Source organism: Sturnus vulgaris, chromosome 8, assembly GCF_052056855.1.
Source record: "Sturnus vulgaris isolate bStuVul1 chromosome 8, bStuVul1.hap1, whole genome shotgun sequence".
NCBI classification, from domain to species: domain Eukaryota; kingdom Metazoa; phylum Chordata; class Aves; order Passeriformes; family Sturnidae; genus Sturnus; species Sturnus vulgaris.
This window is the reverse complement of record NC_142250.1, coordinates 25,005,489-25,292,634: the sequence shown is the minus strand read 5'-3', so window position 1 is coordinate 25,292,634 and position 287,146 is coordinate 25,005,489. Positions and strand designations below refer to the sequence as shown.

At 44.8% G+C, this 287,146-nt stretch overlaps 5 protein-coding genes and 1 long non-coding RNA gene across 19 annotated transcripts; 3 read left to right on the top strand and 3 right to left on the bottom strand.

The window, feature by feature from the left end:
• Positions 1 to 53,024: 53,024 nt before the first annotated feature.
• LOC148223034 (uncharacterized) lies at positions 53,025 to 54,474 on the bottom strand. Its single transcript, XR_015805177.1, has 3 exons — positions 54,315 to 54,474; positions 53,651 to 53,752; positions 53,025 to 53,326 (listed from the first exon to the last, which is right to left on the bottom strand). It is a non-coding gene; the product is annotated as an uncharacterized LOC148223034 (long non-coding RNA).
• A 167-nt stretch (positions 54,475 to 54,641) lies between these two features.
• On the top strand, positions 54,642 to 169,468 carry BTRC (beta-transducin repeat containing E3 ubiquitin protein ligase). Of its 10 annotated transcripts, none has more exons than XM_014883772.2 (16): positions 54,673 to 54,802; positions 71,307 to 71,375; positions 82,013 to 82,120; positions 103,260 to 103,337; positions 115,683 to 115,772; positions 146,048 to 146,279; positions 150,825 to 151,011; positions 154,619 to 154,715; positions 155,594 to 155,731; positions 156,206 to 156,324; positions 158,630 to 158,879; positions 159,530 to 159,648; positions 163,876 to 163,986; positions 164,580 to 164,658; positions 167,913 to 168,106; positions 169,099 to 169,468. In XM_014883772.2, exons 1-15 carry the CDS (start codon positions 54,755 to 54,757, stop codon positions 168,072 to 168,074), a joined length of 1,887 nt encoding a protein of 628 aa, XP_014739258.1. In that variant the 5' UTR covers positions 54,673 to 54,754; the 3' UTR covers positions 168,075 to 168,106; positions 169,099 to 169,468. The 10 variants fall into 10 exon arrangements, with proteins under 10 accessions (XP_088025379.1, XP_088025382.1, XP_088025383.1 ...); XM_088169249.1 differs by lacking the exon at positions 54,673 to 54,802 and adding an exon at positions 67,312 to 67,362; XM_088169253.1 differs by lacking the exon at positions 71,307 to 71,375 and having other exon boundaries at positions 54,642 to 54,802.
• Positions 169,469 to 180,261: 10,793 nt separating this feature from the next.
• On the top strand, positions 180,262 to 187,889 carry LOC106857573 (solute carrier family 2, facilitated glucose transporter member 5-like). 3 transcript variants are annotated; one of them, XM_088169247.1, is made up of 13 exons: positions 180,262 to 180,468; positions 181,378 to 181,476; positions 181,937 to 182,097; positions 182,180 to 182,304; positions 182,401 to 182,475; positions 182,561 to 182,706; positions 182,783 to 182,915; positions 183,224 to 183,375; positions 183,539 to 183,649; positions 184,826 to 184,927; positions 185,469 to 185,544; positions 187,004 to 187,131; positions 187,349 to 187,889. In XM_088169247.1, exons 1-13 carry the CDS (start codon positions 180,340 to 180,342, stop codon positions 187,586 to 187,588), a joined length of 1,677 nt encoding a protein of 558 aa, XP_088025373.1. In that variant the 5' UTR covers positions 180,262 to 180,339; the 3' UTR covers positions 187,589 to 187,889. The 3 variants fall into 3 exon arrangements, with proteins under 3 accessions (XP_088025373.1, XP_088025372.1, XP_088025374.1); XM_088169246.1 differs by having other exon boundaries at positions 183,224 to 183,411; XM_088169248.1 differs by lacking the exon at positions 182,401 to 182,475 and having other exon boundaries at positions 183,224 to 183,411.
• Positions 187,890 to 203,622: 15,733 nt separating this feature from the next.
• POLL (DNA polymerase lambda) lies at positions 203,623 to 215,183 on the bottom strand. 3 transcript variants are annotated; one of them, XM_014883819.2, is made up of 9 exons: positions 214,932 to 215,183; positions 213,647 to 213,765; positions 213,087 to 213,384; positions 212,308 to 212,473; positions 209,536 to 209,859; positions 208,851 to 209,024; positions 207,811 to 207,939; positions 205,670 to 205,838; positions 203,623 to 205,368 (listed from the first exon to the last, which is right to left on the bottom strand). In XM_014883819.2, exons 2-9 carry the CDS (start codon positions 213,759 to 213,761, stop codon positions 205,004 to 205,006), a joined length of 1,740 nt encoding a protein of 579 aa, XP_014739305.1. In that variant the 5' UTR covers positions 213,762 to 213,765; positions 214,932 to 215,183; the 3' UTR covers positions 203,623 to 205,003. The 3 variants fall into 3 exon arrangements, with proteins under 3 accessions (XP_014739305.1, XP_088025370.1, XP_014739306.1); XM_088169244.1 differs by having other exon boundaries at positions 213,087 to 213,381; positions 214,686 to 215,067; XM_014883820.2 differs by having other exon boundaries at positions 214,686 to 215,065.
• Positions 215,184 to 215,199: 16 nt separating this feature from the next.
• DPCD (deleted in primary ciliary dyskinesia homolog (mouse)) lies at positions 215,200 to 222,277 on the top strand. Its single transcript, XM_014883828.2, has 6 exons — positions 215,200 to 215,296; positions 215,524 to 215,604; positions 216,267 to 216,391; positions 217,175 to 217,308; positions 220,922 to 221,024; positions 222,074 to 222,277. Exons 1-6 carry the CDS (start codon positions 215,233 to 215,235, stop codon positions 222,176 to 222,178), a joined length of 612 nt encoding a protein of 203 aa, XP_014739314.1. The 5' UTR covers positions 215,200 to 215,232; the 3' UTR covers positions 222,179 to 222,277.
• A 1,624-nt stretch (positions 222,278 to 223,901) lies between these two features.
• Positions 223,902 to 283,477, bottom strand: FBXW4 (F-box and WD repeat domain containing 4). The gene is made up of 9 exons (XM_088169245.1): positions 282,957 to 283,477; positions 271,913 to 272,008; positions 269,072 to 269,257; positions 267,763 to 267,895; positions 265,190 to 265,284; positions 236,818 to 236,883; positions 225,200 to 225,340; positions 224,900 to 225,041; positions 223,902 to 224,648 (listed from the first exon to the last, which is right to left on the bottom strand). Exons 1-9 carry the CDS (start codon positions 283,205 to 283,207, stop codon positions 224,532 to 224,534), a joined length of 1,227 nt encoding a protein of 408 aa, XP_088025371.1. The 5' UTR covers positions 283,208 to 283,477; the 3' UTR covers positions 223,902 to 224,531.
• Between the last annotated feature and the right edge of the window lie 3,669 nt (positions 283,478 to 287,146).

Below are 287,146 nucleotides of genomic sequence, written 5' to 3'. Positions count from 1 at the left end.
GTACGCACAAGAGTTGATCATGAATCTGCAGCAGATATTTTTATGTAAAGCACAAGCAAAAAAAAGAGAGTGGTTACAGCAGGGGATAGAGTATGCCCAGGCAGATTAAAATAGCCAGAGATATCCCTCTGAGAGTGGATGACACCACCTTAGCCTGTCTCACATGTGTTTGTTTTGCTGGGTGCAAGCACAGCAAAGGAAATGGCAACCGGAGCTCAGCCCACCACGGCTTCACAGCTTCACACTATAAATAAGGCATCGAGCCATTGCACCCACCAAATTCTTCCCTGCCTTCCGGTCTATGGCAGTGTAGTGTCTGGGATATGTATAGTATCAACCCCTTTGTGGGATCAGGTGTTTTCCCTAAAACCCTGGCTCCCAGATTCTGGGATTACATGGTCAGCTCTGGGGTTTTTTTGGAAAAAAACAAAGCAGATGCCAGAAAGAAAAAATTAAGATTCGAGTCCAAATGCATCTAAATAGACAGAGCTGATCTGTTTTGCTTAAGAACTTCTTATGGAGAAAAATGTGGTTATTTCAGCATCAAGATCCTTCTGAGGAAAATATTTTGATACAGGTTTTTTATTTTCTGATCAGGAGAATCAAAGCAACAATACAAATCATTCCAGCTTCAAATTCCCAGGCTGAGCAGCAGGCTTCATTTTAAAATATGACAAGAAATTTCCTCTTCTCAAGTTACATTTCCAGTGGCAAAAGAGATTTTTCTTGCTGGTGTTTTCACTTTCTAGATTCATGGTTTAGCTGCAATCTGAAGTTTGGAGATTTTTTTATTTTGCTTTCTCACATTTCAACTTTTCCTTCTGATTCCCCACTGAGAATGACTTGGAAACACCAAGATTTCCAGCAAGTGAAAGTTTCTCTTCATTTTCCTGCACTGCCAGGCTGACAAGACAAAAGGTAAAGAGAAGTTACACCAAGTTCCAGGCAGAATGTCTTGGTTCTGTGTATGAATGTTGATTCTTGGTGCTAGCTGCCTGAAAGGCCTTGACTCTGTCCCAGGTGAGCACTGTGAATGTGTGGAGGTACCACAACAGCTCTCCCTGGGAGCTCTGCCTGCTGAACATCTTGTTGCAAAGGCACAGGGCTGTTCTGCAGAAGATGAACAATTTCCAGATTGCGAACACCAAAGTGTCACTGTTCATTTGCCACCCACAAAGGAGATTAAACCATAGATGGAAGAAATGTAATTTTCATCAGGTGTCAAATAGGTGGCCTGGGCTGTAAAGTCTGTGACATCCACACTTGAGGTCAGATGGACTTACCCAGCAAGATGAGTAATTTCTACTGTTCTCGGGGTGGGATTCTTCAGCAGCTGAGCTCACCTGGGGGCACGAGGCAGTTCTCCCACAAGGCATAGGCCTGACCTTACCTGAGAAGAGACTTCTTGTCACTGGGTGCTGAACAGCAGCACTGCTGACATGCTTGCTCTGTCCATTCATTCCAGCCGTGCCTCTGAGGTCCTCAGGGTCCACATAGAATCACACCAAATTCTTATTCCTCATGAATTTACTGTGATTGCAGCAGTGCCTGGACAGCCCCAGGGAGATGCTCGTCCAAGTGCTGGAGCCATTGCATATCTCCAAGGCACCAGACAGGTCAGGATCTAAGGAGAGAAGATGGATGCACAGTGCAGCAAAAAGAAACACAGTGACTCCTGTTTCAGAGGCAGGAGAAATGGAGCAGAAAAAAAGATTAAGTCCTGGACTTCCCCAGAAAATTTTGCTGATGAAAGTTTGAATGTATCCATGAACTGGCAAATTCTGCGGGTATGAGTGAACCAGGCAGCAGGGACAGGCCCCTTTGCAATCTCTGGCTCCATTGTCATTGGGAAACACCTGGCTTTAGTACATCCTGGATGGGCACTGAGATGTGCAAACTGCTCTTTGTCCCCACGGCTCTTAGGCTGCAACTCCAGCTTGCTTGTTGCCCTGGGGAGGGCGGAGCTGAGGGTTTGCTGGTGCTGGTTGGAGGGTGTCCAGCCCCAGGCAGGGGTGGTGGGTGCCACTCACTGAAGATGAGGTGCTGGGGACAGAGAAGTTCTTCTCACCCAGAGAAACTTGGGGATGCCGGCCAGGATGGCCTGAAGAGCTTGTTGATCCATCGGCCTCCTGGTGCATCAGAAAAGGGACGGAAGGAGGCAGCAGGCTGCATCAGCCATGAGCTGGACCTGTGAATCCAGCAAGTGACCTCGCTGATCTGTTTTTGGGTATAGCAGGAATTTACACGGACTGTGAGATGTATCAGTTTGGCAGAAGGTCAGAGCAGCCTCCAGAGACTGTTCCAGCACCTTCTGCACTTCCACCGTCCACTCAAAGTGACCATCGGAGCCTTTGGGCAGCAGGGATGGGTGACAGCAGACAGTGAGGGAGCTCCCGGTGAGGGAGCGCCGTGCCGTGCGATCTGGGGAGCGAGCAGGGCAGCTCAGGAGCTGACTCGGGAGGATGCTGCTGCGAGTCAGAGGCAGGATGCTCTGAGCGCAGGGCTGCAGGCAGGGGGGAGCTGCCAGCACAGCCTCCCGGCGCAGAGTGCTGACACTTCTTTTTGTTCAGCCTGACAGCGAGCACCTGGTGCCCCATGCGCGGAGCCGGCGGCCGCCCGCGCCCGCAGCGAGCGCAGGCACACACACACGCTCAGCCCCGCAGCTCGGAATCGATGCAAACATATGCTGCCATTAATGTGAAAATCACTTCTGCAAACATGAGGGTCTCTCTATTCATGGCCTTCCCCTCTCCCTGCAGGGAGGAGGGGGGTCAAGTGCAGACCTTTTATGTGAAATCCCTGAAAGGGACAAGGGGGAGAGAGGGGGAGATGGATGGGGCTGATCGTGGTAGGGAAAACGGGACAACAGCCCAGACCAACATACAGGAGCTGCTCTCCTGCCATGAACTGTACTAAATCTGCAGTGTCGCCTTCCTTTCTCTCTAGCCGAACACCTCGCTGGGGCTGCCAGTTTTGCCCTTGCCTACTTCTGATAAATGCAGGAGGAGGCTCTGTAGAATGATGTGACCAGATGCTTCCATGATGGGTGCTCATATAGGAGCTGAGGAGGTAAATTTCTGAGAGGGGTGCAAGCCTCCCATGCATGGTTAAAAAAATGCTGATGAGGAATGCTAGCTAGAGTAGTTGTGGTGACCAGCATTGGAGTACCCAGACTTCCCCTACAGCATAGCATATATTTTGGCCAGCCCTGATATGCACAGCCATATCCACAGAGCTGGTTATATGGATGCTGCTCCTCTGCCTCACTGCAGTGCTTCAGTCTGCTTGCTGCAGACATTTACAGCAGATACCTCCTCTTTGGGCAAAGTGGTTTCTCTGATATCCTCCATACCACTGCCCACCTGCTGTGAAGCACCCTGAGTTGCTTTGCCCCGACAGTGGCAGTGTGGATGTGGGTGGGCAGGTTTGGCTCACAAAGCATCAGGGGTCTGTAAAACAGCTGGAAGGGCTCTCTGTGAATCTGAATGAGAAAAGGGACACAGCTGACATTAGAAGAACCAAATGGAGTTTCTGAACCTCTCAGTTGTTTGTCAAAGGCTTTAGAGCAACACTGTGAGGTGTCACTAAAGTGCCTTGCCCCATTCTGTACCCACTTCCCCTGTGAGACAGGCTATGTCTCTTGCCTGTCCTGTACAGAAACAGCTTTATGTCAGCAAGACTGTTCTATATATCTGCAAAATCCCTGCAGACTCTCTTCTGGGCTGTCCTTGGTTGATGTCTGATAAAAAAAAAAAAAGTCTTCTTCAAAGCTTGGAAAAACACCACCTTTCTCTGCATTCTGTTTCTCAGCACTGAGCTTTTCTTTGAGGGGGAAGATTTTCCTGGCTCAGCTTTATGCCCATCTCAGACTCATCTCAAAGCAACTGGTACTTTATAGCATCTCCATTTTGTTTCCTTGTGATGTCCTAGACCAAGCATGTGTGCTGAATTCCCCAGCATCTGGCCTTCGCCCGTATCTATCTGTTGGAAGCTGAATGCATCTCTGATTTGGGAAATCAATCACACTTAATTGAAGGGTGATTGTTTTCACATACCAGCCTGCCACATCACTTTCATCTTTATCACATTCCCTTTCTCTCTGGGTTTTGTGTGACAAGATACTGTAGAGCAGGAGGGAAGAGGTTGCTGACCTTGGACCTGGATATAATTGAAAAAAGGAGGGCAGTGTCTTCTTTCTTTCCTCAGTGGATTAGTTTGCATTTCCTTCAGCTGTGGGACTGAGCACGTGCATGTGCACCTAGAGCCATATTTAATGCAGCCTCACACACAGCTGTGCTGTGATGCTGCACAGCAGAGAAGCTGGTACCCAGCCCAGCATTGCTGTGCCATGCAGTTCTATCCCCTCAGTGAACCACAGCAGGGAAGGGGGAAGGACACAGCATTGGTCTGACGTGGCAGAGAGTTTTGGGTGCCCGATGTTTCTGGGTGACTCTAAGAATCCTGAAGAGTAGTCCCAGGAAGATCAGCATGGCTTTTTAATAAACTTTTGGGGAAAGCCTATTTTCTGCTCTTGCATTTTGCCTGGCCACACTAGACACTGTCTTGAACCAGGATTCAGTCTTGTTCTAGAACATTATGCTTCACAGCAGGGCTCCGATTTCCTTCAAGAGCTTCCATAACACAGATGGTACTTGAGCAATCCCTCCCGTTGGGCTTCTGCCAGGACTTGTGCAGTCCAGTCCCATATGGGCACCTGTCTTGTCACCCCACTGGGCTGTACCAGTCTGAACTGCTGATAAGCCCTCAGTTCCCAGAGATGTCTTCCTGTCTGTACCAGCAAGCTGAATTGTAAGCTGCTCCCCAGGCTCCAGTTTGAAGGTCTCTATAGTATTGACTTTCTCGCTCTTGGAAGTGCCTCATTTATCTTATGCTCTGCGTTTGTCTTTCCTGCCAGTGTAGTAGTAAGCAACTGAAGCTTGCTGCCAGCTTTCCTCCCCTAATGATATTCCACATATGCAGACAAGGAACTGAATCAGAGCTGGAGTCAGCCCCCACTTCTTCACTTTGGAGAAATGTTTCTTAACGCAGTAGCCTTCCTTTGCAGTTTGTCTTGGGGCTTGGCAGTGAAACGGCCCCAATACCTACTTTGGAAGGCTGTGGTCCAGGGCATGTGTCCAGATTTTAGACTCATTTGAAGGCTGATTGTGTCAACAGGAAGGCTCCTGCTGGCTCTGATGGCTCTTGGACTGGGCAGTCCCAGCTATCTCCAACTTTGGCTCTTTTCCACTGGGGACAGATTTGTCCCTTCCAGATGTGGGGAGAGCCTTTCCCAGCAAAGATGCCATGCAAGCCTTTACCATACAAAGGGTCTTTTCTCGATAGCATGGAAGGAGTTTTAGATTCCTTTGGGTAGATAGTGCCTGTTTTTTCTTATGTACCTTCACCACAGGCCTCTCTTTCTGACAGGTGCTTTCTGACTTGCAGCCCAGGCAGACAGGACTGAAAAAGGTAGAAGGACCAGAATTTGTGTGATGGAGCTGTGGGTTTCATTGATTTTGAAATAAAACTTTCATCAAGACATAGACCCCCACTTCCCTCCCAGTTTTATAAAGCTCTTGTCAATCTCTTAACAGCTGCCAGCACAAAAAACAAAGCTGCTGGCATCACTGTGGAGGTGTGTACACGAGCAGAACAATGGGTGGAGAGTTGGATGTCTTCCCTCTGTGGAGAGGAACCAGAGCTCGAGCCCAGTACCCTGCAACTCCCTGGCTTTCCCTCCGGGCCAAGTCACCTCACCAGAGCATGCTCTGCTTCCTCTGGGTCTGCTCTCTCCCAGAGGGGATTTGTATTTGAAATTAACTTTGTGGTGACTGTGTGGGTTACAAATGACATTTTACAAAGTCACAGTGGAGGTGGGCAAGGAAGATGTTCACCAAGGCTGTGGGTACATGGGCAGAGCTCTGTGCTGGTCTAGGGATTGAATGAGGTCCCTGAGGTCTCCTTAGGATGGTAGAAGGTCACCACCCTCTCCCAGACCTACTTTCTGAAAGCTGACAGGAGTGACTCTAGGGAGCCAGCAGAACCTTTTACTGCAAATTGTGTCTTTGGTGGAGCCTTCCTCATCACTGGGAGATGGTGGACTCACTTCTCCCAGGGCTAGTGGAGGACACACAATCTCCTTGCCCAGAAACTGCCATGTTCTGGAGCAGAAGGATGGAGAAATCAAGCCAAAAGCAATGATCCAAGCATTATTTGCCTCTTGCACAACATTTGATGAAAACAGATGGAACATTTGCAGGTTTTTATTAAAAAAAAAATCAAAGCCCAAAAATTTGAAAGCAATCTTGTATTTGCTATTAGTCTTTTCAGGCTTTGTTTTTCCCTCTTGGCAAAAAATAATTGACGACATTTTCCATCACCAAAAAAATTCCCCCGCTGAGAATTAAGTATAAAGTCTTCTGTATTGAGCAGAAATGAGAAGAAGGAGAAATGCCTCACATTCTCTTGGCTTAGTCCAAGAGGGATTGCAGAGAGTCTGTCTCTCTGTCCAGCATCCAGAGGGAGCAGAGACTCTCCAGAGCAGTCTGAGTTGTTGCTGTGCCTCACTAAGGTGGCAGAGTTTCCTTTGTGAGCATGAGGAGTATCTGACATTTTAACCAGTGCCTGGCAGTACAGAACGGCCTGAGCAGCCTTTGCTGGCTGGCAGAGGGAGCCACTGGAGTTTCCAGGGAGGACCATGTGTGCTGGAGAAAGGGAGACCTCATAGCAGGGGTGTATGGGGCAGTGGACCACAGGGTGTCCTGGGGATGACCACAGGGCGTCCTGAGGACATCCCCAAGAGAACAACCAACACTGCAGTGGCCAGAGCATGCTGTCCTTGGAAGCCTCTTTACCTGCAAGAGACCGGAGCCAAACACCTTCACTCTCATCCATCAGCAGGGATGGATGAACCCATGGCCTCCCTCCTTCTTCTTCCACTGGCATTTGATACAGACATACACCAGAAAAGGAGCTGTCATTTAAAGTAAGAGCAGCTTTTCCAGCTCCCAGAGGATCCCCCTGGTGTGACCTGCAAGGTGTTGCAATCCCTCTCTGCCACTGGCCTGCCTGTTTTTTTGTCACACATGCACACACCTTCCTCCCCCTTCCACAGTGCTTATCACAAGCGTTTTGGTAGAACTGCCCTTGTCATATAAATCTAAACATAATTCTCTCTTTCCTGTTAAGCTAAAGAAAATAAACGTGTAGGGCTGTTACTGGAAGCCAAGCTGTAGGACTGCCCTAAATTCTCTTCTTATTGAGTCTGGGCTGAAAATCACTCAATTCTGCTGAGGACACACATCTATGCTTGCACACACAGGGAGGGAAGGTGGGAGGGGGAGGGAGAGAAAGAGAGAGAGAGAAAGAGAGAGAGAGAGAGAGAGAGGACACGGTGTGTATAAATATCTCCAGCTCTCTAGATAGTCGGCAGATTTATTCCGCTGCCAAGCCTGCAGAAAATTGACTTGTTTCATGGAGGCAGGCTATTGACACATTACCGCAAGGAGGGTTAGGAGAGAAAGCGGTGCGGCTGGCGCCCCTCTATTATACGATAATGTAATCAGCATTGTGGGAAATGACTGTGGGTAAAATGGCATCGCTGACATTTATATTAGAGGATATTGATGGCAGGAACTGTGACCACATCTATCGTACCTCCCGTTTGCCAGGATTGACACAGACGGCTCTTGTTGGCTGGATTTCCTCTCTCTCTTTCTCTCTCTCTCTTTCCTCTTAGCTCCGTTGCTTGCTGCTGTCACTGCAGATAGATAATTGAAAAATGGATCTCACCTTTCCAGCAAACAGGAGTGGTTCAGGCAATTACTGCAGAGGTTATCTACTCAATCTCGAGGCCTCTTCTCAGAGAGAGATTCAGAGGAAATTGGATTTTACATGGATGTTTTATTCTACAAGGGCTTTAGTATAAACAGAGGCAAGGAGACACTGGCAGACTGTATGGGTGAGAATCACATGCAGAGGGGTAGGGTGAGGTTTTGACAGGGAGACTTGGCTGTAGATGTGGTGGTAATACCATTGGCGGTCCTCTGCAGAATTTCTGATCTCAATTTTTTTTAGGTTGCTATTGGTTTTTCTTTCCATGTTTTGCAGGGTTTTTTTGAAGTGGAGGCTAAGAGAGGCTATGTCCACCTGCAGCCTTGAGCTACATTTGGCTACATTTTGCCCCTGGAATTTTAAAATTAAAGGGAGCTGTTCCCAAAGGAAAGAAAGGCAAAGAGAGAGCAAAATGCTCTGAAGATGAGAGGGCAGAGGAGAGCAAGATGTATTAAAAGAGCTCTGGAGACTGTCTGGCTCTGAAAGGAGAGAAATTTCTCTCAGGCAGGGAGTATTGCCCGTAGGCCTATTCTCCATCAGCATCCTTGAAGAGCATTACCCATTGAGGTGTGTGGTTATATGGGAGGCAAAAATATACCTATGGTCCTTTTGTACACGCTGAAATGCCAGGCTTTGGGCTGAGCTTGGTGGCAATCCAGCCCTTCAAAGCAATTTGCAGTTGGTATCCTTGCCCTCAGGAACTGCTGAGGCAGGGAGGGCAGAGAAGGACATTGAGGGTCTTGGTGACCTTTACAGTTTCAGTGAGCACACGGGAAGGCTGTGGGGTGGCCCTCAGAAGGGTTTGGCATAGGTGTCTGATCAGAGAACAACTTTCCCAAGAACAGCAGGCTAAAGTAAGATCTGCCAGGGAGTGCTTGGATGGAGCTCATTCTCCATTTAGGGAAATTCAGCCATCTTTTCATGTTTTGTACTACCTTTTCATAGGTAATGTGTAACATGTGGGGCGTTTGCACGTGTGGGTAAATACTCATGTACGTGGGTAAGAGCAAAGGTTCTTGCACCATCCAATTGGTTTTACTCCCATACAGGATGTGTGGGAGCACAGCTTTGCACGAGCAGCTCTTAAAATGTTATCCCAGATGGAAGCAGCAGGGATGGTTTTGCAGGAGAAGAAATTCAGCACAGCATTAGACAGTCTCATCAGCCCCTTGCTGTCCCCAGCAGATATTTGTGACATCCATGGGTGCTGCTCTGCAGCCCTGGGTGTCTGCACCCTGCCGTGTGCTGCAGTCCCGCTGTCCATCACCAGCTTTTTCGCACTCTCCTCTGTCTGTCCCCTGATGTCAGTGCTAGAGGTGCTCATCTCTCTGGCTGATCAAATCATTCCTGACGTGCACAGTGGCAGACTCTTCCTCGCTGAAAGTCTGTCTCCAGGGTCCTAGGTGAGGTCCTGTTCTCTCTTCCCCAGACAGTGAGAAGGCAGAGGTGGGGGAGGGCAGTGAGGAGGGGTAGGATGGGCTCCTCCAGCCCTCACACCTCTTTTCTCCATGATGCTGGAAGACAGAGGGCCCCCACAGCCTATTGCCTATTCTGGCAGTGAATGCAGAGCTGGAGATGAAGCCAAATGGCTTTGAATGTGCAACAAAATCCCCATTTTCAAATGAAAGAAGAGATGAGCTGCTGGAGCTCAAGCCTAAGGCAGTGGTGGCTGTTATGTTCCTCGACATCCCTGAGTCTGGGAGGGATGTTTTTTGGGAAGCTGAGCACAAGTGATGTGGCTGATCCTAATCTGAAATCTCTCAGCATTAAGCTGTCAGGCTGGGATGGGGAGAGGAGGTCCAGGACCAGTAGGGCTTTGTGCTTGCCCTCATCCTGCATCAGTCCTGGGCTTCCAATCGTGGCCATGAGAAAAGGTCTGGCCTCCTTAAACAGGACCCCAAAGCACAGTCGTCTAGGTTCTGTAGAAAGAGGTGGTCAAGCTCTTTGAAATTGGCTCATTAAAAAAAAAGAATTAAAAAAAATGCACAGGGTCACACCTGTGGACTTCAAATTTTAATCTTGAATTTTGCACATCTTTTTCGAGTAAAGGAAATACTGTGTGACCTTAACCTGCATCTTTCGAAGAATGATGAAAATCTGCTTTTTGAGCTGCAAATGATAGACCAAAAGAAGGTGAGAAGAGGAAGAAGTTATAAAAATCAGGAGCAAAAAATTTCAAATCACAGTGAAATAACACATCAGCTTCATTTCCTTCTGAATTTTTTCATTTAAAGAAAAAGGCAATGAAACGCTGCTGAAATGACATTTTTGACAAAGTGCCATTTTTCAGCATGACCTCTTGGACCCACTCACACCAGTGCTGCTAACTAGTTCTGCATTCATCAAAGCCTGCAGGAGCAGGGGGCAGAGCAGCGTGTGCTGATGAGCACAAATGCCTTGGATTTTCAGCACACATGCCTCTGAATTTTCTCACCAGCACTCCAGGTCTAAGTATCAGAGCAGTTTTCGCTGGAGATGTTCTGGCTGCACTGTTGGTGTCTGTGACTTCAAGGCCACAGAAGAAAAGGAGGTGGCTCAAAGGGTCTTGGTCATCAAGAGCCTTCTCTTGTGTATGTGATTTACTCCTGGGGATTGCTGTTTCCTGCCAGGCTTGTGCTGGCACAGCTCTGGAAGGGAGCATGGCTTGCAAAGGACAGTGAGCTTTCCATCTCCAGGGTCTCAGTAGACAACCCCAAGTTAGCACATAAAGAAATGCCTCCTTCAGAGTGCCAGGGTGAGGCTGTGCTGAGTCACATGGAGGAGACATCAAGGCTCCTGCTTTTCCTGCTTTCAAAATCAGGAGCATTTGGTGCCCAAAGCAGGATGAGAGACCACACTACTGCCGAAGGTCTTAGTGATTGTCTACTGTAGGTTCTGAACACCACAAAACGTCCCCTAATACATCTAAAAGCTTAGTGGTTGAGCTGGGCATCCTGGGGTACTGTCTCCTCTATAACCCCTGTAATTGTCCTGAATATGGTATTTGCTTTCATTACTTTGCCTAGATTGCTGTGGACTGTTATTGCCTACTCATAAATAGCTGCTGTGTTCCACCTTGGAGGAGACTGCATACCACAGAAGTGGCGAGAAGGCTTTGCTGCTAAATAAGCTTTCTTGAAGTGGGATGGATGCCATGAGACTTAATTTCCTTTAAAAGCTTAGAGCTCCTTGGATAAAGGAGCCCAACATTATTTTATTAGCATTACCACAATTGTTAGTGGTATTACTAATATCAATCTTATTATAGACCTAATATCTGCTCAGGATCAGAAATGATGAAGCTTGACTAGCTTTGTGAAATGCTGAGTCTCAAGCCACATTTCTCTGGTGGGCACATAGTGATTGTTCACCAATGATCCCAGCTCCACCATAGGAGAGGATATAAGCCCTGGAGAGCTTGTAAAATGCAAGACAGGAGCATGTTGTTACTTTAGTTAATTTTCCTTGGTATTACCCTACTGTGGTGAGATATCCACCTTAGATTGGGGTCGTGCCTATCTCTCCAGCCCCAGAACAGAAGAACTGTCTTCAAGGTGCTCTCAGCCCTGATTTAGAGATGTTTAAAAGGTCCTGTGCTTTGCTCAGCTGGTGTTTAACCTTTTCCCATGTCCTTACTCTGGCCATGCCAGCCTTTACTCCCAAACAGAACGTCTTTTGAGCTTTGCTCTCCTCACTTCTCTTGGTATGCACCCGTGGGCAGGAAGAAGGTGGGAAGGATCCATGGCATTGATCAATAACTCTTTCCTGTCCAGCCAGGAACCCAACCCGCTCAACTTTATTGCTGCAACCAGATCCTGGCTCGAGGGATGTTATGGCAACCAGCCTGGGTTGTGGGGGCCAGAAGAACAAATACCTCCCTAACAGGCATGACTTCAGCCAGCACATGCCCCGCTGCCCGGATAGCTCCTCTGACAGAGGAAGCCCCTGTGAGGATTTACAAGTCCCAACCACTTCCTGAAATCACCACTCCTGCTTGTTATCTCGCCCTCCCATCACCTGCAGGGTCCGGATACTGTTTGAAGGGAAAGGAGAGCCCTGAGAAGGAAGAGGAGGAGGAGGTGTGCAAGTCCTGGTGATCTGGCCATTAGGCTGGGGGATGGCAATGGACCCCGACAATGAAATATCTGAGCACTCTGGCTCAGTCTTTTTATTACCTGCAATGGAAAATGAGTGCCAGCTGCAAATCAGGGATTTCAACAGCCTCTCTGAAGGCATGTCAAGCATTTTATGGCTGGAAATACATTTAGGGTTTATTATGGGCTGCCCACTGATCTTTCCTGCATGCATGCAGTGGCTGGACCCTGTTCCCACCCTGTCTTTGGATGGGAAGGCGTCCCCACAAATTGATCAGTTTTCGGATGGCAAATTGATTGGTTCCATCTGCTGCTTCTCTGCTTTCTTTATCCTGAGCAAGGATTTAACCTCACATTGAGACAGGCTGGAGGCTGATTTTGAGGACAGCCTCAGCCTGCAGTGGGATGCAGCATATGTTGCAGACCTGTCAAATGTCACACAGAGCAACACTTGCCCTGTGGGTCCCTCCACAGCAGGAACAGGCTCTCCCCTTCCCAGCACGGTGCCATCACCTACTCAAACTTCGGTACTCAACATCTGTAAACTCCACACTTTCATGGAGGAACACCTCAATCATCTGGTCCCATGCTGGGATCTTGGGAAAGTGAGCCAAATAGTGGGAACTGAACCACTTGGAGGTGGGAAGATGGCAAGATAGGATTAGCAACACAGCTTTGCAAACCAGTCTGAAAACTCTACAGGAGTCTGGGCACAGCCTGAGCTGTTGGAGAAAACATCTCTTGGCTTCACTTCTAGACATGCTACAGCCATATCTTCATTGTATCACGCACACCTCAACCGTCCTTCTGTTAAACCAAGTGCTTAATAGCTCCTTTCAATTCCTTATTGACTGGCCTCCACTCTTCCCGTTACACTAACATCATCTGGTGTTGAAATTTGGAACCTGAAGGTCTGCAGAAAGTCATCACCACTGGTGATAAAACAGGAGAGGAGGTATAAAAGCAGGGTTGTATATGGGGGGAGGAGAAAGAACAAAGGAAGGAAACAGGGAGGGCCACTGGAGTAAACCTGAGGAGCTGTGGGGAAGGTCAAGGTCTGCTCTCTTGTACCCCCTGAGAGAGCAGGGTTGCAAGGTCTCAAGTGGAAGAACCACAGTCCAAAAGCAAGCTGGGAAAAATGGGGCTATAAATTCATTCCTGCCCAGTGCTTGACAGCTGTCTTGGCCTGAGCCATGGCTGACATCTTGCCCAAGGCCATGGCAACCATTCTGGCTTGTGCCTTGGCTGTCACCTTGGCTAACCCACCCCAACTGGCCACTGAACCTACAAGCACAGCCCCCTGCCATTCTGTATCTGAATTCACTGTAGGAATGGTGAGTCCTTCATTAAACTCACGGTGCCCATGGCCTTGTCCATAAGGAAGGGTCACAGCACCCCTTGGTGCCTTGGCTCTGGGTGCTGCTTGCCGGGCAACCATTCTCTCTGGACATGAGGAGCAACACTGCAGTGTCCTGCCGAGGATCCCAGTGTGGATGCCCATCCCCTTGTTTACTCCTGCTACCATCTGCTGGAAGGAATCAGCCTGTACACTTGCCTGCCACTGGAAACTCTGCTGGGAGCCATAAACGGGGACAGCACAAGGATGAGAGCAGTCCTGGCATGAATTAGCCCATGGACAGCACAAGGATGAGAGCCATGCTGGGGTGAATCTGCCTGTTCTCTGCCTTCCCACCCTGTGTTCAGAGGGACCAGGACACCCATGTGTCTCTCCTAGCACTGTTTAAAGACTGCAGTTTTGGAGGCTTCCTTGACTCTGACACCATCCTGCTCCAGAGCCTGGCACAAGGCATTGGTTTGGTCTGAACCTCAGTTACCCTGTTGCTACTTAAAACAATAACCTTTGGTGTGGCTCAGTCCCCTCCATTTGACTTACTGTGAGTGTAAACATTGTCCCTTCCTAGATAGGTGCCATTGCCTTCACCATGTTCCCATCCCTGCTCCTCCCCACCATTCCCAAAACAATTCCCATTGAGCAGTGCTCCCCTGTCACAGAAACATGCCTTGAATGAGGCATGAGGGCTGCTCATCTGTGACCATCCGGGGGAAAAAGCAGTGCTGAAAGCCAAAATACCTGCTCAACACACTCTCTTGTGCAAGCTGGGCTTGGGACTGAACACAGTCAGTACCAGGCTGGAAGCTTCGATATTTTTGTTATGGGTTGTTGAACAAACCACACAGTTTTACCCCACAGGGTATCATAAATAAGCAATGAAAAAGCAGAGAAGTGAAAAGGAAAAGTATTTGCCTACAAAAATATGCTACAAAGCAAATGAGTCAGAGGGACGTGGACTGAACAGTGCAGGGCCTGATATGTCTAAAAGCAAAGCTTTTATAAGGTAGGGAAAGTGATTTAAGGGTCTGAAGGTAAACGTGGACTGCCATGTATTGTTCTGGGGAAAAGTGGCAGAATAAATATGCAAATCCTTCTTATGTGACAGCCAGAAGGGTGGAAATGATTATGAAATAGACCTGAAGAAGTCTGATTAATAATTTATCCTCAAATGGAAGTTGATTCTTGGCTGAACAGCAAGGATAATAAGGCTGAGGAATCAATAAGAGCATTTACAACTCTGTAAAATGCGTTTACAAGTACAAAAAGATGGGTTGCTTTGTGGCCATGCCTTGCATGAGCTAGGAGAGAGGGAAGGGAGAGCACACAGCAGTGGCTGTGCAGCATTGGCCACATAGACAAATCTGGAGAGGGAGCTGAGATCTCTGGATCGTTACTGGTACCTGAATGATTCTCCACCATTAACACAGGTACTGACAGCCCATGGAGGACACATTAATTAAGTTCAGTCACTTAAGTAGGTTCAGATAATGAATGCAGTGTTGACAGAGCAGTTCAGTGGTACCTTCAGCCAGAATGTGAGTGTCCTCAGGGACACAGTGTGGAAGTGACTGCCTGGACACCATGCCCTTGGGTGGCCTATTCACATCTGGCCTACCCAGTCCCCCTCTTCACCACACCTATATCACAGCACACATTGGTAAGGCAACTCTCCTGCTCTCATAGAGAAACAAGTGACCATCAGCAGCCTCCTTTGATGTAAATTCTTAAAACTTGGTGCCTCAGATTTCTAAAAATTTCCTCTGCAAGATCCATTGGGCAACTGGAGGTTCATTGCTCATCCACCCCACTTTCCCTGGGCAGCTGAGGAATGGGTGCATTAACAACAGTCCTTCTTTGTGATGTGACAGAACTGGAGGCATTTTTACATGGCCTGATTCAGAGCTGTGAGCAGGCACCTGTGCCTTGAGGCAGATGAGAAGGATGAGGTCTCTCAGCTTGGCTTCAGACTCTGTGACCCTGGAAGGGACATGAACCCATGATATGTAATTGTCACAAACATCTTCCAGCCTGTGGTCCATGGGTTCCCAAAATGTCCCTGAAAAATGAGAAAGAAAAGCCACACTGCCCCTGGCAAGTTTTTCTTTGTGATGTCTTCTGAGAGCAGGGACATTTTGGGGGAGCAGAGGGAGGTGAGAAGGCAGCCCCCACTGGGGATGTGTCTGATACTGAGACCCTGCCTGCCTTGGGCAGAGAGTACAGAGAATAGATTTGCACAGATTTCCTCTTAGAGCTGCTCCTGCCCTGAGGGCCTTTGGCAGAGCATCTCCAGTGCCCGGATGGCTCAGTCTGTCCCAGCCGAGTGGTTCCACAGTGGGAACACCAAGGGGGAAATGTGAGGCTGAAGGGACCCTCATAGACAGTCTTGCAAGACAGCTCTCCCCAAACCCTCCCAACAGATGGGTGTCCAACCTGCTGGTAAATAGTGCCAGTGAAAGAGGCTCCATCCCCTCCTGATAGCTTGTTCCAGGGTTTGTGTGTGCTCAGAGCTGGAGGAGTTTCCTAACATCTGACCTAAATCATGCCTGCTGCAAATGGGGCCTTGCTCTCCTCATCTTGTCCCCATGCTGAATATAGAGAGCAATTCATCCTTATCTTTGCATAAAAACCTTATATACAGAAATATATTTTACTTGCTGCCTTCTGGTCCTTTCCTTTTCCAGACAAAATAAGCCCAGTTCCTTCAATTTTCCTTCCAAGGTTAGATTTTCAGTATTTATCTTTGTTATTGGTGCCAAGGAGTGTCATGCAGCACTCTGGATGTCCCACCTGCTGTGAGCAAAGAGGAATAATCAACTCTAGATTGGACTCCTGGTCTTCCCCTTCACAGGGCATCAGCAGGACCTCATGAGAAATGGAGAAGAGCTACAAGGATGGTCAGAGGATTGACACTGCCAAGTGTGAGCTGAGACTCTTCAGCTGGTGAAAGATGGGAGGCAGGATAGGTGATAGAGGTGAATGTTATTGAACAGGTAAATAAGGAATGACTATCCACTGTTTCTTTCAATGTAGGAACCAAGTCTGTCAAGTGAAAGCAGCAGGAGAACAAACAGAAAGATAAACTCTTTGTGCTGTGTACAACTAACCTGAGAGACTCCTTGCCTTGGGATATATGGAGATTACTTATTTGAAGAAATTAAAAAAAGGAACTAAAATACAAAATCAACAGGTGCTGTTAAATACAAAGCCACAATATTTGACTGAGGAAGTTCCCCACCAAAGATCACTGAAAACTGGAAATCTATTCTGAAGAAACCGCATAGCACATTGACCCCTTTCTTGCACATTAAGTATTCTCTCAGACATGATACAGGATTGCAAGGACCTTAGATTTGACCCAGTCAGGTCTTTTCCTGTTCTGGCTCACACCATGCCTTTGCTGAGCATCCCAGAACTCTCTTTACTTTAGTGAACAACAGGCCTTGATAAAAAATAGGTTCAGCATCAGCTGTTAGAAGGATGCCTTGGCTGTCTCAGACATCTGGAGCCTTGCAATAGCTAAAGAGAGGAGACCAGAGAGGAACATGAAGAAAGAGAGAGAAAAAAAAAGGCATCAGTGAGTCTTGAAGAAACTCACACAAGAACAGACCATACTTACTATGTCCTATTTAGGAGTTTGTGCTGTAGCATAATACACTGTGATCCTGAAAACATTGCTCAGCTAAAAGTGCCTGCTGGGCTCATGTGGGACACTGAGGTGGGGGGATTGGGGGGATGCTGACCTGCCTCACAGCCTTATGTAGCCACGGCTTCCTTTAAGTCTCTGCCCCTGCACTTAAGGCAGTTTGCAGTGAGATTTCACACATCCCATCCCAGCCAGGTGTGAGATCAATTTACTGTCTGGAGCAAAGGTCAAGCATCCTAAAGAGTGAGGGCCAATGCAAATCAGTGTCTTGGCCCATCTAGGCTGAAGCCATGGCTTTTGTGTCTGCAGTTTAAGCCTCAGCAGACAGAAAGACCAAACTTTGTGCTGTAAGTCTCATCTTATTTCACTTCTACCAAATTTGGGATTGTAATATTCAAGAGCAGGAGATCTCCCTTGATATTAAAGTCCTTCTAGCATGGGTTGAAAGGTACCTTTTGTGGATAGAGGACACTCAAGGCTTTAGAGACCCCTGATCTGTAAATGGTTTACTTCTACAGCAGCTCCTTCCAGGGAACAGTGCAGACTAAGCTGTCACACAGCTCAGACGGTGTGAGCAGCAGCTGGTGAGACCCAGAGCAGGGCAGCTGAGGAGAACATGAGTTTTTGCTCTGTCCTCACACCCAGCACATGCCTGGTGGTCTCTCTGGTTCCTTCCTTAGTAAAGAACATGGATGACTTTGTCCAGTGCTGAGACATGGCATAGGCTGTCTCCTGGTCCTCCATCTACACACATTTCCACCTCCAGAGTGCTCAAAACACTGAGGATGATATTTCCTGTGGGAGACACTGTGTAGCTGCTCTTATGGAGGCCGATGGCATTAGTATAAAGGAGAGGGCAATTACTTAGATTAACAAGGTCCCAACACATGGACTGAGAGGAAGGGTGGGCACATTCGTGGGTTTTCAACACTTCATTTATTTTTATAATCCTCCTGTTTCCCACCTCCCCCTCCGTGATGTCTTGGAAGTCAAGACTGACACCTGCCAGGATATGAGAAGTCCAGACAAAATCAGAATGATCCTGTCCAAAGCTGGAGTGGAAGGAAACTTTTTTCAGCCCCCACAGAGATCAAAGAGCCAGCTGGGTCTGGAGTTGCAAGGCTGGGCAATTCCCAGGTGCAGGAGACTGGCAAGGTGTCAGTCATGTCCCCCTGCACATGCTCCTGCAGACACTCAGCATATGACTCCAGGGCAGCTGGTGGCAGCTAAACCTTGGCCCGCACACCCCCTTCCTTGAGAGGCATGACGGAAGGGATTAAGTGGCTTGTAAGGTGACACGGGGTTGATCAGGTCTCAGTGGCATGGTGGGAGGGGAGATGCTGAAGTGGCTTTCCATCTCTGCTCCCAGTCTCCTCTCCAGTCTCTACCCAAGCCCAGAACTCTGTTGTCCTGCTGGAGGAACAGCAGCTCCTGTATCTGTCACCCACTTTTCAGACCTTATCTCTGTGCCCTTTTCTCTATACAGAAGGATTGGTCCCTCCAATCTCTTCTCTAAGCAGTGACATTCCCAGTGGAGTGTCTCCAGGAGGTGCAGAGAATGAAAGAGGGCAAGTAGATGCTGTTCAAGCACAGAGATGACAATTATATGGGATGGACTCTGCAAATCCCTTTCTCCTTCCTGTCCTTGCAGACCTGTGGCAAGGCTTCAGCATTGCTCAGAAGACAAGGAATGATTTCCAGCACAAAACAGTTCCTGCATTCATCTCTGTGTCTGTTCCACCATAGGGACACAGGAGCCAGACATATCCAACCAGCTCAGCTCCCACAAGCTGATTAACCATCCCACAGCACAGGGAGCTTCCCAGGGCCTTGAGGACAGATGTTGCCTGGCCATCAGGGAGGGAAATATCTGAATACAGCCCTGTGCTGAAGGTGTGAGCTACACTGATTTTGATCACCTCTTCCTCACAATTTCACTTCTACCATGGTGATTTTTCCCCCACAAGGCACACAGAAATATTGTGGGACCCTACCACCATTGTCAGACACCAAAGAAAGAGCCGTGCTACATGAAGAGCTTTCTCCAAGCACAGGTGGCTCCAGCATCTCCCTGTAATCTCCTTGCTCTGCCCTCTCCTTCCTGCCCTCAGACAGACCCCTGGGCAGGCATTTCTGGATGACTTGTGTGATCCACACTGGACCAGCTCTTGCAATCCCGCTGCCACTGCCAGGCATAGGATGGCAGCACAGGGTCTTGCTGGCAGGGTCCTGACAGCAGCTTCTGTGGTATTTCTGTATTATCACACGCACTGTCAGCTTTGTTATTCCTCTGCAGCCTTCCCAACCTCCCGTGACACCCAGACTTTCTGTAACACAGATTCCTCTCATAAGGAGGCACCAGAGAGCAGAGAATAAATTTGTAAGATTAGTTCATGTGGTCAGGGCTGAAGCTGAACAGGTTTTTTCCATTTAATTAGTTCACATCCCTGCAGCACCTATGGACTCCACTGAGATCAGGCACTCTGCACCTAACCCGTGGCTCTTCGGTAGACATGCTGAGTTTTACAGGATGAAGGAACACTTTTGATTGTCTGGTCTTCCCTGCTGTCTCAGGGTCAGTTGCTGAGCTTTCCTTTCCTATGGCAGGTAATGTCAGACCAGGTGTTGGAGCACAGAGCAAGGCATGAGGATGCTGTTGACATGAAGATTATCTCTCATGGTCCTCATGAGCTTTGTTTCCCTGCTGTATTCCTCCACTCTCCTTCCTGGTCCAGAAGATTGTATGTCAGGCATGGCTGTGTCAATAATAGGGGTCAAAAAGCAGGGGAGATACTCGGTGCTGTGCACAAGTGATATCCAGACTGGCTGCAGGACAGGAGACAAGGCTGTACACTTAATCCTCGAGGCATTACAGCGTGGCACTGCCCTGTAACAGGGATTTCCCTTCATTGTGAGAGCCCACTGGTGACAGCTCAATCCAAGAGAGGTGAAAAGGCTCATAACTGGCATTGGTAGTGGAAAAAACCCCGTCCTTAAGTGGCATCTCTAGTGGAAAATATTGCATCTCTAGAGTGGAAAAAATCCAGGCCAATTCCTCCGGAGAGCAAATCTCAGAGAGTACGGCTCTGTCTAAATATATATCTCTCTGGGCAGGTCCCTCAGCAGTCTCAACGCTGTCCTGAGGTGATGGAAGAGCCGGAGGCAGAGGGTGCAATACAGACCTGGCAACATTAGAGGGAGCTTTGGGAAGGGGTCTGGGAAGAGTAGGGAACAATAACTAGATGTAAATTACATTTTGTGAGTTCGTTTAAATAAGGGATCCAGTTTAATCCCATCGCGTGTTTGCTTAGTGTACAGCTGAAAATTAGCATCAACAATTTTATGCTCACTAATAAATTTAAGCCATTACTCTCTCCATCTGCAGCTTCATTCATATAGTTTAAGAATCAAAGTGATTTCCCTGTAAATTTCTAAGCCTCGGTAATTTACTCCAAAGAATGTAAATAGAAAGAGCCTGAAGGCCCAGAGACACAATCTTACAAGCCCTCCCTCCCCTCCCTCCTCTTCTCACTCATCTCAGGTGAAGATGATGAGAGATGTCCAGTTTGGTGAGTGAGCTTGGGTATCGCACTCTGGTCTCTGACTGCCCACTGGTGTTATCCTCCATCTGTACACAGAGCATATCAGCTAGGGAAAGGGAGCCCTGCACATTGGGATGCTCGGTGTGGGTATAGCACTGTGCTCCGAGGCGGCTGCGAGGAAATCAATCATCTTTTATTGTTCTTTGCTCCTCCGGTCGGGGTGGAACATTCCTCCTAAAGAGAAACTTGTTATCCTCCCCGGCAGCGTCCCTGCCGAATTCCTGGCATCAGCGGCTATAAATAACCCCCTGTAGATGAGAACAGCATGTGGGCAAGGCTCCCAGGGACGGCAGCAGCACAGGATCCATCCTACACACACACACTGGACCCTGCCATCAAACCCCCAGGAGATCCTCCCAGCCGGCTGGGGACGATGTTCCCCCAGTCTTAGCTTAAAAGCCAAGGCAAAAGAGGCAAAAGACTGCAAGGAAACCAGCTGGCTGGGAATTCTCACTCTGGGGCTTGAGGCTAGGCCTGTCCAGCTGGGGCAGAGACAAAGTTAGGATAAAGTTCTAGATGTTTATGAGTTTTACAGTCTGAGGCCTTGAAATGTGGTTGGAATTAATATTAGAAAGTCTTGCCTTTTTTTTTTTTTTCCTGAGAATTGCAAAAATATCCCATCCCCAAGTCAGAACAACATCCACCTACAGTCACAGCTGCCCCCTTCCCATCCCCAGAACTGTGTGGTCAGAAATCTGGGTGAATATTTTTGTATGTGCCACTTTGAACCACTGGCTTTCAGTTTCCAGCATTTCATCAAACCATTTCATGGTGTAAATGTAAAAGTTCATTTTAAGCAGAAGATATCTACCTTTTCATTGTAGAGCCTGTAAACTGTTTAAAAAATGTTTCCACTTTTTTTTTCAGTACAATAGGAAACATGTCTAAAGCAGCCCATTGAACAGCTTAGCTCTAGCAAATTAAAAGATAAAAATTAATAAACCAGTACTCTGCTTAGGCAAGGTGTTTATATTTTACAGCCAAGGAATTGGTGGATTATACAAGAGGTCTAGGACAGAGAAAGGGCGTGTTTGGAGGAAACTAGGAATGGCAGACTAAAGTGCAATGGATGCTGCACAAAGATACTGCAAGAAACAGCTTTGGAGGAGAAAATCCATGCTTGTAAATGAAAAAAACATTTGGCTACGCAAGAACTGAAGCTCTGGGATTTGAACTGACATTGAGGATACCATTTTTAAATGCTTCTATAGCATCGAGCACAATAAAGAGCTGGACGGAGCTCTGCAAAGTGCAGAAGTTTGCGAAATCCAGAGGGGAGAAAGAATGCTGAGAGTTCCAGATGTTCAACACTTAATTAGAAATGTCCATCTTGTTCCCTCTCTCCTTTCACTGATCTCAAAATTATCTGCAAAGGAAGGTCCTCAAGGAACACTCTTTTCAGATCAGATTAATTAATTTCATTTTAATGTCAAGGTTTAAAAGCATCATACTGCTAAAATGTTAAAACAAAAAAGCTGTGTCTAACCATAGTAATTTTTGAAAATACAGAAGTGAGGTCTTTAAACATTGACCAAACATTTCCTTTGTATTTTCTTTCAGATGAAAATCCTGGCAAAATTAGGCACCACTCTGTCATTTTCCTTAAAATTCAGGGGACCAAAGTGTCAGAAGGAAGAAGCCTTCTTTCAATAGGCATAGAAATCACGTGTTTTAAAATATTATTTTATTACTCTTGTAAAGCTTTATTGAAGAGTCTAAAAAATAATCTTATGAAGGTGGAAAACAATCTTATTTCTAAGGAGAAATAAACCATGACAGGCAGATAGTTGTCCCAAATAATTAACCGAGAAGTCTTTCAATAATGGAAAACATCAAAAAACTTAACATTTGGGATGAAACACATTGATTGACTCATTTGACCTCAGTCAGGAGGTAGCCTGGCTCTTTTCAAAAAACCGAGAGTAGAAGCAGGGAAGATATGAAAGTAAAGCATGACAAGAAGCCCCTCCACAAAGCTAGAGAAGGGATCCTCCTCACACCTGTTGGGTGGACAGACTCTAGCCTATCCAGTTTTTCTCTATTTTCCTACTAATATTCCCCCAGACTGTCCCTAGAGAAGACCTTGGAAGCCTGCCTTGTTTAGGGTGACAGCTGGACATACATCTCTGTTCTGGAGGGGACAGGTGAGGCACAGCATCTCTCCCCCACTCCTGGCAGGGCGATGGCAGCAAGCAAGGCACAGGGACAAGGGTGGTGTGAATCCAACCCAGATGTGCTCCCACCTGGCTGCAGAAGCAAAGCAGCTGCACTGCTTCAGTGCAGGATGTCCTTATCACTTGTGGAAAGAGGCTGAGAGGGCTCGGCTTGTTTAGCCCAGCATGACACCCGCTGAGAGGGGATCTGATTGCTGTCCATAAATACATCAACAGGCCTAACAGCAGGGGAGAGCCACTGAAGCTAAAAGGGGACACTGGCACTGGAGCAAACAGGGCTAAAGCACAAGGAAAGAAAATGTAGGCTGGAAATTAGCAGCAGATTTGTAGCCAGCAAAGAGAGGCTGGAATAGGCATCCCACAGGGCCAGAGTGGGCCAAAGTCAATGTTTGTGTAAGACAGAGCCTGTTCAGTCCATGAAGGAGCTGCAGTACTGGATGTTCTCAAAGCATTATTCCCTAGCCCCAGCAATGTTTTATATGCAAGTCAGGTATGGCTGGTGAGAGGCACCTTTCTTTGCCTTGTGTCTCATTCAGGGGAGGTGATGGCACTGGGAATTTCCTGCTCTCAGCCAGGGGGACCAGCTTCTCTGCTGGGATGCACTCCATCTTCCAAGCCCAAAAGGAGAGATGAATGTTTGGTTTTCTACACGGGGTCCAACCCATCCAAGCCATAAATTAAGCTGTGCCCACCCTCTTTGCTAGCAAGACCACACTGAGGTAATTTAGCACAGTTAAACTTGGGTTGACTGAACCACAGCAACATTATCCCTGCCTCCTCCCTGCCTCTGCTGGAGACACCAGCCCTGGGGTGGTCAGCATCACCCACTGCTGAAGATGAATTTGCAGATTCACGATTGGGGTGGTAGCAGTGAAGGCCATGTTCTCTTCTGCCCTTTCTGCTCCAGGAATAGCAACATCTAGCAGAAGGGCAGGACAGCAAGGGAAAACAAGGGATAACTCAAGTGCTGTAGACCAGATGTCACAGCCCTCACCCCCTGACTGGCCCTAACCCCAAAGCTGCCCCTTTGCAGCACAGCAGATGAGTGGCTGTATATTTGCTCCCAAAGTGCCACAGCCTAAACCCTGTCTGCAGATTTCCCTCTGTGTTGCTGCAGTGGTGTCTAAATGCTTTTGGTGGATTGGGATGGCTCTGGGCTGGATGCATGATGTGTTCAGCTGTCTTGGGTTTTGGAGGGCAGCAACATCTGTGAGAGCATGAGGGAATGGCTGCAAATTGATGTATCACACATGCCTCCCATTTGTGTTGGGAGCTCGAATGCTCCATGCTGGTGGAGCCTGATGTGTTCGGGCTGCAGCCAGCCAGCTGGAGCCCAGGGACAGCAAACTGACAGGTTTCAGCCATCAGCTGGGCACAAGGAACCTGGATCTGGTCCAGTTTCTGTCCAGTCCCAGAGCAGGGATAATCGACAGCTCTGCCGGGGCCCTGTGACATCAGTGGCTCAGGCAGTGTTTGGGTCTCAAGGGGATTTGAAGTGGGCAGTGCAAGCTCAGCAGGTTTGCACTGGGTGACCTACTTTGCCCCAGGCTAGACGTGAGCTGTGTGAGTGGCCATGGAGCTCCTCCAGTCCCCGCTATCTGCTTGGGCCACACTTCCCTTTGCTCCTCTACGCCCAGTGCAGCTCATGTTTTATGACAAATTGAATTTAGTTATGTGGTTCATTGACTCTGTGCCCTGGAATTCCCTCACCCCAAGTACCTCCTCCCTCCAGCATGTGCTGGGAATCTGCTCTGAAGCAAATCCCCTCTGATATCAGCTAATCCTTTTTGTCTCACTCCACACCACCATGACTTGAGTTGATACCGCTCTCTCCTCAGGGGAGCAGACTCTTCCCCAGTGACCTGCTTAACAGAAACTGCTGCAGCCTTTTGCAGTCAAATACATGCTCAGCCATGTGCTGTCTTCTCTTATCTGGGCAGTGACACTGATTTTGGCTGATGGCAACTGGAACTGTAATTGGCATCCATAACACTCCTTTCCAAATAACAAGTTCCCAGGCAGCAGCAAACCTTAAAAGCTGAGAGCAGTGCTTCCCCTGAGCTCAATGACTGCCGTGAAGTTTAGACCCTTGTGCAAACATCTCTTGAAGTGAAAGTCACCCCTACACCTGCAGCAGCAACATCACCTTCCCAGGCACCTTGCCTCATGACAAATAGCTGTTTCATGCAGGCACATGACTAAGAGAAGATGCCCAGTAGTTGTCTTTTCCCCAGCAAATGTGACAGTGGCTCTGGGGCAGGTAGGGGAGGGACACAGCCCCGGTCCCTCTCCTGATCCGCTCTCCTGACGACAGTGTTGTGTAAATGTTGAAATATGGCTCTTTTGTACTTCCAGTTATGAGAGGTGGGTATCCTGCTTCGATCTGTCTCTCTCATACACATTCATAACATTCAAATTTATAATGTAATCTTACTTGCCGTTCCATATTTATGAGAAGTTTTGATGGGTGTTTCTTTATGTGATAATATCAAGCAGAATGCTAACCCATTGCCTCAAACCACTGTAAAGTCGTTTTCTTACATAATTGACACCAGCATATTCTTTCATTATACAAGATTTAGCATGCATCTGCTCCACCATTGCACGGCAATAGATGACTTTTTCCAGAGTCTCCTATTATCAATTCAAATTAGCCCCATTTCCCGAAGCTACTGTATGGATTTTACAGTTGACAGTAAGGGAAAAACACAGGAGCATAATGACTCTATTAAATTATTCAGGCCTAGTTAAACCCAGTTCGGTCTGAACTGGAGAGCAAGGAAACAGGGAAGAGGGGGGAGACAGGCAAAAAAAGCACTTAACTCCACGCAACCCATTGGTTATAAAATGCAGCCATCTTTACAATGAGTTATAGAGTGCATCACCTGCAAGAAGCCTGGAAGTCCTTAATCAAAGAGAAAAGTCTGTCTTATGATAGAACATTCATTTTAGTTAGGGTAATTGGGTTCAGCAAGAGGCTAAGAAGAAAAGTTTGGTTAAGAGATGGACATTTATCACTTTTATCTTCCCCAAATTTTGGTCTTGTTCGCTTTTCTTTCCAAATTGTCTCATGGTGCCCCATCTCAATCTTTGCCTTCTGTAAGAACTGGCAGCTGCACAAGGTGCCATTGGGTTTTGCCACCTGATTCCATCCTAACCAAACTCATTGTCCTTTGTTCCCTTGTTGGACAGACAGACAGGTAGACAAGGATGGACCTGTGACTTTGGAGAGGGAGATACTGTGTGGGAATGAAAAGGTCAACGGGTGACACCTGGCTGCTCATGAAGTGACTACTGGAAAGAGAGAAATGGAACTAGATGTTTTGACCAGACCACATTTAAAAATGGAGGACAGATATATCAGGCTACCTGAAACATGAGAAAATGAGGCTCAAAGACTACGCAGGCAGATGGTAAGTAGATGGTAGATGCCAAGTTCTGAAATAGTTTCTGGGGTCTCACACTAAAATGAATATATTGGACACGGTCAGCTGTAAATGTTAGACAAACAAGCCCTTTAATATTCAGTGTGGCCAGTCAGCCACCTTCCTCTCTCTTGGCAGCCCACTACCTGGTCTTCTCGGCCAGTTGCACCTTCCGGTTTGGCTTTGTGCTGCAGAAACTTTGAGCTCATTGCAGACAAATGGAAAACAATGGCTTCAGGTGTAGTGATGTTCCTGCCACTTTGCCTGGATTATCAACAAGCTCCAATGTTTATCTGTATCCTGTAGAGTCTGCACAGTGAGATGATAACAATTTGTAGGTTGCCCAGCTATGCCTTTTAACAAACACCACTAAGCCTACAGCACTCTATTCCCAGCCAGACTCTGCCACAGCATCAAGACTTTAATTTCCATGAGCAAAACTTTGCTCTAACCCATGGTTGTGAAGGAATGCATGAGCAGTGCAGCAAAATCCCCCTGCTGTACACTTTTTTGCAGGAGGAGCAGGAATGAGTCCAAGATTGTTGGGGTTTTTTTGGGGGGGATGAAGACAAAGGCAGAAAAGCAGCAGGGAAAAAGACAAAGGCCAGAAGGAGCTTTCTGGGAGGCATTCTACATCCCTGGGTTGAGGTTGCAAAAGGCACAAATAACATTCTTTCAGCTGCCCTCTCCTGCTTGGATGTACTTGCCGAGGTTGAAAGCAGTGAGTCCAGTACAGTGTAAACTTGTTGCCTGATAGGTTGATATAATGCAGTGTGTTCTCTCACTGCTGCATTTAGCTCACAGATTGTCTGCTTGGTCTTTTAAAGATTGTCCTTCAAATCCAAAGGCCTTGGATTGAGCTCCTGCAGGGTGTGACACAGGGAAGTGATACTTCTTGTCCGGCAAAGAAAATCCCTTCCCCATTTTGTTGCAAACAAGTATTTTGGCAGCTCTGAGGCGTTTGCCAGGCTCTGGAAAGATTTTCTGTGGAACACTGTGCTTGGTCCAGCAGCTGTGCTCTGTTAGCTCCCCCAGTGCCTTGGTGAGAGTTGAGGTACTGTATGGATTTTGAGGTAATGTATGGATCCCAGGCTCTCAATGCCCTGAAGTATCTGGTGTGGGTCAAAACAAGATGGGACAGCTCCCATCACCTTGAGAATCTTGGCCAACCCAAACTGTTCTCCATTAGCAGAAATGAACTTTTGGGATCAGGATGGGGAGCAGCAGTAGCCCAAGGTGGACTCTGAGGAGCTTTGTAGCCTTGTCTCATTTGGGGTTTTCCCTTAAATTGGGTCTTTGTCCTCTTTTCTTCTTTCTGTTCAGGCTGTACTCAGGATTTTCTCACTCTGCCTTTTTCATCCATTGCTATTTGCTCCAGAAGCTACAACAGTGTCCCTGGGGTCTCACCGACTGCTGGGGGTTTCTTTCACTTTTGCTTCATAGCTGCAGGTGATAAAGCCCAAAGAGAACACACTCTGGGGAACTGTGCCCAGTAAATTGCTGGTTGAATTGGAGAGGTTCATTTAACAAAGCAGGGAATTGAGTAAATGGCTGAAATCACAGGATCTGAAGAGCAGCCAGTGGAGTCAGAGTGAGGACCCATGCCCCGAATTCATGCTGTCCTCATGCTCGGCAGATCCCAAAATGTTTTAGAGCCTGATTTTGCTGCCTGGTTTAACAGAGTGGCACAGTGTTTAGTGCAGCTGGGCTGGGTGCATGGGTCCACAGGTCCTGCTCTCCAGCTGCTCTTAGTCCGTGGGGTTGCAGGGTGGGCTGCCCTGACCATCCCTAGTCTGGCTATAGGGTGTGCAGGAGCCCAGCTTCAAATTCCCCTGCCCAGATCATGGCTGATCTTTCCAGAGAATTTGCGTTGAAGGGCAAAGTCTCTGCATAGTTTAGTAGCAGCTGTTTTGCCTGATTTATTGGCTGTTGCAAAGGCCTGTGTAAATGTAGCAAAGTGGTCTATTATCGCAAGATATATCCAGTGCCCCCTGCCTTGCTGATGACTGATGCCCTGATCCAGCAGCTTATTTAACACCTGTTCAGTTTTAAGCACGTGGGCCCAACCCTTTGAAGTCCTGTGGGAGCAGTGGCAGAGCTCATGTGGTCATGGTTTGAGTGTGTGCTTCAATATTTGCATGAGTTGGGGTCCCAGTGGGGCTTAGCTTTGAAAACAGCAAGGGGCAGGACATAAACCAACCTCTGTGAAGACTTGGACCCACTTACAGGGTGCAGAGAGTGGGATAGGATTAGGGTGGTACATGTGAACAGACATCTCTTCATGTCAGTGGGGACAGGGACATGGCTGCACTCACAGACTGCAAAATCCCAGGAAATCCAGGGGTATGGAAATCCAGGGGTATGAAAATCCACAGAGGGAGGCTAGCACAGAACAGGGAAGGTGAAGCAGTCAGCTAAAACCTAGAATATCTTACACAGGTCCTTGTCAACAGTTTTTGTTCCTAGTGAATGAAAGTGAAGCAAAACCAAGTGTACCCATTGATTATTCTCACCTGCCTTTTCTAGAGGGAGTTTTCTGGATGTAGGGTTAGTGTGAGAAAGTGCTTTTGGAATCCAAATAGCCTCAGACAAGAACAAAACCTCTTTTGAGCCTTTTTTTACAAAACATATTGAACTTGCTGGCCTGGCTGTGCCTGACATTTCTCTCTGTGTGATATCTAAATCTAAGGAAGTTTTTTTGTGGATGTTACAAAACCATTTCATCCCTTCCCCAAACCTACTAATGAGAATATTGCTTTAAAACCCCAAAATATCTCACCATGGTAAATACTCCAGAGGACATAGTGATGGAACAGAAACAAATTGCAGTATTTTATTTCATCAGTCCTGCATTCATTTCAAAAGGGCATTTTCAATTTTAAAAACTGGTCAAAACTTTAACAAGGGCAGAAAAGGTTACAGGAGATACAAGTTGTTAAAATGAGTTGGAGCCACAACGAATCCTGGAGTCAGTGATAAAAAAGCATGTTCTTGATGGGAAAATGAGAACAGTGTGACCCTGACACCCATCTGCCAAGTGGACTACCCTTTTCCAGCAATGATGCCTGGTGTTATGACAGCTTTTAATTAAGCTCCCTGTTAATGATCTGGGAAGAGGCTGCTTCATTCCTGAAGCCTGTAGGTGGTAGTAAAGACAGGAACAGATAGTGAAATGACACCAAAATATTTAGCACCCGGTTTCATTCCCAGTGGGAGCTGGATGAAGCCCATGGGAACTCTGACCTGGGGTTTGAAATAGCAGATGAAGGTCAGCTTGGGAAAACACAGCTGATCTGCAAAAGGAAAAGTAACAGATGGGCTCCATCAGGTTCGTTCCAGACCCAAACCTCAAATACCCATTGGTGACTTGGTTTCTCACTGGGGGAAAGAATCTGGATCCATTTTCTCCTACTCCACTTGTCATGTGAGTTGCTACCTCTTCCCTTATGAGATTAAAGGGACACAGTCCGGCTTTCTTCTGAATGGAATAAGCAGAATGGAAAGTTACTATCTTTTTTTTCCAGTCTACATTGGTTCAGCTGGTATTGGAACACAAGCACAGCCATGAGTAGCCAGTAAAGATGAGATTGCCATGGGAAAGGTGCTGATATGATTTGAGACTGAGCACAGATGCACAGAGACAAGGATTACCCTAGAAAACCCCTTAGCAGCTTTGCCTTTGGCCCAAGTAGAGTTCCAAGGGTCATTTCCAGGCCTATGACCTGAAAGCCATTGGCATGATTGGAAGACATTCAGAAAAAGGTATGAAAACAAGCAGAGGTGTAAAGGGAGAGATTTACAAGGAACTTTTGAAGGAGCTAACTGCAAGAGCTTAACCTAATGATGACACAGTGAGGACACGATGATAGCTTGCAAATATCTGAGGGGTATTAGCACTAGGAGCCAGTCATGGGGGACTGAAAGGGCATAATTGAGAGGGACAGGCGTCAGGGAAGGGAGGCAAAGAAGAAGCTTCAAGACAGCCTCCAGAGAACCAGGAGCATTAAGATATAGGCTATGCCTTTCAGGCAATGGTTGGAAGCAATCTGTGACCTATGAACAGCCTGAACAAGCAGCTGGAACGTGTGCTGGGGAAGCAACACCTGGCTTGAGGGGCAAGAGAGGGGCAAGCTCATGGGCTTTTCACATTGCTGGCCCATGTGATCCCTGGTGTGACAGGTTAGTGCATTGCTGGGGAGCAACAAAGCACTGGGCACTAGAGGCAAGCATTTATGGAAGTTCTGGGAGCCACTGCCAGCTGGCCATGGCTGGAAGCCAATTGAATCCATGCCTTAGTCACACTCACACATCAGCTGGGGTACATAGTCCAAGCCTTTGAAGTCCAACCCTGATCCCTTTGCTGGTGCCCTCCATGCCTCCTGCATCTCTCCCAAAGCTCCCCAATGTCAGCTCTGCCACTGCTGCTCAGGCACCCTTTACTCTCTCTGTATCCTTGGGTTCTGCCTGCATCCCACCTTTCCTCCTTGCCCCTTGTCAGGGACCTCTGCTCATCCTCCATGTCATAGCATGCCTGACCCTTCCTACCTCTGTTATTTCAGCCCTCTGTCTTTCCAAGACAAGGATTCCCAACCATCCTAAGTAGCACATTGAGAGTTCTTTCAATTTTTATTTTTTTTTATACTGAATATCCACTGGCACCAGGGTCTGGAGAGCATGAGCACACTGAGCCACCTCCCTGCATGTCCCCATGTGTCCCAGCAGTGTCAGATACAAGGTCACCTCTGGAGATGGGGTGCCATGTGGCACAGAGATGAGCCAGCCCTGTCAGCTGAGGCAAACACTGCTCCTGCTCCAAGGGAGCAGTGCCAGCCACAGAGAAGGGAGGGGATGGAAGAACAAGGGAAGACTGATTGCAGGGCCTGGCCTTACATTTGGACCTCCTGCCGAGGTTGCCCCCATATGCTTTCCAATGAGCCCTGTCTCTCCCTCTGCATCCCTTCCAGGCAGGATGAGCCCTCACAGAAAGGAGCCCCTCCATCACATCTTGCTCCCATCCACATAAGGCTGGGCTAACAGGTCCTGCTTCTTGCAAAAAACCCTCAGCATGTCTTTGAACAGAGAGACTCTTCCTCTGGAGCAGGAGCCCCTCAGAGATGGGGTAGGGTGGGTCGTGCCCAGGGGAGCAGTGCTGCCAATGGCATGTCACAGAGGCGGCATGGGGACCGTGACGGATCACCCAGTGCCTCCGCTGCTGGACAATCAAAGAACTCCTCCAACTGCTTGGATTTATCCAAAAGTGACATGCATCTGGGCTGGGGGTGGGGAGAGGGGGCTGGCAAGGGACTCTCCTTATGGTAACAGCTGGGACCAGGCCTAAATATGATTAATTAACATCGTAAAAAAAAAGAAAGATCAAGACTGAAAGAGAGCAAGAGAAAGGGGAAACGAAAACCCAAGTCACAGACACAATTAAGATTTATGGACCCAGAAGGATGAGGAGACTGGGGATGGAGAAGAACAAGAAAGGAAGGAGAAAGAGTGCCAAGAAAGTAGATTACAATTTAATGCTTCTTCATGCTCAAAAATTACAGGAAGGGGCTGAGTGTTGTTCACAGGGATGGGGACTGCTGGAGCTTGATTGGGCAGGAGTGGGAAGGTGGGGGGGGTGCAAGCCTGCTATACTTTTTGAGGAGGGGACGTGTCCTGAGCAAAATGCCACTGAAGGCATGTGCAGGCATGATTTACACCCACGGGACAGCCTGCCCAGCTGCATCGTGCCAGTGCTTTTTTGGCCCACAGGGACTCAATGCCATGGGATCCTGAACGATGTGGGACAAGGAGGGTGGCTGACTCCATCCCCCCGGCTCTACCCACCCCACAAATGTCTCCTCAGAAGGAAGGGCTCAGAAAGTCAAGGGGGTGAGATCAAAGGGCACAGCAAGGTGCCCACCAGCACCCAGAGATTTTGCTAGACAATGCCAGGTCTGAAATTGAGAGGGAACAGGAGGTGGGGCAGGTGACACACTTTGGATGAAATAGGAACCATCTGGGACCTCTTCCCAAAACCGCTGACCAGTCCAGCATTGCTCTACCCCCGTCAACTCAGCTGTAATTTATGGAATGGAGGGTACATGATCCCAAACAGCCCTTTCACATCTCTGTTTAAGAGCTGTCTTGTACCAGCTAGAGCTGTGACATAGCATTGACATTTTCCTTCTGCCCCTCCAAGTTTGTGTGCAACTGCCAATGGCTTCACTTTTTCTCCTTTTTTTTTTTCCTATCAATGAGTAAATACTCCAGAGGAGTATTGGCTGGAAGCAACCCGTCCTCCCTCTCTTCCAAAATCAACTTTCAAAGCCAGATTTTATAAAATGTGCTTGGCTTTCCAAAAATTAGAAGAAACCTCTGGTTGTAATTTTTTATTTTGCCTTGCTAAGACCCAAATTGGACTCAAGGGCTTTGCAGAATTATAAGCACAACAATAACTAGGGGAGTTCTACTGAAGTGAAAAGTTTCTGTGATGGGCTTGGTCTGCTTTAAAAAACATTTTATCCAAAAATATTTTGTCACCCAGCTCTATCAGCATTTGCTACAGATGAGCACAGCTCATGAGCAGGATTATCCTTTGCTCTTCCCTGCTAAAACACCAGCATCACCAGTTCTGTTGTCTCTCATCTCACAAGGAAAATAAGGCTATGACTCCACGGACTCCATCCAAGTAACACCTTGTTTCTTCCCCCAAAACTATTTGTAGAATGCAAAGCACCACCCCTCCAGGATCTCTGCTTGCCTTCTGACCAGTTGGCTCCTGTAGCAGGCAGCAGATGTGAGGTGTGGCGAGCCAGGGGGTTGAAATCTAGTAAAGAGGGAGATTGCTGCTGTCTTGTGCCCATGAGCTGTGTCCCTGGGTAACTCCAGCCATGCTGCTGACCAGTGAAGGAAAATTTCCTCCACAACACAGAGGTCTACAGACTTTCCTGGTGCTGTGCAAATCACATGGTGTTTGGGGAAGACAGAAACTAGCAACCTTCTCTGTTTCCCAAAGTCCTGGAATGTTCATACCTGTTTCACAGAGCCATGGAATGGTTTGGGTTGGAAGGGACCTTAAACATCATCTAGTCCCAGCTCCTGTGCCAAGGGCAGGGATGCCATCAACTAGGCCAGGTTGCTCAAAGCCTCATCCAATCTGTCCTTGAACACTTCTAGGGTGCAGAAGATCAGTGCAGAGGTCTTGGTGGCTGATCAGGCTACACAGTGTCACAGATGGGACAGGGGAAAATACAGACTCAGGAGTATCTGGTATCTGGCACTGAGGGAACGATGCTCTTGTGGGAAGGATGTTTATCCTGGCTACTTCACTGCAGTACTTCATGCTGTGCAGAAAGGGACTAGCAAGCAAAGCACCAACAGAATGGTATCAAATTGACGTCAGAAAGTGGGAATAAGGAAAAGTTGGGGGTGTTTGGTTTCACTACAGCACATGGGAAAGTAAAATGATATCAGGAATTTAAGAATTTAGACCGGAACCTTGTCTGGACTTAGCAACCATCTGGACTGTCCTCCATCCATCCATCCATCCATCCATCCATCCATCCATCCATCCATCCATCCAGGGATGTTCCATGAACCACCCATTCATCCATTTATCTTCCTCTTCCAGCCTGCAGTAATTGTTGGCACAAGGCATTGCACAGAGGAAACCAGCTGCAGAGCGCAATGTCAATTTTCGTGGTACTAATTCCCCAGGAATGATGCTCCATGGTCCTACAGGCTTCTGAGCTGCACTCGATGCATTAACCCTTTGTATGCAGCAGAACAGCCACCTCAGCATTTCCATGGTGCAGGGCCTGCTCTGAGAAGAGCATTGCACCCAATCTGCTCTCCATTATATCAGGACACAGGAATGCAAGGAGGCTGGTGGTGAGGCCAGCAGGACCTGGAGCAAGCAGAGAAGAGGTGGAAGCAGAAAGGCACGGCTTGGATGCAGGCTGATAGGAGATATGCAGTGGGGAGAAATGAGAACAGGAAAAATAAGGGTGTTTGCAGGAAAATAAGCAAGAGACAGAGGAGCAAGAGTCAGCAGCTGCAGTGCTGGGAGCAGATGGAATTGTGCTGTGCATGGATGTCTTGAAGGGGGTCCTCCAGGGAAAGACAGAGCTGAGGGAGGTGATAAGAGAGGCAGCAAGACCTGGTGCCCATGTTCCTTGGAATGCCGGTGCTATCTCCCCAGCCTGGCAGGCTGCTCTGTCCCATGCTGTTCCTCAGACCCACCAGCATTTTTCCAGCTGTGTCCCCTCTCCAAGGAAAGACCTGATTTCAGCAGGAAAACGACAAGAGACCATACTCCAAAATGGGATGTTCATGGTAATTCACCCTTCCCACCCCTGGAACTGCTGTGGGCAACAGTGGCTGGCATACCGAAAGTGAGCCACATGTCATTCCCATCAGGAATGAGGCAGACAGCATCCTGACCCAGGTGGTTATCCCATTCCTGTGGCGCTGGGAGGCTGCCCTGATGCTGTGTCCCGTTAGGGAGGGAAGTAGAGGAGCTGGGTAGGGTCTGTTAGTGAGGACCATGGCAGAAAGCAGTGAGAACACAGAGGGTCGGTTCTGTGAGAGTTTTTTACTGCATTACTCAAGTATGTCCCTGTATTTCTGCAGCTTGGACTAGAATTGCAAAAAAGCTGAGTTGTTATTTATTTGAGGCAAATGTGAAACATCTCTGTCCCTTTTCTCTGAGATCTATCCTCAGATGGCTCTTGGTGCATCTTAAATCTGACCCAAAATGCTTCACACTGATGAACTTGGAAAAGGGACAAAGTGCTCTGAGCTCATGATATGCCCTGTTTGGGCAAGTCACCAACAAAGGTTTTTCTAGTGCATGAGGTCAAGGCACCTTTCTCTTCACTCTGCTTCCCTGCAGCACAGATCACACTGGGGTCAGTTTCACTGCTTCTGGTTGACAGGCTACATAAACCAGGGGAGTCCTCTGGAAACCAAATCCCCCAGGATCTAGGGAACATATGCTGAGAGAAGCTAGAGGGTGGTCTACATGCTGGAGCCTGTGAAGCAAAGTTTCCCCTATGGAAACATATATTCTCCTCTGGTCTCAGCATCATCACGTGGCAGTAAGGTACAAACTCCTTTGTCACCCCCATGTTCTCTGCTGTTTGGCTCCCCTGAAAGCCCCTTGAATGTTGTGTGGCAATGCTGGGAGAAGACACAGCAGCTGCTTTTGCTATTCTGTACAGTTTTCTCCACTCCTTCACATTCTTCTTCACATTCACTACTTCCCTGTTCTCTCCAGCTTTTCTACAAAGGAAAGTCTTTCCAGTCTCCCTGTCAGAGGCTCAGCCAGACAAACCTAGGCAGGAAAAGCTGCAGTTTTCAGAATCCTTGTAGGGAAAAGAAATGGCTTTATGCTTAAATACCCTCCCTGCCATGTCGACACCTTCCTCCCCCCGACCTGGTGCATGTTGAGCGAGCAGCAGGGTACCCCAGGGAGCTCTGCTCCAGCTGCACGCTCATCAGCCATACGGGGAGCGCGCAGCGGTGCTTCTCACTAACGCTCACCGTGTTTAATCACACATCTGTGGGTTCAAACAGACTTAGCCAGCATGGGAAGGGATGCACCAGGTAGCAGCAGGTGACAGAAGTTGCTGATTCTGGTTAAACTGTGAAAAACTGATAGGCTAGGGACAGGAAAGAGGCAGTGCCATGGGAAGAGGGGAGGTAGGGGCATCCTGGCCTGGGCAGCTTGGGTAAAAAAGCACCTGTGTGTGTGTGCACCCATGTTCATATGGGAATACCCAGATGTTTGTGCCCCTTTGGTTACTCTAGGCTGTGCAGCCTGGGTCTGCCATGTTCCCACTGCCTGGCTCACACATGGGGTGGCAGTGCCTGAGCAGGTGGGTGATGTCTCCACACACAGAACAAACCCCACATAGGTTTGGGCTGAGACGTTTGTGAAGCAGTCAGCGCTGGCTGCAGTGATCCCACGTGGGTGTGTTGGGACAACAATGTATTGCTGTGTGTGACAGAGCTCTATGTGGGCGTTTGGCAGGAGGAGACCTTCAGTTTTGTGTAGGTGTTTGCTGAGGTCTGTGAGATGTCATTTTCTTTATTTGTTTGCATGCACCAGCAAAAAAAATGAGCAGGGGTACCATGTCTCAAGCACTGGGAAATGATGAAATGAAGTTTTTAGAGTTTGGACTCCTGCTTCTTGCATGCATGAGTGTGTGCTTGTTCTCCCTAATGACAAGTGCATCTGTGCAGGGACTGCGTGTGTGCCCCACACACGTTCAACCAAATGCCTGCACGCAGGCCCTGAGGAAGGAGGTGAGTGGGCTGTGGTCTCTGGCTATTGGCCATGGTAGAGCCTGCATGGCACAAAGGCAGCTCAGAGCAGCCCCTCTCTCCTTGTGTCCTTGGCACAGCCTCTCCTGCAGCTGAGGAGAGGGGGAGATGTCAGCCTGGTGCCAGAGCTGGGCACAGCTGGCACTGCCATCCCCAGTGATGAGGAGCTGGGCATGGGGACCTGATGCTGCAGCTCATGAGCAGCTATTTAGGCAGTTCCCATTAGCCATCAACACAGGCAGTCATGGGGTACCCCAAGCTGTATTTTACGCCTGGGATGGTCCCCAATTGCCTTTATGCATGGCCTGACCTTCACTCTGCCTCTGCTGTCCCTGTCCCCAGTTCCACAGTGCCCTGCAGCCTCCTCTCCTCCTGCTTTCGAGCCTAGCTGGCAGCTTTCATGCTCTCCCGTTTCTCCAGCCAGCTCCTTGCTGCCTCCTGCCCATCCCAGCTCACTGACTGTCCTTTGGTCCCAGCCTTCCCCGTGTCAGATACACAGGGTGTCCTGGCTGGCAGCCACACTGTGATGGCTGGTGGAGGGGACAGGTGGGGTCGCAGGCAGTCTCTGCTCTGCAGCATGGCACATTTTGGAGCTGCATTTGACTCCCTCAGTGGGAGGGAGGCGGACGAGGTAATGGCTGCTCTTTCGGGAACATGAGCATCCATCTGGTGTGCTGAGGGCACAGGGGGTTTGGCACCCAGGAGCTGGCTCTGCCACCACGTGGCATGGAAGGGCCAGGTCTGAGCTCTGCCTGGAATGGAAAACTTGTCCTTCCCTCTGACCTTGGTGCTGAGCAGTCCCTGTGGAGCAGCTACATCCCTCAGTCCCTCTGCTCTGCAGCAGCTCTCCACATAGACAGGCACAATCCAGACCTTTCCTGTCTCCTCCTGGGCAGTGTCATGCTCTGAACTGTGAGAGAAAATCTGGGGGACGCTGCTCTGGGTTCTGCACCTTGTGCCACTTGCATCAGTGCAAAATGCGAGTGAAAGAGCATTTCATACATGAAGTGTGTTTGCAAATGACTGTATAGCAAACCAAAGGGTGAGGAGTCCGGAGAGGAACAGGAAATTCCCACCACAGTGCTGCAGGTCCTCATGGGGGATTGGAAGGGAAAAGCAGCAGCAGCAAGATGAGAGTCACAGAGCTGAGCTAAGAAGGCTCTCCAGTGGGAGTAGAGCACATTTAGGCTTGCTATAAACCCCATGAAAGAAAGAAGAGGATTTAGCATATTTTTCTGCACTTCCCACTTTACCTCTGCAACACCAGTTATAACTCACCCTCTTTTTCTCTCAAACTTTGATTTTTGTTATTCTCTCAAACTGTGCCCAGAAACACGAGGTAAATGCACCCCTTGGTTGCCAACATATCTCTGCAGATGCAGGAACCTGCTGGAAAATCCTTGGGAGGACAACTCAGGGACACCAGGGTGCCAGTATAACCTCAGTGTTACTGCTGACAGATGCACAGTTCAGTCTGTCTTTTTAATGTGTGTCACTTTGGGATCTAAAAATCCAAACTGGTGAGTGAAGTTGCCTTGTGCCGCAGGGCACTTGCTTGAGTGAAGCTGGTGATCATGACTGGTCCTCATCCCATACGACGTTTCTCAAGTGCAGCTCTATGTTGGATAGCAGCTCCTGGTCTGGAACATGTTCCTGGGCTTACAGGCTCTCCAGGATGCCAGGGGCAGGATGGGACCAGGACCTACAGCAGTCAGACATGAGTGACAGGGTTGGCAAAAAAGGAGTGAGGTTGGAGGGTTTTGAGCATCATCTTTTTTTTTTGGATGGATTTATTCTGAAAAGCCTGACCTACATCCTCACTACCTGCTGCTGCACAGACACCTAGCACTGTTCCAGCTGTAAAGCTGAAGCTGGAGTTTGAAGTAGAAAAGTCCAAAGCTGCTCCTTCGCCCAGGAAGTCTTTGGGAGACGAGGGGGAAAGTTTGCTAATGGATGGTACGTGCAGAGTCCACAGGATGTCATGCTGACGCTCCATCGCACAGAAATATCAGAGGCATCAATAATTCACGTTGCCAAAGCCCTTGCAGCCTTTTGCAGCCTGCAAACAGCACCACGACATTTACATTGATCCCCTCCTCTCGCTGCTCTGCGCCCTCCATCGCTCTGGATCCTCAGAACTGAAACCGCGGCTCAGTTTCCCTGGCATCACGAACAACCAGGGCTGTGAGAATGACTCACAGGCAAACGCACCCGGGTGCTCACACCTACTGCCCCCATCCCATCCCATCCCATCCCATCCCATCCCATCCCATCCCATCCCATCCCATCCCATCCCATCCCATCCCGTCCCCAGCCCTTTCCCGGCTCGGCAGCAGCCCACGCTGCCGGGAGAGCGCCGGGCAGCACGAACCATCTCTGCCCGCGGCCCCGCACGGCGGGAGCCCCCACGCCTGCTCAGCAGTCCCGGCTGCTCTGAGTTTCTCCCTACTGAAGAATTATGTAGCATGAAGAAGCAGGCTCCACCATCTTGAACTGGCAGTGAACTTTGCTTTCTACATATAAATACAGATAGCAATCACACCCCAATCAGCACACAAGCTTCAGGGCATCATCACGGCAACTCTAACTTTCCCATTACGATAATGTGATTTTCACTCAGTCTATAATATCACCAGCCATGAATAAAACAACTGGCTTTTTCTCTCTTTCTCTCTCCCTTCCCTCTCTCCCCCCTCCCTCTCCCTTTCTCTCTCCCCCTCTCTCGGATCACAGTCTTTGCATACTAATGATGGCTGAATAAGGCTTCCAGGGTGCGATCTCTGATGGATAGGGAGGTCAGGCTCTGGGTGGATCCTCGGTGCTCTCCAGTCCTCACACACACGGCTTCATCTCTTTTAGACCTCCTGGGTATACGGGACCGGACTGGACTGACAGACCTGGCTGGACAGACAGACAGTCACTGCCTTCTTGTCCTATCTGCATCATGCCCCTAGAGTGGGGCAGGGACATGGTGTAGTTTCTGGGGCTGGGTAGAGGGAACGTCCTGGTCCCTGAAGCCTACTAGCCCCTGCCTGGATCCCTGGAGCATCTCCATCTCAGCTCGAATGCTCTGGTGTGTGGGAAATGTGTCAAGCCGGGATTAATCCTGCCCCAGGGCACCCTCACCCCTGCTGCTCAGCCAAGCTGTTTGTCTAACCCCGTTCAGGTCTGCTGTCCCTGAGGATGTATGGAGGCTAGATCAGGGAAGCGATTCGCCTGAAAACAGCCCTACCAACACCACAAAAAAAAAAAAAAGTAATTCCCATAGGGATCAGGTACCTGATCCAACCCACTACATAGAGCAGTTGCAGGGAATTGACTGGATTTTCCCACTGAGAGGCAACTTGCTGGATCAGACCCATCCTACTCTGGTTCCCAACATGATTAACAGCTACTGCAGAAGAGCAGAGGAGAACCCCCTTTTACAGGCTTCTCAGGAATAACCCTGACCAGTAGTTCCTGCTCATTTCAGCAACTCCAAAAGATGCAGCCCGATGAGTTTAAACCAGCCAGAAGGGGTTCATGACTGATTTTGGTGATTTCTGGCAGACTGAGCATCACTGTGCGTGTTCTGGTGCAACTGGGGCACCACTGTCCCTGTACCACATGCTCTGCTCTGCATTCAGCCCCAGCAAACATCCTGTGCCTGCTCTGCATGCCTCTAGCTGAAATGGCACCCAGCTGTCATAGGAATGGCATGGTAGGGAAAACTCACATATGGAGAGACTCAAGATATGTCCCTTTGATTTTGTTTCCCATTCTCATTCCAGAAACTATCATGTCAAGGCACAGAAATCCAGGAACAATTTTGCACTTTCCAGACCATGTTGATCCAACATGCAATGCCAAAGTTCAATTCCCTTGCATCCTTCCCACACTTGTCTGCTTTCAAAGTTTTCAGAAGTCTCTTGTTTGGGAGCAGTGGTGGAGCACTGTGAGGTTTTCTAACTCCAGACTCTATCTCAGAGACAAAAGCACTGTTCCTTTAACTCCTCTCCACCCAGTGCTTAGTTTAAGATTATTATCTCATGTGGATAATTAATTCTCTTGAACATCAGCATCTGGCCCAGAGTGGGAGCTGTGCTGGAGAGAGCAGCAGAGCACAGGATTGGGTTATAAGGTGCTAGAACACCTGTTTGTGCCTTTTGTGTTCTTCCTCAAATCTCTAAAGCAGGAGAAGAAAGGCGATAGGGTCCCTACTCTGCCCCAGATATGTGCCCGTGGGCAAGCTGCATTGTGGAAGGGACTAGTTCTTCTTTTTGCAAGATAAAGGGATGTATTGAGCACTAATTGCTCAAGTGGCTGTTGAAATGTCAGTGTTCCTCATGAGCACTCCTTTCTGTGTCAGGAAAGTTGCAGGGTGAGTGTTGAGTCACTGGGGCCCTCCACGGGCTGAAACAGCAATAAAAGGCATTAGGAACTGAAATGGGATAGGATGGTACCTAGACTTTGCAGTGGGTGAAATTTTAGATGTTAAATGTGTGCTTACAAGTTTTGAGCACTCAAAGGGAAAAAACAGGCAGGAAAACACAAAGGAACAGCAACAGCCTGCATGGGGCAGACTCTGATGCTATTAACCTGTGCCAATTCCTCGGCTGGGCTGTGGCTGACCTGTGCATGCAAAACCAGCCCTGCATGCCCTGAGCCTGAAAGCACATGGACAGGGCATGGCCAGGACACGTTCATGGCACTGTGTGCAGCACTGCCACAGCTCCTGACTGCTTTGCTGAAGAGCCACACGGGGAGATGGAAGACTCAGTCCTTGCAGCTTGTCTCTGGGACAGGATAAGCAGGGAAGGTGCATATTACAGATACTTGAATCCTAGTTAATATGTGCCATGGGGTGGCAGACAGGGCATCTCTCAAAGTGAAAGACTGGGACAGCCTACCTGTTCACTCCTGCCTGTGAGCACTCACGACTTGTAAGTGTCCTTATATAAATCAAGCTCCTTTCCCAGCTGATGGCTGTCCTTGCAGTATAAGTGGCTTTGGGGATGGCTCTGTCTCTGCCATCTCTCAGATGTGATATAGGCTGATTCAGAAAATGTGATGGGTCCTGCTGCAAGCAGCCTGGAAGGTTCCCTCTGCAGATGAGAAAAGTGTGCTGGAGTGGTATAGCCCAGAAACCTATGTTGGGATCTATTGCATGTCCTTTCCCCATCCCCAGCAGTAGTCTGGGCTATGGGATGCTTTGGATTTACAGAGACAGGGAGGGATGAGTCCTCAGCTTTGCAGCTGCTTTTGCTTCTTCTCTGGCTGAAAAAGGCTTCCTTGCCTTCCCTGACATACAGGGAAGAGCAGAGGTGCTCCAAAAACTAGTAGGCACCTGTGCCAACTGATCCCAGCACAGGGCTCACCCCACACAGCAGGCTAAGAGTCCCCTGGTAGCTGGCTGAAATGGATGGGGCTGTAATGGAGGTACCTGCCGGCAGGGCTACCTGGGAGACACTCTTATCTGTCATCTGATTTATCCAGGTTAAAAGGCTGCAATCAGTCACCAAGGTAGATTCATTCCCCAGTAAATAGTGCCCGAGGGCTTCCAGGACCTATTTTACTGCTAAGCACTCTCTTTCCAATGCTTGAATACCTTTGTTCCCGATGGAGCTGTTGCTGGCTGATATATATATGATATGGGGAGTCCCGGTGACTTTTTTATTTTTGCTCTGTACAGCTCCTGGCCTTGTCTCGGCTGCATCGGGCTGCACGATGAATTATCTGTCCAAGGCTTTCTTGCGTCTGGGGGCAAATCCAGCCGAGACTGCTCTCAGCTGCCGGGAGAGCTGTCTCTATGAATCAGCTCTGCCTGAAGCCTGGACGATTGGCACAGCAAGAGGAGAGGCTTGGAGGGGAGGGAAGTGATGCTCGGAGTGCTGGTGGGCTGGCCCAGGTTTTGGGCTGGGGGCTGGGACCAACCTCACCCATCCTTGCTTCTGCCGCTGGGGCACTTGGTGACAGGGTGACAGAGCTGGGCCGAGGGACAGTCATATGCTGTTGTGCCCAAACAGTTGCTTTCTCCAGTGACTTTTTCCTGCTGGATCTGCCTAGAGCCTGTCCCCTAACACAGGTGAGTCCTTTCCAGGTTTGGGTGCCTCCGGGATTCAGGGGGGCTTCTCGATCTGTGAAAGGCAGTGACTGACATTACCCAGACACTGGTACCTAGACCCCAGCGATGCCCAGGAAAAGGACACTCTCTGCCCTCTGGGCTTCATCTCATGACATGTCACAAAGCCAATCTGATTTCTGAGCACGGAGGTCCTCTGCTCCAGCGCTACTCTTGGGGGTCATGTTTGTATTTGACTTGATGGTGGGGAAGAGGAAATCTCTATCAAGGAGGCTGTGGACACACTAGCAGATTCTATCGTCATTTTAATTTTTTTACTTCTTTTTTTTTTTTCATCCCGGTTGAATCTAACAACAGATCCTCCAAACTGCTGGCACGGGGCTGCCATCCCCATCCAAGCTCCGGCTACTACCTGCCCCCCCCCCCCCCCATCCCAAAGGACAGAGGAAAGGCTGCATCCTGCCCCTTCCTTTGGGGAGAGCTCAGGAGCCTTTGTCTGCTACACCTTGTCCTTATGTACCTTCAAGCACTTGTCCTGCAAACATTTGGGGTTTGACTGCTTTTATTCCTTTTCCTGTCTTTGAAAAACCTCTTATGTAGTTTATCAACCCAAATCAGTTTGTTAACTTCCGCCTGCTTTTTCCATCCGCTCCCACTCCTCCTCCCACTAATTGGAGTGGAGGACTAATGGAGTATTACTGTGAGGGACTAGGCAAGCTTCCCAAAGTGCTTACCTAAGAGGAGAGCACTTTGACTAATAGATGTGCATTAGGGCTGTGCATCCTCATGTCCTGAGGAGTGGGAGGAGGGGGCCAAGAGTACAGAGCAGAGCTGCAGACATCGATTTTACTGTCTCTCTCCAGATAGCCAGACTGTACAGTTAGACCACCTCGGCTCTCAGATTCACCCTTAGGGATGGGTTTTAGATCTAACTTGCCCTTTGATAACACCCCAGCCAGTAGGTGCAACACAGTCCTTTGCCAATTACATATATCAGTTTTCCTACTTGGGCAAAAGAGGACTTTCCCCCCATGCTGTGTTTGTACAACACCCCCCAGGAGGGCTCTTTCAGTCCTCCAGGGGATGTTTTGAAGTGCCTGCACCAGTACTTTGAGTATTGGATCACCCAAAGCCGTCCTGGGACAAGACACTGGAACAGCCAGAAGGAGAGCAGGATGGGTCTGTCTGGAGATACAGAGCACTTTAGGAGCTGCTCTATGCCTAGAACTTCCATCTATGAATGCCATGAGAATTTTTTAACTGCAATTTGTCAGGCTTTGAAGCCTCCTATGCATTTTCCAGGAGCCATACCCAGAACTGGAGGAGGGTTTAAAGTTGTAACTATGCAGAACCACAAAACCTGAACTTTGTAGATGCACTAGGAGGATAGGCTGTGATGATCAATATGTCCCCCTATCCTTCTCCTGCAATTTGGTTTCTGAACCTATGCTAGGGTGTAGAACCAATTAGATCAGTCTCATGACCATCACCAACGTCATCTGCAACCTTCAAGTGTTTTGTTGCTCAGTCCCCTGGACTCCTGGAGGGCATCACACTGACATTTAAACATTGTAAATGGCAGCAGGGCTCAAAGCACCAGGAGAAAGGTCAAGTGCTTCAGTAAGAAGTGGGCAGGCGTGGGTCTACACATGGGTATTTGCTGGTTAAGTGTATGGAGACATCTTATCTTGGGAGGGAGGTAGCAAATGTAGCTGGATGCAAACTAGGGATGGGGAGGGTGGATGGGAGAGTACTTAAAAATTGAGAGGAAGGAGTGAGCTGTGGCTATCATGGGTCTTTGGGGAGGAAGAAAGTATTTCTAGAAGCTTTGGAGAACTAAAGCCATGATGCTTAAGAAATGTGGGTGCTCAGGTTCAGCAGACTCCTGATGGCTGGATCTGCAGGGGACAGCTTACAGCATGTTTCTGAGACCCCTTGTTTTACCAGGGAAAGTGCAACTTGCTAAGTGGATACAAGATGTGCAGGTGGCCAGCCCTGCCTTTGTCTTGCTTGGGCTCTCCAGGTGTTCCAGATTTCTCTCTGCCACTTCTTACTGGGAGCCATCCTTAGGGTGTCTGACTTCTCAGCAATCTCACCTAGGTAAGTGCTGGCTCTTTGGGAAGCTCTTGTGTGTTCCTGGCTTTTACCCCCTGATTAGCAGTAGCACTATAACAGGAGAGATGGAGTGATAAACACAGGACGGGTTCAACTTGTCCTATAGTCAGCACCTGCTGAGTCACCCAGACTTACAATATTCTTCATCAGGATGCTTCGGGAGGAAACTCAGCCAAACTGAGCCTGAGTGATGGGAAATGACTCTGTGCCTCTCATTCACCTCCTCTTACGCTGGGCAAAGGCATGAACTCACAAGTGCAGACACTGATATGAGAACCGAGTTTGGCCCAGCTGCAGCACGGGTTGCAGTTTGTGTCCCTGGTTCTCAGGCTCTGGGCTTTCAAGCGCTGGTTCCTGACACGGTGTGTGCTGGGAGAATGGGGAATCCACCATAGCAAGAAGAGCATTCTCAGGACAACTATGTGAACATAAAGATGGGGGAGAAGGATAAAACGCCTTCCTGATACAGGGAGGGGGGTTGTCATCATCCTGACCACACCCATGCAAGAGCATCCTTCAACCTCTTTATGTGAGCACTGGAGAGGAGGAATATCGAAGCTCCCCATGAGCTGGACACCACTCCCTCCCTGCCCCAGGGAAGGCACAATGAGTGGCCACAGTGCGGGGTCACTTGGTAGTGCTCCCATCAGGGAGGAAGCCTTCCTGTGCCCCGGCAAACCCCTAGTGAAAGACAATCAGGCTCGCTGTCACCAAGCTAATTCCGATGGCATAAAAGCAGTAATGAAATTCACGGCAGGATTAGCCTCTCCATCCAATGGGCCGGCGCCACAGTGACATATCGTGCTTCTTGCCCGAATGTAACACACCATCTAATTTACGTCGTGTAGCGAGCGGGAATGAAATGTTCATAAAGAATTGCTGAATCTTGTCACCTTAACTGCGGCCCCGGGCTCTGAGGCATCTGTCAGGGAGAGGAGAGCGGAGAAGGAGGCTCCTGCCTTGCAAAGCTGCGACCAGGGCTTTGGGAAAGGGGAGATGGCTGCATTAATCTTCTGGGTCTGTGCAATGGAGATGTAGCACGTGGGGATGAGGACTCTAGGCTGGAGAGGGGGGGCTGTAGAGCTTCCTTGCATGTGCATGCTGTAGTAACAAGACAGGGGCTGTTAGAGCTTCCCCACCCAGAGAACTGCATGCCTGGGGATGCATGAAAATGGACCTGTGGTGGCATGGAAATAAGGGGCAGCATCCTTGGAGATATACACACTCACAGCAGAACACAAGTTCCCTAATTCCATGTTGGGTCCCATGTGCAGGTACACACTCTTTAGCAACTGCAGGTGTTCACCTGTCTGGGAAACATGTGCATAACCTTTTTGCTGTAGCTTGGCAGCCCCGTTCCCCCTCCCCTCCCCAAATGTTTATTTGCAGTTAATTTTCATGGATCCTAATGGCTCAGATCCTGCTAGGGGGGATCGTGCTTGCCTCTTCAGTCAGAAAGTTTGCAGAAAAAAATAGCCCCTTCCTGTTGTGTTTGGAGTAATAGCGTCTTGGTGTCCGGAGGGGAGTTGGCAAGGAAACAGGGAAGTTTATTAAGAGTAAGAGATTGAATTCCACTGGGTTTAATTGGAAGTGCTTGAGCAAACAGGGGAGGGAATCGTCCAGTCCAGCTCTCTGGAAACAGCAGTACTAGCCCCAGGCTTCATGTCCATGGAGCTGACTAGTCCCAGGGCCACCTTATCCTCTTGACTGTTGGGGAAGCTGCAGGGTCTGGTTTGTTTTCTTCCTTGGGGTCATCTGTGCACCTCAACCTTGGCTTTCTATTCCATCAGTTGCTAGGATCCTACAGAGGATCTGGAAATGCTGGGTCAGGAAGTATGCAGCTGTGAAGTGTCTGGGAAGATGCAGTATTTGGGTCTGTATTTTGCTTTGGAAGCTGGTTCAGGGCACAAAGTGTGGAAGAGAGGTAAAGGTCCTGCCCTTCCTGTGCTGCCCACTCCTCTCCCATGAAAATCTGGCTTTTCTCCCTTGACAGGGACAGCACAGCTCCAGGCTGGGACTCAGCAGCAGCTGACTGGGCTGCAGGTATTGGGTTTGCAATTTGCAAGAGGCCTGCTCTGCTTTCCCATTTTAAAGTTGAAATGGAGAAAATCCACTTTTCGTTCCTAATTCCCGCACCATCCTACAGGGCCAGATTCCCATGGATGAAACCATCTGCCTCCCTTGGGCTGGTCTGAATGCTGCCTGCAGAATGAGCTGCAGCACCGTTGTGCCTCCCCTGCACTGATAATCACAGGTACACAAAGCAGTGTGGAAATGTGCCTTTGTGGTTGCAAAAGGAGCTGAGTGCCAAAAGTCTGATTCCCTCCTAGAAAAGCCTCTCCTTCAAGATCTTCTCCTGCACCACGCTGAGTTGAAAGAGGCATCAAGTATTCTCCTTGCAGATTAAGGTAAATGGGGGCTCAGATATTTGTTTTGCCTTGAGTAAAGCTGATCGCTCTGCTGAAAAATTCAAAATTAAAGAACAATAAATAATTTATTACTTTATTTACTTTAATTCAATAAATTGCTTCCCCACAAATTAAGATATATTGCTTCAAATTAAATGTTTCATTAAATCTGAGATTAAACTTTGGGGGCTGGGGAAAGTAAGACTTTTTAATTTGGCTGAAAACATGAAAACTGCCATTTCCCATTGCTTTAATTGCAAACTCTAGAACCAAAGTGACACAAATTTTACAAAGCGTGGTTGTGCTGGTTTGGTCTCTGCTCCCACTCCTCTGGGAGATGAGTGGGCTTCTCTTTCTGACTCTCTCACATGGCTGCAGACTTTCAGCTGCAAATTCAACTGGAACATGTCTCTAATCCCAACCAAACCTCACACAAATGTCCTCTAATTGAAGCACTTTGTATCTTCCAGACCTTGTAGGGTCTTGTTTCTCCATAATCTTGCTTTATGGGTGAAATGGTCATAGTAGCTAGCTGTGCTCCAGCCACACTCTATGCTCTTTGTTTTAAATATATGTAAGTTAAATACATATTTATGAGTTAAATATGTATTATTTTATAGATTTTTTTTTCTTTTGGTTGATGTCCTGTGCTGGGACTCTTGAAGGTGGGATTTCAGCCATATGCTATTTCCCCGTCTCCAAATATGTTTACTGCTAATGAACATGAGATAAAACCACATGTCTCTGTTTTCTGGTGGTTTTATACATGCAGAACTCTTCTACAGATTTTCACCAGTAAGATGGCCTAACCATAGAGATGAATGGGACAGACACACTTACTTATCGACTGAAATGAAGGAGTTTGCTAGTTTCCAGGGCAGTGATCCTCTTGGTAGTGCACCCAGCATGATTGAATCTGCTACAGAGTGGGATCTCTGGGGCTGTCTGGCTGCTGGATGTTAGTACCAGCGTTTGTAATTTATTAAGGACTGCTGGAGGGACTCCACATGGGAGTTCAGCACATGCCTCCATGGGTACTCGTGCACCTGTGCACCAATGCAGCCACTGCAGAACACCTCAGTGCTCTGTCACAAAGTCTGTGCTGCTCAGTTTAGGAACAACCTGCACAAACACAGTTGCAGGAGCAAATACTTGCTAAAGGGCTTCTATGTTTTCCCCTCAGATGCTGCAAGCAGATGAATTGTAGGTGCTGTGAAACAGTGTTGGAGGAATTCTCTCTTGCTTGTCTAACCCCTGGTTGGAAGGCTTCAAATGACAGAAGTGCTCAAAGTAATTACTTGTGACTCTGGTACCCTCTTCACCCATGGCTGCAGGCTCACAGCTCTGCGTTCTTCATTGTAATGGTATCTCCTGCAGGTTTGCAAAACTGGGACCATTGTTGTCTTTCACAGGAAGGTTAGAGCAGTAAAAGGAGTGTCTGAGAAATTGGGTGACGGAGGGAGAAGGTCTTGTGATGCCTACTCTGGGCTGCTCTGAAGAGGATTGGTAGGAACCAGGGCAGAGACAAGGGTCTGTGCATCATTTCCTAGAGGGAAATCTTTCCTGTGAGGGCCTTTTTGCTTTCAAGAGAGGTATTGGGAGTATTTTCAAGGACTGGGAAAATCCCCTTTTCTGAGTTCTCCTTCAGGCAACAAACGGCAGGAAAATGAAGAATGAATTCACCCCATGAAGAATGGGGTGCACATAAATGAGTGGGTCAGCTCTGCAGGCAGGATTCCAAATTCCTCCTCTGAGCAGTGAATGATGCTGTAGAAGCAACTTCTAAGAGCTGCATATCTGTCAGCTCCTGGAACCCAGGTCACTTTTGGACTCCTTGGGTCCATGGCAGAGGGCAATTGCTTTTGGATCTATGCATTGTAATGCGCCTCTGTGATATGGAGAAAGGCACAGTCACTGCAGCAAGGGGGCTTTTGCCAGGAAAACTCTTTTATGTACTTACTATGTAAGTCAAGAGTATTTACAGGAGATCTTGCTGCCTGTAACTTAAAGCTTTAGCGAAACAAATTGGAATTGCCTTCTGGAGGCCATTGTTATAAATTACAGCCCCAACATCTGTCCACATCTGCAATGTCTAGACAACCCGTCTCAGCTAGAAGAGTGAGCGTGGGGGGTGCTGTGATCACAGTGGGGAGGGGAAGCAAAGTGTTTATGCTGGGGCTTGTGCCAAGCACCCTGGCTCATGCTGCCCCTCCAGCTTTTGAGCATGATGCTCAAAGCAGGGTCCATCCCAGCCTGGCCAGGAGGGGCTTCAGGGGCATTCAAGGCAGGAGGAGAAACATCTGCCTTCCCTCATTGCAGATTGATGCCAGCAACAAATTTGGCCTTTGGAAGTCTTGACTGCTGTTGCCTCATTTATTGCATGTTGAAGGATGTGAGAGAAAGCAGTGCCTTCAGCCAGGCTTATTCCTGCCTTTCCTTGGCCCCTGTGCAGCACTCTCGATAAAGAGGCCAGGCCCGTCAGCTGAACGATTGTATTTTTTTTACAGTTCCTAGCGCAAACCTTCTCATTTATATGTAAAGTAGCCATTAGTCATAGCTCTGTTCCCTCACACTGCCTGATGTACAATCACATTTTGCAGTGGATGAATCTTTCCACACAGCTGCTCTGCTATGAATAATCCGTTGCTGGGCCCATAAATCAGAAAAAAATCATGCACCTCCTTTGCCTGATCCTTACACAAAGTCATATATTTTACATGAGGACAAACTAAATATTCATGAGGCTTTAAAAGGCTGTTCTGACTACGAGGTACTTGTTGGGGTTGTTTTTGTTCTGTCTGGTCAGGTTTGGTGGTTTGGGTTTGTTTTTTGTCCTCGTAAGAAGAAATCAGAAATCTTTCTTTTCCCTTTGCCACACTTCTGGCTCCCAGCAATGCTCCTCTGGACTCGTGTTTGCCGAAGGACTGATGAATTTGTCATTGCTGCTGTGTCAAGGACAGGCTGATGGAAGGTACTGCAAACACCAAAGGACACATCCCAGGGGAGGGAGCAAGGCCTCAGAGAGTGAAGGAGCTGCTTTAAGGGTAAGGAGGCACTTCTAGATCTGTGTGGGGAGCACCTGGATGGCTGGGAGTCAGGGTGCATGTTTCTGTATGTGCCTCAGCCTGGTGCTCTACACCAGGGCCTCTGGCAAGACCACAGAGACTGGAAGGCTGCTGAACAGTCAATATAGTGTCTGTTCAAGAATGTTGTCACCCTGATTTATTTTAATCCATATTTTAAACAAAGCACCTACACAATCTATGGAGAGGACTGGGACCAGGGCTTCAGCATCTTCTGCTTCCCAGTGGCCAAGTGAGTCTGGTGGGGGAGCAGCACCATGTAGCCACCATGGTAAGATGAGAGACTGGGAAGTGAGGTCAGGTTTAATCTGCTCAGGATCCCTGTAAGGATTCCAAACCCTCAAGATCTGCCCTGTCCAAGACACTCTGCCTTGGCCATCCAGAGCCAGTGATGATGCTATTAGTGCAGGGAGGGCTCTCAACCCCCAGGAGGGTCAGGAGATCCTGACAAGTGTGAAGACAAGAGGTTTTCCACCTTCTATTTGCTGAATTAGCAGCTCCCAGTAACTGAGAGGTTCCAGTGTCATCCTTCCCTAACCTGGTCCCACCTGCCTTTACAGTAGCTTTGCCATTTGTGTGGTCACAAGAAAAAGCCAGTTTGACTTGCCAGGAAAGTGTTTAGTTTATATTTCCTGAGTATGATTTTCCTGCCACTATAGTGAACTAAACCAGCTCACTGTGCTAGCAAACAGGTTTTGGAACCAGCAGAAGGTGAGAGGAGGAAACGTGGCTGTCAGAGACAGGAGAGAGGATGCAGCTCCCCTTTTCAGCAGCACAAGGGATACAACCAGCTCAACCTCCATACGTGCAGCTTTGCACATCTTACTCCAGGTAATGAGTACTGTTGTGCTCAGTGAATATAATTCATACTGTGTGACCTTGGATTCTCTCCCTTTGCTCTTGCATGACTGAGTGTCCCTTTGTCCTAAAAAAGCCCCTTTGCCCACAGGCTGCAGGGAGTCATTCTGCCCTCAGTTTCCCCAGGACACTGCACACCAAATGTCTTGTGTGAAACATGCCACCATCAGGGATAAGCTACACTGGAGAGGCAGAGCTGAACCACTGGGATGTTTCTGGGTGCAGGGGTCCCTGTCACTTTCTCACAAGCTCTTATGCTATCAAAGATTGCCTGTGTGCTCACCACTGTGAAACACAGCCCCAGTAGCAGCTGCTTCCACTGCTGCAGCCAAGTTCTTGCAGGACAAAAGGAACAACAAAAGATTCTTCCACCAGCGAACTCCCTTCTTTTCACTTCCCTTCCTTTTTGCTCCAACTTAGAAAGAATGAAGCCAAGGCACTGCCAAAGTAGAGGAAAACAAGGCCAAGCACACACAGATGGTGACTCCACAAATTTAATTTAAAAGCATCCTTTATTATTCAAAATATTAAAATTCAGGCAATAATGCCCAAAGGAACTGCACTGATTAAAGTTCCCTAATGTTTCATGGCCAAATCTTGCTGCTTCCACAAAGGGTCACTGGGACAAGAAGTGAAACCCCTCTAGAGTGCAGAGAAAGGTAGGGCTGTACCTGCTGTAGGTTGCTTAACCACTTCCTTACTGACCCAATCAGCTTCACTTGAATCAAAGCACCAGCTGTTCCTTACCCAATTAATGACTGCCACAGCAAATTAACATGGCGTTACACCAGGCGTGGATGTGGTCCGCAGAGTCCAGAATGCACAGAGCAATATGCTAGTGCAAAAATAATCACAGTAATATCTTTACTGTTAGGTAGCATCCTTCATCTGGAAGGATGGTGAGGTCCCTGAGCGCTATATGGGCTCGTTTCATGCAACGTGCTCTGCAGTGAGGGGGTGGAGGGCAGGGAGGGGGGATATGGTTGCTGTTTCAAGGAAAATTAAAGAGGACCTGGTCAGGGCAGCTCTACTGTGGCAGAGACACCGACTACACACATCCAGTTCATGGAATTCAAACAAATAATTGTCTGTTTGGTTGTAAATCTGTTGACGTGTGCCTTCTCCCTGCCTTACACACCACAGACTTCTCCAGTCTCTTCACCTGCTGTGTGATGTGACATCTTGATGGTGTCACAGCTTGGCGTGCTGACCATTCTTTCCTCTGGCCACAGAGGACTTAGCAAGCTGGTGGGTGCAGAGCTGGCCATTCAGCTGCAGGGAGCATCCCACAGTGGGAAGCCTCGGACCACAAGGTCAGGCTGCAGATGCAGAGATCCAGGTGAGGTTCCCACAACAAGGTGTTACTCCATGCTCAGCACTGCTGGGCCAAGTGCTGCTTCTCTGAGTCCTTCCTCAGCCAACTCTGTGCTGTGGTTGAGGCTCTTGCCCTGTCCCTCTGCAGTGGGTCTGCATTGGGGGGTCCTGACGGCAGTGTGGCAGAATAACCAAGCCATGACCTTCTACCATAAAGTTTAAGTCCAGCACCTAAACACTTATGAGTTTTGATTCCATATAGTTCAGGGACATTAATCCCCTGTAAGTTACAGTCCAGACAGATCAATCAGCCTGGAGGGCTTTGGGACACTAGCGTCTAATGCTGAAGCATTACACTTTCCAATTTTCCAACAATTAGGCCGGCATCAGATATTATTGACAAATAAACCATGCAATCAAAGCCCTGAGCCTGCCACACTGCTACCAGGAGGATCCATTTACATCCCAAGCCAGCTGCTGGATGCCTGGAGGGAGGAGACATGGGAGAACCCTGCCTCAAGCACCAGCAGCCCCTGGTTGCCTTCAGTGCTGTTACAGGAGTCCTCCCTTTGTAATTATAGGATTCCCTTATTATAATTACTGTTATTTATATAATCGTGGTGAGTGTTTTCAGTGCTGTCAGCAGTCTGGAAAGTGCCCAGCCCCACTGGAGCCAAGCATTTCAGGCATTTCACTGCTAAGAGTCTGGGCTTAAAGTATGACAGCCAAGAGCATGGCTGGGTCGGTCCAAGAATGGCAGCCTCTTGTCCTGGTGACATGGAAGCTTTATTTGGGAGATTTCTATGCCCTGGGATTGTAGAGGGAGAACATCAGGTTATCTCTTCTTCCTTCTCTTAGACCACTGCTCTGGGGGCATAGATCATGCCAGCATCACACCCTGCAAAGGCTGACATTCCCTGTAACCTCTGCTGGGTCACTGGCTGCAGCAGACACTCCTGGCACTGGTTCATGAGGCACCACCTCGTCACATGTCCCTGGGAGGAATCCAGTAATGGGCATGTTCTCTTCATCCTCTGTTTTCTCTCTGATCATCTTGTCTGAAAATCTGGAGGAGATGGAATGTTTAGAGAAAATGAGAGAAGGGACTGGTACTCAAGAGATACTGGTTTTGTACCTGCTTGAAGCTTCACTTTTGTTCCTATGTCAAACACAGGAATGAAAACAATGGATTTGAGCTGCATATGGGAAGCAAGTGCTGATGTTTGTGGCTGGCTTCTTTGCATTTAAATAGGAAGAAATTCGGAGTATCTCACTTAAAATGCAGAACCAAATATAGAAATGTAGCGAGGAAAAGAACCTGAGTGTTTTAGTAGATGACAAACTGGCTAGAAATCAGTGTTGTGTTTGCTATAGAGAAGTAAAAACTTACTAGGGTTTTATTGCTGGTATTAAAACCACAGGAAGCAATTCCTCTCTGCTGCTCCATACGAGGCAGCTTCAGTTTTTGGGCATCGTGAAAAATGTAGAAAATCTGGAAAGAGATGAGACAAATTTAATAAACAAGAGGATTAGAAGTAATGGCTGCCATGTGAGCTGGTCTTGGAGGGCGTGCAACAGAGAAACAGAGGGGATATGGTAAATATTCTCCTGTCTATGTGCAGCTGATAGTCAAGGAATGCTGATCAATAATTCCTTTTTTCTCTTTGCTACTTAATACAGCAAAGAAAACTTGGTCCAATTTTCAGGGAAAATTGATCTAGAAACATTATTAGAAAAAGGGCACCAAAGCACCACGGGCGGCTTTTAATGTACAGGATGGCTTCAAACAAACATCTCTAAAGAATGATGTCAGCCTACTTGATCCATTCCAGTGATGCAGATTTTCCTGCTTCACATCCCCTGTGGACCTTCGGTCTGGTGACTTTTCAGCAGAGATTTTTGGCACTCCGTGCACGGGGCTCAGTTTAGGTTTAGCACCAGCAATCACCTCGAATACCGACAGTGCCGCGAGCACGGAGCAAAGCGTGGGAGCAGCCGAGCCCTCCTGGGGGGCATTTCAGAGCGCCGGGCTGTGACTCACGAGCCAGCCATACCTTCCACCCCAGGGAAAGTCTGGAGATGGAAACTGCCCACACGGCACCTGCAGGACGCGCCTCCTCATCTCCCTCCATCCCTTCCTCGCCCAGAGGAAGCGGCCGTGTCCATCCTACCCTGGCCGGCACCACGCACCGTCACAGCCCCATGTTACTACAAGCCCCGTCGGCCCCCTGTACAGCACACAACGCATGTGCCAGCCGGCTCCCAGCGTGCCCCGGCTCCGGAACCTGCCGGGATTTGTAGTTTTAGCCGGCGCGTCGGGCCTTTGCTAGGGACGGGGCCAGGGACTCCATTTCCCGTGGGCCTGCGGAGTGGCGCATGCGCTGTGCAGGCAGCGGGACGAGGTGGGGGGGCGCGGGGCAGCGCAGGTTCCCGTCTGCGCTGGCTGCGGCCTTGACTGAGCGGGGGGGCGGCCCCGGCCTGGCCCCGCAGGACGATGGACCCGGCCGAGGCCGTCCTGCAGGAGAAGGCGCTCAAATTTATGGTGAGGGGCCGCGGAGGTTGGCGGAGGCGGCGGTGGAGGGTGGGGGCACCTCTGTCTATGGAGGGGCCGCGGGAGGGGGGGCGAGATGGAGCGGAGGCAGTGGGGAAGGGAACCCGAGCCTCGGAGCTGGGTTGGGCCGGGCCGGGCCGGGCCGGAGGGCGCTGGGCTGGCGGGCGGGGGAAGGTGGTGAGCGGGGCCCGGGGAGGGGGCGTCATGCCTGCGGGGAGGGCAGTGAGCAGGGTCCCCAGATCCGGGCAAAGGGAGCACTGGGAGGAGGGGGAGGGGGCTGCAGGTGCCACCTGGGAGCGGGAGAAGTTAAACTGGAGTGAGGCAGGGCCTGGCAGAGGGGCCCACAGGCACCGGCAGGCTTTGCGCATGCAATTCTTGGATTTTTTTCTTTATTTGTTCACCGTAGACAATCCTTCTGTAATTTTATTTTTCCTCCCATCCTACTGCGAGATCTCTAAATACTGACACTTGAGTGTTTCACCTGCTGCAGCAGCAGTATATCAGTGATAGTGACTGCGGGAAGCACGTACATTGTTTAGGTTTTGAGTTGGCCTTTGGTATGGAAAACAGAACATGCATCCAAGATGCCCTTCAAATATGGCTAATTTCCATAGATTTGAGTCATGGTGCACTTAAACTGTAGCTTCATTCTCTTTTTCTTCATTTGTTGGTATTTCTAAGCGTTTTGGCCAGAAATGTAAAATTTAGAAATGAAAACAAGGTGTTGCCAACTAAACTGAATGTAAATTTCAGGTGCCCCAAACTGTTCTTTCCCTAAGGATATAATTTAAATGACTGGCAACACTTGCTAAAAGTTTGTTTTGGACTAGTGCTTCTGGTGGCACAGAATTGAACTTGAGCTCATCAGGAGGAAGGAATTCTGTTAAATCTTTAGAACATATGCCCAAAATGAAATTGAAGAAGCACTAGCTGCAAATTGTAATCTCTAATTGAACTTCGAAATACTTGTTTGGCTTTTGGTTTTTAATCTGGAAGAACTTGTTTCTCTCTTGGGACTTTTTGACCCGTTTGCTAGGAGACTCCAGGTTTGCCAGATTATTTATAGAGTCTCAGCTAGGTGAAGTGAAAAAATGCTATGGACACCTAAATCGGCAAGATAGCAATTAGTAATAATGACTGGCCCTCTTTGGTCTGGGGTTGGCCAAAGGAGTGTCCTAGATCCTGCTACACTTGTGTTTGGCCAAGCTTGGTAATTACAACCTGCCTCTAGATAGTGAGTTTCACGTCCCGAAAAGTTTCTGCTGAAACATTCTTGTCTGCTGCCAGACAGGATTGTGAACATGCTATGCTGACTTCTCATACGTTACTTCTTTCGCCCCCTGTGCTAAGATTCTCATTCAAGGGCTTAGTCCAGGTGTTTTGAGATCATCTGTAAGACTGGGCCTGGAGGCTGAGAGAATCCCTGTCCATCCTGCAGCTGGCAGTGTCCCACTCGAACAATAGAGCTCCCTGACACAGGGGACAGGCATGACCATGCGAGGAAGCTGCTCTTCTGGGATATGCATCTGTTAAGAGCACCAGATAAAGGGAAGAATCATCAAGACCAGGCTGCACTGAGAGCTAAAAGTTAACCCACGTTCTTTCATGTTTTATTGAAGTGCCTCTTGTATGCAAAATGCTTGTAAAACATGCAGTGAAGGATGTGGCTTCCCTCTGTCCACTCTGAACTTTCTAGAGCTTTTTTGATAACAGGTTGAGAGTAGAGTAAGCAAAGGTTTTGTTAAGCACATCTCGGACTTTTTCTTTAGCTTGCATCAGTCCAGGATGTGGCTCTTACTTTAACTGGGCTAATGGAGTAAAGTGTTTGTCAGACTTGGTGGGGTCTTCTGGAAGGATGGCACAGATAGATACATTGAGATACATGAGGAATCAGTTGCAAGTATCATCTTGGCCCTCCTGGGAAATGTCTTTTCTCTGCCTTGTAGCACTCAGGCAGTGCCCAGGCACTGCAGTAATGGCACTGGTACAGTTATCCACACAGAGGTAGCAGATCAGCTCGTGCATCCTCTCAGCTAATGCTGAATCATTCACAGTGGATTACCTTGTCCATCAGAGTGTGTGATACGCTTCATTTGCATCTTCCTTATTAGCTGGCTCACAGTTTGGCTTGAGGTGGGCTTTGCTATTAATTATTGATTTTCCCTGGGAGCTTCCCAAGTAGCATTGTAGGTAAATATTCAAATACATTTTAGAGGTATGAGGCCTATTATCAAAGGCAGGAGAGACAGTTTTGGTTTTAATATATGTTTGGGGTAGGTTTCACTTCATATTGAAAAGCAACCCTTTAGGTGGCAATTTGTTTATGCTTCTCTTTAAAATAATACGTTTTTACACTTAAAAATGTCACTACTTAATTTTTGACATTTACTTTGAGCAGCTCTCTTGAATCACAGGGTATCATGGAAGATGGACCTGGTGATTTGATTTTCATTTTAATGTCCCAGAAAAGTGTCATGGGAAAGCTTCATCCCGTGCTAATATTATGAATGAAATTATTTTGCTTTAAAGCATCTATATTTGATGCTTTGAAAGACAAACAGTACTCCATTGTTTTTCTGTATGCTCATGTCTGTGCAACTTTATGATGGGAATAGAAGGCAGCTGCCTTCTCACTGGCTGGTGTTGGCTGGATTACTTGCCAATGAAGCAGTGTTGCATTTAACTGGTATCTGCTACCAGTTCCCTGGTTAGGAACAATACCTGGTCAGGTACAATATGTATAAGCTAATACTTTAAGGTTTAGGTAATTTATTTTATTTCATTTGCTTGCTCAATTTACCTCTGTGTCTTAATAAGACCTAATTTATTCCTGATATTAAATTGCTGAGTATTAACACTACACAATACTAAGCAACTGCTCACAAGGGAAGACTGTTTTTGCTGGTGAATGAGTGTCTTCTATCATGTGTTCTGCACATCATCTTTCAAAAGTTTTGTTGGTGGGATTTTTTGGTTTTTTTAATGAAAGATAGTTTATAGACTTAAAATACAATCTTTTAAATTAAATAGTCCAGTGTTTTGCAGCTGCAGCAAGGATTTTACCAGAGTAGAACCTGTCTTAGTTCACTTCAGACTCTTTTCTTTTTTGTACAGTCCTACTGATGAAAGTACACTCTTTATAAAGTACAGTGTATAGGAAACTGATGCACAAGCTAAAGGGAGAGGTGAACGTGCCCATTAACCTAAAAAAATGCACACAGAAGTCCCACCCAAAAACCCTTGTCATAGAGAGCTCTGCTTTTATGCATTCAGGAATATGGTACTTCCATAGTCATAGTCATTTACAAAAGAACAAGAAACTGAGATGCTCAATAAGTAACTTTCAAGTTTGAATAAATGTTTGAAACTGTAGATACAGTATTTAAAGTATGAGTGTGATAGGCTCAACTGAGACTTTGATTAAATGTCATATAAAGTAAACTACATAAGCCTGCATAGAATAGTAGATATTTTTTCAAAGTAGCTTCAAATGGTTCTGTTAAGTATACGAATGTTCTGATGATTATCTTTTTAATTAAAATGAGAAATCTTTGTTTAAAGTGGCATTCTTTTTTACGGCCTGTTACAGTCTCTGTAACAATCATTTCTTAAGTCTGAACGTTTTTAATTCCAGGAATCCATTTATATAAAACTATGTTTAGACTTAATTAAGGAATGATTCTTACAAAGCTTGTAAATAGCCAAGAAAAAAGGGACAGAAAATAAAACTGACATTCACACTTAACAGAATGATTGTTACAAGGTATGTAATATGCTATAAAAATACAATAAAGCCCTTTTTATAAGAGTTCATATTTTTTGTTCCTCATTTTGAAAGGTATTTAAGAAAAATATCAAAGCTCTATGAAGCGACATCTGTTTTCTGGAATGGACTAGTGACAACTTCAGTTGTGTTTAATTAGCAGTGCTTGGAACAGTACCTGACCAGTTTGGGGTCCCATCTAGAGCCATCTGAGAGGCAAAAGCTTGATACTTAAAAGAGTTTCACTTTCTCAGTTTTTATGAATTAATTAATTTGCAATAATTCACTGAATTTCCTGACTCATGAATAGGAGGAAGTCAGTCTGAGTGTTCTTTGTGGTGTTTTTCTGTTTCACCCCCAAAATACCATTTTCATTTTGCTTTTGGATGATGGGATTCTAGGAGCTGGGGGTGGGCCTTCCAGTTTCAACAGAGAACCAGAGCCTTCTGATTGTGTTTTAAGATGCATCTGTGGGTTGTTTTCTGGTAGCTTTGTTTTTGGTTTTTGTTTGTTTGTTTTGTTGGGGTTTTTTTGTTTTTCTTTTTTTTTTTTGGTGGTTGGAGGTTTTTTTGGTTGTTGGTTTTATATTTTTTAATGAGGGAAAACTCTGAAGTTCATAAATTTTTATATTTGCATGTTTGTAGGAGCTGCTGCATAACTGGCAGGTAATATAGTAAAAAATACTCAGTGTAATTGAAGGCTGAAGGGTAATAAAGTTGGAATTTTTTTCCTGCTGTGTGCAGGTATATATATGGAACAGATGGACAAAGGCTTATATTTTCAAAGAGGCACTGCTTGGACTGAACCTATGTCATTCATGGTGTCAATAGGACTAGGATTTTAAAGACCTGTTATTTGTTAGCTATTTAAAAAAAACTCTTCTGAGAACCTTGCAGTCTTCCCAGTAACATATTTGTATCCTGGACATTGTGACAGAGAGCCTGGGTATCCAAAGCAAGGATGTCATGAAAGCAGTGAGAATAATTTTGTAAGTGGTATAGCAGAGCGTTGCCTCTTAAATGTGGGGTTGGAAATCCTGCTTGAGTATTAAACATACACTTACCAGTTTTTCCAATGATACTGAAATAGCATCCTGGTTTTTTAGGCGTTGGCTGGAGCTAGTACGTTGTATGGAAAACATTGATTAATTTTCTTCTACCCCAAACTTCATGCTGTAGATTTTTGTGCACTTGATGCAGGCCTTTGGTACTTCAGTAACTTCACCCTCGCTTCTCTGGTAATGTTTCATTTCAGCCACTTTGCTCCATTAAATGTATGCAATTAGAAAAGCAAATGGCAAATTTGCTATCGCATCACTGAAGTATTTAGTTTCATAGACTTAAAAAGCCAAATTTGTTGCACCATGCTCTCCGCACTGTAATATGTACTATAAACATCAGAGAGAATAGGCTGACCTTAATATTTGCTTCTCAGACTAAATCGCCGCCTTGCAGCAGTTATTTCCCACTGAATAAAAAGTTTAATTTCACGCCCTGATTAGTGCTAGTATGTGCAGGTGGATATTTATTTTATGCAGCTAAACTAATCTGCCTTGGCAAATTATTTGCCAGTCAGCAGAGCTATAATTCCTCATGAGTATTTGGTACTAAATTATCATTCTCATTAGTGAGATAAAGCAGACTGTTCTAACCACAAAGTTTGGTTAGGCAAAGGGCTTCCTGAATAGTCTTTGGAAGATACAAGATGTGTGGTGGCCTCAGCATTATCAGTATCCTAAAATACTTTGTGATATACAAAAAGGTAATGAGGATTTTAGAGGCAGAAAATAAAATTATTCCATAGTTGTGTATCATGTCTAGAGGTAAGGTAGGAATATACAGTGTTCAGAGATCACCTCTTTAAGAGGTGCCTAATGAAGAAAAACGTCAAATGGTCATCTTTGGTTGGCCATTGGAAAAGCTCCAAACTCTGATGTCTGGGCCAAAAATGAGATGAAATATAAATTTATGTTGTTTTCTTCTTTATTTTCAGTGCTAGCAACTACTGAGGTAACAGAAATAATGACTTGAGACAAAAAGTCAAATGATTGAGGAAATTTCCTGGTCTCATTTAAAATTCATTTCACACTCTAAAAACATTTTAAGTGAGGATCAGAAAGTATTTCCTGACATACAAATGTCAAATGAATGTGTTCATCCATTATTTTTTCTATGGATTTTACTGTATTGGTAGTTTATTTGTATTATAAAACGTGTTAATGAAAGATACTTATTTTCTGTTACAAGAAGAGTAATTTATACCTGGAAATTAGGAATTCTCACCAGGTATTGTGTAAAGGGATTCCACTAACCTTTTTTCATTTGTATGAGTTGTCATATTCTTGTCATATTCATTTTCTCAGTGATTACTACAACAGTATTTAGGATCACATTTAAGACCAGCAAAACCACCAAGCTGAGCAATTTGACTTTTTGTATAAAAATCTTCATGCTAAATTCATCAATGCAGATGGAATATAATGTTTTCTCACTTCCTTGTCTGCTTATATTGTGTCATCTTAAACTCCATGCATGCTGGTGAGATTTGTGTAATATTTAACTGTCCTCAGTAGCAAGGTTAACTGGTATTTCTGGTGTTGAGTGTTTTCTTCAGTCTTTCTAATTTCTTCCTTACAATTCAGGAGATGCTCAACAAGGAGATTGCTCAACAATTTTAAGTGATTTTGCACAGAAGGGCTGAATCCACTGTGTGTTCAGCTGTGGAAGCTGAAAATTAATTGTAGCATAGCAGCGTCCAGTGGCTGCAGCTAAAGAGTAAGTGCTCAAAATACAATTAATAAGCAATCAAACATGAAGCTGTTTCCCTGACAGGATACTGATTAGTGCTGTGAAAAACTTCTTGATACTGCAGAAATGGCTGAAAATAAACATCCTGGGAATTGCATTAAATATTTCCTGCTTATTAAACAACAGAGCATTTCTAATGCCAGTTTTTCTGAGGTGCTGGGGAACTCTGGTGCTGGACAAATGCTACCCCTGCTTGCAGAAAGAGCAGGCTGAAGCTCAAAAATTTGCCGGGGGTCATGGACTGGCGGGATTTGTGTAGGGTGATATGGTACACTGATAATAGAAGGCAGAATACAAAGAAACCAGTTCTTCTAATAGCTGCCCTTGTGCTTCTGACCATGTTTTGGTTAATTTTACAATTGGCTAGCCACCTGTTAAGATAACCCATTTTATCATTAAACAAAATTAATTTTAAAAATGGCTTGAAACTGTCTGATTTTAATGGGATCTGAATATTCTTAGTTTTAATCTGCCTCATGAGGCTTGTCTTTCTTCTGGGAAGTACATTGTTACATCATTAAAATATCATCCCCTACTGAGAGAGAAATCGGTCCCATTCACTAAATGGCAATGCTGAAACAATGACAAGTATTTCTAAAAACTGCATTAAAATTCATTTTTTTTTCTCTTTGATGTGCAAGTTCCCTGGTCCCATTAACCAATGGGTGCTCAGCCTATTTGCCGCTGTGCCTGCACAGCCAGATTTGTTAGCTGGGATGGCAGAAGGGTTCAGAAGCAGACATAATGACTTATAGTTTTAAATTATTTCACTTTTCCACAATGATTTTGCTTGGAAACAAATGATTGATCATAATTTTGCACTCTCTAGCTACCTCCTCTGTACTAAAAATTGAGAAACATCTGATTTAATTTTCCTTCCCCCACTGCTAAAACAGAGTCTTGTGCAGTCATTTTGATGAGAGCAACAGAAAGGAGAAAATGAGGAAGAATGGGAAAGCTCAGCGAGGGGTCTTTCTCATCTTCTTGAGGGAAGAACAGAAGTGTTTTCAGTCTGTGGGCAGAAGCCATGCAGCCTCTTGGCAGAATCCACTGGAATAACCAGTTTGGACTAGAAGCAGCAAAAAGGCCTAATGCTGGTTTAATTTGCTTCATCCCATGGTGAGAAGAGAAAGGTTGCAGGGGCTTACTACAAAGGAATGAAGAGGTTCTTAAGTGAAGTTGTATGTTAGCACAACAATAATACGTGTGTTCTTTTAACTGTAGTCTAGATGGACCTATCTTCTTCAGAAGCACCTGAAGCAAACCAGATTTGAAGAAGATGGTAGAGAGGGAATTTGGATAACTCCAGCCAGTGCAGAATTCTAGTATGAATTTTGTCAGCTGGCTTTGTGCCCTACATGGGATTTTCTGTTTGTAGGAATACTCTCATGATGTTTCCATCTTAGGACATAGTTATTCTTACAGAATTGAGGGGGTTCTTTTTCCCCAAATGCAGTGGGATGGTTGAATCTCTGTAGAGAAAGGTGATGGCAGTCTATGCCTGGATAATCAGCGCTGGACTGTGTGCTGACTAGAAAAGATTCTGAATGTTTCCATGCTTGCCCATACAGGAACCAGAACAGTCTCTAGTTGTTTCAGAGAAAAATGGTCTATCATGAAAGTCTGTCATACAATGTAGTCAGTCTCCCTCTCTACACACATCGTTTGTAATTTATTGTGAGAGCAATAGAGAATTCAGCAGTGTTTATGTGGGAGTTGCTTTTAGTTTATGGATAGTTGGCCTTGAATTCTGTCTATTAGGAAAATGTTGGCGATTCTCCAGGGGGAATGTTCATTGGGTCTGCTCAATGTCCTTCCTTCTTACAGGCCAAAACTGTCAGCATGATTGAGAAATGCAGCCAGCTATCATTCATCTCCTGCAAATTAGAACAATGAGAAGGGGGTGTAGTCTCGAGAAACGATGTATCAATCTTGTTTCAGAGGATGAGTCTTAGAAACATCTCAGCAGAAAGAAATCCAAATAATGTTAACAGCCTCTTCAAATGTGACAGAAGGTGTTTCCTGTTGCTAATATATTCAAAAGGACAAAAATCTATACTCTCTTCTCTTTTTGTAACTTTTTCCTTTTTATTTTTTCTTCTCTTGACTTGGATGACTCCAGTGAAGTGTATTGCTCTAGTACTTTGTTACAGCTGTTGTTATAAGCAAGCATAAATACCCTGCAAGTTTTTTAGTGACAAGAAAATATTTCTTATAATCTCACTGACCTTAAAATAACAATTTATGTTGAGATGATAAAGGACCCATTAGTGGAAGACACATTGGTGCTGGAGTAGGTCTTGTAGAGCATGGGTTCAAATCTGATATTGGCAGCCAAAGTACTCTCTAAAGCTTTTGCAAATTACTGAAAGCAGTTGCTGAGTGGATTTCTGTTTGCTATGCCATTGCAGAGCTATTCCAAATTTGACTACTTTGAAAGTCAGAATCCTCATTCTTATTTTCCTGCTTAACTCCATTCATGGCTAATTCATTCTTGTTTGTTCAAATGCCAATGTCCTTGAGCTTAAACAGATCTCCTCATTCCCCTGTGTTCTCCTCATTCCCCTGTGTTTATCTGCAGATATTTGTGGAGAGCAACTCTATTCTGCTCTATGCTGAATCTGGTCAGGCTAAACCAGCATTCTTTAATTGATTTTTCTTTCTGTTGTAAGACATTTCCTGGAGCTTTTGATCATCTTAGTAGACCTTTTTCAACAGCTGCAAAATTTGATTAGTCTCCCTGAAACACAAATGACCACAGCTATGCAGAACATTCCAGGGAATATTATATGGATTCCTTGTACTAAAGCAATGATCCTAATTCCTCTCTTCTGGGAATTTTTTACTTTATTCAATATCCTATAGTAGTATTTGCCATTTCTGTGGCCACATCTTATGGGTGAGCCATCATTATTTAAGAGTGACATATCCCAGGGCCTCTTTCTCTCTTCTCAGTTACTGAGTTCCTAATTTATAATGGAAGTAATGTAACTTTCTGATTTATATGCATCATGTGTCAGTTCTGTTACCAAATCTTCAAGATGCTTTGTCCTATATATTTATGATGCCTCTTTAATTTCATTAGCATATTGTTAATTCTTGAGTATTTTAGCCATTAATGAGAACATTTAACATTAATTTCAAGAACAAGAATATATTTCAACAAGGATCATTCTCTGTACAGCTTAATGGTTCCTTTATCAAAGTTGCCTGTGATGCTCCACAGATTTTAGTTTCTTAGCCTCCTTATAACTCTGGTATTAATCCTCTTCATTTTAACTAGTAACTTCCTAAATGTCATATGTCAAATGCTTAGCTACTTCTAGTTTGTCTGGACTTCAGTGATCTTCTTAAAGAAGAAGATTGGGTTAGTCTAGGACTAATTCTCATTTGTTCTAAATTGGGAGTAGATATACTTAGCCTCCCATGGTGCCTGTTTCATTTTGGCAATAGTTAGTACTCAGTCTCAGTAGATTTCCTTTCTTGGGAGACAGGACATACTGTTTGTCTGTTTTGACTTTGTTTTTTTCTTTTTTGGCCAGCCATTTCTGCAATATTTTAGATTCATTCTGGTTAGAATTACAGGTGTTTGTGCTGTGTGATGATGCTACCAGAGCTGCCCATTAGGTGTCTTCAGTGGCTGCTGTTGCCCCTGCTTCATTCTGGCATTATCGTTCTCCAGGATAGCAGATGATACTTTGGTGTTTCTTGGTTGAGGGAGGAGTTTGCTGTAGTTAAGCCAAGCAAAGGAACATTTACATCCTATGGCAGGAATTGAGAACTGTCATGGAGCTGAACTTGGTGCAAGGTGTTTACATAAGGAAAAGAAATTTAATATATTTTGGTACGTTTTTGAGGCAATTAGTTACGGATTCCAGGTTACTTCTGATGAGTGATAAGGTCCTGCATTGTAATTGTAGCAGAGTGCTTTGTAAGGGAAATGTATTTGGACAGAATGGCCATTCCTGCAAAAGGAAGTGTTTTGGTAACTTTATTGAACAGGAAAATATTTGGCTAGTGCTTGAACCTGCTCAGAAGGCAAGAGAAGAACTCAGTAGCTAAGCAGAAAATGTGGTGGAGTGCTGGAGTGTGCTGTTCAAAGTGTTTCCTTCTCTTTAGAAAAAAAATGGTATTCCTTTTACAGATTTGTCTGCTTAATGTGTGAACTGCAGATTTCCTCCCAGGATAGTTGGCACAGACCTGTAACCCATCTCTCCTGCATGCTTTTTTGTCTGTTACCTAAAATTCAGCAGGAGATCAGGAAGATGAAAGTTAATACTCTCAGTTCTTATGCTGATTATGGAGATTGTAGTTTTCCAAACTTAATTTGGTTTACCTTGGCTGTATTTTTTTTTTTTTTTAAGTACAGGACTTTCTATTCCTGATGCTCTGAATTTCAGTGAAAAATTAGAATCCAGGTGAGCTCTCTCTCTTTTCTGTGGACTTACAAAAAAGAGACACAATACTTGGAAGGCAGCAGCTTCATTTTGTTGATCTCTGGACAAGCTTCCAGCTGCTGTTTTATACATAAATGCTTGCACTGTGAATGTCATTGTTCTTGTTGATACTTACCTGGCACAAATTCAGAAAGCATGAGAAATGATCTTCACGATAGATCTTGCAGTCTTGAAGGAGGCTGGATATAACACTTGAATTTCATACTTAAAATTTCAAATGGTTATGAAATCAAGCATGGGCACAAAGAGAATCTCCACACTGCTAGAGCAAGCATGTTTGTGGTGCAGCCTTGCTGTTACTTTGTTCAGAGATTAATGGAGTGCTGTCATGGGTCTCTATTTGGTTTTCAATACTCGTAGCTTAGTGTTCTTGTGAGCCCCAAAGAAGGTATCCATTGTTTCACATTACAGAAGTAGTTTATTTACCTGGTTGCTGCTGCTCTTGAAGGATATAAAAAAAACACTTGCATCTGTTTATCTGTCAAGGTGTATAAATAGACAGTCTCCAAGGGGAGTTGTTTTTGAGCAGATCTCAGTCAACGGACTCAGGCAGGTTCATTACAGAACTGGAGTAGCCACGTTCACCACGTGTGGTGAGCTCATTAAGTTCACAGGCAGTCAGAGCCTACTGTTCGAGAGTGCTGTGTCCTTCTGAAGGAGTTTATATCAAACTGTGAGACCTGACAGTCAGCTGACTTAGTGCTTGTTCATTCTTTCTACAAAATCTCACAAAGGACACACTTAAGTATTGGCAACTTAAGTTTTTAGGATCAGATAGCTCATAGGCTTTTCTCCTAAGAACAAGGAAAGATTTTGAAGTCATGTATTTGGTTTTGTTGAATTGAGTCCACAGATCTAACGGTGGACTTACTTTGAGTATTGCTTTGGCAGTAGAGTCTGGGATCTCTTTGTGCCATTAAGTTGTGTATTCTGTAATAGGAATTCAGTTTATTACTGTAATGGATGCAAACTCATTACAAGTTCTAGGCCACAGGGAATACTTTCCTTTCTGTAGAAGTCATCTCAACTGGACAATCTTCAGTGCAACTGGCCATGCCCTTGCATGTCACTGACTGACAGATCTAATCCTGCTTTTGTAGCCGAGAGCCTGTTAGTTAATGGAGTCGTGAATATTGTTACTCAGAGGCAACCTTCAGAGTACTGAAATGCATTATTCCTGTTTGATATTTATCAAACAAGGTGTTATATCTAATGAATTCAATGCTATTGTCAAATAAATAGTGTGTAGATCATGACTTAAAAGAAATGGTAATATAAGTCGTTTCATTGTTGCTTTGCAGTGATGGAGAGAGATAAGTTTGCTTGTTTAAATCCTATGTGATGGAAACCCAGAGTGAATGCCTTCTCTGAGGAACAGCAAGCATTATGGGTGATATGATCAGATTAATAAGATTCTTAGTACATATATATTTCATACAGGTCTCAACTTTTTCCCCCCTCATTTCTTCTTACGTGGAAGCAGATGAAATGCAGCAGCAGCAGTACTGCCTTGGAAGTATCATAGTAGGTTTCCTTTTATAATTATCATTCTTGACATATTTATCCTTTCTTATGGAATTGAAGATGCAGATATTTAAGAACCCTTCTTGCACAAAAAAGCCCAATTTCCGCTCAATACTTAATTAGCACTTGTTTATGACACAGCATCTGATTTGATTTTCGAAACAAATTGCACAGTAAAGAGGCTGATATTTAAACTGTATAGTAACCACAGCTCCAGCTGTGACTCAAATCTTGTAAGCCTTCAGGGGTTGTGTTTAGGCTTAGAAAATAGGAACTCAGGCCTGTAATTAAATGTCCTCTGAAAATCAGCCTTGGTAGAGAAGTGGAGAGGGTACCACTGCATTTTAAATTGCTGACTTGTTCTCAGGAATCATTCTGTTGTTCTGGGCCTTGCTAGGGACTGCAGAAATCAAATAGATTAAAAATGGAAGAATAGATTACTAAAGGAAAAAAAGTCAAGGGTTACAGACAAAGAGATGAGCAAAGTAAGCTATTTTGGCTCCCCAGTTTATGGACAGATGCAATATATGTAATTTTAATATATGGCTAACGTATAGATAACAAGTTCTGTGCACACCAGAAAGACTAGAGAGAGAGTAAAGATTTCATACCCAGTAAAATTGCATTTCAGAACTGTGAGTAAGATGCTGATGGTTGTGGAATATGCCATCTGTGGTAATGGAAGGCTCACATTTAAAGCAAGGCCTCAATAATAAACATGAATGTTTTGGAAAAGGAAGTAGACTAGGTTATATTACAAATTTGTTACTCACCTAAATCAAAATGTGAAATACTCACAAAATAGCATCATGTGAATTAGGAGTTAGAGTGCTTTCAGAGTTACTTTTTGAGGAAAGCAATCACTGTCAGTGCTATTGAAAAAGAGCAAAATTCCTCAAGCAGTCTAACTTCTAGTCAAGGAAAATGCTGGAGCAGATGCTGAGAGAAAATACTGTGCTTATGAATGGTATTGAACCATGAGCATAAATGATGTGTGCTCATGAAAATACAAAAATGAGTAGGTCTTGCTGGGCAATTAATTGTATTGCTGATGGAATTGCTTTGAATGGATCATAATCATGGAAGAGTTTAGTGTTGATTTATAAATTAATACAGCTTTCAAACAAGACAGTTTTCTGGGTCCCACATCTTTTTAAGGCTGGAGGGAAGAGGTGCAATTTTATTTTATTTTTGAAATTGACGGTCCTCTTACAGTCCTGTCTGCTGACACTGGGATACTGCAATTCAGAATATTTTAACCAGATGTATTACTTTAATTGCCTCTCTGCTGAAGAATGCATTCCTAGGGGTCATTTACAGTGTGCCTTGGAAAACAACAGAGATTCAGAATTTAGGAGACTGGCTAAACTTTTACAACCAATCATCAATCTGAGAAATTTTAATTAAATTACGATTTTCCATTGTGCTTATTTTGATGTAAATGGGGGCTCACTTGTGCAAGTATCCCACTTTAATGGCATAAGCAGCAGTATGTGGGTAATGGCACACATACCTCGTGCTGGTAAAATTTGCTTCTCTTCTATGTAGTCTCTCTTCTTAGGTGAGAGTAGACAAATGCAGAGGAGACATACCTCACTAAGAGGATTTTGCAAATACAGTATTGAGGGATGAGTGATGTGTCTTAGTTTCTCCTATTTTTATGTTCCACTAATCAGCATTGAAAAATAAATTGAGTTTACAGTAGCTGCTAATCTGCTGAAAGTTCTGATTGCTTTTATTACAATACTCAAGCAACTTTACTTTGGAGTCACAAAAATTGTGTTGGTAAGAGTTGTCTCAATAGAAATACAGTGTTATCTTTACTACTGCAAACACTTCTGCTTTAGAGTAATCCTGTTGCTGGCAACAGATCTATTAATACACTTACATATTTGCAGGACCAGGGTCTTCAAATTAAATGGTTCAAGTCAGTGTCTTAAATCAATTATTCAGACTGCTCTGGACTGATGGGCTAGCAAATGTTAAGCAGCTCGCTCGTCTGAAGAGCTTGACTGTTATCCTTTAATTTGTAGGTTGGGTGACAAAAAGAAATTAAGTAATTTTTCACAATTTGTTGTAAATGTAATTTTGTTTCTATCATCACAACAATTTATTTTGTGAACTTGAGCACATCTGAGTCTGGTATCCAGGTCTCTCTACTTCTAACACTGATTTTCAAATGATTGTTATTTCTGCTTGTTTATGAGGACTTTTATTTTTTTCCCTGGATAGATACATACTGTGCTACTTAGAAAAAGAAACTTGAGGCAGAAGTAAAAATATTTCTGTAGTGTTCTTGCTAGATATGCAGCACTTCATATAGTTTCTTCCATTTCCAAAGCACATAGAAATGTCAAGAGCTCCTCTCAGCAAACTTGTGAGGTAGGTTAAATGAATGTTGTCCCCATTTTACAGTCGTAGAGAGACTAACCACCCATGACATTAGTGCTGAAGGAAGGATTAGGTCTTGGAGGATGATACTTCTAGCTGTGTGAGAAGTCTCTTAAAACATAGTTTGTTAATGTGTTAAGCATTGCAAGTCCAATTCAGGTGAATGCAGTAACCAGACATACTTGACTTTAATTTATCAGCACAATGGTGGTTATTAAAATTCATGTTCAACTGAGATCATTGGCTAGGACACCAGGGCATAATCTTACTACTACTTTGAAAGATTTAGGAGGATTTAAATTGAAACTGGAGAGAAGCAAAAATAACAAGTGCTCAAAGTATACTGCAAAATCCTGAGTGTGTACTCCTCTTTAGAGGCAAGATTTTAGTCTGTTCTGGTTGTTATTTTATTTTCAAATTCCAAGGCTGCCTACCATAGGTGTGAAGGTTTGTCATTCAGCCGTAACACATTTTTTCTCTCCAACCAATTGTGTTTTTTGGTGTTACAAGTACCAACGTGGATGCAGTTTGTACAAATGAAATATTGTGTTGACTCAAGAACAAGTTAGGTTAAGTTCATCTTCATTCTGAAAATAAGTAAGGTTTTTCCAGCCTTTCCAGGAAGAGTGGTAGGGCACACATCTGATTGGAGAGGAAGTACTGTGAGTTAAGAAAGGGATTGTGAAGTAGTTTCTGGGAGTAAGAAAAATCTCTGGACTTGGTGTTTGTGGATGTTCTGTCTGGTCCTGTTGCTTAGATGTGATTTTAATTTCTAAGCATCTCCTTTTTTGGGGGGACGGGGAACACTTGAATCCACTTGAACGTGGAAGTATCTTTGAACTACAAATAAATGTCATGCTAGGCAGTGTTTTGGGGTTTGTTGCATACCTTTTCCTAGCTGTAAGTTGTGCTGTATATGTTTTATGCTTCTAGAGCAATTTGATGTCTTGCCTTTCCTTTAAAAGACAGGCAATCTTTATTACTGGAAACAGTAAAAGAGGGGGAGATTATATTTTTCTGTTGATTTGAGGCATAATTTATGACTGTGTGTAAGTATAATAACCTGTTACCCTGATATTAAGGCTGTACCTCTTCAGGAATTTTCTGTCATCTCTTCATGTTGTCCAGTGTCTGGTCTGACCATGTTGAGGATGGTAACTCGTGTAAACACTCATAGCTTGACTACTGCTGTTTTGACACCATCTGCTTTTTATGTAGTGTCAAGAGCATTAATGACCATTAGTCTTTGCTACTGCAGCCACCACAGAGGCTGTGCTTATCCAAGCGCATTTTTGTGGAAATTAAAAAAAAAAATACTTATATATACTGACCTGAAATGTAAAATGATGGAAAACATAAAAATGGTGACTTTATTAAAAATGTGTTCTTAAAGCAGCTGATATCAGAGCAGTAAACAAGAACTAGTCTGGGGACTAAACCTTCATATGAGGCTTAAAAAAATCTGCATTGTTTAAAATGCTCCAGAATTTAGACTTAGGTTAGCTAGGTCCCAGTGTAAAAGGAGGTCTCTCTTTATGTCTATTCTCTCCTAGCCCCGAATACACATGCCAAAAGATGGATTTCAACTTATATCTTCTGGATACCAAGCATGGCTAAAGCAGGTTGGACTGTATTATTGTTATTCATCTCATGTGAGGGACCGTGTTGGACACCTGTGCTTGTCTCATTAGTGAAGTACATAAATGAGGGTGTAATGAAGTTACAGTGCCATGTTAGCTGATACCCCTCATAGCCATCACTGTTTTGTGTTTATGCATGCTGTGTTTGTATAACATTTTCTCACCAGTCTGATGAATGTGCACTTCCTGTAAATAAAAGTTCAAAATGCAGTCACCTGGAAGCGAAGAGGGTCAGAGACTGAAAACGAATCTACAACAACAGCTTGAATTACAGAATTAAAATGGGCCTTCAAACACAAAGCTGCATGGTGGTGGTGCTGGTAATAATGGGGAGGCCACTGGGTTAAAACTCAAGAGAATTGCATCTAGCATCTAATTCAGATCTGCCTGGGTAAATCAAGTATGGACACTTACTCACATCACATAACAATTGTGCAGTTTGACACAGTCTGACACTGTGGGGAGTCCCCACTCGGAAGTGGCCTAGTGCTATATTACTCTGGCTATTATTAAAGGCCAGACTTTAGATGTCTCAGCAGTCTGCCTCTAGCAATTGCTGTCAGCTTTTCACTTTTGTGAGTGAAAAATCCCCCATCAGAAGAAATAGCTTAATTTACAAATGGCCTGTACAGATCTCTTCTCTGATGAACGTACATATATGATGAATCCTGTGTCCTTGAGAGTACATGGCTTACTTAAAGTTGCTGTTTCTGTAGAAAGCCAGAATGTGTTGTTATGGCAACAAAAACTGGAAATATGAAAACAGCACAGATAAGCTGCATCCTGTTGTCATGGCAACTGCAGTTGTGAAATGACAAAACATGGTGATGAAGGGATCTTCAAGGTGGTACTGTGAGCCCAACATAAACAAAGAGTCAAGTCACTTGAGCAGAGTGTGAGAATGAAAAGCTGCATCAGCAAATCCCCTTAAAATATGAGAGTTTTATTGAAGGTGCTAACAGGATGGTCTTGATTGTTTCCAGTCTTGTGTCAGTATCTTACAAGCAGTAGGTAGTAACTTGCTTGTGCAAGCTGCTTACTGCTGTCAACTTACATTGACTTCTGTGAAACTGAGCAGAGCTTGAACACCTACTAGAAGATGGGCATCAAGTCTTGTATTTGCAAACCATTTCTTTGAATGAGTGATGTACTGCAAAGGTGAAGTGTGCTTTGGAGCTTCTTTCTGAGAGACAGTTTCTCTCCTCAAGTCCACTCTAGTGAAGGTCAGCTGGGACACTGAAGCTTTTGTTTTCTTGATTTAAACTTTGCTGAGCCGGAGGCAAGGTGTCTCAGAGGAATCTCAACTCTGCAATTATTGTCTCACAGAGCTCAAGTTTGTTGACCTATGGGGCATGGCATCAGTGTCTGTTTCTAATGTGGGCTGGGAGAACAATAGGAAGAGGGTTGTGTGGCTGTTCTGTTTTCCTTTTACTTCTGAGGCAAACAGAGCAGCCTTATATTACCAGTGGTCTGATGCAGGCGGGATATTTTTGCATTGTGAAAAATACTGAAGGGGTAAAAAACCTAAAATGCACAGTAAAATTTCCAAGGAGGCTTTACACTAGGCAACCTCAAATAATAGAAGAACTTGCACTTTTTGAAAAATATATTTTTTTGTAAGCATGCTTTCCCTTTGATTTTTAGTTTATTGATGTTAGTTCTAATGTCTATCTCAATCTTCTTATTCCTTGATCCAAAGAAAAGTTATAAACCTGTGCTTGTCATCAGCAGACATTGTTGTGGAAATAGCTTTGCTATTCCAATTTCGTGCTGTGATTTCACCACAGGAAATGTAAGGGTAAGGCAGTTGATATAAAGGCTGGGAAGAGCTTTCATGAGAAGCAGAGAGGTTAAATTTTTTTGAGGTGGGTTTGATTTCATATAGGATATCTGTCAAAGGTACTTCCTGTCGGATTCCTTAAAACTATGTATTGAAAAGAAAGCCACTTTTGATGTGTGGAAAAGCATGATCTACATATGCATCCAGATGGAATGGGGGTTGTGCATCAGGTTTATTCTCCTGTTGTCTGTATTTTTAACAGGATCCTAACTTAATGATTTTTTTCCCCTCAGCATGGCTGAGTATTGATCTCCTGCCTGACTTATACAGAATGTGAGAAGTATCCCAGTAACACATTGTATTAATGTGGACTAAAAGCAGTTTATATTACAGATGAGGTGAAGGAAGATGGAGTTCTGCAAGACTGGACACATACTATAAATATCCATAAAACTGACAATTTTATCTAAAACCAGTGCTGGCTGCGTTTGCATATTTTCAACCTTCTTAAGCTGGAGATAATAGTTGAACACTACCTGAGCATGGGTTGCCCACACTGATGTCATTACCCTTGGCCCTTTAATGCCAGGTTTTATATTTAATGTTGCTGTGCTGCAATGGAGAGTTGTATTGTGTTCTTAGGTGGGCTAGAGGAAATACAATACCAATGACCAGAAATACATGTTGCTTTAAGATTGGCATTTTGAGTAACCTGCATTGTTCTCCTTACTCTAGCTCTTTCCTGTTTTGGTGTTTGTCTTTTTGTAGAAGATAGAGCTGGTTTGTTCAGCCTTGATCTTCATTTAAGCTTGTGACTTGCTAGCAGTCTGAACTTTCCATCAGCTAGATGCTGACCCTTTGGAGACAAGCCACAATTGACTTCTGAAGGGAGAAAGGGAGGGAATGTCTGTGTATAAATACAGTCAATAGACATGTCATTTTAATTCCTGTATCATATGGACACTTTCTGTAATTTAAGCCAAACTATGAAACTGGGCAAATTTAGCTAATTAGGTAAGACACTTACAAAACATCATTTTGATTACATAAACAGGGAAGTAAAAGTATCATTTTAGGTGGCTTCTGAAACATGGTAATTCAGAGTTAAAGCTAATGCCTCCCTTTTTCATAGCATTGTGAGCAAGTATGCATCATGTAGGATATGTAATGTAATGCACTCATCTGAGCCTTTCTGCCTCCCACTGTCTTTTTGTAGTAGAATTTTAAAAGCCAAGTTATAAACCTGTAAATGTGTTTTATGCTGGAAATTCTTGGTGATACCTTAACTAGATTGGTACCAGCAAAGGCCAGTATAATCAAAACAAGGCACTTCAGATATTAATGGCCTGCACTTCAGTCAAGTCAGCTGGAAAAGAGAGTGTAAAAACCAGGACTGTGGTGAAACTAGGATTCTCCTGCTAGAATTGCACTTTGCTGAGAGAAAAATGAAATTATTCTGGATATATTTTGGTTTTGTAATTTTGTCATTTAGCATCTTTTACTTAACTGCTAAAACATATATTTTCAGTGGATCCATATGCTTTTAAAATTCAGGTACTAACTCCTTGGGTGGAAAGTTGAAATAAGATTTCTTTCTGCAGTTCATTTATTAATACTTGGCACTCACATAGTACATTATGTCCTCAAAGTGCTCTGCAGGCATATCAGTTATCCTTGAAACACTTTTGTGTGGTAGGTGCATAACAATAACTCAGAGATTTTATGGAATTAAATAAAGCTCGAGATGAGGGAAAAATCTAATGAAACTTCCGTTTCATTTCTCCACCAGTATATGGATTTTTTCTCTGCAGTTTGTGTCATGAAAAGAGAGAGAAGTTCTAGAAATGTTCCAAGATGAAGAGGTTTCAACACGTTCCTTAGGATGCTGTGTTACTCTGCCCAAACTCATGAGGAATTGTTTGGAATTGATCAGGTTTTAGACACAGAATTACAGAATCATTAAGTATGGAAGATATTTCTAAAGTCGCCTGACATAATGGAGCTTAGTAGCACCTGTGTTTTGTTGCTTACCAAAGAGCCAAATGCACTGGGTCTTGTAAGATCTCCATTTTAAGCCTTGACATAGTTTCATGCTTTAGACCTTGGTGAGATTGCTCTTAGTAAGTTTGCTGTTGTTTAAAGAAGCACATGCAAGTCTCTGCAAGTTTTACTCCTTCAAGAAGGGGATGGCACCTGAACCTTAAAGCTCTGCAGCTGCACTGGTTTGTATTTATCAGCTTCATGCATTAAAGAGCTATAATTATGAAAGCATTAGTATTGCCGTGTTCGGATGTGATCCACACAAGTTCCCTCAAGCACTTGGCAAATGAGGATCTTGTGCACCTTATAGATGGAAGTTGGCCCCTTGCTGGGGCAGGTAATTTCTGTTGACTTGAAATCACAGAGGTTGGGCTTCAGTAACTGCTCTTTGGGGAAAACATTTCTTCACATTTACCTAAAAGCCATGATTTGATCCTCCCAGATCCCACTCAGGTAAGTTATTATTTGGATAATCTGAATACGTAAATCCTTTTCCATGTGGTTTATCTTTGATATTTAAAAGTAGTTAGTGAACTGGAATATCTAGTAAAAAGTTACTGTTAGCTAGGGAGTTACCAGAAGATTAGAGAAGCGTTTGCATAATACGTATGTTAAGGAAAATTTACTGAGCAATTACACACAAAGTGGGTGGCTGAAGGAAGAAGAACCCTTTACAGCACTTGGAGTTCTGTGTGCACAGCAAAGCTGGCAGAATGTAGTAACACCCTGAGGGTGAAAGGGAAAACTGCTGCACTGAAGTCAGTGATCTGTACCAGGGTAAGAAGTCCAGTGTTACCTATGTTTGGAATCTAGGAAGAGCATTATAATTTAATCCTAGTAGCATGTTTCAGCCTGATTTGTGGGACCTAATTGTTTGGAAGTCAGGGCCTGGTTGTCCCAGAAAAACATATGTTCAGCTTTCCCGAAGTGAAATGTTGGTTTACTTGATCTGCAGTTTGTGAAAAACAGTCCAACGGTGTTTAATGACATAGTTTTTGTTATGGTAAAACAGCAGCACAAACGACTTGGACTCATCCCCATACACGCTTGTGGAAATGTGACCAAGGTGTCTGAATGTAATAGAAGGTGAGGAATTGTGCAAAGCACTGGTTGTGACAGCAAGCACGTCTTGCCCTTCACGATTCTGGTGCAATATGTGCAGCTAGAAGAGCTGACAGTTGGTGGGCTGGTTGAGCCTGCAAGATCCTTCTCGTGGTCACACTCCAAGGATTACTACAGTTGCCTCTTTAATATTATAAATTAGTTTTCTTCCTGTGGAAAGACTTTCAAGAGAAACTGCCAGTGACAAAGTCAGAATTTTCTGGTTATAAGTGTGGAAAACTGGTCTGGGATGCAAGGAGGTGCACATTTTAACTGTATGTCTTTGACTGTTTTTTTGTCTTAATTAAGACTTACAGCTTTTAATGTTTTTCTTATTTTCAAATGAAAACAGGCAAGAAACTTTCTCCAAAAGTTATGAAAGTATTAATTTGCTCTGAGACATTCTAGTCTCTTTGGTAAGTTCATAATTGGGCAGAATTTTTTTTAAAATGCATATTCTTGTCTCTCAGGTATATAACTACTTCATAACTGGTAAATCTGTATTCATATGTTAGGGTTTTTAAAGGCATATTATTTACACAATTCACTTGAATGGCTCCTTTGAAAGCTGTGTGGCTCTCTCATGTAATTATGTATTTAGTATCCTTACATCCATTGTTGGGATAGGGGGAAAGAAAAAAACCTAAGCCCCACAAAATCTACTAAAATAAATTAATAATATTTTCATTCCATTTTGGCAGATTTTTTAGAAGTCGTATTATATACTTTTTTTTACAGATAATAAGAGGTACCAAAGCTAAAAGATGAAATATGTATGGCAGGTTTTTTAATTGTGAAAATATACAAGATGCTTTTTTTTTTTTGATACTTACATATATTTAATTAGAAAACACCTCTCAGAACAGTAGAGGAAAAATAAGAAATACACATAAAAATGAAAAGGTATATGAGAGGTTAAAAGAATGAAAAGTGGACCAGAGAAAGGATCCAAAATAATTTTTTAGCCAGAAGTAAATTTCTGAAATTGTTACTAAGTTTCATGAGACCAACATTTGTAATGTAAATAGCAGCTGCCTTATCTGATATGTTTCATGCAATGTGTTGCATTCTGTGGTGACAGGAATAGTGCAGACTGAATACAATGTGAAAGTGATGTATGTTATATTTTTGGCCTTGGCTTAGTTAAGTATGTGGCCAAAAAAAGTATAAGAGGAACTGAGTGAGATTGAAAGGTATTGAGGTTTGTTCTCCTATTTTTGTGGTGTATGATAAAAATAATTCTGAATATTAGGAATCGCAGTAAGATGTGAGCATGTGTTTGATAAAGGATTAAAATTCTTTAGGCACATTTCCTGAGAATTAGGTTTTGTAGAGCATGCAGGAAACAGTGTGAAAGAGACTTTCAGGGAGAATTGTTCTTGCCAGCCATCCCAGATTTACTTTCTGGAGTGGTGATCTGTCTCCTCACATCAAGCTCACATCTGGTTTACATAGTTCTAATACCCTTCAGAGCATCCCTTATGCTCTATCTGCTCCAGTTTGGGTGGTGGAATTTCGGGACCTCTTTTCCCGTCATGTCTTGGTTTTTGTAAGAGTTAGAAATTGTTATTGGTTTTTCTTTGTAGTTCACCTGCATAAGGCACTGGATGCTGTACCAGAAGGGAAATAATTTTGAACTAGGGAAGGACTGAAATAGATGTGGTTAGCATCTGAAATTCATCTTATGTACAGTATACAAACACCAGACCTTGGGGAGAAAACTGGGTTTCCTCTTTGGCTTTGTCACTAATTTGTGAAGATGTACAGAAGTATATTAGGCTGCCTGTAAATCAAAGGTGTTTTAATTGCACAGGTTATCATAAAGTTCAGTACAAGGTTCATATAGGGGTAGCAGGTAATACCTTACTATTTTAAAATATACCACAGTTAGAGACAGTCATCTGTACTACTGTCTAATTAACTTCTCTGAAGTGACTATAAAGAAAATATCCTTCAACTATTGTTTTATTGTCTTCTGGTCATGTTTTATAGTGAGCTCAATATAGTCAGTTTATGCTTTCTTACCTGTGCACTATAGCTGTGAACTGTAGTAGTCCAAGAACTATTTTTTTCCCCTGTGTAGAGCCACTTAGTTTTACAGGACAAGGTGATATATTTCTGACCTGTAACACAATTTGCTAAAACTGTGTTAGTTACCCCTAGTATATTGTATTTGCTGAAGGACTAGAAGAGAACAAATTTGATAAGAAAAACCCAGTCTGAAATGGTAATGTATAATCTTGTAATGCAGTAGCAAATAAAGTAAATAACCAATTTTTAGCACTGGCAAAAATTTAGCCATTGAGTGTGTATTGAAATTTGTCTTTAGGACATCACATAATTGGAAGAGAGGGTAGACTATTAGAGGCAGAACATCTGATGTAGTCAAAAAATGTTCTTGCAATATAATTACAAGAATAATTGAATAGGTTAAAATACATCTTCCCTTCAGCTTATGGTTACTGTCCACTCAGTTCAGGCAGTGGTTGTGAATGCTTCTAGCCTATTTTAATTCAAAGTAAGGCAAACTCATTTTAATCACCAGTGGAGCAGCTGGAACCAGCTTCTGTCAGAAGGAGGATGCTGGTCTTGTTTGAAACTGTTCTCTCTGTATTTATTTAGTGGGAAAATACATTTCAGAGTTCAGGGAGTGGGAGTTTAAAATCAATTGGAAAAAGAAATTGGGTTTTTCATCAAGTAATTCCCTATTTTATGCCACTCAGTGTGTATTAAAGATGCTTAGCTTTTCTAAATAAAAAGCTTTGCGTCTCTGGGTCTGAAAGTTGTGCAGACATCCGAAGTATTAATGCAGTTGGGAGTTAGGAAAGTAAAGAGATTGCAGCATCCTAGCCCAGTACTTAGCAAGCAATACCAGCATTCCCATTTGGCTCTAGTCCAAGCACTGTGCCTCTGTATCTTTGTTTTGATGAATCGATGTAGATTGACTTGAGTTCAGGAGAGGATTTTGTCAGTCAGCTTTCAAGTCATGAACATTGAGGCCAGTCCCTTGTTTGTGGAGCTGACAGTACAAAAGTGAGTGTTTGACACGTGGCTTGCTCAGTGCATGGGGATAGAGGCTGTTGGGATTTTTCAGAGATCAGCCTCTAAATGAAGTTGTTCTGTTGGGTCACTCATCTGATTTACACACAAGCTGTTTCTATTGAAGCACCTGGGGCCTTTTGTTCAGGCTTGTGAATAAGCCTCTTTCAGTCACCAGCAGTAATTTAGTGTCTCTGCTTCCTTCAATAGGTAAAAGGCAAGTACGGGAATGACATTTCCTTCCACACTCTGCAACTTCAGGCTTATATTTTTAAGATAGGTAACAGAACTGTATCACTAATGTAGATTTTGTTATATACTGGAACAGATTCAGAAATCATCTGAGCTATTGGTAGTTTTTTACTTCGTACTTCATAACTCTGGGACAATACTAAGTGGCAAGAGTGCATGGGTGAGGAATGATATCCTCTGTTGGACAGAGAGCTCTGCAGAATAGCCCTTCAGTGCTTTCCTTTGTTATTGTGGCAATTTTAGAGGAAGACATTTCATTGCCTTGTAAGTTCCCTGGCACAATAGAGTGCCCTACCTGCAGATTGTAATGACTCTGACATGAGCTGTAATCTCACCTAAACCTTGAGTCAACTTAAGCTTGCCTTTCCACTGACAGAGTGCTTCTCATTTTTCCTGCTTCTGTACCTTTCCATGCTTCAGTCAGTACAAATATTTAAAGTAACTGCTTTTTTTTGCTTGTCAGTCAGTTTTAATGGCAATCATTTCTTTGAGTTCATTATCACAGCATGAAAACTTGAGCCAACCCAAGGAATGGGAAAGCTAGAGAATATAGAATAAATGATAGCTGCAAGTCTTGGATAATGCTGTATGGGAAAAAAAATCATCCCATATTTATTTTGTATTATGTTATGAATCCTGGGATGGGTAATGGTAAGCAGCTGATGCTTACCTAGTGAATTTGCTCTGCATCATCAGAGGCACCATGTAGTGAATTTCCTGTTACTGTGACGTTCTTGGAGAATAATAAACAACTTTGATTTAAATAAATAAAACTGATTTACCACGTTTAACCATGGATGTCCATTTCATGTATGAATTTTTTTTAAAAAAAAGTTAATATCCCAACAGCTTTCAGTAGCTGTAATGACACATATTACGTTGCAAAGATAAGATTGCTGGCATTTGGAAGATTTTTTTTTAAATGTAGTGTTTGGGAGGTTAGAATGGGGGACAAGGAAGTATGGCTCACTTTTGTAGCTTGTTACAATACTATGGCTGTAATTATTTTGGCTTCAGGGGGGGCATTACATACAAGTTCATGTGATATGTATTACTATGATGTACTCAAATTCTTGAGTTTCAGTATCTTTGTAAAGGGAAGACTGGTTTGGTTGAGTTTTTTTAAATGAAAATGCAGTGAGGAATATATTTTAAGGTATCATAAACTTCTGTTGAGAACATTACTACAGGTTATATTCCCCAGCAGTCTCTAAATACTATTTCTGGAACAGCAGTGTAAATTGCAACAAAGTATAGCAAAGAATGTGGTGACAGACAAGGTTAATCTTTGTGTCTGTCTGCACAGGACGAGATTATGGATGTTGGTGATCACCTTTCTGCTCATTCAGAGATGGGTTATGTTGCTCTTACATACTCACTTAGTGCAAGATTGTGCAAGGATTTCTAGCCCTCTCAAGAGCAGGAAGAAACGGTGGCTCAGAAGGCAGCTGTCATTTCATACCCATTCCAGCTGCCCTTTCCACTCAAATTTCCTCCCATTCCCTCCCCCTCTATTAAAAAAAAAAAAAAAAAAAAAAAAAGCAGGGGCAGGATTGCAAAAAAGAAGAGCATGAGGGTTTAAAATCTCTAACAGCTAATCTATCACATCCTTCAGTTTTCATGGCTATCTGCCAATTTAAAATACACTTGTTTTTTCCTGCCTTGCCAGTAATTAGACAAATGCAGTAGTGCTTATGGCATCAAAAACTCTGTGTCTGGTAAAAGCAATTGCTATCATAATGCATCCCTAAATTTAATAGTAGTGGTGTAAAATGAATAAGCAGCTCTCTATTTCAAGGGGTAATGGCTTTAACTATCAAAATGGCTAGTATTTTCCTTGATTGGCTGCTTTAGCTCCTTTTTGTATTTCTCTTTGTAGGAACTGAATCAATTTATTATAACAGTTGTATTTTATTTAACAAACAACAAGGCAAGCAGAAGCAGGAAACTCTTATACAGTGTCACCAAATTCCTATTCACCTTGGATCATAGGTTTTTCCTTTTATCTCATTTACAGACAAAACACAAACCTTTTCTTTCCCTGCAAGTATTACACTTAAACTTGTAATTTACTTTTCTGCTTTCCTTGCAAAATTGCTTGCCTTGTGTTCTGCCTGAAGCATTGCTGTGGATGGAGAAGAGGTCTGATTAATTGGAAAGAAACTTTTTATTACTGGGAAAATTCAACACATTGTTGTGGAAAATTAATCAAAATTTACTTTCTTGATCCATAGGCTTTTTTCTTGCTACTATGACATCTGTAAAGCTTCTCTCAAGGAAAAGATGCTTCAGCAGTTAGTGCTCTCTTAAAGGGCAGTTGTGTTGATGCCATTTGGCCTTAAAGTTCCTGTAATCTGTGCCATCCTGTCTCACACAGTCCCATCTCATAGTTGTCCTTTCTCTGCAGTGCTCTATGCCCAGATCTCTGTGGCTGGGCTGCTCCAGCCTGGCGGACAGCATGCCCTCGCTGCGATGCCTGTATAACCCAGGGACTGGCGCACTCCCAGCTTTCCAGGTACTTTCTGTCTCTCCCCTCCTTTTCTCTCCATCTGTGTGCGTGTGCATCTCCTTTACTTGCCTGCTTGACCTCTATTTATTCTGGTTCATACTCTGTGCCTCTCCTCTGTCATTCTGATCTCTGGTATTTTAACCCATCTTGTGTAGATTCAGGGCAGCTGGGGCATTTCCATTTACCTTGATATAATTATTTTATCTAAATTGGCTTGATACAATCATCTTTTTCATTGGCTTTAAATTGTGTCAAAAAGATACCACTTAATTATATCTGCCAAACAGTATCCATTACAGAGTCTCCAATCTGGCTATTCTGGCTATTTGCGATTCCCCTCCTATCTAAATTTTTTGTGTGCCACTTAAAGGACTCAGAGGGTGAGTTCATTGCCATGATGATAACTGATGCCAGCAATTCTTTACTTCAGCTTTGTTAGCAGGAGTCTAGACATTTTGATTATAAAAAATTATTGTCCAAGTAAGCTGTCAGTCAAAAGGCAAATAAAGGAAACCTTTTTTCTTTACCCTTTGATCTCTGATTTGTTAGATTCAGGCTTTTCTCTATCATGAGTCAGCTTTCTGCCAAACAAGTTTGTTCAGACCCTTTGACCAGTGAATCCTAAAAAATGCAGACATTCTCCCATGGGTAGAGAGTAAGACAAGTGCTGGGTGACCATCAAGAAGCGTAGACAAGGCTCTCAAGATCATTGCAAGCATTTCTGATGACAAATGGGCACAACAGCAGAGACTGGGCTCCAGAGATGTTATAGTCACATTGGAAACTCTGAGGTATTTTAAGACTGCAGTGACTGAGGGACTTTAGAAACATCTCTGTAGAGGGCATGGTTATTTGAGCTAATTGTAGCATGAACATTCACCTCAAGGTTTATGCTGCTCGATTATGCTTCTGCTGGCCTAACCTGTGGCAGAGAGTTTTATTTACCAGCATCTTTCAAAACCAGACAAAAAGATAGGCCAGAATCTTTCTGAAATTTTCACTTGTTTAGGGGTAAGTTCATTATGCACCTCTAAAGTAAGGCTTGCAAAGATGATTTTAAGTTTTGCTTCTTGCTCCCAGAGCTAGGATAGTGCTGTGGAAATAATCTTCTTAGTCCCAGAGGACGCTTAAGTGTCTTGCATCATTTTGCTGCAACTCTTTTTGCTGACACAGCAGTATCACTGATGGACTCTGGAAGGTGTCCTGCCAGGCCTCCTTTGCTGAACCAAGCTTTTAGTGGAGCTCTCCGTGGGGGAGGGGGAAACACGACTTTTTATTAGTCTAAGAGGACTCTAGAGACAACAGTCAGAGTTAGACTCCTAATCCTGATTTGCATAATTTGACTAAATCGGATGGGCCTAATATTTGGGCTTTTGGCTGTTGAATAAATCTCAGATCTCCTTAAGCTTAGCAATATATGGAAAGTAATTTATGAACTCAAATTGAGACTTCTTCCTTTCTACTTGAATTATTTTTGATTACTTAAAATAGGCATATATTACAAAGGGAAAGAGAAATTAATTTATTTTAGCTTAAGATGTCCTTGCTAATGATAGATATGAACAGTAATTGTTCTGTTAATGCAGTGCATTGATATTTGGGGTCAAATGAGTTAGCTGCAGAGTCATTCATTGTGTTGGGATACTGGTAGGACTGGCGTTCGCATTTCTGCAGTTTTTGAGATATTTCCATGTGCATTTAGTGACTGGGAATTGGGGAAGTATGTCACTTGCCATCTGAAATGGTGGACTGGTGCTCTTCACTGATCTCTGACTGCTGTGTTGAGGAACACGTTTACTGCCAGTTGAGAGAGAAACCACATTGACAGCAACAGCTTCTGCAGCACTGAGTCATCCTCATTTCAGTCCATTTTTTTTCAATGGGCTCTGATTGATCCTCATTAGCTTGCATGGTTTGAAGAAAACTCCCCTCTGAGGCATGGCTTCTGCATTTTCCAGTGCAGAAGGGAGTGGTTTGGAGCCTGCTTGAAGCAGTGATGTTGTAGTATTTCATCATTCTTTAATGCTTTTTTTTTTGGTATCAAATCTTTGGGAAAGCATTAAAGACTTTCTTGTAGCCCAGTGAATTTTCTCATATTAAGTTACTTTCTTTTTTTCTGTAGCAAGCTTAAAGTAACTGGAGAAGCATATCAATGTTCTTTGCTTGTGGCAAAAGAGAAGATGCCATCTGGAAGGCTACTTAGTCACTGCTGAATTTGTCTAGTTATTTACATGCCTGCCTTCAGATGCTCAGACAGAAATGTGGAAAGATGCTCTTTTTGAATAGCTCAGTTAATGTCTTGCTGACTCCTCATGGGAAGCATTGGCAGGTAGTCGATTTAGAGATAATTCTGTTAATATGTCAGGTAACTTCATTTTTCTTCTTTGTGTTTTTATTATTGGAGACACTTAGGTGAAAACAGGATCTTCTGGTTCCTCAGCCCTGTTTTTAGGCAGTCATCCTGCAGTGGGAAAGGCTTTAAGGCTAAATCCATGAATAAGGGAATAGGGAGTAAGAAACAGTTGTTTTTTACATCTTTTATCTCAAAGGGCTTTGCAACTGACAGTCTACTATGTAACTGAATTTCATAGCAATCATGGTGGAAGATGGCAGCAAATTGGGACATGAACTCCTATAAGGCACTGTGAGAAGTGATCAGAGGTTACTTTAACAAGAGAAAAAGGCCAGCCATTCCATGTCTTAGATGCCAGATTTTACAGTACTGTTATTCTGCAAAGCAACTGAAAATTAGGTTGCATGAAGATTCTCCTAATAATAGAAAATAAATAATGCAGAATATACTATTTTTTCTTAGACATTTGTGCTTTGGAAGTTTCCAGATGTGCCAACAAGTGTATGTTTTCATGACATTCTCCATGTGAAGATAATTACTTTCCCTGTTTAAATATTTCTCCATGCACATACTCATAAGGCTCTATTTATGTTGCTTTTCATAACTGCAGCTCTTTGAAAATTCAAATTTACAATTACACCCATCAAGTATGCCAAGAGAATGATTGTATTAATCCTTCCAGGTTTGCAGAAGACCAAAGTATTTCCTTGAATTCGTTTCTATAGGCTGTTGTATAAATGAGAAGGCTTGAAGAGGAATTTGAAAGTCTTGCCAAAGACTTTATGTATCACCATAATTGCAGAGAGCAGTCCAGTTCTTCCCTTTTACCTAATTCACAACCAACACAAATACCAGCTCCTGTTTAGATTGTAAACTTCTTGGGACAAGAATCATGCTTTTATTACCTTTGTCTGGAACCTAGACACAGGTGGAGAAGAACAGAATTGTCTTGTCAGCTTTATTTTGCCAAATCTGAAACTTTTATTTCTATAACAGACTCTCGTAGTCAAAGAGGAGGATTAACTTTTGTGATGGAGGTAGCAATATCTTGTTGAGTACAGAAGTGTCTCTATAGAATGTCAGAAATTTGCCTTTTGTTTTGTCTGAAGATCTCAGCCATAAAGAACTACACATCAGGGTTTGTCAGGTGAAGGGGACGAGCTTCTGCTTGGTTTTGCAGAAGTGAGCATGTGTGCGAGAATTCCTCAGTACGGGCTAAAAGCTCTGTCCTGGGGAGGAAGGCATGGGTGCACTTGAGGCTGGGCAGTATGGATGTGACCTCTATGGACTGAGATTACTTTTGCAGAAACATGAAAATGCAAAAGATGTAAAAGGTATGCAGTGATGGAAGTCTGTTGTCCCTGTGAGACAGACATGAACTTATTTTTCAAATTATTTTTACATTATTTTTTCCTAATGTTTATATTTTTGTGTTACAAAGTGGAATATTTGTTCAAGAAGCATTGTCAGTGTATTAGTAGAAACAGTTGTGTCTGTAAATTTCCTTCAGCCTGTTCATGCACTTTTGTGTTAGAAGTTGACATTTTATTGCTGGAAATACAGTGTAAATGTGAGTAGTAGTACATAATTTCTAGTTATACAGGAGGTTAGAGCTAGAGTCTTGGGGTGGGCAAACTGCATGCTCAGAAATGCGTTTATGAGAAATACATTTGAAGGAAATTGTTTTGCTTTGGCACTGGTGTTTGCTGGTGTGCATAGTTCTGTCTCTAATTGGGACAGATACTCGGTGACCAGTCATAGACTCCATCAGCATGGACACACTAAGCCTACTTTGTATTCACCCCTCTCTCTCTGCCAGTGGCTGTGTGAAACCTGCCCGGGGGCTGTTTACAGTGCACCTCTAAAGCAGAATCCTAATTTTGGTGACTAATAGCCAGAGCATGTGGCTCCAGCACCCCCCTGGCTGGCAGCAGGCTCTGCCCTGGTTGTGAATGTAGTTAGGTGGCCCCCAACTGTTTACAAGACAGCAGAGGTGAGATCTTTGATTGACAAGTCAGAAATGCATTAGATCATTCCTCTGCCAGTCTCTGGTTCATGCTGTTAAAAATGTCAGCCTCTCCAAGTTTGAATGGCAGCCCGAGGGCCTCAGAAGCTTTTTGTTTTCTGAGATGGAAACACAAATTGGATGTGTGCCTGAGCGCTTCATCCTGGGCTGTAATTTCATCTTTTAGCTAAGAACCACAAGGTACATGAGCAAAGCACCCTGTAAACAATAATACTGGGGAAAAAAATAAACAAGGTCGTGTTTCTGGTACGTTGATCCACTGGTGTCCTGACCTCTATCACGTTGAACATCTCCACTCTGATTGCTGTTCCCTTTGGCATTACAATGAGAGGAGATAGACTGACACAGGAGGCAAAGATTTAAAGTTGCAGTGCTGTTGCACATTCCTTGTATTGGCTATGAAATATTGAACTGCCACAGTGTGACACCTGGTTTTTTAAGCAAAGTTTCTTGTTGGAGGTGTTCAGCAGCAGTCTTTTCTGGTTTTCCTCATTTTACCACCTGGCAGGAGCAATTATAAAGGCATGAGAGATGATACAGGAAGGAGCAGAAATGAAGCCAAATCACGTAATTTTTGTGTTTGACTCCAGCCCCATTTGTAGCTCAGACTTTCGGGAGCTTCACTGTAGGAGGACCACGATGGTTAGCCTGGCTGGAGATTTCTTTAAATAAAAGTGCCCAGTGACTACTGAAGAGCTTTCTTAAACATATTTAGGATTTATCCCTCTCTTTAAATCTGGTGACCTTGTCTGGCTGGCGGTGTAACCTGTGCAGAGTCTTGAGTGATGCTGGGGAGCTCACCAAACTCGGGGAGTTGCCAGGGTGTGCTGCAAGATTTCAGCTCAGGTAGTAGCAACAGCAAGCGATATTTTCCTCCTTTCAGGTGGCAAAGAAATAAAGGGGACTAGAAAGAAATCTTTCTCAGTGGGATGGGCTTGGTTGTTTTTTTGTAGCACGTCACTAATTTCTAATTACATTGAGTAATTACATTTAGTAACAGAAATCGGCATTTGTTCTGCACCCACATTGATCCTGGAAAGTTCCATGTGCTTTTATTAGCTCTTTAATCTGAGTATCAAGAAGTGTGACAGTTTGTCACTGAGAAATACTACCCCAGTGTGTCCAGCACAATGATTAATTTAAACGGCGTCTTAGCTACAAGGCTTCCCCCTCCTTCAACCTCGGTAGTGATGGTCTGGTTACTACTAATGTGCTTTTCCCGCTAAGGTGAGGGCAAGGTTTCCAGCACAACAGCACCAGTTCGGCTGTTTGCTTTAAAAAATGAAACAAAACTCATGCGAGTTTTTCTTCCTCCCTCGTTAGGAGTCAGGAAGGTGTGTAAAGCCGTAGTGACAAACGGCATATGCAGCGCCGCGTTGGAGGCATACAGGTATCTTTAAAGCTAGCTCCGGTTCCTCAGGATTGCGAACATCTGCTTGGAGGTATTGTGGAGCTCCACAATGCACTAATTGAATTACTCTTTTCTGGAGTTGCAGGCTGCGCTAATTGAATTAGAACGGGGCTGTGCGTGTGCGCGCTGCCGCGCGGGCGCGGCGCGGGGCGGGGGCCGGGCCATGGCGCGGACTGTGCTGCGCTCCCCCGGCCGCGCCCGGAACTGCAGCCCCGGGCTCCGCCGGGCAGCGCGGCCGCGGCGCTCCGCTGCTTCAGTAACATCTCGGCGGCTCTTCGTGCGCCTCCAAAGTCTGCATCTTTGTCCCTTCCTATGGGGAAAGGAGGCTCTGAGGGCCCCTCGCAGCAGTCCCACATGGGCCAGTGCGCTTGGATCCAGTCTTAGTCCCCGTAAATCGCTCCATTATCGCTTTGGGTTTGATGGCTCCACGGGCGGTGAGGGCTTCAGAGGGAGCCGCTGGCACAAGGTCAAGTTGTACCTATTTGTGCACCATTGGCAAAGAGTTAACGCCAATAATTTTAATTTAAAGATGGAATAATGTGGAATATTACAAATACGGAATTTTACCACAGATTTGGAGAAGCCATTAAATACTTTCTTACCCAGCATCTAAATTTAAGCCAATATTAGAATTTAGTCACTCTTAGGAAATATGCAGAGATAGTTCTGAATAATTCTGTATAAGGAAAAGAAAATTAAATATTTCTTCTTCGAAATGAGATGAACACATGCAAAATTTCAGGGAATCAACCCAAATACTCTCAGTAGAAATATGCTTGCTAAATCTTAAAATTCATAGCTTGAAGTAGTACTTTGCTACACTGTGTTGGGTGGGTTTCTTCTTATTTCCTCTGCTTTCTGTTGGCTATTACCTACATAGCATGTAAAAATACCCAGATATTCTCTTTCCTGTATTCTTTCCTCTACATAACCAGATGACTCACTTTTCCATAAAATCTCAGCTCTTTTCACTCAGTTTTATCTGTGTTTGGTAGATCTTTCTCATAAATACAGACCATATCAGAGACAAGATGGTATTTGTTTTGCTTTAATGGTTTCTTATATTTTGTTTCATTTGAAATGAAAATAATTTCCTAGAATACTCTACAAACTAAGTAAAATTAAACTGTCCTTGTGAAAATACATAACCAATATTCTGTGATATGCATGATTCTTTTTTATGATGTTTGTATACTTGCCCTGTATGGTGATGTTAAACAGAGCTTCTAATTATCACTAAGAATTAGAAAAATTGGTGTTAAACACAGAAATTTCACAATTTTTCAGTTATACTGAAAGTTATTTAACAATCAGCTGCCCCTCAAAATAAAATGCGGATTTTTGGTAAATATATGAAACAGCTTTTTGTTGCTTTTTGAGGAGAATTCCCGAAAAAGTTTATACTTTGGCAATTCAGTTTTTCTGATTTTATCTATGTTTATAGTTGTTTCTCTCTAGCACTTTGTTTTTATATTTACATATATAAATATATGTGTGTATGTGTAAGTATAAAAAAATTTGAGTTTGTGAGTCTTCTTGGCTCCCTTTCTAAGTCAGGTAGACTGCTTCTAGTAGCCATTGCGAATGAAATATCCAAGGAACTCGTTGATCGTAACCAAATATTTATTTAGGGCTCATGTCTAGTTTTTAAATTACTACCAATATAATTTGGTACATTGTGGAATTTTCTAAATTGTGTCTTTATATAGCAAGATCAACCATCGCCTTCTCCCTATTCTCTACAAAAAAATCCCTGTGATTTATTCTCTCAAAATACAACCATATATTCAGCAAACAAAGGAAGCAACTCTTCATTCAGCCAATAAAGCTGCATACGCTTCTACTCTTTCAGGAATATACCTTGCTCTTCTATCACATCTTCAGAGTAATAAACTGTGCAGCAACCCTTTGATGTAGGTAATAACATTTGACCTTGCAACACAGTACGTTCCCTTGTGCAAATGAAGACAAACTTAACACGTTGATGTTGTGGTGATTGTTCATTAAAAAACCCAAACACACAACAGAAAATTGGTGTGTAGGATAATACACTTATATCCAGTGTCTTCTTTTGGTAAAAGTCAGAAGTGAAGATGGTTGTGGTGAGAGTGTCACCTTTAAAATAATGTGAGAGTGAATTTGGTGCTGCCTTAAGAGGCTGTAAATGGGAAAGAATCTATTCCATCCATTGTATAGAGTGCTTTTAAAATCAATCTATTTCTAGAAACTAAATTGTCCTGGGACCAGCTCTTGATATAAAAATTCATAGAAACCTGTTTTTCCGAGTGTGGTAACTTCTTGCCATAGTGCTGTAGTGTTAGAATTCACATTGGCCAGGTTGTTCTGTAAATTAAACAGTGACAGCTTCCCTCGGGGGAACAGCCAATGTATTTATGATGATGTGCTGATTACACAAAATACACTGCAAGCAGAAAACAGCTGCAGAGAACAAACCTCTTAAAAGAATACAATTACAAATAGCACCCTCAGTATTTCTAGTGGTGAGAGCAAAATACAGCATGCTAATGCAGGCTTCCAGTTTGCTTCCAAAGAAGAAAAGGGATCTACAAAGAAGAGGCTGAAGTATGGTTGGATGCACACACAATGCCAATGTGGAGCAGCACATAATCCCCTCCTGAAGGTGAAGGGCAAGAACACACCTCAGGCCTGCTTTTTAGCTGTCCTTGTTCTTAAAATTCCTGGGACTGCAACTCCAACAACACTGGCTGGTGAGGTGTTGGGGCTCTCTGACTTGTTGGTGTTTTGACTGCTGTGGTTCTTACCCTGTGTCCTGGTTAAAAACTGAGATGTGATTAGGTGACTAAATTATACTACCAGCATGACCATTATGAAACAGATTGTACAAAATACTATAGGAAAAAAAAGTTCCTGGTTTAGAGCTGAGCTTTCTCTTTCTGCTAATTATTTCTTTGAGGGAGTTTTTGGAAATAAATTCCAGTTGTTGTTTGCAGTAGCCTCCAGTGTTTTGTTTTAAAAAAAGCTCCTGTTTTGTACATGCAGGGCAAGGTCTTGTACAGTCCAGTTTAGGATAAGATGAAACTTGAAGTTCAGTATTACTGGAAGATGATGGAGATGGGACTATGATCATAAACTCAGGATACAAACAGACATCTGAAGAGAACGAGGTCCTCACTTGGAAACAAAAATTAAGTAACTGGAATTACTTTGTGTAGTGTCATTGTATGCAAGTGAGTTGTGATAAGGACCACTGTGGTGGGATTTTCTGTGAGGGCTTGTTGAGAATGAGGAGTATGTGGCAGTGGCAGCTCACACCACTGCTGATATCTCACTTTGGAGGGCTGCAAAACCTCCACAGCTCCATAGCACATTTCTTTTTTTGTCTGAGTTGATCTGTCACACTTAAATCGTTAAAATATAACGTTCTCTTTTTGGCTATGCCATGTATCTATGTGGGAGAGTGAAAATACAGAGAATACCCTTTCCATCCACTTTTTCAAAGTCACTGATAGATAAGTATGTGGAATTTCTGGTGTTTGGTGTCTTTGTTATGTTCTAGGACTGTATCAATAAAACATATTTCAGGCAAAAAATTACCTATTTAAAATGGAGAAATATGGACCTTTCAACATATAGATCTGATTTTAAAGCAGATGAGGTAAAAGCATTGGCACTCTAATTTGGAAGGACTTAATTCACTTGCTTAGAAGAAGTATCAGGTTTTCCATTTATGGATTGCTGGCATGTACTAATAGACTGTTATTCATCTGTCTGTATTTTCTTTAAATCGTTTTTGAGCCTCTGTGTGTTGTCCTGCTCTGCTTACATGTATCCCATGTGGCAGGAGGGAGTTTTGTATAATCACCCTGCTTTAATCAATAGAATAATTGATAAACCAGATAAGATTTAAACTGATTACCTCCCCGAGTAGAACTCCCCGAGGGCCTTGGACTCTCTTAATTTTGACATGTATGTTGTGTACCCCGTGGATGAAGTGCAGTTTGAATTATCTGTTTTTATTTGCTTAATGATGGGGAGGGTGTTAAAGTCAAATGTTTAATTAACCCAGCAATGGGCTGCGCTGTCACTTACACACACATCCAGCTGATTGAGATATCTCACCGAGAATACTGAATAGGAATGATAATGTGGCACTGAGACGGAAGATTGCTTTTTCAATCCATTTGCTGGGTCACTGCTTTGAATGTCTTACTGGATGAAAGGCATTCAGCCTGGAAAAAAAAATTCAGCATTTAAGTACATTTTGTTTTCCTGGCCCCTTTCCACCAAGAAGTTAAATAAAACAGATATGCTGTAGATTTAATAAGCCATTCATGTTGTAGTAAAAAAGCTGCAACTACTGGATCTCAGAATAGGCGGTGGTCTAGAGCTGTATAATTTCCTACAGGAACAAAATGTTTGCCAGCCCCAAGGTATCTGAAGGTGAGAACCTATGTACATCTTTATCTTTCCTTCTTTGGTTGCTTGGCTACACCCTCTTTGATGGTCTCCAAAACATGTCCAATTTTTCTTCCTTACCCAGTGCAATGAAATAATAAATAATACTTTGTAACTTCTTGTTCTAGTTGAAGAAAATGGTGGTTTAGAGTTGGAATTATTTTATAATGGTAGAACCCAGTAGTGTTAAATTTAAATGTTATTGTTTAAATGTTGTGTAGCCACATTTAAATTTGCTCTAGCCAAATCAGGAGAACCCAAGAGTTTGTTTCTTGGGTGGCAGCTGTTAAAAGGCTGCAGTGCTTGCTAGCCAAACATTATAACATGCAATGCCTAATCTGTAACTTTTGATTCTTTTATTAGAAGATTGTAAATTTTTTCCCCTTAATGTGATTGAACAATCACACCTTTTTTCATATCAGCAATGAGGTTTTGCAACAGCACTGTATGGAGGTATTGGAAGCTAACTAAATTTGTCTCATAGTCCAGTGGTGTGATTGATGTTTCTTGTAATAAATGTAGCTTTGGAAGCTGGAAAAAAGCACCGAAGCCTGACTGTATGGACTAATTACTACTGTGAGGCACATTGGGGAGGTGGAGCTGTGTCATCCAAACTGCTCCATGGTGACTCTGTAGGTTTGAACCTGTTCCAGACTGAGAACCAAGTAGCTTTGGCTACAGGGTGACCTGGCTCACACTGTCTAAGACAAAGATCTGGGTGCCTCCACATTGGGTGGTGTAGACAGTGTGCTGTGAATTCCCATCAGTCTGACACTGCAGTGAGAAATCGCCATTTCTTAACAAGCGAGCTGCTTTAGGGGAGAAACTGTCTCTAAAAAGTTAACAAGTTTTGTTCCCCTATGCTGTTGTTTTTACCTGGGACAGACAAGTTGTGCTTCATTCGTTTGTTTTGTATCTCATTTTCCCCTTTCCTGCAATAAAAAATGGGAAGGAAAAAACAAGTAAAGTATAAAACAGTAACAGCAAGATGAGGATGGTGTGGTTGATTCGGGTGTTTGGGAGTGACAATGCCACAGGCTCTGAGGAAAGATGTCATGACAAGTGGAGATATTTTGTCTGTTTGATGGGAAAGCTCAGAATGAGAAATTTTGGAAAAAGAAAATTATACTAATAAGTGTAGGTGATCACCAGGGATGAGAGGGGAAGGAGTTTTATAGTCAGTCCAATGAAACAGCATTGGTTCTTTGAGAGAACTAGTTTAAAAAGTTAGAAAATAATACTTGAAGAGGGATGATGCCTATAAAATTTAGATCAAAGTTACAAGGTGCTTATATAGTTTGAGTTATAAGATATCAATATAACCTGATATATCTATATAACCCGATATTAATATAACCTAAATCATTACTTTTTTGTATATCTATATAACCTGAATCATAACTCTTATACCTATATAACCTGATATAAATAACTTTTTATACAGTGTAATGGAGTATATGGTTAACTAGTTGCTTAATGCTGAACAGAAAAAAAAAGGAAGAGAAAAACTTGCCAGGTGGATAGCTTTAGAGATAGATACATACAGTACTAATGAAAAACTGGCAAGTGCAAAGCAAATTAGCCACAAAACAAAGAATTTAGGCCAGTTAAGATCAGACAGACCAAGGAACACCATAACTGTGCATGCCTCAAAGAGTTGAAAAGTTCAGATGTGAAGAAGAGCTTGGAAGCCTTCATCAAAGACCCCCAACAACCCGTGAATTGGGGAAGCGGGGAAGCACAAGCACAGTGCAAAAGAACTGTTTATAACCGCGAGATCATACTATGTAAATTAGTTTTGGCATGAATGTGATGATGTTGTAGTGACACAGTAACACTAAGCAATACTTACTGTATAAATGTACCACAACACTTGACAAGGGTGGGTGAGTTAGGTGGAGCTATCCCCCTCACCACCAGCACTGCAGTAAACAAATACCTGCTCTATAGACATCAGTCTATGGGGATTTATTTCCAGCCTATCTTTCGGGCATCAAGAACACAAAATCTACAGCAAGACTAGACACTTTAACAACCGGTTTCTAAGAGCACTTGGAGCTCCTATGCAGATGAAGCTGTAATAAATATTATACAAAGAAAGTTAAACTGTATCTAGAGAATTTTAATAAATAAAAAGTTTTTAAAACTCTCCCTGGATCCATTGGCTCTTGTTAGTACTAGAAATATATTTTTGACATGTATTTTGAATGTTGGCTTATATTCCAAGCCTGTAAAAGCTGACTTTGTGCTTTCCCCCCACCCTACATGTAGGGGAAAGAAATCAAGAAAACATCTTATTCCAGCATAGAAAATCACTGATAAAAGCCTACAATTCATGAGCATGGGAGGAAAGAATGCTGCAAACTGTGAATAAGAGTGTATAATTTCAAACTTTAGTACTTTTACACTCTGGTATGAGTGTTGAAAATGAATTTTTGTGGAAGGAATGTAGCAAAATGAAAGCAACAAAGAAGTGAGAGCCAAGCCTGGATTGATTCAGTTCTCTTAGAGGCTTCTGTTGCGTGCAAAATCCTTCTTCCTGAAGTATGTGTGGCACAATTCAGCAGTGTGGCAGAAAAACTTAACCCCAGCTGAAACTGTTATAAAGGAATTTTAACATGAATTCAAAAGATGGGAGAAAATACTAATGTTGCCCTGAAGAATAGAAAGGGAAGAATATTGTTTTGTTCAATGTGAGGAGCAGATGTATGAGGGTAAGTCAGTAGGAAAAGGCAGACCAAAGCACAGAGATAATAAGATTCAGAATAAGTCCTGACACCAGTCTTACAGAGGTGATCTGCTTGAATATTTGGAAGAATACTCATATTATGTGTATTGTAAGGTTAATTGGATGTTTTCAGCCATGCTTTTTGGGAACGTGTGCTTTCTGTTCCTTAAAAAGATGTAGATAGCTTTGAACTACATAAAATTTTGGAGTACAAGATGTACGCTATAAAATCATGCATAGAAAGTGCTAGCTATAAAAACATGTGTGTACCTGTGAAGGTGCTGATCAATTTGTGCTATTTAGGAAAGGAAATTCCAAAACAGCCTGGCTGTGAGGAAATGCAAATAATAAAATTCAGCTAGAGGTCCTTGAGGCTTCTTAAGCCCTAACCTTGTTATGAGGAATGAGGGAGTCAAACTGCCTAATGCAGATGTCTGTGAGTTACAAAAATAACCAGATGTCCTGATTAGCAGAAGCAAATGTTCTTCCCTTAATCCACGTGAAATTATATTCAAAGGCTCTCTGGATGTAATGTGTGTGTAAATAAGGCACCAACAAACATTGGAATAGAAAGGGCCATTGGCCAACTAGCTTGCAAGGCTTGAAAGCTTGAATATTAAAAACAAATTTGCCACTGCTGACTCTCTTAAATTCATAGAACAGAACTGTTAAGCAGGGCTGCTTCCTGGGAAACATAGAAAGCCTGTTTTCATTAGCCATATTCTCTTTCTCTCCCTCTCTCCTTCTTGAAAAATGTGGATGAAGTGAAGCTAGCTTTTTTAATTCCCCTAAAAGACATGTTCCCAGCATCTGTATTTCAGGGGAGGGGGTGGTGATGGTGGCGGTGCTAGGTTTTTTTTAGCTACAACTAGATTTTTGCTGTTAGAAATGCATCTGTTCATGAGATCTTTGATATTTGTGCTGGTTTTTGGTATTTTAATGTTAAACTGAATTTACTGTTCTAGTAATGCTGACTTCCGACACCATTAAATTACTCTTTATAGGCAACCAGTAATTACTAAGTTAAAGAATGTCATAAGAAGCGTTTCTTTATTTTATGAAATTCTGTTATAAAGTCTCGTTGCTTTGAATATTTATACTTTTTCAATTATTGATTTGAATGAAAAATAAAGAAAACCACGAAGGATCCATTCTACAGATGTGAAAACCAGAATCTTGTCCTGGTTGTTGAAAGTTTGGTTATCATCATCATCAGTGTGAACATGAGGCAGACCAAATTAGGACTTGTGTGAACATGCATGTATGTGTCTGGTCAGAGATATAGTGTTGTACTTCCCATTTTGACTGCTTTCAGTTTTAAGAATTTAAGTTATAGTAGGTACCTGAGCTGCTTGGGCATGAATTTCAACTTGTAAATGTTCCAGATGGCGGTGAAGTCTTCATCACGGGGCATTTATAAATGTATTGGAGAGGAAAAAAGTGCCATGATTCTGTGCAGCTAAGAAGATAATAGGAATAATAAACAGAATAGACATGTGCATGCCAGTCTGGAAAGCAAGTACTGAACTGGAAGGCCTCTTTAGTTTATTCCCTTTCTTTTTCTATTATCAGTCTGCAAGGCAGGCTGCAGATACTCTGCCCTTTCCTTCTGTCATTCTAATGCTCAGCCAAAACCCCTTGCAAAAGTACCATCTAACTTTAAACTTGTAAGAGCTGGGAAACTTGACTGTTTCATTCCAGGCTGAAGTCACCCCCTTGTGCCTTCACATTGCAATTTATGGTATTCTCTGAAAGGATCTAATCTCGGTGAATGTTCAGAGCAGCAAATGCCGAGGAGGAATGGGGTCTGATACTTATCTCTGCATTTTCATTGCTGTGGATCTCCCTGTGTGTTATAGCTGTCATTTTTGTTTTATCTACTGAGCAGCAGAGAATTGCCTTCAAACTTGCATCTTTCTACTAGTTCTTCTCAAAGAACATTAACAATCCTAAGGACTGGTTTTATATATTGTAGTGACCAGCTAAGTAAGTGTGAATTTGAATGTTTTGGGCCTCATGATAGGAGAAAAAGGAGAAGCTAGGCTTACATGTTTCTAGTGTATCTTAGACACTTATTTTTTTTAACAGTAATACTGCTTCAGGCTGACACTGGCTATGCCAGGATTCATCCTAGCACTGTTTGAAATGGCTGAGATATTTATAAACTGACAGACAGCATTTATAAAATGAGGATGCTGACAGTCCCTTAACGATAACAATGGGCTTGGACTCATCTATCACTTACAGAGGTTATTGGAAAGGGAACATAAGGCTTCTGTGTGCCTCTGGTCTTAGACTGGCACTTATTTCCACACATATCTCTCTCTTTTCAGTCCTCTCTGGCTGACATTGGCATTAGGCAATTACAGCTAATTTCTCCATACTTTTACCTGCTGATGCTTTGTCCTGTTTTCTGCAAGACAACTAACTTTGCAGCATCTTAGAGCAATACCCTCTCTCCCAAATCCCCTCCTCCTAAACAAGAGGAACATCCTGACTTCTGGCAGGCTGTTGGCTTGAATTGGGAGGGAAGAACAGTGTGCCCTGATTGACAGACTTAACCCAGGGCTGGGCAGGGGTTAAACAGGCCTTCTGCCTCCTTTTATTTTCATACAGCACCAGTTTGCAGACAGAATGCTGATGTACCTCTTTATTCAGTGGCTCCCTCTTGGCTGAGAGAGTACCCTTCTGTCCTTGGTGAGGAGGACCAAGTGCAGCTCAGGGACACTTCCAGGAACATGAAAAAGGATGTCAGTTATTTTCAATTTCTGATAAAATGCTGTGTTCATTCAATGCACTTTGGAGCTTGAGGGTCAGGTCATATCAACAGTTTGCACTGGAAAAGGAAAAATGCACTATTTCACTGGTGTGTGCTAAAGCATCTATTTTAATGTGGCAGCAGAAATACTGAGACAGCTATGTCTGGCATCCGGTTTGCCCTTGGAACATTTACTCTACTCTAACTGTTTGCACACTGTGTTTCCACTGTATTATTTGCTTAGAGACCTAAAATACCCAAGTAGATTTCCTACGTGCAGTTGGATCTGCTGATACCACTAAAATCACACCCTGCCCAGGCTTCTGTTCGAACTGATGTATACGCATGCAAAGGCTGGAGCGAGACTTGATTGGCTTGAGGGGGTCTATTTATCAGGGAACTCGATTAAAATACAGACTGCACATGACATCAAATTTGTAATCATTTTTCCACAGCAAGCAAGCAAGCATTTTCTGTATTGGATGCAGGTGTTTAAAGCAATAGTGTGTTTTAAGGGCCAGTGCAGCACAAATTCTGGCCTTTGGGATAAAGACAAGTGTTTTGCCTGCATAAACAATATATTATTTTTTTTCCCCTCCCCGAGGTCCACACACACCTAGTTTCCCTCAAGCTCATCATCTCTGTCAGGTTAATCAATAGGCACCGTATGGCAGAGGGTCAGTAATCAGTGTCATCGTGCCTTTAAATCGTGTTGAAAATTTGCTTAAAGCCTGGGCCAATTAACATCGAGATGATGAATGGATGGGTAGATGGGAAGAGCCTGGCGCTCAGGGGCTTTGTGAGAAGGAGATGCTCAGCTGTTGAGCAGCAGACACCAGCGAATAAAATCAGCCATTCATGTGAGCTCAGTCCACCCACTCTTAATGATAATGTCAATCTAGCAAAATATATACACATTGGAGTTGTCATGAGTTCATAAATCAAAGGAGTTTGTCAAAGGCATTCAGATTAACGAGGCAGCAGCAATAACAAGTCAAATTTGCATAGAGAATTGCCCGAATCTCAGTAAATTATGATCCTGTTTTTCATTTGATTATTTGCTAATGTCTCAAGAGGGAGAATGATTATATTAGCATGCAAAATCTACTCCAGAAGTAGAAATCCGAGGTATAGCAGACCAGCACACGATGACAATTAATCAGTTTCTGCATACTAGCATAAACACGCAAGGCCCAGAAATGAACTCCTTTTTTATTATTATTTCTCCTTGCTACTGATCCAAATGGTTCAGCTTGACAGAGACTTTATATTGCTTTAACAGTGTTCTGAATTGTGCCTGCAGGCAAGACATAGTTATGCAGCTATAACCAACCTATCCATCTGCCAACCAGATTGGAATTCTCCTATCCAAGGCTTCCATTAACCCCCACTGACAGCTCCAAACAGGATTAAGAATTTGAAAGCATAAAAAATAGTTGTGCTCTTCACATAGACACACGCTTCTCCCCCACCCCCACCTCCACACACTTGGAAAAAAAGGCTATGTCTGTACTCTTTTATAATTAGTGCAGGGCAGAACAGCATCAAAGAAAGCCTCTCCCAGTTGGCAGGGGTTTGATTTCCACCACAAGAGAGGCGGTACTAAAGGTAGCTCTGCCCAATTGGTAGTCCCTGGTAGTGCATTTCTCCATGTATTATATCTCATTCCCAGCAGTGTTTTGCTGGGCTGTGTACACAAAATACTGCATGTCATCTCCTGTCAAATGCTTCGGTCTGGGGATTTCGTATGCATTGTAGCATGTTGTGTTTAGTAGTGGAGGAGGCTTCATGGGGAGAGTTAAATAGTAATAATTTCATAGTGGTCTTTAAGACAACCTGCCATGGAGTTATATTCTGTTAATTACAGGCTGAAGTTTTAAATGCAAATCAGATTTAAAAGGATCTCGTTACAGGCAGTAGCCATTTTAGGAAAAATGAGCTATGGAAGGCAGAGCCTCTTTGCAGGAATCTCCTGTTAGAGAGGGTTCAGAGTTACAAGAGCTATGAGCTTGGGTTTCCTGACTTCTCTTCTCAGAAATTCCCCTGTCATTGTGTGACCTTGGGAGAAAAAAAAAAAAAATTGCCTGTCTGTAGAAAGAGGGGGTGCTTTGGAGACTTCAGCATCTAATCTCGCCTGTATTTGTTCAAAAGAAGAGACCCTTGCATGCAAGCACAAACACTTTTAGCCAGCCCAGCTTTAGTCAAGGTTTGCCTGTGGGAAGTAAAAATTTTCTCTGGTGGAAGGGAGTTTGTATGGCTTTTCAGCTTTCCATGTGCACTAGTTTCCTTTGCTTCTTTCCCTCTAACAAATTCCATCGTTCCCCTACTATGTATGAAGTACAGTTGCTGCAGATCTTTAATATTCCCAGTGAGTACACCCAACTTACCGTCTGGATACCAAATGCTTCTTTCCAGGTCTGTGCCCGGGACTTGCATTTCAGTAACCACGAGAGGGTGCTCAGAGCGGTTCCTCCCTTTGTCTGCCTCTCCTGTGGCCGAGAGCATCGCTGGAGTCCTGCTGAGACAAACCTTATTCTGACCTCGCACATGTTTATCCCTCCTCCCACCTTGTTCAGCAAGGAGAAATATATAGATGTACCGTTTCAGTCGATTACATTATGCTCTTCCCTTGGCCATGGCTAAGTGTTGCCCTGTCAAGTGAAATTCACTTCCATGCAGCTACAGTTAGTCCTGAAATATGCGGGGTCCTGTACCTGCACCTGGATTGATAGGTTTCTTTTTCCTGAGAAATGAGCGGGAGTTATAAACATCTGTGCTTTTTCTTAAGTGTAATGCTTTCCAGTCATTCTGTCTTCACCAAGCGTAACTTACTTGCCGACAAAAGTGCATGAGCAGCGCTCCTCTTTAATAGTCTGCTATCGGAGCTGCTGTGTTGGTGCTGTAGAATGGTGAGACACCAAGCTGTGAACCACCATATGCACTTGGCAGTCTTTGTCTGGTCTTTGTTCAGCCAACCTCTTAGCCTTGCCACCTATAAAGATAATGAATGCAAAATGGTCCTCTGCTTGCTCTTAAAATTAGATGCTCAGCTTAAAGAAAAAGTAGATAACTTGATGCTCTGCAGTAACTAGAAATTTCAAAATAAGGGCTAACAGTTCACCAGCACTTCCTGCTTTTTGATGTTTGTTTGAGGTTTGTATGTTAGTGGCTTTGGAAGGTGAGAAGAATGCAAGATTTCACTGTCGAAGAGAGATTATTTGGAAGGGGAAATAGATCAGACACATACTGTAGGGAAGGGGGTGGCTGTTGAAAATGAATCCAGAAGTACTAAACAGCCCCTTTACCCTACAGCCACAACAAAATGCATTTCCTGGAAATCTGTAGTAATTCACCTCAGATTCTTACAGTTTTCACTCTTGACCTTTTTTTTCCCCCAAAGCACAAAAATTAAAATCCTAACTTGAATGAACCACTTACTAAACTAAATTTCATGAGCGGAAAAGAGCAGCTTTAATGTCTGACTTTCCTTTTTGTATATATGTGATTCTAGCTTCTATGTTTTTATGATCACAGTTCTTTCAAAGCAGGATTTAATGTAATAATTTGGTCATGACTGTGACCTCATACAAAAACTTCTAAAAGCTGCCCTCTTACAGTGATCTATCAGGCCTGTTTAGGATTGATTTCCATTATAAAACCCTGGTTGCAGCATCCCAAATGTCATGGTGCCTTACAAGTTCTATATCTTGTTTAAAAAAAAAATTCAAAATCACTAGTTGGTCTGCAAGCCTTGATTTACTCCTCACCAGTTTATGACATCCCAAGTGGGGTTTTACTGTAACGTCTGTCTCCCTCCACCCCTTCTCTGCCATTTCTCAGCAAACAGCTCCTATCCCTGCCCTGTCTCCTGGCTGTCCCTTTGCTCCCAGAGCAGCGATTCCACACTGCCCTGCTGGTGCCAGATCCCGCAGCACCGCCGTGGGCACACGCTGTGCTCTGCTCTGTTCTGTTCTGCTCTGCTCTGCTCTGTTCTGTTCTGCTCTGCTCTGCTCTGCTCTGCTCTGTTCTGTTCTGCTCTGCTCTGTTCTGTTCTGTTCTGCTCTATTCTGCTCTGCTCTGGCTTCCCGCAGCCGCCGTGCTGCTGCTGACCCTGTGCTGCCACTGCTCGCAGGGCCCTGCTCCCCCTCTGCCAACAGAAGCCACTTCTGTCTCCTGAGGTGTTGGGCTGGAAGCTGTCTGTGAGGAGACAGGCACAGCCATGCTCAGTGAGGAACAGGTTATGTGAGGGACAGGTACAGAGTGCAAACTTCTACTGTAATAGATGTAGTTCTGAGCTTGTCTGCAAGTAACTGGAAAACCACCCTTCTCCTAGCAGAGCTCTTCCTAGGCAGTTTTTCTGTATCTCTTTAAAACCTGTTTAGTTGCTCACTACTGAATGTGTGGGAATGTGGCCCAAGGCTATGAATACTGTGGTGATCAAACTGATTTTAGATATGTGTGTGTGGGATTCCCCCAAAGCTGCTGTCATTTCTCCTTCAGTGCTGTATCTGAACCTGTGCGAAGGAGCAGTGTCTTCCAGAGCAGCTGACTTTGGCAGTGAGGTCAGGACTCTCCACTGTATCCAGCAGTTTTTACCTAAACATTTGCAAGAGACTGTTCACATCCTGATACAGCTATAGTTTGTCTTTAAACCAAGCAATATTTGGTTTTAATCATGACATTAGCAGGACAAAATTTTCCTGATTGAATTTTTTATTCATGCTGGAAAAGCCCTTGTATTTCTTGTCTACCTTCTCTTGTCTTACTGATCTTTTTATTGGAGGTGACAGCTTACATTTTGGAGAATCAGTCTTTCTCGAAATTGCACATGTATGTGGAGTCAGGGGGCAGGAGAGAAAAACATAGTGTATTATCATAGACTACCTACACAATATTTGGGGTTTTTTTTGGGGAAGGATTTCCTGACAACCTCTTTTACAAGAATTTAGCTCCACCATAATTTTTCTATGATTTTAGGCAGCCAGGAAGACTCAGTGCAATTAATAATTGTTAGGCAGATTAAAAACATAGGGGCATAGAGAACAACAGTTGCACCCATTAACAACCTCTTGTTTTCAACAGGTTCCACTGTTTTAAATGGCTGTTCTAGGGTGTTCAGGAGCACCAGTGTTACCATGCTGATACAACCACCATTTCAGCTTTTGGAAGTGGCTGTTATTGGTAGTTTCAGAATAAATCCCTAAAGCACAGGCTTCTTCAATAGATACCTGCACAGTGGTGCATTGTTGGGTTGAGGAGGAGAAATTCTTTCTCTGCCATAACAAGCTGTTTGGCATAAAAGTACAAGTTAGCCTGCAGTATGTATATATGTAAAATGCTACAGCATGTGTAGGAAAAATATTCTGTTTCTTTCCTCCTTGCAGAGTAATATTAGGGATAAGAACTGAATTAAAGCTTACTTTCTTTCACAGAATTCCTCTGAGAGAGAAGACTGTAATAATGATGAGCCCCCTAGGAAGATCATTCCTGAGAAGAATTCACTTAGACAGGTATGTGATCAGTCTCTTTAAAAATGCGATAAAACTTTCTAGCTATTTGAATCCTTAAATGCTTCTGGAAGCTGAAGTCTGGCTTGTGCTCATGCAAATCTTTTCTTTTCTTCTTTGAAGTCTGAGCAAGTCACATTGTACCCAGGAAAATCAGACACAGAGATTTAGTTTTCCGGGGAGTTCGATGAGTCTGAAGAAATGTATGCTTCAGTATAGTTCAGTCAACTGTGACTCTAGTTTTACCTTTGTCTGGTTGGTGTTCATCAAGACCTCTTCAGCCTTTTCTTCTGTAATTGTTCCTGTCTTGTTTGTAGTATATTTTGCCTTACCTCTGATCAAGACTCTTGAAATGTTTTACAACAATTAAACTTTTTATTGCCCTTGAAGGTAAATTTTCATGGAGATGGTATCCAGATTAATAACCTGAAAAATGACCTGCTCTTGTTTATTTTATGTTCATATAAATTACTAATGGATAAAAAGGAGAAAGGATGGTCTAATAAAACAATATTTCTTTGTCCTTTATATATAGTAAAGCAAATTCCTTACCAATTCAAAATAAATCTTTTTTTTTAATCCCTGTGGCCAACAAGGAGAGTCTGGTATGTGCTTTCTGGAAAATTTAAGTTTGGTTTAGTGATTTCTGATCCATTTTCACCTTGGTCTTTCTCCCCACTGCAACCTTCAGGCAGCAGAAGCAAAATTATGTCCATGTCTTAGCTGCCTGAGGTTGCTGCCTGGTGTATCGAGTGAAACCATTGGTGAATGTGACTCAAGTGAATAACCCAGGCCACACATTGCAACAACTGAGGAATTGTTACATTTCTTTCTGCATGTCAGCCACAAGAGCAGTGGTCTCAGGCAGATGAATAAGATGATACAATCCTGCCCCACATCAGCTATTTCCAGGAGAAGTTGTGGGTCAGAGCCATAGTAAAGGAAGAAGTATCTTCTTGGTACAGTGCACTTGTGCTCAGAGTTGTTGGTTTTGCATGGTTGATTTGGGCTTTTTTTTGTTTTAATAATGCATTGTTTTAGGAGTGTTTAATTTTGTGGGAGGAGGTGTCATGTGAAGGACTACGTACATGTGACTAAGACAGGTCCATCTAACTGCTATAGTCCATATAAGTCTTTTAGACATGAGGCAATATGCTGGCATAATGGCTGAGGTCCTATTTATAGCTGTGAAAGATTACCTTGTAGAATTGATTAAATATGTTAGATGAAACTTAAATTGTTTCTGGCATTGAACAAGAAACAAGAGCTGGAGGAAGAGGGCAAACCTAGTAGGTCCCTACTGTGTATCCCCAGGATAGGAAACAAGGTCCCCAGCGTGCCAGAAAATCAGGGAGTTTTTATCTTAGAATTATATTTATCCATGGCAAGCCTTCAGGTTCCACCAGAAGAGGTATATGACTCTTCTTCAAAAGAAGATTCATAGTAAGAGATGTAAATTAAACAGGATCATGAATTACTTATTCGGTGTGTCTTCTCATCACACAGAGGCCTTCCTCATGATTATTGATTGAGGAAATAGATATTTACAAACTGTATTATACAAATGAGGAAAGTACAGTTTCTTGAATTGGGTTTCCATTTTGTTATATTTCAATCTGCAGAAGTATTCTTAGTGCCAAGAGAAAGCTGTCTTTTCCCTTAGGCCCACAGTTCATCATAATCAAGTAGATAACCAGGAATACAACTGAAAAACCACTTGTAGTGTCCCAAGGTTTCATATTGGAAAGAATTCAATGGACACGGTTTACACTGAAGATGGTTAGCTGTGTTGCACAATATTGATGAGATGTTGTATCAGTCTCCATCTTTGTGTCCAGTTCTTAAGGTGACAGATGCAGGACAAAATCCTTGGTTATATATTGCTATCTGGGGCCTTTGTGTTGAGAATAGTCTTTGTAAATAAATTCAAGATGTAGTCTTAGTCTTGAAGCAAGTACCTTCTTGTCTAGATCATAGGAGGTGGTTGTCCATGATTTTTTGCCTGTTATGGAAGGAATTATGGTTCTTTACATAGACATAAATAAAGCTGTCTGAGCATTTTGAAAGTTCAGATGGCTCCTGTTCTCTATTAGCAATGGACAGGAGCAGTGTGGAGTTTTCTGACTCTTGTTCCAGAAGTCAGACACATCTTTAACCATGTGCCTAAATACACACAATCAATGAGTAATGCTTACTGGAAAGATCTAGCTTCTCCTATAGGAAGGTATGCAGAGTGACTGCTATGTCTTACATCTATCCATACTTTGTAGAACCAAAAAAATGTGACCTGCAAATGCTGTCAAAGCAGTAATACACAAAAAAATAAAAAAATGCCTTCCATTTTAGTGGAAAGATGCTAACTCGGTAAATATTGTGTAAACAGTTTTACATTTTCTGTTCCTTCTGTAAGACTCCTTTAATATTTCATTATTGGGGAACATGGACCTACATCCACAGAGAAATTGAGTGTTTGTGGGTAGAACATAAATCTGTTTATTTAAATGGTCTTTCCAGTGAACATACCCTCATATTTAGTACTTTTTGATTAGTCTTAGAAAATTAATGAGATACATCAGACCACTTCAGGGTAAGTACTATGTTTTGACATGTTCAGCTGCTAACAAATTTAAGTAAAGGTGCATTTCCTTTTCTTGCCTTGTTTGCAGTGCTGTTATGCAGCCTTAGCCATAATGTTTTCTCAGATGGGTTTGTGGATCAGACACACCAGAAGGTGGAGGTGTTAAGGAGGTGTGATGCTTACTTATGCATCCGAAGTTGTGTGCAGGGGCTGAAGATATCCATTGCTCAGTGCTATGGAACTCTTAGTAAGAGAAATATCATTTTGCTGTTGATTAAAATGGTTTATGTAAAAGGGTGCCTTCAGAAGTTTCAACAAGTGGGGCTGTGTCCTTGAATTGCTGGAAGTGGAAGGCACGGCCGCTGCTGGGTGCATGTGGGGGCAGCAAGGCAGAAGAGACATGGAGATTAGCACTGGGAAACAGAAAAAGGCAATGAACTTGACACTATTAGCTGGAACAGTGAAAAGATCTAAGCTATGACAGGCTTTGGAATATGGATGCAGACATTCAGTTTTTGTTGAGTGTTTGATCTGACAAAATTAAATTTTGAAGCGATAAACTGAAAATCATAGTATGAAAACAGACCAGAAAAAAAACAATGACAAGTGGCAAAAGTTTTTGGCAACTTTATTTAAGCTAACAAACGAATTTTCACACTGCAAAGTTATAAATTAATTTTAATAGGCTGATCCAGATGGTCCATTTGGAAAATGGATAGCTTGATCTGTTGAAAATTAAACTAAATTTATCTCTCTCATACTTCAAACTGAAGTAAGCGTGAGAAGAGTGCCCATTAAGTCCAGCTCATACAGATGGACCGGCAGGTCACACATGGGACTAATCTGATTCATTTTAAAAATAAATGCATGAGTTATTGAATCAGGTTCCTGTTTCAAGCCCTGCATGTGAGCGTGTGTGTGTGTGCCCTTTCAAAGGGACTTGCAAATGCTTCAGTGCATTTTTAACCTGTGTGTTTCCATTTTAATTCAACTTCCTTGCCAAAAAACATAATTAGTTTTCAGTGCCTATCATTTAGTGTTAGACCCAAACACTAGATTGATTAGGTCAGCCATTTGTTATTTTAAGGGCTATGTCTCCATCCTTCATTTATGAAGAACATGAGCTCAATAGTCTTGGGGAGAGAGCTGGCCTTTAGAAACTGGGAAGGGGAAACTCTCTGGGGGCCCCTCCAGCCTTTTAGCTTCTGGGTGTTTTTAACAGAGCCATGAATGCAGATTTGTAAATTTATTGCAGTGCCATCTGTTTTTTTTGCAGGAACCGTATTATTGTTGGCTCGTATCTGTCTATTGTGGTGGTCACTCCCCGGGAGCTTGCCCTCATAGTCCTAAGGAAAGTGATGAATAGTGGGGGTCAACATGAATAGGTCACAGGGCAGCTGTCCAGGGCTGCCCTGAACTTGATTACCCCGCTGGTTTTTAAAGAAGACGGGCACAATGCTGGTTGTTTAAAACCCTCCCTCCCTTCTCTTCAGCACAGCAATAATGAAGTGCCTTTTGCTGCTGTGGTTCATCTGTGGGCGAAGGTGCCTTGTGGGGAAAAGCTGGCAACAGCAAGGCTGCCACAGTGTACCTCCTGCAAACCTCACATTGGACTCTGCTGTCTTTCTGCAAGCTTCCAGATGGAAGTCCGGGGGAAAAAAATCCATGTCTGTTACCCCATTCAGACAAGCCCCTTAGCATTTTCAAGAAATCTCTCTCTTATGGTTTTGGCACAGAATATTACCTCAATTCACTCTTACAGATTTGAGATAATTTTCTAAAATTATATGTAGCACCTAAAACATGCTTTGGGCACTATTTCAAAGTTAAAATAGGCACCGTCTGATCTTAAGAGCTTAAAGCCTGTACTCAAGAAAACCTTGAGAAGCAGAAAGTGGCTGAAGAAGGTAGAGCAAAGGGAAAACAAGAACTAGCAATTGTTAGTGGTTTACTTTCAGCTGGCAGCCTCATCCCACTGCTTAGGCCTCCTCTCCAGGTGTATTTCCCCTCTGCAAAGGTGTTTCTGCCATGCAAAATTGAAGCCCTCTGACTGATGAAGAAACGGTGTTGAAGAAGAGAGGGTCCTTCAGCTCCCTCCACCTCTTTGGGGAAGATGCTGCACTTCAGATTTGCCTTCCAGGGGAGCTGTCTGAGGCAGGGCAGTCCTAGTCTATAAAGTTATCCTGGTTACTTCATCTTTTACATGATGCTTGGTAATAAGGAGCTGCTGATGAAAAGCCCCCTGGAATTGCTAGAGATACACCCTTAGCCTTACTTGCAAGATTATTATTTGATTTTAAGTTTTTTTTCTCATTATTCTCAAACAACAACAACAAAAAAATCATTTCCATTCCTTTGTGACATTTAGTGTGTGTTAAAAAGCCAGCCATAGCGGGATGTGCTGGAGTCTAAGTTACAATGGGAATGCTGCCTTGTGGCGGAAAGGCCACTGGGCTCTTTCAGCATTAGTGCTAATAGGAATCTGTCACCCCGCCGCATTGCTGCATTCCTCTGTAATTGAGTAAATTGCAAGTGTTGTCTGCTCCCCCCTGCCCTTTGTGTCCATGTCCACTTACCATCCGAAGAACGTGGGCAGTGATAAATAAAGCACTGAACAGGGCTCCCAGCTCTTTGAAAGCAGCGTGTTGCCAGCCCCCTAGTTATATTTCTTTAAGTGTTTATGTTTTTCTGTATTCTTTCTCTTGTGTGGCTGGAACCCTGGGGATCCAAAGCCATGAGAGAGGCCAAGAAGCTAACAAAAGTAGCTGTCCCCTTGTTAGCTTGTTCCTTTCTTCTTTAAAAAACAAGATGAAAACCATCTGGCTCAGGGCATTACATTTTCCTCCCCCATGCACCTCTATAGATGAAGAGTTTCACCTGCAGTGAGGGTTTACATTGATTAGGGAGGGAGCAGTAATTCAAGCCTCCATCCACTTCAGTGGTACTTTGCAGTCTTTAAAGGTGCTGACCCATTGAGTTAAACTGTCAAGGGAGGATAAAAAAGGATCTTCATCCCAGGAGGTAACAGCTGCCAGGTTTTCAACACCTTGCACGCTGCTGGAAAAATGTCACAAATTGTCAATGGAAAGAAAAATCACTTGGCTGCCATCTTCCTTTAATGATATGCCTTATAAAATAAAAGATTTAAGGGTTTAAAAATCAGCAAGTAGCTGTTAGGGAAAAAAAAAATCCTGGGGGTTTTGAACAATGGGCCCAACACGATATATCCTGAAAGACTGCAAATAATGCATCCAAGTTAGAATAACCAGGTCTGATTGGGATGACCGTGGTTATGTCTGCACAGTGGGACAAGAGGGAGGTAAAAGCAGCAGCACAGAGGTCTAACATTACCATGCCTGTATTTAAAAAAAAAAGTAGGAAAAGTAGTCTGATTCATAAGCCAGTGAACTGCGAGAAGACATACTGTATTTCTGCTCTTCTGAGGACAATTTGTTTTCAAGCAGCTACCAGATGGCTAAATACCACGACATTTTCTTTTTCCTTCTTTTCTTTAACAAGAGATCTAGTTTGCCTTGGTCTTTGTTTTTGTTTGTTTTAATGCTTTTACGTAGCTGAACAACCCCATGGTGTTGGGCATTGTGACATACTCCTTTTTGTGTTTCTCCCCCTTGTGCATTGATGGATGAGTTAAAAGAAAAATCTTCAGCTTTAATGTAATTTCAGGTAACAAGCATATTGGACTAAGGCTTTTTGTTTGCATTGTCTTGAGGTTTTTTGTTTTACGGGCCTTTTTTTTCATGTTTGTTTTAGGTAAGTCATTTTAATTGTACTGGGTAATTAGAAGGTACACACAGCCAAGGGAGCTTTGTTATGGTAATTGCTCAAGAAAACCCACTCCCCAACTACCATTGCCGTGTGTTAAGACACGTCTTCCCTCTAGTGGCAATATTAAGGACTCTGGCTTTCACAGTCGGCAAGGTGTAATTGCAATATGAGAAACTGTGCTTTAGGGAAAATCCTGTAAATGATCTAGTTTTTTTGTTTGGCTAGTCTTTATTTTGTCTTACGACTTTCTGTGGAGACTATCCTTCCCAAGGCTGGGCTAGGGATAACAAAAATTTCATCTTAAGAAAATAGTAGAGGTGGATCGTGGGTAATATCTTACAGCTTGACTTAATTTCAGTCTTCTTTTTAATTACCTGTTTATAAAAACGTTTTTAAATTTGTTAAGATTACTTAATTCTTTCAGAAGAAGCACCTCATTTGAAATAAATAAATAAATTGCATTTATTTTAAATAGTCCATGTGAAAGACCTTTAAAGGGTAATTAATGCAAGTCTCCTAAGACTCTAAATAAGATGAAAGCGATCTTTCCAAATCTGCTGGAGTGATTTGTTTATATAACTTCCCATTTCTGCTGAATTCTTCTGAGTCTAATAACTTTTTTTCTAACCGTTTGGCAATTTGTGCTTAGCTACAAAAGCCCTTGTTCAAAAAGAACAGTTTAATAATCTTTTCCCTGAAAATGACTTGAAGGGAGGGTATGGGTTTTGTCTTTTTGCTGTGTTTTTATTAGTGTTATCTTTCTCTGATAAATCATGTAATTACTAACTATTGGGGGGGGCAATCTTATTGAACTCCTGGGTTGCAGCTTCTATTAAAAAGTGGAGCTTTGTTCAGGGACTGGGGATTCTTGGAATGAATGGCCAAAGAAATGGATTTCAGTTGGCAGAAAAGCTGCACACACATGGAGTTCGGCCTGAGGTTCAAGGCTTCAGGCTGGTGCTCAGTGTTCATCCAGAGCTGCACAGACAACAGCAGAAATGTTTATGTGTTTGTGTCGAAGAGCAGGATCATACTTTCTTTAAAAAGAAAAATGTAACCAAAGACACTTATGGAATGAGATCAGATACAGCTCTATCTTTAGTGAACCATAGTCTAGTGCCTCTGTGGCATTTTAAACCTTTGGCTGAGAATGAATACAGCTTTGTGGTTCCCCTGCTTCTGACATGATTTGGTGCTCCCATATATTTGTAGGTTTCTTTTTTTCTTTCATTAGAGCTTGTTTGGCTATAGGGCTGCTTAACACTCTTCTCAAACGGCTTTTGCAAGGTTAAAGGAATGCAGCTTGGTAACAAGTTTGTGTCATTTTAAATATATACCTCCCAGTAAATAAGGAGGAGTCTTGCAATCAATCCCTTTTAGTGTGTTATATGTTTCACCTGACAACTAAACCCTCTATTGATTAACCATTACTTTGTTAGATAATCTTGTGTCATTGAAGCCACTGTAAAAATTAAACTCTTTAAAATGTTTTACCCTAGCAGCAGTGCGAAAATTGAAAACTTGTTCAGAATTACAGCCAGCTTCCACAAAGAGGGTAGTTTTCAACAAACTGGTTTATGTTTGCATGCTTTATATGCAATATAAAAACATATTAAAGCACTCCAACGCAAAGCTATCTGCCTGTAGCGTTGAACCAGGCTACCATTTCAAAATATTTTCCCTTGATGAAGAAACCTCTTATTTTGATGAAAGGTGAGGAGAAACTTGAACAGTTTTGGTGCAGATTAGATGAGATATGTAAAAGGGTCAAGCTTTAAAGGCCAACTTGAGAAATATCCTTCTCTAAGGCTTAGTTTTGGCTTTGATTTTCCTGCTTTTCTTCCAGGTCAGTCAGTGTTCCCATGGGCGTTGGAGCAAATGAAAGGAGGTACTCTTACATTGTGGTGTAGCATTTGATACCATCAAATGTTTCACCTAACATGAAGGGCTCTGCATTATTACTTGATGATGTGACATTAATTCTGCTTTCAGAATTCACTAGTCTATTCACTGGACCTATTCACAGAAACTCTGATGTATGAACAATATCAGATGAAACCAAATCTCCATGTCCAGCACCCATTTTGTGTCTCTCAGTAGCCAGTAACTGCTGCCTGCAAAAAAAGCATTTGGACATTACCCTATAGTGCTGCCTTGACAATATAATCTCCAAGCTTCTAATGACCTGGCCTCATGAGCCAGATGCAGCTTCTTTGTAACATTGGCAGTACATTTCAGCTGAGACCTATCAACTAGAGTCACTAGAGTGACGTTATCTCTTCTTCCCCTGGACTTTAAGGGAGAAGTAGGTTTTCTGTGTTTTGCTTTCAGCCCCTTAAAACATATTACAGAACATGCATGTGAATCTTCTTTGCCCTCTTTATTCATCCCACAAAGCTAGTAAGGCATTCTTCAGTGAGAATGTGAAAATAAGAACCTTGTAACTTTGCAACTTTGCAAAGACAGTAATGTATGTCAAACTGACGAGTACTTTATATTTTATTCTCAAATATGCATCCATGATATATATTCTTTTTAATTTTCTCTTTTCCTCTTTTACTGAGAAAAAAAGCTGCTGAAGGACTAAATGGTCGTCTGGTAATTTGGCACATGCATAAATCCTTATGTAATAAAATTACTGTGTAGAAGTTGGCTCTTAGAGTAGAAGCATATTCTTATGTCCTTCTGTGGTTGAAAAGGTTGGGAAGGAGAAGTTGCTTGGCCTATTGTCAAAGGGCAGAGAGGTATATTGATAGTATGAGAATGCCCAGGTCAGTCAGACCCAGAGTCAGCTCATCCACTGCCAACTCCAGCACTGTCAGTGGAAGGTGCTGTTGGATGAGAGCAAAGAAGTCTGGCCTCTCTTGGTACTCCATTTCCCTCCTGTTCCTGCAGCATCTCCTGCTGTTGCAGTAGGGATGTCTGGAGGATATCTGTGCTGAGTATCTATGGAGCTGCTGTCCGTGAGTTTGTTTAGTCCCTTCTTCCACTTCTGATGATGTTTCTCTGCACGAAGCACCACAAGTTCACTGCCAGCTGTGTGAAGAAATATTTAATTTTATCTTTAAATTTATGCTATGCTAGTTCCGTCAAATATCAATAGTCCTGGTATTGTGGGATTTGATGAATAAGTTGTGCTGGAAGTTCAGCTGGTGGTGTTCTCACTGAGATGTGATGTGTGGGTTATTAATAGAGCAATACACTGGAATAATTATTTGTATTTGCATTCTGATATGCATGTAACTTTTGAATAGTGCATAGTGAGCTTCTTTCATTCTCAGAAATGCTGACATCTTTAGGTTTTGCATTTAGTATTTCACATTTTGTATTTGGATTGTCTACTCTTTCCTATTTGTAAATGTGGAGAAAGCCTCTCGTAAGCCCAGCTTTTAAAAAACTGGCATGCAACCAAGGTTTGTGCATACCTGTCTTGGGAGGAAAAAGACTGACAAGATTTGAGTGCATGGTTCAGTTCACAGAGCCAGACTTCCTTGTTGCTTTCAGTAAATGTTTTCGTGGCTGAGCTTTTGATCTGCAAAGTGGAGTTAGTAGTAGCTTTCCTCAAGTCAGGGCTCCTCATAAAATTTAATATCAGTATATAGCAGACAAGTTGTGTGGAAACACTGCATATGGAATTTTAGGAATTAAATTGCAAGTGATAAAAATCACAGATTTACAATAAATGGATTAAATTACACAAATGTAAAAACTGAACAAAAAATCTTACCAACTCTTCATGGTTTTCCACCTTCACAATCTAGTTGAGTTTAACTAATACCACGCCTGTAAAATGAAGTTTGCATGGTATTGTCTGAATGTCAGTGCAAAGCAGATAGTGTCAACTTTTTGTCTATCAGTTGGGATGCTATATCTAAGCCCCAGTTTATAGTAGTTTATACCATTCTGATCTTTCTTCTGAGGAGAAAGTTTTATGCATACCAGGGTGATGGTTTTATGATGTTGGCAAGTATTTGCAAGAGGCAGTCAGACTTCTGTTTGCTTGTGGCCTAATCTAGTTTGAATCTGAGCCTCTCCTGCTGAAAGATGCACTTTGTTCGTCTGCACAGCACCTTGAAAGAGTTCGTGTGTTTGAATTTTTCAGTTTCTCCTTCTGGGCCTAGAGTCAGAAATTGCTTTCTGGCTGTTAGTCAAAGCAGGTATCAATGTTGTGACATGTAAAGAGAACTGCTGGAGCCAGAATATTCTGCATTCCTGTCTGTCACTGGTTGTGTTGTGGTTAGAGAGCTCACTGAGAAATAAAATGTGAACCACTAAAGCAATGGAGAAGATAGGGCTTCTGTCATCTCTTATTTCTGTTTTGTGGTGAACTTTAATGGGGCTCTATAAATAGGTAAGGTGGAAAGGACTGTAATTTCCTTAATTTCTCCAATAGTGAATTGTATCATGCTGGTCCAGTACAGATCCACCTAAGCCAGTATACTGATTTCCCATGGTGTGCAGTAAGGAATGTTTCATGAGGATCATAGGAACTTAGGTGAATGTTATAAACTGACTGGGAACACTGGCTTTGGGGACACATCTCCTATTGCTCAGCATAAACCCCTTTTAATCTCTTTGCCTTCTTGCCTCTGACATCCTTTGCCATGTGCTCCTCTGCCAGTTTTTGTGTTGCTGCTGACAACATTTTGCACAGAGTCAGGCCTCTGGCAGAGGGGCAAGAGAGGGAGATTTGTTTTTTGATGTTTGACACTGAGGGAATCTGGCTCTGGTGATGGAGCTTTGAGGCAGAGGGGGAAGTTTAGGAGCCCTTAACATGCCAGTGTTCTCCACAGGTTTTGTAACCTGTAGCAGGTTTGGGGTTGAAGTAATTTCAAATCAAGCAAATAGAAATCGTTGCAAGCCCTGAGAAAAACATCTCCAGAGATTGCCAGTGAGTATTACAGGGAGAGAACTGACAGGCAGCTCACTACAAGTCTTTGTGCATCCTCCCACTAAGGCAATCTTAAAAATATCATGAATGTTAGTGTGCTTTACTTAGCACTCTTGAAAATGTCTTTATAACAAGTTTAATTTCATTCTCTTTCAGCATCTTTTTTGGGTTTTCCCCAGGCAACTATTTGAGGTGGCAACATCTTCTCTGTGGTCCACTTTCTGCTCTTGAAACAAACCAAGTTGGTGCTTGCTTTTGAGCTGCCACTTTTGCATGGGAGCATTTTTCTGTAAATGGTGGCAGGTGTATTAATCCCATACTGAAGCTCTTAGATGCAAGGGTGCTGGGGATGAGGAGGAGAGCCTCCATTAGGAGCTCCTGAGTTCTTCAGGAACTTCATATTAGTTCTTCATATTAAACAGCCAAATCAACCAAATTAGAATTCTAAGCCCACTTTTTAAGTATTGTTCATACACTGCCCTCAGAAGGGAGAGATACTACGAGTGATGTGTTTTGCAAAGACTCTGAAGTCTGCAGCCCCAACTGGGGGTCACTTGGGGCAGGACAGCATTAAAGAAAAAATACATTCTACTTTAAAAAAATAAAGCTTTACATAACCGAGAAGATTAAATACAACAATGAAATGTAGTCTGCATTTGCTGCTTTCTGCTTTTAACCTTCATTGTGTCCCATGTATTTTACATTTTGTATTTTGATAAAGTCAGATATTTATTCACATTCCCTGATAACTAGTGTGTAGGAATCACCTTGCTTTAGTTGTTACATTATGCAGCATTTTGTGAAAGAACAAAAACTGAGATGAGATTTTTTTCCATTTTCAAAGGAACAGAGAAGAAAAATCTTTTTCTATGTATTTCTGTACTGTAAAATTGTACATAGCTTCTCAGAGGACATGCATGCCCTGAACATAGACTTTTACTACAAACTAGTTTATTTTAGCTTGAAACATTTACATCTTAGAAAAGGGAAATGTAGTAGAGTAGTACAGTTAGTGTAGGTTCCTGTGCCAAAAATGTGGTGCCTGAAAGAAAATTGTGTTCTTCTATTCATAACCATTTTAATCTTTCTGCAGACCTACAACAGCTGTGCCAGACTGTGCTTAAACCAGGAAACAGTATGTCTAGGAAGCACTGCTATGAAGACTGAAAATTGTGTGGCCAAAGTAAGTAAGAGAACGGCTTTGGTTTTGAGGGATTTTTAGCAAATTGTTCATTGTTAGTCAACGAAAAGTTCTTGTTAAATATTAAAGTTAGGAAAAAATATTTAAGCAAAATCAAGTCTTTTGGGTAAGCTTTTCTGTCCTTCAGTGTAGAGATTTTAGACTTGCTGTTTTTCTCTGCTGGAAATGATTGCTTGAGTCCTCAGCTATGTAGGATTGAAGGGTTCATTCTGCTATACAAGTAATAGACTTTTCCAGTGGGATGACCTATGCCAGCCATGTAATTAGCTGTGGCAACTTCAAATGATAAATGTCCAGATACATATTAGAAATACGGCATGAGAGCTCTTTCTATCATGGTTCCCTTTCTTAGCTACCAGATGGGAGGTGCAAAAAGACTTTTCAATTAAAATACAGTGAACACTGTACTTAAAGGAAAGGGACAAGGGAGATATTACAGTCAGAATGGTAAGAAAATGAATTGATTAGCCTGTCACGGAAAAGTAATTTCATGACAACTGAGGTAGATGTGATTGGAAAAGATGAGGGGCCATTAGCCACCCTCTTTTCTTAGAATGGAGCATAACTAGAGTAAAACAATGTACAGCTTGGTCTGTTTGTGAATGGAAGACATTTAAACCATGATGATGTGTGGAAAGGCTGCGGTGAAGGATGCGTTTAGCCTTGTGCAAGCTTTGTATTTCCACTGAAAGGAAGTTTAGAATGGGCATGCAGGACAGATCAGTGCATGCAGCCATCTGTTACTGAAACCAGCTGGCATTTTGTTGCTCCTCTGTCACCACAAACCTGACCACTCAAAAGCCTGTTTTCTCTTTCAGTTATTATTCCTTGATCTTCTTGAAGTCCATTTCTTCCATACTTTGAATGGTTGTTAAAGGTACCTTGTCCCTTCAGGGGCCACTTTTGTATTGACCTTTAAGATAATTTCCAAGCTAAATCTTCACTGGGATTTTGCTGGTGAAATTTGGATGTCCCATTACTTTTGAGTCTTGTCAGGAAACTGTTGACCATAGAAGTTTGTAATGGTGCTTGCAGGTGGCTTAGCACTCCTAAACTGTGCTTGACATGCCAGTTACCTTCCACTGGAGAAGGACTTCTGAGAGAAGCTACCAGTTCTGGTACAAAGTCCTGGTACAAAGTTTAATACCAGCACTTCCATTCTTAATATGACTGGTCTTGCACACTGCTTCCTAGGGTGCTTTATGATACAGATTAGGTGAAACTCTTTAAGCAGAGCAGCTCTGGCTGAGTTGTCTCATCATAGAGCATCATTCTGATGCCATAAAGCAGCTCATAGCAAACTCATGGGAGTAAACCCATTCAACCTCATCTGCTCTACAGTGTCCTGTTTGACCTGATTGCCTCACTAAGGAGCAAGGGTGTGCAAGAAGTACAGCTAATTTAAGTGGTGCCTCTTTTAAATAAAATCGCGTACTTTAACAACGTCACATCCTAACTAATAGCTCTCCAAAAGTTATGTTTTAAGCATGTTTTTGGTGAGAGGTATGAGTAGGGCTTAAGGCAGGAGCAGAAAGACTTGTTTCATGCTATTGAGGATGAATTTGAGACGTCATCCTGGAGATAAAAAGGTGTATGTTTTTGAAGTATCATGTCTCTATATGCTGTAGGGCAACATATGTGTATATATACTCTTGGACAGTCTGCCTTTATATATATGTATGGAAAACCATATATAAACACATATATGCATATATACATGCACATGCATGTATATATATATATGAAATACAGATATGTTTCTCTAAAAAAACATAAGGACTTTTCTGGGGCTATAATTCCTCTAGTACTAGCTTGCCTGGCTGTTGTACTCCTTTCCTTTGCTTTCCTATATACAAACCAAAATGAAGGCGGTTCTAAGAAAGCTTGTCTTTCAAATTCCAGAAGTGTCAAAGCCCTTATAAATCCAGCTATCTAAATGCAGATGGTTCAGTGGTGGCACAGGCAAATGGCACAACTGTTAAATGTTCCCTAGGTGAAGGGCTTAAATGGGATTTAGGGAGTCCAGAGGCCTTCTCCTACCACATGCACACAGCGAGTTTTATCCTCTATGATTGATGTATTTTATAGCCTTGGACTTTAAAATGTTTTTTTCAGGAAGGTGAATACTGGAAGGTGCTGCAGTTTTCATTATCTGCAGCACTTTTTCAAACATATTGTAGAGGTTTCAAAATTTTTTTTTAACCTGCTGTGAAACACAGGTTTACTTTGGAAATCATGATTTACTTTTTCTGGTTCTGCAGTGCAGTATTAGCTCTGACTGGGAGCCACTGTCTGCATTATCACCTGCTTGTCAGATGTGTCAGTCAGTCTGCAAGAGACAATGGTTCTTCTGAAAACTAAATTTTTGATTCTACTGTGTGCTTGACATTTCTAAAAGTTTGTTCAAAGAATGAAATTCAGTTACCCTTGAGGCCACACATAACAGTATTGAGGTATCTTCTCTCAGACTGGAACACTGTCCATTTGTTAAACTCTCTTGTGAACGAGTGCTTCTGTACAGGACATCCAGTGTAAACTAACAACCTAACAACTGGCATTGTTCCTAAAATAGAGGGGGGAAAAATACAGATGTAGAAAGCAGCATAGGGCTGTATTTTGATCACTCCAGGAAGTTTGTCTGTCTGGTTTTGTGTACAGTGTCGTGCTGCCTCTGCAGCCAGGTGCTCAGTGCCTTTTGCTAATCTATGAATTAACTAGTTTTATACAGACATTTTAAAATAAGCTAGAATATAATATTCTGGTGAATCTTAGTGTCCTCTTCTTAGCCCTTCTTTTCTGGCATTTGTCCTCTGAAACTCCATTGATAGGACTTGGACACATTTGGGTAAAAGCAAATAAGGAGCATTAGAAATTATTTCAAGTGTGTGCGTGTTTTGACTGAAGAGCCAGGATCTTAAATTAAAAATTATACATTGATGCACATATTTCACATGTGTGATCTGTAATGTCATTTCTCTCCCATGTGACAGAATTTTTCTGTTATTTTTTGTCATCTTTTTGCCCACTGCCTTTGAGTGATCAATTCTGACATATATTCAAGCTAGTGTCTTTTGAAAGGAAATGTAATCTCTGATTGTGTTTTTACATGTGTGTGTACACACAAAGGCACATTTGTAAAAATTCCTTCTTTTTGTTTCTTTAGAAACCAAAAAATCACTGCAAAAGGGTTTCTTTTAATGATACTACTGGTGTGCCACCACAAGTGGACATCTTCCTCAGGAATTGGTGTTAGGTGCTTAAATAAGGTAGAAATGTAGCATGGACCTGGGCTCCAAGGACAGGGTGTTTGATTTTAATGAGGCTTATTGAAATCTGGCCAAATGAGCATCTGTTCCTATTGTTTGTTCCATATTTTGTAAGCCAGTATCTTCAGGCAGATAACGGTGTTGGTGTGTGTTTCATCCTCAATTAGAGAGGGACATAGTTAAAAGTCCCCTGGCATCTGGTGTGTCACAAGGATTCTTTTGATGCTCCTGAGTGTGCAAACAAGTTTCTCTTCTGCTCTGTACCCAGGAAATCTTTCTGTGGTGACCTTCACACTTCATACTTGATGTGTGGTGAGGGATGCTCTGGTATGTCACTAGTCTCTTTGGGCGAGTCTTTGCTTGGATGGATTATATACAGTCCTGTTTTCGAACAGAGGTCTTACCTTTTCACCCTTTCATTATGTGGTGTGTTAGGTCTGAGTTTTGCTGTTTGCTTCGAGTATTTTAGATTTTGCATTTCCCTGGATCCTGGAAATACCCTTTTGGTTCCAAGTGCTCTTTTCTTTCCCAACAAGAGATTGGTGTATAGCTGATCTCAGAGTTCTGCAGTCAATACCCATTTCCTCCATTCATTAGATAGATCTTACTGTTTATTAACTCCTGCAGTTGGTTCCAGTTCATCTGTATCTCCTGTACAAAGGAGCATTCACAGTTTCACTTTGCACATTGAATTCTCTCCTACTTGTGACAGACACAGATCCTCTCTGGCATCCCTGTGAGAGACAGCACTGATGAGACACCTTCAAAATGGTATGCAGCATCCCCAGGTTTCTCCTTAGTTCTGAACTCAGCAGCAGGAGCAGTTGGGAGAGGTTCTCTGCCTCTACCTTGATCTAACTAAGATTGGAAGAAGAAAAATATAGTCACGCACGCCACCCTTGAAAAATCAGAATTCTGTTTCAGACCACTGCTTGCTACTCACATTTGATAACTGTTCTTGCTTCTTAAGGTCCTGGCAAACTAAGGGACTTCTCAAGATCTTTTAAGCATTTTCATCTTCTACAGAATCTTTGCTGTTCATCATACTTCTAAAGATGGGACAGAGCTCTGCTGTGCTCAATTCTGGAAACACAGAACAGGCCATGGCACTTCCAGCACATTATGTGAAATTTCCTTTCAGAGACGCAACTTACGATTTAGCTATAGCTACATATTTTACACTCAAGGGTGATTCAGCTAAAGCAAGGAGTGGTAGAAATAGCTGGTAATTGAAATCTTCTTTCCTTTGTCAGTTCTTTCTGCATCACTACTTTCGAATTTTTAGTACAAACATAGTCTGCACAATAATAACATTAAGTCTGGGATTTTTATATGAATTTAAAGGAGAAGCCACTAGCACTCTTTAATAAAGAAGCATTTAGGGTTCCAGGCTGGATGTTCCAGTTGGCAGTAGGACAAATTGATCTGAAGATGTCCCTCTTGTACTCTCAAGTCCCTTTATGTCACAGATTGATGGCCCTTTTTTTCCAGAGAGTGTGTCTGCATTTACTTTGCATGAATAGCACAACCAGCTCAAGAGTTCTGCTGTGATGTACCACTGAGTCAGTATATCTTCAGATAATGCATAGTTTTCCAGTGCTGTTGAAGCCTTTCCAGTCCCTGAGATTGAAATTAGAGCAATTTAATAATGAACATGTGTTATTTGACTAGCAACATTCAGTTTCCTGATACTTGTTCTACTGTTTTAGTAGGAAAGTAGTGTTAGCTTAATTTTTAGTATTAAGCTTCTGTGTAATGGTGCAAAGGGACTCTTAGTGGAGATGCTTCCAGCCCCAAATCCTTTCAATAAGGTTTCCTCTACTGTGTCTTGGATATACCTTTCTCTGGGAGGGAGAGCAGTTTTTGAGGCTGTTGCAAACTGGATAAACACTGCCTCAGTCGCTGGTTGATAGAGATGTAAGCATGTCATTTTACCCTTCTGTTGGAGGTATTCTCGCTGTAATAAGAGGGTTGTGTGAATGGCAGGCATTGCAGGGACACTGCCGGGAGTATTTAGTGTGCAAAAGGTGCTTTGAAAGTGAATTCTCAGACAGCAAAAGTAGAAAATGGCATCAGAGGTTTACCCAAAAGCTTCGACCTAATGATGATCTTCCTGTCACAAATATGACTACTGTTATTTTCATTGCTAGTTTGTCTATCTTTTCTTAGGTCAAGACAATCTTTATGCTTTAGCTTCATCTTAGTCTAATAGCCTCTTTGCAAATGATGGAGAAAGAAATGTGATATTCCTGCTCCCCCCACTCCACCCCACCATACACATTCTCCAGATTTTGATAGACTTGTTTTATTTATTTCCAAAATTATATCCGCAGGAAACAAGCTGTTTAAATTCAGATTATGCTGAAGCAAAATGGTCCTGGTATGAGAAGCAACGTGCTGTTTTATGAGCGCAGAGTCCCTTTTCTCATAACTGATTGATAGTAAATATTTTCCTGAAGAATTATTGCCAACCATGAACAGTGCAACTGTTTCACTTTTTTTTTTTCTGTGCTACTTGCTGTACCAGCCATTGTCTGTAATTAAGATCTACAATTCACAATGCAGACGTTTGCACTTCCTCTGGGTCTGAGCTATTTATAAGGCATTTCAGCTGTTCAGAGTTTCTTTTGAGTGTTAAACTATGTGTAAACAGGCTTCTTTAGTCTTCAGTTACACAAACATTGTGGAGTGGGTGTCATTTTTGCTGCTCTTACCACCCAAAATGACTTTGCATGTCAATGAAACCACAAATTAAAAAAGAATTACACTTGGGTTATTTTAAAATGCAACAGAGACTTTGAAGAAATAGCAATATAAAAGCTAACTCATACATTGCTTTGTAGCTGAGGGTCTCTTAAGCGTATTATGGAGATCAGTTCTCCAAGCTCTGCAGTAAGGATGGTCAGGCAGGGGACAGGCAAAATCTTGATATGAAGAATCATTTTCAAAGTTTGGTCAGCTCGATGGAGATGTTTCTACTTTATGGACCCCATGGTTTGGATTCTTCATAAAGCAAGTAGCATTATATTTTAGACTGAGTTCAGTAAATACTGGACGGTCCCCCCACAGATGTTAGAAATTCCATCTCATGTTTCATGAGTGGTTTCAAGGAAGAGTTTTCTTATGATGATGACAGTCAAGCTGAAGCAGGTTGCTTGTGGAGGCTCTGCAGCCCCCATCCTTGGGGGTTTTGAAGCTGTGAGCTCCCTGATTTGACCTCATAATGCACCCTGCTTTGAGCAGGAGGCTGAGCTGGAGGTCTCTTCCAGGGCTCTCTCCTAAATGAAATTATCCTGGAATCGTCTCAGTGTACAGACAGTGAAGATGTAATAGAAGTCTTTTAAAATTTAGAACCTGACCTGGCATCCTTAGTCAAAATTCCCTTGCAACTATATTATGTGTAGTATCACATACTGTAGTTCCCTGCTGTGTTTGCTGGTTTGGTGATGGATACTGTGCATAAAGAATTACAGCCTTGAGGTCTTCATTCAAGATCAGTCACGTTAAGCATGTAAGGAGTGTTTACCAGGATAAGTGTTACAACCAAACTGGACTTGCATTTCCAAAGTACTTCAGGATCCTTTGTGATAGAAATGTGGAACAGTTTGGAATCCAAGTCATCGGTGGCTTTGGTGATAAATGGTGGCCGACGCGAAGGGGGGAGCATTGCTTTTTAAGTAGTCACCTGCAGTGACAGCACCCTCAGATGGTATGGAATACATGACATTAGATGTATTTTTTGTATTTTTCAAATACAGTAATTGAAAAATTTGTTTGAAAATATGTCCAATTCTTGTGCTGAAGCTCATGGTATGAAATGCTGTAATAACAGTTTCCTAGTGTAGCCCACTGCAGGGAAGCCACTGATGTGGCCAAGTATCACATTTCAGAAGGCAGAGTGAGTTCTGAGTTCAGCCTAGCAAGAGAGCACCCAAAAACGAGGCTGTGTTTGTAGCCGGATGGGGGTTGAGGTGGGGAGGGCTCCAGCCCGTTTGCTGTTGGGAGCAGGCAGGGGAGGGGAGGCAGCGGAGCGGGTTCATGGCCAGGCGCGCACTGCAGCACTGCCCACTGGTGCATGCCGGATCACCCGCACGCAGAGATCACATGGCTCCTCCAAAAGTCAAACGATCAATTCGCCTCGTTTTGGCTCTGTACTTAATGCACAAACAGTGCGATCTGCAGGGCTGTAATTGCATTGTTAGGGCCAAGGAACAAGCCTGTGCCTTTTCAGCAGACAGCTGGCAGGGAAAGAGGCATGTTGTTAGGAAAGAGAGAGGCAAGGCAAATAAAATTACTGCTAACGCTCAGAGATCGGCAGGAGTCCTACTTGCCTAATCTTACCGGTGGGAGCAAGCGGCTGTTGTAATCCAATTATAGCAGCATAAGCAATTTGTTAGACACTCCGCATAATGTAACAATTTCCCAATAAACTCTGACTTGTAATAACGTCGGCAAGAGCCCACATAAATCTGCCCGAATGGTGGGGGCTGGAGTGTTCGGCTGGGGGCTTGTAATTTGTGCCATCAGCACGTTTTGTGGAGTGTGGTGTGGTGCAGTCTTTCAGTGCAGGAATTTTAAGAGGAAAAGCATGGCACGCCCCTCCAAGAGAACACCATTAGCAAGGGTCAAAAGAGATACCAAACAAAGCTAGGAGGTGGCTTTTCTAGGAGGGAGGAAAAATCAAACCCCAAATGCTAGGCTCTAGCTGAAGAGGATTTAAAAATATTAAAAGCAGTAATGAAAATTGTAGCATTTTAAATTACATCGGGGGAGGAGGGGGAGCTAGAATTACATCTGGTTTGGAGGGGGAGGGAGGAGAATACCCTTTTTTATATTTAAACCATTTAAATATTAAAAAAGAAGCTCAAGTCTTGAAAGGGATGCTCTGTGCTTACAAGATAGCGAAACCACAGATCCTGTCCCAAGCAATTCATAATCTACAAAGGAAAAAATGAAACCTTTTCTACTATCCAGTTACTCTCCCGTTGTCTTTCTTGCAGCTCCTAGCTGGCTTCATGCATATTGGCACAGCATCTTGATGATGCGTCTGAGAGATAAAACGTAGGTCTAGAACCATTCACTTTGAGCGTACCCCAGTGAATTTAACTTTTTTGGCACAATGATGAATGTCCCCTCTGGTTCATGCAGATCTACACAAAGAACTAATCTAATTTAGATATTATTTAAAAGTAAAATCAGTCTGCTGTGCTCTGCCTGTCACTCTTGGAGTACGTTGCCAGTTAGAGTGTCGTAGACACCAGTTAAGGGTTTATGTTTAGCAAGATTTAAGGTATCATATTTCTGTTAATCCCATTATTTAGCATTTCCCTTTGCTAAGGTGCAGATAGGCAGCAGGCAAAATAAGGTAGGTCCCTTTATATACAAAATAGAAACAGTCAGAGGTCCAGAATTTTCAGCATTTTCTAAATACTGCTCTGGTGTAAAAATGTCTGACTTCATACTAATAACAATACTTTATTCATTTTTTAGCTTTGGGATCCTGTGAGGCTTTAGTGTGGAGTGGCATTTCTGATCCCAAGTTGTGGCAGCATAATGCCCTTACATAGGGTAAAAAATAGTGCCCAGCCATACAAAACAGCCTTTCTCTTATTTGGACCTTCTGCTCTCAGATCCTGTGTTTTGATGCTGGGCTATGCAGGTTCTTTTGCATAGCCAAAAAAAAAAAAACAAACAGAAAATCAAACCCAATACTAAATCAATGACCTTGTACATGCAGCTCATATAATCATGCCTGGACCATGTCTGCCTTTATGGTAGTACTGTATTTTGTGTGGTTATGGGGTGTATTTACATATTCACCTGCCGTACTAGTCCTGAGATGATTTTTATTTAAACTGTAGAAGAGTAGCTGAGATGCGTATGCAGGCTGCCATGCGGATAATGCTGCATATTTTGCCCTTCTTTATGTGGAAGTCAAGCTTCCATTGTTCTTAATCTTTGTTGTCTGCCAGCGTATCAAAATAACAGGCTGAGACAGCAAGCATTTCCAAAAGTATCCTAATAAATATTTTCTTGCTATGTAAGTGCACCTTTAAAAGTGTGTTTAAAGAGAACAGGTATTATCTTAGTTTACCGAAGCTGAATCAATAAACTGCAGTGCTTCTAATAAAGCCACTCAGTGTCTGGATTTAACTAATGGCTGATTTTCACGGCTTTGACAGTGAGCTGTGTGCGTTATTTTCTCCTGATATTGTAAAAATAATGAGAGCAAATTAGAACAATCAGTTTACCCCGATAGCTGCTGATTGGAGGTGATGGGCAATATGGCAGCGGGTAATCCATCTTCGGGCTCCTGTCACATTAACTTCAGCAGTGTGGAAAAGATCAGGCGGAGCGAGTGGGAATCCTGCCCAATCAGAAAGCTGAAATTAATGAGAAGAGCATTGTTCTGTGATCAACCTTTTAATTAGCAAGAGTGGAGATGGAGGGAGTGATGAAGCTGGCAGCACAGCTGCACAATGTTGGGCATGTTTTCGATAAGGGGGAGGAAAAACATGGGTTTTAAATTACCCCTTCTGTGCTCCCTGTACACCGGCAGTGTGTCTTCATTCTAACCCCCTTAAAAGATCTTAATAAACAGCCACATCCAGGTTAATATTGCAAACGTGGCTGTTACTAATGAGTAGTTTCAAAGTAGGTTGTTTCGGGGGTCATTTAGGAAAACGTTGATCACTGTTTACAAAAAAGAGAGAGAGAGACAGTTTGGTGTTAAAGTTTCACTGCATCAAGGAAAGAAGAGGAGGGAGATGGATAAAATTAGAGTAAGGGACTGCTTGTTTTAATACTCCTCTCCTTATTTAGTATATGTTTGAAATAAGATTCCTCAGCATATATCTGAAACAAGACTCCTCAGTTAAAAATACTATGTGTGCCATGTGGCTTTCAGCAGCAAAAAAAGAGGAGACATCAAATACTAGGTTGATTTCCTAACGCCCCTTTTCGTTAGTTTTTTCCCAATGTGTTTTTTGTTTATTCACTTAACAACAGGAAATTATAATTAAAAATATTTGACTGCTGTAATTGCTAAGATTTACTTGATTTTTTTTCCTGGTGGTTTGAGAAAATCAGAGTTTTCTCAAGTACATTCTAAAAGCAGACACTGGAGTTAATGGCTGTCAGTTCTGCATACCAGTCTTAGGTAAATCTTTATGTTTATAAAGGGAGAAAAATAATGGGGGGGGGGAAGTGATATCACAAAGCAATTTCTGGAAAGGAAAATAAGAAATGTTAGAAAGTAATATTTGCAGTGTGAACGCAGCTAGTTCTGATTACCACGGTTCCTGTTCTTCCTTCCTTGCTTTCATTATTGTTGTTTTCAGGCAATTCTTTTCTCCTTCCCTGTAATTCCCAAAGAAGTTGTAGAGGTAGAAGAGTGAAGCTTTGTCACTCTGGGCACAGCAGCTGCACTGCTTTCCTTTCATTTTTCCAGCCGGGACACAGACCCTCTTTTAGGTATTCCGCTTTCTGATGCTGAAAAGCAAATAAACTCCTGTCAGTTTGCAAGAGAAGGCAAAAGTCATGCAGGCTGTTTGAGCTGTGAGCTCACACCCAGCGGCAGCTCCCTGGTGCCTGCTTCAGGTGGGCAGCAGAGTGCTGGGAGCGATGCTGCTGTGCCTGAGGTTGGTCCCTTGGGGTTTAGGTCCAGGCAGATCTCACCACCTTTGCTTACTGTAGTGTTTGGAACGTTCCTGGTTTTGTGAGAGTGATGTAATCTCTTTCCTTCTCACCCCTCTTTAAAAAATAAGGGCTTAGTATGAGTTTGGTTGTGTCCACATAGTTTTTATAGGCTGAAAGACACTGCATCTCCATAAAGAAGTTAACTTGGTAAAACATAGACTTTTTGTACTATCTAACCAGTTTTATTTCTAATATAATAATGAGTGGGGCTTGCAGTTCTACTTGTAAAGGTTGTCTTACATTTTCATTCGTAAGAAGCAGTTCAAATTTTTTATAACTTTGTCACTATTTAACCCTTCAAAGTAGCATTTTATTTCAGCCTCCCACTCCCTGCAGCCTGAGGCAGAAATAAAATTTGGTGTGTGGGATGAACAGTATTCACTTAACAAACAGCTGTTCAATATTTTATTTTATTCGTATTGCTTGTTCTGTGCCCCAGGCTGTATTTATTGCATGCCTTTCAAGTCCTGGTCAGAATATGGAAATACAGACTTCCTCCTGGGGATTTCCCCTGCACTTTCAGTGCTTCACAAATCTTAATTAATCCTTCCAGTGTTTCTTTGGGTGAGTGAGTGTTGGACTCACTGCATCCCTTTTTTGCAGAGAAGTTCAAAAGTTATTTTAACAACTGAAATTTAGGGAGGAAATAGTTTATTTATAGTAAGCAATGAGGTCTCACAGGAGGAATATTAGATTAGGAATTATCACCCCAGATTTTGAGATATCTTTTGTCTTTGCCATATTCTGCTTTTCTATCTCAGTTCTTTCATCTGTAAAATGATAATGCTGCTTAACATTTCCTCATTAGACTTTTGGGAATGTAAAAACATGGTATCAGTTGAAGCATGTTTTGTATTTAAACACTCTTTTTGTTTATATACGCCTAGTGTTGATTTGGGCTCTGTTGTTTTGGCATCTTCTCTCTTCCCAGGACCAGGCTGTGTTAGACACACATCTTGGGAAAGATGCACCTACCGATGGTTGTGTTCAAATGGCAGTCAAATAAGATCCTTGTGGGAGGCAAGAGGAAAGTCGAAGAGAAAGTGGACAGTTACTAAGCCAAACATTCTTCTTGTTGTGGCATAAAACACCAAAAGCTCTCAAAGCCTTTTGTTCTCCTTTAATAAAACTCAAGACCCAGTAAATTATTCCACAGCTGCTTAAATCAGTTTGTCAGTTTCCAAAGAGATTCCCCTGTGGTCAGAAACCAAGTGGTAAATTCTTGCCCCAAAGTAATCATTCTTCAGGAGAATAACTGGAAAGATGCAATGTGTTGCAGAATCCACCTTAAGTATGGAGCTTACCACCGTGACTCTGTAATGTGATGTCCCAATATGGGGTATAATATCATAAACACTGTAAATATGCCATTTGTGAATTAATAGGCAGCCTTGGGATTGTTGCTGTTTACATATATGTTAAAATTAACATAGAGCCAATATTAATTCTTTTTAACCTAATAAAATAATTTCATTCTAGCTCCTGGCTGGGTTTTGCAAGTGTATGTTTTTATCAGTGTTGAATTTCTTGGTCGAGTCTACATTTTACTTAATCCAATTATAATTTCTTTCTTTGCTCTCTGAGGGCTAGCAAACTGTCTACTAGCTGTTGACAGAATATCAGCAACATTTAAAAAAAATTCCTCTGTTTTTTTATTTTCTATAAAAACTATGTTAAACAGAGTTACAATTTCCAGACTCAATTTAGCCTGACTTTTGCATGTTGAAAAGTAATAGCAAATTTCATATATCAAAAGGTTTTGTATGTTTTTATAGCTGTATTTGTAATACTCTTCCTTATACTCTTTTACATACAGTATCAGTCTTCCACAGAAATCTTTCTTTTCTTAATGCAATAGTATATATTATAGATTAAACACTTAAAAATGGGAGATTCAAAGATTTTAACTTTCCTTTCACACATAATCAGTGTGAGTCAACATGTGATAGTAATTTTATTTCTTGGGTAACGAAACAGTATCTGTATTGTAAAGTGTAAGTACCTTAAGCTCCTTCTGTTAATAACTTTAAAACACAAGGATAACATTTATTTTAAGATAAATAATTTTGTAAGTCTACTTATTAAGGTTTTTTGTTAGCTAAACAGTTACTTATAAACTGTTGCAAAATGTAATTTGTCTTTAAAAAGATTATAAAACCGTGGCTGTACTAATGAAATTAATACATATTTTAAAGTACTAGTTCCTGAAATATATCTTGTAGTTCCCATGAAGGTGGGGTCAGGGAAATGTGAATTTATACATTGCATAGCTAAGTTATCAGCTGGGAAATGAGAGCAGCACTGTTGAGTCTGCAGTCTCATGTCCTACAGTAATGCTTAATAGAGTAAAGTAGTTCTCATAGGATGTGATGTCTTGCCCTCAGTTGACTTCTAAATATGTAATTACCTTTATTTCTCGGCACTTATTACCATAGTAACTTCTTTGGATCAAGTACTGACAGGTGGAATCCCTTCTTAATATGAAAAACCAGATCAACACGCTTCAAATCCTGTCCTCAGGTGTAGACACGTTTTCTTTCAGAGTTTCCTGATAGTGCACTAAAAAACTTTTCATCTTATGTGGGACCTAAAGTGACTCAACATAAATAGTCTGTGTGGAGGTCAGACACTTGCCTCCATCTCCTTTTTCTCAAAGTAAATCACTGTGAACTGGCAGGACAGGTTTTGATCCTGATGGTTGTAAGAGTTGATCTGGAGCCATACTGGGATCCAACTGGCACTTGTCTGAGTTTTTGCTCTTTGCAATTCCAGGATTTTTCAGAAACCACTGCAGTCTATACCCACATAACTTGTCAGTTAAAGGCACAAGACAGCAGCAGTATTGAAGTCAGCTATGTAACTTTCCTTCTAATTCTGGAAACAATAGACAATTGGCCTTGGAGAAAATGGAGTTTATAGTTACAACATCTTGCTGCCCGGCAGATCTTGGCCTAATCTTTCCAGTAAGTGACATGAAGGCAACTCTTCCAGCAAAAGTGCCTCCATATCAGGGACTCTAAGATCACTTGCATTACTCACATCTGGATCTTCATCTGACATCCAGAATCATGTGAATCAAGAACTTAAAAGTTTGTCCCAGATCCTGTGAGAGTTTACCTGGAGGCAGTGAAGGTATGAAAAGATATATTCTCTGTTCCCATGTAATACATTTATAATAAATGCATCAGACACCATGAGGGATATCCTGTGAAACCAGTGGCAAGCACAGTGAATCTCACAGTGAACCTCAGGGCAATCTGAAGTTACATGGGAGTTTCCTGGAGGCAAGATCGATGGATAAAACTTCACCAGAATAAGTGTCATGTGCAACTCGGCAATTCAGCACATGGTGGAAAGTATAGGTTGTACATTTCATAAATCACAGATAGACTCAAGCTCACTGGTCACATGCCAGACTGAAAATTGACAGCTCTTCCAGTCATCCGTGAGAGTGGAATGAAGCCCAGTTTTTGTGTATCAACAAAGTGGAGTCCACAGTCCCATCAGTGTTCTCATTCAAAGTCAGTTTGCATAGTTAACAATCAGCAAGTTTGCACCTGTGCCTTTTCAGGTATGCTCTGAGCTATGAAGTGGTGAATGCCTCTTGCAGAACAAGAAGGGCTGGAAGGAGGATCCAGGGAACTACAGTTACATCAGTCTGACCTCAGTGCTGGGGAAGGTCATGGGACAGATCATCTTCAGTACCATCACAGAGCACATATGGGACAAACAGGTGATCAGGCCCAGTCAGGATGGGCTTATGAGAGGCAAGTCCTGCTTGTCCAACCTGATCTGTGATAAGGCTGTGAATGTGTCTACCTAGACTTCAGCAAAGCCTTTGACATCATGTCCCACAGCATTCTGGAGAAACTGGCCAAGCCCAAAGAGTGGTGGTGAATGGAGTCAAATGCATCTGGTCACCAGTTACCAGTGGTACTCACCAGGGCTTCTATGGAGGCCAGGTCTCTTTAGTATCTTTATTGACAATATGGACAAGGAAATCAAGTGTGCCCTCAGTAAATTTGCAGACAACACTAAATTGGGTGAAAGTGTTGGTCTTCTTGAAGGTTGGAAGGTTCTATATAGGGCTGAACAGGCTGGATTGATGTATCAAGGCTTGTATGAGTTATGTACCAAAACTGCATGAGATTCAGGAAAGTGAAGTGCTGGATCCTGTACTTGGATCACAAGAACCCCACACAGTGCTACAGGCTGGGGCAGCTGAAAACTGCCCAGCAGAAAAGGACCAGGGGGTGCTGGTCAACAGCAGCTGATCATAAGCCAGCAGTTGCCCAGGGGACCAAGGAGGCCAATGGCATCCTGGCTTCTATCAGAAGTAATATGACCAGCAGGACCAGGACACGAATCATCCCCCTATACTCAGCACTGATGAGGCTGCACCTCAAATTCCATGTTCAGTTTTTGACCCCTTACTGCAAGAAAAATACTGAGGTGCTGGGAGCAAGTCCAGAGAAAGGTAGCAGAGCTGGTGAAGGGTCTGGAGCACAAGTCCTGTGAGGAGTGGCTGAGGCAGCTGGGGATGTTTAGTCTGGAGAAAAGGAGTTTCAGGGGATCCTTATTTCTCTCTACAATTGCCTGAGAGGAGAGTGTCACAAAGTGAGAGTCAGCCTCTTCTCCCAAGTAACAAGCAACAGATCAAGAGGCAATGGCCTCAAGTTGTGCAGGGAAGGTTTAGATTGGTTATTATGAAAACTTTTTTCACTGAAAGGTTTATGAAGCATTGGAGCAAGCTGCCCAAGAAAGCTGAGTCACAGACCCAAAGGTGTTTAAAAGATTTGTATATGTGGCTCTTAGTTTAGTGGTGGACTTGGCAATGTTGACAGATAAACTTGATGATCTTGAAGGTATTTTCCAACCTGCATGATTCCTTTTGGGACCTTGCAGGTCACTGATTCCAGCCTTTTGTCTTGTAGATACTACTTTGTCCCTTTAGTGAACTCACAAAGTTTCATCTTACAATCAGTTAACGTCTGGTCTGCAGTCTTTTTTTTCCAGTGTTTCCATAAGATTTTTCCAGAACACAGTTGTTCTAATAACTGGAAATCCCCAGCTAGTTTACAAGCCAGCTTATTCATGGAGAGATTGTACCACTGGTTCTTCGTTACTTCCTTTTGTTTTAATAGTTCTTGTTCCTTTTTTAATGTTTTTTTAGTTTTAGAGAGCTGTCACATCTGCTTTGTTTTATTAGGACAAATTGAATGGTCCTTAGGGAGTGGTGTGGTTTAAGAAATGGAAAAGATGTTCGAGCATTTGTGGTTGAGGACTTAGTTTTCTAGGAAGAATTTATGTTTACTTTTCTGATCACTCTTTCTTAGGCAAAAGTTGTCAAATCATTGCCCTGAACTGTACTTCAGGTACAGTCTTATGTACATGTAAAGATTTAATCCTTCTGGCTGATGCAGTGACACAGCCTGCATCCTTCTAAAAAGAAGAGAAAGCTTGGACAAATCACTGTATCCTCCAACTTATAGTCAGGTATCATGGTCCCTTGATTTTCCTGGAATATTGTTCTGCCCTGTGCAGTATTCAGCAAATACTACTGCTTGACTGGAATACAGAATCACCAGTAGTCACTGCCACTAATTGGCAGACTCTAAAATTTATCGTTTTCTCAGAGGGAACTTGTAATGGGAAATAACTCATGTTGTGCAGTAAAAGCAACTGTTCCATATTTTCCTTCATGTATATTTAACACAATCTGTAATTTACAAAAATAGATTTGAATTAGTCTGCCTGTGGAAGCTCATACCTAAGATAACTTCAGCAAGGCAGGCAGTCCCTTGTTGCTTGTAACCGATGGCTTAGTTGAGGCTGCAGCTTGGAGGGAGACAGCAGTAGTCACTGTATACATTACTGAACCTTACTGTTGAGGAAAATTAAAAATGAGCAGCAAAGTAGTTATGCTCACAGTCCTGAAAATAGTATTCTTAGTGGCTGCAATGACTTGTTTTACCATAATAATGAATCTTGACAGGCAAGTAGTCCTTACCTGCTCAACTCATGTAACCAGGCTGTTTGGGTCCTGTGCCCAACAGGTAAACTTGCCTTCACGTTGCCCTGAATTTGTGAAATACAATAAGTCTATCCTAAATATGTGTGCACAGGTTCAGATTCAACTGTCTTCTCCTAACATTAAAATCTGAAAAACTCCTGTTGCTTCTCAACAATGAAACCTTTGTAACAGTGACGACAAACTGAGAATTCAGTTAAAACACAACTAACGTATTTCAGCATTGTTTTTTCTGACCTCACTTCTTTCACTTTAAACAACTGCTTTTGTGTTTAGACTAGCATTCATTTAGAAGAAAATAAAAGTGAAAACCACTTAACAACTATACTACAAAAAATTAGATGGTTAATTAACTAAGACTTGTAATTTCTCAGCAAAGAAAGCTCCCTCTCTGACAAGTAGACCTTCCTTATAGGTCTTTGATTGTAGGTAATAAAAATGTTCTTAATTAATGCCAATTATGTGTATTTGTTTTTTTCTTTCAACTCACTGTATTTTACAAAATTCTGTGAACTACAGAGCTGAATGAGGTTGTTCTCCTGCCATGTTGATTTAGATCTGTCAGCCCTATTCTGGATCATAATTTGTGATCCCAAATTCTTCTGAGGTGGGTTGTAATGGGAGTATTTCCAGGTTTAATTTCGTAGACTGCAAATGATTAGACTACACAGGCAGTTAATTAATTGTAAAACCTAAGTTTTGAAACTGGTTCAGGTCTAAAGTGAAGATATGTTTGGAATTTAATAATTTGTGGAGAGTATCAGCTGAAGTCCCTAGAGAATACATGTATCATAAAAAAATCAACAGTTTTTGAAAATTTTTTAATAGCTGTGCAGATATAATTGAACAGCTGGACAGATGTAATTGAAAGTCAGTTTTGGATGTCTGAACAGATGAATACTGCTTGCTCTGAACTTGTAAAGCCAGAGGGCAGGTATATCTGCAGTACTTTTGAAGAACCTGGTCTTCAGTGGCTGCAAAAAATGAACAGTAACGGCTTGTGAACCCTAAAATTGGAAAGTCTTATTAAAAAATAATTCTCTATACAGCATGTTTTAGAAAGAGTTCCAGATTTTGCTTATGATAAATTAAATACATCAACATCAGACAATTGTAACTATGCAAAATTTGTAAAATGTATATGAACTTTGATTGTGAGGTTAGAAAAACAGAGTCACTTAAGTTAGAAAAGACCTCAGGAGGTCCAACCTTTGCTCACAGAATCAATTCAATATTGAATTCATTACTCCAAAGTAAGCTCCACTGCCAGGTACCTGCTTCTCCTGGGTTTTACATCTACACAACATCTACCTACAATTTGAAGTCTCACACTGCACCGAGAAATGAAGCCAGCACTGTGCATAGGAAGCCAGTGCTTTGTGTAAGAAGGGCTACATTTTGCCCGAACTGTTGCCTGCCTTTATCTCCTCAGATAGCACCGAGGACCGCATCAAGTCATGTAGTCTTGAAGTAACAAAGACACAAAAACAGCTGCAAGCTGTTTTCCTAAAAAGAAGGGAGATATATTTCTGCTAATACACAGAAGTGATCACAGATCTCAAAAGTTTCAGCACTTGCTCATGTATGTGGGGGGAACTGCTGCTGCTGTCTTCCTGCAGTGTAGTCAGCACCACCTTTTACCTGTCTTGTTCAGACCTGAGCTACAGCTCTGTGGAGGTGGGGGGACAACAGTTAGGTTGTGGTGTCAGCCCAAGAGACACCCAGCTGAAGGTCACCAGCCCAACCAACAGATCTGCAGCTGCAGAGATCTTGCTTTCACTTGAGATGTCCTTTCCCTGCTGCTGGACAGGTCAGATGTCACACTGTAATCCTCTCCTGCCACATGCATGAAGTGTGGGGAGAGAGAAGTTGTTGCCAGTGCTTTTCTCCAAGTCCTCTTAAGGGATAAAAGGAACGGCCTCGGATGCCATCTGTAGTGCAGAAGGAAGGTCTGTGTGTCAGGATTTGGGTGCAGCAGCAGGACTGTGTACAGAGTTCGGGCCCAAAATGGCAAGGACAGCTGTCAGATGGGACTGAGGGACATCGGCAGGCGATGTTGGGAAGTTTTGGTCAGGTGCTTCTGTCATCTACTCGGGTCTAGTTACTTCTAGTCTTTCTTATTGGACTTGTCAGAGGCATAAAAACGTAGCTGTGGATAGCCTAGCACATCCTACCGTATTTCCTCATCTCTGTCACATACAAATATTAAAATCACAAACTTCTAAACCCAGGCGATGTTCTGAAGTCCCCCGGTGGTTACACATCAGAATTGCTGTGATGAGTAAAGAAACACCTAAAGCATATCCTCCCTAGGGCACTTACCTTCGGGATATGAGTTGTTGCCATGTCTTTGTTGATTCTGGTGTATTGAAGTGGTATCTGGGTGTCTCAGTTTGAGAAAACTCAGTGTGAAATTCTTTTATAACACACTCGACTTTTTGGTTCTGCTTTGGAAGGCTGTGGAAACAATTAGTACTACTGCATTTTTTCTAACTGGTGAAGTGAGACCATGCCTTTACTAACGAGTCTGTTTTGTTTAGTTTCTACATGACAGATTTGTTTGCTGACGCTTGAGAGGAAGTTTACATGTGTGTGGTGTGATATCACTTTGTGACATTGCCCTTATAAACACCTTTGGTGCAGAGCCTTCCTTCCCAGCATTAAGCAGTGCTTTGTCTTTGTGTGAAGTGTGTTGGGACACATCTATTTAACTGATAGACTTGTGAAATGGAGCGACTTGCCTATGGCAGCACAGGAAGAGGGAGTGGGAGAGTTAGGAGTAAAACTCCAAAGACTTGGCTGCCATTTCCCTTTCTCATTTTTACATTTGTACTGCCAGCTTTCAGTTTATCAAGAATTAATAAGTAATAACCTGTGATTGAAAAGACCTGACACTCTTTCTGTCGTGAGATGTTTCTCTGTCTTCAGCATTGTGCAGAACTCAGCAGTGTTGTACCTTTTTAGTTTTACTTAAGCAGCATTACTCAATATTTAATGTGAAATAGCAACATGTAATTCACAACTGCAGTCAGCTGCATTGGGAAGTTAGCCAAAAGGGGAGTGAGGTAGAAAGAGTTTTTTTAATACTATGAAAATTGAAAAATTGAAAATTTTCGACAACTTTTTCATTTAGTTTCTTGCTACATTTCACGTTGTACACACAGCTGACATGATAATCCTTCATCTTGTCCTAAATTACATTTTAAAATACAGATCAGTAAATTATAGCAATCTGAGTATTTTTAATTGGTTATAGAGGGAATTTCTAATGACATTTGTTTTTCTTGAATTTCAGATAAACTAGTGGAAGTGTTCTTAATCAAGTTAAAATTACAGACAATAGCCAAGACTGCTTTGAGTGAGATCAGATAGTCACAGCTTAGCATCTATGGCTCTTCTGTTTGGAGAGTGCTAGAGGGAGCTCTAACCCCTCAATCGAGGAACAGGCTGACAATGGTGCATCTCAGAGTTTGGGCTGTGGTAGGAAACGTTGACTTTTTTTGATGTTTTAATTTTATTTTGTAGCAGGAGGTTGCATATGGTTTTTCCAGGCATGAGCCCAAATTGCTCTTCCTAGATGAGAAGATGCAAATTGTGTGTTTGTGAGTATACTATTATTAGATTTAATACAGGCTATTGTGAGCTACCTGAAAATACAGAAAGAAAGTGAGAGGTATCACAGAGGTGTTTAGCAAATAGTGAGTGCTAAAGTCTTTAATAGTATTTTCCTTTCACAAAGGAGAAAAATTCTCACCATAGAAGACTTAATGCTATTTAAAAGAGAATACATTTTAAACTGTTGAAAGTAGAAGCTACTTTACTCAGCATGTAATAGGTTCTTAAATGTTTTGCCAATTATTATAGTAGAAGTTATAGAAAGCGTTGGTGGTTATTAGATAAATTTACAAATGGGATGCATCAGTGCATGAGGATGGGAGAGATTTCTCACATCATATGCTCCACAGTGATAACATTCTTGATATGACAGGAAAGTAATTCTCAGAAATGCGATGAAAAAAATAAAAGTTGGGGTTTTTTTAGAAAGGAAAATATAGGTGAATATATGCTGTTTTCATTGTTTATCAACAAACTCACTAAAAGGAATGGCAGAATCATGGCTTTGAGTGAAGGAATGTTGTGTGGAAAATACAGTATGTGTAAGGATCAAGTGAAGCTAACAGTTCTGTTTTGCCACAGTTTACTGGGGGATTTATGTTGTTTATATTGTACATTCAAATGCGTCCACTTTGATTGAGTCTACTATGGGGAGAAGAATTATGGAAAGCTCCCTCCCTCCCTTAGTTTGAGATATTCTTCTGAAAGATGATTGGCAGCTGAACTCTGAGCCAAGGAGGAATCCCTCGTGGAACAGTCTGTGACTTGGGCTTCTGAGTTACGCAATTTGAGTGTCAACTGACAGGGGATAAAGTCTGCTCAGCTGTGGAGCTGCAAATGCCTTCCTGAAGTGCTGTTATGGTTAGACCTGGTCACTTGCTGTAGCAGAATACCGGTTTCTTCCTTTCTTCTGTCGATTAACACAATTTCTGAAGTTATAAAATTCATTGTCCTTAGCAGGTATTTTTGGAGTCTGTTCCTCAGGTCATGAATCTCTTGCCAGATACCAATAAAGAATGGACCAACACAATCTTAAGATGTAAAGTCAAAGAAAATGTCAAGGTAGGATGGACCTCTGGAGGTCTGCAGTTCAGCTACCTGTTCAGAGGAGGATTATTCACAACCAGTTAATTTTGCCTGGAACTTTGTCCACTCATATTTTGAATGTCTTCTTTTTAATGTCCAGAGTTTTGCTTGCTACAGCCTGTTGCTGTTGCCCCTCTTCCTGTTGTTACACACTTCTGAAAAGATTCTGTCTCACTTTCCTCTGAACCTCCCTTTAGGTAGTGTAAGGCTGATGGATAACCCCCTGTCTTCTCCAGGCAGAACACATCCATTCTTCCTTAGCAATCCTAGGAGTCCTCCATGGGAATCATCCTAGTCTGCCAGGAAGGTAACATTTGACTGAAAGTTTAGCAGAACAGCTCATCTGGAGAAGGCAAAGCTTATTAGCAAGTGAGGGTTATTGGATGACCTTGTAGGGATTATAGGAGGCTACAAGGCAAAATCTCAAGGTTTTGGCTGTAGACCACTGACCAGCTTTAACTTAGCATTGTACAAGAATATTTAATAGATTTGTCCTCTTACAGCTGGCTCTGTGGTGGCTGCTAACAGCAGTAGTATTAGTATCAGCCAGTGTGAGTTGATTAGATGTCCTCTTCTAGATCTGGCTGTACTGGTGGAAAAGAATGCCATGCAGCCTTTGCCTGGCTGCTGCTGGTTGCTGCCCTCCAGGATCTGTCAGCAAAACTGCAAGCCTGCTCTCAGTTCAGATGAGGTGTTTTAGCGTGGACAGTTTAAATAGCAGGTCTCTGCTAACAAGCTTATTTTGACTGAAATAGGTTAGGGAGTGCTTGTGTAGCCAACTCCTCCAGCAGATCCAAGGAGTACATTTGCAATGGGAGCAGAGCACATACATGAATCTTGTGCTGCTTCAGAATGCTGCTGAGTTTTTGTTTGCTACATCTCTCCAGTGTGCCTGGAAATATGTAGTACTCCTGTAGCTGGGAAATATTATATGATACCCAGCATGTATATTCCTGACTTCCAGTTCTGGATCAGTCACATTGCCTTGGCCAAGTAGTTTGGTGCACATGTGCCCTCTTTGTTGTTGGTAAAAAAATGTATCTTGAAGGGAAAAACTCATGGAAAATACTACTGAGTAAGCGATCTTGGAGGGCTTGTGTTTCTTGGTGCTGAAAGCTTTACATAGGCAGAACCAAGTGGTTTAAAATCTCAGTAGCGTTAGTGAGAGCAGATAACAGGTTTTTATGATCATTCTCTCTTCATGTTGTTCACAGTGGTATCAGTCTTCACTGTTACTTCAGCCATGTTTTGAATCACTTGAATCCATCTATTTGTTCCTGGTTGCCTTTCTCTCTCAGTTAAGGGAGCACTTGAAACAAGAATGAAATCAACAGTAACACCCATAAAGAGTAACTTCACTCAGGCAGTAGATCATGCTTGAATATTTTAAAAACAGAAGCAACTGTTCCAGAAAACTGTGGAACTGCTGCTTAGAGCATTGTTTACTTCTGCCTCTCCCTGACATAAATGAGTTCTTTGCTGCTACTGGCCATTACCTGATGACTTTAGTAGACTGGTTCTCCAAGTCATAATGTGCATATTCCTTCTCTCCATTAACAGTAATAATATGTAATGGTCCCAGCAGTTCAACTCTGGTTCTGGTAGCCATGCCAAGGAAGAAAGCATTTCCTTTGGTGGTTGCCACTGGAAGAGATTTGTTGTTGCTGGAGTGTCTGCTTTGAAATTTGTGTATGATCACTTTACAGCTAGTAAAAGGTGTGCTCTGAAATCTATCTCTTTAAGAGTGATGGTGCCTGCCCTCCCCCACATATGTCTAGATATGCATTTGGTCAGGGATCATGGTTTGGGAAAGTAACATATGCCAGTGCTGTGCTGATGCAAGCAGATTTCTCATCAGTGCTTGTTATTTGCAAAGACAACTTGGAGATGAGGAGGAGGAGAGGGACTCCCAATTCACATCCACTGCTGGCATCAGAGAAATTTTATTTTGGAGGATTTTGTCAACACTTAAAATCTAGGTGGGAGACCTATATCGAAGCAAAGTTTACTGTAAGAGCTATGAGATTCCAGGCAATTAAACTTTATTAGCCTGCCTGAAACATTAAGTATTAGCTTAAAATAATAGTTTTTTAATCTCCTCTCCCTGTTGCTGTTTACTGTGTAGCAGTGTGGGAGGGGAGCATCTTGTCCAGCAAGGTATTACTGCTGCTCTTTGTGTAGCCTATGTGCAAGTGCCCAGGGCTCAGTTCTGTCTCCTCAGTCCCTAGAGAGACTCCCCATATTACTTCACTGCTACTTCTCAGGTGTCTGCAGCTTTTCCTGGACCTGAACAGAATCAGCCTTTTCCGTTTCTTCTGTATCTGAGGTAATATCCTTAGCCAGGTGCCTTCCAGGCTGACACCATATCATAGGTACCCAGATGGTACCTCTGGAAACTATTGCCCTCCCAGGATTTCAGAAAATGTAGCAGGTTGGGCTGCTCTGTCCAGTGTAATTCCAGGGATTTTTCATCTAGATGTATCCTTTCTTACAAAGCTTTTCTGCAGTGTGATTAGAAACTAGATGTGGACAAGCAGCCTAAAGCTCTAGAGAAGCAAAACTTCTAGTTCCTTGGGTACTGTTAATTTCCGTATGTGTATTTTGAATTTTCTCTTGAAAATAAAGAGCAGAAATGCTGTGGTTTCTTTCATGGTGCTTTCTTTTTGACTCTCAGATGTGATTGATGATCGTCTACTTCTGGGTTATGTTCGTTTTTCAGAATGTTTCAGTGAGCTTTGCAGCGTGGAAAGTAATTCAGTACTGAGCGAGTAAGTCCATATATGAGCTAAACCCATGGTTAACCTCACAGAGGCTGTTATGTGAGATGGAGGCAGGCAGAAATGAGTAGATTCTAAACTGAGCTTTTAAAATAAAAGTAAATGGAGTGAGTTGTTTAATGACCTAGCATTGTAGCCTTGCTGTCAACTCAAACACTGGAAAAGCAGGTTCATCTTGCAAAGGCGAAAAATGAGGAGCTGGCTGCCCTACTCATGTCTCTCAGGTGCTGTGGCTCATGAGATCGTGTTTTTTATGGTGAGACAGCCCCCTCACCATCCCCCAATTCTCAAAGCAAAGGAGTTCTTTTATAGGAAGCTGCCAATGAGGAGCTGCAATGAAACTTCTTTCCTCTTTGCTTAGCCTTGGTAGTCTGGGAATCAGTTCTGCAGCATTTGGTAATTGCAAGCCTAAAAAAAGAAGAAGCCAGCCATAGAAATTGAACCTGTATCCTCTTAATTATGGTGTTACTGCCTTTAGGCCGTACAAAATACACCCTTTGAACTGGGTTCTCAAATACTATCTCTGCCTTTAGCATGGAGGGCTGGCATACCTCAGCTCCATTTCACCATTTTTGTGACATTGCTGTGGTTACATTATTGTGGCATTGGATGCTACATCATCATGGAGAGTAGCAAGCAATTTCATGGCCACACAAATAACTTTAGGAAAGCCAGCTGGGCTGAGGTTCTCAGGCTAGGAGCACCTTTTCAGGCATCGAACCGGATCATCCCATGGCCATGCTGGTACTTTTTAATCCCTCTGCTTTTCCCACATGCTTCTAACTTGATCCAGAATTCCTGAGCTTTTTCTACTGGTGCAAATAGTTTCAAGTTTGGATTCACAGTTGTGGGCATTTTTAATGTGGCCAATCTTGAAGATACAGAGGCAAGAATGACTTAGCTTTCATTGTGAAGTTCCTGTCTTTCCCCGCCTTCCTTGGCTCCTGGACATACACCTCCGTGGTTCCTTTCTTTGTCATTCCACTGCTTGGGTTTTTTTCCCCACTGTCTTTTATCTTGTGAGTAAAGTTTGAACAGTACGCAGAAAGTTAACTGCCTGGAGTCTTTTAAATATAAGTAACACGCACCCAGTAATAAGCTGTCGGTTGTTTTTTTGCTGCCTGCAAAGAAACATAAACACAGCGCTCATTTCTGGCAGGTTTTTACTGTCAGAGTTTCTCCTATTATATTTATCTTACAATTTGCCAGGGGGTGAAGTTATTAAGTTTTAGCAGCAGCCATCGATCAAGTTCACAAGTTAACACGATAAAGGCTCTGTGCCGCTCCGATCCGGGAAAATGATGATCCTCACTCGGTAATTAACTAAATGAGAAAGTTAAATCTTACTTGAGAGCTGGGAGAGATGAAAGAGAGGTGTTTGTCAGTTTCTCAGTGGAAATTAGAAGCAGTTTTCTGCAATTCCCTAAGCTGCTGCTCTGTCATATTTTACATAAGCACTGGGAAAACGTCTTGTAATTAGTGCTGTCATGGAGGATTTTTTTTGCTGAAGGATGTTGGAATAATTCATTAGATTATCAAGAAAGGCTTGTGTCCTGAAATGATTAGCACAGTGAAATTTAAACCATTAACGATAACAAGTTTAGAGCTTGCTGCAGTGCAGAGGCACCCGGGGTATGTCTGTGCCTATTTCAATCATTTCTTATAATTAAACATTATGTCCTCTTTTTTCCTCCCCTTCACTAAGACCCATCCAAAATTCCTGTTAAGGTGGCTCTGTCTAGATCAGTGACTTAACCACAACGGGTGGTGCAAGCAATCAGAGGTGAAATTCTGCAGTTGCAGAGAAGCAGTAAAGGACATTTGTCTGTGTCAGAGCCTGTGGTCCCAGTGAGTCCAGGAAGGAAGGAAAAGCCCTCTATGACCTGTTGGTACTGGAACGTGGAAGAGAAGACCTTTCCTTTTATCTAGGGAGAAACTGAAATTTGCAGTGGTGGTCTCAACTCTCGGAATTTTCAGAGCTTCAGCATGAAGATGTCTTGAAGGTTCAGAAGGTCCCAAACCTTGCTGGGATCATTTAAGCCATTCTTAATATTCTAAGAGACAGTTTCTCTTTGACTTGAAGAGATGTCTTCTTGCATTGAGAAACACAAAACCTGAATTCATCTACCCTGTGAAAGGTGCCTGAACAAAGACTTCTGCAATGACTAGAGGATGTAATTTTAAAAATTTTAAAAAAATTAAAAAGTAAAAGTTGTGACCACTCATATTGGTGGGTAAACACTATTGCTGTACTACAGTCAGGGAAGTTGCTTGGTTTTGGTTTTTTTCTGTGCTTTAGGAGGCTCCTTGGTTGCCCGTACTGAACTAAACCAAAAACAACCTTGGTTGTCATATATCGATTACAGCTGTGATTTACCATAGCTGGTTTGTTTTATATGCAAAGCAGTAGATTTATCCAGTCTTTATTTATCTGTGTTGAAATATTGCATCTTCTTACAGTTGCAAGTCATTATTCAGACTAAAGTCCTTTCATATATTAGTCCTCTTCTACTTCATTGGGCATACAAATGTGCTTTGTGTTAAATGTAGCCATTTGGAGAAATGGTCTTGTAATTATGGGCTGCAGTGGAGCATAGTACATAGATCCCTGAGCTAGTACCAACCTGAGGCACTCAATCCCCTGGGTTTCCTGGCACAGCTTATGAGCTCAGGCTCAGCATTGTCAGAGGGACACCTCTGCCATTCCTGCAGATGAGTCATGGTGCCCAGAGCCAGCTGGGGCACCTCTCAGCCCTCACATGCAGGGCTTTGTGAAAACGAAGTTGGTAAAGCTTCATCTGCTCCAACTTAGTAGTTTGCTCTGTTACAGCCAAATTTCCTCCCAGATAATGAACTACCAGTGCTTATTCTTCTTTGTCATTTTTGTAAGTGAAGCTTATAAAAAATGTGATTGTATACAGTGCATTTGGATGGATATTTACCCCAGCAGTGTGGATGGCAAGTGGAACAGATTTTTCTTTTTTAGGTGAGGCCTGATTATTCTATAAAGAGAGGGAAGAGGCTCTAGATGATTCAGTAATACAGATGCTTGCTGCAGTTGTTTTGTTGATGCTTTTATTTGGTAATAGGCCTTTTTCACTGAGCTGCCAGTGGTTTTTCACGAATCTTTAAATTCAAATTCTGGAACTTTTGTTCTAAACTGTAGTTTGAGTGATCTGAGAGCCCTGTCAGTTTACCTGTCTCTACTCTGCAGAACTGGTGTGTTCATGGCATGTCCTATCCTCTTGGTCCCCTGCTTGCATACACTGTAGGCCTGCTGGGCACACCTCTGGACTTATGCTCACTCCTTTTGGTGGGAAACCAGGACAAGCAAGGATGAAAACCAAGTCTCAAGCTGGCATTATAAGAATGCAGCTGAAGTATGAACCTAAAAAATCTGATGTTCTCATGTATGCTAATTTGGACATAAACACTGTAACATGCTTTTCTTAGCAGAACCAGTTTATAAACCTGGAGTTTCACTTCCAGAGCTGGTAATTGGATTCTTTAATTTACTCATTGTTCCTATCCAAGAAGCCTGTGTTCAGGCAGAATGAATTGCTTTGTCCCATCTAAGCCATCTATTTGTACACACATAAGCCATGACTTGTATTTGCACATGTTGCAACTTCTGTTTGATACCACAAACCAATGTTTAGAAGTAATTGGCGACCTGAAGGCAAGGAAAGGTCAGAATGTGGTGCCACCCTGTGAAAGGAGCTGCACCTTTGTGTCCTTTGCATATCAGCTGTACTCTCTGCTCCAGGCTCAGCATATTAGGCAGACTTCACAGTCTCTCAAATTAAAAGACAGATGTATAGGTTTTTAAAAAATGCCCTATAGAGACAACCTGCTTTGTAAGTTGCACAGCAAACAAAATGAGAAATTAAATGAGATCAAGCTTGTAGGTTACAGCATCTCCCCACTGTCTTAATCCAGCATTTTTACTGGGATGCCTGCTTTGCAGGCAGTTTAACTGCAGTAAAAATTACCAGAATTCCTTAACACAGGTGTTCAGTCCACTCCACTGGTAATCATCTTTTGGCAGGCCTTTAAGTACTATTGGGCTTTGCTAAAAAAGTCCAGTCTTTCACACACAGGACTTGATGCCCACAGTCTCTTTATGGATTTCTCTTGGCTCAAGAGTGTTTTTCTTTCCTTCTGCCCGGTACTGGCTCTGTGACTTGCTTGCAGTCAGTGCTGTCCATGTGAGGATTGAATGAAATTGAATTGAATGACACACAGCCACACATTTGCAGGGAAGAGTGGGGGTAAACTTGAAAACACTGAGCTGCAGAGTGGAGCACTGCTGGTGAGATCACCATGTTGTGTTCTCAAAGAAACTTAAATCAAGCTATAATCCAGAAATAGAAAAAGCTGCTTGTTAAAAATCACAGCTGCTTGCTGCCTTTTTCTACCAAAGGAAGGTCCAGCTCTCCAGAAATGTTGAAGAGAGTATTTAGGTGCATTATCTCTAAGAACATGAAATGTATATGGTGATCAGTTAAGTAGATTTTCAGGTTATGAGATTTTGGTGTTCCAAAATCAGGGTTGCTCTTGGGACTGGGAGGTATTGGAGTTCAGGAGTTATTTACTTCCGAAAAATGAGAAACTTGTGCATTCCAAATCTACTACTGGTAACTAAATTCTGTGGTCTCTAAATAGCCTGCTGTTTTGGCTCTTGCTGAAAAGAGGCTTTTTTGTTGTTTTTCCTTTTCCTGTAAAATTGGTTAATCATTGCATTTCTTTTCATCCATTAGATATCTTTGCAGAGAGATTTAGGGACTTGGTTTTTTCCCTTAAATAGTAATAAGGTCCCCTGGCACAGTTGATGCTTGAAATTATCATCATAGAACAAAAATATGCCATTCCTACTCAGTGTTTTATGTGTTCTTATATCTGTAATTTAGTTTTAATTATTTGATAATTAATGAAGAACCTCTGCCTGTATTTTGATAATAAAAATGATGTAATAATATTGACTGTTACTACAATGCTGTCTGGTGTTAAAATGTTGCAATGAAAGAGAGAAAATCACATGTTTTCAGCAGGAAATAGAAACTATTTGACCAGCATAAGAAAAAATAATTTCCCAGCTAACTGTTAATCTTACTTAGACAAAGGATGCTCTTGCAATGCAAAATGTGCACTTTTCTTCCAGTTAAATCATTTAGAAAGCAGAATTTATATCTTACTATCAAGTAGTAAATTGAAATGTCAGTGTTCTGTTTTGTCCCTGAAACTCTTCTTTGAGCTGACTCCTGCTGACAAGATATTAACAGTGCTCAGAAAGTTGAAAATACTTTATTCTGTGAAAGAAGTATTTACCAAATGTCAGGGTGTATTTTAGCTGGCTTTGCTCTCAAGGTATAATTCAATTTTTTTCATCCTTTTCATGTATTCCCTCTGAATTTTAGCAGCAATCCATTCTTTAGAAGAAAAAAACAAACCAGAGTCTAAATGCAGTTTGCTGTTGGTGTATTGAAATATCTGGTATATGTACATTAGGAATCTAAATGCATTTTATTGTCTGCATGTTAAATAAAGTTATGTTTATGTTAAGCTGCCACTGAAGGTTTTCCATCTGACCAGGGTCCTTTGGGTGCAACTCTGGCACGAGCCAGTGCATTGTCCTGCAGGCTGTGCTTGGGCTGACTGCACCAGCCAGGACGTGTGGTCTTGTATTTTGCCTTCCTTTGTCTGCTCCCTAAAAGAAATTGTACAGCTGCTTGTGTTTCTTCTCATATGTGTTATTTAGGTTGTTCCTCTCCTTCCTGTTTACAGACAAAACTTGCCAATGGCACTTCCAGTATGATTGTGCCCAAGCAGAGAAAACTGTCTGCAAGCTATGAGAAGGAGAAGGAGCTCTGTGTCAAGTACTTTGAGCAGTGGTCCGAGTCTGACCAGGTGGAGTTTGTGGAGCACCTCATCTCCCAAATGTGTCACTACCAGCATGGACACATCAACTCCTACCTCAAACCCATGTTACAGCGGGACTTCATCACTGCACTGCCAGGTATTTCTGCAGGCAGAGGGAGCTTGCTCCCTGTCTTTCAAAAAGCTATTCCGTTCCACCCTACCCTGCTGGAGAGGTCTCTTGTAGGGTCAGTTTGCAAAACAGATAGTAGCTTTTGAATGAAAAGCTCTCTACCAGCATAAAATGTCATAATATTTTGTGTTCCTACTGTATGTCAAGGCATGATCTAACACCGTCATGTTTTGTCTAGGAGTAAATGATAGCTAGTCTGTGTATTGTAAGGGTAGTTATCCCAAGCCACAGGGCAGGTAGTTGTGCTCTTAATGCCCACAACAATGCATGAATAACGAAAATTTTTAAAATTAAAACTACTACTCTTTCTGGTTGCTCAGCTGAGGTTTTCCCTTTTCTTATTTAGATATTTGTCTCTCTTTCCTACTGAAATAACTTCCTGAAGCCACTGCTTTGATTATGTGTTTATTGCTAATATTAAAACGGAGAGCATAAGAGCAAAAGATGGAAGTGTTCTGGTTTTTACACCTTTGCAGTGCTTTCCATTGAAAATATTATCCCAGCTAGTCTCAGATGTGGCACTGGGTGGATCTCACAGAATGCACACATAAAGCAGTGTACATGCAGTTTTATATCGGTCCTATCTTATAGACGGGAAAACTAAGGTGGTGGGAGATCAGATATATACAGTAATTGAGTTTCAGAACCAAACAGAAATTCCTGGTTCTTTCACTAACATTTTTTCAGACCATTAGATCATACCTGTGTAGATAGATAAATAGATAGTTAATAGATTAGCATTCCCATGCCATTGGTCCTTAGTTTGAGAGGGACCTCAGCATCAAGTGGTACAGATGTTGTCTCTAAACAGCCAGTTGAAGAGAGGTGTTTCTTGCCAAAAGCTTATTCTGTTAATTCCTTTGGAGAAGTGCTGAACTTTTGGCAATTTGATCAATCCTGTCATTTCATCATTCTTCAGAAGGGAGTTCTCAACATGAAATATAAATTCTAGCCGTAAAAGATTGAAAAAAGTATGTTTAACTGTGAATTGTACAAAGCATAAAGGCACTGCAGGAGTTTGCTAGGATGTTAAATAAGTAGACTCATTGGATTTTAAGCTCATTGTGCCCAGTAATCAAATGGCTGTTGTAGCATTAAAAAAAAATCTTAGTTATGCTAAGTACCTGCTTTATGTTAGTTTTTAGTAGTCCAATGGCAATAATCTTGTGTACTTAGAGCAGCATTATAACTTGTGGAGCTGCTCTGTTTCAGAAAAATAAGAAGTGTTTGGAAACTGCGTTGGTTTCCCCACTTTTAAAGTGGAAGTATACATGTAGGTACATACACAATTTTTCCAGGTCTTTCTCCACAGAACCCCACGAAAGCATCCCATGAAATCAACACATCTCACTGCACTTGGGTAATTTCTTCCTACAGGGCTTTTTCTGAGAATTTTGGGCAGGTGCTATAAATACTTCTAGAGACATTCCAGATTTCCTAGCCACACCATATTTGTTACTGGGCTATTCACAGTTGCCCAGGAAGCAGCTGATTTTATTCTATCAGAATGCAGAATAAATAGGAATCAAGGAGCTAATATGTAAGTATTTTAATAGTTGGGGGAAATGTGTGCATCAATAATGTATGGACATCAATTTGCATATTTGCAAAGTGCAAATGTCCTAGTGAATATAGCTCTAAGGGAGAAAATTAATGGCAAGGAATTACTTTGGCACAGACTCTCTGCAGTCTCTCAGGATGTCCTGAGTATAAGCAGGTTCTAATGAGGGGAATGGGAAGGGAGGAAGGTAAGAAACTGCTTAGAAAAAAGTGATGAACCTAAAATTCTAAATTAAGTCATATAATGAAAAAAAAAACCTAAACTCTCTAAGTATTTTTTATCTTTCTGAAATTCTCAAGTGTTCAGTACTCTGGTTTCATTTTTACTACTTCATTCTCTCTCCTGCTCTCCCCCTTGAGTGAATAAAACAATAAAGCTACTTCAAAATCATGAGGCATCTTATCTCTGTCCTCCTAGCATGGTCCCAAAGAATGACCAGAATTAAAGGTAGTTCTGGGTCACGGGCATGTTTTACTAATATAGAGTAAAGTTGGCTCAGATCATTTTTCCAGTGCTTTGCACTAATTAAGGTTGTTTGAAAAATACAGCTTAACTGTGTACTTAACAAAGTTTGTTCAGTTTCTGAAAAATAAGGCTTTTGCTTAGCGTTTTCAAACTGTTTAACATTTTTTACAAGGAAAGTCATTTTGATAAGGATTTCATGTGTGAAATAACTGAAACATTCTTGTTGGTTCAGAGGGCTGAAGGGCTAATCATGTTTCATATCCATTTAGCAAAATCTTCTGTGAGCAGTTTTCCCTTTTAAGGAAGCAGTGCTGTGTTAGATACATGCCTCAGTGAGTTGTGCTGTTCCTAAGAAACAAAATAATAAAATTGAGTTTGCAACCAGGCCAAAATAGCTCTGCCCATCCACTTACCATAAATGTGAGGAGGAGAGGCCAAAACATTTAGTATTCTTTCACTGCAAAGGGTCTAGTTTCAATGGCAAAGGATGACTTAAGGACATGGCAGTAGTTACAGCACCTCATTGCAGCCAAGAGCCAAAGTACAACGCCTGATGAAATAGAAAGGGCACATGGGTGAAGATTACTGTGCCTAGGTTTTGCAGTGTAGCCCTGCTTCCTAAAGCCACCAGTTGTTCCCCATATATAAAATTAATTCATCCTGTGACACTGCTGACTTAAAGCCACTTGAAAGGATACTATAGAGGCAGGCATTTGTAAGTGTCCTGGTGGGTCTGTAAATGTCTGTGAGCCTGCTGGAAGTAGCAAAGACTGGGAAATGTGCCTTTTCCACACAAAGCTTCAGGAGCAGGGCAACAGGATGTCCCATGCCTACCCTGCCACTTGTGGAATTCCTACAAATTCCAGTTCACGTTCACTAAACCGCTGTCTCGCTCTTTTCACGATTTGCTGTGGAGTCAATCTAAATTTACAAACACTTTTTTTTTAATAGTGGTTGTACATGTCTTTTCAGATTAAATACATAATAAAGGCTAGCCATGCTTTTATTTTGCAAGTTGACACCTAATTTTGCATCTCTAAAGATAAGAAATGTCAGACCTCTTTCTCCACTCTCTGGTTCTGCCTGGTATCATTCAGATGCTTTTTCTACATAAAGATTGAAGCATAAAATGCTGAGCAGAATGTCTGACCCAAAGTGTATTCTAAGTTTAGTATATTTGAAAGCAGCAGAAGGAGGCATGCTAGATTGTCTCATCTTCATGAAGTGATCTTTTCATTAAGGAAGAAAAGGTTGGGCCATTTATGTGTCATGAACTCTAATCAAAGTCAGCTGGTTGCAACCAGTTTGGGTTTGCAGAAGTCCAGACATGTGACTGTAAAAATGTACTTACTGCCTTTTCTTTCCCTCACAAGGAGGGCCTGGTCTTTAAGGTTATTGTTTAAAAGCAAGAAAACATGTATTTGACTTTGTCCCAAATATGAACCAGAGAGAAGATGTGTGTAATACCAATCTGCCATGCTTCATTTTTGGTTGGACTGAACTTTATGCCTGAGGGATGATGTGATCTAAACTTTCACAAAGCATATGAAATTTAACCTGTGATGTGAGATAATCTCTTGGTGGTGTGTCTCACTTGTAAATTAAACAGCTTTCAAGAGAAGCTATATTTGCACAACTTCTCATTTAAAAGGCATCTTGTTTTCCAGAAGTCTTAATCTTGATAATGTTTGAGTTGGTAAGGGCACATTTTTACTGACTACATCCATCCAGTTAAGAAACATTTCATAACCTTTCCTACATAGACGTTACATTGAGCTGCTTGGTGCTAACCAGGCAATTGCTTTACATTTCACTCCAGTCATGTTGAAGTAAAGCCAGTCCTGGTATTCACACTGGGAAATATTTGCAAATTATATTATTTTGGTGCTTTTTTTTCCTTCACCCACTAAAATAAATGAAACTAGCGAACTTGCTTCACTTTCTCCCTACACAGCCTCTCCTTTCCTCTTGACGTCCCTGTGTATCTGCATATCCTTCCCTCCCATGTCTAAAGGTACCACTACCCTTCAGGGCACACATTGGGAATATATATTTTTTTCTTCATTACATTTAAAAGCTACTGCTTTAGCAAAAACAGCTTTTGAGCCGTTGCAACATGAGAACAGCTGTAGCAGTGAGATGAGAAATGGTCCTAATATAGAGAGATTTTGGGGGCTGCGTTGCTGAGTTGGAAATGCCATCCGTAGAATATCCCCCTAGTGCTAAAACCCATCGAAATAGATTGGAATGACTTCTTGGATTCTTTATTATTTTTAATGACTTGTTGTGCTATATCCAAAGGAAGTTAGAGAACACTGCTCACTCCTGAACTTAGCCTCAAATGCTCTTCTGTGCATTTGGTCCAGCTCTGCATGCAGAAGAGGAGATGGAAGGAGAGTGTCTCTTTGTACTAGTAGGGGGAGTTGTTTTAAACTCCATGTCTGTCCAGCAAATAATGTTTTTCTGTTGTTGTTGTTCTCCCCCAGCTCGGGGATTGGATCACATTGCTGAGAACATTCTGTCATACCTGGATGCCAAATCTTTGTGTGCTGCTGAGCTGGTGTGCAAGGAGTGGTACCGGGTGACGTCGGATGGTATGCTGTGGAAGAAGCTCATTGAGAGAATGGTCAGGACAGACTCCCTGTGGAGGGGTTTGTCAGAGAGGAGAGGATGGTAAGGAAACTGAATCTTCTTTTGCCCCCATTAAGTAGGAGTTGTGTGTTTCAAACCATATTTGAAGAGGGTTATTCAGCACTGAAGCATCATGTTGGTTCCAAACCTGACAGTTGCTTACACCAAAAATCAGAGGTTGAGGAGTTAGGGCATCATTTGGCTAGGTGGCAACATGGGGGGGTTTTTTCCTCAACTTCCTCATCTGATCATGCTCTTACCCCACTGTGACAAGTAAGATATACAGACTGAGATTTTTCCACCCAGCCTGTCTTTCAGTTCAAATTAAGAAGCTGTGTGTGCCTCAAGGGAACCCTAAACCGGTCAGCAGTTCAGAGCAGAAGAGCTTTTTCAGGAGTGGCAGTGAGGGAGCATGTGCTATGAATTAGTTCTTTCCTGATAGGTCTGTTTGTTTTCCTCAGCAGATTTTCACTATTAGATATCTGTTTAATTTTCAAACTGGAAGCTGAGGGTAGGTACCACAGAGAATAGGGGACTTTAGAAATGCAGATAGATTAGTTAATAATCATCTGGAATAGCCTTACTACAATGTAGGTCTCACTCAAGTTTGAAGCTGCTCTGCTAACATTTCATTAGAACTTTCTCTCTCAGGGGTACACCCTTTAATACATAATTTTCTTTTCCAAGGGTGTCCCTAGGATGTTGGCAGAAGGGAAACTGGGTATGAATATTTCATAAACAAGATAAAAGTGACAGCTCAGGCATTTTGGTTGCTATTAAAAAGAAAAAGATACAGAGTTGCAAACAAAGACTCCTGGTTTATGGTTAATTTTGTTATACTGTTTGTCTCAGGAAGTAAAGGCAAGTAAATCAGGATTATGAGACATTCTTTATAAATAAATACTACTTTGATCTGCTTCCAATAGTGCAGTGTTTCTGAAGAGTGTAAAATAAACACAAGCATGGCAGTGGTAACTTTTGCATTTCTTTTACTGCCTTATTCTCTCCAGGACTTCTATTTTTTCTCCCTACTGTTGAGGTCACAGTAAGTCCCAAGAGGAGCTTGAGAAGTCATTTAGTCCCTTTTGTTTCCCACAGGCAGAGACAGGTTTTTCTTAAGTCATCCCAAATATTTGTCTTAACTTGTTCTTAAAATCCCCTACTGATGGAGATTCCCTAGGCAATGCCTCGAAAAGGGATTTGATGTTTTTTGGGTTTTTTTTTACTCTTTCTAACTTCAGTGTTTAAGATGTTTTCCTGATATCTAGGCTGTCTTCCTAGCTACAGTTTGACTTGTTACGTTTAACCTGCACAGATAAACAGGACAGCTTCTCTCTCTTTTTTGCAGTAATCTTTTCCATGTTGGAAGATGACCATGTTTTATGTTTTGGCTGCACTAGCCAACCATAATGATGTACTGTCTTGTCCTCTTACTATTTTCGGTTTTCTCTGTTTAGACCCTTCCCAATTACTCTACTCCATTCTTGGACTATGGTATAATCAGCTGAATGTCTTCTGCCAAGGCATCACTGGGGTTTGTTCCCTCCACACTTCAGAAATAACATTAGTGCCAAATATTAGTCATACAGACACATGACATTTCTAAAACACAAGTGCAAAATTTTGCTTCTCATCTCAAGGACAGTCACCCTGTTACTGCACCTCTTCTTCAGGTTTGTGCTATGTGCTGGAGGTGGCTTTAACACAAAAGAAGTGTGCCCAAGTCTTTCAGGTTGCCCTCTGGTTTTCTCTGTGATGAATAGGTAGAACTGTGTGGTTAAGAGAAGCAGACAGGAAATACCCAGTGTAATTGCATCTCTGCCATGTAGAGGGTTATAGCTTGTAATCAGTGCTAGCTCTGTACATGGCACAAGGAGATGACTAACTGGACAGTTCAGAATGATGGATGACTGGTGTTACTTGGTTACAGCTCCTCAATTTGCACATGAGCTGCCTGATTTCAGCATTTGCAGCTTGTGATTTACAGCAGAACCCCCCCCATTCTGCAGCATGACAGCCTTCACAGGCAGATTGTCAGGGAGCAGTAAGGGTTACACAGATTTAGAGAAATATAAAACAGAAGCCCAAAATCTAGACACGCTTATGTCCATCTGATTGAATTGGCTGGTTATCAAAACCTGCAAACAATAGTTCCTTTTATCCCAAAGCCCACAGCACAACAACTACTGGGATGCCATGGAAATTCCAAGCAATCCTTCAGCTGAACAGTAAACAACTGACTACATGCAGTAGGGCACGACTTACAGGTAGCAAGCAGACTTTGTGTTACATTAGCTAGTAAAGTTAGAAAGAATAAAAAGGTTTTCAAGCACATAGGTTTGTACACAGGTTTTTCTAGACCTGCCCCAAGTCTTCCAGGATGTCTCCGAGGTATTCTGTGCATCTCCAAGGAGGTTTTTGTCTTCCTTGGCCAATAGTATTAATTTTCATGAATGCACTTCCAGGCTGGATCATAATAAATAGGCATCTGCCTAGGTAATGGTTTGTCTGCATCCATGTGTGCCATCTTCATGTGTTTGTTCCCATATGCATGTCTGCTGGTCATTGTATTTGAAGAAACAGGTGATTCCTCTGTTGAAACATGAAAGTACTTTTCTGTTGAATTGTACTTGATTTAAAGACGATCAAAAGCATTTGTCATTTTGTTTGTCCAGTCGTAGAGTTTGGTACTGCCTTACAACCCAAAGATTTTGGTTTGTTGTTGTGATCTCTCTAGTTCAAGTGCATCAGGGCAGCTATTGTACAGTCTCTGAAGTGAGTTTTGAGGTGTACTATATGAAAAGGACAGGAAGGCAATGCACAAGGAAGTATTGAACAATTAATTATGCTATAATGGAGCAAGGGAGGGAGAAGTGGAGAGCTGGCCCGGTGTAAACTCTGTGCCTCTGATGCCAGGATTACACTCGGAGGCATTTGTGCCTCTCTCCATTTTGTGAGGCATGTTGCCAGGCAGAGCAGCAGTTAGTACGCCCATGGTGGGGTTTACTAGCTTCCACACCGTGTTTGGTGGCTTCTTAACTTCAGGATGAGGAATTAAAGTTTTTTACACAGCAGGCAGTGATTACCGTTTACAGATTTTTTTGGTAACAAAACCCTAGCTTGGGATATGAGTATTCCAAATTAGTGTTGAGATGAGGGAGGCACCACAGATGAGGTGTTGCTTACCAAAACAGAGCGGTAGCAGTAAAATGTCTGTGTACCCAAACTGATACTGTTCCTGCTAATGCAGATAAAAGCTAGCCTTGAATGTGTAGTGAATTTGAGGGTGCCTTGGCTTCTTTTGTTTACTTTGTGTGCTTTATTTTAAAGGTCACCTCTGATAATGTGTGTGACTATTTCAGGAATGAACCATTCTCAACCCTTACTAAGCTGAATGGGCCCATGTCCATAATAGAGAATTTATTTCCCTTCTCCGAGTTACTAGACACAGATTTTTCTTGGGTATTTCAGTGTTAAAATGCAACACTGACACGTTGCAAGGCAAACAAAAAAGGAACCATCCCATTTTAGTAAATTAAGTTTGACTATGAATCTGTCAGCAGTGGTTACCCATTTGTAAAATGCCAGAACTTTCTCCAAAATGCTGAAACATGATTTGTGTTCAATGGAAATGTTATTTGTTTTCCAGGGGGCAATATCTATTTAAAAATAAACCTCCTGATGGAACTGCACCACCCAACTCCTTCTACAGAGCACTTTACCCCAAAATTATACAGGACATAGAGGTAAGAAACAGCTGCCAGATATGATGGTGTTTCACCAGTTGGTTTTTTAGTTTTGCTATCTTCAAGTGTTCCTGATTTATTCATGATGCTGAAATTCTGGAGATATTCCATTGCAGTGTAATATTTCATTAAATCTGACATGTCTGTATTTGTCTGGAGTTTGTAGATCTGGGATAGTTATAAAAGATCCTGCTGCTCCTTTAGACAGAGGATGAGTTGGATTGTTCAGTGAGCTGTTTGCAGGTGAAGTCTCCACACTTTGCACATCAGATATCACAGCAGCACTGTAACATCTTGGTTTTCTCTGTTCCACAGTACTTTGCTCCTCCTGGTGCAACGAGATCTAATAGGCTGTTACAGGAAGATATCAAGAACTGAGGCAGGGAGAAAGTGCATTTCTAAAGTCTGCAATCCTAAGACTCAGGGAAACAGAAAGCAGCTAAGCATGTTTGCCTTGCATTTAGTGTGAGCAAAATGGTGTGTTCTGGTTGTTTCCTAATGACAGAAGCACTGCTCGGGCACTGTTGTGACAAGTTTGTAAAAGCACTGAGAGCGCAACTGAGACTTTTTCTTCAGTTATTTAGCTGTTGAGTCACAGGGGGATAAAGATTGGAGATAGAAAAAGGCTTTTAGGTTACTTCTTCCTCATCATTCCCAACAACACAGACCAGTTTAGCCATGATATGTTTTCCAAGCATTTGTCTGTTTAATTGGTTTTATTACATGTATTTTAGAAAGCAGTTATGTCATTGTATGGGCCTGACTGCAGGAAAAAGTGTAAAGAAAAGTGCTGCCTTCTCAAGCAAACAAAAAAAAGGGGAGATAGTTCCATGCTTTTTTTTTCCCTACATCTCATTTGTCTCCTGTCTCTCCTCAAGACAATAGAGTCAAACTGGCGGTGTGGAAGGCACAGTTTACAGAGGATCCACTGCCGGAGTGAGACAAGCAAAGGGGTTTATTGTTTACAGTATGATGATCAGAAGATAGTAAGCGGCCTACGAGACAATACTATTAAGGTGAGAATGCTCCATCATGGCATACTAATGTCTTGGAGTGCATATGCCATAAATAATAATGTCCTCATTTCAGTGACACCTACCCAGTCTCTTGTTAACCTAGCATTCTCCTTCCCCCATCTCCCACCTGCGCAGCAGCTACGCCTCTTTTATTTGGCTAGAGGGTCCCTGTTTTCAGACAGACAAGCTTCACCAGCAGAGTTTCTGTCCAGCAGTAATTACAGGCTATGTAATTACTGGGCTCTGTACCCTAATGAGAAGGGTAAAACTAATATTCGTAGTAAAGCCAAGAGTATGAAAGATGTCAATGTATTGCACCAAAGAGCCTGTAGAAGACTCTGCACATGCCCCTAAAGGTGTTCTAAGTGCACTATGGAAGATGTGCTGTAGTGAAAAACAGTCTAGTCAAACCAATAAGTGCTGAAAGATTAAAACCTTACTGAACTGTCCAGTTTTGAATGTTTGCTGTCTTAGATCTGGGATAAGAATACATTGGAATGCAAGCGAATTCTCACCGGACACACAGGTTCTGTCCTGTGCCTCCAGTATGACGAGCGGGTGATCATTACTGGATCTTCAGACTCAACAGTCAGGTGTGTGCTCACGATTTGGTCTTTTATGTTTGCCTCTTAAGATTTTAGCTTTGCAAGCTGCTGAAATGATCTCTTCTTAAATGTGTGCTGTTCAAGCAGTTCCACGAAGTAGTTCAGTGTATTTGTTCAGCATTGTGCTGTCCTTGTTTATCAGATGTCCATGCAAATCGCTGTCAAGGAGAAATGAGAAACTAAGCCAAGGCCAGTCAAGGTCAAGATGACTTAGGAAGGCCATCTGGCATTTCACCAAGGTTTTGCATGTTTTCACACTCCCTGAGAATGTTACAAATTCTCTTTGAGAATAACTTTTGAAGAGTTGAAGTTTTCAAAGCAAGTTTGAAGGTTCAGTCATCCATTGTCATTTAATTTTAACAGAATATGTATGGCTAGATATCCTGTGACTTTAAATTAAATTTCAGCATGATGTTTCTTTTCATTCCATCTTTCTAACCTTGCTTTCCTTCAAGTCTCCAGTAAAAGGCTGGATACCTCAAGGTAGCACTTGTGGTGCATGTTGTGAATTTGTGCATTTGTGAAGTCCACTAGTCATATTAGAGGATACTCGAGAGTGTAAGACCTGTACTGAACTGAACCTGTACCTGAACTTGGATGTGAAGGGGCAGATGTGACTTCTCCATCTTGTTACATACTCCCTCCTTGTCAGTGTACAAGCATTGCTCGTGCAGTGAAGTTAGCAAAAAGCTGCATTGGTGGCCTTTCCTGGAGCTATTAGCATGCATTCCAATGGCTGCAAGCTCCTCTGTGCTTGTATAAACTACTGCAGTTAAGCTAATAACTATTAAATTGAATTTCTGACATGTGATGCATGCAGTCTTGCAATTCTGCTAGGTTTTGGGGTCCTGTCATTCATAGGAATCCAGAATTTCAGCAACACCGCCTTCCTGGAGGTGATGTGGAAACTGCACTGGGCTAAACAGATCACAAAAGGAGAGGCTGATTTCTGTAACAAGCACTGTCATTTTCCGTATCAGGCCAGGCAGGCCAAATTGCAGACTGGCTACTTGCCCAGGAATACTTTGTCTCCCACTGTATGTATAAATGTTTGTGCAGACCCCAGAGGCACATAGGATGCATCACTTTTATCCTTGGGTCTCCTCAGGAAGAGAGGCTTCATCCAATAGACAGTACAGATGGGCTCTTAATGCTTCTGAGATCTCAGGGATGCACTTGTCCAAAGAAGTCAGTGGGTCTCCAGCTCCTGTTCAGTTTGGCAACCTTGTCTGCAAACTGTTTGTGTGTTAATAGCTCAGGTCTTTAGTTTTTTTCTCCTTTGCATTTTCTAATTGGAATGTGGTTTTCTTTCTCATTTTGAGTTTATAAGTTGATATAATTTAGTTAAAAAATAAGACATTAGAAGTCTTTCTCACATCTTGCCTTTTCTTACTGCTTGCCTTATTGGCAGCAGGAAGTTTTAACTTCTGCAGAGTCTGATGTGCCTGATGATACAGCCATTTTCTGCTTTCGTATAGTGTGTCTGGGAAACAGGTGTAATAGCACCAAAAGAAATCTCTTTATAGAGGGCAAAAGAAGTTTGCCAACAGAATAGCCCAAAATAAATATTTTTAAGGCTTAAAATCTTCATTTCAAGTACTAGAAGTTCTGTATGAAGCTTTTGTCTAACTTGCATCTTAAATTATCTTTCAGTTGAAACAGTTGGTTCCAATAACATTAAATTGACATAAATGCTATGTCTTAATTTGGGTATTCAGCACATTCCTGGAATGTAGCTTTGTACCAGATGCACCGCAGGGTAAATGCAAATCATGGTGCAACTTGTGGCAATTACTTGTATTTGTTTGAAAAGAATTATCTTGTCTTCTGCTTCTCTATAAATTACCACTTGAACTGATAGTCCTGTGAGAGAGGTCAAAAATGAAGCCTGTCAGGAAACTTACTTCTCTACATTGACTAGAAATTAAGTGTATAATAGGCTGGCACAACCAGGAAACACCAGATTTTAAGGCCATCAGTCTTCTACCTTTCCTCAGCATTAAATTCCCTTAATTAAAGAATGCTTTTTTTCCTGGGTGCATTATTTTTATGGTGTTAACTGCATTGCAGGGTTTTTGGCTGCTGGACTGTCTCAATGTACGCATAATCAACAGGTTTATCTAATACATTTTTTAATGAACTATTTAATAGATGTAGATATAACTTGTGGTGTTCGCTTCTCTAATATCGCTGGAGAGTCAATTACCTCTCCCTGTCCTTCTCTCGCTCTGCAGAAAATTCACTGTGCAAGTTTTTAACTCTCTTCTCTCTGGTTTGAAATCTGAACGTGCAGAGTGTGGGACGTGAACGCAGGCGAGATGCTGAACACCCTGATCCACCACTGCGAAGCCGTGCTGCACCTGCGCTTCAACAACGGCATGATGGTGACGTGCTCCAAGGACCGCTCCATCGCCGTGTGGGACATGGCCTCCCCCACAGACATCACCCTCAGGAGGGTGCTCGTAGGCCACCGAGCTGCCGTCAACGTAGTGGACTTTGATGACAAGTACATTGTATCGGCATCAGGTGACAGAACTATAAAGGTGAGGTGTTTGAGAGGCTTTTTATTTGCAGCACTGGGGTATTTATTAACAAAGAACAGGGAAGATGGCCCCTGGCAGGATCTTCCTTTAGAAGCAGTGTTCTTCCTCCTGCACATTTGCACTTGTCCCTCCTCTGCTGAGCTGGCACAACTCATTTACAGAACTTAGGGCAAATCAGTTCCAGGTACAGATGCAGTTGAAAAAGAACATTTTTTTCTGTGTTCTTTTTCGACTTGACCACTTACATAACCTGTTCAGTCATTTAAACAGTTGTTAGAGGGCAGCAGGGTGACAAAAGTGAAGGTGAGTGGATAGGAGACACTTAAGTGTTACTGCTATGATCCCAGTCTGCAGCATTAAACCTCAGGAGAATCTGTAACATTTGCAAAGTAAATCATAGCCCAAGAATGCTAAACCTGGAAGCTAATTTGATACTGTGTGGCAAAAATCTTCTGCGTACAGTGACCCAATCTGCTGTCGGTTGCAGACTATAATCACAGGTCATCAGAGGGGTGATTTTCCCTTGTCTTGATGGCATCTTCATTAAGAGCATTCTGGATGCATCTGTATAACATGCAGACACCATCTTTTGTTAGTCCCTTCGTAATAATTTTGTCTCTGTGTGGTTCCCTCCCCCCTTCCTGTCACAGGTATGGAACACTAGTACCTGCGAATTTGTGCGCACCTTAAATGGCCACAAACGAGGCATTGCATGTCTGCAGTACAGAGACAGGCTAGTAGTGAGCGGCTCTTCAGATAATACCATCAGGTGAGAGACAAACTCCCCATCGCAGGGTTCTGTGCAAGCACACTGTCTCTGGTGCCCTGGGACATGCAGAGCTTAGGCAACTGAAGTGCTCTGTACCCTTGTCAGCTTTGAAATGCGCTTTCTTTGGTATAGAACATTGGGAACTACTGGGAAGAGATATTAGAAGCCTGCTTTACTGTGTGGTCTTTCATCCTCTACATCTCAAGAGTCCCATACTAATCAACAAGTTGCATTGCTCTGACAGTTCTGGTGTATGAAAGAGCTGGCAAGTACAACTTTCTACGGTGTCCTCTTGTGATATTTTAATTGGACTATGTGTCTAGTTAAAGGGGTCAGATTTGCAGTAAGAGGCATTTAATCCTCGGCAGAAATCCTCCTGGGCTCTTGCCAGACTCTTCTTGTGGTACTTGGCACCTGGTTAAGTTTGGAACAGCTGGTTTAGAGCATGAAGTTCAGTTTGCTGCCTTTTGCACTTCTCCAGCTGCCCTGGTTGCAATCTGAGATTTAACTCTTTCTGGTATCACAAGCCAGAATTTCTCCCTACATCCTGCAGCTGCTGGCAGAGGGATGTTCCACTAATTTCAGGATGTATATGGAGCAAGCTTGAATATTAGTTTACATGATACAGAAAAATGCCTCTGTCATGGAAATGGACGTAACAGCAACCTCCTTTTTCCCTTTGTCATTTTTTTAAGTAATTGTCTGCCTTTTGATAAAACTTGGAAGCAGGACAGTGTAAGTAGGAACCCTTCATTTCACATGTCAGTAATAATTTTTCCTCAGTGAGAACGATCCATGCTATTGTTTGCCTGTGGACTTGGTTTGCAACATGGTACCTCTCCCTGCTCTACATTCTGTAGGAAAACCGTGACCTTTGGTTGACATCATCAGGTCACCGTTCCAGATTTTAGTAGAGGGCTGTCTGAGAGCATGACCAGGAGACCTAAAATTTCTGTCTCTTAATCAAAGGAAAAGGTATTACAGGCATTGTGTAAGAGCAGCACCACTTGGTAAGAACTTCTGTACTTAGAGCAAAAAAATAAAGCCTCTGCAGTTGTACTATGAAACTTGGCCTCAGAAGCAGAGCAAGAAATAGTTAAATACTACAGCAGTTAGGGAAGGATCTAAAATATGCAATGCTAATAAAAATAAATGTCAAGATAGTGATAATGCTAAACAGGAATACAGTTACTTTTATGCTTGCATTGGACAAAATCCCTACTTGACAGATGAATTGTGCTAGAATTTCAGGAACGTCAACAGTGCATCTTAATGGAAGTCAAGTTTAGCAGCAGTGTGAGCAAGGCAAAAGACTTACCCCATGCTAAAAGACATTTTAGCATTTTACCCAATGCCCAGCCATTAGCAGAGGGCACAAGTCAGTGAAAGGATGATTAAGAAAAAGGTTCCTAAGTCATCTTTGTGGATAGCTTGGTGCTTTGTAGGTTTGATTTTAATCCACTACCAGATGTTGTATGCTGGATTTCAGTAGATGCTGATACAGAACTTATGTTCATTATTCCTCAGCTGCAGGGAAACTTTTTTCCAGAAGATGTCTTAATGATTTCTATTTTTGCAACTGCAAACGTTAAGGACATTTGAAGTAGCTGAGACTTCTGTAGGGAGACTCTGCACAGAAAAATTATTTAGGTTTTGATTTATGCCTGAAATTTCACCTGTGTAAGAGGACACAGCTACACAGACATCACTAACATTGTGCTAATTTCCATCTAGCAGAAACTGGTCCATCAAGTTTAATCCAACCACTTCAGTCAGTATCTTAGCTTCTAAGGCCAAAGTTCTTAATTGCTACAGACAAACATGGTGTAGAAAAAAAAAAGGAACCAGGGAATTTAGGGCAAGAAAATAAAATTAGACTATATCATGTTAAGTTCAGTTAGGTTAAGTTTTTCATGAGTGGTTGGTCTTCTATTTCTAGCGTGTGCACACATAAGGGTCTGATACCAATCTGTTTAGACAACAGCATTCTCTCTAAGAGGTGGGGATTCAGACTCACTTGCCTTCTGTACATCTCCCTGCTCTGCTTTCAATTGAATTAAAGGCTGAGATAATTGCAGACCTCCCTCTACTTCCAGAAGTTCTCCCAAAGTTATAGGAAGGAGCAGTGGTAGTGTTTTTGACTGTGTACACATTGTAGTGATTTTTTTTAGTTAGTTCTCAAGCCTTAAGCTTAATTCTTTTACTGTTTGTTCCTTTGAATATTTAAAGAAGTAGAAGTTAGAAAAACTTATCAAATCTGGGAAGGACCCTTGGCACCAACTCTGCTAAGAGACTTTACTCTTAATAGCAGTTGTCCCCTTCGTACATGAAAGCCCATTTGCCATGTGACAAAGGACATGATTGCCTCTCGTAATCCCATTCAGATTCCATTCAGATTCAGGTAAAACCTCAGGCTGCGACCTGAAAATACAGGCCCGAGTTAGGGTGATACAGCCTCCCAGAGCTGCTGGCACTTTCAGGATCAATGCAAGGAATGGAAACACATGGCACAAAAGTTCCTGGCACAAGATTGCTCTTCAAACCTTTCTGCACCAGTTAATCTCTGGCATTGTTTGTCCTGTTTACAGTCCTTGAGAGATGTAATGCTCTCTGACCAGCCAGAGTGCCTTTGGCTGACCTTTGCCATGGAGTTGCTTGCTCTGACCTTGACTGCTGTGCTGTACTCAAGTGAAAGCTGTTGGGCCCTTCACAGATTCCTGAAAGATCAACTTCACAGATTGAAGAATCACTTTGTGCTCCTTGTTGGCTTCAAACATGTGCATAGACATAGCCTCTCGCAGTTCTACAGTGACAAAAGCGTTCTGTTCATTCCTCTGTTGTCCAAAGTGAGAGCAACTTGTTGTGGCAAGACAGCTGCAGTCATTATCCACCAGCCTTGGGCACACATCAACTGGATCTGGATTATTCCCTAGGGAACCTCAGGAATAAAATATGTGGGGATGGTTTATCTCTGTCTCTCAAGCAAAAGTGACCTGACCTCTCAGCAGCTGTGCTGCTTCAAGATGTGTCACCCAGAGAAATTCCACAAACCCTCCATATTTCTCACCACTGTGAAGTTCATGCCAGTCAGAACACTTACTGAATGAGCATTTGAGAACGTTTGTGACTGCTTTCTTTCTGCTGTGTTTCAGGAAGTCAGAGCAGATATTGCTATTACAAGACTGCTGTATGAGCAGAGCATGTCTCAGCCAAAGATGGAACACCCCTAGACAATACATGTCAAAGAACTTCAGTTCTTGTAGGCAAATAATCTTTCTTTATCCATGGTAATTGGGAATCATGTCAAAGAGCTGGGGAAAGTATGGAAAACAAATAGACATACTTCATAACTGTTTGAAGCGTTTAACTGTTTTTCAAAGCAGTGTGCAAGTGTAAAATTATGTATTTTAATTTATTCTCCATGCTGAAAATCCATCATAAAAGCCATCAAAAACTCTGGGATAGTAACAGTTGAGAGAATAATGTGTTGCTGGGCCCCTTACTGTATATTGGTTTGGATGCCAGAACTTTTTAAAAATACTGTATTATTAGAAACGGTTCACATAGAGCCACAGGAGTTATTTGAGAGCAAGAAAAAAATGCATTTCAAAATAATAAACACAGACCATCCATTTTAGTTTGTGTGTAAAGTGCCTGGTTTGCAGATTAAACATACCAGGAGAAATGACAGTGGAAAAGGTCTTGTTAATTCTTGTACCTCTCACCACCATATTGGTAACTTAATTTGTCTGATAGTAGTCTCCAAATCAGAAATGGGCATGTAGGGGAACAGAAATGGGCTCATGCCCTGTGAAGGTGATCATATCAATTGAAACAAGCTGCCAAGAGGATTGGTAAGTGTCCCTCTCCTAATATCTTAAAACCAAGGCACAACACTTTTATGAACAATAAACCTTAGTGAAATAAAGTGAGGCTTACTGTGAGGATGGCTGGGAGATAACCTGTATTACTAGTGCAGTAGATAGTAGACACAAATGGTTTGTGACTCATCTCCCATGTGTTACTGTTACATCATAGGGTCATGTGGAAAATCATGTATCCATTTAGCTGTGGGAAAAGGAGCGATGAGTGTAATTTGTTTCTTCTTTCTTATTCCATCATAATCTTTATTTCCAAGTTTCCATTAACTACAAGCAAAGACCAAATGTTTCATTGCAATGCTAAGGTATTAAAAAATTCTTAATGCTTCTTTGTACTCTGTTCCAGGCTGTGGGATATCGAGTGTGGGGCATGTTTACGAGTACTGGAAGGCCATGAAGAGTTGGTGAGATGCATACGCTTTGATAACAAGAGGATAGTCAGTGGGGCATATGATGGGTGAGGTTATCAGTGCAGTCAATGCTTTGCTTCTTCTGTCTGTCTCAGTGTCTCCCATCCCACTTTGTGCATCTCCTGTATAAATATCAGCCTCTGTCTGTCATACTAAGAGGACCTATTCATGGCTAGGAAATGAGGACCGTGCTACAGAGCATAGCTTTCATTCTTTTGAAAAAAGTCCGTGTGATCTGATGTGTGTGGAACAGGTCTTGTGCTTGTAAGAATATCTGACTGACTCAACCTGAAACTTCTTCCAGTTCAACCACTTGTAAGAGCAATCTTTCCCATCTGTGGTTTTCTGCAGGACCATTTACCTACAGACTAGTTGTCTGCATTCCCATGTGTTTCTGCTAGTTATTACCACCTGCTTTTAATATGTTTTACTTTATTGACAGCATGTTTTAACCTCCCATTAAGTTCTATAAGCTTTACAAAGGGTGAAATGCAAGAACCAGGTCTCAAGAGCAGAAAGATTGCTGTGATTTTCCTTTAAGTGGTGTATTAGCTAAGTTGTACTAACAGTTTGTTTTTTCTGTGAGTACTTACTCTTTTCTCTTTAACAGAGAGGTGTTTGTCTATTTTTTCACCACTAGGAAAATTAAAGTATGGGATCTTGTGGCTGCTTTGGATCCCCGTGCTCCAGCAGGGACCCTCTGCTTGCGAACTCTTGTGGTAAGAGCTCTAGATGGAGGTGTTGAAGAAAGTGTGCTTGTTCAGAGCTATCTTGAGCTGTGAAAACTCAAGTCAGTTTAGCAACAGTCTGCAGGATCTTGAAATAATTTCTAAAGGTCTAGCTTTTTTGGGTGTCCAGCTTCTTTTAATTTTGCAAGCTATTAATTGTAAGCATTAAAATTAGAACCTCTGACCTTTTCACTCTACTCTAGACTTTTCAACAGTTTTATTCTATGATTTGAAGTTAATAACTGAATCCATTTTTAAATTCATCTTTGGAATCCATATGATAGTGGGTTTACATTAATCTGCGTGTACCTGATGATGTAGTAGTAAGTTCTCTGAATTATTGGCATAAAATTTCTTTAAAATACTGCATTCCAAATTTGAGGAATAGGAACAAAAACACTCTCGGGATTGCTTTTAACAGCCTTTTGGGTGTTTAAAGAAAAAGCAGGTAAGGACTGAAACAGACAGGTAAGGACTGAAATTGCCTTTTATGCTTAAACAGCAACAACTCTTCATGCTGTCCACTGGTTTCTAGTGCAGGTCAATGATGGTGTGGTTAAAATGTCATTATGTGAGTGTTAACAACATTTACAGTCATGTTTAATAATGACTCTGCTTGGTCTTACAATAACGTGGGAATGTTCTGAGAAAAATGCCAGGACCCCCAAGGCCTTGAGGTGGTTCCTATAAGTGTTCCTCCACCACATTCAGCCCAAAAAACCAGCACTGTTGCTGGGGATAAAGCGAGATTTCAACCAGTACCAAAATCTCATTGAAAAATACATACTATATGTTTTCATTTCTTAGATTGAAAGTGTTTGGGCAGTGTTTTGATTGGTATATGTTAGACCTTTCCCTGCTGTGGCACGTGAGTGTAGTCTGTGCTCTGAAACAGTATCGTACCAAGGCTGTCTGATTCTCTAAAAGTGTGGTTACTTCTCACCAGCTGAGCCGTGCTGGCTGACCTTCTGCACACTCATCAACCACCTGAATTGCTTCTGTTATAGATTCCACTAAAGTACTTTACATCACATTTGGTGCAGGCTGTGAGGTTACTGGGACTCAGCTGACAGGTAGTAAGATCATTATGCCTTTTCCAATCATGTATTTGGACCATCAGCTACAGGATTAGAGTCCGTGAGAGCTTTGGATGCCCGCAGGTGCTATGTTGAAAAACCTTCTTGTTAGCCAAATAGAAGTGCAAATAGTTTCATGGCTGAAATCCAGAAAAACCCTTTGTCATTGGTCATCCAGTTCTATGCTATGGAACAACTCTGCCCATGAGCTCATATCCTGAGAGTCTAAGACTTAAGCTTGGTATTAGTAGTGTTTCTGCTCCAGCCTGAGATAAATGTGTGCCTAGTAACCTGTAGACTTAATTTAACTGGTGTGATTCCTCTGCGTTTTCCAGCAGTGGACAGCCAAAGTGCCCCAGCTAATTATATTATAAATCAGAAGCGGTGGGATGGAAACACTGTAGGAATCCCAACACATGGATACTCATAAATCCCTGTTTGATAGCAATGGAGGGGGCCAAAAGCAGGGTGGGGAGCAGAGGAAGCTGTTGTGATGCTTTTAGGACTTTTATGACAACAGGGTGTCCTTATACCCGCTTACCCATGCTTTGGTGTTTTTTTCCTCTTCCCTCGTCCTCCAAAATTAAACCTGGCTGCACAATGAACATCATGAGTCTCCTGCTGCTTATGTTCAATTTTCAAACAGTAGGAGGAAAGTGCACAGATAACAAATGTTCGCTGCATGCCAGGTCCCTTCCAGTTTTGTCTTCCGTTAGCTGGAACAGTGGCCACATGAATTTGACAGAAGCTTTCCATGAACAGAATATGCTCACAGTTCAGTTTTCCTTATGACAGAAATAGTCCAGGTAGGGCAGCCTTACTTAGCCCACAGTGACTGGGGTCAAAAAGAGAGTTTTGAATAGAACTTTTGAAAGTATCTCCCTCTCTCTCTCTCTCTCTCTTTCTCCCCCTCCCTCCCTCCCCTCCCCATCTCTGTGAGTAATCCATCAGTGGATCTGATGTTGTAATGATACTTTTTGGAAGAACTTCTTTATTGCTGTAACGCAAAATCTGGAAAAACACTTCCTTTAAGAATAGGTGGGAAGACAGAAACTCAGAAATTCTCATGATTAGAAAAAAAAAATTCTAAAAAATTTATCTTAGAATCTGGCTTACATATGCATTTATTTTTAGATAATTTTGCTTTAAAGATTCAGAAATTCACTTAAAAGCAGCTGTTGTTCTCTAAACTGAGCTGTATTTTTGTAGTGTTGTGCTATAAGAATTCCCCTTTAGTAATTAGCAATTCTCTTTTGCCTAAATGTTTGATAATCCTGTCGTTTCAGTATTAAAGTATTTTAAGACATGTTATTTTCCTGACCCTTAGAAACCCCTTACGATGTGTGAGCACTAAAGAGAAATGTGTGGAAGAGATAGGGCTCACAGTCATTGCTCAGTTTCTGTTCCCTGATGACCAAGTAGGAGGCAACTGCTCTTGGAGTGTTGTGAGCACCAAGAGGAAATAGATAACACACAAGGGAAAGCAGAGTGGATTTGCTCTGTGATATCCAGGATCTTGCCATTGCCTCCTGTTAATTATGGTCTGAACTCTTGCCAAATTGTCATGCCATTTCCACTCAGCCTCGGAGCAGAATGCAAACTGCCTGTAAAGAATGCCCTTTCTAGATCATATTTTTAGAACTGCTTAGGAGGAGTTACTGCTGTGTCACTGGACTTTACAACAGGCTCCTTGGTGTCCTCCAGTGTTAAGCTGTTCCCTCTCCAGCAGTGGCAATGATGTCAAGTCTTGAATGCAAGTTCTTATCTCTTACCCTGTAACCTGCTGTACCTGGGAATGCTGCAATTTCAGGAAGGAGTTTTGCCATGGAATAAGGAAGACAGTGCACATGTCAGCCTCACCAGATGGAATTATGTGGGGAGGGAGTTTGGTTTGTTCTGCACACTGTGTGTCTAATATTGGGATTTAAGGAGTAGTGGGATAACTGTAATATAAACATCCTGCAAGTCAAGTACTCAGATATGGCAAATCCTTTTCCTTGAGAGAGGGTTTAATTTATGCTCTGTGATGGTGATGCACAATGTGTCATGTGGAGTTTACTGACAAATTAATGTAACACTAAAATCAAGCCCAAGTTCATCTTCCCCACTCCATCCCAGGTACCATTTAGTTTGCAAAGTAACATTCTGTGTCTCCCACTGGCATTTCAGGAGCATTCTGGAAGAGTCTTTCGACTTCAGTTTGATGAGTTCCAGATTGTCAGCAGCTCACATGATGACACCATCCTCATCTGGGATTTTCTGAATGACCCAGCTGCCCAGGCAGAATCCACTCGTTCCCCGTCCAGAACATACACCTACATCTCCAGATAAATAACACTACACTGTACCTCACACTCGCACAGGTAAAAAAAAAAAAATAAAAAAACCTAAAAAATAAGGTGAGGTTCAAAGGTGACACTGGATGTAGTGTGAGCCTGCTGCTTGAATAACTGGCTGGGTCTATCAGTATTTCTTGGTTATTCAGTAATTACAGTGTCCTGTAAAAGGACGGGAATAGTTCTGGTACCTTAGATAGGGACTTTATTTTAGGATTTGTGACATGTGGTGCCTGTGACTCTCCCTGAAGAACTCCTCCTCCTCCTCCTCTGTCCATCATCACCAATAATTAAATCAGTTGCACTGCTGTCCAGAAAGAAGAAGGGTTTCTGCAGAGCGAGTAGAGCAGCTGCTGCCTAACAAGAGGATGCAGATGGCCTGACCCTGGGCAGTTGTCACCAGGCAGGAGGGTTTTGCCAAGAACCTCCCTCTGAAGTGATGACCATTCTCCTCACTCTGCAGCAAGCTGATTCAAGATTACAGTTTGGCTAGGGGAGGAGACACTGAGGCACAAGCACAAGCCCAGGCAAATTAAATCAAGATGCATCAATGTGCAAAATAATTTATTGATAGGACCCAGCCCTTGTTCTCTTTCGCATAGCATGGATGTTAAATTATTCATATCAGAGCCTGGATGGTTTACTCATCACCTTTTGTCTTGGCCAGCACAGTGTGGGGAGGGCAAAATGTTTCATATATTTGAGTCAGTTGTAGAGTGAATTTGATGCATATGAGTGAAGTGGGATAACATGATTGCCTGCATGGGTGGGTACATGCACAGTTACTGTTAATAGCAGTAAACGTAAGAGCAAAGAATGATAAAAGAGCTGACAGGCTTTTGCAAAGGGGTGTCCTGTCATGGGCCACATCCTGTATCCTGTTTGGTAACTGTACAGTGATGCTCTGGACCTGTCAGATCTTGATTTCTCAAACACTGGTCAATCAGATGTTATTTTAAATCATTAAAAGGCTTAGTATGAATGGGGTTTGTTTGGTTTGTTCTGTTTTTTGTTCCCAGGACTCATTTAAGCTGCAGTATTTAAATGCCAGGACAAAAGAACTATCCACGTAACCAATACTTGCTGAAGAGAGAGGCTCTCAGACTTGTTTCTGGAACAAGGTTGGCATGCGGTTGATCTCAGACAGGGTCTACTCAGCGCGGCTGACTGCTAAAGTGCTGCTATATCAGAAGATGACTTTTATCTTTCATGAACAGTTACCATTTTTAAACTTTCCCATCCCTTTCTTCCCTCAATCCCCTCTTCATGTTCACTCTTCCCTTTACCCCATTTGGTTCCCTTCCAAGCCCAGTCACCAATGTCCTATGAATATATTTAAGATGTCGCCAGAATGTGTTGCTTTGCTGTTAAGCAGAAGACTTACAGCCACAGTGCATCCTGCTGAGAGTCACTTCAGGGTGGGAGGGAGGGTGGGTGGGGAGGAGGCTGCTACTCTCAGGCTGAACTCAGTATCCATTGCTAGGCCTTTGAAAAAGCATTCAACTCTGAAGAGCAGCAGAAACACTTGTAACAGCCAGACCATCATCCCCCCAACCCCAGCTTCCCTGTGGCTTTTGGCTGTTCTAACTGCAGACTTATTTTTTATGGAGAGAGGACCTTGAAATTTGACTATTATGAGCCAAATCCATCTCTTTCCTCTCCTGCCTGCTATGCTAACCCTTTGGAAGCTGGATGTGTATTGTAGTCTCCCCTTAACATCTGCTTGGCTGGGGAATGCTAGTCAATGAGAAGTTAAACTCTCCTGCCAAAGTCCCAAGCATGATGGACTGGGGCTGAGATCCTGTCCACCCCCACCCCAGGTGAACTGTTGGCCCAGGACAGTATTTCACTAGCAAAGGGATTGTCTGTACCACCTTTCTACTGCTGTTCTCCCTGAAGACAGTAGGTTGCTGATGGCTTATGAATCATTCTGTAAATTGGAAAAAATTTGAGGCTGGGTTGAGAAGGAAAGCTGGACATTGCTTCTATCTTTCCATTCCTTCTCCCCTCAGAGATGTGTAGCTGGGTATTGGAAGAGGGAGCTTTTAAAAAGTTTGTGGAGCTCTCAAGAGCCACCCTAGAGTGAACACACTACACAGAATTTCTGGCCATGACAATAAGACTTTGCCTCACTTGAATGAGCAAATACACACCCTGGAGATGGTGGTTGAGTAAAATGAGTGTGGCCATGAGGACAATCATTGCATTTAGCAGTGACTCCAGGCCAGTTCTGCAGCATTTCTGGGACTGGCTTTGCTAAAAGGGATTGATGAGTTTTTGGTCTGCTTCCCTAACCTATGTACTGCATTGCAGTTTAGGGACACAGGCTGATTAGCCCTTTTGCTGATAGCTGAGATGGGTCTTTGCTTTCTGGCTGAGACTTCTGCAAATTGTCATTGTTTAGAAGACAAAAATAGCCCTGAAGAGTAGGTACATGAAAAACAATTCTGCATGTCTCTGAACTAGACAGAGGTCTGGGGGTAAACGGCTCTCTTCACAGAGCTGGAACGAATTGCAGCTGGCCTGCATTTAGATTAGAAATGACTCTGTAAATCAGCCTCTGGCCATTCCAGGTCTAGGCCCAGATCTTCTGCTGTAGGTCTGGAAAAATCTCCACTGCTTTAGTGGGGAGTTGCTCCAATTCCGCAGTAGGAAATCAAGGTCCTTTGTCTCTGGGCTGGAGGGGTTTAAACTGGCTTTGTTAACACCCTCTGAACTTGGCAGATGGGATTTTTTAATAAGCTTTTCTCATCAACTTCACTTTGCTGGGGAAGCTGTTGCATTGTTTTTAATTGCTTGGGATGCGCTTTTTCCACCAGGGAAATCTAGCAAGGAGCTGGTCCAAGAGTCCCCAAAGAGCAGTGCAGAGGGTTTGAATAATTTAGGTGACAGCTAAGACAGACAAGAAGGCAATGGAGTTAGGGAGGAGAGCAAAGCTGGTTCCTGGGGAGTATCTAGTGCATTTCCTGAAGCACGTGAGCAGCAGTGTCGACATCTCAGAGCATGCGATGACACTTTTTTCTGTTTGAACTATTACTGTAAAAGAGTCAAACACGTTAACAACTCTGTTCAGGTAACAGTGACAGAGTGACTTACTGCTACAGAGTCATAAATTCTGAGTCACAATGTTTATCCACAACTAATTTTGGCACTACTTTTTAAGTCCAGGAAGGCTGTTTTGGCTTTCAGGCAGCTCTACATATCATGAATACTGCAGTCCCAAAGCTAAAGTGGCAAGGGAACAGAGAGAATCAAAGTTCACATCCCAAACTTTGTTGAATTCAAGTTCTGAGTCTTAATACTATTTTAACACTGTCCCTCTAAGTTCAGGTATTTAAAGGTCTGCAGCATGGCTGCATATCAGCAGGGGTTTATATGACCTTGGGTGAAGATTTAATGATTATTTTCCTCAGTTTGGTCATCCTCTGCCTTTTCCATTTCTGTTACTGTAGAAAACAGTGATCTGTTACTCCAGCTGCTAAAAGCTGCAGAACTTCCTAATACTTTAATTGCATCATTGTGGCCAACACCTATAAGGATGTGTTGTATTTTTGCTGGTTGAGAGAATTTGGGAGAATTGGCAGACTGGCTGGCCAAACACAAGAGACACCACCACTGCAGTTTGTCCTTGGTTGTCATAGCCCCGCTGCTCTATGCTGCTATTCTGTTGGGTCTTCAAGTGGTACCATACTTCGTACTCTGCTGTATAGAGCTCTTTAAGGTACATTTAGCAAGCAACTGCTGGAATCCATTTTTGGCACGTGGTAAGAAAGGTGTGTCACCCTCAGGAAGGGACTGTGTGTAGGTACTTCAAACAGGACTGCATAAGGGTGAGGATTCCTACCTCACTCCCCAAGTTGTACAAATTTTCTGATAGCTAAGAAGGAAACTGAAGTTAACTGATCTAACTTGAACTTGAAACTGCCACAGCCTGACATTTGGTGGTGTTTATTGTGCACCCAGGGAGGAGCAGTCTGGTAAGTACATCTCCCAATGTCAGAAGAAAGTGGCTTTTTCAAACTCCCTTCCCTTCCCTTAGGATATGTGTGCATGTGTGTGTGAGTGTGCAAGAGTACATGTGAAAGAGAGGTTTCAGCATGAACAGGGTGGATAATCCCTCAACCAGATTGGAGTAATTGCAGAGTTTATAATGAAAATAACTAGAACATGCCTGCTGAAAGGAGATAAAAAGGAGTTGTAAGTGTCTGTGGGCTTAAAGTGTTGCACATTGCTTTGAAATGAAATACCTCTGCTGCTTAGAGAACGTCACTTCTCCCACAAGTAGGAAGCTCATGCTAGCTTTCCACCTTGGATTATGGGATGGAAAGTACTGGAGGTGTGGGACAATCTGCTGTGGCCACACCATCTCCTGCATGTGACTCCTCTGCAATAGGGCACAGTTCAGCTGCAAATACTTCTCGTCCTCAGAGGAACACAGCTTGCTTTCAAATATGCAAAAAGAAAATGGCATGAAGGAGTTTGCAGTGAGATAACTTCTACAGATGTCTCCTCTGGAGCAGCTCCCTCTGCTCCCTGCTAACATTCAAGGACAGACACATCCACTGTTGGAATGGAAGGATTCAGGTGACAAGCTGAGACATCTGTGATGATCAGAAATATTGAAATGCTTTACACTCATTTCTAAACTGGAAGCTGACTTGGACCACCATGCTCTACCTGCCCACCTCCTGCTCCAAAGGATCCTTTTTTCTTTTTCTTCATTTTTTTTTTGAACACTGAAAAAGCTGGAGAGTATCATGCACATTTCTCCACTTCCAGGTATGTGTATCTGCCCCTTCCACATGTCCCTTCCTCAGTCTGAGCAGAGCTCCAGGCTTGGTTCTGAGTTTTTTTTGCATCCCAGCTCCAATGGGAAGCACCTCTCTAGGTTGGGCTCTTGCCTAACTTTGTTAGCTTCCTTTAGCATGATTTTAAATCTGCCTTTTGTGGCTTATTATTCCTTAATTCACTGGGAAAGGGCAGTATTTCCATTTAATAAATCACAAATACTAGCAGCTCTCCTTTGCTAGAGAAGGGAACAAGAAGGAAAGTCCATCCTTCCTACTCCAGGCTTGCTCTTAACTGTGGGAGGAAAAGGAGGAAATGGCCTGAGTGGTTGAAAACTGGGGGTATGTGGGGATGGAGATGGATCTCTGCAGAAGTGGGGACAGTGCTGAAAACAGATCTTTTAGCTTTTGCTGTTGGCTGGGAAAAATTGAGGTTTTCCATGATCATAAGTCATCAGGAGGTGATCAAGGCCTCCAACTGTTGAACTTGTCACCTGATGCACCTTTTAGGATGCAGTGGAGACATGAGGAGAAAGGGGTGGTCTAAACTACCCTTGCCAAGAGAAGAATGAGCTTTGCCAGGGTCTCCAAGTGGCATGCATGATGCATTTGATATGCTGAGCTTTGCCCTACTGTTCCCCCCAAAGTGATAAGTAGCAGCTTCCCAGAAGGAGGGGGGAAACAGCAAGTGACCCAGCTGTCCTCAAAGGAGGTCTCCATATGAAATTCCTCTATCCTGCTGGAAAATGGATTGATTGGCATGAGGGGGTTACAGTCTTTCTGCCCCCACTTTTAGTTCAGAGATGGGAGCAGCAGGTCCCTTGGGTGTGTTCCTTCTTCAAAATCCCAGTAGTGGATTGAGAGGAATGGCTGCCTGCTGAGACTGAGCATTTGGCTTCCCCATTGCCCTGTTTTTTTTAAAGATGAGGTGTAGCCAAACTACTGGGCAAAATCCCCAAAGCAAATCCCCAGGGGGAGCCTTGGCACACTGGCAGAATAGATAATCCTTTGACTGGTCAGAAAACTTCCCATGACTTTGTGCTTGTTCCCAAAGATTGCTGGGCTTCCACACATCGTCCAGCAGATAACCCATGGGAGTTGGCAACAGTAGTTGATCCTTAGGGACTATACTCTCAAAATCAGAGGGATTCTGATGTACATGGATGTGCAGCAAGCCCTTTAGATGCTATAGACAACTCGTAAATAAGTCCCTTTTTTTAATAGCCTATCACCCTAAGAAATACCTTGATTTCTGCTCAAGCAGGAGCCAAGTGCAGCTGTGGCCAGAAAATCAGCATGAAATACAAGTCTTATCACAGAGCAGCTGTGCTTGTACCTGCACATTGAACAGTTTTTTGCCTTCACAGGCAAAGTGTTTTAACCTCCTGGCACTGAACACTTGTTTACATCTGAGCAAAACTCCATGTGCAGGAGGCACAGCAGTGGGCTGTTTGCAGTGGCTTTTACAAGGAGCTACCTATGAAAATTTTTGGATAATTCAGTGTGAAAATCTGGAGCTGCTTTTGAGTGTAAAATTTTGCTTTGGCTACTGTGTCTTTATCATGCAAGGCACTGCAGGGCTTAGCCTGGCCCCAGTTTTAGCATGGCAGAACAATAGTGTGGACCTCAGCAAAGCCTATTGTCCCATTTCTTCCCATCATTTTCCATCACTGCATTTAGGAGAGCTGCATGCCTGCCAGGCCAGCCTGTGCTGCATCACTCCAGCCTGCTCAGGCTGGGGTGGCTGTGGAAGTGGGAGAGGTGAGAAAGAACATGGTTTCTCCAGAGTTTTCTGTTTGTTACTCTGCTATATTTGTTATCTGGATTCTTAAGTAATGAGTGCTTTGAATTTTGTGATTATGTTACGGTGATGTGTAGTTAATGTACTAATGTTCACTTGAGCTAGGATCATGGTAACAGTGTGGTTTGTTTTGTTTTTTTTTTTTTTTTAACTGTTCAGAAAATAACTTAAATACAAAGATTAAGCTGTGAATCTCTCCTGTCTTCCTTTTGGGGGGAAAGACACTGACAAAATATCAATCCTGTATCTTCCTCAAGCCCCATGTGTGTGAGTCACACTACTGCTACACATGTACTGTACACAACATCTGCAGTGTGAACACCTGGAAGTGCTGGGTATGAAAGGTGGATGACTTTGCCCTGAGCCTGAGGTGGATGCAGCTTCACAGGACACACAGAGTCTGCAGTCCCAGGAGGCAGTCCCACCTCAGAGCTGCTGCTCATGGACGAACACAGCATAAAAGACTGCCGTGGCAGTCAGAAAAAAAAACACTTATTCCTAAAACCACAGCATACTTTTTAATTAACACTCTCTCCATTCTTAGTGAATGGCCTCTGGCTGGGGCAGATGAGTCTGCCCTGTAAGCCAGAGAGTGGATGTGACTGATAGAGAAGAGTTGGAGCCATCCTGCCCATTAAAAAAGTGTGTGGGGAAACCTATAAAGACTTTGTGTTTTTCTGGGTACTGTTGCAAGATCCTGGTAGGAGAAGCACAAATTTGTTTTATAAGCTAATCAGAATCCTGCTGTTCAATAATGAGTGAGTAATTGACATATCACAGCACTGCCACGCAGTTCCATGGCTGGGGATGCTGCCATGCTTACTGCTCGCCCGAATCAGAACACAAGCACCCTTGCCCTCAGAATACCTTCCTCTTAAAAGTGCTCCTTGGATAGCAGCCTTGGATCTTTCCATTTTACTTAACAACCCCTTTTAAAACAAAGGCCACCGCAGTTTTAAGATCCTGACTCCAGGGGTGGTCAGAAAACAAACAAACCTCTGCACTCCCGACATCTCTCTCCCTGCTGGCTCCATTCTTGGGAGCCAGCGGGGGACTGGAGATTGTGAAGGCTTCTGCTTTTCGGAAGTGCTGGGAGCAGGATTCTTGTCACTTCTAATCTCCATCTCCCCTTGTGACAGGGTTCCCAGCAGCCCCGTGCTTTATTTGGCAATGCTTTGATGTTTATAGGTATATATGTGTGTGCACACATATATTTTACATACATATTTTTATATAATATGTTATATATATATATTTACATCACTTTAACCTTTTCTGGTTCCTCTCTGCTATTTCCTCTCATCCATTAATAGATTTGGAAGAGGAGTTGCAGTCACAGGCTTCATCCATTGTTTTGGATTGGCCTGTAACACAGAATGCAGCTTGATTTTAACAACCTGTGAATGCCAGCACACACAAATGAGAGACCCCTTCCATAGCCACAGTCCCAGGTGTCTGTGTGTACCCAAACAACTCACATACTGCCTGCTCCCATGAGAAAGAGGTTCTCCTTGTGGGTTATTTCTAAATGTTCCTTAGATAGTCCTTCTCCTTGATGTTTAAAGATGAGAATCACAGTCTTTATTTCAGATTTCTAGGGCTAGGACAGTGCTGTCCTGCAGGGCATGAGCTGGAAAACTACTCCTAGGAATTCTGGACTGGAATCCAAAAACTCAAGTACTGAAGAGAGTCTTTGAGAAAGAAAAGCAACCTCAATTGTGAATTTCCACTGGAAAAGAATGAACAGCTTATCTTAAATAGATTCACTGGTTAATTACCCTTTCTGTTTAAAAATGTGTGCCTTATTTCCACTTCAAATGAAGGAGGAAAGTAATGTTTGCCATAGCTTCAAATTAACAGCGTTTGATCAACCTACAGCTTTAAAATGAAATCTCTTGTTTGCTGGTTTTTTATCGTTGTCTAATATACATGCTTTCAAGAGTATAGTAAGGTACTTTTTGGAAAGGGGGAATTGGCCAGTTTAGATTAGCTAGGCTAGAAAGAATGTAATTCTTACAATAACTGTTTAGGATGAGTTTAGCAGTTGGTGGTTTGAAGAGGATGATGAGCTCTCAGGAGAGGAGGCAGCGTGGCCAAGGAAACAAAAGGCCCTGAGCAGACAGATATGCTGTGATGCTGCCGTGGATTTCTGTGGGTGAGCTGTCTGTATATCCTGGGAGTAAGGGCTGTGACTGGCTCCAGCAGTGTCCTGGCCCCTTTTGTTCCAAGGCAGTGTGTGGCACAGCTTCCTGTGCAATGGTACACGTCGGTGCCCAGGATGTGGAAATGATTCAATGTTTTCTGGGAATAAGATGCCACTCCTAGTATTGAGAGCTCTGGATAGCTCTGCTTTTCCAAGTGCTTGAGCTGCTCCACGGCCAGCCCATATACACTGCCCACGACCCTGTCCCAGGAAGGGCTGCTGGAGAAGAAGATAAGAGAGGAAAAATAAGCTGCTGCTTGCACTCTCCCATGCAGTGGGCTGCAGCCATCAGAGATGTCAGTCTGACCCCTTTGCCAGCTGATCCATGCCCAGCAGTGCATGTCTGAGTACCAGACACTTTGTTTTATTCTAAAAGAGTTCAGACACACATTCATTATATGCCCAAGACAGATACTCTTTGTTTCATATCCATGTTACCTTCCCATCCTGAGCTTTCACTCCAGAATTGTTTGCTGACATGCACCTGGCTCATAGGAGCAGCTAGAAATCTCCAAACTAGCAGAGAAGTTGCTGAGCTGTGGGGCTGATCAGCTGGGGACTACTGAAGTTAGATAAGGAATATGACCAGGGAAACCTGGGCTGGAAAGGTCTCACCTTTACAGGTAAATAGCCTGCCTGCAGATGGAGAACAGTCAGATGAGCTTTCCAGTGCAACAAGACAGAGACAGCAGCCTGAGCAGTGCTTTCACTGAGGAAAGTGACTGAAAGCACTGACTTCTCTATGGAAGCCATTGTGGTTTGAAGGAATGGAGCCCCTGGTTAACATCACACAGCTGATGTATCCAAAACTCCCCGTCCCATGCTCCAAGCAGTCTGCTGGCATTTACAAAGGCGGATCAAGGAAGGTTTCTCCCCTAAGGGGCAGTAAGAAGGAGAGGCTGCCAGACCGTCTCAGTTTTTGCAGTGTCAATTCTGAAGGCAAACTGCTCTGACCTTCAGAGTGACTGTGAGCAGCTCTGCCCACCCTGCCCGGGAATGGGGTCAGTGGCTGCTAAACAATGCATCTTTTCGCCTTTGCATGAGCTGCTTATTGCTTCCTTGTGGAATTTATCTAGTTTGGACTAGATGGTGCTAGGCAAACCCCAAGAACCAGCACTGGGACCACATACTTTCCAAGGGATTTCTATCTCATCCTGCAACAGGGGACAAACCTTCCAGAGGGGAGCTATCAGCTCAGTGGAAGCCCTCAGGTGTCTCAACTGCTTCTCCATTCTCCTGGCCTCAGCAAATGCCATCACTCTGCAGGATGTGTGCTGGGACCAGCTGTACCTGCTGCTCTGCCTCTCCTGGTTCTCATGGGTGTCTGTGTGCCTCAGGCACTGTGTCAGATGCCTTGAGGAAAGGAGATGGGTGAGATCCCATGGCATGGAGTGCTGGGACAGGGACAGCCCTAGTGCTGTGTCTGGGGCAGCAGTGAAGCAAGACTGGAAGAGGAGCTCTGGGATTGATGATGGGTGGGAATCAGGGTGATTTATGGGCTCACAGCCACTTTTTTTTCATGCAGGAGTACCTTGCATGGAGGCAGGGGAGGAATGCCTGTAAAATGTGGAGACAAGCTCCCTTGCAGCTCAGAGTAGTGGCTGTTTCTCACCAGCCCTTGCCTGTCGTGTGCCACTATCATCGGGTCAGGTCACAGGAGTGTCTCCAATTAACCCAGCCCCCTGGTGATCCTTAATTGGCACTCCGGGCTTTCCTCCTCCCCCTTCTTGCCCCACCACGAGTTTCTCACCTCTACATCTGCTGTTAAGCCTCTGCTCCCAGCATCGCAGCCACTGCTGGGAAACAGTGACCATAACCCATATTTACTCCCTAAATCAAGGCAGCAGCCAGCCTCTGGCTTGGAGCTATGTCCAGAGGATGTCCCTGCTTGATCCCCAGCATCAGACTGTGTGAAAGGAGGAGGGGCTGTGGCTGCAGGGATGAGCAGGGGGCTGGGGGACAGGTATGGGCTTCAGTGCAGAGGAGCTGGGAAATTGCAGGAGGGTTTTTAGGTAGGTACTTACTGGGACAGTACCAGGGTGGGGGAGATATGGCTGTTGTTGTTGCCTCTCCAGAGACCACTGGACACACTTAACCCTCCATGTGCTGCTCCCAGAGATGAGCCATGTACATGAATGACCAGAGTTGGAGCATGGCTGCAGGACACAGCATGACCTGGCTCATCATCCTGTCCCAGGTTTGCTGCTTCGCCCTGTCTTAGCAAGGGCTTGGGGCGAGTCCTGGGCATGTTTAGGGCTGCCCTGCAGCACTGCAGGAGCTTTGGGTATGGCTGGGATTCTTGCTGAGTCATCTCACCCATGGTTAAGTCCATTAAAATGAATCTTCATCCTGCTGCTCTGGGGATGAACCAGGACCATCCCCAGAAGGACTGTGGCTCCTGCAGGTCTCCTGCACTGTGACCCTGTCACCACCCAGGTGTCAGCCACCCAACACATCCAGACAAAGGTAAAGATGATGCCCTGATCCAGATGTGGAGAAACTGAGTCTGGGCAAAGCACAGGAAATTTTGAGCAGGGACCATCCCTAGAAAAACTGAACACTGGCAGACTGGCACAGGCTGATGGCTGGGGGTGAGGACCTGATGCCTTCTGGAAGAGCTGGAGGGAGGAGGGAGGAGATCAGAGCTGGAACATCCTCCATGGGAAAATGTGGTACCTGGACTCCCCAACACCCCAGACAACCCAGCTGGAGCTGGCACAGCAGACCTGGGGGAGCCCATGCGGCTTTCCCAGCTCTGCTCCGCTTTCCTGGCCCTACAGCACCGTCCTGTGTGGGGCCAGCCTGTCGGGACCTGTCCCTTTTAAGTCCTTGGATCTGTTGCCAGCCGTGGCTTAGTGGGGTCCCCATCCTTTCAACTGACTGCTCGGCAAATTAAGAGCTTGCTATTAGGCTGCTAATTAAAGGCACTTCATTAGCAGCAGGGGAGGCAGCTCCTGGCCGCAGCAAAATTGGATTCCTCTGAGCAGCCATGAGCTGATTCTCTCCTCTCCGGGGCTGGGGTCTGTGTCCCTCCGTGTCCGTGAAGGCAGCTGCCTCGAGCCATGGCTGTGGGCTACCAGGCTTTCCCGAGCGCAGGGGATGGAGCACTTCTACCCCATGATGAGAGAGAGGCCGGAGGTGTTGGGGGATGTGAGGCCGCCCCTTCGCCGCCAGCCTCGGGGATGGTGCAGCGATGTTGCCCCACTTACGGTTCCCGGGGTCACTCCCGTTTAGAGGGGACATGCGAGAGCTCTCAGTGGTGGCACAGCATCACGTCGGTGGTTCCGCTGCCCCCAGGCTGGGCCGTGACCCCTCAGCAGCCCGGAGGTGCTGCCCCTGCCCCCGGAGAGGGGAGAGGCTCCCGGACTCCTCCTCCGGCCGCCCAGGAGCCTCCAATGAGCCCCGGGGGCGCCCGGGCTGCCTTGCCCTGCCTTTCCCTTCCCTCACCCCCTCTTTCTTCTATCTAGAAATGGGAGAGACCAGCCGGGCCGCCGAACCGGGGCTGCCTTCCTCCCCCTCTCCTCCTCCTCCCTCCCCGCGCTCCGCCTGCAGCCCCGCGCCGCCGGTCGGGAAAGGGCCCGGCGCGGACATCACTGGGGTGAGCTCCTTGCGGGCCGGGAGGGCTGCCCCATCCCTGCTCCCTGTCTGCCTTACGGTGTCCCTGTCCCCCTCTAGCCCTTGGCCTGACGCCCCTCGGCCTGACATCCCCCTCCCTTTTTTCCTGGCTTGGGATTCCTGATGGGATTAGGGGGATTTGCTGTGCGTGAGCCGGGAGCTGCTGGGTGCTACGAATCCGGCTACCGTGCGGGCTGTGGGTGCTGGGGAGCGGGGCTGCTCCTAGGGACGCAAGCTATCCCATGTCCGCACCCTGCAAGCCCCATTGCTCCGGGGACATTCATTGCTCCGGGGTGCAGCATCCAGGGCTGTCCCTGCAGCTGGGAGTGCTCTGAATGTTCCTGAGCACCCCGATCCTGGGGTGGGCTGAGTCAGAGCAGCAGGGTGGCTGTTCCCGCAGCCACCAGCAGCTGGAGCGGGAGGCAAAGATGTTGGAGGGGGCGAGGGTCTAGGAGATGGGGCCATGCGGTGTTTTGGGGTGGGCTGGCACCTTTCACGGGGAACTTTCAATAGTGTTGGGCCACTCGCAGCAGCATCATTCAGCTGCTCCACTGAGGTAGGGGATGGGTGTCCCCTCCTTTCTCCCCCTGCCCTTTTCCATCTGCTGTCCCTCCCAGCTAGGGGCAAGGGTGCCCAAATTACCCAGGCTGGGTGATCACCATGGTAAAAAACTTCACACCACGGCCATAAGACCAGCCACGAGGAAGCTGGATCAGCTGGGCTGGGTGCTGGGCACTGGCATGAAGCAGTGTTCAACACAGGATTGATTCCATTGCATTGAGATCTTTGCTCTGGGCCAGGATCATCCCGACTGGAAAAGGGGCAGTTCATGACACCTTGGCTCCTGGCTCTGCTGACCAGGGCTGTGTTGATCCTTCCTCCTCTTTCCCAGCATCTCACCTTCCCCCTGCTGTCTGTCACCCTTCTGGTATCCTTTGGCTCCTCCATGCTCTATGGCTACAACCTTGCTGTGGTGAACTCACCGGCAGAGGTAAGGGATGGGCAGCTTCTCTGGGAACAGGGAAAACGGCTCTGCATTCCTCCCTTGGAGGGTGGAGGGACAGCTGTCCAGAAGCCCCACATCAAAACACTGGCATTTTCCTTGAGCAGTCACCCAGAGAGGAATAGCATGGGAGGGACATCAGAGTCCATGTTCATGTACACCAGACTAGTCCCCTGAGACAGGAGGGCCTGGAAAGCTGGGCACAACCTCCCTGCTCCAGTGAGAGCACGGTCTGTGAATCTCTAAGTCAGCCTTAGGTGATTCATCTCAGGTGCTGAAACTTGCTGAGCAAAGAGACCAGCACATCCCAGTCATCCCCAAACATATTCTGCCCTGCATCTCCTTTAATGCTGTTAAACCCATGATATTGTCCCTACAAACCCTGTCTTTCCTGGTCTCCCCCTTTCTGCCAACACATCTGGTGCCTGTGTGTGTCTCTGCTCTGCAGCACATAAAGGCTTTCTACAATGCCACCTGGTTCCAGCGGTACGGACACGGGCTGGCCCCCGGCCCCCTGACCCTCCTCTACGCCCTGACTGTCTCCAGCTTTGCCCTGGGCGGGCTGGTGGGCTCCTTGCTGGTGGGGGTTCTGGTGGAGCAGTACGGCAGGTAAGGGTGTCATGCCATGGGCCAGGGTAGTTGAGAGGTGGGATGGGACTGGAGGAGCTGCCCTGCTGCTTGTGCCTGCCAGGACTGGTGCTCTGAACCGCAGTGCCCTCCTCGTCCTCCTGGCCGGCGGCTTCATGGGCTTCAGCCGGGAGCTGGAATCCCCTGAGATGGTGATCATCGGCCGCTCCATCACAGGGCTGCACTCAGGTGGGTGTTTCCTAGGCTGTGCACAGCCCCTTCCTCGTGGCTCAGTCCCCTACAGCCATTCCTAGGGGGATGGAGAAGGCTTCATATTCCCCACAGGCTCTGTTGGAGGGGTTCTTGGTACAGCCACGGCCACCTCCAAGGCCATGAAGTTCCCACTGTGGATGATTCCGGGTATGGGTGGAGATGAACCAAGGGTCTGGCTGGGTACCCTTCTCCCTGCTGCCTCTGCCATCCCCGTCCCTCCTGTGCCCCCCAGGTATCTGTCTCAGTGTGGTGCCCCTGTACCTGGGAGAAATCGCTCCCAAGAACCTGCGAGGATTCCTGGGCCTCATGCCCAGCATCTTCATCTGCCTGGGGATTTTCTCTGCCCAGGTTCTGGGCCTCCCAGAACTGCTGGGCAAGGTGAGCACAATACCCCAGCCCACACATGCTGAGGGTCTGCCCTCCCCATGACACATCCCATTTCAACTCCTCTCAGGACAGGTTCTGGCCCCTTTTCCTGTCAGTGGTGGTTGTTCCTGCCTCCCTCCAGCTCCTGCTGCTGCACTGCTTCCCTGAGAGCCCTCGGTACCTGCTGATAGAGAGAAATGATGTCTATGGGGCCACCAAAGGTGAGGGGATATCCTAGGGTAGACTGGCTCTGGAAGGTGCTTCTCCAAGGTCTTCCAAGAACAGGGTGCATCCTCACAGTGTTCTTAAATACCCATGGTTCAGCCCTTCTGTCCCACCTGGCTGTGCCACAGCATTTCCATGGTGCCCAGCAATGTGGTGTGAGGGTTTTCCCCATTTCCCATGGATGCTGAGCCCCGTAGGGGGGCTGCTGTGGAGGATGGGCCAGGCAAGCCCCTACCCTGTGTCATACCTGTGAGCATCCACCCTGTGCTGGGGACACACGTCCATGGCCCCACTCTCTCCACAGCACTGCACCGGTTCCTGGGGACCCCCGATGTCCAGGATGTGATCGAGGAGATGAAGGAGGAGCAGCGGTCGCTCTTCTCCATGGAGATGGTGTCTGTCTGGCAGCTGCTGCGGGACCGCTCCGTGCGCTGGCAGACGCTCTCGGTGGTGGTGGTGAGCGCCGGCATGCAGCTCTCGGGGATCGATGCCGTAAGCCCCGCATGGTCCTGGCCCCGGGACACAGCTCTGCAGACGCTGAGCTGAGCTCTGGCAGCTCATTTCATCAAGTGCCCCATGGCTCCATCCCCCAGCTCATGCTTTGTCCCCTCCTCGGTAGATCTGGTTTTACACCAACAACATCTTCGAGAACGCCGGGATCCCCGTGTCCCAGATCCCCTACACCACCATGGGCACCGGCGCCATCGAGGTCGTTGCTGGGCTGATCGGGGTGAGTGAGGGACAGACAGATGGACACAGCCCCTCCATGCCAGAGCCCTCTTGCCAGCTCCCAGCACTGTCAAACACAGAGGATGGAGTGGACTCCCAAATATCATCTGTGCCACAGCACAGCCCCTTTTCTAGGGGGCTAAGTATTTGGCACAGAAATTATGACATAGGAGATGAGATGAGACAGGTTCAATTTAGGGGTCGCATCTAGGAGCAGTGGGATAATTTTAGGGTAGCAGGGAGGTTGGGTAGAGATGGCAGGCAAAGAGCAGGTTGGAGATGATGGAGAGGACTAGAAGTTCCTTCTGGCTCTTGCTTTCATTGTCCCTCTGTTAGCAGAGCCACATGTCCCCATTTCCCCCCACCCCCAGCCAAGCACTGGCCTGGCCCCAGGCTAGCAGCCCTGCCCCCCCAGCCAGCCCTCATTTAGCTGGAGAGTTAGCACTGGGCCAGGCAGATTTATGGCCCTTGTCCCATCTGGAAGTGTCACCCAGGGCCAGCCCAAGCCACCCGGCACTAAATCCGCTCCTGACAATTACAGAGATGGATGGGGGTGGCTGCTCCCAGAAAACCGGGAATGAGTGGGGGGCTACTCCCCTCTCCCATAGCCCAATCCAGAGCAGCGTGGGGTCTCCTGTCTCTCTGAGGGTACCCCCTTCTCTCCTCCCCTGTCTGTGGGGGTGTCCCAGCCCCCCAGCAGTCGCCCGGCGTAGAGCCAGATTGCTTGGGAGCAGCCCCACAAATGGCCCCCGATGGACACGCCGAGATTGGTTATAAAATTACAGGCATTTGTTCTGCTGTCAATACCCTGCCTGCTCCCACTGCCGCTGCGCTGCCTGCCCACACCCTGCTTTGCCCACTGCCCCACAAACACCCTGTGCCCCAGCACCTCCACCTGGCACTGATGCCACTGTGGCTTCCAGGTCACCCCAGCCAGCCTCGACCCTGCACCCTAACCCCTGCTCGGTGGGACCATTTCTTGCCCCATGCATGCTCACCCCTGGCACTTTCCCATGCCCAAGCCCCAACCCTGGAACTCTGAATTGAGGTTGTCCCTGATCCCCAGGTGTCACCAGGAGCTTCCTCCCACCTTCAGCTGGATCTGAGGTTCAGGGGTGGTCCCATCCAACTTGGACCTCCCCAGCACCCTGTCAGTGTCTCTGCTCTCTCCTGGCAGTGCTTCACAATTGAGAGGGTGGGCCGGCGGCCCCTCATCATCACCGGCTTCTGTGCCATGGGTGTCTGCTCGGCTGGCATCACCATCTCCCTACTGCTGCAGGTAGGGCCTGGCCACTGCCACCCCCAGGACATCACCTGGGGCTCCGTGGTGGAGGAATGGGTAGAATCCTGGGGGAAGGAGTATGCATGGAAACGAGAGGTGAGCTGGCTCTTCCATGTCATATTTTCCCTTCAAAGTTAAAGAGCAGGTAAATTTAGCACCAAGAACAACAACAAAAAAAGAAAACACAAATCTATATGAGAAAAATCCTGCTGCTTCTGGTAGCTTTTTTTCAGAAATAGTTGTTCCCAGGGAGGCAGCTGTGAAATGCCAGGGCAGGTGGAGGGTCCTTCTCCTGCTGTCTGCTTCCAGAGGATGCTCTGGCTTGCTCATGGCTCTGGGGATACTGCAAGACCAGGAGCTGCTGGGCTTGGCTGAGGTTGACCCTCACCAGCTTTACCCCAAAACACCACTGCTTGTCTCGCCATCTGTGTGGCCACTGTCCCCCTGAGCCACCACCAAGCCAAGGGCAGGCATGGACGTGTGTCCCAGGGGTGCTGGGTGCCCCCAGCAGCAACCCCAGTCCGGTGTCCCCTCGCAGGCTGCCCTGCCCTGGATGCGCTACGTCAGCGTCGCCTGCGTGGTCGGCATCATCGCTGGCTTCTGCATGGGACCAGGTGGGTCTGGGGGACTGGGGAGCAATGGGGTGGGAATGGGGGCTCCAGGAGACCAGTGGAGTTTGCAGGCAGCTGACAGGACCCAAGCCTTGGCCCCGTCCCCATGGTCAGGCCCTGGTTTATGATGCTGTACCTCCAAGTGAAACCCCACCACAAATCCCTCCAGCCCCACACATCCCCAGGGCACACTGGACATCCTCCTCCTGGGCCATGCTCCAGGAGGAAGCAGAGTGAAAGCCCTGGCAACCTTCCCCAGACCTCTGTGGAGGTCTGTGTGTGTGGTCTCCTAACACTGTGCAGCTGGTGACAATCATCCTGCCCCTAATCGAGTGTGGGCTCCAAAAGCCAGGAGTGAAACCTGGACTGGTTTACCCAGTTGATGTATTAGCAGAGCTCTTAACAGATCTATAATTCATCCTCAGCTCAGACTTTATTCACTGTAATTACATCTTTAATTAGGATTTTAATGGCTCATTGTTCACAAACAATGATGAATAGGAGTTTTAAAACAAAAAAAAAATATATATCTCTGTTCTGGGCAAGCTGTGAGTAAGAGTCCATCGGGGCTCCACTCCTCCTTCACTTCTTACAGTTCTTTGGTTCATCTTTTCCCAGCATTTATAAAGAGGTCCAGCCAGCCCTGTTCCAGGCAGTTGGGACCCCAGGCATGTCACCATATGAAGTACAATTCCTTTGTATTCCTGTGTGCCTTGGAATGTACTCTGGACCTCGGATTCTGCCCCCAACATAGGGACAGTCCTGGGACACAGAAATTCCAGCTCAGTGACATTTGGCTGGAGAGTTAAATCCTTCTAGAATAAATAGCCACAATCTGTGTCCAGTTTTCAGACCACTTACAAGTTGACTTGGGAAACCACTTCCATACATTCTGGGTTTTTTCACCATACATGGGAAAAGCAGGTTGGGAAATGGCATTTCTCTATCTTTCCTCCCTGAATCAGCCACAGTGGCAACAGAAGCTGATTGACAGAAGGAAGTTTTCTAAACTGTTTTGATCAAGGGAGTCTGGAAAGGGCATTATGCAGGGTGCCAGGAAGATGTTTCTCTATGCCTGTTATCTCTATGAGATTTAATATATCAGCATTTAGAAACATTTTTGGAAAACAAGGGTCCAGGTGAGATGTTCCACCTTTATTTTGACTGTCTGAAACTTTCCATTCATGTAACTTGGGGAACTGGCCTGAGCACCCAGCAGTGTGCCAGCGTAGTATGTCAGGGGGACATCACCCGCCCCCCAAGATATATCCCAAGGGAGACCAAGGCTAGGACACCACACTCCCTGTCTCCTCCAGCTCTCCCAGCACCACCAGTTTGAACCATGAGTCTTACTGGGCTCCAGCCTTTTGGCCACAGGACTGAGGTGGGCAGAACCTGTTTTCCCAGGGGTCCTTTGGTCAGCCTGTCCCCCACACCCTTGATCTGTCCCCTCCCTCTGCAGCCGGTGTCCCCCTCCTGATGACAGCTGAGCTCTTCATGCAGTCGCACCGCCCGGCTGCCTACATTGTGGGGGGCTCTCTCAACTGGCTCTGCAACTTCACCATCGGCTTCATCTTCCCCTTCCTGCAGGTACCAGTTCAGAGGGGTCCTGGGAGACAGAGGGAATGGACACAGCCCTGCTGCTCTCCCAGGATGGTGTGCCAAGTCAGGGATGCCCATGCTCTTGGCTCAGCTCAGTGCTGGAAAGAGCCAGCCCAGGGCAGGGTGATGGGAGGGGACTCTGCTTCATGCCATGCCCAGTTTTGGGAATGCCTGGCACTCTGCCTCATCCTGCTCTTGTCCCCAGATGTCAGCAGGTGCCTTTTGCTACCTGGTTTTCTCTGGTGTCTGCCTGCTGGTGGCCCTGTACGTGTACCTTGTCATCCCTGAGACCAAGAACAAAACCTTCATGGAGATCAGCCACATCTTTGCCATGCGCCGCTCCGTCCTCTCCGTCCCAGCCCATCTCATCGGCATGATGAAGCTCGATGGCTATGGGGCTTTGGAGAGCAGCTCCCTGGAGGGCTCAGGCTCCAGCCTGCCCTGATATGAGTGGGCTGGAGTGGATGAGAATGGGGATAGTGGAGAAGGGGCTGGGGAAGGATGTGGGGGCCAATTTGTTCCAGCTTGGTCATCTCTGGGTCTCCCAGGACATCTCTCCATGGCACAATCCGTGCCCAGTATGAGCCCCATTGATGCACCAAGGCTGCACTGACTGCTGGGCATGACCCCCATGCTGGAAGAGACAAGGGGACCTCCTGAGGCAGGGGGTTCTCATTGCTCCTGGGTATGGGGCCTTGGCAAGAGCTTCTGGCATGAACTGTTTAATAAAGAGCATTGCTACCAGAGCCATTGTTTAGCAAGTTCAGCCTGGAATGGCAGCAAGCAGGAGTGTGTTGGAATGGGCAGGTGCTTGGACAGTACCAGGGAAGAGCTGAATGGGAAGAGGGGCTTGTCTGCCTCCCTACTGTGACTGGCTGGAGAGGTCAAAGTCACCCCACATTTTCTAGGAATGGTGGCCAGGATGGCTCCCAGGCTCTTGCATCTCACCCCAAGTTGGTCATGCAAAGCTGGAGGCTATTGCAGAAGGGACATAGAACAGCTCTGAGATGGGCTCCTGTCCAGCCACTGTGCTACTCCACAGACTGCTGGAAGCCCTGGCTTCGTTTGCTGGCCCCACAGAGTGCTCCCATGGGAGCCCTGCATACTCCCAAACTCTCTGGAGGACAAAGGCATCCAGGGTACACCCTCATCCCCTCACTGCACCCCATGAATTGCTGTGATTCCAAGGTGCTCTCCAAGCACGACCTCTCCCATGTCTCTGCCCTGAATCCTGGAGGCTGTGTTAGCAGGAGGAGGAGGCTGTCCTGTGCCCCAGGACCCCCCCACAGCTCCCACAAATACCGTGGTAGACCATGGGGTTCCCAGACCCTCTGGGAGCTGTCGTTTTCAGGCTAACTATAGCATTTTGTTCCAGTGAGAGGTAAACCCAGTTGATGGGGAGGGCTGTGTGGGCAAAACACTCTCATATCAACACAGACATAATTTTGTTGCAAAGAATTTAGCCTTCCCCCCCCCCCCAGTTTCCCTCTCTGTGACAGGTCCACAGCTTGGTGCTTGGTGTTTGTGGTCACTTAGCGAGGAGCCCACCCTTCCTGCATCCCTTGGCACAGCCTCAGGGCACCTCTGGGTGTGTGTGGGTGGGGACAGGGACTGGGTTGTACTGGGTCCCCAGTGCCTGGTCCTGTTCCATCCATCCTCAGCCACCAGCTTGGGGCTCTCGTGCACCTTGGGCTGTGTAAAGGACATCAGTCAAGGCAGGGTCAGGGCTCTGCAGCATCAGCCTCTTCCCACTCCACCTCCCTCCCACCCGGCTGCTCTCGGCAGCAGCACAGAGCGGTAAATATGTGCAGCATTACATATGTATAATGGAGTGTAAATAACCCCAAAAAGTGCATTGTAAATAGACTCCAAGTTTATCCTTTATTAATGAGGCACTGAGTGCCCTGCTGTTTTAGAGCAGCGAGACTTTGATAATATCAAAACCTAAATTACACTTGTGTCTCTCATTCCCAGCAAACGACAGCATCATTTCAGGCCTCTTTGCCACTTGTATTTATTTATTCTGGTATTTATCTATCTCTCCCACCCAGCATGTGGGGCAGCTTGGAGGATGCCCCCTGCCCTCCATGTGGGAGGTAATGGCCCCCCTGGGACCAGCCCCCCCATTCCTGGGGTCTTGGCACAGCCAAGGATTTAGAATGTTGCCCTTTGTCCAAGGACTGCTCTAAGTGGCCAGTGAGACAGGGCAGACCTGGAAAATATGGGGTCAGGACCCATTTCTGTCAGGGTTTTGGATGCCACCAGAGCCAGAAGTGCCCTCTTTCCAAGGACTGGAGGTCACTGGCAAAATTCTATGCTGCCTTTTGGATGCATTTGTTGCTGGGGACTCATTTGAGGGCACCATGTCAAAGGAATGTCCATCTTCTTGCCCAGCACCCTGGGGGTGAGGAACCCCTGTGTTCATGGAACACTGGCAACTCATCAGTTTTTTCTGAGGCTACTGGGGCAAGGTTTTTTGGGGGGGTTGTAGTTCAAACTGCCCTATGCCACTGACCTGGTACTCTTGCAAAAGAGGAATTTGGGCTTCTTCTCTGCTTGTCTTGCCAGGGAGGCATTCCCAGCTGCTCCACTGCAGGCTTCTCAGGAAGGCTATGGCTGGGTGAGCTCTGAGTTGCTTTTCCATGTCCAAAGCTGCTTCCCCACGACAAAATCCAGTTCCCTGGACTGACGCCTCCAAAAGCACTGGTTCTGTGTGGTGAGCATAAGGCTGTATTCTCTAGCAGTGTCCGAACAGACCTTGAAAGACTGGAGAAGGTGCAAAGGAGAGTCTTGGACATGTGGAAATGCTGCTGATCCTCTTAAGGTTTGCAGAAACAAAGATGAAGGTGGCTTTCTCCAAGTGCACAAGTGCCTTCTCCTGGTGTGCCCAGTGCTAAAGGGTGGGTGGGTGGGTTCAAGTGCTGAGGTGTTCCCATGGAGGGCTGGGGCTCAGCCCAGGACAATGTGGAATGGGAGAGAAAACCCTGGTTCGAGCTCTCTGATGGTCACGGCCCATCACTGGATATCTGCAGATTCTTCATGGAAACTCTCTAGGAGAGTACCCAGAGGTGAATGGTCACATCCCAACTGGAAAGCTGATTAAGGCTTGCTGGACACACCCTGGTGTCCCTGTGCAATCACTGGGGTGAGGCCACAAGTGGCCACAGACCATGGTCAGATAAGCCACGGAGCATTCAGTCCCTATGGCTCCAGCAGAGATGGGCTCCAGGAGGATGGATCCTGGGGATCCACCAAGCCTTTGAGGCTGAACCCTTCTTGCACTGGTTTCACGTATTCTAACAGCAAACTGTCCCTGTCACCTGTCATCAGGGATGCCTTCACTCCCCACAGATCTCACCTGGCTGCAGAGGCTCCACCAGTTTTGACTGAGGTAGGTTCCTGTGTGCTCCACCTCCTTTCTTACTTCATGTGGAAAAAATGGCACCGGGGCAGCACCCTGTTGCCCCACAGAGACTGGTGCAGAATTTGTCCCTGCCTCTTCTCTCACTAAGATTGTCCATGCTTCCAGTTTAGCAGCCATGGGAGAAGGGTGCTGGACACAGCGAGCATTGCCTGGGGTCAGCTTGGTTTGTAAATAGACCCTGTGTTTGCAGCCTGGGCCCTGGATGTATTTGAGGGATTTGGGGACTGATTCAAGGATTTGGAGGTGGATGAGAGGCTTGGCATGACCCTGCAGTCCATGCCTGCAGCCCAGGAAGCCAATCATATCTTGGGCTGCATCACAAGAGGTGTGACCAACAGGTCAAAGGATTCTGTCCCTCTAGTGCACTCCAGTGATTCCCAGCTGGAATACTGCATCCACCTCGGGGGTCCTCAGCACAGGAAGGACATGGACCTGCTGGAACAAGTCCAGAGGAGGTCATGAAGATGCTCAGTGCTGGAGCACCTCCCATATGAAGACAAGCTGAGATGGCTGAGGTTGTTTAGCCTGGAGAAGAGAAGGCTCTGGGGAGGTTTCACTGGATAAAGGGGCTGCAAGAAACTGGGAAGGGATTTGGTACAAGGGCATGTAGTGATAGGACAAGGGAGAATTGTTTAAACTGACAGAAAGTAGGTTTAGATCAGATATTAGGGAGAGATTTACTGTGAGGGGGGTGAAGCACTGGCACAGGTTGCCCAGAGAAGTTGTGGATACCCCATCCCTGGAAGTGTTCGAGGACAAGTTGGCCAAGTGGCTGCCCTGGACCCACGAGCAGTGCTCACAGTAATAACTGCCAGGATACAAGGGACCCAGAGGGTAAAGATAGCACACTCCCCCAACCCCACCCCTCAATTGATGAAAAATTCCTCTCCTGTTTCGACAGAGCAGAGGAATCTTTCAGCACCATGCCAGGGCATCTTCTGCCTGGGAAGGGTGATTTCATTAAGGAATGGGTCCTCTCGGCGCCTTCTTTTGTTTTTCATTTGCCTGATGGTGTCAGGAGTTTCCCAGGGAATAGAATAAGGACCCAGAGGCAGTAGGTGTGCCCTTTCCAGGTGTCACAGCCCCATGGACACTTTTGTGCTGTGATAAATCTGGGTCCCTTCTGGCTGAAAGTCAGACTACAGGTCTCATCTCCTTAAAGTGCAGAGCCAGGTCCAGCCTGCAGTTCTCATGGACTCTGATCAACAGTCCTTCTGCAGGTAAAAATTTTAAATGGGTGGGTTTTTTTACTGTGTTCTGGGTAACAGGTACACAGCTGAAACCCAGCACTTAAGGGGGTTGGAGAACAGTGATTTGTATCTTTTAAAAGCCTAAAATATTTCCCCGGAATCAACAATACCCACTCAACCTCAAAAAAAAAATATATATATACATTATGAAAAATATTTACAATTGGGTGGGGGAAAGTGTTTCTTACCCTATGAGAAATATAATAATTCTGTATGGATGCCTGCAGGCCCGCGGCTGGTGCTCTGCAGGTCTCTGCAGCAATTGTGGGGTGCCAGGACCAGTCCAGGCTGGGTGGCCGGAGCGAGGGTGCCCGGCGGAGGGTGCACACCAGCAGATGGCACTCCCAGAATTTATTGCTACAGCAAGCTGCCTCTCAGAGAGCAGTCATGTAGGAGATGTCCTATTATATGGGCAGTTGACTTTAATAGTCATTGTGTGCTTAAAGCACAGCAAAACAACAGTGGGAAAAAAAAAAATCCCCACTCCACTTGGATGGCCCTTTTCCCCCCAGCCCTGCTAGTCTATTTGTACAGTAAATTAAAAATATGAATCACTTCTCTCTACTGCCTCCCCAAACACTCATCCTGTCAGGCTCTGTGTTGTCTTCATTTGTATTACCTTAATTTAATGTTAATTATGTTCTTCATTTACAAAGAACAAGCATTTACACTCCCTGTCTGGGGATTTTCCACACTCGCGGTCTCCACAGACGGAGAGGAAGGGGAGCGGCGGAGCAGCGGTGCCGGGAGGAGCTGGAACAGGGATCGGGGGGAGCAGGGGTGTCCCCCCCCCCGAGCGAACCGGCAACGATCAGCGCTATTGCCTTTCGATTTATGAAACCCTATCGCTGCCTGTGTTTAAATCCCCCCTAATAAATCCTTTTTAAAAGGTCCTCGGCCAATGCAGGGCAGTGATTTATGGCGGGGAGATGCAGTGGAGGGAGGTTTGGTGGCAGGGTTTGCTGCCGGGGGTGTTGCGGATGTCACAGGTTGGGAGCCTGCCCACTGCTGGGCAGTCCTAAGAAAATTTCCTGCGCACCTTTCCCCTGATGTCTGCAGACTTGTTGGATGCTGCCGGTGACGGGATGACCTGTTTGATGTGGATGACCCACAGCGTGGATGAGGACTGCAAATCTTTGCTCCATGCCTCAGTTTCCCCATCAGCACCTGGAGAAAACCACCCCCTCCCAGCTCCACCTGTCCTCAGCGCTCACCAGTGAGCCAAAGTTTGGGGTGCACTTACAGAAATGACTTATGGGGATGCATGTGCAGGAGTGTGTGTTCATGTGCACACACATAAAGGACTCACCCCACACCTCATTCCAAACCTGACTTTCCCATGCACAGAGCCTGTGACTGGAACGAGGAAAGACAGAAGAGAATAAGACCGAAAACAATGAAAGAGTCGTGAGTTTTCCTGGACTATGGGACATGTTCCTCTTCACAGGCTGCCCTTGACCATCCCTGGGATGGAGGTCATGGGGGTGAAGGCTCTGTGCACCCACATTTTCAAACCCTGAGCCCCTGTCTGCACTCAGCAGGGTTTCAGTGCTGCCCATGCCTGCCTGCACCCTGCCATGGCCTGCTCTTCTAGCACTGTGTCCAGCCACAAGTCGGGACCATCAGGGGCTTTCCCAGGGAACCTGAGGATGGGATTTGAGCAGAGGAAGCAACATCTTTGGCCTCATTTGTGTAAGAGCTCCTGGAGTGGTATTTTGTGGTACAAATTGGGGATGTACCAGTATATCATGGGAACTGGGTAGATCTGACTGAGATGCCCATCACCAAGTCCTCAAAAACCCCACAAGGAGATAATTAAAGAAAAAAAAAAAAAAAAGCAGCCCACCAAGCCTTCCTGTTCTGTATGACACAGGAACCCCAGAAAAGTACAAGAAAACAAATTCCCACTGCCAGGAAAACCCAAGATACCACACACCTGCTCCTCCCAGTCACCACCACCCACGTCCAAGGCAACAGCCACACATTCTGGGCTGGGGACCTGAGCCCCCTTGTCACTGAATGACCTCAGGACCAGGGCAGGACTCCACACTGGTTCCTTAGGGGGGACATCTCAGATTTGACCCTCTAGACCATGAGCCCGTCTATGCAGCTGCAGAGCCCTGTCCCAAAGCCCCGTTTGCAGCCGCACAGCCCATCCCACACCCCACTCCTGCCCTTGGCCAGCTGTGGAGCAGCCCCACTGCAGGGTTTCCTTTTCCCTACCTCATCCTTCTGCCTCGTAGATTGGAGGCCACTCCCTTCATGACAGAAGTGGCTCAGCTACTCCCCGTGGGACAAACCCGCCCCCGCTCCAGGGGGGTGACAATCTCCTCCATCCTCCACCGGCCATGCCTGCGCCCTCCCCACGTGCTCCCATGTGCTCTCCCTTATTAACAATGACCTTTCCACCGTGCTCACCGCTGATTCCCCAGTCCCAAATATCGTTTAAATGGGTTTCAGGAGCTGATGCGAGCTCCGTTAAAAGGCCAGCGCTCCGCACCCGCCCTGCCCCGCGCCCCCCCGTCCCCACGCAGCGCCACCCGCACACCCGCTCACACCCTCACACTCTCACACTAACATTTTAATTAATGACAACCCTTTTTTTTTTTTTTTTCTTTTCCCCTCCCCTCATAAGCTCTTTAATGTGTGTTCGCAGCCCGGCTGATCCCCACAGCCATGGAAATATTAGGTTGACGGATGTGGTCTGTCGCCAGCGCTCCCTCAACGGGTCTGCCTGTCAGCTCGCCGATGATGACATTAACACGGGAAGAAAGTGATGACAAATGCCCGTTATCAGGGAACGAGGCCTGTGACAAATCGCACGGCGCCTCGCGAGCAGCCCCATTACGCTGTAATAAAAAAAGATGGATGGCTCAGCGCACCGGGGCCCCGCGCTAATGCGATTTCGCCTGGTCTCTCCGGGTTCTAATTAAGGCAGAAAACGGAGAATGAACAGGAGTCCCTGGTGCCCGGCTCCCACCTAGTCCCCCCCTCAAACGCCCCACGGTGATGGGCGCTCGCCCTCAGGGACGATGTCCCCCAGCTGCCCGGGTGTCCCCGAGCCTCGGGAGAGGGCTTTGGGGGGATGCAGATGGACAAGAAGTGCAGATGTCTGAGGGGTGGGGGCTGCGGGACCCCTGAGCCTGTGCCTGCCCATCTTGCCTCTGCCAGGTGGGCTCAAGGTTCCCCCATCCAGGGCGAAGGGAGGAGGGGGGACACGGCCACCGTCAAATGCGTCACTCGGAGACAAATGTCACCTCCACCATCTGCTGCAGCATGTGAAGCGGCGGGGGGAGCGCTGCGCGGCACAGAGGGGACGGGCGGGACAGTGTCACCCTGCGAGAGGCTCAGCCGCTGCGGAGCAGGGACACCAATGCTGACCTCCGGCTCCTGTGGGGACAGAGAGGGCGTGGTGACAAGGCGTCCATGGGATGCTCATGGGAAGCTGAGATTTGCTTTCGGACAGGAGTGGGAGAGGGCTGCTATGGGGGGGGGGGGGGGGTCAGTCCCTCCAGGAATTCTGTGGGTCCGTACCCACTGAGCGCACCCAAGGCTGCGCCCTTGGTGACAAGGACACGGCCACAGCTGCCAGTGAGGTGAGGGCACCTGCTGGGGGAAAGAGGAGTCAGCCCCTGCCATGGGTACACAGTGGGGATAAACACCCCACAGCCCGGATGGGGTGCCCAGACGGGGCAGGCAGGCACTTTCCCCACTGTCCCCACACCTCCCCACTGCCTGCACACCCCTCGCCCCCTGCCAGCTCCCCAGCAAGGAGGAAGGTCTGGTCTCCCTCTCCACCTCTGCCTACCCCACAGCCTCACCCTCCTTGGGTGTTTTCACTGGCAGAAAGAGACGTGCAAGTGACAACTCATTCCCTGTTCTCTCCCCAGAGATCTGAAGAGCACTCACAGATGTAAATCAGACTTGTGGGGTGTCTCAGTGGGCTCTGGAGACACCCAACAGTGCCTCCAGTCCAGCTCCTGGCAGAGGAGCAGTGGCACTGCCACCAGGGCCCTTCTGTGTGGCAGAATCTACCCCTGACTGCACCTTGCAGCTGTGCTGAGGGGCCACACCAATGGAATTTTCCCATCTTTTCTGTATGCAGAGAAGTTCTGGGCAATTTCTAGCCCTCACCAGACCTGATGAGGGTGGTGCAAAGGGGATGCAGCCCCACACACACTCTCCACCCCACAGGATAGCACAGAGCACCATCTCCTGCTGCAGGTCCTGGCCACATCCAGCATGTATTTACCTCATGCCAGGCAGTCTGTAGACTCAGGTTCTCAATTTATTTGGCTTTGTGCCATACATCTTAATAATTCCAGGCAGAACACAGCAAGAGGAGAGGAAGTGGCACAGGGACCTGTCAGGAAATGTCACTGTCCTTGGGTGATGGAGAAGGAGGCTTGGACACAGGCTACTCCCTGCCTGGGAACCACATTGTGCTGCTCTGAACAGCTCCCCATGCTCCTTTTACCTGCCCAGGCCTTCAAAGGAGTTTTGACAAACTTGAAATATTGCTGGAGCAAAACTGATCCCAAAAGGCAACCACTGTCAGTGGGAGCATCCCAGCTCTGTTGTAAAAGCTGCTAATCTGAAGCCAGACTCACCTATCTGTTGCTCATCAGCTTTTGTATCCCAGATCTAATTTTAGACCTATTCAGAACGAGAGCTGAGCAAAGTCTTCCAACAGCTTCTGCTAGATGAAACTCAGCTTCTGGTGCTGCCTAGCAGCCTAGATTAAACCTGCTCTCCTGGATCCAGCAGCAAAAATAAGTGCAGAGGCCATGGAAATTATTTTAAACAAATCACCTTTGCTGAGAGCTAGCTGGGAATGCACCAAATTCCTGTTTTTGCAGCAGGTTCTACCAGGGCACTTGCTTCCCCAGTTGGGATGAGCTTTGGATGCTGCACCTGGACCTGTCAGAGGCCAGTGCTCAAGGGTGATGCTTAAGCATTGGCCTCAAGCTGCTGCTGTCTGAACCCAGCTTAGCCCTAAGAAGGACCCTAAAAAAGATAAATCACCCCTGTAAGATTGCAAATACAACCTGCAATGAGGTAATGTGGAGGACGTGACAAACTTGCTGGGGAGGGGTTGCTTAGAAGGATGGGAGCTCTCACTGCAGCCTTGCAAAGCTACTAACACTCCTTGGCTGAGAAATGGGAGCAGAAATGTGTGCTACCACTTGGAAAGCACAAGTGTCAGTCTGGACACCAGCAAACCCTCCAGTTTGTGGCCAGCAGCAGGAGCCTGGCAGGACTGTGACAGATCCACTGCACCTGTGGGATGGCAGTGCCAGGAGAGGCTCACAGAGCTCTGCTTGCCCAGCCAGGGGTTGGCAGCCTGCACACCCCAGCCCTTGGCTGTACTGTCCACCAAAAATGAGCCTGTCCCAGCACAGGCAGGGAGGCAGATACAGCTTATTCCTGGGTAAGTTCTAATGCCTTACTCAGATACCTTTTTCTGTTCTCCCCCTTCCCAAGCAAAGAGAGCAAAGGCAGGGCGTCAGCAAAAATGTTCTCCCTTACTGCTGGACAGAGAGGAGCTCAGTGTGTGGCCAGGAATGATATAGGGTGTGTTTTATTGCACCCCCAAGGGCTCCCCTCAACTAACTCAGACCACCTAGGCTGGAAGGTCAGGCTGGCATCATCCTAGGATGTGGAGCAACTGCCTGATGGGTACATGAATATCCAGGTTTACAGCCATGTTTAGGTCTCACCTCAGCAGTTGGTGCTGTCAGGAGGGGTGTACCCCCCACGGGACATTTCTGCACCCTAAGGCTCAAGCAGAAGGTGAGAGCAACAGACTAAAGGGGACATTTCAGGCCACCAACTGTAGCATTGCCCTCTGCTGTACCTGCATCAGATCCTCCTGCTTCCTCACCCCAAGTCCTGGGCAGGAGCTGAGCTCGGATGCCTGGTGCCCTCCCTGGCTCTGCTGTTGATGTTCATGAAACCATCAGTCCATGTGTGCCTCAGTTTCCCCCCAACAAGGAGCCACCTCTCCAGGCTTGATAGCACTGAACAAGAATAACCTCTGGTTAAAACAGAAAGGAATATGGTCAGAAAGAGAGCTCAGGAGCAGCGCCAGGGTGGAGGGGGTATACTGGGAGCTGCACCTGCTTTACCCCTGCTGTTCAGTGCTCTGGGCAGCTGTGCCATTGGAACTGGGATCCTCAGCACCCCCTGTTCTGCATCCCTCCTCCCTGACCCATACCAGCCACTTCACTTTAGCTGTAGCTCCACTGACCTGCCATTAGTTATAATGCCTGAGCCCAAGCAGGAGGTCAGTGCAGGCTGGCCCAGACATAAATCAGCTCCCTACGGGCAAGGAAACCTGGGGATGGCAGTGACGTGCCCAGCACGTGCTGTAGCACCCTACCACCTTGGCCCTGGGATGCTTCCCAGGGATGGAGGCCTTACCCCCATCACATCCAGCCAGGCTCCCTGGGGACCTTGCTGTCCCACCACCCACTCGGGTGATGAGAAGCACTGTGTCACAGAGAGAGGGCAGAGACTGTGACACAGAGAAAACTTACATTAGAATGAAACATCTGGGCTGAGACCCTAAAAGCCCAGATAGGGGATTGAGGGCCAGCTCAGGAGGTGTCCACCACAGAGCTGGGTGCCCGCAGGGGTGATGCGTCTGAGAGGTGGCACCACGGGGCTGAGGGGACAGTCCGCAGGCTGGCGCACCTCCCGCTGCCCTGCTAGGGGAGGGTCTGGGTAAAGAGGGGTCTCTCTCCGGCCATGGGGCTCCCTGAGCTGCCCAGCCCAGCCCAGCCCAGCCCAATAGAGCCCAGCCCAATAGAGCCCAGCCCAGTCCAGCCTCCTTCTGCCTGCCCGTGATGCCATCCCCGGTCCTCCAGCTCCCTCTGCTGCCGGCGAGGACGGCGGCTGCCCGAGCAGCATCTCAGCTACCCTAGGTCCCCAGCAAGGTCTTCAACCACGGATGACAGGGCACCTGTCTCCCACAAGCCCCCCGATCCGCTCACCTGGAGAAGGGGTGCGGGCAGAGGATGCTCCCAGCACGCTGCGGGACGCGTGGGACACCCAGCCCCAAGCAGCTCCCGGGGCAGATGGGGTGGGCAGCCTTGCCAGAACCAGTAGGTGGCTGCAGACCCTGGAGACCCCATGGAGCGATGGACTGTGCCAAGAGTCAGTACTAGACACCAGGGACTCCACGCCGAGACTGCAGCTCCAAAGTGCAGGCATTTGCAAACAGGTCCTTTCAGCTTAGGTGATTTCTTTTCTCTGGGAAGACATGTGTTCTTGCCATGCACACTGCAAGCGTCAGGAGCTGCTCAGCAGCCAGTCTGTTTCTTTTAAAAACTTGACATAAGCAGGTAAATTATCCCCAAGTAACACATTTACCACGAGAGGAAAAATGTTGGTGCTGCTGCTGCCACCAAAGCAGGAGCTCTTGCTTCCCATTCCCCACGGTGACAGGGAGCCTGAGTTATGGCCCTGTTGGAGAGACAGCAGGTTTGTAAATGCCTCTGTTTGTGCTGTTTTCCAGCCCAACCAGAGTCCATTGATCACCGGGACAGGAGTGAAGCCAGCGAAGAGAAGCAGGAGCTGGAATGGTGGAGACACGCAGCCAGAGCCATGCCAGGAGCTGGACATGTGCAGGGATGCTTGGATCTGGCCCTCTGCATTCTCTTGCTTCTGTGAGATCCCTGGTCTAAGGACACATGCTGCTTCTTCCACCCCTTGAACAAGCTCATTTGCTTGGCCAGCAACTGCAAAAGGATTTAAGTCAGGAGTTCATGGCACTATGGAGGAAGGTCTCTATGCCAGCATGGTGCAAGCCCAGAGCCTCATGGCACATGTATTTGGTGTGAGAAAAGGCTGGTTGGGGGGTGAGGACTGACCCTTTACTTGGCCACAACTCACAGCCACTAATGCTGCCAAGGATGCTCAGGAACTGAGATGCTATTTGCACCCAGAGAAATACAGACCCTGTCCAAAGAAAAAACAGCCTCAAGAAATGCAAGAGGGAAACTGAGGCAAAGATTGCCCATGTGGCATGCAGAGACATCCTGGGTTTCAGCCAAGGCCTCAGTATAGGGGAATCCTTTTACAACCTCAAGAATTTTCCGTAGCACAGCCAGTGCTGAGATTTAACCTGAGCAACTACAAACTGCTCTGAGTGAACTTGCCCCAGGCAGGCAAAGGAGGAGCCCTGTGCCCAGTGTCTGACCTGGACCTGAGCAGCTGGGGACTCACAACCCCCATGCTGCACCTTCCCTGTAGTGAGAGAACCATGGGACATAGGGGTCATGTTGGAGACAGTCCCCCCCAAAACACATTCCCTAGAAGGGGGTGACATGACACCAACACAGCCAGGCACATGAGAGCTGGTGTGATCCAGGCACATGGCTGCTGCCCCATGGCAAAGGCAGTCACTGGCACCCTGAGCCCTGCACAGAGTTGGGCAGCTTCACACAGAGGTTAGGGGTGGCCAAGGTGTAGAATCAGGACATTCTGCTCATGAGATCCTACCAGACAGGCTGTTTCCTACAGTCCAGGCAGGGAAACTGAGGCAGGGAGGGCTGCTGGGACTCAGGGAGCAAGGGAAGGTGGCAGTAGCCTGTCCCAGCTGCACCATCACTGCTGAGCCGTAGGGCAAGTCACTTGTCTACCAAGCATGAAGGCCCTGTGCAGACCACTCCCATGGTATTGTGGTCACAATCCCTTCACCAGATGAGGGGGATGATTCTGAGAGGGCACTGATTCCTCGCTTTGCTCCTGCACACACAGGCTCGTGCAGACCACAAGACACTACCATGGTATCCTCTACAGAATATGGCTCAGCATCCTGCTAGGTATCCATGCCACGTTCCCATCAGGGCAGCTCTGCTATCACCCAGCTGGATCTTATTCCAGACAGAGGAAACTGCTGGAAACAGAGACTGCAATACAAACCATCACGCCATGCCCTGGTGCATTCCTTGCTCCTGTTGCCCACTGGCTGCCCAGGCAGGGCTCTCACTCTGCACCCACTGGCCCTGAGGATGCCCAGCAGGGAGCTCTGCTCTCCATGCCTTCTCCAACCAGGCTTCCTCAGCTACACCCCAGCAGCCCGTCCCTTACGCTCCGCACTGCACCGACGTCACCCTGGCCATCAATAGCGCTTGGTTAATTAATTTGATGGGAACAGCAGGGACCACACTTTGCATTTAGTGAACTTCTGAGAACTTCCAACCTCATCTTCATAATTGGCCTCATAAATTCGAGGAAAGAGAATCAGCAAAGCCAGAGAAGCGCAGGAGGCAGGAGAGGCCCTGCACGCGGGAGGGCAGGCGAGTGCGTGAGAAGTGACTCTATTTGGTGCCCTTATTTAATTTTATTGCACAGATCCATCTTCACCCGCCCCCTCCCTGCCTAGCCCTCTCTCTCCCGCTCTCCCTGCTGAGTTCACCTAATCATGATAAATTCATATTCATTTCCCTGCCTGCTCCGACGGGGGGAGCAGCAGCTCCCCTACATTCGCCCAGCCATGCTGCCATTAGCAAATATTTACTCATGAATACAAAGTGCCAGAGTTAGAGGCCAAACTACCCTCCCTTCACCCCCTCCCCCAGCCCCCTCCCATCCCTGCACCAGGACAGGTAAGGATGGGTGTCCTTCTCACAGGTAGGAAGCAGGGTGGGAAGGGCTACCTAATGCCCAGAGCTTTTCCTTCTTCCAGAGCTTTTCTTCCTTTTCAATGAGGGAGGTAGAGAGATGCTTGTTGAGGGGACAGGAATTGCCCGAGACCCCAGTCTAGACTCACCTTCAGGATACAGAGATGGCAGGGTGGGAGCAAGGGGCTCTGCAGCAGAACTTGAGGGCCTGTCCCAGCTCCACGACTTTCCACTCATTCTCTAAGTGCTGCTGCATTTTGTTTTATTTTTAATTTTCAGGATGATCAGACTCACAGCCAGGGAGAGCGAAAGGCGGTGTGCTGGGGAGAGGGGAATATCTGAAGCCCCTTCCTGGGAAGCAGAAACCAGAGATGCCTAAAACCATGGTTGCTCTCCTTGCCTGAACTGATCCTGGGGACTCAGCACCCACCTCCTCCCAGACACCCCAGGAGCCCCATCCCTTGTACCTTGTTCCCAAGTGCAGCATGCCGTGGTTTAGAAGAGGCAGGAGGTGTGCTGTGATAGATAAGGGGGTGGCCAGGCTCTGCCCTGCTGCAAGGGCAGGGATTAGAGGTATAGAGAGGAGCATGGGCAGCTCTGTCCCCTCTGCCCAGGGCAGGGCTGACTCACAGCAGGCAGCACGGCCCAGCCTCTCCTGTGTCTCCCCTTGCACCAGCATGAGGGAGAAACAGCAACCAGAAACGTCACCCTCTGGACAAGCTCCCTGTGCTCCGTCACCTCCTGCCCCTTTCAATTCCCACAGTGACACCCAGGAAAAATGGTCCTTACCCATCCGTGGCCCACCTGGCTGCAGTTAGCCACATGAGGGCCCTCTGCCCTCTCCAAAGCTCCTGGTCAGGAATTTGTGGGATGGGAGGGGACAGACAGACATCAAGCTCATTCCCTTACAGAGCAGGGGACTGCTGGGATTTCTGCCCCAGTGGCCTCCACATGACACATGTACTAGGGCCACCCTCCCTGGCATTTGCCAAGGAGTTAGGCACGAAGTCGTGCTCCTGTGGAGCCCTGGTCCCACACATCCCCATGTCCAGCCTCTCCCTAAATAAAAGCAGGACAAACAGCAGGGTCGGGTGTTTCTGCAGCATCCCTTTGCTACCTGGATGTGAACTGTAGCCCTGGAGGAGGGGTGACAAAGGGAAAGGAGTTGGGGGCCAGCAGTGCCGTATTTCCCGTTCCACTACTGATGTCTTCAGCACATGGCCCCTCTGAGAGCAGCAGCCCCAGCCCTCCAGGGACAGCTTGCCCTGGCATCCAAAGCTGGAGTCAAACCTGTGCTCATCCAGGCACAAAGCTGAGCAGCCCTCCATTGTGCTCCCTGCCTCAGCCCAGGAAGAAAAAGGCCCGTGGCCTGTCAGACATAAGGCAGCCTCCCCATTTAACCTTTCTGTGGGACAGGACTATCCCCAGCCCTGGACAAGGCCAGATGTGGTGCTGCCCAGCTGTCTGACTGTAAGGATGGGGACCCCTTTCCTTGAGGGGTGGTCTCTGGGCTGCACAGCCCTCCTGGGGTCAGTGTTCTCCAGCTGCTGGTCTGAGGCTGCCTCCCCTCTGCTCCTGGATAACCCAGAGTACAGCTCTGAGCACAGCTCAGTTCTCACTGCTTCTGCCTCAGCAGTCCTTGTCCTTCTCCAACCTCCCTTTCGAACCAATCATTCCTGCTGCTCATCTCCATGTGCACCCTTGGCTTCCAGAATGTTAAGATTCCCCTTGGATAACCAAAGCATTTCCATGCTCAGGACTCTGAGCTCTGTTCCAGGCAGAGAACAGGACACAACAGCCAACTACCACATGCCTACTGTTTGATGCATATGGAAAAGCTGACAGCAATCCTCCCCTGACTCCACATCTGAAGAAAGAGCTCAACCCAAGGCTCAGAGCTCAAGAATCACTCCTTTCTCTGGGAACAGCCAATCCCAGCTCAGCCACATGGCCAGCTGGATGCCTGGACAGAGGATGGTATGGGAGGATGGTGGCCAGCAACACCCTGCCCTGAGAGCCAGAAATGCTGGTCCAACAGTGTGATGATCTCAACTGTGTGCTCTCCACCTCCACTGAAACCAAGGAAATGGGCCAGCACAGGAAGGAGCTCCTGGTAAGCCACAGGAGAAAGTCCCAACAGTCGCAGTGCAGAGAGCAAAAAGACAGAGACATCAAGGGAAAAGAGAGAAGGGATTTTTTTATTATACTTCAAATTTCAAAGCACCAAGACATGCCAAAACACATTCATTTCCCTCAGGTGTCCAGCAGAAAGTCTGGGCTGACAAATGCTGGGGTCTGGGCCACTGCAGCAAAGCCCCAGCCCTGCTGGTGCCCAGCAGCCACAGGAACTGTGCAAACCCACCAGGCTTGTGCCTGCCCTAGCAGCAAACATACAGCTTTGTCACTGTACATGATGGGGCCAGATCCCCCACAAGGGAGCAAGAGCCCTGGGGTCTTGGCACAGAAATGCCCACCATGGCACCTCTGCCAGGAGCAACCACTGCAATACCTGCAACAGACAGAGCACTCAATGTCTCTGAGAAATTCATCTCCACAATATAAAATAGTCTCGATGTTTCCTGAGAAATAAAATTCACTCCCATTGAACTGGTGGGACCAGCCACATGCACATTTATACACAAACACACACACTTTCCCTGATCAAAGATCAGATGGCTCCATAGCTTCCACAGGAAAAAAAAAGGGAAAAGCTTTGTTTTGCCCCAATTAGAACTTAATTCCTTGTGTTCCTCTCTGTCTCCGTGCCTCCTACAGACAGACACACAGCCCCGCTAGGTTACATTCAGTACCATTACATTCAAATCCTTCCTGAGCACAGCTCTTCAAAAAGAGCTGTGCACCAAGAAAAGAGCTCTTGGGCCAGACCAGGGCTCTCAGTAAATCTGGAGGATGCTCAGAATACAAGGCTGGGAGCAAGCAGGCACAATACCTCAGGTCCCTACATCTCTTTCAAGGCTTAGCTGGCACCAGGGAAAGCTGGTGGCAGTCACAGCAGCCTGGCCCTATGCAATGGGACCCATCAAAGGACACGTCAGCTCAGACAGGACACAGCAGCAGCACAGGTTAACCCCTTGAGACTCCTGCAGTAGCAGCTGCCAGCAGTAGTGAGGAGGAAGGCCAGTCACAGAACCAAGCTAGACCTCTGTTACCTTCATTCACAGCTCAGAACAGAAATTTCTGAGCATCAGTGCTCAGATATAGAGGAAAATGCATCCTACTTCCCTTGTTTCCAAGCACTGTTAGGGGCTGGATCAGAAGGTTCTGCAGCCCAATCTTCCAAAGCTGGGGAGCAGGGTAGCTGGTGGGCAGTGAGCCCTTTTGGTAACCACACCAAGACAGCACTTCCAGTGTGGTTCCAGGCCACAGCTTCTGCCGAGGAAGCCACAGAGCTCTGCCCAGCAGCCAGGCCTCACGCCTGCAAGGGAGCCCAAATTTGCTGGGATATGTTCCTCAGCCTGCAGGCACCACAGAGCCTTCCATCACTGGGGAAATCAGATCTTTCAAAACAGCAGCGAGTCCAGGGTGACCACCAGGCATCACCAGTCCCGTTCGGAGGGCTCCCGGTAAGGCAGCCCCAGCTGGATGAAGACATCTCTCTCGGTGGGAGTGGGCAGAGTATGGCCAGCTGAGACCTTGGCACCGCCAGGGCCTCGCACCACGGCCGAGCTGAGCGCGTGCTCCGACAGGCTCATGCCCTTGGTCTTGGCCAGGGCGCGCATGGAGCGGTTGAAGTGAGCCGAGCCCGTGAAGTAGAGCAGGGCGCAGGCAAACTCCCGGTACGGCACCACAATGATGTCGAGCCGGCGGTGACGCTGCGCTGGCCCGGGCAGGCGGCACACGCCCAAGTACTTCTGCTGGTCACCATTGTCCTCCTGACTCACCAGGTCATCTGTAAGGAAGCCTGGGGAGAGAGAACAGGCCAAGAGGAGCTGAACAGTAGATGGACACCTTCATGCTTAACTCCCCACTGCCCAGAGAGCAGCAGAGATGTCTCATAACGTGCTGTGGGACCCCAGTGGTAACAGGCTGAGCTGCAGCAATACTCCCTCCTTAACACTACAGCTGAGCCAGGTCCAGAGGCAGTAATTTTAATTTAATGTCCCATCCTTGGGAGAAGTGATCATCTATCCTTCAATGAATGCCATCCACCTCATTGCCTCCTCGCCTCGGCCATTCTAAGAGCAGCTTCCCCACTCTCTTACCGCTCCTGCGGAGGCTGTCGAGCAGCTTGCTGAACACCCCACGGTGAGACTGCCCATCGGGGTGAGTGACCAGCACATCCACATCTCCACAGGTGGCCTTCCCCCGACGGTAGGAGCCACAGGCAACACACACCAGGCCAGGCTTCAGGGCCAGGGCAGCTTGTCTGACCTTTGAGAAAGAGGGATAAGGAGTCAGAGATCAGCTCTTCATGCCCTTTCAATCAAGGCAGCAAAGGATCTAGTGCCTGCCCTGAGGCCTGTCCTGCATGTCCAGAATCTCCATACACTTGGGAGACATGGCACACTGCCCCACCAAGAAGGCTGGCCTGCTGCCAGGGGAGGAGTGAGCCACAGTGGCCTCTATCCCAGTCCTGTGCAAACATCCTGTACAATGCCACACCGTACAGTGACTGACCATCAGCTCTTGGGAGCACTGTGCTGGGACAAGCAGGAAAATGAAGGGGCAAAGTACTGCACAAGCTTTCAGAGCCTTCAGTTTCTGAGACAGCAAGAAGTAAGAGGTTTCTTAGCTGCCCTACAAGCACAAGGCTCACCAGCTCTGCCCACAAAGGAAATCAGTTCAACAGGTGATGGTCACAGGCCTTGTTTCAAAAATAGGGATGGGCTCATGAAGTCTCTCCAGCAGGACCCAACACAGCAGAAAATCTGTGAGTAACCCCTGGAGTTCACTCCTGCAAGGAGCTCTGCCTCTGCAGGAAAGCTGAGCTTCCTGACCCAGAAAAAGCACAATTGTCCCGGAATTTTAGACCAAAGGGATCCCAACATGCTGCTGCCAGCAATCAAACATAATCAGAACTTCTCCTATTCCCAGTCTTCTCCAGGCTGGACCAGAGCTCCTGTTTTGTGCAGACAGTGCTAACACTGATGGCTTCATTCATTACATGTTTAAGAAAGGCTCCCAAGTCCCTGACAGGCCTAAAGTATTTTGGTCTGATTGTGCCAATCACCCTGCTGGCAGCAAATAATGAGAGGCTCAGCAATTCCCAGTGATGGGGCCATCACAGAGGCTGGAGTTCAGTAAGGCAGTGTCCGTGCCCACAGCCCCTTGTCACTCTTGGGGATCATCCTTCATTAGCAAGAGATAAACCCATTAACCTTTGCCCCAAAGGTGCTCCAAGAAGCCACAAGCCTTTCTCATGCGGAGCAAGCCCTCCTCTCATGTTTTTACCCCCCTTCTGGCTTTAAATGAAGATTTCTAGAAAACTCACAGCCCCACCCGAGAGCCTAAAAGCTCCTCAGATCTCACTGTGACAGGCAGCACAGACAGTGACTAATCCCTCATTCTCTCTCCTGGGCCTGGATCAGAGCTGTGTTCGTGTGTATGGAGGGGAGCACAGTAATCCCATCAAGATAACAATAGACCCACTCCCAAGAGCCAGCTCCTCAGCCCAGCCTGCCTGGGAAAGGGACCACTCACCACCAAAATGGCTAATCCGGCACACAGGACTGACACCCCAGCAGGAGCCTGGCAGGAGGGTATTCTTCATGGCCAGGCCCTGTGGCCGAGTGACAGGGTCACACTGGCTGCTGCTTCCATGGTGATTGGAGAGTACAGGGGTAGCAATGACAGTGTGTCCCCCAGCTCTCTGCTCACATTAGGGTACACTGGCTTAGCACCCCATAGCCATGGAGTGCCACAGCATCCTAGAGCAAGCAGCACTCATTTGCAGCCTCGATCTCCTTTGCTTCCACCAAGGATATACACCCTCTGTTCTCTATTGACAACTAGATCACAGGGTGCTCACAGCTTCCTTTGAAGAAGCAGCACCAGGGACACCTCAGCTGAAAGCAGACATTCTAGACATGATGAGAGGCAAGAAAGCAGAGCTGGGAACCTGCTTATCCCATCATGCCACACGCAGCCTTCTTCAAAGCAGTGTGTAGAACTGACTCCTGTGAAGTAATCTCCTCCTTGCCAGACACTCAGACTGAACTTTCTTATGGGGCAAGGTAGGGGCCTTGTGTACCCATTGCCAAAAAGGGTCCCCCAAGCACTGACCTCACTAAGAGGAGAGGCTGAAGAGCTCAGCTGTAACACAAAAGCCATTTTCACAACACGTATCTTCCTGTCATGTCCCAGCAGGTACTGTACTCTGAGGGCCTGGGGCCAAGCTACTCACAGTCTGCTCTATTTCTGCCGCTTCCTCCCGAGGCATGCGCTCCAGGAAATCCGTGTAGTGCTTCAGCCCCACAGCCTGCTGGCTGGTCAGAGTGGCCTTGGTGCGGATGTCATCCAGTGTCCGGAAACCCTAGTGCAGACCATGTGCTGATATTCAGACATCTAACAGGACTTTGCTCTTCACATACTTTCCACCAAGATTTGGAGAGATTGTAGTTAGCCTGTCTCAAGTTCAGGCCAGGTCACAGCTTCTGAGATCACATGTAGAGAACACTTTAAGGCCTGGTTCCTAAAAGAAGGGATTTAGGCAATCCCACTATCCATGCACACCTCTAATCTCCACCCCTCCTCTGACAAAAGGCATGGTGTCCTTTCCCTTAAGGCATGGTGTCCCTACACCCTGAAGGAAAACACATAATGCAGGTAAAGGAAAAATATCTACAACATCCCAATGAGGGAAAGTCGATAGCATGAACACAAACGTGTTTTTAAGATAGTCAAGAATCCAGTCACAAACCAAACACTACAGGAAACCAGGCTTCATTAGCTTGTGCTCAGGAGACAAACTGCTTTTAAAGAAGGAACCCACCCAGTGGGCTGGGCTGCTCCTCTTGGCACAATTATTTTGACCTCATTTTTGTAAGTTCCAGACAAGATGGATGGCTGCTCTGACAGCTGCAGGCCAATAGCCAGCAACTGCTGGAGCTTTCATGGACAAGATGCTCTGATTCAAGCCTGGCTCTTAGCTACATTATTGCCTTGACTAGCGTGACATGAGCTCCAAGAAGTGATGCTAGAGCAGAGGCAGTGTGTCTCAATTCCTCCTCTCCACACCTTTGGTCTTCTCCCACCCCACCACAATTAAAGTCTCAGCTGGGTGCTGAGACACAATGGGACCCAATCTCATAGTTCCTCCCAAAAATCTCAGATTTAAATGTGACCTGTAGATATCGGCAATTAAAAACTATTTGTGAAAGTAGTTCTGCACTCAGCAGCAGTCTTCATAACCTGAGAGCCTCTTGTGTAAGGCATTGAACTTACCTGCTGGTACCACATCTGAGCTGTCTTGACTCCTGCTCCCCAGATATTGGAAAATAACTCCAGCACAGGCACACTTTCACTGATGTGATCCAGCTTGCGCAGGTGCCCACTCTCCAAGATCTCCAGGATCTTCTCTGCCATCCGCTTCCCAATCCCAGGGATTTTACAGGCTTCCTAGAAAGAAACCAGAGCTGCTACTGGAAAAGCAAAGATCATAGACAAGCCAGGGAGCTGCTACTGACTCAGAGTCTGGTTAGCCATTTGATGAGTAAAGGGTGAGTGGCAAGACTAGTTCTGCCTGATGGTCTCCTCTCTAGCCCAGGCTTGTCTTGGCTAATCAATTCAAGTGGAAAAGGACAAGCCTGCAGAATGGGACTGAAACACGAACACACTGAACTGCTGGACTGCCACAGTCCTCAAGACTCATATGCAGCTAAGTTTTACGTGTTATCACTATCGATGGCCAGTTGCTACTGATGAAGAGGAAGGTGAAAATGTCCCTGCATTGTGTCTAAGGAAGGCATTTATCTTGTGAGCTTTCAGATCTGGCCCTAAAAGGCTCAGATTCCATTTTTCTGCTGTTCTGCAAACATTGTGTCTGGTCAATAAATGTCAACTTGCACTTGCTATACAACTTCCATCGAAGGTCTATTCCCTGCTCCACCCCCCTAGGAAGGTGTTTTACCTGGTAGGAGGTGACTGGTTTGTGATAGCTCTTGAGTGCATTGATTGCTTTGGAGTAGCCCAGAGCTCTCCACTTGTCCCCCTGGACAGAGTAAGCCTTTGCCAGCACTTCCAGCTTCTCTGTGATGCATTGGTTGTGATTTTCCTTCTTGGTGTTGGAAGACTGGGCACAAACCCACTTGCTGGGAGGCTGGGCCACTGTGTAAGAACTGTCATTGATCTCTTCTGATGATTTCTCAGGGTAGCGGCCAGAAATTAATGCTTCCAGGTCCCCCTGGGTGACACCAGCATCTTCTTCTTCACTTCCTTCTTCATCAGAGTATTTCTTTAGGGAAAGAGCAGAAAGCAGCCATGTGAGAGTATGCCTCATACGCCCCCTTGGCATAGGCTACTTCAGAGATTAGGAAGCCAAAGCACAAACCACCCTCCCTCCTGGGCCCACCCTGCTCCAATTGCCACCTCTAGAAGTGGCTATATGCACGCCACAGTTCCTCACACCTCAAACTACACATGCACATCTCACACTGCACAGGATTCAAGCACACAGCCCCCTCCTACAACCAAGCCCCTACCTGAGGTAAGACACTGACTAATTGAACAACTGCTGCCAGCAGCAAGGTATGACAATGCCAAAATCCCTGGCTGGCAAAGATCCTGACTCCCTACTCCCATTGGGAAACCTTTAGCTCGTCTGCTGGCAGCATAGGCACATCTCTCACATTCAGACTCAGCAACTTCTACCCAATGATGCAGATGACAGCAGATAGGCACTGAACTTTGTTTTCAGTTTACAGACACAAAATCTTAACAGAGGAGTAAATTAAAACCCCCTCATTTTCCCCATGGCTATCTGCAAGAGAAAAGGGGGAGGAAGGAATGACACAAAGGACTCCACATTCCTCAGTGACAGAAGAAAGAACCAATGTATGCATTTGCTGATACCCTCAGCATTAGGATGCCTCTGTGTAGACTTAAGAAACAATGAGCCTCGGCTTCAGGTAAAGAACAAAAGGGGATAGAAGTGGAAAGCTGCACAGAGTCTTTGTAGACTGCTTTGCTCACTGGGGTCCCCATCTCCCTTGATGTACAAACACAGCAGTCTATGAAGATCCAAGAGCTTCTGTGCTGTGGAAGTAACTCTGAGTGATGCAGGGTTGTTTGGGATCAGTCCAGCAATTACATGCAGCACACCATGTTCTGAATTTCTGCAGTGTAAGCCTAAGTCAGAGCCACATCCTTACAACCTCTTGTCTGGAGATACAAAAACCGGATGTGTTTTGCAGTCTTGTTTTATAACTCTGAAAACTGGGTCAGATTGATGATTTGATAGACTTAATCAGTTTAATTTGTCTTCAAATGCAACTCCCTTAAGATGCTGTTCTCTGTAAGGGCAGCAAAGCCTCAGAGGGCTGAGATAAGTCAGTAAGCCCCATAAATGCATATAAAGGAGGACGTTATCCAATCACAATGCAGAGAATTCCGCAGCTGGAGCTGGAAGCAATTCCCATCCTCTTGGCTAGCAGTGTCACAGGTGGAATAGCCCTTAAACCCCTGACTCTCTATGCTTTGTCAGCAAAACTGATGGACTCTTCACAACCACATGTGCAAAACCAACTATAGCAATAGGCTACCTGAGAGGGAGGCAGGCAGCCTGGGGTGACAGCTCTGGGTTCACAGGGAGTAACTGGCACTGCTTACAGAGGCTGCCTTGCAGAGAACTACTGCAACTGGATGTTGTGGTTGCTAGTCTCACCGGAAATAGGATTTCCTCACAGGAGTTGGTATCCAAAGGCAGAGCTCCCAGATCACTCTCTGTTTAGTATGAAACACTGGCACACCCATCATCTCCAAGAGAAAAAACAATCCACCCAAGCTAGAAAAGACTCTGTGCTTAAAAACTGCTTCTAAACTAAGTTTCAGCTTTATTGTTGTAGGTGGGTCTCAAGTGGTTGGTATTGTCTTTAAAGCATATCCCACTACTCCCCAAGTCACATAAGCTTGGGACAAGGGATTTTACTGAAATGTCTACAAATGTGGCTTCTGCGTCCTCAGTGAGCTGCCAGGTAATTGCAGGGTTTGGGCAACAAAATTTTGGACTTTGCTGCAAAACAGATGCCAGCAATACAAGGCAGCTGCTGGGGAGGTTTGAGGTAACTTTGCTACAGGTAGATTTGAATGAACCAATGCCCAAGAAGAATTCAGCAAATCTGAGCAAAAATATAGAGAAAAGAAGGAAAGCTAATGGCAGGCCAGAGAAGCTGACTCACAGTAGAAGCCACTAATAACCCAATACAGATATTTTAAGAACACCTCCATGATCTTTCTGGTAGCAACTTGATCCACTGTACAAACGTGTCTGAACAGGATGTTTGCCAAGGAGTGGAGAACTGGTCCATATGGCTCAGGCAGGAACATGGGATGAAATATCAGACAGCTTCCTGAAAAGGAGATATTCCTCAAAAGGACCTAAGTGAATATCACCATAGTGAGCCTTGGCCTGATCAGAGCACCAGGACTGCTTCACCTGGAAATGTTCTGATGGGAACAGCAATTTGGGGGTGTTCTTTCTATTCTTAACACCTAAAAAGGACTAAGAGAAGCAATAACCATGTCCACAGTCTGAGTCTGGCTCACTGAAACATCCAGCACCTTCCCTTCGCTGAGAAAATCTCACACTCTATCCCTGCAGGGGATGCTCTCAGCCAGGAAAAGCAGCATGCAGGATCTGTTCACAAGGAGAACTTGTGAACTTTCCTGTGCAGAAAAGTCTCACCTCAGCCAGTTGCTGCTGTCCAAGGGTGCCCAAGCCTCGCTGTGAGGAATCCTCCCTCTGTGATTCAGTATTCAGTTTCACTGCTGCCTCCTCTGCTGGGGGCTGGATTTTTTCTCTGTCCAGGATCTGTTGCTGTTCTTTCTGGAATTCTTCCTCCTCCAGGTACCTGTCATGGATTGGATGTCTCAATACAGAAGGAGGACTTCCCAGCCCCCAGAAGTTTGACCAAGAAATCCTTCTGCATGTTTTGGGATGGACCAAACAACCCATATGAATTGTACTCTCTCAAATTAGAGATTATTAACTCTGGTTTTGGCTCAACTCCCCAGTTAATATCTATCTTGCTCACCTGCAAATTCCACTCCTACCTACCTCACTCTTAGATTCTCTCTTCAAAACTTTGCCAAAACATTTTGATCCTAACCTGTGCCTGCTGCTCCATTCTTAAATTCCTCTTGTGCCTAGTTGCCAATTCTCTCTCTACCTTTCATCTGTAATAAGTAAGAAACAGTATTTAATCCTCAGTAATTTTAAGAGACATCCTGTTATCACTGATGGATCAGGAAGAGGTGCCTTTAGCCCCTGTAGCAAGTGACAGGACTTCTGGTAGTACTTCTGGGGCCTATTACATGCTTTGGTACCACACAGAACTTCCAGTAATGCTCACAAGAGCTGCAAGGAGTTGCAGTCCAAGATTTTGAGCGGAGGTCAAGTTTTAGTGCTGTTCAGTTTAGGACAGAGGAAATGCAGGGAGGAATGGCAGTGTGGCATTTGCATACCTGTGAGGGATAAAGACACCATAGCCAGCAGTACTCAGCAGCTTCTGGTCTCTAATGCAAGCACTAAGCCAGGATGCCTTCACCAGCTGCAGCCCCGGGCGCAGCTTGGTCAGTCTGAGGAGCCGGAAGGCGCGGTCACAGTCCATGTCCTCAGCCACAATGACGTGTGTCACCTCTGAGGAGAGCTGGCTGCGGATGGCTCCTCCGTTCAGGACAATCTGCCTGTGGAAGATCTCGGCCCTGGCATGGCCAATGCCAGCTTGCAACACGTAGGCAATGACAGGTTTCAGCCACTCTGCTGAGGAAAGCACAGGGGCAGGGACACAGTGACAAGAGAAAGTGCTCCAACACAGCAGGGCTACATCTGTAACACGGGACTTGATGGCACCAGCTCTGGCAGGCAGTCTTTGGGGGGGTTCCAGCTGGACACACCAAACCAAGCTGGCCACAACCTCTACAGAAAATACTGAGGGCCAGAGAAAGCCTTTGGGGAACAGCACTTGCAGTTAACATGCTGGGTATAAGTATTATATCCTGCATCATAGGGACACAGGACTTACCCTTAGGTATCTCTGTTTCTTCCTCTTTGGGGATCTTCGGAGGGATGCCTTGCCCTGAGTCATCCCTCACCTTCTTCCTCTTGGGAAAGGCTTTGACGATCCCTTGTGGCTCCATAGGCCTGGTGGGAAGGTTAGAAGATATTGCTAAATACAGATAAGAAAGAGCAAGGTTGCTTAGATCTCACCTAATCCCAACTCAAGATTCACTCATGCTGCTCACTGTCTTTGTTGTTCTAAAGTTTTTTGTTGTTGCCTTCCAAAAATGCTCAGCCTAAGGGAGGCAACCAGAATCAAGAATTGCAGCCCTCAAGGTCAGAAAAACCAAAGTCAGAAAGCCACTTAAGTCAACTCTGCCTGAATGTCTTAGAAACCTCTACAGCTGAGTTCTTACAATGGAAAACATTCTAAACTTAAACGTTTTAGAGCTCCTATCTGCTCAGCCTAAAGAAACAACTTTATTTCTCAGGTATTTCTTAAGCACGTTCTCAAGAGGGAAACACTTCTGCCAGAGCTGAAATCCAGTCACCTGTGAGATGAAACACTGATTGACACCAAGTGTTTCACACAGTCACAAGATGAGAACTCCCAACTTGGCCTCATCAGGAAATTACTAATGATTATCTAGCCAAGTTCAATATGGGTACAACTGCAGCTTTACCATAACAAGCCTTGCAAATGCAAACTTTGGAGCTTCAATTACCAGGATACAAGGAAGCTCAGTTTTCTGTCATCCAAACAAGCCTTGAGTCAATGTACATCCCAACAGCCCCATCCATGTGGCTGCAGCGCTGAGTAAACACCAGCCTGGTTTCCTCTTTGTGCAGCACTCTGTTTCTCTTAGAGTTCTCACACAAACCTATCCTATGAAACCTGAAAATGGTCCCATCTGGCCATGGCTTCCTGCTATGCTCACCTTCTCATCTGAGCACTAAACATAATCCCCTGAAGACAAACCCAGAGCTCGACTCAAGCCCTTGCTTCTGCGAGGAAGAGTTCAGCTTCATGGGATCAGAAACCCTGCTACATTTCTAAAACTCACCTTCGCTGAAATGTTTCAGTTTTCAGGTCGTTTTAACAAAAAAAAAAAAAAAAAAAAAAAAAAAAAAAAAAAAAAAAAAATCCCTCAGGAAACAGTAATACTTTCTATTGCATAAAGAAAAAACCCACACCAAAAGCCCGCCAAAGTTCTGGGTGCCCAAGTACGTTCCAGGGCCCGGAAGTAAAGTGTTTCTGCACGCTGTGTTTTAACTCCTAGAAACCACAACGCACGCGCCGGGCACCCAACCTGTCTTAGCAGCCTCCTCAGGCCGTGATGGTTTCAAGGCCACCAAGCTGGGGCCGGCAGCACGCACAACCTCGGGAGCAAGAAGACCCCCCCAAACCTCGCGGCTGTGCCCGGGGGAGCCGAGGGAAGGCGGGAGCCGAGGGGGGCGCAGCAGGAGAGGGGAAGGGCCCCGAAGGAGAGCGGCACCGGGGCCGGGGCCAGGGCTGCGCCCGGGCAGGGCCGCGCTCGCTCGGCCGGGCCGGAAGCGCTTCCGGGCGAAGGGCGGAAGTTTCCGCGTTGCCGCGGCGACGGCGGGGCCGCCATGGCGGTGCCGAGCTGGCTGGAGCGGCTGCGGGCGGCCGGCAAGACGGCGCTGGTGCAGGACGGTAACCGCGGGGCGAGGGCTGGGACAGCCCCCATCTGCCCCCGCCGCGGAATGTGGGGTAGTTCTGTAGCGAGCGGGCGCGGAGGGGAGCGCTCCTGGGCACGGCCCCAGGGAACGACACAAGGCCATCAAAGCGGGCAGTGGGATAGGGCCCCAGACAGGGGGACAGAGTCCTACACCCAGGGATAGGTGTATCCCGTTTCCTCTCACCACCTGCCTTTCCTCTAGGGAAGCGGAAGATCCACTACTTGTTCGAGGATGGGAAGGAAATGGCCGAAGAGTACGACATTAAGACTGGCCAGTTAATAAGTAAGTGGTGCTCTCAGCTGGCTCCCAGCAGAACTGGTCGGGGCAGAACTGCGGGGCAGTGGGTCTGTACCCTCAGGGCTGAGGTGTTGAAAGGGACCACCTGGTCAGGAACAAATCATCCCTGCCTATTCTGGGAGACAGGCATGTCTGTAGCAGAATTTTGTAGGGATAGAAGTAGGGTTCAGCTTGCAGACAGGGTTCTCTGACTTTCATGGCATAGCAGACCTTCCTTTAGCCCAGGATCTCTCCCAAATATCCCATCTGTCACAACAGACTTGGATGGACTAGATGAGATTGCCATCATAGTTGCCAGGCACCGAGTCTGTACCACATGAAGGGCTGAAATATGCTTTTTGGTGGTTTCTGCTACCACAAACAAGGTGTCGTTAATGGCTCTTATGTCCAAAACCACATCAGCTGCAGCACAGCACCTGTCACAACCCCATCGCTTCAGCACCAAGTTGCAAAAAAGAGAGGCATTCAGCACAGAATTTCTCACCTAGGAATAGGCCAACTAGCAGATCAATTCACACCAAAGTTGAAATTACTGGAATTAAGATACATACATTTATATCATCTCGGTGTGCTGGGCAGCTTTGGCAGTCAGTTGCTGGAGCCCTTACAAAACAGAAGAATGAAAACCCTTCTTCTCTCTTGCCCAGGTAGAAAATGGCGAGAGAAGAACACCCTCGGGGGCACCGGCAAGTGGCAGGTGGAGGTGGGAGAGCCAATCTCGCCGCTCCTGGGAGCACTGGAGTCAGAGCTTATAACAGAGAGCAGCTCAAATGTATGTAAGGGTCTGCAGGTACCACTGCACCTAAAACTGCCTTGTCTTGTGCTTACAGCAGTAGCTGGTAGAGCACAGATCACCAAGAGATAGCCTTAATGCACCTAGCACCCTGCTACAAATCACCCCAAAACTGCAGGGCTGACTTGAAAGAAGGCACATCTTAGGTTCTTAAGGAGTCTTCAAGATAAAAGAAAACTGTACTGCTGTGTTGGCCAGCTACTATCCTGTCTTGAAAGAGCAGGGTAATACGAAGGCCAGTGCCAGGACAAGTCAGGGGATAGAAAACAGAGGTGATAGCAACGAAAGGCACAGGCAGTGCATAGCAGGCTGCTCCCTAACAGGGCACAGCTTGTTTAATTTTCACACCCCTCTATCTGAGAGCACAGCTGTTTTAGTCTCTCGCCATCTTTTCTACAGACCTGAAATACAAGCACAGCTCTGCACTGCAAACTGGGGCAGAGCTAGGATTGAATCCAGCAGGTTCCTAGAGCAGGCAGAGCTCAGTATTTGGTTGCCTGTGAGGAAGAGGCCCCTGTAATTCTGTACTGTAAGGCTTCCTCACTGAACACTTTCAGCACTGCAAGCAGTGCCCTGGGCAAAGGCAGAGCAGCCCTAGCTGTAGGAAAGTGGTGCTCAGGCAGCTTCTTGAGTTACTCTCTAATGCTCCAGTGCGAAAGAACAGCTGCTCCCATGTGGAGTCTCACAAGGTAGTACAGGAAAGAGACAGGGAGGAGAGGAGCCAGCTGGAGGCGCCTTGATAAAGGGACTTGTTTGTTGTAGCCTATCTTCATGAGGAAGGATACCCTGAGCAGCTTCCAGTGGCGGATCCGTAACCTTCCCTACCCTAAAGAGGTCTACAGTGTCTCCGTGGAGGAGGAGCAGCGCTGCTGTGTCATCCGGACCACCAACAAGAAGTCAGTAAGGACAGCACTGCCAGTGCTGACAGTCCCTTGGGGTGGGCTGACACAGAGGGCAGGCTAGTGATTGCACGGGGGGCTGTTCCCTCTTCTGTCCCTAGTGTGCAAGGGCTGAGGGGTCTCACCTTGGAGCACATGTCTCCTGCTGCCTGATTTCCACTCCCAACTGCCTCAGACACATTTACAAGTAGGGCCCCTCAAGCTCTGCACTGGCCATTGCAAACTCATCTTGGCTTGTGCTGTTCTTGCCCTGTCAGCTGTCACCTTCTTAGAAATGTAAAGTAAGAGCCTTGCAGACCTCTTGAAGATAGAACATCCCATTTTCTCCCTCTGATTTACTCACTGGATCTCAGAATACTGCAGAATTCAACATGGACAGCAAAGTCGTGGGCACCCAGACGGATCTCTCTGTATAAACACGTCCTATAGTCACAATGCCAGTGATATGAGCTGGAGGTAGCAAGCAAAAAAGACTGGTTGAATCTGGGAAGGAAGCACCACCGTATTTTGCCAAGAGAGATTTGAAATTGCGGGAAGAAAACGGAAAATGCTTTTAAAGCTACATCTTTATTAGTGTGTCAATACATGACACCTCACGTGGAATGAAACATACACTGTGTCCCAAAGTATCTACAGCCTCAGATAAGCCAAGATGAGCTTTAGTATTGGGAAGTGGCACGGAATGAGCCTTGGGAGCACAAGAGAAGGTGATGGAAGTGGCTGTAGGTGGTGCTGTCGGCACAGAACTGTGGCCCCTCGGCTGCTGAGGGCTTCACGCTGCGGCACCTGCAAGTCTCCCGGCAAAGGGCTGCTGGAGCTCTGCACATCAGCATAACGGGGCTCAAAACCAGAAGGCTGGGAAGAGGGAAACTAACCCTTAGAGCAAGCTCTAGTACAGAAAGATGTTGGCCTAAATGCACACAGAGGGATTTACAGAACAGTGGTCCTTTAGTAGGGATGCCTATGTAGCTCAAAGATTAATGAGATTTCCTTCAGCCACACATGGATATGCATGGAGCTAGGACAGGAATGGAATACTTGATCCTAAATCCAACTACATACTGTCAGAGACAGGCTTATCTACTTCCAATCCTACTGATAGTGGTGTGTATGTGGGAAGTTCCTTGCCTGTGCATGTGAGAACTTCCTGCATAGATGCCATAAAGCTTATAATGTAGCACTGAGGATTTACCTACACCCTACCTGACTTAGGGCTTTTTTGTACTGCTCTCAGGAGGGTCTTCCATGAACAGCTGACACTTGTTCTTTGACATAGTGTAAGAGGACCCAACACAACTCATGGCCTGTGTCTGACAGTTAAGGACTTTTAGAATTAAAGCTGAAAGCCATCTCACCGAGGACAAGAATGACGTTGCTGTCAGGAGCAGGGACAGACACCAGCACTAGCACACTTAGTACAGGCTCCAGGATATCTTAGATCATTTCTCCTGGGTCTCGGCCAGGGCAAGGCACCACTCAGCAACTAATTCCAAGATAGCAACAGCATGGAATCCACGGAGAGAGCACACATCACTATGGGAGAGAAAGGAAGCCTCGGAGCCTCTCCAACCCTTGGAAGTCAGCCACGTTGCTTCTGAGCAACAGAGCTGTGCTGACCGCCAGCCAGAGGGACAAGTAACAGGATGGGCTGCCAAGTGACTATTGAGTAGCTCAGCTCTAAATTCTCAGCATACCAGTAGCAGTTTTCCCTATGGGCTGACAAAAAGTGGGTTTCCAGTAGGAAAATAATAGCGGTGATTTCACATACTTACTGTGCATCTCGGGCCAGGACTCGGGCTCAGAGTGTAATACTGCCCTTGGCCATGGGGTGAGAGGAGAGGGCAGAGAATCAGCCTGCATCGGCTGGGATAACCACCCATCGGCTACCTCCCCAGCCCAGACAGGAGCTCTTCACTTCCACCAGTCACTCTGTTCCCTCTGGCCACGGCAAGGACTGCTCAAGTGGGATTTGCTTAAAACCTCTTGCTGTAAAATAAATCCATTAAACTGAACTCTAAAAACAAACCTAGAAAGCCACCTCCCCAAACGCCAAACCTGATTCAATTATTGTAGTGAGAGGCAGTGGTAATGTTAGGAGGAGGAGGGGTTGGAAAGGCAGATCTAGTTTCCTTTGATCTTGTCACAGATTTTAGTTTGAGGCCAGCCAAAGCCATTCTTCTCCCCTTCTCCTTAGTCCTGGGGCAGCAGAATGCTGCTGTTTCATTGATGACTCCCAAGGCCCTTTGAAACAGTGGTTTTTTTCTGTGTACTGCTTTTTTTTTTGTCTAATCGGTAAGAAGTTAACACTTCCTTAACATGTCTTTGTGTTCATCTAATCTCTGCTGTTTAACCTTTGACATCTCCCTTATTATCCATGTCTGCCACCTTTTCCAAATACCGACAGCAGTGACAACACAGAACGGTTTGAGCCCTGCGGTAACAAGCCGTGTACATTCCTCCCACTGCACCGGGAAAGCCATTTGCCCTTTGTAGCTGTTTTCACCGTGACTTGGAAAATAAACCGCAGTTTGGGCAGAGGTAGCTAGAGAGGCCAAACCTCACACACAGCCAGCTGAATTGAGAATCACTCATCATGGTAGCAACCACTACCTATTCCCACTCTGCTCCAGGCACCATAGTACCAGCTACAGGTGAATTCCTTGGAGAGGATTGCCCACAAGAGTGCTGGAGGAGATTAAAAATACAGCCATGCCTCTGGGTGGGCACAGGACCACAAGCCAGTGTATTTGCTGCAGCCTCAGAGAGAAGCAGTAGATGCAGGGCAAGCCATGCCAAGCACAGATCATCTTAGGCAAACACAAACTCAGATCTACAGGGTTCTGGCTCCAAAGTCCTAGGAAATCTCTTAGCTGGCAAAAACCTTTCTGTTCTCTGCTTGGATGTGAGAGGTTATTGGAAGACTGGGTTAGAAACCAGGGAAGAAACAATTAGGAGAGCTATAAATACACAGGATCACCACAGCCACCATGCAGGCTGCATGGAGATGCTGCAGAGCAGAAGCTCAGGTGACTGTGAGCAGTTACACCTGGAGATTAGTGCCCAGGGGTATGCATGAGCACCACCTGCCACCAAAGCAAGAAGTTACCTAGAAGTACAGCAAGAAATTGAAAACAGGGGTTTAGGAAGGATTGCAACACAAAATGGTGCATCACAGAGGACAGTAAGTCATATGGCACAAGAGCTTTGACTGCTATTTTGACAAAAGCTAAAGGAACCTGCTACTTAGAGGAATTGAGAGGCCATGAGCAGGGAAAAAGACAAGGAACACTTTGATAGGGCTGAGTAGTCTATCTTCAACCATAGCTAGCACTACACATACAGGCAAGCTGGAGGGACCAAGCCTGCTGTCACACACAAAGCTCTTCAGGACTTTGCCAGCTCTGGTTTCCAGTTTGGAGGTTTGTTTCTAGTGTTCCTGCTAACCTGGGGGCACCAGCAGGCACACAACATGGCACAAGGGCCTCCTGCCAACTCTGAGATGTCTGTTGTCCTCATCTACACTTTGTAGACCAGCAGTCTATGTCTCAGCACTCTAGTGGCAGAATAGAAACCCCACCTTCCTTATTTCTGTCTTCTCTCTCATTTGTAGGTACTATAAAAAGTTCTCTATTCCTGATCTGGACCGATACCACCTCCCCTTGGATGCAGCTGCCCTGAGCTTCACCCATGCCAACAACACCTTGATCATCACGGTGAGGTTTTAATCACGCAGAACAGCACTCTGCCCTTCTCTTTATGTCCACAAAGAAGCTAAAGTTCTTACACACGGGGAAATGAGGCAGAGCTGAGGGTCACCCATGCAGCCCCTTCTCTGTCACAGCTGGTGGGAGTTTCAGATTACACTGGGCATGCTGACACTAGCCAAGAGATCCCAGGCAGCAGGAGGGCCCTGCTTGCTTCTCACAGTGACATGCAGGTGGAAGTGTGTGTGTCGTGCCCTATTTTCCATGTATTCCCTCCCTCAGGCCTGGTCTCAGAGTCTTAAAAAAGAACAATTAAAAAACAATCACCTACTGCTTTGCATCAGAGAGGGAACACTTCCACACACACGGTGGAAGCAAGAGACTAGCAACATGGATGCACATTTCTTGTTGCAAGGAGCACACATATGCTTTTGAGCAACAGGTGTTTGCCTTATTCAGTACAGAAGTCAGCTACACAGAGGGCACACCCTCTGTGAGAAACCTGGCAGCAGAGCTGGGTTGCACGTGCAGAGGAAATGGGCCAAGAGGAGCACCTTGAGACCTCCTGAGCTTCTATTTGCTACTGGCCAAACCTTGCAAAAAGCACCTGCATCCACCATTAAGCTGCAGCTGGGTGAGAGACCTCTGAGGGGAAGACGGGAACTGCAACTCTTACTTCTCTCTGCATTAAAAAAAAATCAGGCTTATTTTATATATATATATATATATATATATATATATATATATATATAAAACACTTGTGAGCATACGGTCAGTGAGCACAGCAAGAATCTGCTTGCCAGGATATTCCAGAAGGGCTGGTAGGGGCCAGGATTCCACACCTAACTGGAAAGTTTTACTTACACTGTAAAAGACACACCAGAACTTGGCAAATGTCTTTAGCTTGATGGCACCACCTCTCCAAATGGGCTTCAAAGGCAGCTGGTAATTGCAAGGTCTCCCTTGGCAGGAGGGCCCTTGCTGGGCCAGCAGCAACAGGCCCCAGTTGGTCTGCTTGGAGTTCAAGAGTGCTAAGGGCATTTCTCTCTGTCCTACAGTACCGGAAGCCAAAGGAGATCCTGGCTGCAGAAGAGCAGCTGCAGAAGGAGCTGAAGAAGATAAAGGCAGCTAACAGTGGGGATGGAGACTGTAAGACACAGTAGGCAGTGGCTGCTAAGAGGTTGAGGTGAGGGGCAGCTCTCTGGCACAGCTTCATGGTGTTTATTTTGCCTTATCTAATAAAAATGAGTTTGTGTTGTTAATAGAGCCATTTGAAGGAATCTCTGTAAGCTCAGGAAGACAGGGCAGTTGACCTGTCTGCTGCCTGGCCTGCTGATTTATGCAGACATTTCATAAAAACATAGAATAGTTTGTGTTGGAAAGGACCTTAAAGATCATGTAGTTCTAACCTCCCTATCATGGGCAGGGACACCTTCCACTAGACCAAACTGCTCAAAGCCCCATCCAACCTGGCCTGGAACATTTCCAGGGGTAGAACGATCTTTCTCTGAATTGTGGGAAACTGTAGTAGCAAAGGAAGCACACCACCTCCACAACCAGCAGCCCTGCCCCCATCCAACATGACACCTTGGGAATTCCCCATCTGCCACCATTACTGAAGGCAGTAATGTTTGGAAAACAAGAACTCCCTCCTCACACCCGTTACTTGCCTGGGATGTGCTTGGAAGCAGCTCCCTCCTGTGCAGTTATGGAGCTCCTCCATGCAGTCAGAAGGATGCTCTCGTGACTTTGGTATCTCTGCAAACAGCATCAATGTTTAGACCTGAGTGGGCACAGCCTATGAAACAGGGTAAAGAGGAAGACATGCAGCTGCTTCCTTAGTGCCAGCCATCCACAACGTGACAGGGCTGCGCAGAGCACAGGGACCAACATGCAGTACCTCCATTTGCATGGCACAGAGGAGAAACAGTGGCTGGGCCACTGACTGCCTAAGAAGCAGCAGCTGCCCACCCTTCTGTGAAGGCACAAACATGGTCCCTTGCAAACCTCACTGCACAGGGACAACCGTAATAGTGCTGCTTTACCAGCTCCTCTCCAACAGCCATCCCCTTGCTTAGATTGCTGAATGTTGTTCCATCCTTGTTCATACTTGAACAGTTTCTACCCAAGCAAACCCTGCCTTCAAATGATCTGCTCATGGGCTCCTAGCATAGCTCCCCTGATGAGGCTGCTTTCAAACCATGACAATTCCTTAGAGTCTGGGGCTTCAGCAAACATATTCCTCCAATTCTAGTGCATCACAAGGGAAGAGCAGCCTCTTGACAGTGGAAATGAACGTACTAAGTTCTAACAAAGCACCATACTGAGTGGCTCACCCTAGCGCTCTCAGTTTGTGATAAAAACCTCTCCTTTACCTATCCAGGATACCCAAACTCAACCAATTGGGTTCCCACACTTCCTTCTCCAAGGAGGGCCAGACCCCAGGCATCACTGTATTTTCTCACAGCCCATTATCCACATCCAATCAGCACAGAGCACACTGAAAGCTATGGTTGTTCAGAGACTCACATCAGATTTGGAAGGATGACACAAAAAGGAGCAGATCCCACTTGTATGTGCCTGCAGGATCTCAGTAAATCATATCCAGGTGTTCATACTAGTCTGGTTTGCTGCTTCACTATGCAGGCACCAAATGAGTCACAGATCCTACTTTTTGAATTGTCGTTTGAAAAATGACAGGAGATCCAAGCTCCTGGGAACTGCCTTCAATACAGCAGTGTCACAGGGTTTAGCCAGGGAGAAAGATCTATTAGACATGGAGACAGCATCTGAAAATAGGTCCAACCTCTCCCACCCACCCAGGCCCCTGCAATCAACAGGTATCATCACAGCCGCTTCAGAACTTGAAACAAAACATACAATCTCTTTTGTTTCCTTTCAGTTTTATTTAGCAAAACACGACCATTTCAGCCCTGCCAAGTGCATAGCCTGACCTGACAGCCAGTTTGGGGAGGCACACTGAAAGCAGGGCTGGCTCTGCCTTTTAGCTCAATTGTTGCTCTTGGCTGTGAAGGACAACACAAGCAGCTGTCAGAACAGCAAATTAAGGAGAAAGGTGGGCCTCACTCCAGGCATCTTTCCTTTCCACCAAATCAGTCCACCCTACACACAGCCTAGTCTTGCTTCACATGCTTAGAACTTGGCTGATGTCAAACTGACCAGCACACAACTGATAGGGCATCCTGGCTCAACTTGCCCCTCAAATGATGTATCCACAGGAAAAAAAAAATAAAAAAAAGGAACACAGTTAATAAAACAATTCCTGACTTGCACAAAAGAAAAAGGGTAAAGGTCAATTGGCCTATTATTTTTACTAACAGGCAGGTAAGGTTGAGAAAGTCTGGCCCTTTGTGCACTCTTCATTGTAGCTTTCTGGAAGGAAAAAAGTCCCTTCAGAAGCCTTGTGGGCCTTTCTCACCTCTCCTGCCCTGCAATTCCCTGAGCCAAGTGTCAGCTCTGCTGAGCTGGGGTCACCAGAAGCAGCTGTGGTGCCCTTCACAAGGCGGTGAAGTCCAGGACGTGCAGGGCTGATGCCAGGGCAGCGTACAAGTGGGTGGTACTGAAACGGAGGCAGTACACTGGGCTGCTGGTGGGTGAAGACAGGTGAAAGCTCTGCAGAAAAAAGGAGAATCAATCTTTCAGAGACGAGGTCAGCCCAAAGATGCTGGCTGGTGTTACAGATCCAAAGGCTGAGAGGTCTGAGCAAAGCAGGTTTTCCCTGCATATAGCTTAGGTTTGCCATGGTGGACTAGCCCCAAAGACAGGCCAGCAGCCCCTCTTTCTTTTTCTCACAAGGCATGTGCACTGGGCACAGAGAACAGCTGAGAAGCTCTGCTGCTGCCCCATCTCCCACCAGTGCTCACCTGCAGGCACCGAGTCTGCCGCTTATCCCAGAGGCGCACCACACCGTAATAGGAAGAGCCACTGGCAATCATATGGTTCTTATCACTCCTTATGCAGTACAGGGCACTGTCATGGGGCTCTTCCCACTCCTGGACACACTTCCTGCAAGGGCAACACAAACCAGAGCAGGGCTGAGCCGCCACTCCTCCATCCACTTTGCCTTGAAGGAGCTAATTCAGTGAGAGCTAAGTTCCCAGACACTGCACAAGGACAGTCCAGGAGCCTTGTGTGGGCCCCAGATGCCATCAGGGCAGGCTCACCTGGTGCTGGTCCGTATGTCCCAGTAGCGGATGTAGGTGTCATACCCACAGGAAAGGAGAAGGGAAGGCGTTTCATAGAACACATCCAGGACTCCAGCTCCACGGTGGAAGTCGGTCCCTAAACAGGTCAACAGCTGACCACTGCAATGAAACATATTAGAGAAAGAGTCATTCAGAGTAAAAAGCCCTTCCAATGCAGCTGGCCAGAGCAGAGATAGTGTCACAGAAGTCTTCCAGATCTCATTTCTGTGATATAACAGAATACAAAAGCCCACACAATTTTCCTCTCCCACTCCCAGCTTCTGCTACTGGTTGGGCCACTAACCATGAAGAGTGTCATGAAGGGTGACCAGCAGGAGTCCCAGCTGAAAGAAGAGCCAAGGTACGGGCACAGCTCACCTCCAGCAGAATGGGATCCTTTTCCTTGGGAGAAATGACCAGTATTCTGAATTATATGGCTCCACTTCCATAGAAGACAACTCCCAGTTTAGTCAAACTCCAAATAATATGCAAGAGCCATTTACCTGTTCAATCCCATCCCATGCTCTGTCCTTCAAAATAATGTCCACTAGGGTATTTCCCCCCCCAAATCTTTGGCACACAGCACAGATCCACAGGCAAATCAGAGTCTCCCAACCCAGTCTGCCATGACTGCTCTCCTCAACCCCCTCCAGTTACACATTTACAAACGCTGTATCTGGGGCTGAACGTGACAAGTCAAAAGCAACCACCCCAATGATGCTCTGGAGATGACCTTCCAAAGGCTAGATTTTTCTCTTCTTTTTTTGACCCCTTCTTCCTTTTTAATTCCTTGCTTGCAGTGAAAGAGCAGAAGCAAAATCTCCATGAAGCTCTATGCTGGGTGCTTTGTGGTGGTATCACTCTGCTGCTTGTTCATGTGCAGAACCAGCAGCACACCGGGTGGGTGGTGCCTGGTGAGGTCCTGCCCTGCCAGCCTTCAAGAAGAAGCTTGAGCCCCTTCCCTGGGTAACACAGAACTGCATCAGGTGTATGGCACAGCCTGTCCCATGTGTCATTTCACCTGCTGCAGCAGCCAGTGATATTCAGACATAACAGACTCTTGAGAATGGAGTGGAGAATCTGCCCAGCTGCTTGAAATGGCCACCTATTGCAAACCCTCCTTTTTTTCCTTCTCCTTCTCCTCACACCCTCCACATCAAAAATGCTGGACACAATAGAACTTGAAGCACCTGCTTTTCGAACTCTGTACATGGCCACCCCTTTCCAACAGCCTCCTGGTTCTCAGGACAATGAAGCAGTCCTGAAAGCCAACAGCACGGATCCCGCAGTGGGGTCACTCTCAGCATCTCCCTCCATTATTTTGTTACATTCTGCTCCTTGATCCAGCATCACACAGTTCTGAGGCACATCGCCAAATGCCTTAATTCTGTCTGTAATCTGGGCTAAAGCCCTCGTCGGGGGATAAAGACCACACAAAAGGAGAAATAGAGTCCTGGGAGATGTTAAAACAAGTAAACACCTTTGTGTCAGGAGAGAGAAATCGCTGATAAAGCAGATTAGCGCCTCGAGCCCTGGTGTCCCCAGATCAGAAGGCGAGCCCTGGCCGATCTTTGCAGCCAGCACGCTTCTATGATCACAGAGCTGGCGGCATGCTGGGGCCAGCCTGTTTCCCCACAGTCACTCTCCAAAGAGCAGATTATGTAGAATAACAATTTCTTTGTGGCTGTGTAATTCCCTCCGTGACCGTGGCTGTGGGCAGCTACATTGGACCTTGATGCCAGGGCCCTAGCAACCATTTAGAGAGGCCAACCAGCCCTAGCAATGGCCCCCCCATGCAAACCTCTCGGACAAGCTTTAACATCAAGTGCATGAATTAATCCCCCCCAACACGAATCCAGGGGTGCTGGCTTATTGGACTTTGTGTTTCTCCAGGCAAGGGATGGAGGGGATTCCAGGCTTCAGCCCTTTGCAACCTTCTCACAATACATTAACCCTTGGAAGGTTACTTGTAAAACAACCCAGGAGCAATTCTGCACCTGTCTGTGGGTTGAGAGGTTGAAGCATTCATGGTTTGAACACCGTGAGCAAGAGCAATGGGGTTTGGTTGGCACAGATGGGTCATCAGATCCACCATGGAGTGAGACATGGATGGATATGAGTGCTCTGGCACTCCCCTGCTCTTCCAAGTACACAGATCCCCTCAATATGCCATTCTGCAAAGCCAGCTGGACAAATGGACACGCACACAGCCTTATTAAGGCTTCTGCAAAGCCTTCTTCATCCTACAAGATGTATGTGTGGCCCAGAGTTGTAAGACATACAACAGAGGTATGAGGAGGAGCCAGCTGCTCTCCCAGACAAGAATCCTTGGACTACCTGTGAGATACATAAGGGGCCAGACTGCCCAGCTGACAGTCTTCTGCCAGTTGCTCAGGCAGGAGCAAGGAGTTACTCCCAAGAGGTGAGCTATCCCAGCAAGCCCTAGGCAGCACCACCAGTTTGGACCCTGAGCACCACTCAGGTGCTTCACTCCCAGTGTTTCTCCATACCTTCACACCTCACTGCAGTGTTACCCAAGCACTTCAACAGAGTCACACCAGTTTTCCTCCCTCCACTTACCTTCACATCCCAGGCAACAAAAACAACGGAAGAGAAAAAGACTGGCTTTTCTCTGTAGGCATAAAATGAGCATAGAGACTTGCAAGTTACTGCAGCCAAGTAAACCTTGCTTTGCTGGCTTGTTAATTAGTTTGGTTCTCCTGGCCCAAGAACAGGTCAGCCAAAGCAGTTTTCAGGTGGGAGCTGCAGCCCCTGGAAACAGAAGTGGCTCCTTGACAATTTACAGAGTCAATGTGGTAGTTGCTACAGTGAAGCATTTAACCATCTGGCACCAGGGGAAAATTTACTGTGCTCCACACTGGGCACACAAACAAAACACTCATGTGCTCTGGCATGGACACACTTAAGGTGAAAAAGATGCAGAACGCAATTAGTATTTCCCTTTTATTCAGCAGATTAAGGTATCTCAGGATAGCTATCATCATGCCAGACTAGCTCTATGTGCCTGCAGCATACACAGCCATGCTGACCCCACGCTGGGAAAGGAATTCTGCCGCCAAACTCTTCCAGTCTTGAGATCACAAGTTAGTGCTCACAAATTGTCCACTAGTGGCTGTCTCAAATACTCCCTTCCCTCAAATCTCATACTTAAACAGCTTCCCCTTCCTTGGGAGCAAAACCCACAGCTAATCCTTAATAACCCATAAAGGATGAAGATAACCCATTAACAGACAACAGAATAGCAGCAGCTACACCAGCACATCACCAGTGGTTTCTAACAACTTAGAGGGACAGAAGATACCTTCTCCATGAGGGACAGAAAAAGATGGCATAGCTATCTTGGACGTTTTTCACCAGCACCAGCCAAACACAGCAGGAAACAACTGTCTTCTTTCCTTTGTGGTTAGCAGGAAACAACTGCCTTCTTTCCTTTGTGGTTCCTTTTTCACCTAAACACCTTTCAAATCCCAGGTAGGCTGATCCTCAGTACTTTAGAGGCCCTGTCCTTGTTACAGGCTGTGAAGGTTAGTCAGGAAGTGTCTGTGAAGACCAAGTGAGACCAAACATGGAAGGGCAGAGCCCAGATTGTTACTTTCCAGATAACCTATGGGATGCTGCTTCACTAAGTTTAAGTTATACATCCTCCCAAGCCACTGCAACTATTTGTGTGGCCCTAAAAGCTCAGGATCTCCCTTAGATCTTTCTGATAAGAGTGCAAAAGAAGCCTGCACCTACCTCCCTGGAAGCTGCCCATTTGCTAGGGCTCTTGCCCAGCTGTCTCTAGTATGCAAGAACTACACTCTAAAAGCTGGGATGAAACATTTTTCTCCCTATCCTCAATTTCTGGTGATCCCAATTCACTAGAGCTGATATTATATAAATATGCAAACTCTAGGAAACTGCTGAATTTTGAACATCTATTGAAAACAGAGATGTGCAAAACTGAGGACAATTCATTTGCTCTGGAATCCTCATCTGTGAACTGTGATCATCCATCAAAGAGGAGAACCTATTGCACAGAAGCAGATGACTACTCAGAAACCAGAGCTCTAAACCATCATTCCAGCCCCAATAACTATTTGAAACGACAGGTGGGAAGCATATAGTTTTAAAAAAAAGTTATAAAGAGCCCTGTTCACTTTCAAACACTGGGATGTTTGATCTGAGTATCAGAGAAAGGAAAACAAATCCATTTAAACATAATTATCCCAACTGCAGCATTTGAACAATTTCTGTCACCCAGTTTGGAGACTGCATCAAAACCAAAGGGAAGAGCTGAGCTGCTGCCTCTTCCAGGTGCTTTGTAATGCCAGCTGAGGCACTGAGGGGATGCACCAACTTATGCTAAGAAAGGAAAAGCTTGACCAAACAACATCTGTATTGTCCATAGGGAGAAACACAGACCCTTGGCAAAGTAATTCTTCTATCCTACCCCAAAGTTGCCCCTGCATTTAGACCAGGCTACCAATTCCTGCAAGGAAGTGTGGGATTGGCCTGGGGAGTTTTGAGGGAGCACCTCCAAGTGAAATGGCTCAGAGATGCTGTTTCAAATGATTTTCAGGGCAAATGCCTCTCTCTGATTCCTCAGTGCAGCTGAAGGGACCTGAGGCAGTAGGGGGGAAAGACACCAACGACGGTCTGAGATTGTGTTGAGGGGACAGACAGAAGAGGGAGTTTTGCCTTCTTTTCTTCTGCTTTCTCTGAATTGGCCCACACACGTTTTAAATGGTCCAATAAAAAGATACAATTTCTTTACCTTTCCAGCTCTGGGACCCTGTGAGTTTTTGTTGTTCGGGTTCCCGTAAGGTTAAGTTCAGAGGATAAACTGACACACTGGGCTATGGGAAAAAGCCAGTTTCTTCAAATAAAGCCACAACGGTGCAAAAGAGACCCTGCTGGGGCTTTTATTTGGGAAAACAAACAGAAATGGCACCAAGCCCTTCTGCTTTACGAACCAATTTAACTATAAAACCAATGTTCTCCCTCTCGGGGGTGAGGAGGGGAGAGAGACAGGACATGACAATAGTCCAAAACCTTGAGGGGGGAAAAAAAAATATATAGGACAAAAAAGGTTGTCTATCCCCTTTTCTTTCTTGTTCATGGCTCCTTTTCTTAGCACACGTGTGTTCTTGTAAAAACGATTAGATTGCAATTTGTATAACATGGTGACCCCCAAATTCAGACATTTAACCCCTTTTCTCTGCAAAGAATGTCAAGAATGTCTTCTCTTTCTTTCCAACGGGAGGAGTAGGGGGGAATTCTCAAACTGTGATTTCTTGGAGGAAGAGAAAAAGAGGGAGGCGAGGAAAAGAAGCAGGGAATTCTCAAAGCCTCTCGCCTTTCGCTCCACTTGTGTGGGAACAGGCGGCTGTATTGCTCCCTTTCTGGACAGAGCTCTGCAGGTCTCCTTTAGTGGGGAGACAAAAAAATGGAGAGTCCAAATCAAAACAAAGCCATCTGTTTAAATGAGCTACCACTAGCCAGTGACAGAGGGGGTTCCTCATTCACTCCTTCCCATTCTTCTCTCTTGCCTCTGTTGATTCTCTCTCAACCCAGGGAAAAATAAAGATTACTTTTGCTTTGGCTCAGAGGGATGAAACTGATTGATGTGCTTGGAGTGTCCAGCCCCCATCCATGCTCTCTGATTGTTCAGGGCCTTGTAAAGTTGTCATAAATACGCCTGAACAAGAGCTCAAAGGCTGCAGCATGCCCTGAACATGCACACATCCAAAAGGCAGGAGCTGGCCTCATGGTCCTTTCTAGTGAGACAGGACCAAGACTGCCATGGGGAAGAAAGAATTTAGGATAAACACCTGTATGTTCCTCCTCTTACAATGATTTTACATTTAGGTTAAGATGGACCAGTGCCCTCTTACAAAAAGAAAGCAGAAGATGCCCAGCTTATGTGAGAGAGTTCAGAAACACGGTGTCAAAAAAACCAAAACCCAACCAGAAATCAGTGAAGAACAAGGCCTCAGTTTTGAGAAAACATGCATACCATGGAAATACAGTGCACCGACAAGACTGAGGCTATCCATTATAGACAGGAGACAGAGTTCTGAACACAACAAAGTCTTCCAGAAGTGACAATCATCCAAGAAACCACCACTTAAGAGGCTCCCTGCACCAGCAAGCTTTCTCCAGAACAGGCTCAAGCTGACTATAGACCTGGTGAGCTGCTTCCAACAACACTCAAGATCTCAAGGTCTGGATTTAAAACTGTGTTCAGCCAAGACAGAGATGCTGAGAAAGAAATGCAAGTCTGAAAGGAATAGGGAGCCTCTTTCCCACAAAACCTGTAGGAGTTTCCTTGGCAAAAAAAGATGCCTTTTCTATATGAATCTATAGAAAAGCAGGCTGGACAGGGTATTCTACACCTAACGCATTTATCCTTCCGCTCCCCAAATCCTGTGAAACTGGTATCAGTGACAGGATAATATTTGCTATTGCTTGTTTCTCCTGTTATCAGACATATGCATCCACTTCTCTGTGACTGGATAAATCCAGTTTAAATGCCTGACAGACTCCCCACACTTGTTGGAGTCAGTTACATTTCCTTTTGATCTAGCAACTCCAGTCCTGAATATATGTGCTTTCTTCACCCAACAGCTCCTTTGGTGATTAAATTAGAGGGTCTAAATTTTGCATAAACCTTGGACTTAAAGCTTTGGAGAGAATGCTCTTCTACAGAAATTATTTTAGAACACAACACTAAAAAGCCTTGAGCCAAGCTTCTACATTAAAAATGTTTATTGAAAACATTCAGCAAGACTTATAACCAAGAACTAGACCTGCATATTCTCATTTCACTCATCTACTTATACACAATTAAAAAACTGGAGCAGAACAGAAGACAAAGTCAAGAAGGACTAGATTTAACCAGGAAATCATCAGTAGCAATCAGCTGACCAGGGTGTTCAGTGCTATATGTTTCAACTCTCAAATTACACTTGCTGTTTTGCGACCAGTACAGAGAGCACAAATTTTAACTCCATGGGCTCTGAAGAGCCACCAAAATGGATGCAGATCAACGTAAGTCAAAAGTTGAAAAGACAGCAATTCATTCTAGCCCCCTCCATGGCCCAGACAGATGTAACCTAGCGAGGGACCCATGGAAGCACACTAGAGATACAGTAGCAGCACATTAGCAAACTTCAGCCAGTTGCTTAGGACGGTAACACTCTTGCTGGCTCTTGGAAAGAAAGAGCATAGTGCAATAGCACAATAGGCAGAACTGATTACTAACCTGCTCAGCAGCTGCCTGGCTACCTGAGACTCCTCCCCAAGCCTCTGCTGAGGGCACCATCCATACACCTGAATCTCCCTTCTCCTCCACTCCCAAGTCACTCTCATGTATCCTCTACCTCCCACATCCCCAAAAGCTGCAGACATCAAAGGCACCTGCCTTGAACACCTGAAGAGCAGGGGGGCCTGACGGTCAAGAAATGCAACTCTGTATCTTCCCCTTCCATGCACTCTATTTTTTTTTCTCCATGTCTTTGAAAAAGGTGGCAGAGATAAATGGAGAACAAAGAAACAAGAAAAAGCCACAGCTCTGGCCCACACCCTACCTATTACTTAAGGGGGAAGGAACTCTTCCGAAAGAGGAGGAAAAAAATGTGCTCTGACACAATGGCTCAAAAGGCCAGGCAGCAAACCGGGCCACTTTGTACTGCTAACAAGGGAAACCTAATTACAGGAAGAGGGCAAAGAGGGACAGATAAAAGGGATACAAAATTTCAACATCTGTTGCCATAAAGGGATAAGAAGTGGGGAAACGCAAAGTGTCAGTTTGGTGTCAGTGACGGCATAAAGTTACTTTCAAAGGGCTCACGAGAGGGAGAAAAACCGAACAAGAAATTAGAGGGTTCTTAAAAAAAAACAACAAAAAACCAGAAAACAAACAAACAGAATCCCCACTCTGCCAAAAATACCTTCAAAAGGAGGGAGGAGTTGGACAAAGACTGGATATTTAAAAGGTAGAGGATCTGGGTGGCTTGCAGGGCACAGCTAACTTTGGTTCAGTTTTCACAGGTCTCATGCCCTGCAGCTTGTCATGTTATGTCACAAGAACATTGTAGGATTTGTGCACTCCAAGTGTTTATAGCATGAAGACTACATGTGAGACAGATCACTGGTCCATTTCAAATGTCAGGCTTTGCAGAATAGCTCCAAGAGTTTCTGCAACGAGACCTCTGGAGTATTCTATCTTATGGAGAAGCATCCTTGAGGCAGGGGCATTTGTTTCCTAATGGCATGCAAGACCACCCCAATAACATGGGAAGCAACAGCTCTCTGCAGGCAAATGACAAATGCTGGCCTTGGAGCTGTTAGTGGTGCATGACCCTCATCTTCCAAGGAGTTTAAATTTCCAAAGGCAAAAGAAGAAGAAAGAGGAGGAGGATCTGAATAAGGTTTCCTTTTCTCTTGCTTGCCATTAAGTGGCTGCTCTGTTGAGCCACACACTTGCACTGGCAAACAAGACAGGATTGTCTGAATAGAGAAATGCAAAAGTGAGCAGAGGAACATGACCTGCAAGAGGGGCAGCTGCCATCATATCCTTCACTAAAGGAAGGATAAGGGGATTTGGAAGAGGACAAGGAGCCCTCAACCAAGCCCTGATACTTGATGTAAAGACAGAGGTTAATATCATGCTGCCCATACTGCTCACTGTTCTTTTTGCAGGTCTCTAATCACCGAACTTACTCACAGCTGCCTTCCACATATAGACCTTGATCCAGAGCAGGAATAGGTGCACAGCAACTTCCCCACATCTAAAATCAATCAGATGGCACAATGCAGCATGTGTGGGGTGAGAGATGTCCTCCAGAATTGCAGTTAGCTAGCTTCAAAAGCATAAGAAAAAAATCTAAATCCTCCTTCATTACAGGAGACAGGGCCAGGTGTAGCAGCAGCTGGAATTTCAGCCATCAGAAACAGTGTCTTGGCATTATGCAGTCATTTCCCTGCTTTAGACTCTCTTGACAATTGCTTGTTGCTGCCTGTTGTGGCTTTGATCCAACGCCATCATCTCAGCAGAGTCAGAAATGAAAGACAGTTATGGGAGTGGGATGCAGCAAGAGGCGTTTCCTTTCCCCACTAAAAATTTCCTTTACACCAAAACCAACCAAGCCCGTTTCAAAGCACAGGACATATTTACAGGTGAAGATATTATCCCCTTCCTCTTGGAGGGATGAGAATGGCTGCCCCAGGGCCAGGGAACAGCAAAGGTCATAAATACAAAACATACCATGACCAACAGTGACAAGCACCAGCCAAGAACTTATCTGGCCTGGAACTAAGATGATCACTACACAAAAGGTTATTTAAGCTATAAATCCTTTTGTAGCACGTTCCAGGTCTCAGCTGTTGAGTAAAAAGGCCACCTACCCCAATGGAATAGCACAGAAACTGTTGTACTGTTACTTACTCACCCCCTGATGCAAAGAAAACTCCTCTAACTGAACTAACTGATCCTGGACAACACTAAACACCTCAGTGGTGCTAAGGATCCTGTGGTTTTCAAGAACACACCTTATGCATCATTCTACCCTGCCTATTTTTTTTTGTCAGAAGTTATCTGGATTCTGTTCTTAGACATAATATCCTTGTCATGTTCAGCCTCTGCAGGTCAGCCTCTGGGCCCTTTTGTGGCCACAAGTAAAGATAAGCAGCATACTCAGAGGCCCTGGCTCTGTCAGCCAAATGTTATAAGGACACACTGAGCACAGGAGGAGTTTTGAAGTCCTGGGTGGCTCTAAGATTTTAAGTTTTCATGCCACACTCTCACTCCTGGAGTCTAACCAGGGAGACGACATTCAAAAGCCTCAAAGGAATAGGCAGTATTCCCTACAAGATCACTTCTGGCAAATCACTGGAGCCTTGGAAGATGGATGCAAACCTCTGCTGGGAAGATAAACAGTTTATGGAGAGTCAAGACCGGGAAGGACAGTTCTGTACTCCCTTTCTATGAATCATGACATCAAGTTTTACATGCTAGAGTCACAGTCATGCTTCCTACTCAGCCTCCAACCCTACACATGTTGACGAATCTACCAGCTCACACACAGGTCCCTGCAGAGGAAAAGGCCCAGTGGCATGGTGCATTCCAGCTGTGACAGGTGAAGAGGGAAGAATAAGTTTGACACTCTAGCCATTTCAACAGAGGCCCAGTGGCCTAGGTTGCTTTGGCTTTTTTATTTGCCTGTCACTCAGGCTTTTACATTATTGAAAGATCAAACTCCGCTGTGCTTGTTCATTACCTTAATCCTATTTTCTACACAGCTTTATTATCTCTTCAGGCTTCCTTGGGAAAGGCTGTCAGAAAGGCTGGGGTAGGGGGGAGAGGGTTGCCCATCTCCTCACCCCTGTCAGATGCCTCTATTCAAGAACGGCCAGAAGACTTGATGGGCAGGGGTATCACAGCCCATCCTGCATCCTTCTGGGGTACTCCAAAGGCACCACTGGATGGGTCACTAAGAAACATGCACCATAACTAAATGTGCTGGTGCTCTTTCCTGCTCCAGCTTGTCCTTTGTAAGATGCATTGTTGCAAAGTATTATTGCTACTTCAGAGAAAAAAAACAGCTGGTTTAAATTTATATTTGATACAATTGACTTAAACAATCTGAACTATTTAAACTATAGATTAGAAGGCAATTGATCTCAGACCTACCCTGTGTCCATACCAATCCTCCTCCACCCCCTTTTCCCAAATACAGCTCTACTGACATCCCTCAGGCCCCTTCTGCCATTGCCCACCTCAATCCTGACAGCACTCCTTTGAATAATCTGGGCCACGCCACTCCTACCCAGAGAATTCTGGTCCTGGAAGGCAGGGCTGCTGTTCCAATAATCCTGTGAAATATTTGCTATCTGTCCATCACTACATTAAGACCCTCAGGCTGAGAGTTTCAAATTTGTCAGCAGTTGAGTCTCACATCAAGATTTGAGAACAACATTTCCCCAGCTCCTAAGGTCAGCACCTTCACCAAACAGGAACTACTCAAAGACCCCAAATCAGAGGCCACAGCAATTAACCTCCTCGGTGCTTATTAGGACAAAGAGAAGACAAGGTGCCTCAGTCACTTCCATAGATAACTTGTTGCCACACCTCACTTCTCTGCGCTACTGGAATTGCCAGCCAGGACAAGGTGACTTCAGAGCCTGTGTTTGCCTCTGGCTTCCCAGTAGCACAGAGAAGTAGGTGAATGGGAGGATAAAGATCACCTTCCTCACCTCCTCTGGCTGAGACTGAGGCATCAACAGAGACAGATGAAAGGAGGGTGTAATGGGTGTTTTTCGACTGTATACAGGTAATGGGAAGAAACCAGGATGGCTGTACCATCAGCTGGAAAAGCTGAGAAGAAAAGCCAAGTTCCTGAACCAGAACCACCACCCACATATGCCTTTTCACATCAGTTTGCTTTGTCCCCCACTCTGCAATACATTTCATCTTTTATCATCCCTTGACTATGTCGACAAAAGGAGTTTTACCCTTTTGCAGCATGTCCAATATTGCATTGTTATTCATTTTTCTTGCCAAGTCCCTCCCTGTAGCCTGGAAGCTCACTCACCTCTCAAGGTCCCAGATTCTCAGAGGTGAGGTGTGTCCACAGCAGGCTGTCCCCGTCACAAATGAGCTGTTTAAAAAAACAAAGAAACAAACAAAAACCACTTACTAATCCTCATGTTCTGAAGAAAGTGCATGAGCAAATCAGAGAAAACAGGTTACAAAACAGACTTTGAATTCTGGTTCAAGATGATTTCAACATGTCCCACCACATTTCACAAGGGATAGGAAGCAGCAAAGAGATAGCTGCCACGAGACTCACTAGCTGAGCTTCCCAGATACAGCAGGTCACAACTGCAGAGAATTATCATTGGTAAACATTTTCAAATCAGTCGGTACAGTACTCAGCATGTTTCATACACAATCAGCGCTGTAAGCTGCAGAAAGATTCCATGAAAAATTTACTGTTATTTCCTACTTCATGTCTCACTTCTGTTTGTTGGCAAGTTCTGAGTACAATCATGAACTGGCTGCAGCATCATAGGCCTAAAGAATCATAGAACAGAGGTCTCTGGTCCAGCGTGCTCAAAGCAGGGCCAATTTCAAAGCTGGATCAGGTTGCCCTCCCCAGTGCTTAGGCACTTTCTTAGAGTTAGAGGCAGCACAGCTCTCCTGCAGCAATATTTGGCTCAGTTTACACCCTCCAGCAGAGTCCACTCCAGAGTCCTCTTGGCAATGCTATGTCCCTGCTGCACATGCCAGCTCCAGAGGTTACCTGACACCCACTGGCCTCACACTAGTTCATAAGACAGAACAAATCCTTAAAATCAAGCATCAGGAACATGGGTGCTGTGCTCTCCAAACCACACTGCTTGTTTCGTGCCAGCTTCCCATTCTCAGTCTGAATAAGAGGAAGCAGTTCATACAAGGAACTTCTAAGTAAGTTACAAATGACCTCTCACAAAGCCATATTTATTGCAGCTACCAAGAATAAAATGCCAAAACTATGTTTAAGTCAATGTAACAAGGATAGCATGAACACAGGAAATGGAACCTGCTTTAAATAAAAGCCATCTGTATGCTTTGCCTAAAGAACTTTTGCAGTACGACACAGGGCTGGAAGCTGAAAGATGCAAGCAAAATAAGAAAACAATGTCATGTCTGTAAAAATAGCAGTTAGAGGAGTTTTTAAACATTTCTTTCATCCTCTACAGCATTCTTTCTTTGGAAGTTAAGGTGTCTGCAAACCTCTACTGCACCAGGAATGGATTCTTGCAGCATCCTTGACTTCTGTGAGAAGCACTACTGCTGCTATAAGAAGGCACTCAGCAGCCAAGTGGTAAACACAGGCTCAACTCAATGAAAGCCAGAGAACGACCAGATGGAAACAAGACTGGAACTCAGGACTTCTTCTATCTCTGTGGTTTAGCTGAGCAACTGGTTTCTCCAAAGCAGAAGGCCAAAGCAGTACTGACAGAACACTCTGCAAAAGAGGCAAGCAGATAACATCAAACCATTTCAAAGAGCTACAAGAACCTAGAAAGGGCTTCAGCGACCAAGGCTCTCTTTTGTGCTTATTCTATTCTTCCACCCAAACTCATGTACTTAGAGGTATCCACAAGTTCTGTGACCCTTAGCTGCCCTTTAGGCTAGAAAAGGCCTGTAGAACTACAGCTATTTCAAAGCGTCTCCAATAGGATGTCTTACATGTAAAATTCCAGGTTCATTGGCAGTGCACATGCAATCAGCCAAAGCACTTGTAGCACTGGGCTGTCCCTACATGTGCTGCAGGTGCTCATATTATTCTTCTCCATGTGAGTCCCTGACCAATGTCTGAGAGTCTACAGAAAATCCAATTTCTGTTGCTGTGCAGCACCCACCAGGATCAATTAAAAAAAAATGTGCAGCATTTCATCTTTGGAAACATGGTCTCATGGTTCAATGCCTGCCTTCTCTCCACCATAGTTCAGGATAGAAGGGAACATTTCCCTTTTGCCAATGTCACCTATCTCAGAGAAAACAAGCAAAAGACACCCACTTTGACAGATTGTCAGTCAAGCCCCACGTCTGGAAAGCAACACTTTGGTCAGGAGGTCCCTCTGCTACAAAGCTAGGTGTTGGGTTTTGTCCCCCCCTCCCCAGTCATAATCCATTAATAACTACTAAAGTCAATTACTGTGGTTAGAAACATAATAGCAGTCAGGGAGTCAGTCAAGCAGGCAATTGGGTGCTTAAGATTTTTCTTTTGGGGGACAAACTGACTCTGTCCCAGCAGAGAACGTCCTCACGTGGGAGACAGACCCCTTTGTGCAGAAGGTATGCACAAGGCTTTGATGGTTGCCACAGGTCTAAATTACCATGGAGGCACACCAACAGGGAGAAAAAGGTGGGAGGAACAGCTAGGTCTAATCCTCCCTCATGCTGTCAGTTCTGGACTTCAGCTTTCCCTCCTTGGTCCTTACCCCTCATCCCTCAAAGAAAAAAAATTAAAAAAAAAAAAAAAAAAAAAAAAAAAAAAAAAAAAAAAAAAAGAGAGAGAGAGAAAAGCATTAGATAAAGAGATTTTTCTCCAGCATCAAATACAGGCCTCAGGGCCACAAACAAGTCTCTTCTGGGTAAAGCTGACTCCATTCAGTCAACAGGAATTTTGTCTCATACTTCAGCAGGATCAGGTTTGCAGGCCTTATCTTTAACAGCCTGAGCCCATTAGCAAGCAAAGATAAGACTTCTCCCACCAAAGGAGGCCACCTTCACTGCAGCATTAGAATGCAGCATTCACAAGACAACATGCACAGGAAGTGGTGCCAATAAGAAATTCTCAAAGCCTGAGTGTGAACTGACCTTAAAGTCTGGATTCCAGGTCATAATACAGGGCTTCTCACCTTGAGTCCAACCTGCAGGCACACACCTTGAAGCCTTAGGTGTCTCATAAGTGGGAACCTCTCAGAGGTGACAGTTTTACATCAGGCAAAAGAGCAACACAAGTCACCTTGCATATGTCTAAAACAACACGCAGATTGGAGGAAAGCTTGTAAAGCTTGGCTCCAAAACTTCTGAAACTTCATTCAGCAAAGCTGAAGCCTTCTATCAGGCTTGCTTCTTTCAGTCTATCTTCAACAAGGCTCTTTTGCCTTAGAGAGCACAGAGCACACATAAGAAACCCTCCAACTCAGAGAAGTGCAGCTTTTTCAATTGTTGTTGCCAGCTGCCCAAGAAAAACAATTCAAGCTGAGTTACTAGCATATAGAGTGTCATTCATTTTGTCCACAATGCTTTCTACAGCCAGACTGAGGAGAGACTAGATTGGGAAGAGGAGAGTACAGGACACCCTAAATATATTAAGGCAGGCATGACTCATCTACCTGAAGTACCTCCAATGCACTGATGTACACTGACACTAATCATTTGCATCGACATCCACCATATAAACTGCTTTGGCCAGTCTCCAGATGGCCTTGGAGATGTAAAGCCCCTTTCCCCTAAGCTTCCCTCTGTCCTTTGAAAGCTGCTGGCTACCATGAGCAGCTACTACAAGCTCCCTCTAATAGGCCCTTCTAAGGGGTAAAAAAGCACCATTGTAGGGCTCCCATAACAGGGCATGTTGTCTTCACAGGGATCCTCTAGGAACTAAAACCAAGCCAAAAACCAAACCAGGAAAGCAAGAATTTTGCACAGCATTGAGACACACATACTTCATAAAGAAGTATGTTTGTTGTCCAACTCAAGGAATCTTCCAGCTCATCTGATACTTTGATGTCCTCTTTTTTTATTCGAAACTCCCTAATGACAGAGAGGAGAGGAATAAACAAGGAAAAAAACCCCAACAAAACAACTAAGAGCCTGCTTCTCCAGAAGCCAGACCTTCCCTACGTTGCAGAAGAGACATTTCATTAGACATCATCCCCCCACAACAGAAGCTGGGCCAGGAAATGAAAGAGAACACACACCCTGGCAGTGCTGTTGGAAGAAACACAAGAACTCTTCATCTGAGAGATGGAGATCCCATGGCATTTCTGGCAACAGCAGTAGTGCTCTGGCTACACTCCAGCTGCAATAATCCTACAGCTGCACCCAAGGTGCCAACTACAGTTTGACTTGTGTAGCATCCCTATTTACCCCATCCTGAACAGACCACTGCCAGATGTGAACAAACCAGAAGGACAGAGGTAGATGCCCATTAGTCCTTTCGGAAAGATGCTGTTCATCCCGAGGCTTGGAAATAATATCAGCTCCAGAAATACAAGTCACATTGAACAATACTTTCCCCACTATCAACCCAGCCTCCAGAGTGGGTCCTGCCAGAGCTGGGAATCCTGTAATGCAAAGTCATTGTAGGAACCTGGATAAAACAGTTCCTTTCACACCTCTTACTACACCTCCTTTGTGCCCCAGGCATGTGCCCTTCCCCTGTACTGTAAACAGATTGCTTTTCTAGTTCTGTTCTGCTTTTCAGGGATTTCAAATCCAGAATCTGCCTGACACGTGCAAGAGCCTTTTCCTTCCTCCTGGCGCGCTCCCCTGCCCCCTGGAATTGGACATCGTTGTTCCATTTTGGAAACTATTATATATGGAGACTCACTGGACTGGGAAACAAAGAAGTTATTACTTGACAGAGCCCTGCAGCTGGGAATGTGGAAGGTGGGGGGAGAGAAGGGGGAGAACCAAGGGAGACAGGATGGGGGGGTAGTAGCAGTGTTATGAAAGCAATCAACAGAAAGGACAGCTCAAAGATGGGAAACATCTATTTTAAAAAGTCTCAAGTGAGATGAGAAAAGAAGGAGAAGAGAAAGCAAGTCCAAAAAGGAGATAGGAGAAGAGAGAGAGCAGTTGGTGCCGACAGTGCCGCGGGTTAAACGCACGGGTCCGTGGGTTTGTGTAGCCTTTGATTCAGCACTGACACGCTTTGGCAAGGGAGGCCACCAGAGCTGTCAAATCCTTCACCAACGTGCCCATCAATTGTATTCAGCTCTCCCCGACCCGCACTGGCATTTTAATTACTGTTGGGTAAACTAATTTGTACAAATGAAGGCAACTCTGCCTAATAGAATATGCAAGCTCTCTGACCTCTGACAGGCGATGACACAAGATACAAAGGAGGCAGAGGAAGGCTTTTTATCAGAGCCTTATTACTCTCTATTACTCCAATTAGTTAAGCTCCAGTGCTCCTAATTGGGGGAAAAAATTGCAATTAAATCAATTTTTGATGGGCTGAAAGTGGGTTACCGAACCGCCCTGCCTGTGAAACACTGATATTATAGCAGCAAAGGTCAAAGTCTTTGTCGGCACCTGTGGGGCCCCCACCTCCCCTCTGCAAGCCCCTCGGTGCCCCCCCCAACACACACACACAGCTCGCTAAGGCGAATCATTAGAACATGTCATGTCTTATCGCGGCCGCCACCATCCTGCCAGCCTCATCAGTTGACATCATTATGGAAGGTAACTCCTCCAGCATGAATACAGCGCTAAGGTCACACAAACTTGATGGAGCCCCTGCTGAAGAGCAGATGCAACAGTAACAACATTGTGAAGGGGAGAGGAGGGGGTCAGAAACCCAGCACAGGGAGTTTTGCCACCTCCAGCATGAGACTTCTCCAACAGATCACATAAACACAAAGAGTACAAGTGCTCCTTCCCCAGGGGCATTTAATTTGCAAGGGAAAAAAAAAACAAAACAGCACAGCATCAGTTTAGCATTTTCTTCTTTATGAGCAAGCAGGCACCACAAACATACAAGAAATCTCATCTGCCTTAGATGCAGGCAATGCTGGACAAACCCAGGACTGGGTGGTCATGAAAGGCTGGTGTTGCCCCTTCACTGTCCCAGACCAGTTCCTTTAGCTATACTTTGTACTTGTCACAGGATGACCAGAGAACTGAACCAAGTATCTTCAGTATCTCAGAAGTCAAGACAGCTGGGTTATATGTTAACATTCTGTACCCACAAATTCAACAAAAATCAGCAGGTAAAACAGGTGGACGTAAAGCTCACCTGAGCAAGCAGAAGAATCTCACTGCAGCAGAGCCTCACCTTTGTTGAATAACCTCGCTGAAAAGACCCAGCAGCTAAAGGCAAATAGCCAGGCTTATTCCAGAAAAAGACTAGAAAGCTCTGACAGGTTTGCTGCTACTTCTTTGAGCTCATGTGCAGGCTACGGCATCCCCCAAGACACCAGTCAACTCAGAGTTACATTGTGCTCCTGATATATAACTCATAAATGTCACACAGATAAGGTACAGAAGAGCTCTGCCACACCCCACCACGGACTCAGCACAGAGAGAAAGCAAAAGGCATAGAGATGACCATGAACCCTGCAATGCTGACAATCACTACAGCTCCAAGAAGAAATGCTGTGCTCTTGGCAAGAAGCATCAATGACACATGCATGAACAGATGGACTAATAACTCATTCATATGCCAACTCAAGTGGACACTAAAAAGTAGTCTCCAGAAAGAAGGCATTTACATTTTGTGCTGAAGGGCACTGCAGAGATGGCGGGTTGAAACATGAAGTCACATTTGAGGCAGAACTCCAGCTCATGAGATAAAATAAATGCTTATGTCATTGCCTCCTAGGTCATTTACTTCATGCCTCATGGTAGAGGGAACATCAGCTTCACCTCTCCAGCCTTCCTCCTTGGCCTCTAACTTCATGTCTTCCTCCAGACTTCAGAGACGCTCAGGCTGAAGAACAGAAAAAGCTTTTAATACCCTCAAAAGCCCAATTCCTGGCATAGTAGACACATCACCGCTACTCTAGCAAGCTTCTTAGCCTATATCCAATCTAGACACCTCCATCTTGCCTTCACTGCTTTGCAGTTTCACCCCATACTCTGTGCCCAAGTCACCTGCAACCTTGATCACTGTCCCTTCAGCAGCCCTGCACCAGGTAAGTTCCGTGAAAAAAAGCCACCTCATACAGAGCACAATCCTCATTTCTGGAGAAAAACTGAGCTCAATGACATCAAGACAAAGATTCCAGACAGGACAAATACATGCACACTCTTCCACACTACAGTACTGAACGGGGAAATACCCTTGATTAGAAACTAGTGATTCAATCCACAAAACAGTCCTGATGTTCCTAGGGCTGTTCACATCTAAGTATCACTGCTTTCTCCAATACTCCACACAACACACGCTTTTAGGAAGAAGCAAATGTCCAAAAGGGGATCACATTCAGACTGGCTCTATAAAAGTTGATTGTGGATCCTGAGTGTTCCTGTACAAGAGGAATATTGGAACGGTGCTTTTCACAGTGCTGCTGTCATTTTTCAGAACTTCAAACAGAATTGCTTCTGTAGGTACACAAGTATTTGACATCAATCCTGCTTCTTTATAGAAGGAAAAGTCTTGAGAACCTATTTTTAACAGTGTAAAATACATATTTACATGGTATGGCCAACAATCTTCATCTTTCCTCACTCCCCAAACCTCTGGGCTTGCCAGGCCTGGATAGTTGTTCATGCAGAAGTGTTTGTACAAGAATTCCTCCTTATCTCTCTTGAGACCAAATTTAAACCCCGAATGATGTTCAAGTTATTACAGTTATTCCAGGAAAAAGAGACTCCTTAACCATAACAGAAATTTATTCCAGTACATAATTCAGGCACCGATCTGAATAACTTGTACCAAAAATCAAAGCCTGTGCCAAAACTGATTTGTCTGTGCATGCCTACCAGGCCTTTCTGTGAGCAGAGCTCTCTTTGCAGGCAACCACTGGGGTTACATATTAGAAGCTGAATAATAAAGAAACATGACTCAACTGAGAAATCACTTCTGAGTCTAAAATCTGGGCTGTGCAAGAGATACGGTTCTCTGTTCCTACCACAGATAGCTTTCTGCAGAGAAAGAGAAGGGGGGAGAAACAGAAGAAAAAAGACGAAATCTAGGGACTTTAAGGTCAGTTTGAGACTAGGTGATTAAATACCACTACAGCACAGTTACATCAGCTTATCAGTAACCAGAACAAAATCTCAAAGAACATTTTTAATGCTCAGAAGCTATAACATTAGAAATTCAAAGGAAGTGGCTACTAAAGTTACATGTGTGTTTTGAGGAGTTAAAGGTTTATTTGGGTTTTTTGTTTCTTTTTCAAGTGCAGGTGAAATAACCACAGCTGGTATCTCAACTTCTTTACTCACACAATGCATTCTCCCTTCCAACTTCACTACAGAAATCTCAGCCATCTGTAGCAACTTCATCCTATGCTCTATTCTTGCTCTACTCCCCAGAGGAGCCTTTCAAACAGCAAAGGGCAAGACTCCTGCGAGGTACCCACCAGACAGCATACTCTACCTCCAACTGCTGCACATACCATCTGCAATACAGTACATGGGAGTTGCAAGATAACTTCATAAAAGCTCTATCTTGAGAAAATTCCCTGGTTTTTCGGAATGAATTGAAAGGAAGGAACAGGTGAAGCTGCTGACTGAGCAGCAGAAAAGCATGATCCCTGGATGAGACGCATGCACAGTATTAGACACTGGGCACCATTTGTACCAACAGACTCTCATGCATCTTGGCAGATCTCCGAGCGCCTGGCATTCAGTTGTCACCAACCTGCACACCCACTTCCAGCCTTCACACCCATCATACTTCCTCTCCCTACTCTGCTCAGAGCCATTACCCTTCCCCCTCACCCCCAGGGGGAAGACACCCTAACTCAATCTTTGCCCACTTCCCCAGACCCAGCAGCCCCCTTGAGCTCGGTGCTCTGGGCCCACACACAGCCTTACAAGAAGCTCTGAACTCCAGCCCTCGCTTTCTCAAAGCCTGCCCAGGTGTAAAGCTCCAGCGATTCCTTTTTCTTTGCCATTTTCCCTCCCTCCTCCCTCTCCTCCTAGCCCCACCAACATTTTCAGGCCACACAGTGAGCAGGGAGGTTGGAGTACATGAGGACCATTGCAGCAGTCGTGCTGTTTCAGGCCCCCCCCACCACAAGACAATTCTAAGAGCCATTTCTTATCCTCCCCTCCGTGAAATGATTTCTGTTAATTGCCTGGTGGGAATCAGTTATAGGTGGGGGAGACTCTCCCCACACACACACCCTGGCCCCTAATTGGCTTATTGAAGTTTTAACGGGGCTTTCACCTGGAGAAGCTGGTAATTATTCCCTTCATTCCCCTCTTGCTTGTACCTGTAGCTTCACACTTGGGGCCTGCCTGGCTCCACGGGGGGGACTTTGTTCCCTCTAACTACAGGCCCCACACAAATGGGCCCAGCAGCAGGACAACAGGCAAAGTGGTAATTTTCAGCCCGGCGTAATTAGCCAAGGTTCTTTCAGCCCAAACTGCTGAATGGGGAGAGGGCTGCTGGGGAGGGTGCGCCATGTGGGAATGGAGGAACGGGGGCTGCTCTCAACAGGCGGACAAAGACCTCTCAGGGGCTCCAATCTGGGGCCAACAAGAGGAGGGGGTGGGAGTGGGACAGTTTGCCTGGCATAGCTGGGGCACAGTCAGCAGTGGGACACACACTGAGAAGTCAGGCCATGGCATCCTTCCCCCAGCCTGTGGAACAGGGCAGTGCAGGATGTAAAGGAGAAAAGAGATCCAGTGATGGACAATAAAAGCATGTGAAGGGATGCGATGCATCACAGATTCTTGAAGGCCTGGTGTAGCCTATGCTCCGAGGACAGGATTTCTAGTCTAGTACCTTCATACTGAGATTTAGAAAGGCAACAGACTCAGGGAGAATAAGATGGACAGTGCAGGTCATAAATGGGATAGCAAGAACTGTGCCAAGGACAGAGTGAGAGCTCTTATTGCTGAGAAAAGTAATCAAAAAGTAAGTCAATTCCTCCAGCACCTGCTCCAAAAGTCAGGCAACAACCATAATCACAAGGACAGCAACAAAGGCTCCAGGTTCTCTTTTAGCTGAGGCAGCTCCCATTAGCAAACCAAAACTGTTTTTCATAGTAGGATTTCACTTGTTCTGTCTCCCTTTCTGCTACAAGACTTTGGTTTTGCAAAACTACCTGGAAACCTGCTGCATGTGGGTTGAAAAACTTGGCCACTGGTGTATTGCTCCTGTATTAAACCAGACTGATATCAGATGTCCCACAAGCCAGAAACTGGCATCCTGTGTGTGGCATGCTGCATCTGCTGATTCTCAGGACTTGTTAGCATCTATGCTTTTTCTGAATTATCACCATTGCCTTCAGGATAGAAATGCTTGTCCTGACTTGTCAGGTCTTGTAGACAAGTTAAAGCTGCTGCTCAGGTGGATTAATGATCACAGCTTCAGTGCAGTGAGGCCTGGAGCATTTTTTTTGTTTGTTGGTTTTTTGTTAAACCACAGTTTAAAAAACTCACCTGGTGTCTCTTATGATTGCAATATCCTACTAGAAAGCAAGAATTGCCATAATCTAAAAGCTTGGTCTTGATTCTGCAGTGAAGACCGGGTGGTAAGCAGGGAAGTGAAAAGATGCCACTATTATCAAAGGACAGGTACACTGGAATGCTGAGCAAGCCCTAGGAGATGATGCAATTACAACAAACCTGACAACAAGGAAAGGAGATCCTCAGGGACTCCAACTGTAGGAAGGGAGCACACAGGCAGCACAACCCCCTGGGCATAGACTTTTAATTTCTGAGCTACCTAAAATACAACTGTGACACATTGCTGCAGCAGGTTGCAAAGCAGAGAAGCAAATTGCATGGTTCAACTCCATGATTCTGGTTTCTTTTTAGGCCGTATCTATTTCTATCACATTTTATGAAAGACTCTCATAGAAAAGATAATTTTTCAATTTCAATCCTATTTATTTCAGCCTCACCCAAGCTGTCTTAAGTACTTCTTACAGAGATGAATTCAGCCAGATACTGCATGTCTTTGGTCCATCAATGCTCACGACTTTTCCTTAGAAGCAGCTTTTGACACTTCTGGACAAAGTATGCTTGCTGTGAAATTTATGCCAGCATCTGAGAAACAGACACAAGAATGAACAAAAGCAGACCCATGTTGACCAGGCCAATTTCAAGCCTGTGCAGAGAAACAGAGTGAACATTCCCTGCATCAGTGGGAAAAGGTACATAATGTCATCTGTGCTTACACTTTATCACAAACCTTATGTGGTCCAGGGCTGCTTCTTCCTATAACCCCACATTCTACAAGAGGACATGTAGAATTGATTTAAGAAAATATTCCAGCTATCGCTGCTTTGGACAAAAGTCTAAATATTTGTTCATGTACAGAAAATGCTTAAAGAATCACGATGCAAAAGAAGAAAATTTCTTCTACTTATAAAATACCGCCTTTCTATTTTTTAAGGTTCAAGACTGCCAAGACCAATCCCAGTATTTTTTCAGATGTGACTGGCAAAGTTTTCAGTTAACAAGTATTGTTTTAAAAATGTATGTATATATATATAGAATGACATTTTATATAAACTTTTCCATTAGAATCTATGACAGAAAATTACTTTTCAATAAGCAGCAATCCATGCATGCCAGTGAGGTCAGGGGGAGGGGAGAATCCTTTCAGGTCTGCCAGAACAACTAAAAATCAAGAATGTTTCAGTTTAAAAGTAGAGGTGGAAGGAATCTCTTTTCCTGGTGCCACAAGCCACGAATTATTTTCTTCTTTTTCCTTTTGCCATACAGACACACATATAATAAACTCAAACTCTCATATTTAGGAAAATTTTGAAAAAAGTGATCAGGATGGTGAGGAAGAAGAGGAGTTATCAACAAACATATACTTTCCTTATCTTAGCACATAGGGCAGCAGTTCTTTCTCGATATCATACAGAGGCAGGAGCTGTACTTGTTCATGCTTTTAGGGGAAAGAAGCCAAATCGCAAAAAGAGAGTGGTTGATCTTCCTCCTCTGCCCTGTGATATTCAAACAATTTACAAATTAACTCTAAATGAGTTCTTCATCAGGGGAGAGGGAAATAATGCTCAGAGGGTTTTAACAAGTCAAAGGCCAGAAAAGGTGAAAAGGGAAAGGCATGTATACGGAGCACATGCTACACACAGAAAGGGCCAGGACACTGAGGCATGGAGACACAGGTGCTCTGTGGAGGAGGGAAGCAAAGCCTCATCTGCGTTTAACTCAGCCATGAAATGACTCCTAGAGCTTTCCTGTTCTGATCATTCCAGTCCTGACACAGTCACACTTGCAACAACCTTAATCCACTTGCCCTTAAAGCTTTGGGCAGTTTCCACCTCCCCAGTTCTCCACTCTACACAGCATGATTTGTTTCAGGATTTTCATACTACGTGTTAGGAGCATGTCAACTTTTCAGCCCTAAGCAACCAAGATCCTGAATAAAACCCCTCCTCCCCATCTGCAAGTTCAGGGCATGCTTGGTTGTGAACAAGCATCAGAGTGAGAAATCAAACATGCCAGCCAGGCCAGAAAGCCCCAGCCCTGCATGCAGAGAAAGGCATACAAGGTTTCATTAACAGATAATACACATCCAAGGCACGAAGATGTTTAATGCCCACCTCCCACAAGACTCACTGGAAAAGTTTTGCAGAGTTCAAACCATGCTGACATCAATAAGGCACCGTTTCACAGCACCTTCAGCATCTGTGATCAGGCTGATCTTCAAGGCAGGCTAAGAATTATTAAATTTCACTGATAACTGAGATAAGCCAGATGAAGATAGGAAAGTGACCAGGCAAAACAGATGGCATAGAAGATAGGAAAAAGAGAAGACAAGAAGGTGAGCAATAATTTATTATGATGCTTAATGTCAGTATACTGGGAAAAATTACACATAAAATGGTATAAGAGGGAAAGGATTGCATTGGAAAGGACCGAGAAAAAGACTCTTCAGGCACACACCTCAAGTCTGCAATGGACATGGGGATTCCCTAACATACATTGTCCTTTGATGACAAAAAACCATCTGATAAAGGGATATTAAGTACCACTCTGCCTCCTGCCACTCAGTAAGCTGCTGTCCAGGTGAAGCAGGACAACCTGCTGGCAGTCAGTCCTCCAGTACTTCAAGGAACAGAAGTCTGGAATGCATAGGCAGCTTTGCAGGTCAAAGTGTGAAACCACAGTTTCCTCCTTTCCTTTCCATGGCTTGCCTTATTTCCATGTGCTCTGAGAATTTAGGAAGTCACATCCAAAAACACAGCTATTAAAAGAACAATTTCTACTTGGTAAGTCAAACACCCACACAAAGTAATGCCAAAACCAACCTCACTGACACGTCCTACACTAAAATGAGCACATTACTTGAGCATCAGTATTTGATTCCATAGCCAGTTACAAGTGTCCCACCCAGCTGAAACTGTCACTCATCTTTTATCACGTGAATACACAAGAACCAATTACACAGACATCAATTCATGTTGGGCTGCAGTTCTGTGGACTCCAGTCAGAGGCTGCACTGGGAGGAAGTGATGAGCTTGAACGCCTGAACTCTACTCTATATGAACTCCATTCCAAAAATCAACTGGCCAGCAAGTACCTGCAAGTTGTGGCTTGCTGCTGCTTCACACTAGGCCATTGATACTAGAGTTGGGGTGGCTTGGGAAAAATATTAACACTTTAAACAGAGTGAAGGGTATCTAGAGGGAGAAATAATTCACTATATAACCCCATAAGACAATCAGGCAAAGGATTTAAAACCAGAACAATGTGTTTCTTCCTCAGAACACAACACTGAATTTGAACGGAGGCTATGAAACCCAGAACATTAACAAGTCCAGAAAGAAGAGATGAGCTGCTCACAGAGCTATCTTCTTCAAATATAAAAGAAACATTGGTCCAGATGAAAACTCTTGCCACGGAATCCCTAACCTCTCCCCATTGGAAGCTGGGAAGGAATAGGCAGGAAAGGATCTTTTCACTCTTGTTTCTTACCTTTTCCATAGACATTTACTACTGATCACTGCTGAACACCAGATGCTGGACTGACCCACCATTGCCAGAAGAAGAGAAATGCCCACTTTTGTCAAGCCATGGCTCATAGAACTCACCATTTTGTCTCCAGTGGTATTGGCAGAGGCTGTTCAGGAAGATCATCTAAGCTTGGCAACCTTCTGTGGTCATTCACTTTGCATCCACAATTGCTGTATTAAGGATTTTAAAGAGTGTATCCCCACCTAGTTCCCCATGATGAACCTGCTATCTATGAATTTACAAAATCACTTTCAAAACTGCTGGCATCATCCACCTCCACAACCTCTGAAGCACTGAGTTCACACTGTGTGAAGGGAATACTACCTTTTATTAATTTTAAAACAATCTCCTAGTAATTTCAAATGTCTCTGGTACTATTGCAGGATTTGGTGAATAACAGTTCCATATTCAAGCTTACCCGCCATCATTTTACTCTCCTTTTCTTTTTCAGGCTGGTTTTACCAAGACTAACGGAGGCAACCAAACATCAGCATATCATTAACTTCTGCAGCATGTTTTACTTGTGACCAAGTATGGGGAAAGACCACAAAACCACAATACAAACTAGTAAAGTAGCCATTTCTTTGGTACAGAGGAGTGTTCCTCTGCTGTACCTCCTCTTCAAACCTGTTGGCTCACTGCCCCTTCTGAGGCAGGTTAATTGCTCCATATTTTGAGGCTTCAACCAGCCTCAGTCACTCCCAAAATTAGCAGGGAATAATATCACCAGCTCTACTGAGAGAGCTGAAGAGCCAGCACAGATATCAGGATCTTGAGGGTCTCACAAACCAGTCTGGGAAGCAGAGGACTCAGATATTGCACAGTGCCAACAGCACTTCTCACCTGCACACAATACTACTAAAGTACCTTGTATTTTCCACCATATACCAGGAGCATGAAGTCCTTGCTTTGTCAAGCTCCAAACTTACCTGACGTGGTCTGCACTTCCATGTTCCCAGACTGCTCTGAGACCATCAGAAAACAAATATTAGAGAAACATTACTGCTTTTCTAATACCTGGAGCAGACTCCCTTGCTTTTCCACTGTCAAAGAGCAGAAAATCCAAGGGAAGTATACAGAAAACAAAAACATGCTCTAGGCCAAAACAGAAAATCAGATGCAAGAGAGAAACTCTTCAATCAGACACTCCTGCTCCATCCTCATCCCTCATTAAATCAGCCTGAACAGCCAAAGCAGGTCACTGAACAAAGCACAGGTGTGAAGCTCAACACAGCTGCACCAGAAGGAAGAGACCAAGCACAGCAATAATAGCAGTTGCTACTTGCCCCAGCTTAGTTGGCAATTGCTGCTTCTGATGAGTTCACTTCTTTCAGGAGTGGGGAAGAGGTACAAACACAGATTTCTTTTTCCCCTGAAAAAAGCCTAAGCTGTTGGGTTCCAGCTTGCAAGACTCTCTTCAGCCCCCACACTAATAAATCTTTGGAACTATAAATCACCTTGGTACAGGTCTCTCTTCTCAAAGGAAATGGGCTCTCTCTTGTCATTAGCTGCCTGTGTCTACCAACCATAGCAGGGCCTCATTCAAGTCCTCTTTGATGGATGGTTAGACTTAAAGGAATATGTGCTTCAATCTCAGAGGAGAGACAACAAGAATTTACTAATTAGACAGGGCAATGCACATTAAAAGCTCGCTTTAATACCTGGTCCCAAATTAGCCCTGCACCTGCTAAGTGTCAGGATGCCTACAAAACAGTAAGAGTACATCCTACATGCAGGGATGGTGAATTGAACATCATGAACCCACAACACCTCTTAAGAACAAGAATGCGGTTGCAGTGGTTGTGTTTCATGCAGCTTCATGCAGGAGGAAAGGTAGAGAAGACCTGACAAATCTAGACAATGAACCACAGAACACAATATAGGCAACACTGCACAGAAAGACTTTCCACTCTGCCTTCCAGTCTGTAACAGTCTCACATTGCTCTGAAAAGGAACCAGAGGCAATGGAGCCAAGGAGAGAGTCAGAGCCACACAATTCTGTCCACGTTTCCAGTGTCTGATTCAACTCACAACAGAGATTCAGGATGCTACCAAACCAAGGAAACTGAAGCTTAGCTACAGACAAGAGGCACTCTGGCACTCTCCCTTTGAAAGTATATTAGCATTCAAGCCAGATGCACACATTGAGGAGAAATTCCCATTCTTCAGAGAAACTGGTTTCCCTTCAAGGATGACTATCTTCTGTTACTCACTTGCTCCTCTCCAAATTTCAGCTTCTCTGCTCCTGTTCCCCTCTTGACTTATTTTGAACAGTCAGCCAATCATCTGCTGTGAGGACTGAAGTGACAAGGAGAATGTTGTGATGGGAAACATCATCATTCTAGACCTAATACAGGAGAAGCCCATCTCTGAGCCATGCTTTCATTTTCATCAGTATTTTCTCTAAGCCTGAAGATATTTCTGTGGACAGTGGCACGGTCTGTGTCAAAACACCAAAACTCAGCAGCAAGTGATAAGTCAGAGATTTACATTTATGACTTCTGTAAATTCGTACCATCTGTAACCTCATCCTGAGCACATGGATGACAGAGCCTGCCCAGGATGAAGGCAGTGCTGCTGCAAACATCTCCCCCTCTGCCAGGAAACACCTTCCCTACAGACATAACCCTTCCCTTAACAGCTTCCTACAATCCATATTGATATGCTCATGTATTCCCTCTCCTGAGCTGGAACAGAAAAGTTTGCTAATGTAGATTGGAAGAGCAACAATACATTGCATACCACACACCTGAAGAAAGGGCGCTTTTCTCTTGTACTTCCTCCCCCTTCTCCTCTTCCCCCCAGCCTTTCCTGAGAGCACTGAATGATAAATAATCTAGTCCATGCTTGGGAAAAAGAAACTGTCCCCCCTCTACTTCTAACCAGGAAATGCAAAACCTTGTCCCTTGAATCCCTCTAAGTTACTCCTTGACCCCATTCACACATACAAATGTACATATAAAGCACATCCATGTCTGCCTGTTCCTCAAGTTCGCACAAACTGTGCACAAGCCCCAAAGCAGCCACCAGACATTCTGTGCTGGAAGTTGGCCATTGTCTTCCCAGGGATAGAAGCAAAGTTCTGTTGGATACAACAGCTCTAGTTAGAGATAGAATCAGGCAAAAACACATTAAATAAGTGTTTTGTGCAGCATGGACTTGATACACAGTATAAAACAGATTTGAATTGACTCCATTGACCATAACCAAAAACATATCCCTTTGCTTCAAACAAACCAGCGCATTTTGGATGGTCTAGAAATTTGATTCAGCAAGTACTTGAATCAGAAAGTTACCATCACCTGCAGCCTCCTGTACACTTTTTAGTTTCCTTCAGGAAAACTAAAGCAACTGCCTTCATGTGTACACAATCATCACTTTCTTGTCTTAATAAATAAAGAACTAGTGCTTTACTATAATTCTTCCTCCTGTAGCAGTCTGAAACCTTCACTCTGACAAATTTAGTACTTTCACAGTTCTCTCCCAAATATATTTTTTACTTCTAGAAAAACGGAGGGCAGGGGGGAATCCCCCAAAGAGGCCCAGTGCTTCCCTCCTTGTAATGAAACCCTGTAATGGAATGCCCTGCACTCCAATTAGGAAGAAATGCTAATTTTCTCCAGTTGAGCACCCCCTCTAGATGTATCTAATTTGTTTCACTGCTTTCATCTCTCCCCTCCATCACATTTTCATTTAAAGGTTATGATCTGTTTGTGCCCTCCATGCCGCGCCCTGACAAGACACCCCTATGAGAGGTTGCAGGGGCCAAGTCGCCCTTCCTAACCCCCTTCCCAAACAAAAACCAAAGCTTTTTTCCCTCCACTGCCTCTTTAAGAAATGCAGAAAGATGAAGGGGAGGAGCAGGGAATTGGGAAGACAATAATTAAAAATAAGAAGTAAGCCCTCTTGCAAGTTGGGTTGTTGGTTGTTTCCAACAAAAGGTTAGAGACCTTTGCACCATGACCAACACCAGTATAACCAGTGCAGGCCAGCCAGGAGCAAGACCATTACAGAGCTTTGCTTCTTCTGCAGATCCATTTTAGGAACAGCTGCCATACAAGAATACTCTTTTGCAAAAAGTTTTGAAATGTTAAATTGTTTAGCTCCATGTAGATCTTGGGGAATACATTTTCTCTCATCTGTCACAGGGAGAGTCTGGTCAGAAAGGACAGGAAGAGTTGGCTCAGCTGAGGAAAAATTCTCAAGAAAGCTTTCCCACTCCTCTCTAAATTACTTATGCCTTGTTCTGGGAGCCTGTGTTCTGAAAATTCCTTCAGGAGAGCAGAGACTTCAGCTGGGTAGCATGGACTTTGGAATAGCTCTTCATGGCATCCATAAATTTGTGCTGGCATAGTTGTGGTTACAGACATGTAAATCCTCAGGGCAGAACCCATCTGGACAGGTTATCCACTCAGAAGAGCTCTGTATACACCACACAGGGAAAAGGCATCCAGATGACCTTTCTGGTGCCACACCACTTCCCACAGAAATTTCAAAGGGCTTTTTTAGTCACTGAAAGACTATTACTGAACAAAAAATAATTTAAAAATGCAGCCACCATCCTACCTCCAAGCAAAGCCTCTGCAGCCTGCCTCAGTATTCTCATATAAAACAGTATCCCTGGAGTTAAACCCATAGTCTTACCTACATACAAATCCTGCTCCGAAGCCAACCCTTCACTACTTGTGTTCAGCCTCTCTCTCCCTTCACTTCAATTTTCTCCATCAGTTCTTGTGTGTTAGAAAGGAAATCATAGATCTACACTCTCTAGATACAAGTTTCACCACACACCTGTTGTCAACGTCCTATAAGTTGAAAGTGCCCAATGAACCTCTTTGGAGGAAAGGCAGCTAAGTGGGCCCTGATTGAAAAGGAGTGGAAACTGCTGGGTTCCCACTGATGGCATAGCCTGGAACAATCACCCTCTTGGAAAAAGTAGAGGAACAGCTGGACACGCTGCCCAGACTGAGCATTGAGTAGCGTGTTCTTGACAGTAAGACGAAGCTGGAAAAGTGCTGCAAGAGTGTTTTCTGTTATTAATAGGCACTTTGCTAATACTGCTCAAGATAGTCAGCTCCCTCTCAGTCATTTCCTGCTGCAGCCACTGAATCCCATTGGTCACAGCACTATATGCTCCATTACAAGCTATTTCCTCTCTACATTTGCAATGCCTCCAAAAGCTTTTGCAGAAAGTCCTCATGATCTCCCTTCCTGCCTCCCTCCGCAGACACAATTCCCTCATAATTTGACTTTCTGGGACCACAAATGGGGAGTGGGTAAGAGGCACACAAAGATTTACTCTTCATAGATAGCAGCCTTGCCCCTTCCTCCCCTTCCAGGCCCCCTCTCTATCTGGTCCATGCAAACAAACCCTGAGTGGGAAAGAGCGTTTGGAAGAGGCCTGTGTCTGGGCCAGCCGCCTTTCATCCAGAAGATGCCTCTTCCCGTTGGAAAATACAAGCATTGTGTGAAAACATTTTAATATATTCATGCACATTCCTATAGCTCGCAGGAGCGAGTGGGTCTCAGCACCCTCCCCTCCCTGCCTTCCAAACGATTTTCATAGGCAACGATGCACTGGGAATACCACTTGTTTTCTCGAATGCCCGCGAGTATGTAAATTGTGGGAATATGCAGGCCAAGGGCTGTGGTTTTATTGTGCTGCAGAAAAGATTTTACTAATTACTTGCCTAAACTCCAAAGCAGTACGCCTGCTTTTTTACAAAGCAGGAGAGTGGGGAAGGTGGGGGTGGTGGGAAGAGGAGGAGGGGGACTAAAAAAAAATGCAGGGGGAAGAGAGAGTAAAGGGAAAGAGGGAGAAGGAAAGGGAGCACAAGGGATGCATTTCAAAGTTTCTCCAGCAATTGGATGGGGGGGAGTTGGGCCCAATGTGAAATCATAGAGGTCAAAGGTGGGTCTCCCTCCCTTGTGAGAAAGTGGTGAATCAGGACGGTTTATCAAACGATCATTTTCTTTTGAAACTGGGAGGCAGCGGCTGGGACAATTCTGCAGATGTGCTTGATGAGTTTGGGACAAAAATGGGCCGCCTCCTCCCCCCCTCCCCCCTTTAAGGTCTCCCATCAGGGGTTGCTTCTCCCTCCACTGCTTCCAGGACCCTCCCCTCCCTTCTTCAGTGGTCAGCTGAGACCCCCACCCACTGACCGCCTTTGTATTCCTGGCCTTTGGACACAGTGACAGGGCCCTTTATGAGACCCCAATCAAGACCCCCATGTCACAGGTACCTAGTAGAGATACCAGACCCTTTTCAAATGAGGAACAACAAGGAAAATATGCTGGCCTATTGTCCCAGCACGGCACCAAGGGAGATGAAAGGGACAGGCTGCTCCCTCTCCGCAGACTGCCTGCCAATCAACCCCAGTTATTAAGGTCACGATGTGGAAATTCTTTTGACCTACACCTAATCAAAGATGCACCAAAGACTTTTGAGACAACATAGGGGAAGGTGGGAGAGCAAGCATCCCCCTGTCCTCTCCACCCATAAATACAGTGGAGCTTCCACAGAGAATTAGTAGGAGTTACCCCAGCTAGTGCTGCAGCACACTTGCTCCAACTACCACTAGGGCAAGCCAAGCAGAGCTCTGTGCTGGCATGCAGCCTCAGGAGAGCTTAAAGTAAAAGCATTTCTCACTGAAAAGTTACAGACTGAGCAACACTGGAGATGGCCCAGAAGCCACAATTGAGGACACTGTGTGACAAATACTAAGCATCCTCTTTCTTATTGCTGATATCTTCGGTTTGCACAGGCTGTGGGTTTCACGAAACATGGTCAGCACCTTCCAAAAGTGAGCCCTGAAGAAGAAAAACTCAGTGGATGTGAATGAATGTCTGAGTCTCCAAAAGCTGAAGCACCTGGAAGAGTGGATAGATGCCATTAGTGCAGAGCAGACATTCTGACTCCCCCTTTGCATGATACAGGATGAAGAACCAAGATGATGTTGATAGTGGCAGTTTTTAGAACTACACAGAAGTATCTCACAGAGAGGAGGTAGGAGCCATGTGCACTGCCAGAACAATGTGATGGACACAAAACAATTAGAGCATGGGTCAGATGGGATCAGAGAAGCGCATCTCTCCAGACAGCTCCAGAGCACTCGGAATATGGACAAGATCAACTGCCTCTGAAAGGCTGTTCTGCTTCACTCAGATGTCAGACTCAGATGAACAGTCAGACAAAATACTTCAACCTGACAAGTGACACAAGAAATGACAGACTACAGTCTGTGATAGTTCACACAAAAAGAAAAGAAAAAAATCCAAACTCTGTAACAGGAACATCATTCAGCATATACAGGATGCTTCTGCATTTGAATTAGGTCCTCCAGAAGAGCCACATGGTGTTAAGTCATGGCCACCACTGTCACACTTATGATCAGTCTTGAAGAAACAGAAATTTTTTGCACTCTTCTTTATGTACCATTATCTATTGTCATACAGGGAATACCCTTCCTGATCCCATGCCAGCTTGATGCTCTCATCCCGCTGGCATTTTTCAAAGCCCACCTGGATGAATGTCTTAGTGAAAGGAAAACAAATTTGGGGTGGTAGTATAGTGAAGTCGTAGAAAGTGGAACAGTCACAGCAACCAAGCTGCAAGTTTCTCAATGCTAAACATTGCTCATGTGTTGGCTCATTTTCCTCTGTCTTTTAGGTAAAAAATACCAATGCAGTGCTACTGGAGCCCCCCAGTTCCTGTCAGAAAGCCTGCAGAAGGTAACAGCCTACCAGTGGTGACCAGCTGGGTAAGAGATGAGAAGTGGAAGATTCCAAAAGAGCTCTGAGACAAAGACTCATGTCTTTACACAAATCCTACTACATTGCTTCTCCACTGCAAGTCATTGACATTCCTAAAACTGTCCCTTTATTCCTTGGCTTTTACACAACTGTTGAAACAGGTGGAAAACAGCTTTTTCTTCTTGATGTTGAATGAACTGTCTTATACCAAAAACTGCTTAGCTATGGCAAGGCATAGTCTGGTTTAGGTCGTTGTAAGCCAAGATCCAAACTGACACTTCAGACACCGTAAACTGCAATGCTCAGAGCAGACATTACTTAAGCCCTGCAGCACAAAAGACAGATATTGCCTTTACTTCAGGGCAATATCCTCCACTATCACCCTCCTTTCAAATGCCAATGGCAGGCTGAGGACCGGTCTCCTGCTGTCCTCAGAGTGAATCAACACTCCTTTAGAAGGCCCAGGCTGCTATCTTAGGACACTACAGCTTCACTTCCCACCTCAGAGCACGAGCTTGCATCCTCTGAGTGACAGGTCCGGGCCTCATCTGGGAGGAGTAAGAGTGGAAGCAGAGCCTGGTTAGAGGCATCTGCAGCTGGGGCTCTCACCGTGCAAGAAAGGTCCATCCCTCTGTGTCCCTTCCCGCCCCAAAAAGCAGTCATTTGAAAGGCGGGGAGGGAACAGACACCACTCTAATTGTAGGAGTGAAACCTGGCATCCTCCTGCTCATCTACCTTTGCACTCCATTTCTGTTTCTCTTTGAACCTCTGGTACAGCTTGTCAGGTCGCTGCCCTCCTGAGAGATCAGAAAAAAAAAATAAAACAGTGATTATTATTGTACACTGATATGCAAGCTGGAAAAAGAGAGAGAGAAAAGGAGAGAGAGAACGGCCTCCATGTGTCAGACTATGAAAGGGCTTCGACTGAAGCCGCCTGAAAAACAAACCCTTAATTTAAATGTTAATGAAAGTGCTGAAGAGACATCAGAGGCTTTCATTTCTCTACAAGGAACAGAATCACCAGGTCTAGAATTTATGGCCCCCTTCACCTCCCCTCTCCTCTTCTCTGCTCCATCAGCCACAGAAGTAAGGAAAGGAAAAAAACCCTAATTTTAACATTAACTCCACACTTCCACCCTAGGATGCAATTGCTAAATTATCTGTTGGCAGGACACTGATCAAAGGTGTAAAAACAAAGGCACACTGCACAACTGAGCAAAGGTAAACAGCAGCCAAGGTCTGGTGAAGTTACCTTCTCCCCCTGCGAACTTAAAAAGCAAAGAGAAAACAATCACAAACTTGAAATGGAAACCTCAAACCATAAGGCTGCCAGCCCCCTCAACTAAGTTTCTTCTGTCACATCGATTAAACAGTCATGGATTCTCCTGTGCAAATCACGCAGCACAAGAAAGATGCTTCCTCCAAGCTTTCTGAGACAGAGTTTCCCCTCAAGCAAGGGGAAAAATGATAAAAAACTGCACGGGGAGGAAAAAAAAATTCAATATGCAACACAGCTCAACACGATTAGAAACAGATGTCTGCATTCCAACTCAGTCAGCTACTGCCTCCCAAAACCTGCTCACCTGCCTGCAACCACTAGTGAGCCAATTCACACAGTCATAGAAAATATATACATTAGAGTATTGGCCAAAAGTGACAAAAAGAGAGGAAGTAATCAATCACGTGAGCTTTAGAGGACAAAAGAAAGAAACTGAAGTGAAGAAAGGTAAGCTGCAGTTTCTTGATCTATAGAAATGTTTGCCTATGTGTTTGTTTCTAGAGGAGAGGGAAAATGGACATGCATGTTCATGTGTTCACCCTCATGTAGAAGACCAAATAGAGTCATTATCACACAATTAAAGAAGGTAAAACAAAGTTTTCCTCCCGACATCAAGGGAACAGTCAGGGCAAATGGATAAGACACAGGTGTCATTTTAGCTCCAGAGGGGAGAAACTGATACTCATTTCCTGCTCTTCAGCTTTAGGGTGAAAGAGCACCAAGTCAGTTATGACTATTGCATATACCTAGAAAGCCACATCCAGATCACCCTCTGGGGTCAGTAAAAGATGGCAGTTAATGCCACCACTAACTCTGCACGTCCACTCTGGGATCTCACACTTAAGCAGGTTCTTCCTGCCCTGCTTAAGAAACAGCTGCAGGTCAGAGTCCCCTCTCAATTATTCAAACCAACCAGGCTCTACAATGATCCCCAAGGACAGCAGAGCTATTGCTGCCGGCTGTTTTGCTGGCAATGCACAAACCCAAACAAAACTCAGTTACTTCTCCCAAGTCCTAGCAGACTCAGAGAGGTTAACTGCACAAAGCTAGGTCAAAGCAGAGCACACTATGGCCAACAGCTCATCTTGATATGCAGTAGGGGAAATCTGCTGATAAAATCAGAGTAAGAAATGAGGGCAGGGGAACATTATCCAACATTTTAACTTCTACACATTAGGGCTTCAACTGCACAGTTAAAACCACTGCAAAGTTGCTCTGGTTCAAGTTGGTTGTTTTGCTCTAAGGCAATCTGCAAGATCAGATTGTTTTACTTTCACAAGAAGTTCCTAGATAATCATTAAAAGAAAGCCCTCAAAATTAATCATTTTGATCACTCCCAATGGAAGAGAGGCCCATTCAGTAAAGTTGCCTGTCAGTAACCTTTCTCTTCCTTCCTTTCCCCAACGAGTTTGGGGCACATTTTACAGTTCGCCTGAAGTTGTCCATAGAAGCAGAGATCTCCTCAGATATTACTTCTTCATAATAATCCATGGGAGAGGCAATTAGGTTAAAATGAGCATGTTCAAATAGAGGAGTTGGGTCTCAACTACAACACTGCATAAACAGGAGAGCCAGCCCAGCTTTTTTAATTCAGCTGCTCATGTAAGTATTCATTTTCCTTTAAATAAGCATCCAGTGTAGACAGATAGTCTTCAGTACAAACTTTCCTTCTCTCTGGACTTAACCTGCACCTCACCAAGGCAACATCCATGAGGAGTGGTTATCTACTGCAGCAGACTAATGACACAGTCAGAAAGGAAAAGACTGTCTCTTGGCCTTCCACACCCAAAGCATGTTTCTGTCACAGTAGGGCACTTTATGATTGCCCCAAAATGTACCAGGGGTTTCCTAGCTCTCTATCTACACCTGAAACCTGGCATCCTGGTGTTCATCTACAGCTGCACATTGGAAACCATTTGTGTGCCTCCATCTTCTCTTTGCTTTAAAATCTGACACACTTTGAGTACAGCATCTCATTAAAATATTTTACAATTAAAATAGCAAATGCCAGTGGCCAGACCTGGCAGGAGAAGTCAGCCTAGATCTGAGTACTTTTTAAAATTCAACACCAAAAAAAATCTGGATCCAATATTAGTAATTAATAATTAACAATTGATAATTGATAATTAATAATGAATAACATGAAGGTCCACTTCTTTCTTTCCCCTCCAGTTTACATTGTACACTGCTCCCTTTCTCTTCCCTAGCTACTGGCACCTCGGGGAACAACAAAGCATGAAGGTGCCAGTGCTCTACCAGAAACTCCCGAGTTTGCCTTCGCACATTTGAATTGGTCCACTGCACTTAGGCTTGCCCTGGTCCCTGAGCACACATAAGTCACTGCAGTAAGCACCAGTAAATGGAAGTTTAACATCTGCATGAAGCAGAGTTCAAAAGCCAAATGAACTCGGGGCAGAGGGATGAGGATTATGAGCAGCTAAGAAATGTAGTTTAGGGTATGCAGCTGAGTAAGTACAGCGTTTTACTAACCCAAGGAGGACAGCTTTGAAGATCAATTAAACCAGTGGTTGAAGGAAGCTGAGGTACCCTTATTTTAAGAATCCTACTTTAAGAACACACTCAGAGTCTTCTCTAGTCACTAATGTGACATGCAATGTGTGACCTGCTATCAAACCACAGCATAACTTTGAAGACTTGCTGAAAACCCAGAATGAACACAATGCCCTCTCATCCCCATTACCCTGCAGGGCACTGTTAGGGATGCCCAAAGCAATGAAGCTGCAACAGCACATATGGATGTCAAGACACTTCCATGGCTGAAAAAGATGTGTAAAGGAATAAGCACAGTTTTCCCCTGCACAGTGTGAAGAGATGATCAAATATTCTTGGTAGCCTTTTAATACCTTTTCTTCTACTTTACCTTCCTTACAGGAATCATTCTGTTTGCAGACCCTAAAAACATTCAGAAAAGCACCACCACACAAAGAACAAGGAAGCCTCCTCCCCCAGCTCCACATATCTACAGGATGATCTCTGTAGTGACACAGAGACACAGAGAATTATAGACAAATCAAAGCAGAATACCTAAGAAAAAATGCCTGAAGCCAGAGGAGCTGTACTCTAAGAGCACAAGTCTCTAAGATTTAGCTTGAGTGTACAGGCACTGTCCTCTAGAGTAGCAGTCCAGCAGTGCAGGACTACAGCAGAAAACCCAGCTGTGGATCAGAAGCATATGGGATACTTCGTAAGAAGCTTCACACAGAGGAAGATATCACTGAAAAGATGAAAACTTTCAGCCCATTAACAGCTGAAGTTCAGTAAGAATACCACCCTGACTACTCTAGAGAGTCTTGGTCCTTGCAGACTTCAGGAAACGATAGACTCTCCAAAGCAATTTTGATGGCTAGAGTTGGAGGAGCCTTCCTCGGTCCTAGCCCACTGCACACAACTGCTCTGAGCTCTCATAGCAGACACAGCTGCCATTTCTTAGTAGCAATGAGCCAAAATACTTAGGTGGTTGGAGCCTGTTTCTCCAGCAGTTCTGCACCAGTAGAACTACCTGTCCTTTTGAAGGAAATCTCAGTTTACATCAGAACAGCTGAGAAGGGAGAATCAGAAGGTCACATTAAATGTTTAGGAGGAAGTGGAGGTTATAGGCCATGTTCAGCCTCACTGGGGAACAAATGTATCCAAGCCCTGGCTAGAAGGATGGGGACTGCGAGGGAGGAAAAGCTTTAGACACAAAAACACATAGGGAATGTATATGGGTGAAATATGGGCTCTTGCAAATAAAACAGAAACCACAGAGCTCCCCAAAGCAGACTTTCCTAGAAACCAGATATTATCTTTTTGATACTCGCCCTCATTAGACAGCAAGTAATAAAACCTATTAGTGAAAAATTCATCTCCCCTGCCCCTTGCCCTGGCCCACCCCCACCACATGCCCTCCTGCTCTGATCCTCTCTCTCTTCTAGGATGGCTGCGATTTGTTCTAAGAAGCGACAGGTTTATAGGTTAGCCGACACCTTCTCTCTGTGGAATTTTAATTAACTTCTCCCATCGTCAATATGTTAAGGAGCAGGGTTCCCATTATACGAGGTCAGCAGTGTGTTTCAGGCCCTGCTATATCAGCCGTCAAATTGAAGAATTAATGACGTGGCTAATTGGCTCTAATTCTCCACACCCCCCTCCCTAAAATATGGAGGGGTAAGGGGGGGGTGCAGTAGGGTGGGCTAGTGGGAGAGGCTGGTACAGTCCACAGTCTCATAAAAAAAAAAAGAGACTGCACGATTTAAGCCCACTTATCCATGGGGTAGCTGTTCCACCATCTCCAATTTATCACCCTGCAGGGAGGAAAGGGGAGGTGGGGAGACTGAGGGTAAATATTGTGACAGAGAGTGTGCACAAGCGTGCACACCAGGGAGAGGAACACTGTCCTGACAAGAGGCCACGGCAGTAGGTCATCACTTAGGAGTAGGAAGCAGAATGCCGCTGGTCTCTAACCAGCCACGGTGCCTGAGCCACAGCCTGTCCACCAGAAAAGGGACCCTTGCAGCACACAAGACAGGAAAGGGCTTCTACCTCACATCTTGCAGTGGCACTTCTTCAAAAACACTAATTGGCTCAAATATTCAGAGCAAAGGAACAAGGCAACAGCAAAATCATAGCAAGCCTGGAGTGTCATTTCCCTGATAAAGCCATTAGCTCAGTACTGCTAAATTTCTGTTGCCTGCAAGACAAGCTTGGAAATCTAACAAGGACAGCAGTTGTGGACAGTATTTTGTTTTTGCACAAGCCTAAAATTCAGTACTTGCAGACATCACATGAGCAGCAACAGCACCTCCCCTCTTCCTTGAGGTATGCTGAGGAAGAATCTCTCTTGCATGTAGACCAGTTTGACAGGGAACAGGATCACTGCCGGTAGGTGTAAGATTTTAACAGTGAGAGTTACACAGATTTTCACTTCAAGAACAAGAGCACTTCAAAAAACACCCTGGAAGACACTGGTGTATGTATTGCCCTTGCCTCCCATGCTGAAGCTGTACTTGTAGCATTATGCCTTCACTAGAAGCACAGAGCTACAGGCAACAGAGGCTGGAAAACCACATCCCTGAACTGCACTTCATCTTTGCCAGTTCAACATGTTCAAAAAAACCAGAGTTTTAACTACTGCATGCAGCTCTCAAGCAGGGACCTTTTTGCTCAGCATCTCTTCTGCCAGAGAATGAGAATACAAGTTGGCATCTTTTCAGCACAGAAAATCTCAAGAGGATCCAGATCACTGTTTCTAATCAGCATTCCATCATGAAGAAAGAACAAACAGGTCCCACCTGAGGCACTAAGAGGAACCGAGGGCCACCTTCACGGCCTCTTTAGGAGGGGATCACTCTGTTGGTATAGGAAATAAAGACCACATGCTCTTCCCTGAGCTCCTGCTGCAGGCACAAGCACCTGATCAGCCTCCACATAAATCAAGTCCCTGAACTGCCACATTAGTGCCTCAGAAAGATTTGTGGACACACAGCCTATCCAACTCTTTTACTTCTCCCTGCTGAAAACTGGGAATAAAGAGATCTGTTACCTTAATAGTGGGCTGATAGCAATGGACCACACTCGATCCTCTGTCTGCACTGTATGTAGACACTGACCAACTCTGCCCGCGGACAGGGACCAAACCTAAAGAGAAAGATGCACGTTATGCCACATCACCCAAAACTGCAGAAGGTAGGATGCATGCTGCTAATGTTGTGCTGGATGAGCTGCACAAACTGCCATGCTTATCTTCCCAGAAACCCTCGCCCTGAATTCCAATTACTTATTCTGGGGGAGCAGAGCCTTCAATTGCTGGTAGAAACAAGCTCTTGAAGTCACACAAATATTCAGCTTATAAGTATGATCTTCCACCCCACTCATAACTGAGAGAGCACCCCCATCACCACTTGCTGTCTAAGGGCAACACTCAACAGAAACTCTTCATCTTATGTAGTTAAATAAATGACAACTAGGATTTGTTCAAATCTATTCTCTTGAACAGTGTGGGAAGACTTAGTAGCACTCCTGAAAAATTTCCATTAATATTAACTATAAAGTTAATCTTTCACCAGCCTGTAAAATAACTTTCTTTTATAAGACCCCCCCACTTTAGACCAAGTTTTTCAAGTGTACCCCAGGTTGTTTTCAAACTGGCTGCCTTGCTCACAGACAATGAGAGAATTTCTTCCTTCCCACAACAGTGCAAACATGCACATCTCCTTCCACCAGTTCATCCCTTTGTTTCTGGACCCTAATAAAGGTCCCAAAATTCTTGCTGGGGCCTCTGCTAGTGGTCCTCATTTTCTCCACCTTGCCATCATTCCTGGCCCACAGGACTCAAGCCCCCCAGTTGTCTGTAACCAACCCCCAATGTTTTGCTTCAAGACTTCAAAGCGCAGAGTGCCCTATTTGTTTGTTTGTTGATAATGCCCAGGATTGCAGGCTATTCTTGTCAGCGGGGAATTTAGCACCTAGTGTCAGCAAAAGCAGCAGAAAAGCTTAACTCCTTTAAGGCATCCCTATCTCCTACAGGTTAAAAATATTGCTCAGAGCACACTATCTGCTGCCTATCACACAGGAATGTACATTAACAGCTCTTCAGGGCTTAGTCCTAATCAACACTCAGCAGAGCCCTCAATAGCTTAGACACTTAGAGCCCCTTTAAAAGGTTGGCAGGGATTCCCTTCCACCCTCCAAGAGTCTCATTCATGCAAACAAGACAGCCTACAAAAGAGATGATAAAAAATAAGAGGTGAACATCCCCAGAGTATATGCTGTGAGGAGCACTGGGTGGGCAAGATCTCACACTAGGTCTAAGAAAAACAGCTTGAAATTCCCCTCTGGGCTTCAGGAATTTGTTCTCAAGGTCGGGGATGTCGGTTCTCCAGCTGTCAGAGAAGTAGCAAGAAGGCACTCTCCCAGAAAAGAGGATCCACAGACCAGAGAGGAGCAGCACCGCTAAAATGTGAGACAAAGCAGCATCAAGGTCTTGCTCCCAGGCGGCAAACAGCAACTCCAAAATTGCCTTTTGCTTCTGAACATTGCTTGCTTTACTTGGAAGTGATTTTACTCATGAGTACATCTGTACAGAGGGACTAACAAAAATAAATCGGGTCATGCTGCTTCATACATTTCCTATAAAACCTTGAAAGAGAAATTTGTCTTTCCTTGCTTCAACTTTCCCTCTTGAAAAACAGGAATTAGCTGGTTTTCGTCTTTCCTCCATGGATGCTCTATGATATGAATCAGCACCAAGCGTGTCTATCAGCCTACCCAGAGCAAAAGCCAACACATACAACAACCACTTCCAACAGTAAAACAAGTGGTTGTGAAGATACTACAGGTACTGCATAATGTTAGCAGGATAGGGGTGAAATATCTGTGTAGAGCTTCCTAAACTGATCACACAGAGCTGATCATACCTCAGAGAAACAACTCTCCAGGTCCACACAGGCACAAAGCATTGCTAACCAGATCTAGAAGGACAAAAATCAACAAGGTTCTGCCCCATAAAGAAATAGTCAAAAATTACGTGACAGGACCCAGTGATGCCAGCTGGAAAAGAAAAGTGGGAGCTAACAATACTAATAGTCTAACTTCATTCCTGGTTTGCAAACCAAGAACCATTGAAAAAAAAAACCCAAAATAAATAAAATAAATAAACCACAAAATTAGTAAATAACCATAGATTTGGAAATGACATCATCCTATCCTTTACAGAGACTGAATATATAACAGAGAGCACGTTAAACCACATTGCAACGTTAAATCAACGAACAAGGATGGGTTTGAGATCCATACAGCGAATTTCACACTAACTGGCATCTCCACTACAGTGTGGACAGATGTACAGGGAAAGAAGCAAAATATCAGCTGCTGCGCCTTCTGCACTTCCAAGTTTAAGCCAGCAGCTGATGCTGTAAATTACTGCCAAATCTCTTTCTAACAAGCCTGGCAGAGCAAGCATCTTTTCAGAGACATGAGCCAAGACAGTCAGCATTCCTCCTGCAAGGAGTTCAGAGCTCACAACAGTTCTGCTGACACTTAAATATTCATGGCACAAAACCTCTGAAGTCACCTCTACAGCAGCACCTGCAGCTGCTGAAAACATTCCCTGCTCACCTTGGCTGTTCGGTCCCGGGAGCCGCTGACAATGAGGCCACCTTGGAAGTCCACACAGTTCACCTCCTGCTCATGTGCAGAGAACTTGACGCTGTAGGAGCCATGGATCTTGTGAAGGACAATACTGCCATCTCTGAAAAACAAATCCACAGGCAGGGAATTTGTATCCCTTGGACATGCACCTTCCATTAATGCTTTGGAGTGCTACAAAAAGACCAGGACTGATCTCTGACAGGGGCTGAAATTCACGCAGCATTATTAACCCTCCACTCTTCACACATCACCTATCCTCTTGCAATTTCACATCCAGCCAGTTAAAGCCTAATCTGATGCACATGAAAATTTTCCTGGCTATCTTTCTACCCTTCACTTTGTGTTAAGCTGCAGAAACTGTAGCAAAGCAGCCATTTCTCCTCCTACTGCTTTGAGCTTGCCAGAATCCTGTCTGTATGCTGAATGGCTGGAGTAAGGGAACAAGTGAGAGGACATTCTCACCCATGTCCAAGCCTCAGCTTCTCATGCATTTCAGAGCAGCCACGCAGGGTGCTGTGCTTTGAATTAACTACAGAGACATTTAGACCTTTTTCAATCAACACAGTTACTGGAATTTTAAATGCAAGCCTTCATTTTCACCTGAATTTTGGTCTACATTTCACAGGTGAGAGTCCCATGATACCCAGGGTAGATAGTCATGCTTGTCTCTTCCAATTCTGTGTTTAAGTGGTGCGTATATTTTTAAAGTTTTAGCTATTAATGAAAGTCCTATCACTTGCTGTAACTGTAAAAGGCCAGTCAAATGCAAAATTAATTGGAGAAGTGTGTGTGTGCTGGAAGGCTTGGCAATTTTTCCCCTCTCCACAGTTTTATCAGTGGGTCTCATAAACACACACTTGTCTCTAGAAAACTTTCAGCACCACTGCAGTCCCAGCTAACCAGCAGTGCTGATTATTAGAATAGTCTAGTAGCTACCCTGGCTCTAACAGAGAAAGAAATGAAACTTGCACAGCAGTCACGTTTGCCTGATCAGTCATTCCCGATTCAACAATCCTGTGGGTATCAACACAGGTTAACAAGAGCAAAGGGCACTTTTTGAGGTCAACAGCATGAGTCACAGCTCTTTCACTGCTGCAGGAGAAGCTTTTTCAGGCTAGAATCAAAATTTTAAGAGAGGAAGCAGCAGCAGCTGACCACAGCCAAACATGAGGACACTGTATAGCAAAACTGGCCCCCCTGCTGTGGGCTGGAGTTACACAGAATCTTTCCAGCTTCAGTGGCAAAACCCTTAGGCTCCTTCATTCACCCAACTTACCCCCCTCCACTGACAATGTGGGAGTTGACAAGAACAAAACGACACACGTCCTCCTGGTGGCCAGAGAAGATGGCTTGAGGGTGACGTTGCAAACCTGTCCCCTCTGCACAGAGGTGATAGGCCTGGATGTTCTCTGCTTGAGACAGGTAGAGATACTCCCCATCCAGCTCCATCCAGGGCATCAAACTGCAAATAGACAGAAGGTTGGGGGCATGCAGTAGTGGGGAGAACACGAAACGAAGCAACCTCACAGAAAAAGAAAAAATAATTCCATATGCAAACGTATGAACAAAAACAAATGTCTGCTCAAGAAAAGTGAAGCTGGAGCAGCAGGTCACATGCAAAAGCAGGGCTTAATATAGCAGCACAGCTACAAGTGAAGCTTCTCCAGCAACATAAAAAGCAGATTACATTGCTGGCATTTTTCTAACCAAGAGCTGAGGAAAAGGAAGCATGGAATCTCCAAAAGAGAAGATGGCCAAAAGTCTAGTGAGCATAGATAGGAAATACTTAAGGGCCCCTGAACGTGCACATGAGCTCTGTACTTTTTAAGAATCAAGACTCTGGTGCTGGTGAGCTATGCCAAGCATTTCTAAGACAGCATTCATTGTGAGGCTGTTGGTGCAAACAATCAGTCTTGAGCCTGAACACTATTTGCTGGTGCCCAGTAGAGACCACAATGCCACAGTGCCACTATTCCACACAACCCTAAGCAGGGGAGCATGTCACGAAAATACCCTACCTCCTGCACTGTAAGGCTACCCAAGAACTTTATGCTCATTATACAGTGGAGTTATTTTTCTACATTCACACCTCTTCCCCTGCTGAGCCATAAGTTGTAGAGCAAGCTCTTGATTTCTCTTGCCCATCTTTCAGAAGAGCCCATACACCCTTTTCACCCCTGCTTTATGTGGGACAGTGGCAGGTTTGTACAGGCAGGTTCCAATTCAAGGGCAGTGGAGCCAAAAAAACTATTCCAAAGTATTTTGATATTATATATGGAAGATATGCTTTACTTTCAGGAAGACCAAGAAGAGGAGAAGACACTCAAGCAATATCTGAATCAAGCCTGCCATCTCAAGAAGTTTATTTATTCTTGAAACAAAAGCAAAATACAGAAGAAAATAGATATACACTTGGGTAGTCAGATCTTTGCTCAAGATTTTGCTTTTGTGTCGCCAACAGAGAATCAGCAAATAAGATTTCAGGATATAGTGAGGCCAGATACAAAGACACATGGGACTCATATCCTATGGGGCATGTATCTGTGAAATTGTCTCTGCTCTGCAGTCATTGCCAAGTGCACCAATGTCCATGGAAACACTGAGCAAATCCAGAGCCTTTCTACAGAGCAGCCTTCCAGTTTTCAAACTCTTCAGGAACAAATGGCATTGAAAGCAGTGCAGTTTCTCATAAAAACCTGCCTCTCTCTTTTTTCAGATCATTTGTTCTCAGAGGTCATGATTTTCTGTGTCATCAGAGTCATTACACATAGCTGTACCTCATAACATCACAATGAACAACTAGAAACAAGCAAGAGGACCAGATTGCTCATTAAACAGAAGGTTCCTGCTTGACTGTGTTCATCTCCAGTAGCAGGCTTTTAATCACATGGACAAAGCAGTTGAGTTTGTAATATTCATCTGGGACTTGATCATATACATAGAAAAAGTAAGAGGCATCTTCAGAGCAGGAGCTTTGGGTTTAGGCAGGCTTTGATTTCCCCTTCCTTCCTCCACTCCTATGCAGTCCTCTAAAACCAAGTGAATATCCAGCTCACCTAGACTACAGCCAGTTTCTGTGGCTCTCCTTTTGCAAAAGTTTAGCTTTTTACCTTTTTCTATGGCTTTTTCATAAGGAGAAGTAACAAATCTGAAGCAGGATAAATTAAAATTAGGGGATGCCATTTGGATGGTGGCCTCATTAAATCAGTCCTTGCCTTTTCACTTGGGAAGCTGGTTTAGTAATGATCTCTAATATCCACAGAGCCTGTCTTCACAGATGGTTGCAAGCACTTCAAAGGCAGGTATACAACCTGCACCAAAACCCACTCTGCTCATTACAGCTGTTCCCAGAACTTTAGACAAGAAGTGGCACATTATCCACCACTTCAATCTACGCAGCACGAAAGGGCATGAAAGCTCAGTAGAAGGTTCCTGTTCTTCAGCAGCTAACAAACCATAGTCTCATTTTTCCTTCAGTCTGATGATGTGAAAGATGAAAATTTAGATGTGCTGCTTAGACAAGAGACCTATCTTATGCTCTGCTTTGAAGGCCAAGTACACCTTTGCAGACAAGAATTTAACAACAGGCTCCTATCATTAATGTCAAATATACTTTTTTTTTTAAGTGAAGGAGAGAAGCATGAGAATGAAGGAGCAAAAGGCATATGAATTTTAGATTTGTACATCCAAATCAGGGTCCAGGACAAATCACCAGAGACAAATGAAGCATTTTGAGGGGACACATAAGGCCACATCTGGGATCAAGGTGAGCTCATCGTGAGAGCAGGACAAAGGATTGCTCATGGTATACAGCAGTAGACATGAGTGCAACAGTTTGAAATCTGTAGCAAAGGTTGCTAAATATGACTAGAACTGAACAGATCAAAACAAAGACAAATTCAAATTACTAAGAAAGAAACTCCTGACAGAATGAATCCCCAGGGCAAGGCAGCAATTCTGCTTACCCCACATCCAGCTAGCCAGCAACAGCCAAAATAAGTCAGCAACCCCATGGAGCACAAGGAGCAGGAAACATCTCATTTCAGGGCACAGGTACAAACCCAAGGCCCTACAGCACTTGTCACATAACAAAGAAGAAGAGAAAGAAGGCACTTGCTTGCATTTCCATTTCAGGACTGTCTCCCTCCGGCAGCGTCCGTGCCTCCAGTTCTGAGATACCTTCACCCTTTCCTTCACTGGAATGCCAGCAGCTCTGCAGACAGAGGAGGAGAGATGAGATTAGCAACCAGGACTGATGTCTTCTGGACAACAAATGGACTCAAGATGGCCACAGGTAAGCTCTCAACCCGTTTTCACAATGATGAACTGACACACACTGATGGTGCCAGAGCCACAGTACAGTGAGCACATTCGTGAGCGCTGACAAGAAAGGAACACTGACAAGCGTGGAGGGTTATCAGCAAAGAAAGCCACCTCTGATGATCACAAACCTCAAATGTGATCAAGACTTGATCAAGCATACTGAATGCAGCACAGACAAAAAGTAATCTAAACAGAAAGAAACCACCAGAAGAACCAGAGATATAGGACACCACCTGACAAGAGCCATTAAAGACAAGGACAACGCCACACAAGAACAGATGGAGGAAACACTAGTCAGAACACTGAAGCCAGGTGTCTATCCAGAAGGACTAGTAAAGAAACTGCTCCAGAGTCTCACCTGTCTGACAATCACATAACCAGATACAATAGTCAGAAAACAAGATGTGTCCAAACTAAAGATAAAATACATTCATGTGTATAAACCACCCAATGCACACACACAAGAAAAACTAATCCTTTGCAGCAGCTCACCAAAGGATAGAGAATTCCAGCATACCACTGGAAAATTCTTTCTTTACAGTCAGACAAGCTACTAAAAGAGAGACTATAGCTCATATAGCTGTTGCTGGGTTACAAATCAAAGTTATTGGAATGAGCTGAGACAAACCAAGATCAACACTCTTCAAGATGTGACAAAAAGTAGGTACCACAGAGACCTGAGACCAAGGTCTCCTTAGAGTCTACATGAATATACCCAGTTGAAGCAGCTGTTCAACATCTGTTTTGTTTTTCATGATCCAGAGTTGATTAAAGACACAGGGAAAGGCAGCTTTAGCTCCCATCTTTCTCATATCATAAATTCCATTATTCAATATCCTTGCTGGAGCTGCTTAGGTAGAAAAGATCAGAAAACTACAAACAAGAAGAAACTCTAGAAGTTATCCTTTGTAACTAGGGGTTATGAACCACTTACTAGACTACAAGAGTTTATCCCACTTTCGTGCATTCATGCATTTCTCAACAGCCAACACACCCAGATGCCTAGGGAGAAGATCCTTGAGAGATGGGAACTGGTGCCTCATCAGAATCAGTTTCCTCCTCCCATCCCTATAGTCCCTCCATTCCACTTCCCAAAAGTAGTGTTTTTGGGTACTCTGTCATTTTTAAAATAAAGATTAGCTCCCTGTAAATAAACATCTCCTGTGGTTGTTAATGGGTGTAGAAATCTCTAACCTGGCCCAGGGGTCTGGCCAGATTCTTACTTTCCCAGCCTTCCTTCCATAGCCTCAGGCTCTTTTTTTTCTGCTCACCCTTCCCTCCTCTTTTCTATGCTTTCCGGCACTTAGTCACCATTATAATTTGACTGCATTCCTGGGCATGTGACCCATTTTAAACAAAAACAGAAACCACACACAGAAAAGCTTTTCATCCTCTAGAAAGCTTTGCAAGTTTACATTTATGATCAGTAGAGCCACACCAATTAAAACTGAATTTAGAAAGCTACAGGCTCTTTATTTTTCATAGCCATTTAAAAACAAACAAACAAAACCAAAATAGAGTTAGACTAGGCTGCAAGAAGAGGAATTCCTTTTTTTAAAGGGAGCACTTGCAAGAGCCCATGAGGCCAGATAGTGTCTGAGATGAGGAATGCACAGTACTGAAAAGTCAGGTCAGGTCCACTCTCATCATAGCTTATTACTCTCCCAGACAGAGCTCAGGCTTTCCGCCTACATCCAATTCCATTCATTACTCCAAAACACTTCTACTCCCTACACTCAACCCTCAGTTAAGTTCTCCCCACATACAGATTTTAAGTCACCAGCTTGCATAGTGATGGAAAACACACTCGTGCCACATTCCCCTCCCAACACATGCTGGCCCAACCAGACATTCTGAGGTCAATGCATAAACCCTACTAAGACTAGATGTAATTTCCAAGGCTCTGAAAAAGGTGACTCCACGGTCAAAAAAGCAGCTTCCACATTACCCTGCTGGGCCCTTTCATAGCAGGCCTTGACCCTCCTGCTGCTGAAAATGGATGTTCTGAAGAGTCACACATTGGCTTGGCCCAGAGCTCCAGTTCACTACTGCAGTTACTCCTGTAACAGACACCTCGTTCTTTCCCACATATGAACAGTTACTGGAGGAACAACCCTCATCCTGGAGAGGATGAGGGTTGGGTGGGGAGACTACATGGGAGAGGTCTGATGGGATTTGGGAGGATGGTGGTGATGGTGTTGTTTTGTTTTTTTCTTGTTTTACTCTTAATAGATATTTTATTCATCCAGCCATTCTGGATCCAGCTAATTTAAACATATCTTAAAAGTATCCTGCTTTTATATCCCAGACATTTTATTTATTTAAAATAGATGCAAGAAAAGGACCAGAATATGGAGAACATGGGGAAAGATGATGTAGAAATTGGACTGACACATTCCTCTCCTTTGCCAGTTACGAGGCAGCAAAGATTGAAGTGCAGTGTTGGTCAGAGACATTTGATCCTTTATATCAGAAGTTAAATCAAACCCAGTTATGGAATCAAGTGCTGATATAAAATTTGATCATTTGATTTGCTTCCTCAACATCACCCCCCCAAGAGCAACTCCCAGAATACATCAAAAAATGTGATGAGTATCACTGCAAAGTATGACAACTCTCAAATCTTAGTAAGTTAAAAAGGGCATCACCATACAAACTTAACAATTTAATTAAAAATTCCTTTTCTATCTTACAAGAGCCTGTTTTGTTTCAGTCATGATCAACACACTCTCTACACTTGCAAACTTCTCAGAATTTTTCCATGATGACCTGAGGCAACCAACAGACATCACACAACTGAGTGGTTGACTTAACTAGGTACCTCTTACTTCAGCAACTGTATTGAACATCCAAAGATTCAGGAGACTGAACTACCTATGAAGCCAAATGCTATATAAAATGCTATGGAGGGAACACTATCCACTGGCAAATGACTACCTTGATCTTTCTTAGTATACAATCCAGAAAAATACTAAGCCACATGCTTAAAATTCAGCACATGCTTAAGTACTCTGTGAAATCAAGATCTTGGCATTTGTGTTCCCAGAGAAGCCACCCAGCAGTGAACTTCAAGACTGCTGAAGGCTGACTCACTGGGGAAGGACTGCTATTTTTAGCAGGACCTACACAGGCCTGCATCAGAAAGCAACTGAGGTACAGTCCAGCATCCTAGAATGATGACAGGCATGAAGGAGCCAGTGAACACTGATTATGAAAACACAATGAAATTCAAGCAAAATTGTCTTAAAGCCCTTTAGAGAGCATCATCTTACACCTCTGCTAGGGCATTGCAATTATCAATATTTGATAAAGTTACATTATTCAGGACATGCAGGGCTGTCTTTGTTATTACCTAATTACCACCAAAAAGCACTCCATCAGGATCCCAAATCATAGTGCAGCACATGACCTGAGCCAATGCATGTTTCCAATTGCATGCACTCCTGATGAAGGCTCCCTTTACAAAGACTTTGTTATACTAAGAAAGAGAAGGTGAACATTTCTTACAGCCTGAAAGAGAGCTCCAAGAGTAAAGTCATCCCAAGCAACCCATTATAAAGGATTTTTCATTTCCCCCTTCCTACTTCTCCCCACCCTACAAAAAAAGCTAAAAGTATTTTGCTCAAATTATGAATTTCCTCTCTTTCTTGGCAGAGTTACCAAAAGAAATGTAATATTCCTTCTGGACCCCACTTCCCAGCTGCTGAAGTAAGAGACTGGAACTGTCCCCATACAGCACCACTGACCCAGGTGACCTCAGGTACCAAGGCAGTTGCTGGCCAAAAGAAAGCAATGAAAGAATCACTCAGCCAGGGCATATCACCTCCTAAAGCTTCACCTCCAACTGATCTTGCCTTCAATGATCCCCTCCCCACCCAAAGTCCTTTGCCACCAGAAATGGTATTTCTGCAACAGCAAGAGCTTCTGTGCTGTACTGCATCCCAGGAAGATTTCTGCTGGCTGTCTACAATTTCAGCATGTGCCAAAACAGTGGTGCCTGCAACAACATAGACCATGTTACAGAAGATAACACCAACATGTCATACCGTGTATTTTCCCAGCTGCATGGGGCACCCTAATCCACCAAAGTCCTTCATGTTTTGCTGCATTTTAAGTACTGAAGAGCTCATCTGGAAATGCAACTCTGCAGAGACCCACTGAGACTGAATTTCTTCTGTGGACAAAATCTGCTGTCTGCATAAAAGCTGTCACCAGCCTGCCTGAGGCCTGACTGGAAGGGTCATACAGAGAAAAAACAGGTCACAGTGGCTAAGCCCCACTATCAACCTTGGCCCTGTGGCAAGGCTGGCTAACACAAGGACCAACTGCACTTATTTGTGTAGTCAGGACACACCTGTTGAATGGCAGGGCCTCAGTGCAGTTACAAGTCATGGGCCACCAACAGCCAGGCGAGAGGGAAAAGCTATTTATGTCAGGAGCCCCTGCTGCTGTCCTCAACAAGTCGGCTAGCTTTCAAAATGTCTCTTCCAGGACAAAAATTCCAACGGCATTCCTTTAGCACATGACCCTTATTTAGCTTTACTGCCATGTTCAGCCTGTCCTCTGTGCTCCCCCTTCCTTACGGGACATGGATTCAAATAACTCCAAGATGGAAGAGCTCTGTCCACTGTTCCTTGCCTCCCCTGCTGTGTCTATGCCAGCTCAGATGTTACCAGGCTGCAAACTGCTCCACGAAACAGCTCTTGTGAACAAGTCACCTCATGAAGAAGGCAGAGGCACAAACAAATTTCTGTGCACACAGCAAGGACACACGCTTTCACAAAGGCTTCCCAAAAAACCACCACCACCAAGACTAAGCCAGGCTACTCTGCCATCAGATGGCCTCTCCCTTATAAGTGACTGCAATGGGATATTGGCTAGAAACTCCAGGCAGGATTTGGAATCTTCCAGGGAGTTGCACAGGCTTTTTGGTGACGAAATCTGGGCTTCTTCAAAAAATGCAATGCTCTGGAAAGATTATCAGAAAACCTGAAGCTGCTGAAGAGGTGTCATGTGTATTCTGATTTGAAAGAGTAGATTGTCAGAGTATTACTCGGATAGAATGAAATAACCCACAGCTAGTCCAACGGGGGTAACAGCAACAAACAAAGCACAAATATTTTAAGCCCTGAACTACATAAAATTCTTCTTCCTCTTCGAACTAGTGAAGATCTTAAGGGAAGGGTAGGCAGGCCTCAAAGAACTCTTACAAACAACTTCACATTCCCAGAAAAAGCAGCAGTTTCAATGTTGTGTAGTTGTCCTGGCAGATCTGTCATGCTCAGCACTAACAGTTTAAGACTGAGTAAGAATAATTATAATGGCAGTTTATAAAAACCACTGACTTTTCCAGCACAAAGCAAGAGCTGCATTCCCTCTTCCAAGCTTTTTCTATTACTGCAATATCCTCCCCAGAGTATTCCCCTCTGCATCATCTGCACCAGTTCATTGCCTTCTTCATTTCTGTCTTAAAGTAATGAAACTTTGTTTTTAAATCAAGTTTTAAAAGATGAAGGAAACTGAAGCAGCTTTACAAGCATTCACACTCCCTCCCCCTACGTGGTGAAGGCTGAGGTCTCCTATGATTGCTGCAGTTTGCATTTGGATTTGACTTGCATAGATTGGCCATTTCCTGCTCCTGTAGGTGTATACATTTTTCCAAAATCTGGAGAAAACACAGTTTTTATTAACTCACCAAAATGCTTACACAAGCTCTTAAACGCTCATAGATGATAAATCTCTCCATTAATGAATCTGCTCTCTGAACTGGAGAATATACCAAGATCCTAAGGGGCAAGGCAGAACAGGAGACAGGGAAAGAGAAAACTTTTCTATATTTTGACATCTATTAATACATTACAAAGAGCAAATTGTCAAGCTATTTAGGTTCCAACTTCTAACCTGCCCTCTAAAATTCCTTTGTAACAAAGAGGAAATAAGTTTAGCCCAGCTGCAACTTTATTCCTTTCTTCCATTCCTTAAATAAAGAATCACCTTACAATGAGCTCTTTGCCTCTCCAATTTCTCCAGTCCAAGGTGGTCCAGCAAGCAGGCCCTGGATAAAGGCTTAAAGCACCCTCTGCTATTCCTGGCTCTGACACTGACCTGCTGCACAGAGGGCAGCTTGGTTGACATCTCCCTGCCTCTCCTTCCCCTTCAGCCCTTGTTTACTCTGGCTATTTAGGCAGCAAGCTCATCAGGGCAGAGACTGCTCTTGCTGGGCCTGTACAACAGCTGGCAAAACAGACACGGACTACAGGACACAACTGTAATATCACTATATCACCAAAACCCCCAAAGGCTTTGTGTTACTACTCAGCTACAGTTTAGCTGCAGAAAGTATTGTTAAGCCTTAACTTTTCTGTGATATGCTGTCACGCATTTTTGAAATGAAAAATTCTCTTTTCACCTTACATGCTGAAGATGTGGCTCAGCTTTTACTTCAGCTGCTCCTACGACTGAGTAAAAATCTTAGCATAGGGACTCTTTTTACCATCCTCATGACAAGGTCTTGTAGTAGTACAGGTCTATACATAAAATTAACTTGTCTGTACAGCAGAAGTGACAACCTGATTTGGAAAGACTCACAGTTAGATGCCAAGGAGCACATATATATATATATATATGTACTTCCATAATAGCAACACAATATTCTATTGAACATTTAATTATTGCTGATTCAACGAAGAAACAGCACATTTTTAACACTGAGAATGTGCTTTAAGAACTCTTCCAGGTCAGCCCCTACTATCCCTAAGACACAGTGACTCAGGTGGATGTGAACCTAGTGTTTCCCCTCTGCCAAAGGAATGAAGTGTACAGATACATCCCTCAAAGCAAACTTCTTTCTTCTCCTGCAAGTGCACAATTGAATCCAGGCCTTAAATACTTAACTTGGCTTACATCTGTGACTCCCATTTGGCTGAATCCATCAGAAAGGGGAAATATGAGAGATTGTCAATGTTGCGAATATGCCTTTCAGCATAACAGCTAGTGTCTGGGCTTGAGTCCACATCTTCCTTTGACATCATTAGCAACTTAATTTAATATCATTTAAGTGCAAGCATGTGTCCAGAGAAAACCACAGCTGGCAAATTTTAAAAGTATGTAGCCAGGATGACAATTTTAAAAAATAGGTAAAATCGAATATTTTTACATATACTACTATTTTTATTCTCCATGCTGCTAACAGTTAGGGGTTTGCAACCAGTTTTTTATCAATCTTACCTCTTCCCTATTTTGGCAAAAAGAAGTTTTATAAGCAAGCTGACTGTGCAAACAGTTTTTTCACATACAAGATACAGCTTGTTCCTTCTGATCCTTGTTGTTACAATTATCTGAACATATACCCAACAGAAATAACATTTTAAAGAAATAGTGTCATTTTCAAGTTAATCGCCTTTTTAAAAATGGAAAAGTGGAGGCAGGGGTTAAGTTTCACAGCTATCTCCTTTAGGCTCAAATGTATTGCTATTTACAAAGCATTAACAGATGGCTTATCAAAAGCCACTTAACAGCAGAAATGATCAAACTATTCTGAGATGGATTTTTATTTTAAACTGTAAATACTCCCTAGACTAGTTTTTAACTTATGCCAGCCTCCCAGGGACCATCAGTTTAAGATCTAATGTGAGAACCATGCATGTTATTTTATTAAGTACATTAACCATAAACGGTTCCAGCCTTTGCTTTCTCAATTGCACACAGTATTGCAAAAAAATATCTCAAAACTAAAAACTACTGTTCACCTCATGCAACATTAGCCAAAACATGCAACAGAAGCTTCAGCTCCTGAGTGAGTCAAAGCCAAGCTTGACAAACTCAAGAGTTACTCCATATCGCTAAGAAAGCACAGTTATCAAGAAGTTCCAGCTATCCATCATCTTCAGCACCATTCTATTTACACAGTAATATTTTAGCTTAAATACCTACTCAGCTCGAATTTAGCCTTCAATGAGCAATCTACCAGGTTCCTACTTAAAACTGCTATTCATAAGGAAGTTGTGCCCAGAAGCTTGCCTAAACTCCCACTCCAACTCGTACTGATTACTCGAATAAAACAGAGTATCTCTCTGCAAATCTTACTCCCTCAAATGCAAGAGAAGCAATCTGGGAGATTGCTCTTCACTTTTGGGGCATGCACGACGAGCAAGTGCTACAAAACAGATATAGCTAGTTAAAACCCCTGAGCTGCCACAGAGACTATTAAACTCTTCTTCAGCTAAGTACGAATTTTACAGCTGTACAACTCAACACGTGCAGCCATACTGGTTCTTCTGCAGATGTTCAGATATCCAGATATCCAGACCTCCTGGTTCCTTTTATCCGTTGCCAAACTGCCTACCCTACTGGAGTAAAACTCCTGTAACTCCCCCCAGATACTAGATCTCCATCCAGGGAAAACAAGTGTTTGCTTTTCAGATATTCTCCACAGGATTTGGTACACTATTTCAAGGAACTAGAGACTTTCTGAGCCTTCTATGAAGTTAAAAGTAATTAAAGGAATCATCCTCCAGATATATCTCCAGGTTTCCTCATAACCACTTGCAATGTAACTTGGTGTGTTACCCATGACTGAACTCCCCAGGACCAAGGAAGTGCTGACCAATGCTAAAAGCAGCTCTCAGTACTGGAGTTGTTTGAGGAAAACTTGAAAATAGGACATAGCACAAAAGTACATCCTAGAATTACAAAAAAAACCCTGTTCATAGCAAATCTAACAGCACTGAAATCCCTGTGAGTTCATGACACTCAAGCAGCCTTCCCTTCCCTGAAACCCTCTGACCTAGCAAATCTCTTCTGTAGCTGTTTATAGACCTGCATTCCTCCACAGGGGGAAGTGGTGGTCCTTACACACACTGCACCTGCTCTGCTGTACACCTGATCCCTCCTGCAACTGAAGGAGCAGAGTATCACCTTATTCTTAATGAAAAATACAGAACTTCATTTCCTCAGGAGACAAAATCATATATCACAGTAGACAAGAGTCCAACGCACAGCCATTCCACAGTGCTTATTCCTGCTGACTTCCAAGGGAACTGTGCTTAACTTCCAACCTGTGAATACCAAGCAAGTTGAAGTGCTGGCCTGAAAACCCAACACAAGGATTTTCAGCACCACCAAATTTCTGCTCCTGCCAACAGAAGCCATAATGTTTCTCTAAAGTCTATGCATTGATGACACAGCAACGTCAGACAGCAAAACAGGGGTCAAAACCTGCCATCCCTTCTTTTGAGTCATGTCACCACAGTGTTTATGGAAACAATACTGAGTCATTGAATGACAAACAAGATCCATGCTGGCAGCTAAAGAGAAGCCACGGGAAGGGATTCATAGATCCTAAGAACACAAACTTCTCTTGGGATCCTTAAATGAGGAAGAAAAGTCCACTTTGTGAGGTTGCCTCAGACAAAAGGCAAACTCTGAATCCTCACCAACCACTGCCAAGGCCCAAGCCTCAAAGGAACTTCATTTGAAAGATACTGGTATAATACACACTGCAAAGCCTAGAGGGCTTGACCCTATTCCTAACCTACGTTGTGCTGTTGAACTGAGGGAAAAATAAAGACTGCAGAAAAAAAACCTCGAACAATTCCTACTCAAAAAACTTTAAAACTCAGAAGCCATGAAAAGTCCAGGAGTCACTTTCTCTGTGCCAGCCATTACCATTTATACCAGCAAGCTGCTCTGTGAAAACCTAACACACAAATGTTCCTGGGGGCCCAGAAAAGCTCTTTCACCTAAGAATGCACTAAGCTCACCCTCCAGCCTTTTCCCAGGATGCCATCCTAGGCCTTGCTCCCTTGCAGATTTTTCTCTGAGGTGTTTTCAAGACCACAGCAGGGATCACTGCTCAGAAGTGGGGAGGGCATGCAGGCATACAGGATCCACCCCAGCTGCACAAGCAGGTCTGTCCATCTCCTCGTGCTCCAACCTTCCCTAACCTTGGAGACCCCAAGCCTCAGTGTTTGGAGGGGTCTGGGAACCAAGAAGATCACAAAATCACATAATTATTTGGGCTGGAAAAGACCTCTGGATATAATCCAGTCCAACCTCCCTGCCAAAGCAGGGTGACCCAGAGCAGGCATGAGTCCAGGTGGGTTTTGAGTGTTACCAGAGGGAAACTCCATGCCCTCCCTGGGCAGTCCCTTCCAGTGCTTTGCCACCCTCAGCATAAAGTTCTTCCTCATGCTGAGGTGAAACTTTGTTTGTTTTAGTTTCTGGACATTGCTACTCATCCTGCTGCTAGCACCAGCCTTTGAGATACTTATATGCATTGATGAGATCCTTCTCAGTCATCTCTAGACTGAACAGGCCTGGCTCTCACAGCGTCCCCCAACAGGGAAGATGTTCCAAACCCCTTATGATTCTTCGTGTTCTGCCCTGGACCCTCACCCATAGCTCCTTGTATTGAGGACGCCAGAACTGGACAGAGTTCTGCAGATGTGGACAGGGCCTAACGCTCCAGCCCTCCCGCTGGGCCTGCCACTCAAGACACCCCGCGCAGCCCCGCCAGCCTCGCCCGCTCCCTCGCGGGGACACGAGGCGCCTCCCCCAACCCCTCTGGGCAGCGTCGGGGCCGGGCCCCGCCGCCCCGGGGTGCGCCATGGGCCGCTCCCTCCCAGGGAGGCCCTTCCTGTGCCCTCGCCGCCCCTCCTGGCGCAGGGAAAGGGCGGCGCAACCGCGCTTCGGGAATGGCCCCGCGTCCCCCGCCCCTCGCGGCCCAGCGCCGGCCACGCCAGGCGCGCAGCGCGGCCCTGGCAACCGGCTGGGCCGCGGCATCCCCGGCCTTTCCCGGCCGCCGCCCCCCGCCCTTCCGCCGGGAAGGCCGCGCTTACAAGTCGGTGCCGAGCTGGGTGAAGCCGGAGTTGAGGCAGCCGCGGGCTATGCGCCTCCAGAGGACATCGCGGCTGCTGAGGAAGCGCAGGCGGCGGCAGACCTGGGCCAGGCGGCCCAAGGCCTGCGCGTCCAGGTAGGAGCAGATGAGGAGCAGCAGCTCCTCAGGTAAGGCCCAGAGCGGGGAGGGGGGGGAGGCGGCCCGGGATCCCCCCTCCGCCTGGGGGGATCGGGGGCTGCCCTTCCTCCCCATGGAGCAGCAGCTCCCGCCCCTCCTCCCCGGGAGCCGGAGCTGCTGCTGCCCGGGGGAGGCCAAGCCATGGACGGGGCAGCCGCTCCCCAGTCACATGGGGCAGGAGCCGCTGCCTGTCACTGCCCCCTCCGGGGGAGGAGGCGGCTGCCGGGACCGGAGGGGGCACGGACCGCCGAGCCCACCCTCGTTAGCGGATTAATTCATTAACGGGAGCCGCTGGGACTCCCCCTGTGCCACTTGTCCTCCCCCACACCCCCTCGCCGCTCCGCTACCGGCTGACGGGTCTGTATCGTCCTATCTGGGATTAGAAACGTCACCTGATCCGAGTATTCATTAATAACTTGAACAATTAATGGTGGGGATGGTGATCCCAGGTAACCAGAACATCTGCCTCACCACCTGGAGCAACATCAGCTAGGTACTGCACCCTTGCAAAGGAAGGTGAACAGCAAGGTGATTAATGCTCATTAATTATCCTTGACCAGGGTCAGGAGTGCCTGTCACCCATGAAGTGACAGCAGGGGTCATCTGGTGCTCCACAGCAGTTTTCAACACTCCCAAATTCCTGTGACACATAAAAGAAAGGGTCTTCCCCACCTAAGAGCAGGCCTTTCTACAATGGATCTAGGGCTGGCTTCTTACCAGCACCCTTCCTTGCAGTCCATTCCCCCCTCCAGAGCTCCACAGAGTGGGGTCTGAAAAGTGCTCACAGTTCACACGTGTGTACACATGCACAAGGACACCACCTCGAAAGAACAGTTCATAATAACTGAGTCATTGTTGCCATCCACAGGAGCCTGGAGTACTGACAACGAAGAAGGATTCTGGTCCAAAATGGCAAAGTAGCTCTCCACAGACAGTGGAGCAGGAAAATATGAGTCTAGTTGTGTTATTCTTTCTTATAGTACTTTCCACTTTACAGAAGCCTGAAATGCTGGGGAAATTTCTCCCTCAGAATAAAAAAAATAGATAAATTTTAAGAAGTTCATCATCTGCCTAGAATGCGTTGCACAGGTATCACTTAGCCACCACAATCTACATCTCATTTTGCAGGGTGGAGTAGGATAATAAATTTCAGCATATAATGAGGTTACCATAGTATACAGGCCATTTGACAGTACTTGCATCCTATTCCAGAAGGTCATCTTGTCTGTCTAATCTCAAGCTCCCAAATACTTCTATGCATAAATCACCAGGTCTGGAAGCCTCATATTTTCGAGGTTCAAAACTGCCAGATAAGGAGCTCTCTGGTCCATTTATCCTGAGTTTTAATATACCCTGGAAGTCCAGGAAGTTTCAGAAGGCAGCAGATTTTTTATCAGCATTTTTTGAGGAGTGATGTCTGGAGTAATTAAAAATTTCTCAACCTGAGTTTGAGCTAAGGTGAAATAACAGCACATCTAGTACAGGACTTAAGTAGCCAGCTGAAAGGGAGGTAATACAACAAGTTTTGCTTAAGATTATTAAAACTTTGTGTGAATGAAAATGAAAGTTTTATGTCAATTTCATATCCTTCTAATATAAAATTTGGTTCTTTTTTTAACAGACTACAATATTTTCTGAAACATTAAAATTATTATAAGCTGAGTGATTTCTCTGACTTAAATTGTTATTGCAAAGACATTATCAAGTTGGTCTTTCTCCAGTAGGAGCCCGCGGAGACTGCTTATGCACCCTACACTATTAAATATTTTTACTAACAATCTGAAAAAAAATCTGAAATCCTTCTTAGCAGAGCTTTGCAGGAGGCACAAAGCATGGGGCAAGAGGCAAAGGATGCTTATGGCTGCATACCCCTAAGTTAAGTTTAGGCATAATCACATCATATGTATTTCAATCAAGCCAAATGTAAAGTCTCACATCTTGGAACAAAGAATGTAGGTCACACTGAAAGGATGTAACTCTATCCTGCAAAGCTGCAATTCCGTAAAGACTTCATTAAGATGAATAATCAGCTGAATGTGAGCTCCTTCTGCAGTGCTATGACCAAAGGGCTGGGCTAGTGCTGTCCTGGGAAAAAAACAAGAGCTGGGAGCTTTTAGCTCTGTTTTTGACTCTGTTGTGACTGTTTTGGAAATAATTTGTCCAGACAACACTTCAAGAAGGATGTTTAAAAACTAGAGGGGTTTCAAAGAAGAGTAGTAAAGAATGATTACAGGACTGTCAAACATGTTTTGTAGTAAGACCCAAAAAGCTCAATCTATTTTAGCTTTCTATAGGGAAGGTTAAGGTGTGAGGTGATCATACCTTATGAGCACTGAAACAGGAAAAAAAATCTGGCTCTTCCGTTGAACAGACAAAGAGATAAGATCTCTTAACAGAAGGTGATGGGAAACAAATTCATGAATAAAGTGTGCTTATGCAGTGAAAAAAAATCAACTGTTGAAGCAGCTTACCAAGATTTATGGTGGATTCACCATTACAGGATTTATAAAAAACAATACCAGTTGGGTTTCGTTTCAGGTTTTTTTCCTTGGGGGAAGGGGGGGGGTGTTGACCACAACTGCTAAAACTTAACCAGGAAGTGAGTTAGGAGAGTCCTAACTCAGGATATCAAACCAAGACAGTTCAAGGGGTCTCTTCTAGTCCTAGGCTCTCTTAATCTGCAGAGGCAGCATGTGCATAGTGTGTGTCTCCCTGCACTGTGTGGCACCCAAATTCCAGTGGACAGTCTCCAGCCTGTGGCTGTGCTGCTTTACCAAGGAAAACTACTTGGTGCAGACCAGAAGGAGCTGGCTGCCAAGTAACACGTGCAGTATGACCCTCTGAGATACCAAGCTCTGAGGTATGGGCAAGTGTATCTGAATAAGGAAGGCCTTAGTGCCCTCCAATTTATAATCCAAGGTATAAACCACTGTGAAATATTTGGTTAAGATGAAAGGTGTTTACACCCAGTAATCTCGGAGGTCACCTGTGCTCCAAGCAGGGGATACAGAGCAGTATGAAGAAAAAAATTACAATACATTGCTCTTAAATGTGGCATTGTTTTCAAGTATGGATTAATTGTCTTACAACATAGTAACAATAGTTATTTTTTTTGTCCAAAATGTAGATGTCATCCATTACTTTCTCTGGGTTCTTTTTTTAAGTGAAGTATACCAGCAACTGCGTCCCCTTGAACACACTTTCTCAGGCATGGTTTTGGATACTGCCTGTTGCAGACCTGTCAAAGCTGTGCATTGCTGACTAAGAACCCCATGGCCTTAGCCTTTGCGACAATGCCAAAGTAAGTGCTTATGTAGGTATCTGCAGGAGCAAGAAGCAAGGAAGGTTCTGAACCATTCCTAAAACTGTATGTGTAACCTGATTATTTCCACTGCATTATTCACACTCATAAAGGACTCGAAGCAGGTGCTCAGTGCAGTGTAAGCATAATAATGTATCTTTCCCAAGTCTTACAAAGATCCCAGTCCTCTTCATGGCTCATGACCACTCTGAACCTCTAGAAAAGGGGGTAGGGTTCTGTGAAGTAGCAGACCATTCCAACATCATGGCTTGCAGGGTTTGTAAACTAAACATCAGGGGGCCTATATCTGCAAAGCCTTAACAGCATAAGTCAATAAAATCCAGCCTGGAGAAACACCATTTGAATACCTACCTGTCATTTTTTTTTCTGTCTTCAAGGGGTTTTATTATTTGCAGTGCCCTCAAATACACCTTTCCAGCTAAAGACACATTCATGTGGACAGCTCTTTGTTTTGTTTTTCCTTCCAACCAATGCTTTTGTGTATTTCTGAAACTTAAGACACCTCCTCTGCTACTACAGTACTTATCTGTAACACCATCGCTTTGAGGGATTAAAGCAGGTTACTTGTTGCACACTTAGATCAAGAGTTATCTGAGTAGAAAGTCTATCCCGTTAAGGTTGGCGGAATCTGTTTTTGATCTTGAGTTGTTTTGATTTTCTCTAAGAGCAAGTAACATGTTATTTTAACTTCT

Excerpts from the sequence above, each read along its gene's own strand:
- BTRC (XM_014883772.2), top strand. The coding sequence starts at position 54,755 with ATGGACCCGGCCGAGGCCGTCCTGCAGGAGAAGGCGCTCAAATTTATG. Across the intron at positions 146,280-150,824 it reads CTTCATCACTGCACTGCCAG|CTCGGGGATTGGATCACATT; the intron begins GTATTTCTGCAG and ends GTTCTCCCCCAG. Across the intron at positions 155,732-156,205 it reads TACGAGACAATACTATTAAG|ATCTGGGATAAGAATACATT; the intron begins GTGAGAATGCTC and ends TTGCTGTCTTAG.
- LOC106857573 (XM_088169246.1), top strand. The coding sequence starts at position 180,340 with ATGGGAGAGACCAGCCGGGCCGCCGAACCGGGGCTGCCTTCCTCCCCC. Across the intron at positions 182,707-182,782 it reads TCCCAGAACTGCTGGGCAAG|GACAGGTTCTGGCCCCTTTT; the intron begins GTGAGCACAATA and ends AACTCCTCTCAG. Across the intron at positions 184,928-185,468 it reads CCATCTCCCTACTGCTGCAG|GCTGCCCTGCCCTGGATGCG; the intron begins GTAGGGCCTGGC and ends GTCCCCTCGCAG.
- POLL (XM_014883819.2), bottom strand. The coding sequence starts at position 213,761 with ATGGAGCCACAAGGGATCGTCAAAGCCTTTCCCAAGAGGAAGAAGGTG. Across the intron at positions 213,385-213,646 it reads AGAAACAGAGATACCTAAGG|CAGAGTGGCTGAAACCTGTC; the intron begins GTAAGTCCTGTG and ends TGCTTTCCTCAG. Across the intron at positions 209,025-209,535 it reads AACCAGTCACCTCCTACCAG|GAAGCCTGTAAAATCCCTGG; the intron begins GTAAAACACCTT and ends GTTTCTTTCTAG.
- DPCD (XM_014883828.2), top strand. The coding sequence starts at position 215,233 with ATGGCGGTGCCGAGCTGGCTGGAGCGGCTGCGGGCGGCCGGCAAGACG. Across the intron at positions 215,605-216,266 it reads TAAGACTGGCCAGTTAATAA|GTAGAAAATGGCGAGAGAAG; the intron begins GTAAGTGGTGCT and ends TCTCTTGCCCAG. Across the intron at positions 217,309-220,921 it reads ATCCGGACCACCAACAAGAA|GTACTATAAAAAGTTCTCTA; the intron begins GTCAGTAAGGAC and ends TCTCATTTGTAG.
- FBXW4 (XM_088169245.1), bottom strand. The coding sequence starts at position 283,207 with ATGGGGAGGAAGGGCAGCCCCCGATCCCCCCAGGCGGAGGGGGGATCC. Across the intron at positions 269,258-271,912 it reads GTCCTGAAATGGAAATGCAA|TTTGATGCCCTGGATGGAGC; the intron begins GCAAGTGCCTTC and ends GTCTATTTGCAG. Across the intron at positions 225,042-225,199 it reads GACATACGGACCAGCACCAG|GAAGTGTGTCCAGGAGTGGG; the intron begins GTGAGCCTGCCC and ends TTGCCCTTGCAG.